Source organism: Cupressus sempervirens, chromosome 7 (genome assembly GCF_028749045.1).
Source record: "Cupressus sempervirens isolate cs-2001-9-10 chromosome 7, ASM2874904v1, whole genome shotgun sequence".
NCBI lineage: Eukaryota > Viridiplantae > Streptophyta > Pinopsida > Cupressales > Cupressaceae > Cupressus > Cupressus sempervirens.
In genome coordinates this window covers 858,353,496-858,641,853 of record NC_143124.1, presented here as the reverse complement: position 1 = coordinate 858,641,853, position 288,358 = coordinate 858,353,496, and the positions used below count along the sequence as shown (strand labels likewise).

At 35.0% G+C, this 288,358-nt stretch overlaps 1 protein-coding gene across 1 annotated transcript; it reads left to right on the top strand.

The window, feature by feature from the left end:
- Nucleotides 1-85,011: 85,011 nt before the first annotated feature.
- Nucleotides 85,012-240,514, top strand: LOC149550159 (type II inositol polyphosphate 5-phosphatase 15-like). Its single transcript, XM_089793276.1, has 12 exons — nucleotides 85,012-85,220; nucleotides 85,361-87,280; nucleotides 133,944-134,193; nucleotides 134,564-135,374; nucleotides 140,745-140,866; nucleotides 141,125-141,209; nucleotides 159,188-159,365; nucleotides 159,471-159,577; nucleotides 159,820-160,078; nucleotides 193,314-193,437; nucleotides 239,233-239,517; nucleotides 239,839-240,514. The coding sequence occupies exons 2-11, from the start codon at nucleotides 85,630-85,632 to the stop codon at nucleotides 239,372-239,374; spliced, it is 3,729 nt and encodes a 1,242-aa protein (XP_089649402.1). The 5' UTR covers nucleotides 85,012-85,220; nucleotides 85,361-85,629; the 3' UTR covers nucleotides 239,375-239,517; nucleotides 239,839-240,514.
- The last annotated feature ends 47,844 nt before the right edge of the window (nucleotides 240,515-288,358 follow it).

Here is a 288,358-nt window from a genome sequence, read left to right as displayed (position 1 = left end):
CATTTAGAATTAACTATAATGTCAGTTTGTAAATTGAATTTAAAAATAATCTACGTATATAATTAACTATATTATAATTCAATCACATGTCTTAACTTGGGTCCAAATCCTAAATTAAATACATATATAAGAATGTCAGAGATTAATTTGCATCTAGGTAAGAATATAACATACATATACATACATACTTGAAACATATATAACTTAGAATGTGTATGACCTAAAGAATACATGTTACAACCTTTAATTAATAAAAGTTAATTATAAGAACATAACTTGATTAAATAATATACAAGTTACATAAAAAAATGTACATCATATAATCTAATGTTCATGTAAAGATTAAATATATTTAACTTAAATTTTAAGTCTTAAGTTCCTTAATGCTAAACAGTAGCCCTAAATTATACTAAACCTGGTCATAATCCTAACTGCAAAACCCTTTAATCATAAATTATAACCCCTAATCTTAGATGCACACTTGAAACCATAAAACTTTTCTAAATCTCAATTTGAACCATAGAGGTCTAAATGATAAACCCCAACATTAAATAGTAAATCATATTAATACTTGATCCTAACTTTAATTATATAAATTTATTTAAACTATGTGTTAAAACCATAATCAAAATTTTTTTTGCTAATACAAATCCTAACCCTCAGAATCATACTTCTAGTTCAACATGATGTAAACCCATACCCTAACCCTCTAACCATACTTCTAGCAATGATCATGTACAAACCTATAAGCTATAATTGAATAAATGTTAAACCATGACCCTAAATTATACTAAACCCTAGAATCAAGATGTATGTGTACACTAAGATCCTAAAATTTGTTAAATTTAAATGCTAAACTCAAATTTTAAAAGCTAGCTAGATATAAACTAATTTAATTACTAAACCATTATTCTAACCCTATTTCATAAATTATAATGGTAAGTTCCCTTATACTAGATGATAAGCCCCAACCCTTATCCTAAATTATAAGCCCTAATCATAATCCTAGATCCATAAATTTAAACCCTGATGTATAAACCATAACCCTAAAAATAATACTAATACCAATGTCAACCCATATCCTAACCCTATAAATAGTACTAATAGAAATGTAAACCCAATGTACCCTAACCCTAGAATCATAACTATAACCCTAAATCCTAAATGCTAACTTGCCTACTTTACTAACCCTAATTGATCTAGACTATAATTTCTACTCAGATACTTGGGACCTCCAACCACATGATCCTAACCCTTTAATCGTGGTCTCAATCCTAAATCATAGCCCTAACCATAATTCTAACTCTAACCAGGTAAACCTAAAACTAAAATTTAATTATCCAAACCCTAACCCTAACCTCAAGATCTTAAAATTTAATTTCTAAACCCTTATATTATAAATGATAATTTACGGGCTAAATCATAAGATTATATATATATATATATAATCCATGCATATCATATCAAAAGAATCATATAGAAATGTCATTTATGACATGTCCATCATATCAAAATATCAAAAAATGAGTGATATTATAATTTAGCATTATATCTTAATATTTAACACTAAAATAAACTAACCCCTGGGTCTTGACCTTAAACGAAATTGAATATATCAAACTAGATTGAAAGGTAACCCTAGCCCTTAACTAATTAATATTATACTTATAAACCAAATTGAATTAAACCATGATCATAAACAAGTAATTATATATCCCAAGTTAATAGTAGAAACCTTGAATTTAACCTTAAATCCTTTCCCCAACCATTAACAAAATTGAACCATTACCCTAAGATTGAATTGAAACGTTAATTCAATTTATTAACTCTTGTCCTAATTGAAACCTAAGCATGTAAACCTAATCAAATAGTACAAACCAAATTGAACCCTAATCCTAAAACTAATTAAACATTGATATCAAGGTCTCAAAATGATACATCAATGTTATATATATGTACACAAATAGATCTATATATGCAAATAGATCTGACAAGTTTATGTGCACACATATGTCTAAAACCTTTGAACATTCAATCTAACATAGATAGATATATTACTTGCAGACATGTAGTTCTTAAAAGGTCCCTGAGTTACAAATATTATATATATAACAAAATATGTGTTTTAAAATTTAGTTTTCTTTTAAGGTATATGTTCATTTAAGTTTTAGGACTTTTATATATATGTAGACATGTACGTGCATGTTTAATTTTATTAAAACAATTTAAATACAAGTTTTTTAATTTTGTCAAATTGTACATACATATATGTTAATATAAATTTCAAGTTTATTAAATGTCATACATTTTAATTTTAATTTTCAGGTTTACACATTATACTTGCACCTACATACATTGACATGGCTGATCAACAACCTTCTATCCCCCCTGAGCAGCCTATCCCCCTCGAGCAACCTGTCCCCCTCAAGCAGCCTATACCCAGGCCCGAGCAGCCTATCCTGGGCCCTGAGCAGTAGCCTATACCTGGGCTCGAGCAGCCTATCCCAGGCCCTGAGCAGTAGCCTGTCCCCCCTGAGCAGCATCATGTCCCCCGTGATCAGCTACCTATCCCACCTCAGGAGCTCTATGATCGCACTAACCAGGAGATTCATAGACTCCAGGAATCCCTGACTAGTGGCACATGCTCCAGTGTTTATAGTGGTACATGCCAGACTATCTTACGTAGCCTGACATTTATTCGAGATGAGATTCATGGCGCTGCCCCATATTCTGCACATACTATACAGGTTGTCCTTGACAGTAAGAGATGAGAGGTCTCCTCTGGTCTTTCACTCCAGGAGGTGCAGGGCTTGGTGCCCAAAGATGTCCTGAAGAGGGAATGTTTCCCTCATTATCTTTCACAAAAGTATGTGAAGGTGTATTCTCCCCTTAAGTGTACAGATCCACAGATGGATGCATTGATATACCCACGCTTCCTTGCTGCCCATGGTCGTTATCCAAATAACGACCAAATTCCACTCTATTTTGCCCGACAGCTTTATGCAGAGGTTCGCTTATGCAGGGCGGTGAACTACACATATTTACCAAGACATTTAGGACAGGGGCGTGGTAGATTGGCTGATAGGCAGCCAGGTCATCCCCCACTGGCACATAGATCGATTGTCGGAGAGAGGGCACCTGCTATTTCCCCTGTGTTAGGTCCATCAGTTGATGAGACCATGTGTACCACTCAGTTACGTGGGGTCCTTCAGGGAGTTGGAGAGATTACAGCAGCTGTTATATCTATTTTGATTGATGAGGTTGGTTAGTATTTGATGTCTTGTTGGTGTTCCAGATCATCATCCTATGCTTCATCTTCAGGAGACTTGTATAGTGCAGCAGGCATCCCTTCAGTGGCTAGTTTAGAGGGTCTCACTGGAGTGTTGGCATGAGATACTATGATTGGTTTGGCTGAGGATTTATTAGATACATATAGATTTGTATCAGAGCATCTTGGCATACCCATATCAGATGTTTGAGGTCGTGTCCATGGTAGTACTAGGACACATCCTCAGCCATATTCCTCTCATCGATCAGGTAGTGGTCATGGTGGTAGTGCACATGATGATCCATCTACTGACCACTCTTTTGCTCCACAGAGACATATACATACCACCGACCCTTCAGCCAATGTTACAGTGCAGGCTTAGAGTTTAGATGTGGGCCTTGATGATGTTGATTTGAGCTTGTCGACCACAGGGTGGATGGACTTGTTGACACGTGATGATTCTACTTCTATGCCATCTCATGTACATAGTCCACTTGGCTCGTCATTATTAGGACATGTGCCAGTCACCAGCCATGGGGCCCACATAGATGCAGAGATTGAGCTTGATGCGATGCAACGAAATCTGGATGCATTAGTGGACACGATCGATGCTAGGCAGTCTGAGTATTATCAGATGCCACCATCTAAACAGGTAAAAAAAATTTCAAGTTCATGTTAAAATTTCAATCATTTCAAACTAATTTAATTTAGACATGTGCATGTGTGCACATGTACATGTATATCATGCACGTAGATTCAAATGTAATCATGTAGAGAAATTTTAATTTGATGTGTTGCCCGTGCACGTGTACAATGTAGGGGGATGTGCCTATTTTTACTCCAGCTTTGATGCCAGATCGTGTACATCGTCGAGACTCATTAGATGATGTCAGTAGTGGACAGGTAATGTTTATTTATGTTTTGATTAAATACATGTACATGTATTTCAATATCACTTTCTCTTGATTAAATGTATGTATGTATTGATATCACTTTCTCTTGAATTTATATATAGGGGTTAGCACATCCTAGTGAGCACCTTGATACTAGTCAGTCTTCAGAGTGCGTTGTGAGGAGGCGTTGCGATGATAGTCCTGCACGTGATGATGTATAGTTTTTTTTATCTAGATGATTTGTTGTAGACTTTCATCCAAAGAGACATTCATATATGTTAGATAGACACTTTATATACACACATGATGCATGTTATATTTATATTTGATTTGATATAGATGTACGTAGATTTACATGTCTACATGTGTGCACACTATATTTATATTTGATATTATCTCCTGATAGATCTCTAGATAGATACATGTTTTTGTTATTTGTTCTCGAGATGATTGATACATGTTGCATTATGTTGTGGAATCTAATGTACATACTAGATCTAGATCTAGTATATTATAATTTGTTTCTATCTAAGATATGTAAGTAATTTATTTAGATATGTACGTGCATGTTTAATATATTGATATATATATAGTTCATGTAATTTAAATGTTTGGTAATATACTGAACATGTATTAAATGTTAAAGTATTAGGTAATTAGTTGTACATAATTCCTAACTCGAGTAAATCTATAGAACTCATCCCTTTTATTTGTACACATATCCTAGAATTTTATCCCCTTATTGATGTTGTAAAATTCAAGTCCAACTTAAAACATGTACATGTTCAAAATTTAGTTTAAACAAATTGCAATTTGAACTTGAAAGCTCACATGTCAAGTAATTAGTTAAATCGAAAGCTCACATGTCCTAAAATTGAAAGCACATGTCCTAATTAGTTAAATTGAAAGTGTACATGTGTTCTAAAATTGACAAGTTAAATGAAATAGAAAGTTCTATATAATTTAGAAAGTTAAATGAATTCTTGCATTGAGTTAAAAATGAAAGAGTAAACGTTCAATTTAGAAAATTAGTTATTGGACACCAAATTTCAAATTGTTCAACACAATTTGAAATAGTTTGAACCAAATTTCAAATTGTTCTTGAGTTACATTTCAAATTTTAATCATAGTGAAATTTTAATTCAAGTGCACACATGTATCCTAGGATTTTATCCCCTTAAGCCCAATGTTCTAATTCAAGTCCAACTTAAAACATGTACATGTTCAAAATTTAGTTAAACAAATCGCAATTTGAACTTGAAAGCTCACATGTCCTAAAATTGAAAGCTTACATGTCAGGTAATTAGTTAAATTGAAAGCTCACATGTCCTGAAATTGAAAGCACATGTCCTAATTAGTTAAATTGAAAGTGTACATGTGCCCAAAAATTGACAAGTTAAGTGAAATAGAAAGTTCAATATAATTAATTTTACAAACTCCTAATTTCATCCTCTTACGACAAGTGGTGTTCGAATTTCTTTCCCTCAAGGTGCACATGTCAGGTAACTAGTGTACACACATGTACATATAAGTTCATAATTTCTATAATTAGTTACTTTAGAAAATTCAAAATGAAAGAGTAAAAGTTCAATTTAGAAAATTAGTTATTCCACAAAATTTCAAATTGATCAAATGATTGTTCAACCAAATTTCAAATAGTTTGAACCAAATTTCAAATTGTTCTTGAGTTACATTTCAAATTAGGAGTTGTTTCTATCTCATATCAAGTGGATCAACTCGTTCTTGGATAACATTTAATATTTTCTCATGATCATCAATATGGAGCCTCCACTTACGTATTCCAGGTCCTTTGACTGGATGAAGAGTTAGACCAGTGACAATAACATGGTTACTATATTGATATACCTTATTGTTAGGTTGATAATCGGTGAAATGAATCCCACTTTTAAGTACTTTTATTTGCTTCAAATATGTTCCTTGTACAACAACAGAACCTGCACATGTACAGATTTTAAAAATACATCAATCTTGAATTTAAGTCAAAGAATTTGAATTCATTAAAAATATAGATACTTGACATACATATATACATAATTCAACTATATACTAACCTGTGGGAAAAACAATTTCATCACTTATTTCAGTCTTTTTTAGCTTCTCTCTTTCCATGGTGCAACGTAATAAATAATAGCTAGCACCTTCTACATTTTTCGATTCTGCTATGACTGCAAAAACATTTCCTACACAAACTTATATATGTCAAAATTCTGGATACACATCATTTACATAAGTACATATATATAATAAAAATTAACCAAAATTATGTAAATTGTATACATGTACATGATCCAGGTATATATATAGTTCATACATACCAACTCTGATCAATCCTGAAATATGGTTATAATCACTAGAAATCAATGGAATATCATCATAGTTTTTGTCCTCAAACTCATTCGTATTAATAACATCTAGTGGCACCAAAGTCCATTCACCCACATATCCACGTTCTTGATTAATGAAACCACCATAGTCTTCATCAATACAATTAGGACAAAAACATGAGTATTCTCTTGTATACAATGACCACACATTACTATTTGTACTCATGACTGAATGCAAAGATCGTGTCTTCTCTACCCTCTTGCATGCATGCATTGATCTTCTATCAACACCTGAATGTGTACATAAGGTCCATAATTTAGTTAGAGATCATCTAAGGTAACATATTAAATATAAATTTAAGATTCAATTTAAAAATATGAACATATTAATTTATATATACCTGATACCTCCCAAAACACTCTAAATGGTATGACTCGATCAGCTTCTGATGATGTGTTATCTATATTTGTTGGCACCGAAAAATGTTTTTTGCACCACTCAACCACATCATGAGCATTATTAATGTGATATCCTTTATAGTCCATTTGATACTTTCTTAAAGCACGTTTGATACAAGCTCCTGCACCATCATGCTCACCCTTTCCATGTCCACTCTCAAAAAAACTCCAAATGTGTGGTATATTAAGGTATCGATGATATCTACATAATGCATAAAATGGTCTAGCTGATTTAAATTGTGCTGCACATCCATCTGACCATACCAAATGTTTTTCTATTTTAATGTTTTTGTTTTTCAAATATTCAAAAAATGTCTTAAAACAATGTTCCACAAAATGTGTGTCATGTTCTTTGTCATCACTAATATAAAAGTGATACTCTTTTTTAATGACTCGTGCTTGATTTGTACTTTCCACACCATCCAGATCAATTTGTGCATGTCGATAAGACACTTGAACCATAATAGTAACCTGCTCTGTATAGTAGTATTCTGCTTGAAGTTGTTTTTGAGATACGAAAGAGTAATTCTCTGCAAAGTCAACAACAGATAGAATTGTTCCAAGTGGGAAAGTTTCTCTTAGTGTTTGAAATTGTTCTGCTTGCCACTTAGCAAAAAATGCATGGCGTATATATGGTTGAATCAATTTATGAAAATTTGACATAAATTCTCCAGCCGATATCTCATCCTCTACATATTCTAACCTTGTTGATTCTTTTCCAGCTTTTGTTTCTGACTTTATGTACTTATATCTCTTACATTTTACCATCCTTATCATATTAGTATCTTCTTCTCTCAAAGGAAATTTAGTCAAGTTACCACATGTTTCACAAGTTCCTCTTATGCAATCTATTTCACGGACACAATCATTTGGTTTGTCACATAAGATTGATGTTATGAATTGACTCGGTCGTTTAGGAAAAGTATTTTGAGAATTTTCACCACTTTCTTCTATCATCTTTCGAAACCCTTCATAGTACAGATCAAATTCAACATGATATCGACAACAACATGTTTCAAAAGATTTATTTATCTTCACAAAATAGGGCTTCAATCTTTCAAACATTGTTTGTCCAATCTTTATGTTGGGATTTAAATTACAAAATGAGAGATACAATTCATGTTGAGTGACATCCAACCAATGTTTTGTGTGTTGAATATATTCCTTGGGCCCAATCCTCTGCTTGATGATATCTCTTCTATTTGGTGAAGGATGAGTATTATCAATCCAAAATTGAATAACTAAGTTCTTAACTGTTTCCCCAATCATGTCAGATCGAGGAGCTCTACACATTAGTGCCCAATTGCCTTCTAATGTACTATAATTCAAATTGTTTCTCCTTTTTAGATAATGTAGTACTATCTTCCAACTATACCCGAAATGAGATGATAATGAAGAGATCTGTCTATTTTGGGATGTTTTCTTATTTAAAATAGATGTTAGTATCACTCTTCGTGCAATGGATTTATCTGCAGATCTAGTTTTTTTCCAATGGAATGTAACCCTTCCTTAACACTTTCAACAATATCTTTTTCTAGTTTAGAAGTCCTCATATTTTTTTATACTTGTATCTATACCCAATAGTCTCAGTGGCTCTTTTAATTCATCTTTGAGAAGTGAAATTGATAATAGTTGAGTTTTCTCCACTATTGATAGATTCTCAAATTGTGCAATTATGTCTTTAGACTTTTTATTCAATTTCCTCTTCGTAGTATGTGTAGGTTGATTAGCATATTCTCTCAATGTTTCCACATCCATTTCAATTAAATGATCTATGTTTCTATGATTAATTTTTCTCTTCAATCTTTGAGCTAAATTAACATTCTCATTTGTTGTTTGATCTCGGGTTGCACAAGAAAAAATGAAACAAAGTCTTAAGATACAATCTAGATTTAGGGGACATATATGTATACATATATACATGTTTAACTCAAGAGTGAAATATTATGTACTTGATTAAATTATCTAACCTTTAGATGGTCCTTCTTCAATATCCATTGCTTCATCTTCAATTTCCTCATGTCCAACATTTTCATCATCTACTAGAATTGCACGTGCACGATATAACAAATAAAATCAAGTAAGTTTATAAGGGGAAATATTGCTCACTAAATTTAAAAATTAAAGATATAAAGTTTGATAGAGACCTAGAATTCTAGAAAGATCTATATTGATAGGTTGTCCTGGTTGACTACATCCTAAATAAATTCATTTATTTAATTTTAATCATAATCTAATAAACCTTAATGGACTATAAATTATTAACATAATTGAATAAACAAGGTAATTCCATGCTAAATAAATTCATAATTTAAATTTATTCATAATGTAATATTCACCCTAAGGACTAATATGGACATAATTGGATAAACCCTAATGGCCTAAATATGAACATAATTTCAAATAAACTCTTAATATTAAGTTAATCTAGTAATGCTAATTTAAGATAAATATGATATTCCTAATTGGATTTAAACCCTAATCCTAACTAAATAAACTAATTAAATACATTGGAAAAAAGATTGTGCATGTGTACCTGATCTAAGATAGTATCTTGCTTGCATTTTTTGACGATTTTCATCTTCTTGTTCCTTAGTTCTTATTCGTGCATATTTACTTGCTCTTTTATCTTTATTGCCCATGTCGTAAATTTTCTTCCAAAATTTGAAAATAGGTTGAAGTTTGTCAAATATTTCTTTCTACCCAATTCAAAAGCCAATAACTTGATTTCACATAAATGCAAATTGTAAAAAATGAAACTCATATTTATATACAAATTTTTTTTTTATAAAAACCTCTTTATTAGCCAACTAGACAAAAATCCTAAGGAGCCGACTAGAAAAACACCCCTATGGTCTGCTTCTTTACCTTTTAGTCGTAACATCATAGAAAATAATATTAAAGACAAATGAAAACCTGCTTACTTTTGAAACCTAGGATTAGGACCTAGACTCTAATTTTATGAAGATTTTTTGCAATGTGAGATAGAATCAAAACCCTAGGGCACTAAATTTCATATTTGGGCCCACAATGAAAATAATTAAATCAAGGCAAAACATACTAGGGTTTCCTTTGCAAATGAAAACAAAAATATACAACCCTAACACACAATATTTTTTAGTATTTTTACTATAAATTTGAAAATTAAGCTTAGTGAAAATAGGAGCTATCAGATTAGATTCTTGTGTACATGTAGTTTCTTTTCACAATCTTGATTTTTTCATTTGCATTCATTTTAGTAAGTTTTTAAAATTCTTTAGTTTCATTGTTCCTACTGGTCAATTTTGGCAAGGTTGCAAAAAAAAGGCTAAAAGTTGAGTTCCCACAGTTGAAAACCTATGGTCCTTGGGAATTAAGTAACAACTTATGTATATTATGTAAATATGAAGGTTAGAGTTTGGGATAAACCATTTTCTATTTTTGCAAGCAATCCCTAGGCAAGCTAGTAGAAGCTTGGCAAGGCACATATATGCTTGCAAGAGAGATGTGAATGGGGAACTGGATTGGTGTGTGCCAATCAAAGTTTGGAATGTGAATCATTTTGAAGGTAAAGGCATAATAGAGGCACAAAAAGTAAGGCTAGAAAAATCTAGATTGAAAGTATAGGCACTAATTTGGTGGAAACTTGTGCAAGAGGAAAGAGAGAGTGAAGGAAAGAAACCAATAGCCAACTGGAAGGCTATGGAACCAAAGATAAAGGAGACCTATTTACCATAGGACTATGAGATATAACTTCAAAAACAAAGGAAAAATCTTAAGCAAAAGGATCATGATGTGGCTTCTTACACCAGGGAGTTCCAAAAGCTAGCTCTAAGGTCAAGGCTACAAGAGGTAGAAAGCATCAAAGTAGAAATATGCATAAATGGTCTTAAGTAGTCCATACAAGATGGACTAAGTTTGTTCAGCCTCACTACTTTGCAGAGTTGTTTCCAAATGTCCCTAAATGTGGAAGACAAGTTGAGAAAGAAGAATGACACAAACTCTAAAGGTAGAAGTCAGGGTTTTTTATTTTAGAGGTAAGCTAAGGGGTGGTTCTAGTGGTAGGACCAATGACTAGAAGAGTTGTGGAGAGTCCAAATTGACTATACGTACTAGTAAAACTAGTCAAAGGGGAGGCTACAATAGGGGAAGAGGTTCCAATAATGGTGGCAAAGGAAGATATGGAAATAGCAGCAAGGGATCACATTTTAGTTACATGAAGTGCTACTAGTGTGGGAAGCTAGGGAATCTTGCCTATAGGTATCCAAAGAAGGAAAAAACCTCTGATGGTGAGAAGAAAATTTCATATGTGAAAGAGGGTGATAGTCAAAAGTCAAGTGAGGTGGACCTTGAATTAGAAAAGGGTGATAATATGATATTGATAAGAGTCCTAGCTAAAGAATCAATGAAGGAAAAAGATAAACAAAGGAGGTCACTTTTTAGGACTACATGTAAAGTACTTAGAAAGGTGTACAAGGTAATCATAGACTCAGGGTCCACTAATAATGTAATATCAAAAGAGGCAGTACAAAAAAATGGATTAAGAAAGATCCCACATTTGTGTCCTTACAAAGTGACATGGTTAAACAAAGGACATAACATCTTGGTGAATGAACAAGTATGGGTGGACATCACCATTGGCAAGTACCAAGACATGATCTTATGTGATGTACATCCAATGAATTCTTTCTATCTACTACTAGGTAGGCCTTGGGAGTATGATAGGGAAGCAGTGCACCATGGTAAGGAAAAAAAATATTCCTTCAAGAAAGATGGAGTCACCTATAGGATATAGTCATTAATAGAGGAAGACAAAGTGGAAAAGGTGACTACTAGTATATTGTTGATGAGTGGGAAAAATTTCCTTAAATAACTAAAGGAAGGTGAAGGAGTAAGATATGCTATCATGGTGAAGTCAAAGGAGGAGGAGTCATTAGCACAAGCACCTATACCTATAGAAGTACAAGAATTGCTAGATCAGTTCAAGGATATCATATGTGATGGAGAACCACCAACATTACCCCCAAAGAGAGTCATAAGCCATCAAATTAACTTCATACTAGGTGCATCTTTACCAAATAAGGCTACATATAAGATGACACGGGAGCAGAACAAGGAGATGGCAATGCAAGTCCAAGAATTTCTTGACCAAGGGCTGATTCAGAAGTGCATCAGTCCATGTGTAGTCGTAGTTGTCCTAGCCCCTAAAAAGGAGGTAATTGGAGAATGTGTATAGACTCTAGCACAATCAATAGAATTACAATCATATATAGATTCATTATTCCTAGGATAGAGGATCTAATGGAAAATCTTGGTGGAGCTAGATACTTTTGTTGGCATTAAGTCATGTTTGCTATTAGTGACAACACTTATTTAGATTTTGTATGGTTACCAACCTCTTTGTTTAGTCTCTAGTGTTTATCAAGAAATTCAATGGTTACCAAGTTTCATAGTTCATACTAAGCATTCTAGTGGATACCAAGTGAATACAAGCAGTGCAAAGTCCAATAGTTTAGATCAAGCAGTTCAGTCCTTACCAAGCAGTTCAGTGGTTACTAAGCTTTGCAGTGTCTACCAAGTTAACTGAGTGATGGGATAAGTAGTGTTTAACAAGTGCAGGCATGGTAAACATGGATTTTAGTTTCTACCAAGTGACACTGTATCTACCAAGTCTCCGGTGTATACCAAGTTTGAAGCCACATTGAGTGATTAGTATTGATCAAGCCTCTACTTCTACCGAATGCATGACGATGCTAAGTAATGCAGTGGATGCTGAGTATCAAAAATTCACCAAGTCAACTTACAGAACCTGAGTTTCTACATTTGGGCTGACTCAGTAATATTGGTGTTAAAAAATGATAGGGCTAGAATTGTTCACAATAATAAAAATAAGAGGCGGCTAGGACCTTTCATTCAGGTAGTCCTGGTCCTTCACCCCTGAATGGGTTGGATTGTTAATTAGGCAAGCCCTACAATTATATGGGCAAGAAATTTTGTGTTTTAGATGACCTTGTAATTATGAGAATTGGGATGGTATATATGTAATGTATTGTATCATACCCAAGCAAGAAGAGAAGTAAGGTTTTGATGCATGAGAATGTGAATGTGAATTTGTAGCAAAGCATAGTGTATAGCAAGGTCAAATCAGGAGTAGTAAAGTTACATCTATCACAAAGAGGTGATCAACATTTCAAGGATCTTAATCAGCAATTCAGTTGTAAGTCAAATCTACTATTTCATCCTAATATGTGAATCATCTTCAAATCCTTTAACAGGGTAGAATTAACAGTCTTTTCTTAAATCTCTTTACCGAGTGCATATTTCATTGTATGTTTGTAAAACCTCTAACAAGGTGGACCTAGCAGTCCTAATTTCTCCTAACAGGGAAAATCATCAAAGGTGATCATTGTAAGCCTTAACTAGCCAACTTTATACTACAATATTGAAGTTTTGTGGGTATCATCCCCACCCCAGTTTTACTTTCTATTTGAAAGGTTTTTGAGTCACCAAATATTGTGTTCAAAATGTTTTGTGCTTTCAATTTCTCATGTATGTAGTAGATTAGATCAATTAATGGTGAATGGCTTATGTTGTTAAGTGCTAAATTTTGTCAAAAGTTTTGAGGTTACTGATTCACCCCTCCCCCTCAGTAACCTAGCTAGTCTTGATTATTTCCAACAATTGGTATCAAAGCTTTGTGGTTCTCAGGATAGAATTTGATAGCTTGAGAAAAGATCAAGGACAATGGAGATATTTAGACTTGACAAAGCTATTGAGAATGAGAAGCTAGATTTGGAGATGGCCATAGCTCAACTCAAGGAGGCAAAAGAGCATCTTTCCTAACCCCTAAAAAGAAGGAAGAAACTTGCAAAATGTAAGGAAACTCAGGTGCGGAAATAGTTTCCTACACTAATCTCATAAGGAAAGTATGATGCAAATCCTATTAAAATCTTCTACACTTACAGATTCAATATCATGTAAACAACAATATTGCAGCCAAACATGCATACAAAAAATAGACAGAGAAAGGAACACATAACACAAGGATTTTTCGATGGGGAAAAACCTTTTGGTAAAACAACCCCACCCCTTCAGAACCTGCACAATGTATTATCTTTAGCAAAAGGTTACAATACACTTGCAGTGCAAGCTCAACAGCAACAACAGAAGACTCCAATAGCTACTCGCAGTACCAACAATACACTTTTTTGCATCGCATCTCTTCGCAAACCTAAAAATGCTTATAACATGCACTTCACTTTAGGGCTACTCCCAAAGGTAAATCGTATTAGGGTTTTACCATTCTCCGAGAAAATAGGAACCCCGAACCCCACTATTGGGGTAGAGTGTACAGTACTCAAAATATCTTAGTTGCCACATGTCTTCACCTATCATTAAATCTTCCTAACATAGCTCTTACGTGTCATAGGAATTCATCATAACCATTTTAGTCATGATCTCCTTACACATAATTCAAGATGTCGACACATCAACATTATTTGCAAGAAATTAAATTTACAAAAAAAATAATAAGAAATAGGAATTATACAAGGTTGAGACACCTTATTCCTAACATTCTTGCACTTGTTGAACACCTTGTAAGAGCAACATGAACATAATAGGAACTAACTGCTATAGGCCAAAAAGCCCATAGACTCCAAACACCATCTGAACTTCTCAGTGCCCACTGGTTTCGTTAATGCATCTGCAACATTCTTCACAGTATCTACCTTTTCCAAATTTACCTTTCCATCTTCCACCATATCTCTCACAAAGTGATACTACATATCAATGTGCTTCATTCTGGCATGGAAAGTTGGATTCTTCGCAAGGCAAATAGCACTCTGACTGTCACACCAAATAGTAATCTGTTCTGCATCAACACCAACATCAAAACACAATCTCTTAGCCAAATGGCTTCCTTACAAGAATGAGTAGCAGCCATGTACTTAGCTTCTGTAGTGGAAAAAGCGACCAAAGGTTGTTGCTTGCTCATCCAACTGATGGCACCACCAAACATAGTGAACACATAAGCACTGGTGGATCTCTTGCAATCAATATCACCTATCCAATCTGAATCCACAAACCCATGAATACAAATTGAATGCAAAGATCCAGAAGAGTTACCATGATAACATATGAAGTAATCTGATGTACCCCTCAAATATCTGAATACTCGCTTAACTGCATCCCAATGTATCTGTCCAAGATTAGCCATAAATCGACTCAGGACTCCCACTACTTGGGCAATGTCTAGTCTAGTACAGACCATAGCATACATAAGACTATCAACTAGACTAGCATAAGGTACTCTACTCATGTCCTCCACCTCACTAGGAGATTTTGGACAATCATCTACAGATAACTTTGTTCCCATAGGAATAGGACCACATAGAGGTCTACAATCTGCCATGTTGAACTTGTCCAACACAAACTTCACATACTTACTCTGACTCAACCAAAGTTTTCTGTTAGACCTGTCTCTATTGATTTCCATACCCAAGATGTACCTAGCTGCCCCAAGATTTTTCATCTCGAACTGTGCTGACAACTGAGATTTAAAATTAGAAATCATACCCTTACCCTTCCCAAATAGCAACATATCATCAACATATAATGCAACGATAAGAAGGCGATCATTTTCAATTCTGAAATAAACACAATGATCTGATTTTGATCTTACAAATCCAATTGACAACACAAAGGCATCAAACTTAAGGTACCACATCCTAGGAGATTGCTTCAAACCATATAGAGATTTCTTTAATCTGCAAACTAAGGATTATTTACCTTTAACAATGTAGTGCTCAGGCTATGACATATAAATCTCTTCCTCCAAATCACCATGAAGGAAAGTTGTCTTCACATCCATCTATTCTATCTTGAAGTCATATGATGCAGCAAGAGATAATAGAAATCTAATGGATGTCAACTTTGCAACAAGAGAGAATATTTCACCATAATCTATTCCCTCTACTTGTGAATACCCCTTTGCAACCAATCTAGCTTTGTACCTTTGAACACTACCATTTGCACAAAATTTCTTCTTAAACACCCATTTATAGCCAACAAATTTTCTCCCTTTAGGCAAAGGTACAAGGTCCCATGTTTTTTTTTTCTCTAATGAAGCCATCTCATCATCCATAGCCTCAATCCAGGAACCTGCATCTTTCATGCCCAAAGCCTCTTTCAGAGATCTAGGCTCATCAGTGTTAGTAATCAAAGCAAAAGCACAACTGGAATCTAACATAGAATAACCAAACCTTTCTGGTTGCTTTCTTTTTCTCATGGATCTCCTCAAGGGCTAAGGTTGAGGTTGTTCTTCCTCTTCTTTTGAACTATCAGAGCTGCAAGAGCTCTCCTCATCATTAGACCCAACATGGTCTCTCTATTCAATCTTCTCAGCGGTAGGAGGCAATTGAACAACATCTTTTTCCTTTTATTTTTCATCTGGTTTTAGCACAATAGGAGAAGATGTTAGCTCTCTAAAAATAACATTTCTACTATACAACACCTTACTAGTCACAGGATCCCAAAGCTTGTATCCTTTCACACCAGCACTATACCCAATAAAAATACATTTAACAACTTTTTTTTCCAACTTAGATCTTTTCTCCATTGGAACATGTGCATAAGCTTCACAACCAAAAACATGATGTCTAATTGAAGGCTTCTTACTAGACCACACCTCCATGGTTGTCTTACCAACAAGGGTTGATGTAGGAGATCTGTTAACTAGATAGCAAGCAATGGCCATAGCTTCGGCCCAAAACCTTTGTTCTAAACTAGCTCCACTAAGCATACTCCTAGCCTTCTCCATCAGTGTCCTATTCATTCTCTCTACAACTTCATTTTGCTATGGGGTATATGGAGTTGTCTTATGCCTCTCGATACCTTGTTTTTTACAGATTTGTTCAAACTCTGCTGAGCAAAACTCACCACCATTGTCAGTTCTCACACATTTAATCTTCTTACTAGTCTGATTCTCTACAAGGGCTTTAAATTCTTTGAATGGACTAAAGACTTGTGTCTTACTTTTAAGGAAATAAATCCATGTCCTTCTATTGTAATCATCTATGAAAGATACAAAAAATACAGACTTGGAGATTGAAGGAACTTTTACAGCACCAAATACATCAGAATAAATAAGATCCTAAACATCAGAAGATTTGTGAGAACTGGAGTAAAACTAAACACAATTTTTTTTACCATATACACAGTGTTCACAGAAGTTGAACTCAAGATTGCAATCATTTAACCCCTCAACGAGATTTTTATTTTTCAGGGTTCTGAGATGCTTCTCACCAATGTGGCCAAATCTCATATGCCACAACATTGTCTTTTCTGCAAGAATCTTTCCTTCCAAAGTGTTTGCACCCTTAGGTACACTTGTTGCACTACCATTAGAACTACTAACCACAGTCTTCTTTACTGCTCATTCAAATGGTGGGGATGAAGTGATAGCTGCTCTCTTCTTTGAAACAGAAGAACTATTACACTGAGAAATGTATGCATCAAGCTAAAACAAAGTACCTCTCCTAGTACCCTTAGCAAGCACCATAGCTCCTCTCATCATCTTATATCCATCTTTAGAAAAAACAACTTGCACACCTACATCATTCAGCATACTTACAGATAATAGGTTTCGTGCTAAACCTGGAATATGCATAACTCCATTGATTCCCTTTACTTGTCCATCTGGAAATTTTATAGTGACCCTTCCGCATCCAACTATCTTTAGGTGAGAATCATCACCCAAGTACACCTTTCCACCATTTAACTCTTCATATCTTGAGAACCAGTTTCGATGAGATGTCATTTGAAAAGATGCACCCAAGTCAACCAACCACACATCATTAGATGCATGGGCTGCCAAAGCTACGATGAATGCATCGCCATCTTCTTGAGATTTTTCAGAACCAAAATTTGAGGCTTTCTTTTTCTTCTTAGGCTCTTTACAGTCTTTACGAAAGTGCCCAGTCTTATCATAGTTCCAACATTTTTCCTTGGACTTATTGGAAGTGTTTGACTTCCCACGGGATTTGGATCTACCCTTCTTGTCATTTTTCTTTCCTCTTTCTGTGGATCTCCCATGAATAGCAAGGGCTTCCTTTTCTGAAATAGAAGCTTTTCTCTACATCTCCTTTGATAGTAGCAAAGACACCACATCATCCATTTTGAAAGTGACTAACATGCTTCTGAAAGCCATCACAAGATGGTCCCATGAATTCGATAAAGAACATAAAAGTGTGTAGCAACGATCCTCCTCCTCTAACTTGACACCAGCTGATGTCAACTATGCAGCCAATAGATTAAATGCATTTAAATTATTCGTTAAGGATCCACCTTCCTCCATTCACAAAGAATACAACTTCTTCCTTAGGAACAACTTGTTCACCAAAGATTTGGCCTGATACATGGCCCCAAATCTCTCCCACAAACTATATGTGATTTTCTCATCTAAAACATTCAGAAGGACTGCATCGGTTAAATAGAGTCTTATGAGACCCTTAGCTTTATGATCTTTGATATCCCAATCTTCTTGAGCTATAGTTGTTGGTCTTGTAGCACTTATAGTCACTTCCCATAGGTCACGATCTTCCAACATGTCTTCCATCTTGAGTTTCCACAACTTGAAATTAGTGCCATTAAATTTCTCCACCTCCGTTCTTCCATATGATGAACTCGCCATCTCAATCTATAAATAAGATTCAGGATGCTTTGCACAAGACTCCCACTCAACTTGAGATTAGCTCAAAAAGCCCTACCCAACAACTAGGATCAAAAGTTGATCAAGCTCTGATACCACTTGTAAGGAAACTCAGGTGCGGAAATAGTTTCCTACACTAATCTCATAAGGAAAGTATGATGCAAATCCTATTTAAATCTTCTACACTTACAGATTCAATATCATGTAAACAACAATATTGCAGCCAACCATCCATACAGAAAATAGACAAAGAAAGGAACACATAACACAAGGATTTTTTGGTGGGGAAAAACCTTTTGGTAAAACAACCCCACCCCTTCAGAACCTGCACAATGTATTATCTTCAACAAAAGGTTACAATACACTTGCAATGCAAGCTCAACATCGACAATAGAAGACTCCAGTAGCTACTCGCAGTACCAACAATACACTTTTTCGCATCGCATCTCTTCGCAACCCTAAAAATGCTTATAACATGCACTTCACTTTAGGGCTACTCCCAAAGGTAAACTATATTAGTGTTTTACCATTCTTCGAGAAAATAGGAACCCCAAACCCCACTATTGGGGTAGAGTGTACAGTACTCAAAATATCTTAGTTGCCACATGTCTTCACCTATCATTGAATCTTCCTAACATAGCTCTTATGTGTCATAGGAATCCGTCATAACCATTTTAGTCATGATCTCCTTACACACAATTCAAGATGTCCACACATCAACATTATTTGCAAGAAATGCAATTTACAAAACAAATAATAAGAAATAGGAATTATACAAGGTTGAGACACCTTATTCCTAACATAGATGAATGATCACCAGTATGTTGAAGAGAATATTGAAGACTTTTTTCCTTCAAGTAGTTCAAATGAAGCAAATGATGTAATCAAAGAACTCCTAGAAAAGAATGGCTCCTTGCAAAAAGAGGTAAGAAAATTGAAAAGAGAACAAGAAATTCAGACTATAAGATTGTGTGAAATATTGGAACAAAGAAATAAGGCAAAAGAAGACTTGGAGGCAAGGAACAATGAAACTCAAAATCAATCCCTTTAGCAAGAAAGTCTTATCAATCAGCTCTCCAATGCAAATGAGAAAATCATGAGTCTGAGATCTAAAAATGAAAGGTTAAGAAATGATTTAAACACTGAAAGAAAAATGAATGAAAGATTGAAAGTTGATCTAAATTTTTAGAAGCAACTCGATGAAAGAACAATGAAATCTCAAGCAGATATGGATCAATTGAATTAGCAAAATGAGTAGAATCTTTATAGGCAAAAGGGCAAAGCAAGACTCGGATACAAAGAAGAAGGTGAATTCTCCAAACAAGGTGCTCAAAGGAATCAAAGACCTACTTGAAATTACTCTGGTAAGATAGGTCATACATCAAACAAATGTTGGAGCAATGGAAATGAAAAATTCAATGGAAAATGCTACAATTGTAGTAAGCATGGTCATAAAACTAATGAATGCAAGGAGAAATCAAAGTTTGAAGGCAAATGTCACAAATGCAAGAAACAAGGTCACAAGGCATCTGAATGCAGATCTAAACAATTCAATCCAGCTAAACAAATTGTAAAGGCAATATTTGGTAGGGACTACAATACTTGTTGTAGATGTCACTATTGTGGAGAATATGGGTACATTGGCATAAATTGTGCTTGGCATCACTTGAGAAGAAAGGATACTACAATAAGATGTTAACATGCACTGAACTTAGTCATATAGCTAAGAATTGCATGAATATAGGTAGTGTTGAAGATGAAAAGAAATAAAAAGTTGATAACATCAAGAAGTAGATGAGATAGCAGTGGATTCCTAAATCTATTGAGCAAGCCAGTTCAAGTGATGATGATCATGTCACTCAAGAAGTGGGTGACTCCACCATTTCCAATTAAGTTTCTAAGGAAGAACTAGAAGTGTATCTTCAAGGTCACATCTTCAATAGTTCCAATTGGAAGGAAGAAAATATCCAAATTAGTATTTCAGATATAGAGGGATCACAAAAGTTTAGCATCAGTATTCACCAAGCAAGGTTAGGTCATACCAAGCAAGGTTAGGAGTAACAAAGTTTTGTTTGTTTGTTGAGTTACAAGGTTCTACCAAGCAATCTACATAGATAGTGGATGATAGCCTATAACACAATATGTCATTATGGATCTCATTGTACTAAGCATTAATGGGAACTTTTCATCAAAAGGTAGGATTTTGACTTCATTTTCACCATGATTTCAGCATATTTAGAGTCAAGCAATTTGCAGAGTATTCCAGTGATCTTGAGCATAATTTGCAGTGAAGTTTACTGAAGAACTTCCTCATCTTACCGAGTGACCATGGCATCCAGTAGTAGCAGCAGCAAGCCAAAGAAAGGATTAGAGATGTTGGTGTGAGGTGTTGAGTGGAAAGCTATGAATTTCAAATTAGTGTCAGCAATTGTAGAATCCCTCGACTCGAATGGAACTCAGTCACAAATTCCACCAAAGGTACTCCTTATCAATGATATTTGAACTAATTTCAAATGTGTTGTACAAGAGATAGGAACCCTAGAAATGGATAGTGCCCTAGGTGAACTTTATGTGGATGGAACTCTTAAGCCCAAGCATAAACACCTAGAGGAGAAAGGCTTAACCCATATTTCGCACCTGCCACAAAAATTTTGGATTAAATGGATTAGATATATCTGTAGCCAAGTCCATAATGGTCAATTGTGGTTAGAGAAGCCAATCTTGATAACAAAGAAGATGATTCATCGTATTACTGGACTCCCTATGCTTAAGAAGGTTAAAGTCATGAAAACCCTAGGTTAGGATGAGCTTCAGAAGAAAACCCTAGTCGAGTGGGACAACAGAGGATTGAAAATTAGCAATGTATCTGATGTGGAACTTAGATTTGGCATTCATATTATTACTCATAAGATTTAGAGCTCTAGTTGACTGAATAGTGTGTCGTGTGAAGCATAGTTGACCTAGCATATAAGATTGTTAAGAAGAATTTGGAATATGACTTAGCAGATTTAATGTTGAAGTAGCTAAATAAGAACATGGAAAGCATTAGAACCTTGAGGAATAATCCATGTAAATTTAGTTCTTTGTTGACTTTTTTTTTCTTTTAAGTTCAAAAGTTTTTCCCTTCAAAAGGCACAGTAGTATCAAAAAAAGATACACTAGTTTTGTATCAGATTAATGAGTTCATAGCAGAAACAGGTGAGAATTTTGAAGCTTTTAAGGAAAAGATGAATAACAGGTTCCAAATTCCACAAAAATTGGTTGAAGACTACAAGGATGATGTCTATTTTATGGTTGATTGTGACAGAGTATACATCTAGGCAGTCAGGCCTAGAATAGTACGGGTGAAACCTCTTCCTTATGAGGTTAATATTGATTCAACTAAAGAAATAATTGAAGCCCTAGTGAATGACCTTGTAGATCCAAAGGCACCTATCTTTGGAACATATGATGAAGCCAAAGCCAGAATAGAACTTGAGATTAACCTTCCACAGGTAGTAAATAAAGGTAAGAGGAGGGTATCCAAACTGAAAATAGAAAATGCCCCTCTTATGATTACTAAGGGAAAAGGTGAAGATGAAGAATCTAAGAATGAAGAATAAGAATCAGAAAAGGAACAAGAGCCTACAAGGAAGAAAGGCAAGGTGATCATCACCAAGCCACCCAAGCCCTCTATAGCTATATTCACAAGAAGATCTAAGAAGAAAGTAGGAAAAGATGAAAGTCATGTTGTCTTTAATCGACCTCCTCCCACATTCCAGGAAAGATTGAAGCAATTGAGATAAGGTGCTAGAATAAATAACTTCAAGGCACTCAAATATGAAACTAGGACTCCAACAAAATAGAAAGAGTTTGAAGATCTAATCATGGATAAGTTAGGCAGATAGAAATTCTCTCTTGATCAGTTTGCATCTCAAATTCCTATAGTTTTGTTAGATAAGGTCAAGATTAGATGGGATAAAACCATTCAAACTATCAAGGATATTTTTTCTCAAACTCTAAAGTGGTTGGTGCCCAACTTGACAAATGCAGAGGTGAAGAAAGCATTAAAAGACAATGAAAGAAAAATGACTCTAAAATTCAATACTTGTCTTGTTCCAATGAAAGATGTTGAGTATGTTGTGAAGAATGCAACAAACTTATGGAAGAATGTGTTCCATCTTCACAAGCCAAGTGAAGATCCTATTGAAATCAATGATGATGATGATAGTGACAAGGATGAAGATAATGAAGAAGACAATACTCCTTGCATCACCATTGACGTTGAAGAATATCAAGAGTTAATGAAGGATGGTGAAGAAGAGAAAGAGGAAGAAGTTAAAGAGGAAGATTATGGAAAGAAGAAGAAGAAGAATAAAGTGATCCAATCAAGATAGAAGTGGCTATCATAGCCTCCCTTCCTCACTCTCCAATAATAACTACAACATCATCAAGCATGGAGACAACTTCAACAAGTGTGATTGTGACCACAATAGATACAACATCTTCCCAATCACTCTTTTTTCCCTCTTAGTTCTAGGTATCTCTAATGGAAGTGTCCACCACTTCATCTACTGAGTTACAACCTTCCTCTTCTTTAGCTCCCGAGTCAAGGTCACCATTAGTAAGTGCAGCATCTTATTCTTTAGTTTTGCATATTCCAGTAAGCACTCCAATTGTAAATACTTCTATCGGTATTCCTCTTGTAAATAACTCAATTTTGGGTAGTACATCAGTTTTGGACTCTTTTAGTGCTCCAGTTAGCATTCCATCAATAGGCACTATACAAGTTTTTACTACTAGCCCTACTATTTCCACTAAAATCCAAAGTAGTAATGTCAGAAGTTGAACCAAACACATAATTAAAACTTTTGATTAGTGGAAAAGAAATTGAGGAAGACATTGATCTAGACAAGGAGATTGAAATCCCCAAGTTAGATTTTTATAATGCTACTATAGAGAAAATGATATTAGTTGGCTAGCTACTTGAGAAGAAGGCTAAGCAGAAGTAGCTCAAAGAATAAAGAGACATAGAATTTTGAATTATAGAGAGTGCCAAGAACATCTTGATAGAGGCTATAGGTGTGGATGTTGATTCATCTCAACATATTTTGTTACAATTAGAAGAGGTAGTAAATAAATTCAATGAGAATTCTAGTGGCTAGGATAAGCTTATAGAAAAAGAAGAGAAAAAGTTTGACAATAAAGTGCTTGAGCACATTACTCAGCAAATTTCCATCCATCGAGTAGAGCTCTCCTCAATTTTGGAAAATCTTAAAAATTATTTCACAAATATAACATCTCTTTTTGCTAAGTTATGTGATGTTACCGAGTACACAAAAGAAATAAAGGGAAAAGTGAGTAAATCAGATGAGGATCTAAAGGCCAGTGCTCAAAAGTTGCAACTTGACCCCAGTTCAAGCTCTAACACCACATAAGAGTCAAATTCCTAGTAGATATGCAAGTAGAGTTACTAAGAGAAGAAGGAAGGATCCAGTCTACACTTATAGACATCTAGAACATGAGCCTTCTTATCATGGATACAATGCAGAAGCACATTGCTTATTCAAAAAAATTGATCCATGACAACAATTTTTCAATTGCAGATCATATGATTGAACTCTCTGCAAAATTCCAAGTTGCACTTCAAACCTACAAAATTTTGCAAGAAAACTAGGACAGGACATGAGATCTTATTCTTAAGATACATTCTAAGTTTCTTTCACATTTTGGTGTCTCTATATAAGTAGATTGTGTATAAATGTTTGGCATTATTGTCAAAAAGGGGGAGAGAGATATGTATATAAGGAGGATAGATATTTGTATATACACTCAATATTATACCTAATATAATATTTAAATTGTATGGGGGAGATATGTGCAAATGTATATACAACAGAGTTACAAAGACAAATTTTGAAAAATAAAAATCAGCATGTCATTGTACATAAGTTTTGGCAAATAAGTGTTTTTGTCACTGATGCAAAAGAGGGAGATTTTTGGCATTAAGTCATGTTTTTTATTAGTGACAACACTTATTTAGATTTTGTATGGTTACCAAGCTCTTCATTCAGTCTCCAATGTTTGCCGAGAAATTTAGTGGTTACCAAGTTTCATAGTTCATACTGAGCATTCCAGTGGCTACCAAGTGAATACAAGCAGTGTGAAGTCTAGCACTTTAGACTGAGCAGTTAAGTTCTTATTGAGTAGTTCAGTGGTTATCAAGATTTGCAGTGTCTAGTGATTCATTAGTTCTTATGATGTGAAGCCAACATTAACCGAGTGATGGGATGAGTAGTGTTTATCAAGTGCAGGCATGGTAAACATGGATTTTAGTTTCTATCGAGTGACACTATATCTATCGAGTCCCCAGTGTATACTGAGTTTGAAGCTATGTTGAGTGATTAGTATGGATAGAGCCTCTACTTCTATTGAATGCATGATGATGCTAAATAATGCAGTGGATGCCAAGTATCAAAAATTCACCAAGTCAACTTACAGAACCCGAGTTTCTACATTTGGGCTAACTCAGTAATATTGGTGTTATATTGTATTTTAGCCAACCTTGTAATTATGAGAATTGGGATGGTATTATGTAATGTACTATATCATACCCAAGCAAGAAGAGAAGTAATGCTTTTATGCATGAGAATGCTAATGTGAATTTGCAGCAAAGTATAGTGTATAACAAGGTCAAATCAGGAGCAGTCAAGTTACATCTATCACAAAGAGGTGATCAACATTTCAAGGATCTTAATTAGAAATTCAATTGTAAGTTAGATCTACTATTTCATCCTAATAGGTGAATCAACTTCAAATCCTTTAATATGGTAGACTTAACAATCCTTTCTTAAATCTCTTTACCAAGTGCATACTTTATTGTATGTTTGTAAAACCTCTAACAAGGTGGACCTAGCAATCCTAATTGCTCCTAACAGGGCAGATCATTAGAAGTGATCATTGTAATCCTTAACATGCCAACTTTATATTGCAGTATTGAAGTTTTGTGGGTATCATCCCCACCCCATTTTTACTTTCTATTTGGAAGGTTTCTAGGTCGCCAAATATTGTGTTCAAAGTGTTTTGTGCTTTCAATTTCTCATGCATGTATTAGATTAGATCAATTAATGTTGAATGGATTATGTTGTTAAGTGTTGAATTTTGTCAAAAGTTTTAAGGTTACTGATTCACTCCTCCCCTCTCAGTAACCTAGCTAGTCTTGAGTATTTCCAACAACTTTTCTAAGATTGATCTCAAAAGTGGCTATTCCCAAATAAATATGAAGGAGGGTGATGAGTGGAAATCTACATTTAAAACTAATGAGGGTCTCTATGAGTGGTTGGTAATGTCATTTGGTCATACCAATGCACCAAGCACCTTCATTAGGGTTATGAATGAAGTCTTAAAGGACTATATAGGGGTGTCTGTAGTTGTGTACCTAGATGACATTCTCATCTTCACTGAGACAAAAGAGGAGAACATGAAGCACTTAGGAATGGTGTTCAAGAGACTCCAAGAGGACAAGTTAAAAGTAAACCTTGAGAAGAGTGAATTAATGAAAGAAGAGCTAGTGTACTTGGGCTTTGTAGTTTCCCAAGGAAGTCTAAAAATGGATAAGAATAAGATAGAGGCAATCTTAAGTTGCCCTGCTAGTAGATCTGCTATTGAGGTAAGAATTTTCCATGGCCTAACACAATTCTATAGGAAGTTTGTGAGGATGTTTAGTGAAATTTGTGTACATATGAATGTTACCATTAAGGGAGGCATGAGAACAAAGTTCACATGGACCAAGGCTATAGAAGAGAGTTTTGAAAAGCTAAAGAAGGAGGTGGCAACCCAACTAGTACTAGTCTTGCCAATTTTTGATAAACTATTTTGTTTAGAGTGTGATAGTAGTAACATAGTAGTTGGGGAAGTGTTAAGCCAAGAGGGGAGGCCTATGGCATTTTTTAGTGAAATACTTAATGAGTCCAAAATAAGGTATTCACACTATGACTTGGAGCTATATGCCTTAGTCCAAGCCCTTAAGAAATGGAGGCATTACTTACTTCCTAAAGAGTTTGTTGTCTTTACTAAAAACCAATTATTGGGTTTCATAAACTCACAAGAGAAACTTAGTCATACACACATAAAATGGATGGAATTTTTATAGTCCTACACTTTTACCATCAAACACAAGAAGGGTATAAACAACAAGGCGATAGATACTTTGAGTAGAAGACTACTAATTGTTCAAGAGTTCAAGTTAGAAAATGTTGGACTTGAAGGATTCAAGGATTTGTATGGTGGAGACATTGATTTTTTAGAGGCATACAAGGTATGTACTAAATTTGAAAATCATTTTCATAGTCAATTTTTTGAATATACATTGCAAAATGAACTATTTGTAAGGGTCAAAAATTTTGTATCACAAGGGGATGATCCATGAGGGAGAACCTCATTCAGGAAAAGCACAATGGAAGCATGAGTGGGCATTTTGGCCTTAACAAGACTCTAGACCTAGTGGAAAGGTTCTACTATTGGCCCAAGTGTGAAGAGATGTGAGAAAATATGTAGAACACTATGGCATATGTCAAAAGGAAAAAGGCACCTCATCCAATTCAAGACTTTACCAGCCACTACCCATTCCTAATAGGCATTGGGAGTGCATAAGTATGGATTTCATCGTGGGTTTACCTAGGACAAAGATAGGTTTGGATACTATGTTTTTGGTAGCGTTGGTAAACAGATTATTCTTTTTTATTTAACTTTTGGGTGCCCAAATTTTATGAACAATATATGGTTACAATAGTTGGAAAGTTGCTTCTAAAAAGACTAACTTTCCTCTAAATTATTAGGTACAGGTCCCTATTGTAGATTTGCAATGAATTATGTTTGTTCATAAATCTGAAAGGCGTATGTTATTAACCCAAGAATAGGAGAGGTAAACTAAGCCAAACCTATACAAGATCTAACTCAAGAAAAAAAAGATTTCAGAAGATAAATTAAGTTTATGAACTCGCACATCTTATGAACTTAATAAGACTTAAAGATTCAATATTTCATACCAACTAATGCTAACTAATTCAGCAAGAAACTAAATACAGAGAAAGAAAGATTAACTAGAAGGAAACATCTAAGGGATCTCTCTTGAACCTACGATGATAACACTTATCATATTCAATGCACCACCTCAAAATAGGGGAATGAAGCTCTATTCATTCCTTGTTTTAATTCAGATAAAAGAGAAAACAAATAATTAACAACTAACAGAATGGAATAGAAAATAATTGACACAAAATACTATTCAATTGACTTTGCAACATCAAGTATTTCACACCAAAAATTTTTGACCTTTTATTAATCTTTCATTCCAATACATATAGGACTCCAAGATGACCATTACAAAAGAAGTTTAATTAGTTCATCTTGGCAAAAATGATAAATGGTAAGGTGCCAGTTGTCTATTACAATAATTACATCAAAATATGGAAAGTGGAAAAATATGAATCACTTCACCTTCTTTCTCTTTTTTGCTTTTGTCCTATTGGCCTTAGCAGCTACAATTATTGTAATTAATTCTTCATGCCTATGAACATGTAATTAGTATATCTCAAGAGCTATTTAGAATGCTCTCTAGTCAAATCCTTGGCAACACTCAAACGATCTTGTATTTCCTCCAAGGCCATGTGTACATAACCACCAAGTTTTTGGAGTTCGAAAATTCTATTCTGGTGACTGAAAGATATACCCATCAGACTATCTATGTAATTGGAGAAGTTTGATTGCATGACAGCTACTCCAATTATTCCCTTTCCTTGTCCACTAGTCTACGAATCTGTATGCAAACCTCTTAGGAGTTTTTAATCTCTTTCTTGATCCTTCTTCACTTTAGCCTTAGTTTCCTTAAGCCCTTCTTTTGTTGCTAAGATCATTTTGGACTTGAACTACATGCTCTAAAGCCATTCAAATAAAGGCTCATCTCCTTTAGGCAACATCTTTGCTTCTACAATCTCCTTAGTCTTCATATGAATGATCATCTTCAATAGAAAGACACAATCTTCACTCTTTGTTCTCTCCATGGCCAAAGTGGTTCTATTTGATGAAATATTATCCTTCTCTATTTCTAGCCTCAATATAGCATTTCCAATTTGCTCTATAATGGAGAGTCCCTCCAACTTGAGTTTCCTACTCCACTCTCTACTGATCTACCCAAAATGTTTTTCTTCTTGGAGTTGAGAGATGAGCACTTAAACATTTGTAGTAGTGGGATCTTTAGTAATAGGCATTCTAAAAATGCTTTCCAATGGGGTGACCCATTACCTAATGAAGCCATTCAGTTCTTGTATTTTTGCCTTCATCTAGACCTTTTGACAACTTAAGGCTCTCTAGCTATCTTTCAATCACTTCATTTTTTGACTTCCATAAGACAATTTTGGTATTGTGTCTGGCTTCTTGGAGATCCATTGAATGTAAGGTAAAATCATCAGTAGACATATCCTCAATTCTTCCCTATTTGGTGGGTTTTGCTATCTCCATGATTAGGTGCCCTATTTTGAGATCTTGTCCAAGAATAAACAAAGTCTTTTGCTTCTTAACCTTACTCAGTGTTGATCTAGAGTGGATAGAAAGAGATAAGGTATCCTTGTTGGGGACTCGTTCATCTTTCTTTTTCTCTTCCTATCTAGAGTATCCTCTAACCATGAATCTATGATTATCACTTTGGAGGTTGTTCCAATAGAGTCTATGCTAAACATATTTCTCTTGATCAGAGTGATTTCTTTCGCAATCGAAGAGAAGGGATTCTTTAGGGCTTGTGAAATGAGTTTCAAAGAATCTTGGCCTTTCTCCACCTCCAAAGTCTTCTTTTTTGCCTCATCAGATTCAGTGGATTCATTGTCACTACTTCCTCCATCTCCTAAATCTACTACTTGCACTTGAGGACTACTCGGCTGGAGAAGTGCAGCACTTGCAAATGGAACTAGGCTACTATAAGGTGAGGCAACTGGAGTAGCTACAATATCTTTAGGATATTATCCTTTCTTCTTCTTGCCTACTATTAGAGTTCCAACCACTAGGAGGGGGCCATCATGACAATTTTTAGCCAAAGAAATATTCTTGTTGGGAGGTTGGTCACCTCTGTCTAATGCTTGAGCCAGTCCTTGAGCGATAGCCAAGGTTACACCTGATGTGCCACCCTAAGAGGAGGAAGCTACTACTATTGTTGGAGAAGCTTGAGTGGGTGTGCTTTTACTTTGACTCCTTTTGGATGTGGTCCATTCAACCCACTTCCTAGTCCTTTTAATAATCCAGGCCATCATGATCTCTAGCTCTTCTCCAACATCTTCATAAGGTTCTAAGATGATAGGAGTATTTCTTAGCTTTTTTAGATAGGTGTTATTGTACATATTTTGTCCATCATCTTCTACTCCCTTAACATTGATATTAAATTTATATATCCTCACTTGATCTATTGTAAGTCTGACAAAAGCACAATCATAGCTCTCAAACTCATCCTTACAATCAGCCCAGTATTCTTCAATGGTGGCGATGTGTTTGATCACACTTCCAATCAGCAACACCTCCCTTGCATATCCATTTGGATCAAACATAGATCTTATGACCTCATACATCTCTAATTTATATTTTGATTTGAACACCTTTAGCATGTTCTTTGCATCAGTACAAGACTCACAACTGAAAACTCCCACCTTCATAGGAAACTCATACCCTTTCTTCTTCAAACTCCTGTTTAGCATGTTCACTTGGATTTCCTATTGCATGATCTCGATCATATCACTACGATATCTCGATAGCTTCAAGGGAAAGCCATCAAAAGCTACAAGATGCAAATATGAAAAGGATGAGAACTAGATGAAATAACTCCCAAATTGGCTAATGGCTACCATAGCTTTAGGGTTGAATCTTCTCTTTGGAAATCCCTATAGCTCCCTATAAATTATCATGGTGAATGCATCATTAACTCTTATATACTCTGTATAGCTATTTTCCAATTGTAAACATGGGTAGAATTCATGAGACTTCACATCATCATGAAAATTTTCCACCCTTGGGAGGCCTGGCCATAATTGTAAAGAAGCTAACATGTAAATGAGGAAGGAGGACATTTAGAATGCATTGTAGAATTTTATAGCACTAAGAGCATTGGATAAAATCTCACTTACCTTGTAGGCCCAGTCAATATATTGGGTATCAAAGCAGATGACTTGCACCAAAAAGAAATATTGCTCAACAAAGTTTAAAGCTTCAACCTCACCTTTCAATCTATGTAAGAGGACCATGATGTCAACAATCCTAGGTTTGAGATTAGTCCCAAACAGAGTTTTAGGAACCTTACTCTTGGTACTCTGTAGCTTTTGAAACCATGATTGCATTATCAATTTTCTCCAAATCATCTTCTTCACAAAGAATTCAGAAATGGCTCCTCCAAATGTCAAATATAAAAACTCTTCCTATTCCAAAACTTGAAGTCAATTCACCATAGTTTGCCTATCAATGGAGACCAACACTATGTCATTTGGCAATACATTTTGTTTGGTGTCTAGGTTGTAATGATTTATGCATTCATAGATTAATTCTAGAGTCTAGACTGCACTAGGAAAACCAACTACCTCAACAAGCCTGCATCCTCAAAGCTTCTTAGTAATTGGATGGATTGGCTCCAATCTCAATCTCTTCTAAAAATCTTGCATATCATAGAAACAAAGAGAAGTATTTGTGAAATTCTATAGTGAAGACTTAATTCTGTTCAACCCATCAAAACCCACAAATCTAGTTGCCATTTCTATTTGAGAATGAATTTTGAATCCAGAAAAGGAAAAGAATAGCAAATGCACAGATACTGGCTTTTTGAAAAAGTTGTGCAAATTAATAGAATAATAGTTCAAGAAAGAGTGGTAGTTTTTGTAACTGTTCATGTTTCCATCTATATAGGAGTTGCAATTCATCCATTGATCTTCATAATTTGTGCCACATGAGTGAATTGAAAGAGAGATCTGTTGGAAAAGTAAATGCATGGTTTTATTGGATAACTCGGTGTCTTTTCGCTATTCCATTGGCAACTTTCTATCTTCCCATACTTACTTTCCCATTTCCCTTTAAGTTTTGAGGAGTTACAAATAGAGTACTCTATGAGAAAATATCCACTGAGTTGAATTATGATTAATAACTCTTTCTTGCAATAGTTAGAATGCTTCCTATCATCATCTTGAGAAATTTTACACACAAGTTGTGGGTCCAATCTGCATACAAACTTGATTTTCTTTAAAATCTAGAAAATTGTCCTCATGGGTTGAAAATCTGCTGAGGAGAAGACAATTTCCATTTCTCCACCCAAGCTTCCCTTTTACTTTACCTTTTGACTATTGTTTCTTTTGGCTTTGGAGATGTCCAAAAGGAGTGAAAAAATTCATTAGGGACCCACCTTTTGTTTCCTTTCCTTCAAAATTGCCTTTTGCAGAAAACTGAATTCATGGGTTGAAACCTGCCAAGGAGAATTTAGTTTTTGGTTTTCTGCCTGGAATAATTATAAAAGTTGTGATGAATTCTAAACATTACTTGAGGTAGATAATCATAAAGGAATATGAATTTTTCATGGGCACCTTATTATTTTCTTATTTTGATCCAACTATATCATTTGGTGCTCTTCGCAGGAAATTTCCTTCAGGGTTGAAAACCCGCCGAGGAGAAGACGAAGTCCACATTTTTGTAAGCTTCTATTCATATTTGAAATAATGACAGGCTACAAATAGATATAGCTTCATAAATAATCTTTGCATGAACAATGTGAGTCTCCATCGGATTAGGGACTAAGCTACCCGCACAATGCCTCCACATAAAGGAAAAACCACCTAGCTAGGAAATGTGAAGAGGAGGAAAATGAAAAATCTGATGAAGACTCTTTCCACCTAAGGGGGCTTAGACCTAGTCTTAAACAAACCTAGGAAATTACTAAGACACAAGAAATCACTTCTACTACTCAGGTACAAGATGAAAAATGGGGAAATAGGTAGTTGATAGGTTCAATAAGATGAGTCAATTCATACCCTATAGAACAACACATGATGCTAGCAATATAGCTAACCTATTCTTCAAGGAGGTGGTCAAAATTTATGGGCTACCAATAAGTATTGTGGCTGACAGAGATGTTAAGTTTATGGGGCATTTTGGAAGACCCAATAGAAGAAATTAGATACAAACTTGGCTCATAGCTTTTCCTACCATCCCCAAGCATATGGGTAGACAAAGGTCATTATTAGCCATTTTGTCCCCCTCCAAATTTGAATTTTCATCATGATAGTCATGACTGACATTCAAAATTGACTATTAAAATTTATATGTCATGCAAGCCAATAGGGATATGACATAAGACCTTGACTTTTCTTTACATCCCTAAGCCCCTATAGTTTTGCATATCGAAGGAAGGATTCAAGTTGCAATGATGTGATCTTTCCTTGCTCGCATGATCATAGGCAATTAATGCCTAACTATCAAAAGAGTTGTCATGGAGCGATTAACTTTAGTCACATGATCATAAGAAGTCTCATTCTTAAATGTTTTCAAGTTGCGACCACCCAAAATTTAACCATAGTAGTCCATTTTATGCACTTTCATGTCATTACAGAAGGTCAAGCTAACCAAAGGATTAGGGTAGCAAAGTTATGAATTGCCTTGTGTGCACAGTTTCAAGGTAAATCTTTTGATTAATGAGTTAAGTTGTGATGGAGTGATGGTTATCAAAACAATGGCTTCACTCATTCACAGTAGTTAGTGGAAGAAGGTAGTTGGTGGTTCCGACAATGTGATCATAGTTAAGTTATGGTTTCCCATGGTTGCGGGGGTCCAGGATGTAATCAACATCAAAGCTACAATAGTGCAAATGATAGATGTTAGTATTTAAGTTCTCAAGAATCAAATCTTTGTAGACATTTGATGACAACCTTAGTTTCAAGTTGTGAAAGGGTGATAAAGGCAACATTATTGATTTTGCATCGCCGTATAGTTAGAAGACTGTTGAGTTAAACTGCAATGATAATGTGAAGGGCCAATCTCATATTAATCATAGGGTTGCAACAATTAAGAAGATAAAGTGGAAATAGTTTGCAAAGCCGTGAATAGGTAGAGATAGACAAAAGGTCAATATAAGATGGAAACAAGACAAGATGATAGAATGCTAAAAGATTATTGGGTCACGTGGCAAGGTTGATTATTCAAATTCTGACACAATTTACTTGGCATGGTTGTGGACATAACATTAAGTAGTTCTTTAATGCCAAGAAGGTCCTTGATTACTTATAACCACTTTTTTGAATGTTCTACATGCTTATTTAATGCAGTTTCTTTCTTTTTCCACTCTAGTTATCCATCTACCCAATTTGAATGGTTATGGTCATTGCATCTTTCTTCAAGGCTAATTTTGGCCCAAAAAAAAATTTGATTTCATGTATGGGGATGTGCATCTAATCATAATCTCTTCTGATCAATAGTTGTTGCCCCTCTGTAATCTCAACTCTACCTAGTTATAGTTTGAACTCAAGGTAATATCTCAATTATGCTTGAACTATAAAAGCAAGTTTTGTAACCCTTCCAAGGGTCGTTCTTTTTCTCTAATTTTATAGCAGCTACCTTTGAAGCTCTGCTACTATAATTCCCCTTTTTCCTATGAATGAATATGATTCTCAATTGTATCACATACTTTCACTAATATATCATGCAACATCTTCTTGCCTTATATTATTGTATTTCCTTCATTCTTCGGTTATATGTTGTGTCAATTTATCTTTGAATGATATAGAGTGAATTTTCGTTCTTATGTCATTTTATTGGTTTCTGATTTGCACATGATCATTGAGTCAAAGATAAGATAGAATCTATGTATCTGAGGATTATATTGATGAATTGTGCTTTCCTAGGTAGGGTTAAGATTGGAAAATACTATTTGGTGTATCACCCCCCTCTAGATTAGAATAGGTAGTTTTCTTTCATGCATTTATTCTCCCTTTTCCTCTCAAGAAAGAGATAGGTGCACCCTGATAGTAAGGAAGTTGACCTTCTCCAGAGACTCGATCTCTAATTGCAAATTTTGACACTTTTGAAATTGTTTCCATGTTACACGAGGTTGCCTTAAGGAAAGGTGCAAACTTTCATGTTAGTAGTTTTTGGCACACTTGGTGGGACATATTGAAGCATTTCTAGGTCTACTGGTTCATTGATGTCAAAGAAAAGTGTTGATCCCAAATTGGTTTTGACAAGTGATTATCAACACATGTAAATAATTTACTTAGTTCATGTTGAACTAGTAATACATGTCGAGCACAACATGTAAGTGTTAGACCATGCCAAGTTGCAATGAGTGCTGAGTCACTCTAGTGCCGAGCAGATAGACCATGCCAAGTGAATTCAAGGGTCAAGTAAACAGCGGATGTTGAGTAGTATAGGTGTCAATTCATAAGAAAAAATACAATATATATCAAGCATCAATGACTTCATGTGTCGAGTGACACAGTTTGGACATATTTGTTTGTAATGGCACAAACAACTATGTAAACCATTTTTGAGCTGACTTAAGGATAGATTACAAGCTTTTGGAGATAAGGACGAATCTATATGCAAATTCCCTATGTAATTACATTTAGCCAATCAAAAAATGGGAAGGTTTAAGTAGGCAAAATGGATGAATCTCAGCCGTAGATTCATACCTAACCTAAGCCACTAGAATCTACTTAAGGAGGATGAAGCTCTAAATTCTTTACAATGAGTGAATGAGTGTACAAGAGGTGAATGATTGAATTGGAAGAGTGAACAATATAGTTTGCAAAGCATTTAAGGTGACTTTAGATGCAAGAGTGAATTGCAAAATCAATTAGAAAAGAATAGAGGATAGAGAAAGATATAGCATTGATATATCAAATCATGAAGGATCAATCAAAGATTGTGTAGAGGTGATCTATTATCAGGAAAGCAAGTGCCAATTGTAAGATCTATGCTGAGACATTTTAATAGGTGATTTAAGTTAAATCTCTTAACAGAGTAGTCCTAACAGGCTATATGAAATCTTTTAACTGGGTGCTTACTTGATTGTGAGTTGAAGTCCTCGAACCAAGCACACTTCTAACAAGTTGTTGAAATCCTCTAACAAGGTGGGACTTAATAGTATTTGTAAGCCTTTAACAGGATAGGCCTTTCACAGCGCAGACCATGATTCATGGTCAAAACATTGTAACCTTCATTGGGTACATTTTATTGTTGTAGTAGTGAAGATTTGTGGGTGTCATCCCCACCCCAATTTTACCTTCTCACTTGGAGGTTTCTATGTAATCATATCTGGTGTTATGTGTATGTGTGTGTTTGATTACATGTTTACATGATTGATGCATATGCTTTACATGTTATTTTAGTATATTAATGCATGTGATGTATGAATGGTGAAAGTTTTATGGGTCCAAGTTTAAACTTTTGATTCACACCCCCCCCCCCCCCCCCGAGAAGTTTACTTTCTTCCCAATTGTAATTCCAATAATTCATATCAAAGCTTTGTTCTCTGAAAGAGAAGCTTTGTAGCTTAGAGGAAAGATCTTCAAATGGAAGTATACAAGTTGGGAAAGACTATTGAGAACCAGGAGATTGAAATACATCTCATACTACATCAATTGAATGAAACAATAGAAGAACTAAAGAAATCCTTGAAGAGAAGGAAAGAGATTGCTATTGCAAAGAATGAGACACTATACAAAGAGATAGACACCACCAAGCTATTTGCAGATGGTAACTCCAATGAATGTGATGTAGAAGTTGTAGATCTAATAGAAAAGAACAAAATCCAAGCTAAGGAAATCAAAAATCCCAAGCTAGAGCAAGAATCACAAGATATACTACTATGTAAGGTGACTGAAGAAAAAGAAGAAAGCCATGGAGGAAAAATCCATGATTAAAGAAGACAAAAGAATTATGGCAAACAGGTTGGAAGAGAAGTCAATAGAGTTGACCAAGATCTCCAACATGCAATTGGACACTCTAAGTCAAATGATGAATGCCAACTATGAACTAATTGTCAAGGACATTGAGATAACTACATTGAAGTTGCAAAATGAACAATTGCAGAATGACTTGAAAAGAGAAAAGGAATTTGGTTAAAGTTTCATCAAGCCAAATGAAGCCATCAAATACTTTGAGCAATTACTAAGATCTCCTAACAAAGATACACTAGGATTGGGCTACACAAGCACTGAAGAAGGAGAATCATCCAAAGTTGCTGAAGAGAGGAACATCAAAGGTAAGAACTCCAAACCTACTTGTCATAATTGCGGTAAGAAATGACATATTGCTAATATGTGTAGAAACAAGAATACAAATTAGAATGTCAAACCTAAGAACATGACTCATTGTCATAAGTGCAACAAACAAGGTCATCAGGCACATGAATGCAAAACCAAGACTATTCAAAAACAAAGATTTGAAGGATATTGCTACAACTATCAGAAGTATGGACATAGAGCTTTTTAATTTAGATCCAAATCCATGTGGTCATCAAACAAACTAGAAAAGGTAAGAAGCTATGGAAACCTTTATAATTAGGATTAAAAACAAGATATAGCTGTCACTGTTGTCAATAATATGGACATATCCCTAAGAATTGTATTAGAAAATACTTTAGTGGTAACTACAAAAGGTGGTTGAGTCAAACTACATGCTTTAGCTATTTGAAAACTAGTTGAATATCAGAAAATATTGTCTAACTAGGTCAAAGGCACCAAGTTGTGAATTTGATAATAGAAAAGGCAAGGCATATGTTGAACACATCAAAGATGAGATGAAAAAGACATGAAAAAAGAAGAATGATTGCAACACATCAAATGGAGAAGGGATCACTTCACCCAATGGGTCAAGTGATCACACCTCATCAAACCAAACAATCAAGAGGTATGTGGGACTAATATACAAGTGTTATATCATACATCAATTCCAAAAAGAGTCAGTAATAAAAAGACCACATTAGCATTAATAAAGATGCAAGATGTTGTTGTAAATTCAAGTTGAATCTTTAAATGTTTCATGATGTTGCCGAGCATGAAATTTTTTCAGTGTATACTGAGTGGAATGCTAATAGATGTTGAGTTGTAGGACTATCTAGTTGATCTCAAGCCTGTAGTAGCTACCGAGTGATGGAAATATCTACAGATGTCGAGTGATTTTGAAATCAAGTTGATGCCAAGCTTGCAGCTATACAAGCACTAAGCATTAAATGCAAGGTTTTTTCAAAGGATATATGATTGATTTCACTCATTATTCATCATTTCAAATTCAAGAAAGAGTGAGTAGAGAAGAAGGCAATTTAGAAACTTTTTCAAGGCATTTGCTAGAAGAATTTGACAGTGATCTCACACTAGTTCTATAGATTTTACAAGGTATTTATGACAAGCCGAGCTATGCAATTTTATTTTGCATAAACCCTAGTTTGAAAATGGCATCTAGCTCAAAAAATGTACAAGGGAAAGGGGTTTTGAATGTTCATCTTATCAGTAATGAAGTCAAACAACTTGTATTTAAGGCCATTCCTAACATAGCTTACAAAAAAGATCAGCCTGATGCTTTATCTATGATCTCACTAAATGTTATAATGGTGCAAGATGTAAGAAGATGTTATAATTCCAAAATTGGTAGCATTGGAGACTTAGAAATTAGAGAAGTATATGATAGGTTGTGTGAAAATTGTATTCTAAATGAAGAGTAGAAAATTGTTGAGAAGAAGGGTTTGACGTGTGCCCTAGATTTTCCTAGTGTATTTAAAACTGAATGGATTAGAATTGTGTCAAGCTGAATATATGATGGATCTTTATGGTTGGAGGGTGGACCAATTAAGATTGAAAAAGAATAATTCATAGGGTTGCTCATTACCCAACCCCAGATTGCCCCAAGACTTTGAGGAGTGATTCCAAGGAAGAAATAGAGAAAAACGTTGTAGCTAAATGGAATAAGAGAGGCATGACAATAGATACTATTGCTGATCCATTGTTAAACTTTCTTGTTAGGGTAATTTCTCATAAATTCTATTAATATAGCAGATTGAATAGTGTACCCTATATTGCAGTGGATGTTGGCTACAAAATTGTGAAGAAAGATCATACTTATGATCTGGTTAAGCTTCAACTCCAACAACTGATGGAAAATCTTGGAGCAATCAAGAAGACCAAGAGTGGTCAATGTAAATTTGGTTCAATTCTAGTTTGCATATTCTTTTATGTACAGAATGCATTTCCCTCTTTTGGTACTATAAGTTGGAAAACAAACAAGTCAATAATAGTGTAGATCAATGAATTCATTAAATAGATGGGAGAAAAATTTGAAACTCTGATGACAAGTTATTTTGAAGATTTTAAGAAGTCAATGAAGAAAAGAATGAGGATACTTGTTTCATTGGTTGAGAAACATTAAAATGATTTCTGGTTGATGTTGATTACACTTTTGTGCAAGCTACCACACCAAGGGTCAAATGGTTAAGACCACTTGGGTATGACATCAATGTTGATGAAGCTTCAGTAGCCATCACAACACTCCTAGTAGAGGAAGTGGACAAAATTGCAAAGATATTTGGCAACTATGAAATGGTAAAATCAAACATTACCATGGAGTTGAAAACTGCCTCCACACTCAAGAAGAAAGATAAGCTAGTCAAGAAGCTAAAGGCCAAATTTGGCAAGGTTGCAGATGAGGAAGATGAGGAAGAAGATGAAGATGATGAAGAGGAAGGACAAAGACAAACACAAGGACCTCTTGCATTGACTCAAGGCATGGAAGGAGATAAGGAAGATGAGGAAATAGAAGGTGTTGAGGAAGAAGAAGTTGAGGAAGCACCCACTCATGTTGAGCCAAAGAAGAGAAAGGCTAAGACATAGCTAGTGGCTAAGGCAAAGAAAACTCTTAAACCAAGTCCAACAAAGCTAACAACACCTACCACCAGAGCCAGCACATGAGCCACAACACAAAAGACCAAGGAGAAGTCCAAAAAAATAGAGTGAGGTGGCCAAGTGCAAAAGAAACAAAGAAGAAAATATGTTGCACAGCCAAATTTAGATGAAGAAAGGACTAAATCAAGTGATATAAGCCAATTCAAAGTGGTAAGTCACAAACCATTTTCTGATCTTGAAAATTTGTGTGAAAATGTCAAGAATAATGTAGATTTTCCTAGTTTAAAGCATATTAATTTCAAGAAACTTGAGAAGGAAGAGAAGAATCTAGTGGAAGAAGCCCTATATACAATTATGTCAAAATTTAAAACAACACCATTAGAATTTTCCAACTCAATACCCAAGAAACTATATGACTTAGTTGAGCAAAAATGGCATTATTATTTAAATTTGAAAAAACAAATAAGGGGAACCACTTTAGCCCAAGTAATGCCAAAATTGATAAAAGGGAAGATTGCTAAGGCTACTAAGAAATATGGAGTTAGATTTACACCTAAGTATAGAGCCTTCATTATTCTTCAAAATAATATTGAAGATGTGGTAAAGAAATTAACCCAAATATGGAAACTTATCTATGAGTTGACCACTATTAAACAAGGAGAAGTTTATCCCTCTAAAGGTAAACTTGATGAAAAAGAGGATGACAATGATTATAATGAAAAAGAAAAGGATGATAAGGAAGATGATATAGTGGGGAAGGAAACTAAAAAGCAGACTGATGACAAGGCAATAGCTGAACAATAGCAAGATGAACAAATTGTGCATAACACACAAGTGTCAAGTGTTAGTTCCCCACATGACATAGTCAAATCTACTAAAACTATTATTGTCATCAAACCTTTCAGACCTTTCAGCTAAGAACACCAATCCCTTAACTGCAGAAGACTTAAAAAAGATATTGGACCAATCTACACTGCAAGCCAAGTTATGTGATAATCCAGTTTTGGTTAGTATAGATGAGCTCCAAAAGGCAATAACTGATGTCACAAGGGACAAGGTGAATCCACAAGAACCACCTTCGATCATCTCTTCAATTACTCAAGTACAACCTTTGACCCAAACAATAGTAGTTACATCTACCAAGGCTGATACATTTGTTAAAATTGACACAATTGAGCAAAAGTAGACTGTAGAAGAAAAAGACATTACTATTGGACAATAGGAAGCAAGACAGATAGATTCATCTATACCTAAAGCACAAGGGCAAGGTGTTAGTCATGTCATTGTGATAGACAAGAGAAAATCTGAAGAGAGTGAGCAAACACCTAAGGTAAAGGAGTAGGAAGGCATCCAAGTATTAGTAACTCTACCAACATTTGGCACTCTACCTACACAGACTCTTTAGAAGTCGAGCACAAAAGCTATACCATTGCAAATATCAGTGCCAAGCTCTAGCTCTTCAAAAGCTGAAAAGGTAATTCACTATGGAGATATCACTCTTGATGAAAAGATAGTTATTCCTAAGTTTAATTATGATACAATGACACTAGACCAAATAAGCATTTTGCAACAAGCTTTAGAGAAGAAAAAGCATTAAGAAATTCTTAGGAGAGAACATGGGAAGAGGCAAGCACTTCAAGACATTAAGGACATCTTTCTAGATGCATTTAGTTTGCCAACTCCTAAAGAGACCAAGCCACTACTAGAACAACTATCAAATATAGTGGAGAAGGTCAATAATGAAGACATTGATACTAATGCTAAACTTTTAGAATTGTCTGACAAGAAATTCTAGAGCAAGGTAAATGAAAAGATATCTAGTGATATAGCATTTACTCAAGTTGCACTGGCTACAAAGGTTGAGGATGTGAAGAAGGTACTTGAAAATATATTCTCATTGTACACCAAATTGTGTGACCCTACACTCTTCACCCAAGAGACTAGACATCATATTCTGAGCATGGAGAGAAATCTCAACATATCATGTACAAGTTACCTCAAAACCCTGCTCAAAGTGAGAAACATTTTTATACATTGCTTCAAACACAAAGTCAACTAGTTGTGTTAATAGAAAAAGAGGCTAGTATAAGAGCCAAATTGACATGTATACAAGTGTCCCTCACCCCACACATGGAAATACTACACAAGGAACTAGGTTATGTAGAAACTCTACTGAAGAAAGACCCCAATCTTTCTACTCTAGATGGCCTAGTACACCTTGTTGCTAAGCTTGTTATACAAATCAATTCATTGGATATTGCATGTGACAAATAGGATGCAACTCTTAAAATGATAATGGAAGTCCATAAATCATTTTTGGACAAACACACTATATGTGTACACCCCATTTAACATAATTGTCAAAAAGGGGGAGAATAAATAACATTGGACATTGGGGGAGAGATAAAGAAAGGGGGAGAAATATAGAAAGAAAGATAAAGCTAAGGAGCATGGAGTATGAACAAAGAGGGAGCAGGAGCCTAGTAATACACATTTTTACATTTTTGAGATTCATTTTTGGAAAGAAAAAGTAGTAAACAGATACAGATATCAGCTATGACAGAGCATATCATATAAAAGAGTATTAGATATAGTGCATTGAAGTCAAAGAGGAGCACAGATTTTGGATACAAATGGACATATTAACTCAGGGGGAGTTATCAATTTTTAGATACATAAATTATTGCAAAATTTTGAAATTCTAAAGTTTTATATATAAGTTGAGCCATGGATATGTTATGCTTGAGAAGTTAAGTATAATATTGTATATTTAAGTGTTTTTGACACTCATGTCAAAGGGGGAGATTATTGATCTCATATTGGTTTTGATGAGTGTCAACACACTTAAACCATGTACTTAGTTCATGTCAAACTAGTAATACATACCGAGCACAACATGTAAATGTTAGACAATGCTGACTTGCAATGAGTGCCGAGTCACTCTAGTGCTGAGTAGATAGACCATGTCGAGTGAATTCAAGTGCCAAGTAAATAGTGGATGCCAAGCAATACAGGTGCCAAGTCAGAAGCAAAAATACAATATATTCCAAGCATTAGTGACTTCATGTGTGGAGTGACACAGTTTGGACATATTTGTTTGTAATGGCACAAACAACTATGTAAACCATTTTTGAGCCGACTTAAGGATAGATTACGATCTTTCGAAGACAAGGATGAATCTATATGCAAATTCTCTATGTAATTACATGTAGCCAATCAAAATATGGGAAGGTTTAAGTAGGCAAAATGGATGAATCTTAGTCGTAGATTCATACCTAACCCTAAGCCACTAGAGTCTTCTTAAGGAGGATGAAGCACTAAATTCTTTACAATGGGTGAACTAGTGTACAAGGGGTGAATGATGGAATTGGAAGAGTGAACAAGATAGTTTGCAGAGCATTCAAGGTGACTTAGATGATGCAAGACTAAATTGTAGAATTACTTTGAGAATAATAGAGGATAGAGAAGGATACAACGTTGATATATCAAATTATGAAGGATCAATTAGAAATTGTGTAGAGGTGATCTGTTATTAGGTAAGCAAGTGCCAACCATAGGATCTATGCTGAGACATTTTAATAGGTGATTTTAGTTAAATCTCTTAACAAAGTAGTCCTAACATGTTGTATGAAATCCTTTAATAGGGTGCTTATTTAATTGTAAGTTGAAGTCCTCTAACCAGGCACACTTCTAACAAGGTGTTGAAATCCTCTAACAAGGTGGGACTTAACAATCTTTGTAAGCCTTTAACAGGGTAGGCCTTTCATAGGGAAAAACATGATTCATGGTCAAACCATTGTAACCTTCATTAGATACACTTCATTGCTGCAATAGTGAAGATTTGTGGGTGTCATCCCCACCCCAGTTTTATCTTCTCACTTAGAGGGTTTTTGGGTAATCATATATGGTGTTATGTGTGTGTTTGATTACATGTTTGCATGATTGATGCATATTCTTTACATGTTATTTTAGTATATTAATGCATGTGATGTATGAATGGTGAAATCCTAATGGGTCCAAGTTTAAACTCCTTGTTCACCCCCCCTCCCCCCCCTCTCTTAGAAGTTTACTTTCTTCCCACTTGTAATTCCAACAAAAATATCTTCAAATCAATAATGAGGTGATAGTGCTACTCTCAACATTCCAAGCCTTCAAGAGGTTCACATTCAAAGCACTTGGTGACTTTATTTCTACATCTTGGTTCTAGACCATAATTGATGTGATTCATGCCCAAGGCTCAAACAAGGGCATCTTCTAGAGGTGCTTTTCAATATACTAAACTTTCATTTCCAAATCTTGGAAGAAAGAAAACTAGACTATCTCTATCACCAGTTACGAGTTCAACAGCATATACACCTACAAGATATCTTTCTACTCCTCTTGTTGATAGATCACAGCCTAGGGCACCATCTATCCATTTGATTAGATTGTTATTCTATATGGCTCTCCCTAGAAATCAAGTTTTTGCCACCTTGAATGGTGGAAGTCCTCTTGTCCAAGCCAAAAGACATGATATTCCAATATTTGCTCTTAAAAGTATACCAGATTTCACTAGTGAAACTTCTATTTCCCCTATAGAGTATATTCAAGAGATATCAAACATCTATAATATACATGATTTTATAGGATATGATGTTGTTGTTAGATTTTTAGCTTCATCTCTAAAAGGAAAAGCCTTACAATAGTATAGAGGTTTGCCACATAACTCTATTACTGATTGGGATAGGCTAGGAGAAGGATTATGTAAACACTTTGAAGATAAGAGTGATCACCTATCACTCTTGGAGAAGCTAAGTACAATAAAAAGGGCACCCCATGAATATATGATTGATTTTAATTATAGATCTCAAAAAACATGGGATAGAATACATTTTGTAGTAAAACCTACCCCAAGTAATGCTTTCTTGCATTACCTTAGAAATCTCAATAGTGATATTGCTACCATAGTGCAAACCATGGGAGGGGATACTTTACCTACTGCATATGAAAATACTATAAGAGTAGAAAACATCTTGATACAAGGAGGAAAGTTGGCTCCAAGGACTCTAATGCCTTTCTTCCCAGACATACCTAATCATCAGCCTATAGTAGCCCCTATTCCTACTACATCTACATGCCAACCTCTTTCTATAGATCCAATAGCTTCTACATCTTCCAATGAACTAGATAAGATCGAGACCATGATGTAGGTTATGATCCAAAATATGGATAGTAAGTTTCAAGATTAGAGTGTAGTAATGCAAAAAATGAGTAATAAGTTGATGACTCTAAAGAGACAAAAAACCTAGATAGCAAGCCTTTTCAGAACCACTATCAAAATCCTCCACTTAATAGATCAGCAAATCAAGGTTAGGGTCATGTCCCACACAACTAAAATAGACCCATGGGTAATGGATCCCTTGAAAATTCAAACACAAACCCAAATAGGGAATTAGTCCCTCAGAACAATCTTGCTCAAGATCAAGATTTATGTTCCTCTTGCAACTATAGTATGACTATTGCATGTGCCTAAAGGAAAAATCATTCCAAGCACTAAATATATAGGAGCAAGCAACAAGACAATAGTATAATGTTAGTCAACATACTAATGCTTCTCATCTACAGCAATAAGGTGATTTTTCTTTTATGAACCATTAGCCAAAAGAACATTGTCATGCCAACCATGATGTCATGGCTCACAATACCAGAAGAAAAAGAAGAGCTACTGAGGATGTCATACCTCCCCCACCAAATCAAGCTTCAACTTTTGGTACTACTCCCCATATTCCAATCACAAATGCACAATCAAACACTGCCCACTTCCAAAAATGAAATATAAACAAAATATAAACAACAAAGGGAAGTCTACTGAACCTCAGATTGCTTAATGTTTGTCATAAATACCTTTAGCTCCTAGGGCTTTAGTCAAGATAGTTGGCAGTCCTCTCAACATTGTAGATCATATGAAGAAGACTAATGTTAGTGTTCCTATGTGGGATGTTGTTTTCACTATGTCATCGTAGTTGGAACTACTATAACAGGAGTTGAAGAGCATAAAGGTGATAAATTGGTCAGTTAGAGAGGATGGTACAACAAGCTTGGTGTAGCCAATAAAAGAAGGAGAAACAAGTAAGAAAAACATGTCTCCTCCCCTTTATGTCTCTTTGATTATAGGTGACAAGTTAGTCCATAATTGCATGATAGATTCTAGAGTTAGTAGTTCAATAAGTCCTAAGTGTATTGCTAACCTCCTTGGTATTAAATATGAGCTAATAGTTAGGGATGTGATCCATTTAAATGGTAGCTCTATCAAAATAATAGGAATCTTAAAAAATGTGCAAATGGTATTGCATGCATGCCCTAGTTGTATTGTTACTCAAGATCTATTAGTAGCTAAGTTTGAGCCATATTTTTCTATCTATCTGTCTAGAGACTTCACTACATAAGTAGGTAGCAATATTGTAGTAGATTGGTCCTATATGTTCTTTAGAACAAGATATGGGACAAGAGCTTCTTTAAGGGAATAACCTCTAGCCCTTAATCACATAGAGACTTATACTCCCAACCCCATAAATATGAATTATACAATTAGGGAGGAGGATAAGGATTGCATAACTCATGATCATGCTACTTACTTAGCATAGGTGCTTGATTATCTTTTGGATGAATGGTTCATTGCTTATCAATCTGACCCAATAAAAGAGGTTGAGGAAACATGTCTTGGAACTTATTGCATGTTTGAGGCAAATGCTCCTATTCCCAATCTCATAAAATTAGAAGATACAAGTAGATTGTGGAATATGTTCTTTGATGGCTCAAGGAACAAAAATGGTTCAAGGGTTGGTGTAATTCTTGTTTCAACTAATTTGTAGAAATATTACTTTTCATAAAGACTCCAATTCAGCTACACCAATAATGCGGCAAAATATGAAGCCCTGATCCAAGGTCTCCAACTAGCACAAAGGAGAGGTATTAAACTCTTAAAGGTATTTGGGGACAATGAGTTGGTTGTAAATCAAATCAAAAATTTGAATGTCTAAAAGAACAACCATCTCAAGTTATGCAAGCATAGAGTACGGGATTTACTTGAAGGATTCCAAGCATTCAACATTCAGAGTGTCCCTAGAAAAAAAATCATGTTGATAAGCTTGTAAAAATTGGTGCTCATCATTACATACTAGAGCATGTTGCTAATGAAAAGGAGCAACAAATCAGAGTTGTTGTAAGGCCTGTTGTCCTAGATAATTGCACTAACTAGCAAGTATTTGACTCTGATTTGCAAATTGTTAACTTCCTGCAAAATGAAGTAGAATTTTTTGCAAAAAATAGTCTTAAGTTGCAAAGTTGGTATGGGGATTAGATTATGAATCTTAACTCCAAAAAAATTCCTAAAGGTCTAGTCACTTTAGAAGGCATATTCAACTCTAATGATCAAGCAAGGAAAAAAGGTTCAAACTTGACGGCAAGGAAGGATGACTACACACCTATCACCATTGCTGATGGAAAGACTCTTAACATGGGAAAGGTGTGCACTAATGTTGAACAAGAATTTATCATTAATTTATGTCAAGAATTAAGTGATGTTATTGCTTGGACACATGAAGACTTAAAGGGTTTTGACCCAAGTCTATTCAAGCATACTATAGATTTAAAACATGATGCAAAGCCTGTTAGACAAAAACATAGGCCAATTAACCCTAAGATTGAACCTTTAATAAGGAAATAACTATTAAAGCTCATAGAGACTAACATCATTTTCCCTATCAAGCACTCCTCATGGGTGGCTAATCTTTTCCCTATTAGAAAGAAGAGTGGAGAAATTAGGCTATGTGTAGATTTTAGGGACCTTAATAAGGCTTCTTTTAAAGATCAACATCCTCTTCCTTCTATGGAAAAGATTTTGTCCAAGGTTATTGGATTAGAAAGGTTTTCTTTCTTAGATAGTTTTTCAAGTTATAATTAGGTGTTAGTCCAAGCATCAAACCTATATAAGATAGCCTTCACTACCAAATGGGGTACCTATGCTTATTGTAAAATGACATTTGGACTAACCAATGCAAGTGCCACATTTCAAAAGGCAATGGAGATGTCTTTCAAGGGTGTGCTAGGGAATTTTGTGTTGGTATATATTGATGATATAACTATCTTTTCAAAGTATGCAATAGATTTCTTTAATCATTTGAGGCATGTATTCATCATATGTAGAGAGTATGGTGTGTCTCTAAATCCCAAAAAGTGTATGTTTGCCACTAATCAGGGAAAGCTCTTAGGACATATTGTGTCAAGAGATGGACTAGAAATAGATCCAAAGAGAGTGGACACAATTCTCTCTCTCCCACTTCCTAGCCATAAAAGAGCATTGTAGAGCTTCCTTGGTAGGATCAATTTTTTAAGAAGGTTCATCCTTGTACTGATATGTTTCTGGATTCAATTGTGTTAGGATTTTTACCATCAACGTTTCGAATCACACTATGTGATCCATCATCAAGATGAAGAGCAAGAGATGCAAAAAACAATATTTTTTGCATCTCTTGCTCTTCATCCTGATGATGGATCACGTAGTGTGATTCGAAACGTTGATGGTAAAAATCTTAACACAATCGAATCCAGAAACATATCAGTACAATATAATGAATTGTGGAAATTTGTTCTCTTTAAAAGGTTCATCCTTGATATTGCTTCCATGGATAAACCTTTGATAGTTATGTTAAAGAAGAATATGATGTTCACTTGGACTAAGGAAGTGAAGGCCAATTTTGAGGACATCAAGAGATCAATTGCATTAGCTCCTAATCTCGTAAACCCCAATTTTGATAGAGATTTTATCCTTTACTCTCTTAGAGGAGAGTGAAGTGTATTAATTGTTCTAACATAGTTGAATGAAGAAATTTTGGAACAACACATTATGTTCTTTAGTAAAGGGCTTAAATATTATAAGGGAAAATATAGCTATGTAGAGAAGAAAGTCCTTGATGTTGTAAGGGCTCTCAAAAAATTCAGACACCTTCTATCTCATAATAGGTCTAGCTCTTGGTTCCACATGCAAGTGTGAAGGAGCTCCTCCTAAGCAAGGATATAAGTGAAAAGAGAGCTAGATGGATTACTAAAGTCATGGAGTATATCATTGATATTAGGATCACCAAGCTTGTAAGAGGCAAGGGATTGTGTGAGAAAATGGCCTCATCATTCGAGATACCTAAGGAGGTTGTCCTCTTAGTACAAGATGAGCAACCATCAGAGAATGAAAATCAAAATAATTGGTTGCATAACATGGCTACCTTCTTGATAGAAGGAAGATATCCTCAAGGCTTAGATAGGGCTAAGTGAAGACAATTTAGGTTACAGTCTATCCCTTATGTCTAAGTGGATGGAATATTGTTCAGAAAGGATTCTAATGGAGTCCTGTTGAGATGTACATAGACTGATTGAATCAACAGGTTATTGAAAGAGTTTCATGATGGCCTTGTTGGTGCTCATTTATTAGCTACAACTACTACAATGAAGATAATGAGAGTTGGATATTATTGTCCAACCCTATTAAATGACTATCATAAGTGGGTGAGGAAATGTGAGAAATGTGCATTCTTCTTAGGAAAACAAAGATTGGTTGCACTTCCTCTTCATCCCATTCAAGTGGACCAACCTTTTGCTCAATGGGGCTTGGATTTTATTGGTCCAATCAATCCACCTTCCATCTCTAGCCACAAATGGATATTTATAGCCCTAGATTACTATTATTTTATGGTGACTAATCAGGAAAGTACTATACATACTTCATAAATTCTTTGGCTGACATATGGCCAACATATTGTAACCCTAAAGTGGCATAAGAATACTTGTATAAAAGGGCTTAGGGTTAGGGATTTTTTGATTGCGGTGATGCCAAAATTGGTTCTTGCAGTGGTATTGAGTTGTAAAGGGTTGTGGATTGTAATCAAGTTGTAATCACTGGATTGTAATAATATCAAACTTGTTGTTTGGTGGATGTAGCCTAGGGATTGGGTGAACCATGCTAAATCTTAGTGCCTTGTGTTCTTTTTTGTGTGGTCTATTATTTTCTATTATTGGTTATATTTGCATGTAATTGTTATTTCTGTCCATGGTTTTATCCTAACAAGTGGTATCAGGGCGAGGTTGTTTTTTAAATTATCCTCTGTAGGAAAGTCTCATGGTTGAGTGAGAATCTCACGGTTGAGTGGGAGCAATGGAAGATGAGGGTAAGCTAAGGGTTGATAGGTTTAATGGGTAGAACTTCCAATTATGGAAGATGCAAATGGAAGACTATATTTATCAGAAGGATTTATGGAAGTCGTTAGAAGGCAAAGCCAAGAATTAGGGATCTATGTCAAATGATGAATAGGATCTTTCGGATAGAAAGGCACTTAGAAGCATTCAATTATTCTTGGCACCATCGGTGGCATTTAATATTACAAAAGTGAAGACAATAGAAGAGTTGATGAAAACCTTAGCGACACTATATGAAAAGCCCTCTGCTTCAAACAAGGTATTTTTCATAAAGCATTTATTTAATATGAAAATGGAAAAAGGTGGATTTTTTGTAGATCATTTAAATGAGTTGAATACTATTACTAGTTAGTTATCTTCTGTGGGTATCAATTTTGAAGAAGAAATTAAGGCTCTCTTGATTTTGTGTTCTTTGCCTAAAAGCTAGAATGGCTTGGTAATGGTTGTGAGTAATTCTGTTCTTGGATCTAGTACACTAAAATATAATTATGTGATCGGTGTTATTTTGAGTGAGAAAAATCGTAGGAAATCCTCAGGTGGATCTACATTAGGAAGTTCTTTGAATGCACAAAGAAGGGGTAGAATGATTGAGAGAGGAAGTAATTCTAGAAATCATGGGAAATCAAGAGGAAAGTCAAAGGGGAGGAGGTCTCAATCAAGAGGACCAAATGACTACTGTTATTATGGGAAACCAAGTCATAAAAAGAAAGATTGTTGGAATTGAAAAAAAAATAAAGGAGATAAACTAGATGGAGACAAGGAGGCAAATGTGGTAAGAAACAAATCCAAAGAGGATGCTTTGCTTTTGTCTTTAGAAAGTTTTGATGATTCATGGATTTTAGATTCTGGTGCTTCATTTCATGCTACACCTCATAGAGGTTATTTCATTGATTATGTCTAAGGGAATTTTGGGCTTGTTTATTTGGGGGATAATGAACCCTGTCAAATTGTTGGAAAGGGAAAAATTGAGATTAAGTTTCAAAATGGGAATCATTGGCTACTACATGAGGTAAGACATGTTCCAAGGTTGAGTAGGAATTTAATTTCAGCAGGCCAACTCGGTGATGAGGGTTGTGTAGTTACTATTAATGATAAAAATTAGAAGGTTTCAAAAGGTTCCCTTGTAGTAGCAAAAGGTGTGAAAGTAGGCACCTTATATCTTTGTACAGGTCATATTGTTCCTTCTACTTTAATTGTTTTAGAGAAAAATGAATGTTCAAGAACAATTGTTGCAGTTGATCAGGGAGAACAAATAGTTGTTATAGATTCTGATACAATGTTGTGGCACAACAGACTTGGGTACATGAGTGAGAAAGGTATGAAAGTACTTCATTCAAAGAAAGTTATGCCAGGTCTAAAATGTGTTAATATGGATTTATATGAAAGTTGTGTGTATGGAAAATAAAAGAGAGTGAGTTTTGTAAAGACTGGGAAGGAAAACGAAAAGGAGAAAGTAGAGCTTGTGTATATAGATGTATGGGAACTAGCTAAGGTATCTTCCCTTGGTGGATTTTATTATTATGTTACGTTTATTGATGATGCAACTAAAAAAGTATGGGTTTATTTCCTTAGACATAAATCTAATGTATTTCAAACTTTTAAGAAATGGAAATGCTTGGTTGAAAATGAGACTGGTAAGAAATTAAAATGTCTAAGATCTAATAATGGTGGTGAGTGTTGCAGTCATGAATTTGAAGATGATTTCTCCACTAATGGTATTCATAGATAGAAAATTGTTCCAAGGACTCCATAAGAAAATGGAATGGTTGAATGCATGAACAGGACTATAATGGAGCGCGCAAGGAGCATGAGGTTGCATGTTGGGTTTCCCATACACATGTGGGCAGAGGTTGTCAATACTATTGTACATTTGATTAATAGAAGTCCCTCTACTCATTTGGGCTATGGTATTCTAGAAGAATCATGGACTGGTAAGTAAGTGAGTTATTCTTTTCTCATAACCTTCAGCTATGAAGCATTTTCTCACATAGATTCTGAAAATAGAACAAAGCTAGAAGCTAAGTCAAAAAAATGTGTATTTGTCGGATATGGCATTAATGAATTTGGTTATAGGCTTTGGAATTTTGAAAATTATAAAATTTTAAGAAGCAAGGATGTCATATTCAATGAAAAAGTGTTGTACAAAGATCTATTGTAGCAACATAAGAAGAAAGAAGATGATTATGTAGTGTTGGATGATACTCCAAAAGCTAATGTTCTAGCCATTCCTCATGATGTGAAACAACAAATACCACACACACTGGTGAATGTTAGATGGTTAACAAGGAAAATTAGACCTCCAAAAAGATTATCTCCCTCTTTGTATTCAATTTTACTTATTGATGTTGGTGAACTTGAATGTTATAATGAAGTTATGCAGGTCAATACTAAGATTCAGTGGGAGTTTGCAATGAAAGATGAAATGGACTCTTTCTTGAAGAATAAGACATGGGATTTATGCAAGTTGCCTGCAGGTAAAAGAGCTTTATAGAATAAGTGGGTTTATAGGTTGAAAGAAGAGAAAGGAGGTAAGAAAATATTTAAAGCTAGGTTAGTTGTGAAAGGATTTGCACAGAAAAAGGGCATTGATTTTGATGAGATATTTTCTCCTGTTGTTAAGATGACTTCTATCCATACTATTTTAAGTCTTGTGGCTACTCAAGATTTGCATTTAAAGTAGCTTAATATTAAAATGACTTTCCTTCATGGTGATTTGGATGAAGAGATATATATGGCTCAACCACAAGGATTTGTGGTCAAAGGTAAGGAGAACGTAGTGTGCAAATTGAAGAAAAGTTTATATGGCTTGAAATAAGCACCTCAACAATGGTATCTGAAATTTGAAAGTTTTATGCATGAGCACAGATACAATAGGTGTCATTTAGATCATTGTGTTTATTTTAATATGTTGGATGATGACAGCTAACTTATTTTATGTTTATATGTTGATGATAGGCTTGTAGCTGGGTCTAACATGGATCACATTAACGGGCTGAAACACCAATTAGCACATGCATTTGCTATGAAGGATTTGGGGGCAACAAAAAAAATCCTTGGTATAAAGATTTGTAGAGATAGGAAAAATAGAAAATGGATGCTATCTCAAGCTAATTATGTTGAGAAGGTGTTGCAACGTTTCTCCATGAAGAATGTTAAAGTTGTCAACACATCTTTACCTGGTCATTTGAAGTTGACTAAGGAGATGTATCCTAAGACACAAGAAGAGGAGGATAAGATGTCTAAGGTACCCTATGCTTTAGCTATAGGAAGCTTGATGTATGCTATTGTATGTACTTGGCCAGATATTACACATGTAGTGGGAGTCATTAGTAGGTATATGAGTCATCCAAGAATTGAGCATTGGAATTTTGTCAAATGGATTCTTAGATATTTGAGAGGAACATCTAATAAGTGTTTACACTTTTGGGGCTCTACTACTAATTTACAAGGCTATGTTGACTCAGATTTGGTAGGGGATATTGATACTAGGTGGAGTACTATAGGTTATGTCTTTACTATTGGTGGGGTAGCCATGAGCTGGGTTTCTAGGTTATAGATAGTTAATGCTTTATCCACTACAAAGGCGGAGTATGTAGTTGTTACAAAGGTAGCTAAGGAGATGACATGAATTCAATTCTTCTTGGAAGAATTAGGACACCCTTAGAGGGATAATTATTTGTTTATAGATAGTCAAAGTGCCATTCATCTTGCAAATAATTTAGCTTTGCATTCAAAGACCAAACACATATAGTTGTGGTACCATTTCATTCAGTCATTTTTGGAGGATGGATAGTTAAAGCTAGATAAGATACATACAAATGACAATCCAACATATATGTTTACAAAGGTAGTAACAAGGGAAAGTTGAACTCCTCTTCTATTTTGGTTGGTCTTCTAGACTGAACATGAATAAAAGAATAGTAGAGTCTAGGGTGGTTTGATCTAGTGGGAGCCCCACATGGTAGTGGTATGGCTCCAGGATCAGTCTATAAGTGGGAGATTGTTGTTTAGTGTGGAGCCTGATCAGTCCCTAAGTGGGAGATTGTTAGTTTGTGGTGACTGATTAGGAAAGTACTATACATACTTCATAAATTCTTTAAAAAAAAATTGGGTCATAGTTGACATATGGCAGACATCTTGTAACCCTAAAGTGGCATAAAAATACTTGTATAAAAGGGCTTAGGGTTATGGATTGTTTGATTATGGTGATGCAAAAATTAGTTCTTGTGGCGGTATTGATCTGTAAGGGATTACGGATCATAATCAAGTTGTAATCATTGGATTGTAATAATATCGAACTTGCTATTTGGTGGACATAGCCTAGGGATTGGGTGAACCACATTAAATCTTGGTGCCTTGTGTTCTTTTTTGTGTTATCTATTATTTTTTGTTATTTGTTATATTTGCATGTAATTGTTATTTCTGTCTATGGTTTTATCCTAGCAATTACTTCATAAGATGTATAGAGGTAGTTGCAATAGAGGCTTTAGTGGTTGAATTCCTTAATGGAGTTGTGACCAGATTTGGTGTTCCATCAACTATCATATCAGACAATGCCAAATATTTTGTTGGAACTTATGTATGCTCTTGGTCTCTAGGACATGGAATATATTTGAGCACTTCCTCAAATTATTATCCCAAAGGGAATGGTTTGGTTCAATCCTCCAATAAAAACCTTGTCCAAATAATGAAGAGAATGATAGAAGACAATCAGAAATGTTGGCATGCCAAGTTGAAGAATGCCCTTTGGGCTGACAAAATTACACCCAAGAGAGAAATAGGAAACTCACCTTTTATGTTGGTATATGTATAGGAATCAAGATTTTTTGTTTCATTCGAATTCCCCTCTCTTGAACTAGCTCATCAATTAGAGCTAATAGAAAATGGTGCTATGATAGCTAGGCTAACAGAACTTATGGAATTAGAAGAGAAGAGACACCAAGCGATGCATACACTTGAGGCATGACAATAATAGGTCAAAATAAGTTTTGACAAGAAATCTATAGCCAGAGTTTTCAGAGAGGAGACCTTGTTCTCAAGTGGGATGTAGATAGAGCTAAACCTAGTAGGCACTCCAAATTTGATGCCATGTGGAGTGGCCCATATGTTAACATGAGTCATAAGGAGACGAACACCTTTCAGCTATCTAGGCCTGATGTTGATATTCTACCAATTCCAATCAATGGAATTCACCTTAAGCCTTTCTTCTAGAGAAGGTTAAGGTTTTCTACATATAGTAGAATAGTTTCCCATTTTCAATAAGTGCACAAGAAAAAGTTATTTTTCTGGAAATAGCAAGTTTTGAGTTTTGCAGTCATGGAGGAAGCTGAGTTGTGAGGAAACAGAACACATGATCCATTTTTTGTGACTCCAACCCAATGGATTGTTAAGGCCACTGATCCATGCTTAGCATGCAAGCATCCCCTCTAAGTCACCAAAATTGTTAGCAATTTTATCCCACCATCCAAATTTGAATTTTCAGGGTGACAGTCATGACCAATGTTCAAAATTGACTATTCAAATGTATTTTCCATTCAAGCCAATAGGGATATGACATAAGACCTTGACTTTCCTTTACATCCCTATGCCCTTATAGTTTTTCATATCAAAGGAAGCATTCAAGTTGCAATGAAGTGATCTTTCCTTACTTGCATGGTCCCAAGCAGTTAAGGCCTAACTATCAAAAGAGTTGCGATGGAGCGATTAGCTTCAGTCGCATGATCACAAGTAGTATCATCCTTAAATATTTTCAAGCTACAATCACACAAAATTTAACCATAGCATTCCATTTTATGCACTTTCGTGCTATCACATAAAGTCAAGCTAACCAAAGGATCAAGGCGACAAAGCTACAAATTGCCTTATGCGCACAGTCACAGGGTTAACCTTTGGGTTAATGAGTTAAGTAATTATGGGGTGATGGTGGTCAAAAAAATGGCTTTGCTCATTCATAGCAATTAGTGGAAGAAGTTACTTGGTGGTTTTGATGATGTAATCACAATTAAGTTATCATTTCTCAATCTCATAGGGGTCCAGGTTGCAATCAACATCGAAGTTGCGACAGTATGAATGATGGATGTCAACACTTAAGTTCTCAACGATTGCAACTTCATAGACATTTGATGCCAAGCTTAGTTTCAATTTGTGAAAGGGCAACAAAGATGAGATAACTAATTTTGCACCATCACATAGTTAGAAGATTGTTGAGTCTAGACCTGATGATAGTGTGAAGAGCTAATCTCGTATTAATCATAGGGTCACAATGGTTAAGAAGATAAAGTGGAAAGAGGTTATGAAGCTGCAAATAGGCAGAGGCAATCAATAGGTCAACATAAGATGGAAACAAGAAAATATGGTAGAATGTTGAAAGATTATTGGGCCACATGGTGAGGTTGATTATTCAAATGCTGACACAACTTACTTAGCATGGTTCTAGACATGGAATTAAGTAGTTATTTAATGGAAAGTGGGTCCTTGATTGGTTATAGCCACTTTTTTCAGTGTTCTCCATGCTCTTTTAATGTAATTCCTTTACTCCACTACTCTAGTTATCCATCTACCTAATCTGATTGGTTATGGTCACCACTTCTGTCTCTTTGGGCTAATTTTTCACATAAAAAGATTTGATTTCTTATATGGGGATGTGCATCTAATCATGATCTCTCTTCTTATCAATAGTTATTGCCCCTCTGCAATCTCAACTCTACCTGGTTATAGTTTGAACTCAATGTAATATCTCAGTTATGCTTGAATTATAAATGCAAGTTTTGTAACCCTTCCAAGGGTCAATCTTTTTCTCTAATTCTATATTAGTTGTCTTCTATGCTCTGCTACTATAATTCCCCTTTTTCCTTTGAATGAATATGGTTCTCAATTGTATCTCATTATTTCACTAATACATCATGCAATATCTTCTTGCCTTATATTGATGTATTGCCCTCATTCTTAATTTATATGTTGTGTCCATTTATCTCTAAATGATATAGAGTGAATTTTTGTCCTTATGTCATTTTATTGATTTCTAATCTACACGTCATCATTGAGTCAAAGCTAAGATAGAATCTGTGTATTTGAGGATTATATTGATGAACTATGCTTTTTTGGGTAGGGATAAGATTGGACAATACTATTTGGTGTATCACCCCCCTCTAGATTAGAATAGGCAATTTTCTTCATGTATTCCTTCTCTCTTTTCCTCTCAAGAAATAGATAGGTGCAACCTGATAGTAAGGAAGTTGACCTTCTCCAGAGACTTAATCTCTAATTGCAAAGTTCCACACTTTTGAGATTGTTTCCATGTTACATGAGATTTCCTTCAGGTAAAAACTTTAGGCAAGGGTGTAAACTTTCATGTCAACAGTCATTAATAGGGTTATTAAGGTGTCTTACTAAGGAAAATGGGAAAAGTTAGGACCAAGTCATCCCTCAGGTATAATTTTCCTGTAATGAAAACAAGAATAGAATGACTGGATTAAGTCCTTTCCAAATAGTGTATGGGACACATCCAAGGGGCATAATGGAGTTGAGATATCTACCAACACATGACACTATCAACAGACATGTAGATGATTTTTTTCAGTTCATGAAAGAGATACATGATTGGGTCATGAAAACCTTGATGGAGGAAAATTAGAGGTTGAAAGAAAAGAAGGATGAAGGGAGGAAAGAACTACAACTCCAAGTAGGAAATTCGGTCATGGTCTATTTGAACAAATCTAGACTATAGAAAGGCATCCCAAGAAAATTACAAATGAAGAGGATTGAGCCATGCAAGGTGTTAGACAAGTATGGTTCATGTTGGTGTTTGAAACCACTGAACAAAAACATGCTCAACACCAAAGTGATAATACCCACATAATCTAAGGATGAGCTATTTCCCATTGACAATTGCATGTACTTTCGCCCAACTTCAATAAAACCAAGGATGGTTTTCTACTCTTTAGGTCCTACAAAACCAAGGTGGGTATACCTAGGGGATGATTCACAAGGATATTGTTATATGAGACTTAATTTAGTTTCATTCTAATTCTCATCCTCCATCTCAAACATATACATAATTTATCCATTTCTTGATATTCTCTGATTCATACACATCCCTCATAAGAAGATTTGGTCATAATTCTCCTTGAGTTTGCAATTATTCTTGGAAATAGCAGCCATCTAAGACTCAGAAATAAAATATAAATGAGTGTTGACCAGCATTTTAACCTTGAACAAAATGGAATGAAAATGATTTTCAATTTATAATTGTTTTGACATGTAGAAGCAAAATTTACTCTCAACCATTTCTAATTTATGTGACTAGTGCCTTATCCATGGGAGCAAAGAGTCAACTATTAGCAAGAGATCTTGTTCAATTAACTTGTAATTGAATTTATCAACTGTAATCACCTATTTCTATTCTTATGAAATATCCTTTTCATAAACTCATGAGTTCTATTGATTTACTGAAGCATTTACATAATCCATTGAATTAAAAGCAAAAATATAACCAATATACAACCCATCCAGACTGCATTCAATCAATTGAACCTTATTCAAATGATCTCAAAATTAACAAACTCATGAAATGGAGATGGAAATTGGTGACACAAATCTAGTGTAAATACCCTTTTGCATTATCCTTTTAGATGACTAATACAATAACCAATAGGAACTCAATGAAAAGCCCAGAATATCTTGTTGATTCTATCATTTATTTATATCATCAGAGAGTAAGTAATTGTAAGTAAACTCAAAAGCAACTACACATGACTAGACCGACTGTATTTCCCTTGAAAATGAAAAATATACCAGCATTCAGACCATCACAATGCCTTGAAAACTCATTTATATAAGCATGAGTTGTAACAAGCAAAGGGAAAATGTGATGGACAGGTGTCCTTTTACAACAAGAAATACGACAACCTTTTTCAAAATATTCATGACACCTTAATTCAAAAAGAAACAACAAAAATAGTTGTAGATGATAGCTGGAGCATCAAATCATTAATTGTCTTTTTCTCTAACTGCCCCCTATTGGTAAAGCCTTTATTTCTACTATTGCTTACCATACAATGACTTCTCTTTTGGTGGGCCACTCGCATGTTTTTGTTGCTGCTAATTCTCCAACAAACTTCTGCCATTTGGCATCTGTAATCACTTTCCACTCTGTGATAAACCTATTCATCTCAGTTTCAATTTTGAATAGAGTATCAACAATTTCATTAAAAGCAATTTCATCAATATCACCCTCAAAAATAGATACCACCTAAGGCAAGTCTACAATATGGTCAAAAGAATTAGACCATTCATTTAAATTCTTTACTTGGTTGATAGAATCAAGGATAGAAAGAATTAAAGAATAAAAACCACTTGTAAGCACTTTCATCTTGTTTTGAATTGTTGCCAATTTTCCTATGAAGAACTATAGTAGATCCTTTACTTTTTCCATGCCCTCTTTAACAGCAATAACCTTATCAAGAAGGTCTAGCTTCTTGGCTAGCAATGGTATTAACCTATCAAAGAATTGCATGTAGGGTCCCCATTGTTGAAAATTGGATCAAGCCATCCTACTGCTTCTTTGCACAAATTGTAAATTAATGAATGCATTATATGCATCTTGAGAGATTCTCTTCAAGATGCTTATCCTGTGACTTAGCACATTCATCATAACACTCTTCTTTGTTGTATTGTCAGATCGGGGAACCTCTGCTTCCACATTAACCACAAGCACTGGCACTGTCACCCCTATAGGTATATCTTCTATTTGCGCTTTTGCTTCCATAGTGTGCCTTTCCTCTTCCACTTGTCTAGGTACATGTTCTGCCTCCATTGTAGTCTTGAATAGGTCTTTTAGGGATGCCACCTCTACTTCTAGGCTTTGAATTCTCCCTTCCAACTCCTCTATCCTTTGCTTTTGCACATAGCTTGTCTTGCGCTTCTCCTCATACAACTTTCTGACATCTAGACATTCATTGTATGCAGCAGCTAACTTGTCCTCAATTTGATCTACCTTTGCCTCATTCATGAGAGCAAAGTGTTTGACTAGGATAGAGATCTCTTTTCCAGTAGTATTATCTAATGTCCAAACAATCACGTTGCCCTATGCAGTCTCCTATATGTCCATCATTTTAGGCTTTTTGGTGTCAAGGGAAACACTCCACACTGCTAGGGTCTTTGTGTCTATATTGAATCCTGACCCCATATTCAGTCCTTCACTGCTACTGGCTTCATAGCTAATTTCTTTTTCTTGTCTCCTCATTTGATCAAGAACAAAAGCTCTCTCACTATCCCAATTTGGTATTAGAATCATACAACTCCTATGCACTAACTCCCTGGCTTTTGCAAGGGTTATTATTTCACTATCTAGATCATAAGTCGGTAATCTATCAACCAATTCTTTGTTTTTCTCAAGATCCTCTCCTAGCATGAGGCTCAATGTGAGCTCATTTTGCTTTATTTTATATAAAAAAACTTTTAAATTCTGACAATTTAATGAAATCATCATCCTCCATGAATTTTTTAGATTGGATGAGTCTATCATCCAATCTAGAAGCTGTAATTTGTAGATCACTAGAGGCTTTTCCTGCCTCTGTCGCCCTTTGATGCAAGTAATTTTTCCTAATGTCAGAAAAATATTCATCATTTCCAAGCATTACTTGCAAGGCCCTACTCACCACCCTCTTTGGGATGTGCATTGTTTTTTGCCTCTTGTTTCCTTTTGGAACCCAAGTTGAAGATGATGGCTACTTCTCCTCAACAACAACCTCTAATTACACATCTGGCTCAGGGATTCTTTGTTCATAGTGGCCTCCTCTCCCTCTAGCTCATGTGGCATTTGAGACATGATATAATCAAAGTTGTCTACCATCTTTCTAATATTACTAGGGTATGGAATCTCTGTATAAAAACCCTTAAAATCAGGGTTGGTCCTTTTTAAGGCCTCCTCCACCTTCCTTATTTCACCATATTTTCCTAATAGCTCATCAGCCTCCCCTGTTGCTACTATGTTAGCAACCAAATCTTCTACATGGATTGGCTTGCTAGGAGGTAGAATGTAACCCCTGATGGCTTTAACCTCATTTATGATGTAGTTCTCTAGGTCATACATCCTATAAGGTATAGTAGCAAACTTATACTAACCTAGCTATTCACTCAACTCTTCATATGCATTCTTCCCAATCTCAAAATCTCCTACCTTGAAACTTCTACAAAAAAATGTGGGTTTGTGTAGAGAAGGAGGAATCATCTCTTTGTTCATTAATAGAAATTGCCAAAAGAATTCATTAATAGCTATCCTAGGGGGTAAATATTTAGGCAATATGTGAGGAAGTTGTGTCCATGCATAAACTCTCATCAATGTGCACTCCTTAAACAAAAATATGCCCCCCCAGTTATGATCTAATTTAGTTTTCTCATTCAAAAAGGAGGGTCTAAGAAAAGTTTTCAAAATATTTGGGGCCCTAAAGAAAGTATGGTCCAATTGCCTCATAATCATAGAACTGAACAAATTAAAGAACACAAGTGCATTTGAATAATGGAAATTTCTATCCCAAATATGAGTCCATAGTTGTACAGGTAAATCACCAAATTCATTAGAAGTTTGATTGATGAAGTCCTAGCTAATCTAACCAATGTTGTAATACAAGATCAAGTGCATCAGTAATGAGTAATGATGGAACTTGAAATCCTTCAATTCTCCTTTCTTTGCATTAACAATTTGATGGTGCATGCTCTCCATGATGAATCGCACATAGTCATATTCTTTGTTATGGAAAGGGTCTTTTATTTCACATGCCATTAAAAACAAGGACCCATACACGCAATCTTCTGCATCATCACTTCCCAAAACTTTGTGCAATCCACAAAAAGTATTTTTTAAGTAATTCTTAAACCTGCTCAAGGGCAAATGATCTTCTACCTTCTTTGGTATCTGCCCTTCTTTCTTGACATTGTAAGGAATATGGGGCAGCATCACATTATTCAAATAATGGGTCTTATTCCTCCCAAATTTCCCTTGTAAATATTCAATGTCAATAGGCACATATATTTGTCCTTCTAATCCAAAAGCTTCTATGAAAGAAGTTCTATCCAGTGTGCACTAAAAACTTTCGTTATGCCTTTGGAATGTCCTGGTGACTAGATTGTAAGAATTTATCAGTGCCTTTAACAAGTCTACATCAAAAAATACCTCTGGGAAAATTAATTTTTCCATCTTCCTGTTCCATGGGTTGCAAACTAGTATGTTTTCAATTCTATTCTGGTAGAAATACAAAAACAGATTAAAACCATTAATCCTAGGGCATTTTGCATCCTTGACTAGGAAGTAAGGGTCTTTGAAAATATGGTCATTTGCTGAAATGGCATTGGATGACCTTGGAATAATTTTTAGCCAATCTTCTACATGCTTGTTTGGCTTCCTAACCCTTGACTTCTTCTTTGTTTTTACAGTAGCTTTCTTCCTTTTTCCTTCAGCTGTAACCTCTACAACATCATCACCCTCATCTTCAACCTCTACTTCTTTCGCAGGAACCTCTTCAACTTCCTTGTTAGCCATTTTCTCTGCAAATTATATCTCAAACTCTTACAACAGTAACACAAAAATCATGAAACTATGGATACTTTTGAATTTTAGAACAAAAACACAAGCTCTTTGAAATGGCAAATATTCTGACATTCAATCAAATCTTTATGGTTTAATCATGCAATCTACCAGCCTTTTAATAAATTTTGCATGCATGAGTTTTTAATACCACCTTCGTAGGCTATCAACAAGGAATATCAACTCTGAAATTTGATCCTAATGTACTTTTTAGTGTTTTATTTTACCTGGCCATGGTGAATTTGTCTTTTTTTTTTTTGAATTGGCATGACACCTCAGCCGCTTTCTTTTCCAATTTTGATCTTTCGTTTACACGTTAAGTCAAAACCCTTTTAATCTTCATAACCCTAGAGATACACTTAGCAAGCCTTTACCTCTGTTTGGTGATATTTCAAAATGCTCCAAGCGTAGAAGTGTTAGGGTTTCTTAAGCATTGCATTGAAATTCCTTTTATGCTCTTATGTAGCCCTTTATACCATAGAATCTCAAACCTTCCTATCAAATCCTTACGTGCTTATGCCTCAACACCCTCCTCATACTAGTGTAAAGCCTTTGTTACAACTTTCACTTTACCCTTTATGCTCATACACACACGTACCACCGAAGCCTCTAAAAACCTTCTTTACACTGTTATGCTCATTTCAACATCTAGAGCATCATAACAGTTTACACATCCATCCTCCATTCATATGCTTAGGTCTTTACCTATGGCATCGTAATGCTTTTTACTGCTCTTTTATTCTCCTTTACACCTCTCTGGGTTACCTCATACTCGTAACATCGAAAAGCTTTTACAATTCGCATCCTGTTCTTACGTTTCACTCTTCTCATATTAGCGTAAGGCCTTCTTTTCATCTCCCTATCTATCTTTTACGCTTATACGCTTAGACTTAACTCGTAACCATGGAGATAAAGATGAAACAACTCTTCATTCCTACAGTGACCATGCAATCATAAGGATGTAATGAGGATTTTTTCTTTTCACTTATCAATGACCTAGATCAGATCTTAGGGAAATAGAAAAGAACATCGTCATTGATTTTAGGCACATGCAAAATGAAAAACTTAAGTCGTCTACCATGTGGGCTGAGCCCATCTGACATGTATGATGTCTCACCATTTGATTTGTTCTCATCAAGGCCCATTTGACAACTCAATAGGTCCCACACAACATGCTTCTCTTTATAAAATTACTTTATGGTTCCCCACAAGTCAAAGCAGTGAAGGCACGTAAACGAAATTAAACTTTACTTTGATCTTACGAGTCCCTCTTACACGTAGAACTATAAAACCACTTTATGTCTTCTCATGAGCCATCCTTTACGCCATCTCGGGACATTATGCCTTTACACCATCCTAGGACATTACACCTTTATGCCATTCAATGTAACGTGAGTGCGTAGATCAAACCACAAGAAATCTTTGCCCATCCACTCAACACTTTACTCGTATTCCCGTAAAACCATCTAACATGGTCACTTTTAAACCTATTATGCTCATATGCTTAACAAAACAACATATGATTGGAAATACTTAAATGAACTCCTTTCACTCTTCCACTTGACTTATCATCGTGGAACTATAAGCTCATCTCTCAAGCAATACAAACCTTTATGCTTTTCTGCCCAATGACCAATTGTAAGGCCAGAGGATGCCAAATTGGACCGTTCCACTATTATGGAATACACAACCATATCCCCCTGAAGCATGAATTCCCTTACGCATTTACACTACTTAGTGAAGTGTGGCCACATAAACATGAGAAAAAAACATATTGTTCTTACGAGAAACCCTAACACTATAAGATCATAAAAGGAGGAACTTAGGCATTTTGCAAAGCCTTTCAAAATTTTAAAAATAACCTAGGGTTTCAATAGACTTAGGGCATTTTAATGACTGTGTTGATGACAAACCTTAAGAATTTAATAAAATTCAAACAAAACAAAAACCAAGGCATGACCAGGCTGACACAAAATTTGAAAAATTATAAGGAAAGAAACCCTAATCTGCAAGATACCATGACTTAAATGATTTTTTCACCAAAATTTTTAGAAGTCCCTTGCCCATGTGAAAAAATAGACTAATAGTTCCAATGCCTACAAAATTAACTTATCAAAAGACATGTCCATCTCTTCTATCTTTAATGTTAAAGATTTGATACCTTATGAGGGCCCAGATATTGATGAAATAATGTATCAAATATAGCTACACAAAGACATATCATACTTATAAGTACTTAAGAGGAAGCAACCACAAGTGGAGACGATATTGGACTCTAGGGTGAAGAAGAGTCAAAGGAACAAAACCTACAAAGAAGATTTGATAAAATGGAAAGATACCCCTAAAGTTAAGGCAAATTGGATTTTTGAGAGTGAATTCAAGAAGCATGGCATCAACAAGGAGTTCCTCTCACCACAGGTACCTTGGTCTTCTTCTTGTAGGGGACTATGGTGCAAGAGCACCTTAGGGAAGGGTGAATCCCTAAATCAATTTTGACCTATAGGTCTAGCCAAATATTTTGGTGAATAAGGACTAATTATGGAGTCCCACGGTGTGTTTAGGAGGTGTGAATAGTTAGTAACTAAACTCGAGTCATAATTTTGGTAGTCAAGTCCTAGTAAAGTCTAGAAATGCAAAAGTTGCACTAAATTGGAAAAATATTGAAAAATGCCTTGAAGGGAGAAATGAGTGTTTAGGAAGGGTCCTTATGTGTTTTAGGACCATATTGGAGGGTTTGAAACCAAACTGGACAAGTTTGGAGGGCTCAAAAGCCAAATTGCAAAAAATTGTCAAAATTGCTCATTGACAACTTTGCATTTTTACAAAATTGCATTGACAACTTTTTGGCACTTTGGTGTTGGAGGCATAAGGTGAACCTATAATTATACCTAAAGGTCTAAGTAGTTATGGAAGGTTATTTAAACACAAGACAACTCCTTGGAAGGAGTGGTTATGCTATTGTACCGACGGTTGATGGAATGAGAGTGATTGTTGATAAGAAAACGTGGTTTTTGGGACAGAGATTGAGATTCTTGAATTTTTTTTCTTACTATTTTTCATGGATTATATTCTTTTGGACATTTAGTTTCTCTTTAAAATCTTGATTTGTCCATTTGCATTCATTTTAGCAAGTTTTAAAAATTCTTTAGTTTTATTGTTCTATTGGTTGGTTTTGGCAAGGTTGCACAAAAATGGCTAAAACTTTAGTTCCCATGGTTGAAAACCTATGGCCCTTGGGAATAAATTAACAACCTATTTAAATTATGTAAATATGAAGGTTGGATATTGGGAAAAATTGTTTGCTATTTTTGCAAGCAAGCCCTAGGCAAGCTAGTAGAAGCTTGGCAAGACACAAATATGCTTGCAAGAGAGAAAAAAAAGGGAAATTGGATTGGTGTGTGCCAATAAAGGTTGGGAAATGATGGAGGAGAGTATTTAATTTCCTTAAACTATTGGAGGAAGCATGGATTATATTTTTTATCACCCTATACGTAAAGATGCAAACATTTCCCTATAAACCCTAAAAACTAGGGTTTTCTGGAATAACATTGTACAAACATTTTGAAGACTTAAGACCTAGAAAATCCTTGAGACTAGGTCAATTTGTATAAATTTATAATATACATCCATAGGTCTTTTTAAGGGATTTTTCAAGTTATTGAAGAATCCTTGTTTCTAGGAGGGCTAATAGGGGCTCATAGGGCTACAAGGACAAACATAGCAAGAATAGGTTTTGGGAGTATGGAACCTAATATAATGGTTAAGAATGACTTTAGATGTATCAATAACCTCATGAGGGAGGTCTAAGCTTGGATTTTCCTTACTAGAAGCATTTTGGTGATGTTTTGGCTTGATAGGCCAAAAGGGGCATAGTTGGGGTTTTGGAGTTAGAGGAGTACAATTTGAATTGATAGGAGAGTTTCTTGGAGGAAGGGTATTAGGAGAGAATCCTCTAGTCTTGGGTTTGAGTAGAGACCCTAGGAAGGCTAGGAAATAGCCTTGGTAGATCAAAAAAGGCTCTAAAAGTAGGAAGCTCCCCTTTACACAGTCATGAATACAACATGTCAATCATAAACAATATCTCCAATTCTTAGGATAATCCCCCGAAGGAATACCATCAACATTCATACTAAAAAAGGTTTAGAAATTTCAATCAATTTAACTTGAGATAGATTTATCAATTTATCATTAATCAACTTCAACATCACATTATACAAATATTCAAAAAATTGCATAAAAGTGCGAGAAAGTTTAAATAATGGATGACAAAAGAGCCACACCTTTGGATGCTTCCACCACTTGTTTTTCCACTTGTTCTTAAACTTTATTGGATTAAATATTGATCTTAATGATGTCCTTTGGTTTATAAATTTTTGAAGTTAATGGGATGCAACATCACTCTTATTAACCAGAGTAATTAGAGTAGTCCTCTCAAAATGGATCGCTTGACATTGATAAATAATGAAGCATTGTACATAATTGAGTAAAAGAGGAAATTTTAGAAAGAAAAATACCATCTCTAATGCATAAAAAAATGTTGCACATCAATATCAAGCACAAGATAAGAAATATGAACATGAAATTTTTTTAAATCTACTAATTAAACCAATTAATTTTTCTTTAATTCATTATATACAATGTACTATATCAATTAAAGAAATGTTAGGACCATGTTGTTTTGAAATTATTATTTAAAAGAATCAAAGGAACAGGGTAACACTAAAGAACAATACCATTGCAAGGGTTTATTTTTAAATTTGTTCTAGTAAACAGTTTATCCATGATCTTATGATCATGAGATAAATCACTACAAAATGCTTGAATTTTGTTTACATGGGTTAAAGGACCGTCTTTATCTTTACAAGTCTCAAGATGAGGAATCTCCATATATTGTTGAATAACAATACATATGATATCCAAGGAAAAATGACTAGCAATGTCACAAGTAAGAACATAGGGTTTGGATTGAGTCATTAAAGCAATTTTTTGTTTAGCCGAACCACTAATAGTAGAATTAGTAGAAAAAATGGTAGGAGACATGTTTTAAATATTCAAAACATTGTGTGAAATGGAAGGAATAGTATAATATCAAAAAATATTTAGGAATAGAAATATTTGTTAAATTTTAAAAATATACTTATGTGATTGCTCGAAGGAAAGAGTTGATTTCTTTAGCAAATCAAAGAGAGTTTCCATAGAGAAGAAAGTAGTTGGAAAACAATATTACAAATACTCAATGGTTAAAGTATGAAAAACATTTGTATGAGAGGCCAAAAGAGGAGGTTAACCCACCTATAATTAACACTTATGTTGAGTTATTATCTATTGAAGACATTAAGTTGAGAATAAAGAAGCTAGAAAGTGGTAAAGATTAGGATATTGATGGTCTACATGCATAATTTTAAAAATGGGGGACAAAGCTTTTAACTACAGAGTTGCCATAGAGAATAAAATAGTTGGAAAATAATATTACAAATACTCAATGGTTGGAGTATGCAAAACATTTGTTTGAGAGGCCAAATTGGAGGTTAACCCACCCATAATTAACTCTTTGAAGATATTAAGTTAATAATAAATAAGATAGAAAGTGGTAAATATTAGGGTATTGATGGTTTGCAGGCATAATTTTTTAAAATGGGGACAAAGCTCTTAACTACACACATTAAGAACATTTTTAACAAGGTCACATATGACAACTTCTTGATTAATTGAAATGCCAGAGTGGTTATACCTCTTCACAAAAGTGGGGACATCAAAAATCCCTCCAATTATTGTACCATAATAGTAAATCCTCTTCTAGGTAAACTCTATGAGAGTATGTTAGAGCATAGAATCAATGATTTGGCAGAAAGAGTGTAAAAAAGAGAAAGTGATAGCATGTTTCAGACCAAAATACTCCACCATTGATCATTGCATTACTCTAAGATATCTCATTGAAGGAGTGTGGAAGAAATAAGGAGATGAAGCTTTTTTTTATTTTGTGGATTTTAAGAAAGTTTTTGAGACCTTTCCTAGGGATAAGCTATGTCATAAAATGGAAGAGTTGGAAGTTCCAAAATAGTACAAGGCTACTATTTGTAAGCAATATGAATGAGTTTAAAGACAAAATATGATTTAAGGAGGGCATGTCTGAATATTTTTGGAGTGACATTAGAGTCAAACAAGGGTTCCCTTTATCCCTACTTTGTTTGGTCTTTACATTAATAAGTTGAAAGAGTGATTAAATAAGACCAATGGGGAAGCATAAGAGTGATTAAATAAGACCAATGGGGAAGCATACAATTCATAGGTTATGTGGTAAGGATGTTTCTATATGCAAATGACCTTATCCTTATCACTAAGTCTTCTTAAGGTTTAAGAGAGAATTAGGAAAATTTGGAGATCTTTTTCTTGGAGGCAAGGATGCAAGTCAATACCTCTAAGACTAAAGTCATGATCTTTTCTTTGAAAAAGAAAAAATAACAAAATACCTTTATATTTGAGTGCAATGCATTAGAAATTGTGGATGAGTATGAATTGTTAGCATGAATGCTAATGATATTACTATGGGGGAGTATCCTAAAATTGTTGGAACATTTGGGAGATCATTGGTGTAATTATACTTTGCATTCATGACTGTGATTTTCATTAATTTCAACATATTGGTTATTCTGTGAAGATAGACAAAGTAGAAAACAAAGTTTGAGATTGCAACATTCAAGGATTGATGATGAGGCCAAGTGTAGTTGAGGATATATTCTACAAAGTGTCATAATGACATGGCTATGAGGGCATGCATAAAGTCAAAGAGTGGTGACAATTATTCGAGATTAACTAAAGATAGTACACAAACAAAGTTCTTGAGAAGTGCTTTCTAGTAATTGGATTTATCTACTATAGAAATATAATCTGGTTGAGCACAATTAGGCAAAGGTAGAAGACATCATGATGATGACATGGTTGAGTTTGCAAAGTTGGAGGTTGTACGTGTGAAGATTTGTGAAGACTATAAGATGAGATTGTTATGTAATCATGAGAAGATGTAATGTAACATGTATTGCTTTATCATAAAAATGTCTTATTGTAATTATAATTTGAGAAAGCCGCAAGAGTGACTCAATCAATTAATTTGAGGACTTCGTATAAAGGAAATTTATTTTCCTTTCGATTAAAAATATGAAGGGAAGTAAGTGGAAATAATGTAAGAGTGAATTACATGCAAGTAAGTGATCTAAGGGATTCATGTGATGCAAGTTTGTAGATCTCGTACTGAGATCAGAGAAGTGTTTGGTACAATAGAGGCATAGCAAATGAGCGAAGTGATTATTTGGTAGAGAGTGCTAGTGGACAATTGATCTTTTGGTATTGTTCTAAAAGGAATAATACAAAGGCCAGTTAGATAGTGAGTTTGGTGGTCTTGCCCCAGAAGTTGATTACACAGTGGGTCCTTCTACCTTCCATAACTCCCAACAAGGTTGGCACAACTCCTAACAGGGATTCAAAGTCTCCTAACATGGATTGATATGTATTTAATGTATTTCATTAACTTCTAATAGGTTTCATCCTCTTATAAGAAACTTATATATTAGTACATCATTTTGTGGGTACCATCCCCACCAAGATTTTCCCTTTGATCAAGGGTTTCCCTAGTTAACAAATTCTGTGTTATTGTGTATGGTTATCTTCTTGAGGTTATTACACTTGTTGATTACATGTTTTTTATTCAATAAGGTTAATAAAAGTTGTTTTGATTGGATATATGATTCACCCCACCCCCCGACCCTCTTAGTTATCTCAATGGACTTCACTTTCTAGCAATTGATATCAGAGCATCAGGTCCTTGAAGGAAAAGATTAATAGGTTAAGAGATCTATGGTGTATCATTTCAAAAAGGATAGTCCAAAGTTTGATGGAACTAACTATGACGGTTGGAAAGATAAGATGAAGACACATTTTCTATGCATAGGTCATGGATATTGGCTAATTAATAAGAATTAAAAACCAATAATTGAAGAGAATAAACTTGAAGGATATTTTGAAGCATAATAAGATCTATTTATGTGTAATATACTTGCAAGAGAAGCACTTTTGATAGCTCTTCTTTCAAATGAATAAAGTCAAGTAAAACCTTTAAATTTGGTAAATGAAATTAGGAAAGCTTTAGAATCCACTTATGAAGGTGATAAGCATGCTAAGAAGGTTAGATTACAAAATAGGATTTGTTTATTAAAAGAAGCTAAAATGATGGAAGATGAATATGTAAGAATTTATTTTGGTAGAATATTAGAAATTGTTGTAGAAATTAAAGTCTATAATGGAAAGAAGGATGAAGATGAAATTTAATGGAAGATCATGAAAACTTTGACACTTGCATATAAGTAGATAGTGTAGATGATTGAACAAGTTATACCATGCACAAAGAAATTTAACTTTTCTTGGAAGATTGGAATTAGGAGAGATAAGTTTAAGATAGAGTGGAGATTTACCTAGATTTGAGACAACATTCAACACACTAAGTGTTCATTCTACATTGAAAAGGAGCACAAGCACCAGTAGGGATTATGCTAGTAGCAACAAAGGAAGAATTGAAAAAGACATAAAGATTGAAGAAGGAATAACCCTACTTTTGAAAAGAGAACCAAAAGGTAAGAAAACCTTTAAATGTTGGACATGTAATGAGTATGGTCATTTTTCTTCTAAATTCCCTAAGAGAGGAAAGACGTATAAGAGGAATTTCAATCCTAGGAGGTCTAGAGATTGTATTTATGCAAAGATGAAGATCTCGAAGCTAGTGTGGAAATATCCTTGAGTGAAAGTGATAATAAAAGTGATGAACTAGGATTTGTTGTAATTAAAGAAGAAAGTCCTAAAAAAGAAATAATTAAAGAAGAAAAGGCATGAGTGTCACAAGTTGAAAATAATAAATATGATTGGATCATAGATAGTGGTTGTTCACATCATATGACTGGAGACATGAATGAGTTTGTTGAGTTTGATGGAGGAATTGTTAGAGTTGAAAACAATGCAAATTGTCATATAAATGGAATATGATTTATTACTCTTGATGGTAAAAATAACACTGATGATGTTTATTTTGTTGATGGTCTAAAACATAATCTTCTAATTGTCGGACATTTGGTTGACAAGTGATATCAATTACAATTCACAAAGAAGACATGCATTATCAAGAATAAATATGGTATGCTGATTGGTACACGTAAAAGATCAAGAGGTAATGTCTTTGTTAGAAATAGGGAATACTGAGGGGGGTTGAATCAATATTCTACAAACTTTAGCCCAAAATTGGATATTATTAATTGACTTCTAACTTGCATATGAAAGAAAACTAATTATAATGAATAGTAAACATAACCATGCAATAAGAGAACTCATAACACCATTTTTTTTAACTAGGGAAAGCTTGGCCAAGGGAAAACCTCAATGTGGATGGTACTCACAAAATGATCCACTAATCAAAAGTACTTGATTAAAAATATTGACCCTGTTAGGAGTCTATTACATGCATAAAGTGTCTTGGTCCTTGTTAGAGGAATTAGGCATGTTTAGAAGCCTCAACCCTGTTGGGAGCTACTTCAACCTATTAGAAGTTGGTACATGTACATATACAAAATGTTTTACAAGCTAAGCCCATTGCCCAAACATGTAGCTTATAATGTAATTCCTTGATACAAAAGGATAGATACAAAAACCTCTTGCTTGCTATTGATATCTTCAATATCTGATAGAGCACTTATTTCTCTTTAGAAAACTAGAAAACCTCTAATCATACATTAGAATTCACATCATATAAAGTTCGCATATTCTTCCTTAGATGCACACTTAACTTCACATATTGTAATCTTCTTATATACCTTTAAAATTTACAAGATATTGTCCAATCGGCCTTCAAGCTTTCACACACTTAACAAAATACAAAATTAACTCTTTCCCTCTTAGGGTTAACATCTAGGATGTCATCCCTGATTAGTCAAGTAATTATTTCATAAATAAAATAATTCTTTAACTCATAATTACCCATTTTCTGTCATGCTATGTTCATTCTATATATTGTCACAACTGGTAAAACTATTATAACTTCTTCTGTACTGACCATGCTAACTCGCACACTTGAACACATCATGTTGACATATTGTATAATTTGTACCTAATTGTTCACATGCCCGTAATGCCTTAGTCAACTATACATATCAAAATTGTATCTTCTTTGCTAGATAAGTTAGCTAATACTTAGATAATTTTCTATGTCTAGTTGTTGAATCTTCATCTGTACATTGTGCCTTCTTTATACAAGATATGTGCTTCCATAACTTATCTACTTAGCCAAATTTCCAACAATCTCCCACTTTTGAATTGACGGCAACATATGAGAAAATTGGCTAAGTCCCAAAATGTTGATCAAAACTTTTTAAAAACTTGGCCTTAACAAAATTTAGATAACTTTCAAAATTTGTTTGTGGATCATCATATTTTTATAAGCATCTTTCTTTATATCTCCTATTACATTTTAACTCCCCTTTTGACTATAATACTTTGTATGATTACTACTCCCCCTTTCTACAAATATCAATACATCATACTATTATTCCTCCTTTCATTATATAATTTTCTTATATTACTCCCCCTTTGAAATCAATGACAAAGGTGTCAAAACTTATATACAAGTCAAAATCATGGATCTATACCTATGTACTTAGGTAGATAGGTGTAAAATAAAGTAATCAAAACTTGTCTTTAGGCTCTTGACATACTTCTCCCATGAATCTTTTACTCCTTCAGATATGTTGAGAAGGGTGCAAAGTCCATAAGATGCTACTTCCACTGCATTCGGGTCTATGTAGACAAACTTCTCAAAAGATGTCTTTTCCTTAAAGATAAATGTTTTCTCAAAAGTGAGAACCTCTTGGTTATCCTCTCTCTATTCATCTCAATAAGATTTATTTCATCACAAGTCTTTAATATATGTGCCTCAATATCTTCAATTGTTTGGTTAGGTTGTTGAAGCTAATCTACGAATGCCTATAGTTCTTCATGTGTTCTCTTCAACTCATCATCACTACCCTTGGTAAACTTAAATGACACTATGTACTTAGCATACAATGTTGTACCTTCTTTCTCACATCTTCTTAGCTCCTTGATGCATAGATCAAGAGCTCCAAGGTCATTTCAAATGTTTTAATAGACAATATCAAACAACTACACATCATGCTTTGTTTGAACTTGAATGGATGCAATGTTAGACAAATTTGTGAGCTCAACATCAAAATCTTGTATTATATCTTTTTCTCTATCCTCCAAGTCTTATTATGTCAACTTTATAGTCAAGGTGCTCTAAAGTTTCTCTATGACTTCCATCATAGATCTTTGCAAGCTCTTCACCTCCCTATTTTTGTCAATGATCTTTCTTAGTGATGAGATCAGTTTAGTTTGATCATCGTCATCAAAAAATTTCAATGTTGCAAGTGTGAGGGGTGTCCTAGAAGTACTAGGTACACTTGCCTTCTTTTCCTCTTTCTCCCTTTTATCTTATGCTCTTCTTCTTTTCTATTCTTCTTTTATTCCTTATTCATGTCGTACTCGTCCTTCCTATTTTTCTCTTCCTCTTCTTTCGTTGGCTTCTATTTCCCTTCCCTTTTTTCTCTTCATCTTTCTTCTTTTTCTTTTCTTCTTTCTTTTTCATGTTATCTTCTTCCTTTTTATTTCTTTATTCCTCTTTATTTTTGTCTTCCTCTTTTATTCTTCTTTGTTCTTCCTCTAAATTTCTCTTCTTTTCTTCATCTCTCTTTCTATTTTCCTCTTCTCTTTTTCTTTTTTCTTCTTCTAGCCTTTTCATTTCTTCTTATTTCATTTTGATTTCTTCCTCCTTTTTTCTTCTTTTCTTCATCTTCTTCCTCTGAGATAGTGTAGCTAGTCAAATTTCCAAAATTAAGGCCAAAATCCTTAAATGGATCTATTGTTCTATCAATCGTGACCATTGTGATATCAATCTGCATTGTGCCTATGTCAATGATAATTCAAGGGGTTATTGCTACTGCATTATTCAGATATGTCATCATTTGTACAATGACATTTTCTATCTCTTTATTGACTTCCTTATAATTACCTCCCATTATATATATGTCTATTGTCTTATTCCTAAGATAAAGTCCAAGACTCTTCATTAGGTTGTTTAGGTGTTCATAACTGTCAATCTAGCATAACTTTCTGATATGATTTTGTCTAATGCCCTTGTCTTCATCAACTACCCACTTTCTTCTATTCATTAGTCTTTCATAGAGATCCTTAGGTATCTCATCCTTAATATCTTCAAACTTATTATTAGACAATATCAAGTGTCTAATAATGGCATTTTGAAGCTCCAATCTATCAATTCTAGTGTATAGATGGTAAAATTTGTTTAGCTACACAAAATTACCTTCATTGATGATTGCATTGTTTAGCTTCTCAATTTTAGGCTTCCATGTCTTTCTTCCTGTGCTCGTGGCTTTTGGTTGCTTCTCTACTGGCCTTTTAGGCTCTGTTTGATCTCACACCTTCTTCTTAGGTATATTGGGCATTATTTCCTTGTGCCTCTTTCCAAGTCCTATTACCATAGCTTTCATCCTTTTCTTTCTAGGAGAATCAAGGGATTCCTGTTTTACTTCAACAAATCTGACTGGTTTTATTTTCACCTCAACTACCTCCACTATTTCTTCTTCTTTTGGTGGCTTAGATAGTGGAATGATAGGTGTAATAGGTGTCTACTCCTGTGACACTCTTGTATATTATGTTATAGGTGATATTGTAGATGGTGCTACTATTACAACTCCCTTAGATGGTCCTATTGATGCCAAGGGTGGTACATACATCATCACTTGCTGACCTATCTACCTCATACCTATGATGGTCTTTCGTAATGCACTCACCTCTTCTATTTCCATTCTTGCTTGTTGCATAGTCTTCTTCATCATTGTTTCAACATTTTTCTTTGTTGTCTTCTCAATCTATGCTTCGCTAAATGATTGAATTAGTTCATCATATTTTCCAAGCCTGTCAAACTCTTCACCCTTATCAAATTGAAGGATTATCTCTACATATCCCTCAATTTCCTCTTCTATCACTTCATAGCCAAGTGGCACAACATACAACACTCCTGGCTCAACTACCTATATATGTGCAATCAATATCAATCATGAGACAAATATCATTGTTGTATTTATCTACCATAGTGGGTGGTACTTTGTATCTTCCCTTCTTTTCATTATGAAAGGTCTTCATAATAAGGTTTGTGTAGACAACAATCTTATCAATAGGATTCTTAGTATGCATCTCTAATATCTTCTCTATGGTACACTTATCACCACTAAGTAACTCAACTACTGACATGAAAGGAAATCTTTTAATCAGATGGAAAAATCTATGAGTTATCAATGATTAGAATCTGAATTTACTACTCTTAACTTTCTTGATCCTTTCAAGAATCTAAACCAACTGCACTCTTAGTATTTCACTCAAGTTAACTTTTTCTTTTAACTTTCCTGATCCTTTCAATAATCTAAACCAACTACACTCTTAGGACTTCACTCAAGTTAACTTTTTATTTCTCATTGCAAACTTTGTAGGCTACTTGAATGAATCTTGTTTCCATGTCACCACTTATTGAACTAGAACATACATTTTTTGCAATAATTTTGCCTAGAAATCTTACATCACAATGTTTGATTTTGTTTATCACTATCCCTCTTCCATTATAGACAGATTTAGTGTTGTCTTGTACCATCTTCATAACATTTTTCTCATTTACTAGTATACTACCCTCATTACATAAACTCGTAACTTCATGAACTAGGTTAGCTGATATTTCAATTACATTATCCCTTAATCAAAACTTTTTAGCATAAATTATGCTAAGTATGATTTTAGTCCCTTCTTCATTATCAAACTTGTAGAAAAATAAGAATTTCACTAAATCATTATTCTTCAGATGATCAAACTTTTGCTTAAAGCTCATATCCTAATTATAGATTAGGTTGAACTCCTTGGAAACATATTCTTCTCCCACATACTTAAATTTACTTCTGGTATAACTACTTATAACTTCCAGATGGATAAATTTCTCCCGAACTTTTGAAAATGTGAAACTAGGGTCATCCACTACGGGTTTCACTAGATTAAGTTTGTATTTAGGTCTTGCTTCTTCCCCAATGTTATGAATCAAAGAATTATCCATGGTTATCACAAATTCTGGTTTTAACTTCATAGACAAACTTTTGAAAATTAGAAAATACCTTGATTATGCGAAACGTAGGGTTCTCTGAACTTCACATTTCAAATCACTTTCAACTGCTTTCAATTTAGTATGAATTCTTTCTTTACTTATCCTCATCTCTTTACACATTCAAATGATACTCAAGATCTTGTTCGCATCCCTAAAATCTTACCAAATTGATCTCCACATTAATTATGCAAGTACACAATCTGTGAAAAGTTGTTTATGATTACCACTCAACTTGATTTCTTTTGTACACATGCATACGATCTCCAACTAACATACACTCTTATCCATAGTTTTAATGGATCATGAAATATCTTATATTGACTGTGTAAGTCATAATTCTTCTTCTACTACCTTTTCTATCCTTCTGATGCTAATTCAATTGCAAAAGATGCTCAATTTAAATATCACAAATGATTGTTGACTTCAGCCTTCCTTCAAGTGCATCAAATGACTATTCTTCCAATACTACATGTGAGATTAATGGATCTTTTTCTTTGAAAAAAATTATTTGAATTCTTCCACATGCTCTCTCAACTCATCTTTCTAACTATTATTACTACTATTATTCCTTCTAACATTTTTATTGTTCCTTCTAAAATTTGGGTTTTTGTTGATGTTCATTATATCCATTTTGCAAAATCTTGCTAAATGACCAAAGTTGTTACATAGATGGCATACTAGTGCATTGTTCCTATGATTAGGTCCAGGTTGGTTAGGTGCTCTACAATTTCTGGCAATGTGTCCAAGGTTGTTACATTTATAACAAACAATGTTGTTCCTTGTCCCATTAAATCCTTCATTGGATCTCCTTCTTTCTCCTGCAGGGTTAGTACCTCTAAACATTCTACTATTGCTACTATTACTATCAAATTTAGGTTTCTTACAATCAAGTGCTTTATGACCAAAACCATGAAATTTGTAACAAGAAAAATTAGAAATAGGTTTAAATGACTTACCTGTACAGTCTCTTTTCATATGACTAATTTCATTACATGCAAAACATCTACCTTTAAATTCATACCTTACTTACTTGGGTGATTCAGTTTTTTCAGTTTTCTTAGGTTCATCAATTTTCTCAGGTTGATTTTCTTGGTCAACTTCTTTTGATGTATCATTGGATTGACTTGATTCAATCTTATTTTAGTCATATTTCCTATGTTTAGGATGCTTAATAACTAGATCTAGTTCCTTTCCTGCTTTAGATTTCTTGGCTGAATTTTCTCCAATAGAATATCCAAGACCAATCTTATCATAGGAAGGTCTCTGATAATATAGTTGCTCATCAATTTTCTCACTACTAGAATATAACTTATCTAATTGTTGCTTAGTTTGGGTTAACTCCCCTCTCACAATAATATTATACTTCCCAAGTTTTGCATGTTCTAACTTGGTGGATTCAAGTACAGATGCAACTTTTGTAAGATGGGATCTTAGATCTGCATTCTCAGATCTCAAATATGACTCAAATTTACTATCATCTTTCTTCAATCTTAGCTTTGGTCCAATGATCTTCAACTCATGTTTCAGAATCTGATTTTATTTCATCAATCTTGATACTTCATTACAATCTTTTGTTTGATCTTTATGTTTATTTCTGGATTTGAGATGATCAATCTTGTCTTTCAACTATCCAATGTAGTCTTTTGCATCTTCATATCTTTCTTTCAAGTTATCTCTTTCTTCAGTAAGAATATCAATATGCTCAAGAGGTTCTTCAAGATTATCCATTGGTATCTTACTTAAGATGTTAAACCTCTTCTAAGTAATTGTGATCTGATACCAATTGTTAGAAACAGGGAATACTGAGGGGGGGGGGGGATCAATATTCTACAAACTTTAGCTAAAAACTAGATATTATTAATTGCCTTATAACTTGCATATGAAAGAAAACTAATTATACTGAACAATAAAAATAACCATGCAATAAGAGAAATCATAACACCATATTTTGTTAACTAGGGAAACCTTGGCCAAGGGAAAACCCTAGTTGGGATGGTACCCACAAAATGATCTACTAATCAAAAGTATTTGGTTAAAGATATTGATCTTGTTAGGAGTCTATTACATGCATATAGTGTCTTGATCCTTGTTAGAGAACTTAGGCCTTATTATGAGCCTGAACCTTATTAGGAGTTTTTTCAACCCTGTTAGGAGCTGGTATATATAAATATACAAAACGTTGTACAAGTTGAGCCCACTGCCCAAACATGTAACTTACAATGTAATTCCTTGATACAAAAGGATAGATACAAAAACCTCTTGCTTGTTGCTAATATCTTCAATATCTAATATAACACTTGTTGCTCTTCAAAAAGCTCACAATCCTCCAATCATAAATTAGAATTTGCATCATATAAAGTTTTCATAGTCTTCCTTATAAGAACACTTAACTTCACATATTGTAATCTTCTTATATACCTTTACAATTTACAATATATTATCCAGTCAGCCTTTAAGCTTTCACATGCTTGAAAAAATAAAAAATTAACTCTTTCCCTCATAGTATTAACATCTAGGATGTCATCCGTAATTAGTCAAGTAATTATTTCGTAAACAAAATAATTCCTTAACTCACAATTACCCATTTTTTGTCATGCTCTGTTATGTCTGTATACTAGTCGCAATTGGTAAAACTATTATAACTTCTTATGTATTTACCATTCTAACTTGTGCACTTGAACACGTCATGTTGACATCTTCTATTATTCATACTTAACTGCACACATGCCCATAATGCCTCAATCAACTATACATATCAAAATTGTATCTGCTCTGCTAGATAACTTAGTTGATACTTAAACAAATTTCTAAGTCTAATTGTTGAATCTTCATATGTAAATTGTGGCTTCTTTATACAAGATATATGTTTCCATAAATGACAACTCCAACTTATCTACTTAGCCAAATTGCCAATAGTCTTTAAGTTGAACCCTACAAAGATGAAATGTTTGGTTGCTAAAGTTGGTAACAGTTGGTTGTGGCATAAAAGGTTTTGTCTTATAATCTTTGATAACAAAGTGAAAGTGAGTAGTACACCTGCTATTAGAGGTTTGCCTAAAATAATGAAACCTACTAGCATGGTATGTATTATGGAAAAGTAGAAGAAAAGTTCTTTTCCAAGTAAGAAGTTTACTACATTAGTGAATTTAAAGATAATACACTTAGATTTGAGTGGTCCTACAAAGACAAGAGCATTCTATGGTGAAAGTTACTTTATGATTCTTGTTGATGATTTTACTAGGATGATCTAGGTAGTTTTTCTTAGAGAGAAATCTAAAGCATTTGAGAAGTTTAAAGTGTTTATGAATAGAGTTGAAAATAAATTTGGATGAAAGATTAAGTGTTTAAGATTTGATAGAGGTGGAGAGTTTACTTCTAATAAGTTTTAACAAGTTTTTTGAAGTAAATGACATTAAAAGACAACTTTTACAACCCTTAAGACACTTGAGCATAATGCTATCGCAAAAAGGAGAAATAGATCAGTAATAGAGGTAAAAATAGCTATGATGTTTCGAGAACATTTTAAAGAGAAGCTTAACACAACAATATATACAATGAACATTGTACATATTAGACAAGGTATTGGTAAGATCCCTTATGAGCTTTGTTTAGACTTGCACCCTTAGTTAAGTACTTTATATTTTTCAGAAGTGTTACATTAAGAGAGAAGATCATATTGGTAAGTTTGATGCAAGAAGTGATGAAGGTATATTTCTTGGCTATTAATTGAGAAGTAAAGCATACATATGTGTTACTAAGAAAACTAAGACTATTATTAAGAGCACAAGTGTTAGAGTTGATATGAAGTTTGGAATTCAAGAAATGATACTTGATTCTAATTCTGATGAAGAAGCTAATCAAAAGGCTAACCAAGAGAATGTTGAGTTTTTTTATGAGTCTGACACATATTTACATAATGACATACAAATTGTGGAATAGAGAGAAGAACCAAGGAGTGAACCTAGAGCTAAAGTCAAAGTTGAGATAGTGACACCTAATAGAAATTTGATAAATAATAATCTTGTTGATCAGATTATTGGTAGCAAGGACAAAGGCGTGATGCCAAGGAACAAGGTATAGAGAGAAGAACTATGTTTGATTTCTCAAGTAGAGCCTAAAAGTACAAATGAAGCTAGTAAAGATGACTTTTAGGTTCAAGCTATAAGAGAAGAACTAGATCAGATTGAGAATAATGATACATGGGAATTGGTTCTGAGACCTAAAGACAAGAATGTTAAAGGAAGTGAGTGGGTTTTCAAAAATAAGATGATTAATTAAGGTGAGGTTATGAGAAATAAAACAATACTAGTATGTAAAGGTTATTCACAACAAGAAGGTCTTGATTATGAGGAAACATTTGCACCTATTGCTAGAGTAGAAGCAATTAGAATGTTTCTGGCATATGCAACTAACAAGAAACTCAAAGAGTATAAGATGGATGTGAAGTCAGTATTTTTGAATGGAGAACTTGAAGAAGAAGTTTACATTGAACAACATGAGGGTTTTCCTTTGACAAAAGAAGGAGATATGGTTTGCAAGTTTAAGCATGCATTGTATGGATTGAAACAAACACCTAGAGCTTGGTATGTGAGGTTGGACATGTATTTGGAAAAAAAAAAAGAATTTGTTAAAGGAACAACATATAATAACATGTATTTGAAGGAAATTGAGAATGGTTTACTAATTATTGAAGTATTTGTGGTTGGTATAGTCATTGGAGGTAATAATGACGCAAGTGATAAACTTATTGGAGAAATGAAGGAGTTTGAGATTCACATGATTGGTGAGATGAAATATGTCTTGAGTCTATAGGTTGTACAGAATAGTGAAACTATTTTCTTATCACAAATTAATTATTTGAAAGACTTGTTGAAAATATTTGGATTGGAAAGTTGTAAACTTGTTGGTACACCTATGGTAATTGGTCATAAGTTATCTAGCAAAGATGAGACACCTATTGTTGAGTAGAAGAAGTATAGATCTACTATTGGAGGATTGCAATATTTGACTCATACGAGACCCAGATATAGCTAATGCATTTGGTATTGTTGCAAGATTTCAAGTTGATCCTAAAGAAACAAATTATGTAGTTGTAAAGAGGATTTTCAAGTATTTGAAGGGTACACCTGATTTTGGGTTATGGTATGATAGATTTGATGACTTTACCTTATGTGCATATACCAATGCAAATTGGGAAGGTAGTATGAATGACTAGAAAAAGTACAAATGATGGAGCATTTTTCTTAGGAAGAAGATTCATTTCTTGGCTAAGAAAGAAACAAGATTGCATTTCATAGAGAACATTAGAAGAAAAGTATGTAGCAACAACAAATAATTGTAATCAAATCATGTGGACGAAGCAAATGTTGAAGGATATTGGAAATGAGTTTATAGAACTTGTTATCATACATTGTGATAACACAAGTATAATGAGTATGTCTAATAACCTTGTGTTACATTCTAAGATGAAACACATATCTATTAAGGATCATGTTTTGATAGAGAAAGTTGTAGAGAAAGAGATTGGACTGGAGTACATTAGTACAAAAGAGCAGATAACAGACATATTTACAAACCCCTTGATGAAGGATACATTTGAATATTTGAGAGGTATGCTTGGGGTATTGCCCCTACCTACTTTTGAATATATGATGTAGAGATTACATCAATCTAGTGGTACATAGAACTATTTTTCATTTGGATTGGATGTTAGATGCTTCCTTTATGGGGGAGTATTTGTGTTTGAGTTGAGTCATAAAGAACTCTTGGTAACTAATATTTAATAGTGTCTTTGGAAACTTGAGCTTGTTGAAGATCTTATGTAGTGAATTGACATGATGATGCCTTTGTCATTGATGTCAATGGGGGAGAGAAGTACATGAAAAACATCTTCTAGTTATGAGGTAGAGAAGTACATCTTCTAGAAGAGAGTTGTATTTGAAATGGAGAATATATTGATGTCAATAAGAAAGTATACCAATGGGGGAGTGATGTTTTTATGCGAGATTGATTTGTTTGATGAAGAGGGTTTGAAAAGAAAATGAGTACAATAGTAGAGTAGTTGTAGTCAATTGTTATGTTTGGTATTCTTTGAACTTAGATGTTTTTCATTGATGTTGCCATTAATGCTAAAGGGGGAGATTGTTAGCACAAAAGCTGATGATATTCCTATGGGGGAGTATCCTAACATTGTTGGAGTATTTGGGAGATCATTGGTGTGATTATATGTTGCATTCATGGTAGTGTTTGTCATTAATGTCAACATATTGGTTATTCTTTGAAGACAAACATATTAGAAGACAAACTTTGAGATCGTGAGGTTCGAGGATTGACAATGAGGTCAAGCGTAGTTGAGGACATATTCTATAGTGTCATGATGACAATGTGGCTACAAGCACATGCAAAAAGAAGAAGACTGATGATAGTTATTTGAGATTTATTGAGGACAATACACAGACATAGTTCTTGAGAAGTGGTTTCTAGTGATTGGATTGTATCTCTTAACAAGGATAGAATTTGGTTGAGCGTAGTTAGACATCATAATGATGACATAGTTGAGTGCATGAAATCCGAGGTTGCACGTGTGAAGATTTGTGAAGACTATAAAATGACATTGTTATAGAGTCATGAAAATATGTCAGGTAACATGTATTGCTTTATCATAAAAAGGTCTAATTGTAATTGTAAATTGAGAAAACCTCAAGGCTGACTTAATAAATTAATTTGAGGACTTTATGTAAAGGAAAGTTGTTTTCCTTGTGATTAAAAAAAATGAAGGGAAGTAAGTGGAAATATTGTAAGAGTGAATTAGATGCGAGTAAGTGATCTAAGGGGTTCATGTGATGCAAGTTTGCATAGCTTGTATTGAGATCAGAGAAGTGTTTGGCACAATAGAGGTATAGTAAAAGAGCAAAGTGATTAGTTGGCAAAGAGTGCTAGTGGACATTTGATCTTTTGGTATTATTCTGAAAGGAATAATACAAAGGTCAGTTAGATAGTGAGTTCAATGGTCTTGCCCCAGAAGCTGTTAGACAGTGGGCCCTTCTACCTTCCATAACTCCTAATAGGGTTGGAATCTCCTCACAAGGATTCAAAGTCTCCTAACAGGATTGATATGTACTAAATCTATTTCATTGAATCTTAACAAGGTACATCATCTTACAAGGAGCTTATATATTAGTACATCATTTTGCGGATACCATCTTCATTGAGGTTTTCCCTTTAATCAAGGGTTTCCCTAGTTAACAAGTCCAGTGTTATTGTGTATGGTCATCTTCTTATGGTTATTGCACTTGTTGATTACATGTTTCAAATTTAATAAGGTTAATAAAAGTTGTTTTGATTGGATAACTGATTCAACCCCCTCTCTTAGTTATCTTGGTGGACTTCACTTTCTAACACAAATATCTAGGATTTGACTTCCATTACAGATTAAGTTTGGAGACATGTAGATCAAAATGAATATATGGGTTATGAATGCCTCTTACCTTCTCCAAAATATATGCAGGAAAGAAGAGCTGTGGGATTTGAAGACTAGGAAGAGGCTCTTTGGCCTGTTGGTGGTCCCAATTATACTTTACAAGTGTGAGGTTTGGGGAATAACAAATCAAATCACAAATGTCGACAATTAGGAAGAATCCAGAAGCATGTTATTACTATCAACCTCAAGCAAGTCTATGGTTCCTTACGAGATCCTAGCAGCAGAGTTAGGCATGTTCTTGGTCGAAGCCTCGACAATTATTTGCTTGCTAAGCTATTTAAGAAAAATGAGAAATATGGGGATGTTGGTCGACGAGGAGTTGGAACATATGATATGGAAGAAACAAAATAGCAAGTGGTTAAACAATTAGAACATTAATCTCCAAGAGTGCCTAAACACCAACATACATATAAAAAAGTGGGTGTTAGAGAAATTCAGGACTACCATGTGGACAAATCAAATGGGTAGGAAAAAACCTATTATGTCAAAGAATTTATTCCCACATGAGATCATGGTGATAAAGAATATTTAGAATCCACATTTAAAGGAAATGTCAAAATTCTAATTACTCAATGGAGGACCACCTCTCATCACTTGCAATGTGAAATTGGTAGATGGAAGGTCATCAACGAGGTGTGGGAGGAAACGATCTCTATTTTTTGCAGTAGAAAGGTGGTGTAAACAAAGTGACATTTTAGCAAAGAATGTGTAGGGTATGAAGATACCAATATATAGACAATAATACATTACAATAACAGATAAATACAATAGACCGCTAGTCTGGTGAACATCATTAGAACTCCTCAAATCTTTCAACTCAATTGAGATTACCCGAAAATTATAATTGTATTTTACCGTTAGCGGGTCATACACGGTCATAAAATTTCAAGCCATTAAGGCATCTTAATAACGCTCTCAGAAAATGGAAAGAAAGCGCCGTCAGTAATAATTAGAGTAATTAGGATATCCGCTCAGCAGCCAGCCGCCGTAAATCTTGTTTCATTCTACTTGGTCTTTTGCATACGTGGCAATAAATACTTCAACCCAGTTGGCCTTGCCGGCCGAGGGTTTGTACACGCTTCAGAATCCCATAAAGATTCACGGCATGGATATTCTTTTGCCAGCGTGTTTCGTTTCTTTGAGGTAAGGTATTTGTTTTTCGGTTTTTCTCATTTTCTTCAACAAAATATAAAGAAAGATTTGCCTGCGGATTTAGTTTTCGATTGTAAGCAGATTTGTTTTTACAAATGATTCTATTACATTGATAATCTATTCTTTGACAGAGTTCAGGATCTGAATTCTATTGGCTATCAGATTACATGCATTTAAAGAAAATGAATTCAGATTGCAATAAGGGGAATTTTAGGATATGTATTGAAGGAAAAAAGTCTGGTATAGGACAGAAGTCCGTTTGCAATAAACTTTCCTGACACAGTTTGGGACCTGAATTGTGGAATTTGTCATTTGGGTTCAGATGAATTGAATTTGAGGCGAAAGACGTAGGGCGTGTTAATTTCTTTTGTGGATTTAGGGGTTTTGTGTTGGAGAAAATATGTCTGGCGGAGGACAGAAATCCGGTGAAAATAAAATGTCTGTTTCTAATTCAATGCCACCGTTGATCGACTTTGGAGAAGATAACGAAATTTGGGGATGTGGATCTTCAATAATAGAGCAGGTTTCAACTGCATCCAATATATTATTACAATCTGGAACAGAGAGGGAAAGCTTTAAGGATCTAATGGATTACAAAGCATCCAATTCAAAGAACCCAGAACATCAAACACCGTGTGTACAAAAGCCGGAAAACATTTACGTTGACCTTTTTTCTAATCAAACACCATCTATTTACAACTCGTCAGGTTCTTCTTTACACGATGATGTATCATTGTCATTATCTGAGAGTAAGTTGGATCTTCTGTCAAGTCGAACAAATTCTATGCATAGACCATCAAGCACTTCTTCATATGATGGTGTAACATCGTTGCCTCGGAGACCACTGGATCTTCTGTCTGATGTTTGTATCTCTACAGCATTATTGGCTTCAAAGCCAGGTGCATCTGTTCGAATGCCTGAATTTGTTATTGACGATGCTGCAAAGCCTGAGACATCTGCTGAGTTTGGCATCGATGATGCCAGTTTGCATCAAGATGATCTATTCGGCACATGTTCTTCTGAGAGCCTAAACTCTGAATATGCTAATCCTTTTGGAAGTCCGCCTAGTGCTCTGGCCCCTGCCAATGTATCTCACGAAGGTCATTCTGGTCTAGGTTCTTGTGAAGATAGCTCTCAGTCTTTGCCTTACGATCCTTTCAAATCTTCATCAGAATTTCAGCTGGGGTCCATGGATTCGTTTCTCAATCAATCATGGCCTGGAATAGAAAATCTTTTAATAGCCCATGAAGATCATTCTGATTTAGGTTCTTGGGAAGCAAATTTCGGAAGTGGGGTGTCTTCAGCAGGTCATCAAGGAAAAAGGAGTCCAGAGCATCTGGATGATAGCGCAATTCAACAATCTAGATCAACACTATGGAGCGAAGTTTCGCCAGACACTGATAATTTGAAACCAAATAGTATGCAACAAGCAACTAAATGCTTAATTGAAGCAACTGAGGTTTGTCCTCATGGACAAAACGATAGTAATGTAGATTTGAAATCTAGCAAACTGTCAAAGCTTGTTGGTGACACTCACCAGGAAACAAGAAAATCTGAAGGGCTTGGTGCAGTGAGTGCCCCTAGTCTTGAAGAGTTTGTGGCATCTGGAGGAGGGAAGGGAATTTTTAAAGTTCCTACTCGTGAAGTGATCCGTTTGGGAAGGCCAGTATTTTTAGAGCTAAGGCCACACCCTTTGAGAGAGACTCAAGATACCCAGGCTATTTGCACTATAATCTGTACAGGGAATCGGCTATGGGCTGGTCTAGAATCTGGAATCAGGTTTTGGGACATTGATAAAGCTTATAGCATTGGGGGAGAAAGCAATTCCATACTTGGAGATGAAGACACAGCTCCTTTTGTTTATTTGCAATTGCACGAGTCTCCTACAACTTGCCTTGCTGCTGATGCTGCAAGAAACATAGTTTGGAGTGGCCACAGGGATGGAATGGTTAGAGGTTGGTCAATTGACATGAGTAGTGATGCAGTTTCCCCAAAGTTCACATGGAGAGCACATTCGGGTCCAGTTTTGTCAATCGTTGTCACATCTTATAGTATGAAACTAATTTTCACTTCAATCATCCACTAATGATATTACATTTTTATTGAATGAAAGAGTGAATGCTTTTTAATGACGTCCACGAGACCAGAGCAGTCTAAGGGACTGAAGAACAACCACACTAGATAATTTCCGAATTCCTTTCCATTTCTAATCTTTTGGTATGTATCTTAACTAAAAAACTAGCAGTCTGCTTTATCTTATCCCCTTCAAATAGACTATGCATGTTGTCCGCCCGCAAGATGACATCATAGAGAGATCTGATGTTGTCGTATGTTGTGCATTCTGAGAGAAAGTGCCATTCCATTTCAACCGCTCTAAACCTGCAAAATATGTAAATTCTCTGCTCCCAAGTCTCTTTGGGCCTCTTCCATCTTCCCATCTCGCATCTGAGGTGATGAGATCTTGTCCTCAGTTGTGCCACTAATAACCTTGCCTTTCCTTTAATAGCAGCCCCAAGGTACGGTTTTTCGCCAAGTTCCCTAGTTGGATTAAATTCTTTAATATAATAGGCTTTTTTTCTACTGATATTATTGTTCCACATGGCATTTTGAAACTTCCCTTTGACAAACTGTCTTATGTCCGCATTTGTGTTCAGGCAATCTTTTAACTTGATGTTCCATTTAGCCAGCCATTTAATGTTATGCTTCATCCATGTTTTCTTCCTTTGGTTAAGAGCCTCTCCTTTCACAGTTTTCGGCCAACGATAATCTTTGCATGTTTTCAATATTTTTTAAGTAACTAAGTAACTGGGTTACCGCTGAAGCCTCTAATGGAAAAGTCCCGGCCTCAGCCATAAGAATTTTACAAGGCACAAAACTTTTGGATTTGAGATTGCTTGTGATTAATTGTTTCTGAGTTCTCTCTATTTGTCTCCATCCCCATTTTGACATGCTGCGCGCCCCCCCCCCCCCCACCTCACAGCCATAAAGAACCACCGGTGTGACCTGAAAACCAAAGAGAGTTCCGCTGTCCTGCAACTATTCTGGAGTAGAAATGAAGCTTTCCAGCCCCCTTGAATCACAAGATTGACAGGGAGAAAACAAATTATATGGGTCACTTTAATGAACTGACTGACTTTCACCAGTAGCAATATCTGGTTAGTTATTGATCAGTTTTACTGAATTCTATAGCAATTTTTGTGCAGAATCAAATTGCTTGTGCTTGTCTTTGACATCCTGTTTGTGAGTTGTGAATTCTTCCACTTTATTTTTGAAGAGAACAGAATATATCTTTGCATTCTTTCATATGCGATGCTTTGAACAGACTATATTGTACCATTTTATGTTGCAGTTTTGTATAACTGCACCATTAACATCAGAGGTGCATCCAGGATATGCATTAGGTATTGTGAAAGGGATTGCTTCTTTTTCTTTTTATATCATAGAAGAAACATTAAACCCTAATTGGAAGGAGGGTACATTTTGATGTAACCACACTAATCTGTCTCTGTATATCTTGAAATTCTTACAAGTACACCACAAATAATCACCACCTGTACAATTGACAGTAATGCTAATGCATCTTGACATTTACTACAGAACATGATCTCTTATATAGAGCATCAATGCCGTGATACAATTAAAAATTTGGTGCAGTGGCAGTTTGCCTGATCTATATTTCACATATTGCATCAAAGAGACATATCATATTAAAAATATGAGAATATGATTCTCAAAAGACATTGAATAAATTTAGTAAAGTCATCTAAGTAGAAGGCGAATTGTAATCTTTATTGGATACCCCAACTAGGTGTAATGAAATTTGGACTGGCATTTATTCCATCTGTTAGCATGGACACCCTATGTTAGGCAGAACATGAACATACATTCCATATATATTTGAAAAAGTGGTAGATTCTATATTATGAGATACTATTACACATGGATATAGAAGAGAGATTGCTTGAAAGGGAAACCTTTCTTGTCAAATCATTCTGACAAATCTGCTACCCTTTCTTTAACTTGTTTCATATTTAGCATACAATTAGCTGATTCTACGTGGTCAAAAATTAAACCTTTCACAACTAATCCATAATGGTACATGCTTTTGTTTACCTAATGAGATAATATGATGTAAATTGACATACTACAATGAGATATTGCTTAATAGCTTTTTTGTCCAAATTAGATTTATAAGAGACCTGCAGAACCCAGAGTCTGAAGTTTGAACATCAATAAGCAATATTAGACAATATTCCTTTGTAAGTCTTTACACTCCTTGATTGCTGTTCTCCACCACAAACAAATTATGTATAAATGATTCTGTAATTGCCTACATGACAAGAACTAAAGAAAATACTACAATAGTTCATGACCACATTGCTGAAAATATTCGACTATTGGGACTCAAATTCCAAAATGGCACTTCAACTACTATTTTCCAATAAAAATACTATGAGCTACAAGCATTTATAGGAAGTGGATAAATCATGTCAATCCTAGTTGCACAAGCTCTGTGCCATTCATGTACCATCTCATGAAGGAAAGGATCCAAGTATGGTTTTATATAAATTTGTTAACTTGCTTAACATCTTCAATGATGCTTTTGACCTATTCAATCTTTCCAATGCTCTCTAGTATCCTATCCAGGAATTGTGAAGTAAAGAGTCCAATAAACAGTAGGTGCCTCTGTAGTGTCCCTGCCAAAGAATTACAACAAACTTGGAATTGCTCTCAAGTTTTGCTCACAAAGCTTTCATCAAGCACTTGGTGGAACATTTGTATTTCTGAAAATCTATGTATAACAATTGATCTCATAGGCACTGTGACTAACAGCTGCCATGCATCCATTTCACACTTGAATGATTATTCAAACTCTAAGAATAACATGGACTCATTAATTTCTAAGTAAATTTACACACAAATACCACTACTGACATATATAATAGAGTGGATTGTTGATTTGACATGGAAAGCTTCAAAATGCTGCTAACCAGATTGTTGATCTGCTTAAATAAAAATTCCTGAGCTGAAGTCTGATTTAAATATTCAAATCACACTTTTGGCACACAGCGATTTTATCAAACATTTGGTAGAACAACAAATAATATTAATTTTGAGTTTCTACAATGTAGATCAGCTGAAGCTTTATGTATGATCATAAACATTCTCGCGAACAGTTTGAAGACATGGAATGATGTAGACATTTTGACAAACATTTGTCATATGAGCAGCTAAAGAAACTATTCAAACATATAATGCTCAATTTAATAATTTTTGAAATAATTTCTGACCTCTTAGCTGATATAGAATATGCTAGTAGAATATTTTTGAGCTCAGTTACTGGGTTTCGCTATTTAGGTCTGGGACTTGGTACTGGTATGGTTCAGGTACTGTTTCTTCTTGGGTTCTGCCTAGGTGCTTCAGTTCTCCGTGGGTCCTTTTGCAAAGAATCCACAGTGAACACGAGCATTCAGCATGTACCTGAGGGTGGTACCCAAGCAAGTATACTAAAATATGTGAATGCATATGAAATAAAACATGTATAAATATAAAATTCTCATCAAATCTCTGTATGAACATACCAAGCGAATTTCTATATTAAGGCTTTAAATATTTATTTAAATATTTAGAAGCAAAATATGAAGTACCCAAGACTATGTATGATGCTTCTAATGAAGAAAATTTGAATATTAAATGTCAAATAGTAAATTGTATTTTCATTGTGTAATGTCATTTTGAGACTTGAGTAATTTCTTTTTTGGAAATTGTGAATATGATATATGAGGTGTTCTATTTATAATTTTATTGGCAGTTTTGGACTTATTAGTTTCACTTTTCTTTTTATATTTATTACTTCATTTTTTGAACATGCATGTGTGTGTGTACATGTGTGTACCCAAACCCATACCCAAGGAAAAAAATGTTGTACGTGCATACCTATACTTGAACCAGATTATGATTATTGGTCTATCAAATAGATTATGAAATATATATATATATATCAATGTTAGTCGGCTCCTTGGCTATGATTGAGACACAATGTTTTAGATATCACTTTCAAGATACTATGTCCAAGCTATCCCTCTTGAACTCCTTGGTTAGACCAATTGCTCTATGGTTCTTTTCTGTGGGGACCCTCTCTTCTGGAAACTGATTGGAAATATGTTGAGAGGGCTCAAATCATTTTCCTTCAGTGCACCATCATATGTCATTGGTCTACTCCTCACAATATTATTGTGGCCAAGTTTGGGGCTCATCCCTTTTGACTCGGTGCCAATTTTGGACCTGGTCTTGTTCTTTCATTGTCTTTGGAGCTTCAAAGATTTTGTAGATGGGCATCACATATACTCTTACTTGGCCTATTGCTCATCTTAGACTATTACAGGATCTGACTTCGGTGGTAGAGCCCGCTATTGGTATGCACAAGCTTCTACATTGTTTAGCTTGATTGGGATTGAGATTGATCGTCTCCCTCCCTTCCAATACTCTTTGGATGCTCCCACCCACCTCCTTCCCTCTTTGCAACAGTTGAATGGTCATGTCAGACTTTATCTACAAGCAGTAAATTACTACGACCTAGTGCAACTCCTCGGGCGGTCTATGGCCAAGGATGGCCTTCTATGATGAGCACTTTTTGGACATTTAGGATAGGGTCATTGTGTGCCCTATTTAGTTGTCTCGACGTTGGAGCCATGCCCTCTACATCTCCTTGGGTTCCTTTCGCATCGAGACTCATCGACTCTACATCTAGACTGATCACCAGATTGATAGAGCTGACCGGATCTGCTGCCTTTGTGCCTTGATTGAGATCAAGACAAAGACTCACTTTATCTTTCGGTGCCCCATCTACTACGAGATCAGGGGAGGTTCCACTGCTTGTTCAAACAATGGAGGCCTCTTTTATCTTTCTTCAATTACATCTATTAATGATGCCTTGCTCTATACCTCTAGGAGGCTATGTGGCTTCATGATCACACCTTACTGGTTCTATTCCCTTCAAGGTAGGCTTCTTATTGGCTTATCACTTCCTTTTTCTCGCCGATGTACTCTGTCCAGGGTATGAAGCGCCCGCTTGATCCTCCTGCTTCCAACACTCTAGTTTGTGAGGCCTCATAGCGAGCTCACTCGGCATGACACTCCACTTCTAGTGGTATTCTGGGATAGTCCAGGGCTCACTCTTTCCTTGGACCCTATCCTTCGCTCTTGGACTTTTTCCCACCCAGGAAGGACCTCTAGTCTTCCCTACGAGTCCTTTGTTTTTCCTTTTTTTACCTTTTATGGTCATCATTTGGTGTTCTTGTTTTGGTTGTTGCCCTTGTATGCTTTGAGTCCCTTAGATCCTTTGTGTTCTCTTGTTGGACATTAATAAATTTATGTTATCTTATCTACTCGTCGAGGCCTCCTCGGCCTAAAAACCCTCATCCTTGTATTGGAAATGTTTCTAGGATGGGGTGATGGCCAAGAGATTTCCTCACCCTGACCCCCCTTTTCAAAATTTTACAAGGGGCATCCTATAATCTCGGGGACGTCAAGATTTTTGGGGATGACCATACATCTTGAGGACGGTTGGGGATGCCTTGGAAGTCCTTGAGATGGATGGGCATCTCCGATGAGATCAACATCAAGATTCTGAAAAAACACTTTTTTTTGCTATAGAACTCTTCTGTTTTTAATTTTAAAGTCGGTCTCTCCTTCCAAGTATGCCCTAAAATGCTTATTACTGTTTCGTAGTTAATTCTTGCTATTCGAGGTCCTCTGATTAGTATTTGGCAACATTATATTCAAGAATTAGGAAATTAAGAATGTTGTTAACAGTCATGGTACACTCTTAGAATAATATAGCAGACTGTTTGCAAGGTGTTGGAAAAGTTTGAAATGTGCATTATAGACTTAGAACATGCATCTTTATGTCATTTTGTGATAATACACCAGCACTGGTTTGGTTTTGGGTTCTTCATGGAAGATTTGGTGAATATTGGAGGTGTTGAAGTATAGCTTTAGTCAAAGTGATATACTCATTACATTGAGTATTTGTATTCATGGTTTATATGAACATTGTTTTATGTCTCATATTATTGATATGTGTGTGTGTGTGTGTGTGTGTGTGTGTATAGACATCTATGTATTCATAAATTACTTAACTAATTGGGCTCTTATGATTGGAAGAGACTATTGTGTTATGAAGTTCTTGAATGTAATTGTTTCACCACCACATGTCTCTACGGGACATGACTTTGTTGTAGCCTCTGTCGGATTGATTTTATCAGAGCTACCTAATTGATGATAAATTATCCTTAAATAAGTATCTTACATATAATATATATTATATATGTAATATAATATATATCATATATATTATGCATTATATATTATTATATAATACTATAATAATATAATCTTATATTACATATATGATTAATATATTAATATTATATATATGTTTAAAGGTGAGTTATACATATAGTTTTATTAACTAAATGGTGATTAACTATAGAGACATGTCTCTTCATGTCTCTTGAAGAGACATGTCTCCTTCTCTCATATTTATATGAGATCCAAATTTGCATTTGGAAATCATCAATCACATTGGCAATGTTAGTACATTTGCAGAAAATGATCCAAATTACTTAACATGGTATCAGAGTAGGCTGTGAATGTAAGAAAAAGAAAGAAAGATAGATAGACTAAATCACAGGAAATGCAATCAAGTTCAAAGACCAACCCAGTTTGTAGAGGTATAACTATGTCTATTTTTTGAATGACATTGTGAATGTAAATGCCAAACTCCACTGTCAGTTCCAGCATCCGCAATGCCTTGCATGTTGGCAGTTTTTTTTGTCAGGGTGTATCCTGGATCTATTTAGAACTACCACTTGAAAACGCATTAGAGAAGGTCATCCTCCCACATTTGTGGGACTGCAGAAATAAACTAGAATTCATTTCCAAAACTTCAAAATTGCCAGTGCTTGCAATGTCAAAACAAATTCTTATTAGGGGCCTGATCAGAATCTTGAAAGTCTTGTGTAACCATGCAATTTCAAATTTAGTTGGAGCAAAGACCACAATCATGTATTTGTAAAGTGGGTGTTAATAATCTTGTCGTACCCGATACCTTGCTATGTAATGGTATGAGGAAATAAAGATATTTATTACTTTACAAAGATCAAATTTATGGCATGGGTTTAATAAGTCATAATGGAACTTGTCAAAACGACAAAAGCAAAATCATCCATACTATTAGGATTCGTGGAATATATATAACACTTCTACCACTGAAGTCACATTACTATGACTGGATTGTTTTCTTATTCAAATAAATAGTTTGATTACCACACCGGTTCATTAGATACGGAGGAATATAGGGAACCGAGACCATAATAGGCAGGAATCATAGCAAAGACTGAAAAAATAAATTTTATATATATATATATATATATATATATATATATATATATATATAGAAATTGCATAGTCCAGGGACATTGAATGGAGACCAACAGGTTTCACTGAGTTAGGCTTCGAACATACTCTTATTATGATTCCATAGTGAGTATTGTATCCCTCAAGCTGAGCAGCAACCGTTCAAGACTGGAACACACAAATACAGTGACATACATCATAAATGGTGCTAAGGAAATCTCTACTTCAAGATGATCAACGCAGCAATTAATCTTATTACCGTCCATTGATTGGACCCTTGATATGCCAATAATTATTGATAGATACTCAGAATAGGATAGAGGAGGAAATCTTCAGCAGCAACAACAATAAAATTTCAGGAATTGCATCTCAATAAATTTGGGGCCCGTAGAATGTCCAACTCCAACGTATTGCTAAGAAATACTATTGGGAGCATGCAATGGAGGCAATCACACAGAGTCAATGATATAGAGACCCACAAGAGAACAATATAAGGATCTGCACTCATGGTGAAGACACACATAGGTACTGGAGGTAGTCAGAAAGGCAGATTTAATACAATTGAAATGATTATCATGAGAGTTTGAAGATGTTGTAAGTAGCAATCAATTTCCACCAAATAAACAGTAATGATAAGTGATGGGATTTATCAATGGACTTGGTATCTATTATGTGCAGTATATATTGCAGTATACTCCGGGTTTGATATGGATATTTTCATTGGTATAAATTTAGAACTGTGACTTCTACAAACAATGATCAGATATAGCAATGAGTAGCACACACAGAAATAATCAGGAATGTGTGATCTACACCTGTGTGGAAGAGGCAAAAGTCCGAGAAGACTCCACCAATAACACACCAAAATATTAAGAGGGTGACTTCGATTGGAATGCCCTGTCCAATGTGCTGACGTGGATTCCACACGGACAAAAGTCCAGACCAAATAGACAACTTTGTTAGCTTGAACGACAATCAAGGGGATCCTTATTGTTTGATAGCGGAAATGAATCCGAGGCAGAAAATCAAGTATATACTTTGACTCATATTACATGCCAGTCACATGTACTAAGGGGTTGGCGTGGATGGCGTGGAAACTAAATCAAATTCATATGGATGGGCCCATGCTTAAGGTATGTAATAGAAACCAAGAGGAAAAATTCGAGCCCTAAATTTTTTGAAGGTGCATTTGATCCTTGTGAACATGAAAGGTGATATGTAATTAAAAGATGATAAAAGGTACGAATACTAACTTTTATGGATGTAGTACAATGATATGAGTATTTTTGGTCAAACAAATTTATAAGGGATTTACTATATTACATGTTTGAGTTTCGATGCGAGTTCCCTTGCGATATAGACAAGTTATCGAGGAAAAGGAAGAGAGTAAATAAAGTAAAATAAAATAATCAAGTTATAATTATTATTGGGTGATATTTTAGTATTTACCTTAAATCTAACTTATACTTGCACGATAAGAAAAGAAGAAAAGTGAATCCATGTCAATATAAGGATGATAATCACATTGAACTCAAGATAAGGAGAGGGATAAGTATTTTCAAATTATTATATTTTCCTAACTACCGTATTTATTTTTGTAGTATCTCTTTTCATATTTCTATATGTATTATAAGAGCTATTTTCCTTGATCTTTTCCTCTGAGAATGTTACTACAGGAGTAGGGAGATTAAAAGGGAGACTAACATGTTATTAGAGGCAACCTTGAAAGAGAGGGAGCAAATAGAGGATGTGATTCAGTCAATCTTCGGTGATCTCGATCATATTGATTCAGAGGGAGTAAACGATGTTGTGATGGAATCTTCAATGATCGATAAATTGTAACAATCAAGAGGACTTTAATTCATGCAACTATGTGATCCTAATGGGCTTCAATTGAACCATCTACGGTAAATGATAAACAATGTTCTATTCTCACTTGAACCATCTTTAAAGGGAAGATGTTCCATTCATGTGGAGATAAGTACTTGTTGTCTTTGAGTATTACATTGATCTACTCATTGTATTCTCTCTTATTTGTAATTTCTATACATACTATAAAGGTTATTTGCCTTGATCTTTTCCTTTATGATTGAGGATGTTCTAACAGGAAAATAAAGTTGGCATTTTACACATGCTATCAAATTTTGTGCAGACTCAATCTAATAATAGTAGCTCCAAAGACCCTGATGGTCAAGATGGATAAAATGAGGCCCTTGAAGGAAATGTCCTTGACGATTGAGATTATGAGATTCTTCTACATTAAGAGGGAGTATGACACTTCTTCTAAGGCAACATAGAAGCTTAGAAGATTGAGAATAAGAGGGAGTCTAGAAATACGTGTGGGTGATTGCATTATGTGATGGGCCTACTACGTATATCATGAGGGAATGATTAGTTCGACAGACATCCTTGGGTAAAGAGGTATTATGAGGAAGTAACTAGAGGACCTGACTTCCTAGGATCGATGTGCAGAGGGAGAAATTTTGAGATACAATCTTTTGTGGATGATATCTTGTCTTTGAAGATAAGTTCTTAGAGAAATTCTTTATAATGCGCTCTCCTCTATGAGACAGAAGTATGAGGTGAAAGCCCTTTCTACCACCCTCTGACTGGGTTCATGGTGGTTACTATTTCACATATGATATGTAATTAAAGGTGACGATCTTTCATTGACATATATAAACAGAAGGTAACCATTATAAGATGATGATCTTATAAATGGTAGACTTGTTATCATGGTTGTTTGGGGCGGATTTTGTCGGACACCATGATAACGAATAGACAGAAGGTAATTTTTGTAAGATGACGATCTTGCAAATGATAGGCTTGTTATCATGAAATTTCTAGATATTGTTTTGGACAATTAGAGATCATAATATATGTTATGATAGTGTTTATAACATTGTGATTGTAGTTATTTGACAAGTCACTATTTCAGAGTGTTAAAGTCAGATATGTTGTGTATAGATATCCTTGATACTGATATCTCATAAAGTGTTTTTGTCACTTCTCCCTTGCTAAGAGGGAGTGTTGAAGTATAGCATCAGTCAAAGTGATATACTCATTACATTGAGTATTTGTATTCATGGTTTATATGAACATTGTTTTACATCTCATATATATATATATAGACGTCTATGTATTCGTAAATTACTTAACTAATTGGGCTCTTATGATCGAAAGAGACTTGTGTTTTGAAGTTCTTGAATGTAAATGTTTCATCACCACATGTCTCTACGGGACATGACTTTGTTGTAGCCTCTATCGGATTGATTTTATCAGAGCTACCTCATTGATGATAAATTATCCTTAAATAAGTATCTTATATTATATATATATTATGCATTATATATTTTATATATATAGTATATATCATATATATTATGCATTATATATTATTATATAATACTATAATAATATAATATTATATTACATATATGGTTAATATATTAATATTATATATGTTTAAAGGTGAGTTATAGTTATTTATTAACTAAATGGTGATTAACTACAGAGACATGTCTCCTCCTCTCATATTTATATGAGATCCAAATCTGCATTTGGAAATCATCAATCACATTGGCAATGTTAGTACATTTGCAGAAAATGATCCAAATTACTTAATAGGAGGTTGCATCAAGGTGCCATCTTGCTGTAACATACCTATATCATGATCAAAACTGTATAGAAGACCAATTCATATTAATATCAGTCCAATTGCAATGAGCTGGAGGTGTAGTTTTAGAATTAAATGATAGTAGTTTGTTTACATTTGGAAGGTGGGATGTTCTTGTTGCTATTGTCAATGAAATCCAAGTACGTTCTTGGGTGTATTTCAATTTTTTATGTTACTATTTTAATATTACATGCATATTGACAATGAATTCCGAATTATGAATGCATATCGAGTATTGAGGTTGACTATTGAAATGTTGTATATTAAGGCTCTATGAAGGTTAAATGGCACACTTTATCCATGTTTTCATATGAATGTAATCAAAATTTCTTATATATTTTAAAATTTACCCTATATTTATAACAGTCCCCTTTGTTGTCCCCTTGCCATTCCCAATCTTGGTAAAAAAAATTGCCGTCCTGGAAACTCATCCACCTATCCCCTACAATGTCCCCATCTTGAAAACTTGGATAAAGCTGCTATACATTCACACACCAAATTGATTATGGAATTGATGGTCTATATTATCTGTGTGTACTTGAACCTATACCCAAGGAAAAAAAATTGTAATACCCACATACCCATACCCGACCTAAATTATTATTGGAATCGATGAAATATTTTTAATTCCATAATTCTACTAGGAAACTTTTTCCTTGCTTATTCCTTCTAAAAGATAGCAGCACAACCAATTGCTATTCGTAGTCGCCTTGGAATCCCCTTGAAGTTGGTATGGCTAGGTAAAAGAAAGAGTATTGAACCAGAAATTTTCATTAAATTTGTAACTTTCAACAGTCAGAAAAATAAATTCCAAACTAGAAGAATAATTCTCTTTTGAGCACAAATCTTCAAACTCAAGCATTTAGCTCTAATGTGAATCCTATGTAAATTCACCTATATTTGCTAGGGAAGGTTTTTCACTCTTGAACCAATCTTTGCTCGAGGGGTTTTGTCCTAGGGCAGTAGAAATATGTTCAACTCCATAATTAGGGTTTTAATAAAATATCAAATGCTAGGAATTGTAACATCCCATTTTCCCAGGTCTAAATTAACATCTAACATACACAAAGAATACAGTTATAACTTCAATTTCATAAGAAGGCGGTTACATCATTCATGTTCATGTGAAAAGTATTACCGTTAAAAATCATTTAGACAAAATTTCTTAACTAGAAACTTAAAACATCATCAAATGAAATTATTATAGAAATTGAAACTACTTACCTCGGAAAAACTGAGATTGAAATCAAACTAGGGATGCTTTTGCAACGACCCGGGTTAGTCCACAAATGCACTATAACAATTTCACATGACGACTATCATCTAAAACCACTATCTCAAAATCAAATGATGATTACAATTAAATACCACTATATTTAAAATTAGGGCATCACATACCACTGTAACAATTAGGGCATTGTTTACCTTTGGTTCATTTAGGGCATCGCTATCTCACTTAGGGCTTCTGCTACCATGGATTTAACTAGGGCTTCTGATACCATGGATTCAGAGCTTTCGATACCACGGATTCAATTAGGGCTTCCAATACCACGGATTCAATTAAGATTTTCAACACCATTGTATTATTTAGGGTTCCAACTGTCACACAATCAATTAGGGCTTCAAATTTCTTTTCCTTCCGAATACTTATCTGTGATAGTATCTCAAGATTAGAAATATACTTATATTCGATATTCATATAAATGAAAAGTAATTTATGGCTCTATCCCTTACATCTAGGTGTAAAATAACGGTAACAATGAAATAACTCAATTTAATCTTACCTCCTCATAACTAAAAGTGATAATACTTGTTTTCGATAATTGAATATATGACTAACTCTGTTTGACGCATGTCCGCCATCTTGAGGAAAGGTGAAATATTGTCAGGGGCTTAACCACTCACCCTTGGACCACAACATATCCCCACACGATCTTTAACGAGAAAGGCCCTCCCTATCCGAAATTGGCAGGGGTCATCTTGCCATCTACCGGACTTCCGGATAATTGACTCACTATACGACTTGGCAGCAGAAGATCACAATAATAGGAATGTGCATGAGCTATTAAATAATTCATATTAAATGATAAATATTGATATGTCATAACTGATACGGATTCAATTACTACAGATTCCTCTTTTTCACCTCGTCACCCTAGTTTAGGCCATCAAGCTAGTGATTCCTTGGTGCCTACAAATTAACTTTACTGATATGCTTCACACCTTCCTCACCATATTTTGGCTTTTAGCCTGGTGAACTCCTTGGTGCTCTGGTTTATTATCTCATCTCAAATTCAAACATCAAATTGCATAATAAATTTATTAGAGAAGATAGCCTTTCAAGGAGAATTCAGAAAATTGCATATTCGAATATTAGACTTGAATAAGAACATTGCCATTACATACAAACAAACCATATGGGCTGCAAACCCCTAACATTTTTGCCACATACTGTATGATAGCTTGTTTTGATAGAAATATTGTTTTTCATTGATGGCAAATATGAAATGAAATCTTGCTAGGTAAATGTAAATTGAGCCATTGATGTGATGAAGCTAATTCAAGTATTAAGGAATATATCAGCCCATATTAATATAAAATTAAAGATCCCTGATGGATCTCTTCTGTTAAACTGCTGTAATTTTTTATTTTTTATTTTGTTTTCCTATTTATTTATGTTTTCTTGCCGAGCTAGACAGAAGTGCAGAAAGGTTTGTTTGTTTTTGTGTTTTGATGGTTTTATAACATAGAAAGGAATAGGGAACAACAAACATGAAACAAGACTGGAATAAATAAGGTATACAACAAAAATTAGAATTATTGCAAATTGTACCAGGTAGATTTGTCTGAATTATAGAGCCAAACAATAAATCCAATGTATTTCCCAAAGCTCACATACAAATTTGATACCAAACTAGAGGGTGAAGATTGTTCTCGAATCCAACATACATTTGGAGGTGAATACAAGCAATACTCTATACACCACGTGGTGTATCTGCTGTAAATGGCGTCCCACAGGTTGCAATGAACCACGTCCCAACTGGAAAGATGATAGCCATGCTGAAACTCCAATGAGAATTGATGCCTCTATCCTTAATCACCACGCACAATGCCTAAGAGATTCGGTGCCAAAGATTGCTGAGGGCTACGTCCCAACCAATCACTAACCTGGGGTTTGCGTCCCAGACTAGAAATTGCCCATTCAGAGCAAATTCATAAACAAGTTGTCAAATATGCAAAAGATGTTCATAGAATGAAGCTTCCATCTCCTTATAACCCCTCTCAATTGCAAATCGAACCCTAAGTCTCTCCAAGTGGCGTTGTGTAGTGAAAGTGTTATAATTTCTTATTTTAAAGTGGTCATGTTACTAGAAAATGACCTTTTTCTTCATAGACAGAAATCCATTCACTAAATTGCCCTGAGACCAAAGAGAAAGATTTAGAGAATTTTGAGACCTTTCCAACAAGCTATCACACCATAGGATGCACATCCAGAGGAGGTTATTACTCCAAAATGGCTAATAACTTAGCCTTATTTAATTATTAAATGCTAACTTAAGAAATATTAAAAATATAACCCAAATAGCCACAAAATGTCCAACTGACATCACAAACCATAAAATCATCCTATCACCTGTCTGTGACTGAAGTTGGAAATCAAGGATGCACTGACAGTCTCATCCCTAAAATCTAGGGATGCTCCTAAAATTTAGGAAACAAGCCCTATCCCTTTGAAACTGAACCCAAAGAGTAATCTCATGGAGACCCAACCCTGGGCAAAATCATACCTCCTAAAAAGTAGGCACGACCTCCTAAAAACAAGGAACGTCTCCCAATTGATCAATAACTACCAGAACACCAAGTCCCCAACACTGAATAACCATACTGGGTCTCTATCCACCCTATCAGCCTACAAGACCCCATAGTAAGCTAACTCATATGTCTCTGCTAGACTGAGCTAGAGTGGGGACATGACAGTCCTCCCCTCTCGAAGATGCTTGCCCACAAGCAATTGTAATGTTGGATGCTGTAAAATGCTCACTCTCCCAGGTGGCATCCTCTATGGGAAGATCTCTCCATTGAACCAAATACTCTCGAATCACCCGGCTTCTCAGCTGCCATTCCCTCACCTCAAGAATCTCATCAAGAACCAAAATCAATTTACCTTCCTCATCCATAGGATTTAACTCGGTGAAACTGTAATATGCTGTCCAAGGGCCTTTTTCAGGCAAGATACACGAAATACATTATGAATTCTGCTGCCAGGTGGTAACTCAACCTCATATGCAACCTCTCCCACTCGCCTGAGTACCCTGTATGGACCATAAAAACGTGGTTTGAGCTTCTCAGCTCCCCCCCTTTTAAGGGTGCTCTGCCAATATGGTTGTAATTGTAGAAAAACCATATCATTTACCTCAAATGCTCTCTCAATCCTGTGCCTGTTAGCCTACATCTTTTGCTGATTCTGGGCTTGCTGTAAATTCTCCTTGAGAGATCTCATGACATCCTAGTTCTCCTGTAACCAATTCAAAGCCAAGGGAACTCTACTGTCACTAAGTGCCAAATCAGTGAAAGATAATGCCTCATATCCATAGAGAGCTTTGAAAGGCGTCATGCCAATGGACACATGGTGCGTAGTATTATAGCAATACTCACCCAAATACAACCAACATACCCATGCCTTCTGCTGTCCTGACACATAGTTACGCAAATATCCCTTAATGCACTTGTTAACTATTTCTGTCTGTCCATCAGTTTGAGGGTGGTAACTAGTACTAGGTGTCAACATAGTGCCTGTTAGCCTGAAAAGTTCCTGCCAAAAGGAACTCATGAACCTGCTATCCCTGTCACTCACGATGGTTTTGGGAAGACCATGGAGTCTAAACACCTCTCTGAAAAATAACTTAGCCACCTGTGACACTATAAAATCTAGTACAATGGGAAAGAAGTGGGCATACTTTGTTAGCCTATCCACAACAACATAAATACAATCTTTCCCCTGAACCTGAGGAAGACCTATAATGAAATCCATTGAGATCCTTGTCCACTTCTGTTCCGGTATAGGTAAGGGCTGCAATAATCCAGCAGGGTAAGTATGCTTCGGCTTGTTCTGCTGACAAGTCATACACTCCCAAACATGCCTCAAAACATCATCTTTGAGACCCTTCCATGAGAATCTGTCTTGAACCACCCTATAAGTCTTCACATATCTTGGATGTCCTGCCGTAGGAGTATCATGATGAGCTTGCAAAATTTGTTCCTTCAACTGTGAACCTGGAACAAGATAAACCCTGTCTTTGTAGTGGATAATGTCATCTACCACACTATATCTGTCATCCACTACCAAACCCTCCATGATCTCATAGGCATGCTAATTCTTGGAATACTCAACTAAGAGTTGAGCCTTCCAATCTGCTGAAGTCTCTCTCAATGAGCATAGGGCAGCCAATGAAGGTTTCCTAAAGAGCATCAACCACATTATTATTCTTTCCCTTTATGAAATCGATATCGAAGTCATAAGCCTGAATTTTGCTAACCCATTTTTGCTGTCTATCATTGAGCTCTGTCTGATTTAGGAAATATTTCAGACTGTTGTGGTCAGTTCTTACCACAAATTTGCTGCCAACAAGATACTGTTTGAACTTGGCTAACACATGCATGATAGCCAACATTTCCTTGTCATAAATAGAGTACAACCTTTCATTGTTTTGCAACTTTTTGCTCTCATATGCAATGGGATGTTTGTTCTGCATCAATATGGCTCCTATACCCAATCTTGAAGCATCACACTCTAGGACAAATGGCTCCGAAAAATCAAGTAGTGCCAAAACAGGACAAGTGCTCATCACCTCCTTGAGTCTATCTCAAAGACCCCTTGTGCTTGTTTTGTCCATCTGAAGGCTCCTTTCTTTGTAAGATTTGTCAAAGGCGCGGCCAACTGAGAGAACCCTTTCACAAATCTTCTATAATAAGCACACAATCCAAGGAATCCACGTAACTCAGTAATGTTCTGAGGGACGGGCCAATTCTGAATCACCTGAATCTTCTCCTCATGGACCTTTACCCCATTAGCACTGATCACATGTCCCAAATATAACACCGCCCTCAATCCAAACTCACATTTGGAGAGCTTAGCAAATAGAGACTGGTCCTCCATTATACTAAGTACCTCCTCAAGATGTCTGAGATGATCCTCCCAAGTACTGCTGTAAATCAGTATGTTGTCAAAAAATATTAGAACTGATTTCCTCAACTACTTGTTGAAGATATGATTCATACAGGACTGGAAAGTAGCTGGTACATTGGTAAGGCCAAAAGGCATTACTAGAAACTCATAGTGCCCATAGTGACAACGGAAGGCAGTCTTGTGCACATCCTCTGCTCGAACATGTATCTGATGGTAGCCTGAATGAAGATCAATCTTAGAGAAGTAGACAACCCCATGTAACTCATCTAACAACTCATCAATGCGCGGAATGGGATATCTTTTTTTTATTGTCTTTTTGTTCAAGGCTCTATAATCTACACACATTTGTGGAGTCCCATCCTTCTTCTTAACAAGCACTATAGAAGAAGCAAAGGGGCTAGAACTAGGCCAAATGAAACCCATATCCAACAATTCATGAATAGTCTTTTCAATTTCATCCTTATAAGCTCTAGGATGACAATATGGGGTGGTAATCACTGGCTTTGCTCCATCCTCCAATTCTATACCATGCTCAAAACCTCTATTTGGTGGCACTTTAGGAGGTATAACGCCAAATACTCTACCATGATGATCCATCACTGACTGAATGTCCACATGAAATACACGGCCATCTTGAGGTGTGAGTGTTTTGGACTTAACCAAATAGTGCGTAGCCCAAAGTACATCATTATGCCTAAGGATAGTCTCCATCCTGTGAGAAGTCACCTCCCTAGGTCCACCGTTGGAAGCTGCCCTCAAAATCACCTTCTTCCAACCAAAAAGAAACTCTAACTGCATACGGTGGTGATCAATAATGTAATGCCCAATACCCTGTAACCATTGCATGCCCAAAACCACATCATAATCCTCTATAGGGAGCACATAAAATCATCAGTTAAAGTATAATCCACAATTTGAATACTAAGCTGTGGAATCCGTTTGATACAATCCAAAACTGCATCATCTGCCACCTTCACTCCAAAACCACCAAACTCCTCATACTGTAAGCCACGCCTCTCAACTAATTTCGCGTAGCACCTTTGTCTACCAAGCTGGTGATCTGCTTACCCTTAAGTGTACCTTTCAACCGGAAGGCATGAAACTTAGGATAATTGGAAAGGATAGCCATAGCTACTTTGGCCGACGCCAAAGGCTAGGGGTGTCTAACTCCAACTGTGTCTGAACCTGCTCAACGTCCTCTGTACTATCCTCAATATCAGTATCAGGAACCTCCTCATCCCCTAACTCAAAAGTCACCTCAATCAAATGAACCTTTCTTTTACCCATGCAACGGTGTCCTGGTTCCCATGGTTCTTTGCAAGAAAAACATAACTTTTTCCTCCTCAATTCATTTCTCGTCTCCTGATTCATTCAAGGGGTTTTAGATGAAGTCCCTCCTTTGTTCTGTGACGTATTGGCCTTCTGTGCAGGCCGTGAATCTCTAAATGGCTTCTTATCTACCTGATAAGAAGTGGGAACAATATCCATTCTCAATGTCACATCAATAGCCTCCTTAAGGGTTGCTGGTTGGAAAGCACACACCAATCCTTTTAGCCTATCCTGCAAGTCCTCAATGAACAACATCACACTATGTCTCTGGAGCATATCAGGTACCATAACTGCAATACGCTGGAACTCATTAATATAGGCTTCTGCATGACCAATTTGTCTAAGGTGAGCTAACTCCTTGTAATAAAGTTCTGTATCCTTACGGTCAAACTGTGCAATGAGTCGCTCAGTGAACTTAGCATAGGAGTGAACTAAGGTGGGATCCTGGGTGACCAATCCATGGTACCACCAATCATAGGCAATCCCCTCTAAATGCAACACAACACACTGAATAGCCTCACGCTCAGGCATGGGCCTCAATGAAAGATATATGTCCAGCTTGTGGACCCAAGCTCGTGCGCTAGTGTCTCTTGAGCCATTATATGGGGCCAATGTAATCTTCCCAGTAGCTCTGTTGAGGTCATAATTCTGCTACTACTGTGGTGGCCTATTACCACGATCTCCCCCAAACCTAGCTGTATCTCTACGCTGTGCACAATATTGGGGAAGAGGGAAGACGTCCCTAACCTCAGGAGGTAGAGCTCTCCACTCAGCTGTGGCCGCCAAAACTGACTCCTGAAACCCCACTTCTGGTGGTTCCACTTGCACTGGCTGTTCACTTGGTATGAACTGGGGAAGCAATGGCCTATTTGTAGTAGGTGTACGATGGCGATGCCTCCTACTGGAATGAAGGGAGCTCCCAACTGAAGAATGGGGCTGATGGTTGCGTTGACTACCAGCCACTGAAACTAATCTACTTCCCCTGCCTCTATGTCCACCCATCTCCAAACGCTCCAAGGTATCCTGTAATTTGTCTAAAGCCTGAGTGATCCTGGGCTGAGTAGTGAATAGGGTCCGCACCATCCCTCTTTCTTCATCATCCTGATTCCCTGTGCCGCCCACCTATTCTTCTGCCATAATAGGTTCTTGGTCTATTCCAAACCCTTGCTCAAGTTGAGCTCTCCTGTGTGTATAAAATCTGTGTATCTCAGCTCTTGGATGCACAGATTTGTATTCAATCCACCAACTAGTGACTACCCAGATGCTAATATGAGTTATCAAAACTTTTGATCCAGTACCCAGATGTCAAAATGAATTATCAAAACTTTCTAGCCAACGCCCAGATGTCAAAATGAATTATCAAAACTTTTTATCCAATACCTAGATGCCAAAATGAATTATCAAAACTTTTTAGCCAGAACCCAGATGCTGAAATTTGTTGTCACAATTTCTCACAAACCCTATAGGCTGGTAGGATGTAAGTTCTGATACCATTGAAAGATCCTTGATGGATCTCTTTTGTTAAACTGCTGTAATTTTTTATTTTTAATTTTGTTTTCCTGTTTATTTATGTTTTCTTGCAGAGCTAGACAGAAGTGCACAAAGGTTTGTTTGTTTTTGTGTTTTGATGATTTTATGTCATAGAAAGGAACAGGGAACAACAAACATGGAACAAGACTGGAATAAATAAAGTATACAACAAAAATCAGAATTATTGCAAACCGTACCAGGTAGATTTGTCTGAATTATAGAGCCAAGCAATAAATCCAATGCATTTCTCAAAGCTCACATACAATTTTGATGTCAAACTGGAAGGTGAAGATTGTTCTCGAATCCAACATACATTTGGAGGTGAATACAAGCAATACTCTATACACCACGCGGTGTATCTACTGCAAATGGTGTCCCACAGACTGTAATGAACCACGTCCCAATTGGAAAGATGATATGCCACATTGAAACCCCAATGAGAATTGATGCCTCTGTCCTTAATCACCACGCACAATGCCTAAGAGATTCGTTGCCAAAAATTGCTGAGGGCTACATCCCAGCCAATCACTAACCTAGGGTTTGTGTCCTAGACTAGAAATCGCCCATTCAAAGCAAATTCATAAACAAGTTGTCAAATATGCAAAAGATGATCATAGAATGAAGCTTCCATCTCCTTATAACCCCTCTCAATTGCAAATCGAACCCGAAGTCTCTCCAAGTGGCGTTGTGTAGTGAAAGTGCTATAATTTCTTATTTTAAAGTGGTCATGTTACTAGAAAATGACCTTTTTCCTCAAACAGAAATCCGTTCACTGAATTGCCCTGAGACCAAAGAGAAAGATTTAGAGAATTTTGAGACCTTTACAAAGAGCTATCACACCATAAGATGCGCATCTAGAGGAAGCCAAAAACCCTTATTACTCCAAAATGGCTAATAACTTAGCCTTATTTAATTATTAAATGCTAACTTAGGAAATATTAAAAATATAACCCAAATAGCCACAAAATGCCCAACTGACATCACAAATCATAAAATCATTCTGTCACCTTTCAGTGATTGAAGTCGGAAATCAAGTTTCCACTGGCAGTCTCATCCCTAAAATCTAGGGATGCTCCTAAAAGTTAGGAAACAAGCCCTATCCCTTTGAAATTGAACCCAAAGAGTAATCTCATGGAGATCCAACCCTGGGCAAGATCATACCTCCTAAAAAGTAGGCATTGCCTCCTAAAAACAAGGAACATCTCCCAACTGATCAATAACTGCCAGAACACCAAGTCCCCAACATCGAATAACCATATTGGGTCTCTATCCACCCTGTCAGCCTACAAGACCCCATAATAAGTTGACTCACATGGCTCTGCTAGACTGAGCTAGAGTGGGACATGACATAAAAGCAAAAGGGAAAAGCATTGACTTATAAGAATATAAATATAAATAAGAACATTATAGAGGTGGTTGGTCAGTTTGGAGTATACAGCAATTAACTAGTGCAATATACTTCATATGAAATATTTATATACAACCATTGGAGCAATCTTTCATCAAGTAAGAAGCAGTGATATATTCCATAAGGTAAAAGATAAAAAATCTGATCAAAGGATAATAATCCATTATAAATCAGCTACTATGCAGCACTGATAACAAGAATATGCAAAGAATATAATAAACAACAATATAAATATAGAGCCAATGTTATCAATGTTGAGCAATCACAACGATGTCAATAAAGTAATTAAATATGCTTCAGCTTGAAACAAAAATATGAAGCGGCTATAATAACGAGACTTGTATACACATATTTGTAGAAAGACAGCCGGTATTTATAGAAGCAGTTGAAATATGTAAGTATCACAAAATATATACATGAAGGAATGATCTGTACAAGGAATCATGAAAGTGAAACAACTATAGCGGTAATGGTCAAACCTAGAGCAATGAGACAGAGAAAATTCCTAAACAAAGTTTGAGTATATACTTGTACTCAACAAGTAAATCCTATAGGAAGGCCTGATAAAATAAAGACACTTGCATATGATGGCGGCAGTCTAGTCAAACACAAGCAAATATCAATCAAACTAATATTTCACTATTACCATATCCAATGGTTAAATCATGAAGATGAGACAAGAGCAATGATACTATAGAATATGTCAAGAACAAGCAGCCCAGTCAATAGTAATTATCGAGAGCCATTTGTTCTTTTCTATGCTTCACAAGGACTTCCACCACGTGTAAATCCAAGTTGGTTACTAAAATCCGTAGGCACACATTATGAAAGCTCGTCGCCTTAGAATTTGACTAGAAGGAGTTCGAAGGTGGTAATGTTATTTAAGGGGTCAAAATAGAGATACACAGATACAAACCAGAATTCGATATATTCATAATACATTGACACTGAAGGAGATGCATTGAATTGGTCAGCACATAGGAAATGCTCAAAGAATACATATGGCAATAGTGATTGTATGCTAGTTGGAAGGGTTCGAATGTAAAATAGCTTGAAAGCCGAGAGCAGAAATGGATGCCAAAAGCTAGAAAAATAATGCCACTATACGTTAAAAGTTTCATATTATAAACTTAAGCCTGACCTTACGGCTACCATCAATTACAAAGAAGACCATTCGAATTCCTAAGACGACCAATCGAATTCAATTTTTAAATCAACTATGAAGAAAGAAAAGAATAAAAGAAAAATAAGAAGTTGGAAAGAATTGGAAGATCATAATTTGAAAAATTATAATAATACAATTATTATAATTTCGAACATTATTATAATCTTATTTGCAACATTATTTATTAATTATTAAATTATAATGGTGCCAAATCATTTTATTTATTAAATGCACATAATTAAATATTTATTAAAATAATATGATGAAAGACAAATTAAAATCCTTTAAGATACGTTTTATATTTAAACTCAATTATTTTAATTACATTATTAAATAACTCATGCGAGTCCCGCAGATGTATTCTATTACAAATCGCTAGTTCCTTTATCCGTCTGTCAAGTGATGGTGATGCCCTGCCTAATTTTTTTCTGATAATGCTTCCACCCCTTCGACATGCTCCCTGCAAGGAATTTCTACGTAATTAAATTATAAATTATTTAATCATAAATAATCATAACAGTTAACCTTTCATATTAATTTCATGAATTCGCGATTAACAATCAACTAACACGTCATCTTTTCTTGAAATCATAACGACCGACTATCTTACCATTTCGCCAGATTATAAAAAATTAAACTGCCAACTGACTTCATGCGAACCTCAACGGCTATATTTCAAGCTAGGTCAAAAATTGGGATGTAACAGGAATGAAGGAAATGAGTCTCTTCAGCCTTTTTCAAACCCTCTGTGGAACTTTACAAAAGTTATGTATAAAAGTCACTTTTTAAGTAATGATATTTTTGCTCCATATAATTGATTATATACTCTGATTAAATAATTTGTTGGGTGGGTATTTTGCAACTGATAGTTTATTAAAATTCAATCACAAAATAGGTAGACCAGCCACGACGTATGAGACAGAGTCTCTCCTACATTTAAAGGAAGGCTCCTCCTCCTCACCGTTCCTTACATCAACTCAATGTAAGCAAGAAATTGAGAGATTTTGAAAGGATGTTACCAATATTCTTTCCTCTTTAACTTATAGAAAAGTATTGACTCACTTGTAGAACGAGTAATGGGTAAGATAAAATCTCTAACTATGCTTCTATCTAATAGTTGAAATGGTGATATTGATAAGCCAACATTAACTCAAAGGCTAGTTGAAAGCATTCTAGTTTGGCACTAAGTCTTGTTTTAACCTATTCTATAAGAATAACCTCTACATTTGGGGTGCAAAGATTTCCAAAAGTAGGGAATTCTAACTATTTTTGTGATTTGAGAAGGTAATATAAGCTATAGTCAAAGCATCTAGTTTATATATGATCACAATCGCTTCCAATCAAAGCTTCGGCTTTAATTGTTTCTTAACTCTTTTTACTCAATTATTTAAACCATACAACAATAATATGAATCAAAGAAGATAGGTGCAAATTACAGTCAAAGCTTCCAATTTGCACATATCACAATTGCACTCAATCGAAGTGTAGTGTAATGTTCCTGTCATAAAATAAATAATTAACCAAACCTTTGTTAATGGGCCGATTGATTTAGTATATCTCAGACCCATTTTTATTGTTTCTGTAGGTAGGTATGGCCATCGGTTATCTTTGTAAATCCTCAGAAAGTTCATTGATGGGTATTTAAGCACGACATGTAGGTAGTAGTTGTTATGCGATTTGGTTTATTATTCTTTGTACTACGAATTCTTGTTGGGGTTCTTTGTTGTTCGCCATTTTAGAAGTGAAAGATCTTCCCTACTTGGCTTTTTGGTTTTCGTAGGATTCAGCCCTCACCCTATTCCGTTGTTGTATTACTTTGGTTCAGATTTGGCAAATCCAAAACATCATTCTTGTCTAGAACTTATATATCTGCTACTATCTCAATATACTTTGGTGTCTTCCATACATTTTCCTTCAAGTGTCAATTCCATTTTGGAAGTCTTAGCATTAGCGAATCAGAGAAGCAACACTATACTGCATCACCTTCATCACCATATGACCTCTTACACCACACCCTACATCTCTAGCACAACATGACATCTTCCCTTCACCACCGTACAACTTCCCAAACACTACTATACGACTTGCATCATTAGCCGTATGACCCCTACAATACTCCACTGCATGGATTGCATTGCCCACACTGTATGACCCTGCCAACCATCCCGTACGACCAGACATCTTTACTACCATATGACCTCTTGAGCCTACTGTACGGACATCACTCTGTTCCCCTACCACACTATACGACTTCAAGTCTTGATCATACATCATCCGTCCTGCTCAACTGTACAGACACTGTATGCATCGTACACTGGCTAGTCTAACCGTACGGTATCCTAACTATTTGTGTGGCTTACCCATCAAGCTGTACGATCACTTCCACTTGCTCCCTCAATCGACTTTTTCACAATAGATAGGAAATACTGGTACAAAGAAGGCATAGGGGAAATAGGATCATTACATTCAGCTCCAATTGCGTCTTTGTATTCACTTTTCATCAAAATAGTACTACAAAATCAAAGTTATGCTTCCACAATTCTTCAGAGCTTTCTTGCATACAAATAAAAGATGAATTTTTACAATGAGAGAGACACTCCTTTTATAGGAAAAAAAGTGAGAGAAAAGGAGGAAATAGCGGGAGCAACTCAACCAACTTTGACCCAATTAAACTAAGTGAGAAGAATTATTATATTGCATGCCATGAGGACATGCAATCAGATTACATGCGATTGCATTACATGCATTTGAGTTGCATGCTATTGGATTACATGCAATCCATCTTCTGCATCTACAAAGCTGGAAAACACTTGAAGAAAAGATGAAACTGTTAATTCTGAATGAATCAATCCTGTAGGCTATCAACAAAAGCCTTGTACTTAATGATGATCGTGGGATCGAGGATTCCTGTATTCTGCACCACTGCATTCTCTTTGATGAGTTTCTTGTTGTCATTTGAAAATTTGATGTGATCAAGCTTTTTCTTGTTTGAGTTGTCGTGAATTCTCCTTTGTAGATTGACAACTTTCCACTAACACCTTTAACTTTTTCTTTTGTTTGAAGCAAACTGCTTGGCACATTCTAACACAAACTCAGGTTCTCAAACAACCATTGGAAAAATGGAGACCAAATGAATTATTGCTTCATTTGATTCGAAGCACACCTTCTTGATGGGATGTCTCTATTCTTTAAAGAAGTTTTGACATGTCTTGAAAAGTACATCATAACATGAAGATGAAAACATCTTCCAATGAGATTGGTTCCATGAAAACTTTGGGATTTGAGTTACAATGATGAATCCATGAGGGATAAGTGTTCGAAGTATGGATTATATATTTATGAAACGCATATGATGGATGGAAGTGAACTGGAAAGAATATTTGTATTTGGGCGAAAAGGGCCAAGATCGGACTCTCAAGGGTGAATTGCATGTAGGCAAATATGGGCTTTTGTGGGTATGGCCAAGAATGCAAGTTTGGATGCATATGGATGTGTGCAAATGGCAATTTTGGTGTTTAAAAGTGTGACCTTTTACCAAAAACACCAAAACCGGGTCCTCTAGAGGTAATTACATGTAATAATTACTTGAGGTACACATGTAATCGGGTAAAGAGGATGTAATTGCATATGTAGGAAAAATAATGTAATATGTATTGACATGGAAAGATGAAAAGTGAAAGGATGTGGATGCATTTGCATTCTTTGGTAGGATTTTTCCACTTTCTTCCAAAAAGGAAGCCAAAACAAGCAGGCAAACAAACAAGCAAAACTATGCACCAAACAAAAACATACCTCTTGTTATTGACTCAGACATGACAAACTTCAAAATCTTTCTTTACATGCAATTTCGTTTTTTGGAGTGTGAGAAAATTTCAACTTATATAAAGAAAAATTGCAAAAGATATGGCATGCTTTTAAACAAATGGACAAAAGTAAGTCAAAAAGTGCAACATAATAGCAAAGCAAACAAGAAATATAGGCAAAGTTGAAATCTTCTACTTACTTTGAGCTCAATGAACCAAAAGTGAAGGAAAGAGAAGTTGAAATGAAAAAGTCTTCTCCAAAATCAGGTTCTCCAAGTGCAAATGCATGCAACAACTAAGAGCCTATAAAAAGTTCAAATTTTCAATGCAGGGACGAGATGTTTGTTCCATTCTTCTTTCCACGTTTTTGGTGCAACTTAGATTTAGGAAGCCCAATAACATGGGTGTTTTGACTTGCAATCTCCAAAATGTTCTCTCCAAACTTACTTACATGTTGTTGTCCTGCATTTTATCACCACAAAATGCATGTAACAATACGAAACTTTTCCAAGTTAGTTTTTTTTTTTCTTTGAATTGAATTTGTTATTCAATTGGTTAATATTGATTGATCAATTAACTCTAATTGAATGTAACAAATTCTTTTACTAAAGACTTTCGTCAAGTCTTTTTTGTTTTTTTGTTTGTCGACCTTGTGCTTGATTTTTGAGGACTTCATTGTCTTTTTCTCTGTTTTGAGTGTATGTTTGTTGGTTTTTAGTCCTTTGGTTTTGCTTAAGTCATTGTTTTCAGTTTTCCCTTCAATTTGATCTATTTTAGGGCTTAATCAGAGTTGACAATCAAAAGATATGACCAATTTAGTGCCCAAAAAGTGGACCTTTTTGATGCAATTGCACAAATTAAAAATATCGAAAAATATAACTTAAATTCACTTTATGTTATGTTCTTAAGTTACTTTATCATTTTGTTTTTTCACTTAAAGTAACTATAGTGCACTTTATGTTATATTTTTAAGTTGAGTTGTTTTTTGATTTTTCACTTAAGTGACTATATTAGCTATATAGTTTGATTTAATTTTTGATTTTTAAATCAAATGCTCTAGCAAATACTACTTTTAAAATGATATTTGCACTTCATATTTTAAATATGATAGTGTAAATATTATTTATTGCCCATTTAAGTAATATTTCATGAAAAATCAAATTAACATGTGCCTAATTCATCACTTAAGTTGTTCTCAACATGTCTTCAAGCATATTTTATAAAAAATATGCAATTGCACCAAAAATGTGCAATTTTGAAAGGGAATGCATGTAAGTGCATTTAAAACATGCAAAGGCATCGAAAAGTTGAGACATGCATGTTATATGCAAAGGCACCTAAAAGGTGCGTTTTGCCTTGGAGGTTGTCATTGCAAGTTTTAAAAAACATGTCTTTGCACCTAAAAAGTGCATTTTGCGTTTTTGGTCAAAAGGCATATTTTTAGAGTATGTAATTGCACCTACAAGGTATGTTTTGGCTCAAGGAGACTCATTGCAAGTTTTAAAACATGTCATTGAACCAAAAGGGTGCATTTTGGCCTTGGATGCATATTTAAAACATGCAATCACACCAAAAAGGTGTGATTTGCTTTCAAGAGCATGCATTTGCCTCTCTAGAACCCGTTTTTGAAGATTAAAAGAAAAAGTTCACGCATTTGCTCTCCAAGAACCCGTTTTTACTTGGAACCTTCAAATATCTTCAATTCAAATCAAGATCTTCTCTATAGGGTCATTTTTGCATTTGAAGGTGTTCCCATGCATCAAACGTTGTATTCCCATGCAAAAAACGTCTTTTTTGATTTAATTCTAGGGCATGTTTTGGCAAAAAAATTCCCAGATTTTACTCTTTCTAGATCACGTTTTTGTATCTAGAAGAGGTGTTTTGTGATGAATGTCCATGTTATTGCCATTGGAAAGAACATTCTTGCATTTCAATGCTAAAAACAACTCATGAAAGTGCAGATTTGAATCACGTTTTCCTCCAAAAATGTCCCATTATCTTGCATTTATTAAAAACATTGGAGTTGCGAGGAATTTTAAGGCACATTTTTGGGATTGGGCAAGAAAAATGCCTCTTTGGATGCTCATTTCGATTTCATCATTACAAGGTTGAAGATATCCAAGTTTGTTTGAGAATTTTTCAAAGTTGGAGTTTCTTTCTCCTTCGTTTTTGGCATACAATCATTGAGGAAGTAGACATTTTCCTTCTTGCTAATAAATTCATGCTTATCTTGCTGATCTTATGCATATTTTGGCTTGATGCTTCACACTTGTTGATTTAAATGCCATGAAAAGTGCATTTTTCCTTTAAAAATGATGAAATGGTTCATTTTCATATTTTTGGTTTTTTCCCAAACTCGAAATGCGAATTTGCATATTGAAGTAGCTTGCTTGTTGACATGTTTGAGTCTTTTGCCCAAAGTACGTTCTTCTTTTGTGTTTTGCTTGTTTGCATTTCAGTTTTTCTTCATTTTGAAGAAGTTGCAAGTTCTTTTCGGAGAACTCGAGCATGTTTCTTTCACTTCTCCTTCCATTTCATGCAAGAGCATCAGTTCATTCCATTTCCATCTTTTCATGTCATAACACTTCACATCTCATTCTTCACATGCAATTACATGTATTTCCATTCATCATCCGCACATACATGTAATCTTATTTTTTATTTCCATTTTCACTCATGTCACTTTCTATATTCAATTGCATGTCATGATTACATGAAAAGTCCTTTACATGTAATTGCATCTTGAGAACCTGTTTTTGACTGAAAGTTACTTTTAAAAGGTCAAAAAATGTCATGTGCATGTTTTCCATGTACTTGGACTTCACCTTTTCTCAAAGACATCTATAAAAGCTCACTTCGCCTCAAGGCATATTGCATTCATTCCTTCCATATGCACTTACACTTAATGCACAAAATACATGTAATTCCATTTTCCTTGTCATAACACAATTCATTTCATCTTTCACACTCACTTACATGTAAGCTCATTCTCCATTTTCACGCATCTCACTTTCTGCTCCTCATTATATGTCGCATATACATGTAATCCACCTTCTGTGCATTGACATCTTAAAAGCTCAAGTCACTTTTAAAGTCAAGAGTTTTCATTCACACGCCTTTACACATGTTTACCGTATCGAGGATGTTTGGATTGACATGCAAATAGAATTAGATATAATGAAAATGGATTGCTGCAGATTGACTTTGCAGTAGATCATTGATCTTAACATGCTTGAAATCCTGTCAAATTTTCAAATCGAAGATGATGGCAATATTCTTGATCTAGAATATCATCAAGCTAGTTTTGATAAAAGATGTTCTTTCCCTATTCAATGGCAGCAAAAGGAAGGAACATCTATCCTTGATAGATTTCAATCCATTTTGGCAAACACTAACAAGTGATTGAAAATTAAAGGCCTAAAAAGGGTTAATCCGAAATTGGGTTTGGATTGTGGAAGTTTTGGTCCTCCTGGAAGAAAGTCATAGTTGGAAATCACAGGTAAAGATGGCGCTTCTTCTGATGTAAAGAAATCTCTCAAATTCAAGTTGAAGGTTGGAAAGGGACTTAAATCATCTTAGAGCCCTGAACCAGTTCAAAAATCAGAGGAAGAGTTAGAGGAAGAATTAGATGAAGAACTTGATGAAGAAGATGAGGAGGAATAAGGAGAAGTTATGATCATATCTCGCCCAAGACCTACACAAACTCATGAACCATCCATGTAGGAAGCACCTTTTCTGGATGAGATAGATGATGATGTGGATTCATTTTCCATTGTTTTCACACCTTCCATCCCAACATCAGAAGTCTATTCATTGGCTCTTCCTATATCTTCAACAACTCCTCCCATTTTAACAAATGAACAATATGAACATTTGGGAAGTGTTTTCGAAGATTTTCCCACTCTCACAGAAGGTCAAGTTTCTCAAGTTGATACGTCTCTAACAAGTTTTGAATTGTTCATGATAGAATCCTCTTGTTATGTACTTATGAATTCAGCTGTACAAACTGAATCTTGCTCAATTACAATGGAGATACAATCATGATCAATGCCAATGGTCTCCACTGTACCTGCTTCGACAGTTGAAAGTTTTAGCTTGCTTGCATAGTTAAACAAGATCACAATAAAGCAAAGGAAGGTGGTCGTACCCCCTGTAATCATCTTGTAAAGAAAATTAAGTCCAAATCTTTGAAAGATAAGATTGTTTCAAGGATCTTTGTTGATTCAGAAAAAATGAAGTTTGTAGAGGTTGCTGAGCCACTAGTGGACAAACTTGTTTGAAGAACTTACACATTTTGATTATAGGTTCACCAAGGTAGAGATTGGAAAGTAGTCACGACTTAGTTGCTTACAGGATGCTCAAGATGTACTTGTCAATTTATCAAAAAGCAACCATGAATTATGGGAAAAGAAAAATTAGTTCAAAAATGGGGTTGCTCACTTAAATGAAGTTTTTCGGCAACAATCTTCTCAAAATGCTGCTGTTGTGTTTGTGACATCTAAGGAGAAAAGGATAGTTGTGCTGGGTGAATATTTTGCAACCGACAGTTTTGGGTAAAAAATCCAGTCACAAAATAGGTAGACCAGCCACAGCATATGAGACCAAGTCTCTCCTACATTAAAGGGAAGACTCCCCCTTCTCACCATTCTTTGGATCAACCCAAGGTAAGCAAGAAGTTGAGAGATTTTGTAAGGGGTGTTACCAATATTCTTTCCTCTTAACTCAAAAGCTGATTGAAAGCGTACCAGTTTGGCTCTAAGACCTGTTTGTTTAATTTAAAAGAAAAATCACTACAATTGGGGCACAAAGACTTTCAGAAGTAGATGATCCCTATTCTATAAGAAAAATCTCTACCATTGGAGCGCAAAGACTTCTAGAAGTAGGGAAATTTTAACTATTTTTTGTGAATTTGAGATGGTAACACGAGCTACAGTCAAAGCTTCTAGTTTGTGTATTACCACAACCGTTCCCAGTCAAAGCTTCGGCTCCGATTGCTTCTTAACTGACTACACTCTATTATTGAACACACAATAATAACATGAATCAAAGACAATAGACACAAATTACAACCAAAGCTTCTAATTTGCTTTATCACAATTGTTTCCAGTCAAAACTTTGAATCCAATTGCTTCTTTTATTCACTTTTCTCCCAATTTTGTACTATACAATCAAAGTTATACTTGCACAAATTGGTAGAGCTTTTTTGCATACAACAAAAGATGATTTTTACAATGAGGGGGCACTCCTTTATATGGGCAAAGGAGTTGAGAAAAAGATGGAGGAAAAAGTGGGAGCAACTCAACCAACTTTGAGCTGGTGTAAGTAGGAGAAAAATTATTGAGTAACATACAACTGCACATGCAACTCACATTACATGTAATTATAAATTTTCATGTAATCCATCCTCTTCAATTACAAACATGAAAGAAGAAGAAGAAAGACGGAAGAGAATTGAAACAATCCTAGGGATTGTTTTGAAGGACCTTGTACTTGGTGATGCAATCCTTGATGATCACAGGATCGGGAGTTCCTGTATTTTGTGTCACTGCATTCACCTTCATATCCATGGTCTTGTGTCTTTTGATAGCCTCTGACTCTCTTTGACGAATTGTCCGCTGTCATTTGAAAGCTACATGTGATCAAACTTTTCTTGCTCAAGTTGTCGCGAATTCTCTTTTGTAGATTGACACATTCTGGAATCTCTGACATTTTGAAAACCTTCTTGACGGTGTCTGGATGTAAACTAGGAATAACTTTCCATCAGCACCTTCAAGTTTTTTTTTTTTTTGAAACCAAGTGCCTGGCGCATTCTCACACGAACTTAGGTTGAAAATCAAATGAATTACACTTCTTGAGAATCAAAACATGCCTTCTTGATGGAAAAACATATGTATTTGGATGGAAAATGGTAGGTGAAGTAAGAGTGGAAGGAGATGGAATATGCTTTAAGACATGAAGGTGAAATGCATGGGAATGCGTGTGAATGAAGACTCTTGACTATTCAAAAGTGACTTGAGCTTTCAAGATGTCATTGCACGGAAAGTGGATTACATTTGTATGCAACATGTAATGAGAAATGGAAGGTGAGATGACATGCAAATGCGGATGGAGAATGAGATGAGTGAAAATGGAAATGGAGAATGCGATTACATGTATGTGTGGATGGAAATACATGTAATTGTATTTGAAGAATGAGATGTGAAGTGTTATGACATGAAAAGATAGAAATAGAATGAAATGATGTTCTTGCATGAAATGGAAGGTGGAGTAAAATGAAACATGCTTAAGTTCTTGGGAAAGAACTTGCAACTTCTTCAAAATGAAGAAAAACTGAAAAAACAAGTAAACAACGAAAAACAAGCACAAAACAAACACATGCCTTTGGTCTTAAACTCAAACATGTCAACAAGCAAGTTGTTTTCAAGTGCAAATTCGAATGTGGAATTTGAAAAAATTCCAAATGTGTGAAAATGTGAGTTTTCATCATTTAGAAAAAAAAAATTGCTCTTTTCATGGCATACATTTGGAAAAATGTGCAACTTCAAGATAAAACATGTATCATACATTTGGAAAAATGTGCAACTTCAAGATAAAACATGTATGGAAATAGCAATATAAGCATGAATTGATGAACAAGTTTGAAAAAGTCGACTTACTTGGAGTTAAAAGAGCCAAAATAGCAAGAATCATAGACTTTGAAGACCAATTCTCCTCCAAATCCAGATTCTCAAATAATAATTTGACTTTTTCCATACTTGCATTCAACAAATATTAATGAGCAATGAAGGGCCGAATTTGACATGAAAATGCCAAATACATGCTCTCCAAAGACAATAGCATGCATTAAAACTCAAAAATGACCCCTCTTAATCCAAATGTATAAGCTGAAATGCCATTTTTTAAGGTTTTTTAACAAAACACGAGTTTTTAATGCAAAAATCTGGGCCGTTTTCACAAAAACGTGGCAAAAAAATGCATGTTTTTGAGTCATTTTTTGATTTGTGAATGCAAAAACAACTTCCCCAAATGCTAATACATGGATCCAAAAGCAAAAAAGGTGACTTCAAAACACATAAAAGTGGATAAAAATCCCAATTTTCTGGGCGTTTTTAACAAAAACGTGATTCATAAAAGGCATGAAATGAAGTTTTTTTGACATCTAATGGCAAAAATGTGTTCTTCAATAGCATATATATGCATTTAAATGCCAAAACGACTTCTATTTGGGCCAAAACGTGATCAAAATTGCCCCAAATATGGGCGTTTTTAACAAAAACATGGCTAAAAAATGCAAAAGTATGAGCAATTTTTGTCTTGAATATGCAAAATCATGACCCCCAAATGCATATATATGCATTAAAACTAAAAAACGTCCCTCGTGTGATGGATTTCAGGTCATTATATGGGTAGATCTAAGCAATTTTGATGAAAAACGCGTTCTTGGAGGGAAAAAAATCAAGTTTTTTGCCCTTGAATCTTCAAAAACGGGTTTTTGGGATGCAAATGCATATGTTATAGGCAAAACTCACCTTTTTGGTGCCATTACACATTTTAAAACTTTAAAAAATAACCTTCATAAGGCAAAACACACCTTTTGGGTGTCATTACATGTTTTAAAAAAATGCATGCAAGGTAAAATTCACCTTTTTGGTGTCATTGTATATTTTTGCAATATGGATGTCTCACATTTTTTAATTTGGTTACATGTTTTAGCAATATGCATTTGCATCTTTTTTATGCACTTACGTGCATTTTCATTCAAAATCTTACCTTTTAGATGCGATTGCATATTTTCCTCATTTACATGTTGCACACAATTTAAGTCATCAATTAAGCACTTGTCAATATAATTTTGATAAAATATTACTTAAGTGGGACATAAATAATATTTACACTATCATATTAACGAATATAATATGTAAATATCATTTAATAAGTAATATTTACTAGAGCATTTGATTTAAATATCAAAAACTAAATTGAATAATATAGTTAATATAGTCACTTAAGTGAAAAATCAAAAAACAATTTCAACTTAAAAATATAACATAAAGTGCGCTATAGTTACTTTAAGTGAAAATTTAAATGATAAAGTAACTTAAAAACATAACATAAAATGAATTGAAGTTATATTTTTCAAAAAGTGAATGTCAAATTAAAAATATAACATGATATTTTTAATCCACACAGCTGCATCAAAAAGGTCCACTTTTTGGGCACTAAATTGGTCATATCTTTTGATTGCCAATTCTGATTAAGCCCTAAAATAGATCAAATTGAAGGAAAAACCGAAAGCAATGACTTGTGAAAAACCAAAGGACTAAAAACTAACAAATACACACTCAAAAATGAGAAAAATGGACTTTGAAGGCCTAAAAAATCAAGCATAGGCTCTATAAACTGAAAATTGAAAATGACTTGATGAAAACCTTCAGTAAAAGGATTCATTATATTAATTGGTTGATCGATACTAACCAATTAAATAACAAACTAAACTCAGAGAAATGCAAAATTAAGTTGAAAAAATTTCGTACTGTTACTTGTATTTTGTGGTGACAAAATGTGAGACAACAAGTTGAAGTTGCCAAGTCTTGGGTAGGAGAAGTTATTTTTGAAGGAGTCCAAGCTATTATAGATACGGTTAAAGTCCTTAGGCGTATCAAAGACATGGATGAGATGCGACAAGATTTGATTTCCTCCTTGACTCAAGAAGCTAATGATTTGAGAGGGATTCTTAATGATTGGGACAAGATTGCTAAGTTTGATCTAGATGCTATGGTTTCATGTGACATTCTCCCATCCTGTGAAATATTTTTTTAGATATCAAGGACTTATGGGCTACAAAGAAGAAACACTGAGAAAACTGATAACAAAGTTGCAGGCAGCCCTTGCAGATTGCTAGGCAATAGAAATAGGGATCACATGTGATTTAGAGCAAATGTGATGTCAGATTCTTGATGAACACAGTAATCTGATTGCAATTGAAAGAATGACTTCAAAATATACAATCAGGGTCAATGCTGATTTCGGTTATGAGGATTTTGGTTCTCACACAATGAACAAATTTGCTTCACGTGAATTTTTGGCAAAACACTTGCAAGATTCTCTGGCGGCAAATTCCAAGGTTGTGCAATCAGCATATGCATATGCAGTAAGGATAGAGGCAATATCAAAGACAAAGGAGATTTATAATCGTCCTACAGTGCATGATGTTATCATCAAATTCAAGGCACTAAAGTGTAAAGTTTTTGCAAATTCTTTTAAATTTGGATCAGACTTTCGATTGTTGAGAATAATCTTCTTAATATTCTGAATGTTATGAAAATGTTTGAGGAAGTTAACACCTTGTTTAATGCAGATCCAATACTTCTAAAATCGATCTTGATTGAAGAAGAGTAATTCTGATTTATAATTTGCTGGATGAAGATACTTGAAGAAGCAGACTTAAGTTTTTGTGTGTGTCCTTCAAATTGCATCAACACCCATCTAAATATCTAAACCAAGAGACTTAATCCTCAAAGGACATGTCCTTATTCTTGGTCGGCTATCATAACCTTCTCAAAATCAGCGATTTTATAAGACTTAGTTTAAGATTAAACACTAACATATAATATTAGTTTAGTATTAATGCAAGCAAGTCTGAAAAATCACTGCCTTATAAATGAAATACTAAGATTATTTAGAGCCATTTGTAGACATCTAGATTTAGAAGAATAAGTGCGACCTGCACTTATAGACCTGGAGATTATAATGTTACATTCTTAACACTCTCTCTTAACTTGATAATCTCATAGAGAGATATTATATCTAGCAACATCAAATACAGATGAATAAGCAAGAATTAATACTCTATATCTGTCTGAATCTTCTTAGTATGTGATATTATAGAACACATAACACAATGTCATATTACTCAATCTGTGATATGACAAATTGCTGTTACTAGTGATAAGTTATAGATAAATCTGAAGAGTAATTTAATTACTTCATTTATCCAAGTTGTGACTCATAGAAACTGGTATTTCTATATCACAACAAGATCTTGAGTTTAAGATCTACTAGAATACATGATAAACCTGGAGAATACTAAAATTCTTCCTTTATCCAAACTATGACTCATAGACATAGCAATGTCTATATCACAATATGATCTCGAACTCATCTAGATTTTATAGTAGAACTCTACTGTTTAGCACATTATCTAAGAGATCGTCACCTCTCATAATGTTTTATATGAGTATTCATTATTTCCAGAGATCGTCACCTCTTAAAATAATGAATACAAATGAATACAAATGGTGGAGCCCATAATAGTCAATAGCTTGACAAAATAAAATTATTTTATTAATAATCAAAAGAGTACAAATGGATTACAAATCAACCATACCAAGTCTCCTTCTGAAATGTTCTATCTTTACTTTAGATAGAGGTTTGGTGAGTATGTCTGCTGTCTGATCTGCAGTGCAAATGTATTCCAATTTTATAGAATTCCTATCTACCATATCTCTTACATAATGGTAAGGAATTTCAATATGCTTGGACTTGTCATGGAAAACTGGATTCACTTAGAGCTTGATGGAACTCTGATTATCACAATGAATAATCGTAGGATTCATGGCTTGCCCATATAATCCCAAAAGTAACTTCCTTAGCCATACTACTACTCGGGAGGCCATCGCTGCTGCAATATATTCAACCTCTATGGAGCTTTGAGCTATTGAAGACTGCTTTCTACATATCCATGAAATCATAGCTGATCCTAGACTGAAACAACATCTTGAAGTGCTTTTCCTGTCTTTAACACTTCCACCCCAATCTGAATCGGTGAATCCATGTAAATCTAAAGCAACTTTCTCATATTTGAGTCCATAATTAAGAGTGCCTTGTAAGTACCTCATAATGTGTTTAACAACAACTAGGTGAATCTCCTTAGGTTCGCACATAGATTGACTTAAGGCATTAACAACATAGCAAATATCAGGTCTTATATTTACTAGGTACATAAGGGACCCAATCATCTGTTTGTAGAGAGTGAAATCTATTGGAGATGATTCTGCAGCTGCTTCTTTAAGTTTATGTAAATTAGTCTCCATTGGAGAAGACATAGACTTACAATTCCACATTCCAAATCTCTTCAAGATATTTGATTTGTACTTTCCTTGATTAAGTATGATACTATCAGGATTCTGTCGTACTTTCAATCCTAGGAAGTAATGGAGAAGCTCCAAGTCTTTCATCTCGAATTCTCTAGTTAGATCTTTCTTGCACTGATCTATAAGATGATCATCACCTGTGATTAATAAATTATCAACATACAATATCAGAATTACCATATCATCTTTATCTCTTTTATAATATAAGTTTGGATCGGTTTCATTCTTAGAGAATCCTAAGCCGGTGAGATATTTATCAATCCTTTCATACCAGGCCTCGGGAGCTTGTTTAAGCCCATAGAGAGCTTTCTTGAGCCTGCAAACAAATGCGTTAGGATCCAAATATATTTCTTCTGAAATCTTTCCATTTAGAAATGTTGTCTTTACATCCATCTTATGTACCTTCCATCCCTTTGATGTGGCAATTGCTAAGATTGCTCGTATGGAGGTATATTTGGCAACAGGAGCAAAGGTTTCTTCATAGTCAATCTCTTCTTTCTGAGAAAATCCTTTGGCTACAAATCTGACTTTATATTTCTCAATACTACCTTCAGCAGCATGCTTTATTTTAAATATCCATTTGGAAGAAACAACAGATTTTCCTTTTGGTCTTGGAACAATTTCGCAAACATCATTTTTCATAATTGATTGGTATTCTTTTATCATAGCTTCTTTCTAGGTTGGATGTTTAATAGCATCAGAAGGATTGGTTGGCTCTGTTTTGGACAAATCAATCATATTTGCTGTATAACCAGAGAATCTTTTAGGTCTTTTACTTTCTTTGACTGTTCTTGAAGGTGCAACAAAGTCTTGAGTTGCTTCAACTGTTTTTATGGCCCAAAGTGGTATTTTCTTTGAATTTTTTTCAAGGTTCATATTTTCATCTTTGACTTCTTCAAAGTTCTCCCTCTAGGATTAGATTCACGAATTCTTTCAAAACTAGATAAAGGAGAAGGTTCATCGGAACTTATGGCTCTTTTGAATGCAAGATCTTCCTCAAAGATTACATATCTGCTAAGTTCAATAGTTTTCTGTCTAGGTATGAAAATTCTATATGCTTTAGAAGTTTCATTATACCCTACAAAGATACCTTTCCTCCCAGATGGTTCTAATTTGGTTCTCTTTTCTTTTAGAATATTAATGTATACATGACATCCAAAAATTCTGAGATGACTTATATTGGGTTTTACTTTAGTAAATACTTCTTCAGGGGTTTTATCTTTAAGATAGGAGTGAGGGCTTTTGTTTTGAATATATATAGTAGTGCAAGAGGCTTGTCCCAAAGATAGCATTGTGGATTTTGGTCAAAAATCATAGCCCTAGCAGCTTCTATAATTGTCCTATTTTTTCTTTCAACTACCCCGTTTTGTTCTAGGTTATAAGGAACAATGTAGTTCCTCTTGATCCTTGATTTTTTACAAAACCTTTTAAACAAGTCTGAGGTATATTCTCCTTCGTTATCTGTTCTAAGGGTTTTAATTTTATGTCTTGAAAATTTTTCAGTTAATGCTTTGAATTCTTTAAATCTTTGTAGGATTTCTTCTAATTCCCTACATTTAAAAAAATAAATTCATGTTTTCCTAGAGAAGTCATCTATGAACAAGATATAATACCAGAATCCTCCAAGAGAAGGAATGGACAAAGGTCCACATAAATCTAAATGAATTAATTCTAGTACATTATTTGTTTTCCTAGTACTATCATGAAAGGGACTTCTAGTGCTTTTACCTAGAGCACACCTCTTGCAAATACTAGGGTGATCTTTATTTAATTTGGGTAATCCGGTAACCATCTTTTTCATAGTTGATAAAGTTTTAAAGTTTAGATGCCCTAATCTTCTGTGCCATATTTTGTTTGAATCCCCAGCTTCGTGAACTAGGGCTTGAATGGATCAACTACGTTCTGTATTAATTCATACAAATATCCCTTTCTTTGATCAATTAACTTTGCTTTCTTGATGGAAGAGTTCTTAGCCCAAGTTAATACTTTGCCATTCACGAATGCAACATTGTGTCCATCATCTTCAAGCGCTGTAATTGAGTTAAGGTTTCTTTTAATCCCTAGTACATAGAGTACACCTTTAAGATGAAGAGTATTTCTTGTTTTTAGTTTCAAAGTACAGCTTCCAATTCCTTCAACTGAGTGTGCAGAGTTATCACCAATGGTAACTTCACCGTTAACTTTCTTTGATAAAGAATCTAGAGTTTTTTTGTATCCTGTTATATGTTTGGAAGATCCACTATCAATTACCCATGCCTTATTTGAGATTTCATTTGATAGAGAGGAATACAAAACACGGTTCTTAGGATCATAAGTATCTTCTTCTCTAATGACATTAGTGCAATTTGCCTGTTGTTTGGAATTTTCAGGACAATTAGATCTGTAGTGTCCAAATTTTTCACATTTGAAACACTTTATTTTAGATAGATCTTTGTTGGGCTTTCCATTATTTTGATTTCCCCTTTTCTTCTTGAAATGCTTCTTCTTGCCCTTATAGGAGTTTGCATTAAGAATGTGAAGTTCTTCATCTTCTACTTTTGGTTTCCCTCTTTCCTTTATTTTTCTAGACTTTTCTTGAAGACAATCATTCTTGAGTTTGTTAAAGTCCGGAAGCTGATCTCTAGCCCTTATTCCTTGTGCAAATGTTTCCCATGACTCTAGCAATCCATCTATGACCATGAGTGTTAGTTCGGTGTCATTAATGATGGTTCCTATGCTTGATAATTCATCTGTAATGCCGACAACTCTTAGGAAATAAGAGTTTATCGATTCTCCTTTCTTTTTTTGGATGTGATTCAGTTGCCTTTTTAGTGTAAGAACCCTAGTTGCATTGTTTACTTCATATGCATTCCGTAATGCATTCATCATATCGTAGGTAGTTTGATGTTTTGTAAGCATAGGTACGATATCATTTTTAACTCCATCCAAGATGATTTGAATAGCTTTTCTATTTCCATTGGTCCATATGGATTTGTGAGGCTCAACTGGGGGTTGTTTGGATGCTCCATCAACGAACTGTTTTACATTGTTCTCTTCAAGAATCATTAAGATTCTGAATTTTCGGGCTTCAAAGAGTTCCTTTCCATCAAACCTGTTCTTGGGCCTGATTGTTTATGCCATTGACGATAGGAGAAAAATTAATAGGTATATGTAAAGTCTGATGATTGAATTTGTAGAGCCCTGGATTTAATAACTTGGCTCTGATACCATGTAAAGTTTCTGCAGATTCTTTTAAATTTGGATCAAACTTTCGATTGCTGAGAATAATCTTCTTAATATTCTGAAAGTTATGAAAATGGTTGAGGAAGTTAACACCTTGTTTAATGCAGATCCAATACTTCTAAAATCGATCTTGATTGAAGAAGAGTAATTCTAATTTATAATTCGTTGGATGAAGATACTTGAAGAAGTAGACTTAAGTTTTTGTGTGTGTCCTTCAAACTGCATCAGTACCCATCTAAATATCTAAACCGAGAGACTTAATCCTCAAAGGACATGTCCTTATACTTGGTCGGCTATCATAACCTTCTCAAAATTGACAACTTTATAAGACTTAGTTTAAGATTAAACACTAACTAACATATAATATTAGTTTAGTATAAATGCAAGCAATTTTGAAAAATCGTCGCCTTATAAAGGAAATACTAAGAGTATTTAGAGCCATTCGTAGACATCTAGATTTAGAAGAATAAGTGCGACCTGCACTTATAGACCTGGAGATTATCATGTTACATTCTTAACATAAAGAACAATCTTTAAGATTGTTATTTTGTTTTTATTTCTATTTGTTTGTAGATCAAAGAGGATGCATTGCATAAAAAGATGTAATTACATGTTATGTGAGTTGCATGTAAACCAATAATTTCTCTTTTAGTTAGACTAGGTCAAAGTTGGTTGAGTTGCTCTCACTTTTTCCTCCATCTTTTTCTTAACTCCTTTGCCTATATAAATGAGTGCCCTCTTATTTTAAAATTATCTTTTATTGTATGCAAGAGAGCTCTAGAGAAATTATGCTAGCAAAACTTTGATTGTGTAGCATTGTTTTGATAGAAAAATGAATACAAAAGAGCAATTGAAATTGAACTTTGATTGTGTGCAATTGTTACTTGTGTGAATTAGAAGCTTTGTCTGTGATTTGCATATGTTATCTTTGATTCATGTGATCTTTTGTTCTTGATAATTGAGTTTAAAATGTTATGAAGTAATTGGAGCTGGAGCTTTGACTAGGAGCAATTGAGAGATGTATAGACTAGAAGCTTTGTCTATAGCTTATATCGCTTTTTTGATTCACAAAATAATTAGGATATCTTTACTTTTGGAAGTCTTTGTGCCCTATTAGTAAAGCTTATTCATATATAATTACAATTGGACTTAGAGCCAAATCGGTACACTTTCAACTAGCCTTTGAGTTAGTGTTAGTTTATCGGTAACACCGTTTTCAGCTTTTAGATAGAAGTGTAGTTAGAGATTTCACCCTACCCATTATTCGCTCCGCGGGTAAGTGGATTCTTTCTTGAAAGCTAAGAGGAAAGAATGTTGGTAACACCCCTTACAAAATCTCTCAACTTCTTGCTTACCTTGAGTTGATCCAAGGAACAGTGAGAGAGAGGAGCCTTCTCTTTAAGGTAAGAGAGACTCTATCTCACACGTTGTGGCTGGTCATCCTATTTTGCGACTGGATTTTACCCAAAACTGTTAGTTGCAAAATATCCACCCAACACATGCAAAACATTTTTGCAAAATACATGAATTTGGGTGTTTTGAAGCAAAAATGTGCCCTAGAAATGCAATAACTTGAGGCGTTTTTGCTTGCTTTGGTGAAAAACCTGGATTCTAAATGCATTTACATGCATTTTAACTCCAAAACACCTCCTCCAAATGCAAACATATGGGCTGGAAATTCAAATTTCTGGGCGTTTTTGGTCAAAATGTGGCTTTGAAATGCATATATGTGGGTCGTTTTTTACTTGAGAATGCAAAAATGTGTTCCCCAAATGCATATTCATTCAATAGAAGGCAAAAACGTGGCCCTCTAATGCAAAAACATGTATAAAAATCCAAATTTCTGGGCGTTTGTGGTGAAAACGTGCCCTAAAAATGAATTTATTTGAGCCATTTTTGACTTGGGAGTGTAAAAACGTGTTCTTCAAATGCATTTGCATGTGTTGGAATGCAAAATCGGGGTCTATGGATGCATTTACAATTTTAAATTGTATACATATGTGGGCCGGAGATGTAAATCGCACTCTCAACTTCATTGCATATTTAAAATATGCAATACATGTTATGCCTTAGATGTTTTTAGCCTTGGAAAACAAAATCATGGTCTTGGCATGCATTTAAATGAGTTTTTAGTGCAAAATCGAACACTCAAAGGCATATTACATGAACCATTCATTGGCTGGAAGTGCATTTTACATGCAAATCAGACTCTAGGAAGCCCAATGCATGTTTTAAAAACTTACTTTCTATTTGTGGAAGTCCATAAATTGCCTTCTTAGTGCAAATCACACTCTCAAGATGCCATTACGTGTAAAGTGATTTGCATGTTAAGGGGAGTTTTCATGTAAAGTGGACTTTAGGAAGTCCATTACATGCATTTCTAAGCCAAAATCAAACTCTAGGAATGCATTTGCATGTAAACATGTAAATTGAGTTTGCACAAATTAAATGACCAATTCAGCACATGTCTAATTGATTTTTGAGGTAATATCACTTAATTAGGTCAAAAATAATATTTACACTATATAGTTTTATATATCATATACAAATATCATTCAAAAAGTAATATTTAACTTAGATGATTTAAAATAAAACATAAAGTAATACTCAAAAATAAATTAAAACTATATAGTTAATAAAGTCACTTAAGTGAAAAATTTAAAAGCAACTCAGCATGAAACGATAACATAAAGTGTACTATAGTCACTTAAGTGATAAAGTAACTTAAAAACATAACATAAAGTCAATTTATGTTATATTTTTCAAAAAGTGAATGTCAACATTAAAATATAACATGATATTTTATATATGCAATTGCATCTGGAGAGTTTACCTTTTGGGCACTTAAATGATCATATCTTTTGACTGACAAGTCCGATTAAGCTCTAAGATATACCAAATTGAAGGGAAAACTGAAAGCAAGAGATTGAACAAAACCAAAAGACTAAAAACAACTAAACACACACACGAAAACAAAGGAAATGATGTTTAAGGCTTAAAAAATCAAGCATAAGCTTAAATAAAATAAAAAACAAAAAGGACTTGACGAAAGCCTTCAGTAAAATGATTCATTATGTAAATTGGGGTCGATTGGCTGATCAATGTTAGCCATTAAATAATGAACTATCTCAGAGAAATGTGAAACTAAGTTGAAAAAGTTTCGTACTGTTACCGACATTTTGTGGTGACAAAATATAGGACAACATAATTAATATAATCTGTCTTTAAAATTTTTCTTTTACAACAACCTAGCATTTAATAATTTAATGATTATTTTATTCTTTGCACATACATCCAAAGTTACAAATTTTTTTAAATTGGGCTGCAAATGAATTCCAAGCATGCCAAAATATTCTTAAGCACTCAAGAAATCGAATCTTATGAAAATTGGTGCTTAACAAAAACAAAAAACCTCTCCAAGAAGTGTGGACTAGAGTGTTTGCACTACATCTGAAAATTACCATGAAGTTCACTTTGACCTCTAGAATTCACTACCACTGGTGTTCTCCAAGAATATTGAAACTTTCCAAGAATGTTAGAATGGACTAGAAAAGGGACATTACAGTCTCTCCGTGATAAGTCTCCTTGTGAATGCACATGTTGTTGGGTTGTCCTTTGATTATTTATACAATATTTTCAATCCCAACCTCTTGGATCACCCTGCCCAACAGTTTGCTCAAAAGTCTCAACATTTTTGACTTCATGAGAATTATTTGTAGACTTTAAGACTACTTATGTGCTGTTAGAGGCCACTAAAAAGTTAAGGAGAGTTCTATTTCACTCATCTATCCATCCATCTCATAAGATGCTACAGCCTTTTCTTTGCCATCTTTCTTTTTGTCATCAACTTCAAGCCATTTTCTTTTTATAGCTCCCTCTAACAATAACCCACTCAAATCTGTAGATGATGGAGTCCTAAACCCTTTATCTCAAAATCCAATACATTTACTAACACTTTTCAATAAATTATTATAGTACTAAAAGTTTCTTGTTGCCATCCTAGCCTCATGATGTTTTTCCTTGTTCCAAGTGGCACCATCCAGCAGTCCATAGACATCCAAACATTCCCTGGCTGTCCTGGAGACTTAAGGGTACTCCACATCAAAGCATAGAAACAAAAATAAAATAAGAAATAAAAGATGTACCAAAATAAATAAACCCCTAAAAAGAGGGCCCAACAAGGCCTCGTAACCTGATTGTTTTAAAAACTGATGTCCATTGGTCAAAAGAGAAGCGTAAAACCGATGAAGATGAAATGAAGAGAGAGGAAAATAGAAGAATAGAAAGAGGAGAAGCTTTCAAGATATCAATTGGATGACTCTGATTTTTGAGCATATTGGTCAATTCAGCTACGTACTATGCATGATGTAACATTTTATTTTTCTCATCTATTAATATAAGTCAAGTTTCCCTTTGTGTATATAATTATTGGTCTATCAAATGGATTATTGAATCAATGAACTGCTGCTGCACCTTATTAGCTTCAGTTAATTTTCGTTTGTTTATTTTGTTTTTAAGTGCTTTTCATTTATATTCAAAATTTAATTATATATGTTATTTTAATAGCCACCCACCTGCTGTGATTTCTTATGTGATAACCTTAATAGAGTGTTGGAGATTTTAAATAAGGTGTAACATTTTATTGCATCCAAGATAAATCTTCCACCCAGTTTTAATTGTGGGAATAGTTTAACTTCTGATGAAGCTTGCCAAGCTATAAACCCTGGGTATTAAGTTATTAACCATGTTGACATAGATGGATTAACCTGAGCCTGCAAACCATAGTCAAACCTGAATTACATTGGTCTGTTGCTGTCTGTGTTAGACTAAATGAGGAACCCTCTGCTAGAATTGCCTACAGAAGGTTGACAGTTTCTCTATAATTACCCCATCTTGCCTCTCTTGTTTGTGTTTGTTGGCCATCTGGGCTGCAGTGAAGGTCTCTGTTCTGTTGTTTACTCTTCTTGGTTTCTGTGTTATATCAGGCCACCTTTATGGTAACCTGACTGTTGAATGAATTCCAGGATGCCTTTTTGGATGAATTGTATTGGTTTAAATTTAGTTAGGATCATAATTGTAATATTCGCTAGATGATATTTAAAAAATAAGTTCTCTAAAAGTCTACAAATAGAAAATAATATTATCAGTCATTGTGCGGTAGTCAGTTGTCATAAACAGTAGCTGCATATTCAAATTTCATATTATAGGTAATGAAAATACTAGGAAAGTGAAATATCAATTTGCACTTTAATTCTCTTTTTTGTCAATAGTAGAGTCCACCTTCTTGCTTCTTGCATTGAATGTGTCAAGAAAGGTCAAAATATTCTTAGTTTTGAAGTTAAAGCTCATTTTCTTTCTTAAATTTGCCGAGTCTGGATATGTTTGTCAATTCATGGACATGCTTCCAGGGAAATGTACACTGTTTATTTTCGGACCACTGGCTATTTATAAGGAATTATCAAAAGTTAACAGCATCAAATATCAGATTTTTCTGAATACTGTTTTAAAAAATAACTTTATGAATGGTGAGGTCAATGTTGTCCAATTTTATCACTGCTTCTTTGATTAGAAATTATGCAGCAGCAAGTTGGTTTGTTAATGTTAAGTTTTAATGAAAGAAAATGTGAGCTGCTCATTCTAATAGATATAGAATATAGCCTAATTGTTGTTGGTATCTAGATCTTTTTTTCTTTATGTTGAGTATTAATTTTTGCTTTTCTTTGTGAAATGTTCTACAAGTTATAAATATTGGGTCATTGAGTGAGTACAATAGCTTGGATTTGTTTGTTTCAAAAGCTGAGAAAATGCATATTATGTCCAGGTGAGCTGTGGACAGGGTCAGAAGCTGGCAGTATTAGAGTGTGGGCATGGGAGGATCTCAAAATGGCTATTTTCAGTAACTTGGAAAAGCACCATAATAAATCTGATTGGATAGAAGGCCGCTTTATTGACCTAAGAAGTCGACTAACTGCTATTGGTGCTTCTATTCTAAGTACTGATATAAGGTTCTTGATATACAATCGTTCAGATGGCAGAATATGGAGTGGAGGATCATACTGTGTGGCGCTCTGGTATAAACCTCTCTTTTTCTGAGATGCATGATGAGGGCATATTTATCTATAAAAGTGAGGAAATAATGAAATTTGACCCAGAATTTGTTTTTTCTATTAAAGTTTTGAGGGAATATACAAAGCTAGCAGAGTTGCTTTTTCAGCTAGCTTTGTAGATTGATTTTTGATTATACTCACTAGGAAACTTAGGTTTAGAGACGTGAAACCCATGCCTCCACATGTACTTATATCTCCTAGTGACTGTTTTTGAAGTTATTACATTCATACACTTATTTATAAACACCCACAGCCTGTATCTAAATAACATCCCTGCCCCTGTATCTACTTCTCATATGTCTAGGTGGCTACATTTTTTGTATTTGTTGTGCAGGGATGCCCAAGTGAAGGAAGTTCTAAAGATTTTTGGATCAGACGCACAAACAGAATTCTTAAATTCAGACCTCTTGCCATGTCAAGGTGTTTCATTGGACAGTGAGATGAAGATGAATTTTAGTAAGTTCTCCAAGAAAGAAAAAATTCAAGGAACCTTGACTTTTTTGCAACGTTCAAAGAATGCACTTTTGGGTGCTGCAGATGCAGTTCGGGCCTCATTAGGTGGCCCATTTTTGGATGATAATAGAAAAATTCAGGCTATGGTGGCATCTGTGGATGGAACTGTCTGGACTGGCTATGCGAATGGGTCACTTGTTTGTTGGGATCACCAGGGCAATCGACTTCAAGAATTTCAGAATGCTTATGTAGGCATCCATTGTTTATGTGCTTCCAGGACAGGATTGTGGATTGGATATGCAGATGGAAGGGTACAGATCATTGAGCGGAGTGGAAAGGTGCTGAAAAGATGGTTGGCACATAGCTCAACTGTTCATCAAATGGCTGTAGGTAGTGACCATGTTTTTACACTGGCTGCTCATGGTGGCATTCGTGGATGGAATGTGGCAATATTGTCTCCATTTGAAAGCATCCTAAGATCTAAACTGATTGACATGGAACCAGATTACACAAGGAAAGGACATATAAAGATATTGGCCGGCACCTGGAATGTAAGTCAAGGAAGAGCTTCTTTTGACTCGCTTAGGTGTTGGCTGGCATCTCCAGCCTCAGAAGCTAATATTGTGGTTATTGGTTTGCAAGAAATAGAAATGGGTGCAGGTGTTCTTGCAATTGCAGCTGCAAAAGAAACAGTGAGTGTCCAAACCTGTTGTACTTCAATTCAATAAAATATCTTGACATTCATATGGTTTACCAAACAGTAGCAGATATATGTTTTTATTAATTAAAATTAGTATTTATTTAACTAGCATTCCTTAAAATTGATTTATCTTTGTGAATTACTAATACTTCCGTGGTTGATCCTCTATAATATCCAATTGTCATTTTTCCCAAGACCGTCAATTAAGTATAGAGGATCAAATCTATAGAGGATCAACTAGTGGATATTGGACATTATAGAGGATCAAACTGAAAGAGGGTGTTCTAATTTTAGTTAATGTTGGTCATTGAAAGATTTGGTTATAAAGGACACCTCTTTATAAAGACATTCCCTCCTGTCGGAAGATATATATATTGACGGAGAACACACAATCAGGGCATCAACAGTGGGTTACAGGGAGGATTGATCATATAATATTAAAATGCTTTGAAGGAGATAGAAGACACGGCTTAAGTAAGAAAGAAAACTATTATTGCTCAGAAAACAATCAGATATTAAGGATATGGTACGAGTCTTGGATATTTTATCAATTATATGCTGTGCTGTATATGTTATCGGTTGAATATAATGATATAATACATTTCTGTGCATCTCTCATATATATTTATTCTGTAATTACTGTTTATAATGTCTGATTAATATGGATTCTTAAAGTATTTTAAGAGACAAAGATGGGTATGCAAAAGGCTAACGGTGAGAGAGCCCTCTTCCAAGTATCCAACTTCTAGGAAAGGACCAAGAAAGTCAAAATTAGGCCAAATGGGCATGTTGATGTGAGTTTTATTCTACTACAACACTCAAAACTGAATACTTAATATTCCAAATGGATACCAAATTTTCAAGCATCTCTTGAACAAGGACACCTTATATGCTAGAGATTGCAAAGAAAGATCATTAAGGCAACTACAAGGTTTCTTCAAATAATGGAGACTCAGTCAGTAGGTAATGTGATATACTCACACAATAGATAATGTGATGTGCTGGTCTCATGAGGGGACTTGCACTAGATCACAAGGACCTATCAATTTAACTTCGAATAATATGGCTTCACACTATGCAATGAAAATCTATTGACTTCCAACTCACTATGAACTTAAACTTACAAATCTAAACTACTTTCTACTTCTATCCTAGGATGTAAGGACCTGTGAATATCTTTGCAATGCTACTAGTTATAGTCTTGTCATCAATTCTACCCACCTATTGCAATCTTCTAAGATGTACTTGAAGGACGTTCAAATTACTACCATTTAATCAATTCCATCTATGAATGCAAATCAATGAGAAATCACTAATTGAAGTTAAGTATATGGTTTTATGTCATTTGACCATGCAAAGCATACTTACAAGTAGCAAGCAACTAGTGGTTTGGTCTAAACAAGTGCAGTAAAGATGACTCCACAATAACTTTTAACCCCTAAACTAATTGAAGCAAATTCTAACAAAGTGCTTGAAAGTAAATCCTATTCTAATTCAGAGATGTAAAGAACCATGCAATACTCCAAAATGATCATACATATCCACCATGCAAACACAATAATGAATAAAGAGCAATTTTAGTGGTACTTTGGTAATAATTGTCCAACATAACTCCTTTGCAAATGATGAGTGAAAGCCTTTATATAGGGATCCCTATTACAATGAATGACCAAGATTAAATCAGAATCAATGGTCCATATTAATCTACTAGAGCCCTAATTAGGGTTTTCATATCCCTTGCTAACAAATATTTAATGCTCACCCAATTACAAAAGAGCACCACCATTAAATAAGAAAATTGGAATGCTTCTATTAAACAATAAAATAATGGATTAGGTATAACCACTAGATAAATGATGCCAATAAATGGGCCAATAAGGAGAGAGGATAGGTAAAACCTTGTTGAAGAAGCCACCAACTATGGACCAATAAGAATATTAATTGCTTCCAAGAGCTAATAGAAAGAGGTTTAGGTAGGAATCCTCTATAACTTGGCACCAAATGGGCCAATTAGAATGAAGGAAGTGTCTATTATTCAATAGGAAAATTCGTAACCACATGGGCCTAGCAGGTCATCATCCAGGAATTTGTTCCCTTTATCCTTTTCTTTCTTTGCATATTCAATGAATCTATTCATTATCGTGTTGAACTCCTTTGTGGGGACACATGGTGCTAATTTGGGCCTATAATCATGATATTTCACATAGCTTAGACAAGTGGCACTTGTCTTTTTCCATTCAGCTGCATTACAAATACCATAAAGTTTGAAAATATTGAATTTGTTTCCAATGCTCAAACATAAGTTGGGTGGCCTCTATGAAGTGAGAATCCTTCACCTTTTCTTACAATTAGATTTTGATCACCTTCTACCTCCAAGTGAAATATAGTTCACATAATCGAGTATATCATTCTTGATCTCCAAAATAACATCCTTTCTAGCCAAACAATCGGAATCCCCACCCGTTTGAGCACATTCCCCCTATGAGCTAATGCTCGATGCCATGTTGGGAAATTAACATCTTGACTTTTTTTCAACACCTGACTCTTTACTAGTATATGTTGCGGTATCTCCACAATTGCCTATAACCTCAAAAGAGTCTTTTTGTGACTTGATAGAAAATCTTCACATTCCTTTAATATGGCTTGTACTTGTTCTTGAAGAGAGAGCATGGTGTTATAGGTTTTGACAAACTTTACAATGAACTTGTTTGCTTCCTCAAATACTGTTGTCCCCCATCTCCTTGCTTCTTGTTCTATCAATCCTATCCCTTCTGATCAATCCATCAATCGACTAAAATATGCAATTGGAGGAACAAATGTTTGATCAGGTTGTCAGAGTGGATTCATCATTTGCCTAATATATTCCTTTAATGGCTCATTCTCTTTGTATTTACTATTTTTTAGAACTTCCTTGTTTATTCTTTTCTCTAAGGTTTGAATAGATCCATGTGCTTTTTCAACCTCATGTCTCTTATTAGCATGTCCTAACTTATACTCCTCGATGTCAATGTCTTGTTGAAGCATATCTCCTCTAGCCTTACTCACTTTCGAAACTTTATCTTGCATTAGTGCATACATTTGTGTTTATCTTTTATGGCTTCGCAGAACCTTTGGGCTGGCATCTTGTTTTTTTCACTGTCATTTGTCTTCACAATTTCATCTGCACTCTCAACCAGCAGTGCAACTCTCATTTGTCTCTCTTCTCCTTTCCTCAACCTTGAGGATGCAATAACCTCTTCCAAATCATCTTCCTCATATTTTTCTTCTTTGTGTTTTGTACCTCCTTATTGATATCTTCATTTGTATGCAAATTGGTTTCTGGATTTGATTGTGCATGTTTTTTTATCATCAATGTTTCGTATCACACTCTGTAATCCATCATTAGGATGTGAGAGAGAAGGATCACATCCTGATGATGGACCGCAGAGTTTGATCCAAAACGTTGATGACAAAAAAACATAGACAATCAAATCCAGAAACCAATTTGCATTCAAATGAATTGTGGAAATCTGATATTGTTAATCTTCATTTGTGTTTACCTTATGTGATTGAACTTCACCATCATCTAAAAGGGCTTCTATGTTAATAATCTTGTTTTTCTCACCTTAATGCTCTTCTTCCCCTTGAGGGGATGAATCTACCTCTTGCTCATTCGGATCCAAAGGAACATAGCTAGAACTCTTACTGGCTTCTGATTCACCTATAGCTTGGGGTTGCACCTCATTTTTTGGTAAGAATGTTGCATTTGCCTGCTTTGAGGATGTACCAATTGCTTAGACTATTGTTTGTTTAAAGGTGATTCCTTGCCTATGTCCTCTTTTCTTTTCTTCAGTTTGGTTTGTGAGGCCTTGACACTACATCTCTTACTATTTTGGCTTTCCAACCTAGTATTCATTTCTTGTTGTTCCTCACTTGATTCTCCTCAGGCTCTTCCACATCCTTCATTTATTTGTATTTTAAAGGCAATCCTCTTGCTTGTAGTTTCACCACTTGTTTAACCAACTTCAATAAATTTTTTAACTGTCATCACGATCACATCAAAGCTTTCCTTATCTTTATCTAGCCAATCAATATGGGGTATGCTGTTTCATAGTTTAATTGAAGAAAGTGAGATAGAAAGTATGCAGAAATCCATGAAGACTTATAAAGAGGGCTTTGCCTTAGCTCGGGCATAGTATAAATATATGAACCAGCAATAGGAAAATTTGTGGCTGAAATAGTTGAACTAGAAAACACCAAAACTGCAAAACTGTCAAGAGACAAGATCTGTCTCACTGCTACACCAATATTTAACACATTCAACTAAACGATATTTCTATTCAACATGAAATATTCCTAATCTAAGTGACGAAATGTAGAAACCATGCATTGCTCCAAAATGATACAAGTAATTCACAATGAAGACCAACAATGAATTATGAACAATCTTGGCAGTACAATAATATCAATTTTAACAAGTCTCTCCCCTACAAATGATAGGAGCGGATTTTATATAAGAGCCCCAAGTACAGTGAGCAACCAAGATGTGGTCTCCTTTTGTTGGCTTCATCCTAAGTTTTCCAACCTCCACTACCATGGCACATCAACTGAATGCTTTTCCAATGGTCACGTTCGAAATCAAATTCATCCAAACCTTCTTTTTCCATCTCTATATTGCCTTATAAACATTAGAAGTGGGGAAATTTTACCTGTTTAAGATAAGCTTGGAGTAGTCATCTACATTGTCTTGTAGACATTAAATTACCATTTTAGGGTTGAGCAACCTTCGTATCTGCTGGTCACTTTTACTTTTTTTCTAATGAATTGTTGCTATAAGATTCAGGTTAATAGCAGAAGGGGTGGTTGCCCTTTTTCCAACTGGCTGTAATTTGCTTGGTGGTGGGGAAGGAACTTTATACTATCTCTTCCTTTGCTGATTTGCTAAAATCTAATGCACCTTTGAATACAAAATGAGCTTTACAGCAAGACTAGTTATTTTTTGGCGCATATAACTTGATATTGTTTTTGGTGTTTTTGCTTTTGTTTCAATCAATTATGGGGCACCCTTTAGTGCAAAATGAAGCTTCATTACTATACTGATTTTTCATTTGTTGCATATAAATCAAATTTTTACTATGTATTTCCTTCAAGTTTGAAACTGTAATGTTCTATCTAATTCAATTTGAGCATTGCGATTTTGGAAATAGGATTTAGGTTTAGATGCTTATATACTGGATGCTATTTTTTTCAGTTGTTAATGAGATTTCTTTAAAGGGCCGTTGTTGTGTAACTACAATGTCTATTTCATTTGGTGCATGCCATACTAAGATGTCTATTTCATTTAGTGTAATCCATTTGTGTTTATGTTATTTTACATTTCTAGGTTGGGATTGAAGGAAGTGTGAACGGGCTATGGTGGTTGGAAAGTATTGGTGATGCGATAGATAACAATTTGTTTGTTAGAGTGGGCTCTCGCCAACTTGCTGGTTTGCTTATTGGTGCATGGTAAGCCTTGTTCAATGATTGTGCATCATTTTTAAAGTTGTATGGGTGAGCTTTTCTCAATCATAGTTTGCTCTCATAACAAATTAAATGTCTCTCCCTATTAGGGATTTTAGCAAGTTTCCTTTCTAAAGCATTATTCAATTGCTTGGATGTTTCTCTCCCTTTCAATAAAAGTATTTTCTGCTTGATTTTAATCTAGATAACATTTCTAGTAGCAAGAATTTAAATATTTCAATGTTTATAATTTTATTCTTCTAGGGTTAGAAGGGACGTTGTACGATATGTTGGAGATGTTGATGTTGGAGCCGTTGCTTGTGGTTTTGGACGTGCACTTGGAAATAAGGTAAAGCTAGCATCTATTCCATATGAAGTTACTAGTTCAGTTATATGCTTTTGTAGGTCATACTTTCACTGTGTTTGTCATATTCTTTTATCTCATGTCTAGATTGTGTAGGTTTTCTACAATACATTTCTTGAAAGGCAAATTCTTACGATGATTTATCAGTTGACATATTCATAGCCCGGTCAAAAGAAGTCTCCCCTTCTATTTTCCTGGTTGCCTTTGCCTTCTTTTCACCTCAAATATTACCTAAAATTTAACACCCCGCCAAGGAACTCGAGAAATTAACTAATGTCACTAAGTTTGCTAAACATTTTTTTTTAAAAAGATTAAAACAAACAAGAGATAACATAGCAGAAGCAATAACTCATATACATACATAAGCAATACAATAATAGTTACATCTCTCAATGGTTCCAAAACGGTGAATCACACACATAAGTTTTATTAAGATTATATTTGATAAGTAAACAAGGTCCATGTCATAGAATAACCATATGTACAAAATCACATGAAAGAATATACAAGTACATAAGATGTCACATGACATAAGCAGAATACATACTCATCCTCTGCATACATCACAGGGTATGAAATGCTAAAAGAATATACATCATGATAAGATACAACATCTCATAGTATCTCAAATAGTCAAAGTACAATATACCAGAATATGACAATTGAACATAATCACAAGATAAGAAGAATAGAACAACTGCACAAGGTACATCCAACATCGGCATTTAGATGTTAGATCGCAATGGCATAAGAAACACTACCACTTGACCTCGTAGAACCTAAATGATCCACTCCCACCATGCTGAGGAGATAATGCCAAGTCCCAAACGAATAACAATCCAAAAGTCATAACAAGACTCCAGGTCAAGGAATCTTGATAGCAATCTATCTCGAAGGTACCAAGTACACAAGTAACATCTAATCCCAGAGGCAACAAAGACATGTAGGAAACCTAATACATATGTGGGCAAGTGTCATCACATGAGTCAACTCTAAAGTTACTGTAACAGTCTCTTTGGACTCTAGCCCCCTAGTGACTCTATGTGACATTAGTATTCTTTCTTACATACAAGGCATACTAATGAGGCAAGGTTGCAACCAAGCATCCTCTCTACTCCCATCCTAGCCTGTACTAGCACTCGAGGCATGGGCGAGGTAATACACTGACTCCTGTTAATTCATTTTAACTCCATTTATGAAATGTTATCACTTATTAATACCACTTACAATGAGTTACCCAGGGGGCTCCAGCCTCTATTGCAAGCCACTTCTTAGCATACACATAGATAACCTACCCTAAGCTCATAAAAAGTGTACCTCATAAAATCACAATATTCACCTCAGTCCTAATATAAGAAATTGGAAAGCACCAATAGATAATTGATCGAAACCTCATAGGTTACACCAAGAAAATCACAATATTTACCTCAGTCCTATACAAGCAACTGGAAAGCACCAATAGATAACTGATCTAAAACCTCAAAGGTTACACCAAGAAAATCACAATATATGAGCTTATAAAAAAAAACTCGATCTCATCACAGAAACAGGTGAATATAGCACATTGGTTGGGAATGAAATAATCATGAAAAAACATCACATAGCAGCATCATAAAACTATCACTTCTCAAGCCTTTGGTAAACAATCCTATTTGTCCGAACTACTAGGTTTCCCAAAAAAAATCATCACAAGATAAAATATAACATTTTGACATTCATTCAAAACAAGTGTAGTTGTTTAGTAATTTTTTATATAGATATAATTCTATAAAAATGATTTGTGTCAAATTCAAGTTTTAATTTCATAATCATTTCACAGTTGGATAAAGGTTATTAATCATGCAAAATCATCATGTTATTAATTTAAACAATCTTAAATCATAAATGATTTAATTAATAACATAAATGTATATTATTAGATTAAATATTAATTTTAATTTCATTTCTAAATTATTAATTAGACTTCTATTTAAGTCTAATATCAATATTTACTTTTCCTTTAATTCATAATGTAACTCGAGATAACTTAAACTTGAAATTATAGTTATGATTAAACTATTTACAATTTCTCTTATAATATTTGAATATTCATAACTAGATGATTATATAGTTAACTCAACTATAACTTTTCTTAAAAAAATAGCTATGTCACAAATATATATTTACTAACTTATAACTGCATTTGCATTAATAAATATATAAAACGTTATAACCCACTCAAAGTTTTTAAAAATAATTAATATTAAAAACCCACTTATAAGAAAATAAGGCATATTTAATTTTTTAATTTTCAAAATAATAAATAACATTTTTAAAAAAATAATATTTTTTAAATAATTTTTTAATTTCTAAAATTAATCATTAATCATTAAAAAGTTGTTTTTTAATAAATAAATCCAAAAAAATATTATATTTTTATAAAATAAAAATAAATGTGCAATTAGTTTTTTTGCATGCCTTTGATCTCTCAAATCATGCAACCATAATATTCTTAGTTTTCTATACTTAGTACATTTGTTTTCACATGAATGTATATGTATAGCTACAGCATGCTTTTCTCTCAATTAATCTTTTGTCTCTCTAATAAATTTTACAATTAAATTATTTTAGATATAAGAAGAATATTTATCTTTTTTTAGAAAATTCGTGATGATCACATGATAAAATTTAAAGTTCAAACACTAGCTATTCAATTTGTTGTTTTCTTCCAATTTTCAATAATTGAATTTTTCCTATATTAGAAAGGGTTTTAAAATAATATAGTCTTAATAATTTTTAAAAAAATTCTATAGTTTTTCTCAGTCACTGTTTTTGATTAATAAGCTTTCATTTTCAAAATCTACAACATAATTCTTTATTCAAAAAATAATACAGTCAAATAATAAGCATTATGCAAGCACTTAGGAAGACACGAAGTAGATAGATCTTTCAATAAAATTCTGCAATGGGTACTACAAAGTATTTGTAGTTGTATAGAAAATACTAATTCCAAAACCATATTCTCACAAGAACATGTTTAAGGAAAACCTAATGCAAAAAAAATCATTGCAAACAAGATTCACTGGTAATAGTAAGTAGATTTTGATAATATGTTGTTTCTGAAATCGATTGTGTTATTATTATATTTTTCAATATAACAAGATCCTAAGGATTCAATTTTCTTCCTTATGTTTTCTCTCTTCATTTGGAAGGTAGATCACCAAGTGTGATCTAAAAAGTTAATGAAAAAAATAATAACACAATTGAATTCAAAAAAGCATTCAAAATAAGATTCACCCATTCATATCCATATATGATCTCAGATAGAATTTAATTCAATAAATGAACTATAACATACACTAGTGGTGTTCATGGCTCATTCCTAGAGGTGATATAATGGGAGATCTTGAATCATTCTCAAACACCACTTGATATTGTTGTACACCATAAGAGGAAGAAGAAAAACGAGTGGCAACCATATCAAACTCTCTCAGCTTGGACTTCCCAAACTATTGCAAATCTTCCTTTATTTTCAATAAGAATTAGATCTTTCAATAAAATTCTGCAATGGGTTTTCAAATCCTACGTCAAAACAATAGATAAAATCTGAGACAATCTGTAAATGCATGCAAATCCAAACCCTCCGAAACTTTCAACAATTCTTTTTGCTCCAATTCCAAATTTTGCTCCCCAAAACTTGTGTGTGAAGAAATGAGCTTGAATCTCCGGTTTTCGAATATTCAAAGATCTCTCTTTAAAATAAACTTTTATTATTTTAATTTATTTGTTTCCCTTCTGCATGTTTTTTGTCTTTAATTAGAATAAACCTTATTTAAATTATTCCTACTTTGTTTGTATAACATATATTTATTAATTTAACTAATAATAATATATAAAGTCCATTATTTAAATGCAACTTCTAAATTTATTATTATTAAATTAAATAAATATAATTGCACCAAATTTAGTCTTTTAATTAAATCTTTAAATTTATTTATTTCATTTAATTAATTTGTCAAATAATTAAATATAATAAAATTGATTTTTCTTTATAAAATTTTCATTTAATTAAATCATTTAGTAATTTCTTTGGTTGATTTAATTAAACTTGAAAATCACAACATACCCACAAACTCAATAAGATAAAACTCGACTAAAAAGACAAAGTATGAATCAAACTCAAAGGTTAAAATCTTGAATTCATGTCACTTTGATGAATTCAAAAAGGTAAAGAACTTAGGTTTAGGGTTTGGACTTGAGAACTATCACCCCTCTTTTACCATTGAAATACTGCGATAGGATACGCTCATTGTGGCAATTCAGAGAAGTCAATGTTCGGTATTTGCAATTTGCATAAAAACCGAACATGTACATATGCATATATCTCTAAACTAAACAGGCAATGGCGGGGAGTGGTACATTGTGTAGATCCCAACTAGCAGGTGACTATGACTCCTTCCCTCAACCACATCAAATATGTCAAACATAAAATAAAACATACATGTACACCATACACATGTAAGTATGTGGTAAGTAACCATAAAACCATATATAAATTATCCATATAATTGTCATCTTGAAAGCAACTAAAATCACTATATGAAGTATGCAAAACATCATCATCAAAAGAATAACCATGAACACATCAAATATCCGAGTATAAAGTAGCTCATCAAATATAAAATCCAAACATGTAAATAGTATTAATTAAATCAGGTAACGAAGTACCACTAAATCAAATCATGTAACCATGAAAATTGGTTTAAAAGAATTCAGCAATATAACAAAAAGAAAACTAGGGGTAGGCACTACATAAAATGCCTTCCGTCTATAGTTTTACCTCTAAGTATAGTTACTAGGGGATGCATCCCCAGCCTAAAACTCTATCTTGCCCCCATACGAGAAATTTTCCCGAGACTTGGGGATAGCCAGGGGATGTCCCTCTGCCATACCCAATTTCTGAAAACTTCCAAGAAACGTACTAGAAACTTAGCGACATTGTTTCTTGCACTAGGGATGTACAACTGTTTTTAGGACAATTAGGGGATGTATGGGACATCCCTTGTTGTCCGTGGCCAGATAACCATAAAAAAAACCTCACTTAAATGAAGAAAAACACATTTTCTTTGAGTATTGACAGTGAATTCTTTTGGACTGCATATAAAAGTAGAATGAGCAAGTTTCACTATTATATATAGAAAAAAATATACAACTGTAGAATAGGAGTATACAAATAGTATGCAGTTGTATGTTTGCCCTTTGTTAGAAAAGAGTTATACTATACAGTCATGCTACACACTCAAAATCATAGAGTAGACTGTTTCCAAGGAAGTCTGAAATTTTAAAAGTGCTCATTACTGCTTTTTTCATGCCCTTATCTCCTTTGCATGGTGTGAAAAGGCAGTCTAGTTCTTCTAGTTCTTTTGGTCATTCCAGGTCTGTTAGACCCCATACCGAGTTCTTATATCAGCGACACTCCTCTACGAGCTCACAAAGACATATCAGAGCTTCTTTACACTCACAGTCATATCTTTCTGTGACTCATTTCTTCTCGCCAAGGAAGGACTCCTAGTCTTTGTCTTTGTGTTGGCCTCTCTCTGTGCATCTCGTTCTGTCTCTCTTCTTCTTCTATTCTTTAGTTGTTTGCTTTTTTCAGACACCATTTGTGCTCTTGCTGTTTTCAATTTCCTAGTTGTAACCTTCCAGTCCCATAGACCTTGAATGGGCTTTTGTTGGACATTAATACTATTATCTTATCTTATAGATCTGGAACTTGCATCTATATTCTTTCTGTGGCAATATTTTAGTGTTGGGTTGGTTTGGGTCCTTTTTGGAAGATTTGGTGAATATTGGAGGTTGTATCAAAGGGCCATTTTGCTGTAATAAACCTATATTGTTATCAGAATTGTATGTTCATATTAATATCTATTCACTTAAAATGAGTTGGAGGTGGAGTTTCAAGGGTTTAACCTCAATTTTAATCAGTGGTGAATATGGTCTAGAGTTAGAAGAGCATTGGGAGACATACTTTATTCACTATCTATAGCAGCCCTTTCTGTTGTCGTTATCAAACCTGCAACTGTCAACTCCAACATAGTTTCCAAGGGGAATGTTATTTCATGTACTGACACTACTGTGTGAATGATTATTGTCCAAAGCAATTGCAATGCTATAATGTTTAACTAATAATTTATATCAGACTAAAACAGTAGTAGTGTATTTCAATTTCAAAGGCAGGTTATTGTTCTTGTTTCTATTGATAATGAATTTTGAATTATGCTCATGGGTGTATTTCAATTTTGTATGTAAGTATTTTAATATTTCATGCATATTGACAATGAATTCCGAATAATGAATGTATATTGAGTAAGGACTATTGAAATGTTGCATGTTAAGGTTCTTTGATGTTTAAATAGCATGCTTCATTCATGTTTTCATATAAATTAATGTATATATGCAGATTTTTCTATATATTTAAAATTTTCCTTTTATTTTATAGAGTTGTCCCCTTGTCATTCCCAAACTTGGCAAAATTTTTTTTCTATATGTTGCACAACCCTTGAAGAAATAGTTTGCATCAACAAAATATTATGCCCATACTACAAGAGATACCTCCCAAAAAAGGTATAATTTCTCTAAGAAGCCTCTGCTGTAATACTAACCAATCACATATTTCATGTTATTCATTATATTATTAATTGCCTAAATGGTCTTTGAAGGTTGTGATCCCCTTAGATTTCATTTTTCCATACATAATGTTGGGTGTATATTTTGCAACCAATAGTTTTGGGTAAAATTCAGTCGCAAAATAGGCAGACTAGCCATAGCATGTGAGACAGAGTCTCTCTTACCTTAAAGGGAAGGCTTTCCCTTCTCACCGTTCCTTAGATCAACTCAAGGTAAGCAATAAGTTGAGAAATTTGAAAGGGTATTAACAATATTTTTTCCTCTTAGCTTTCAGGAAATTTCCACTTACCTATAGAGCGAGTAATGGGCAAGATTAAATCTCTAACTACACTTCTATCTAATAATTGGAAACGGTGATACCGATAAACCAAAACCAACCCTAAGGCTGATTGAAAGCGTATCGATTTGGCTTTAAGTCCTGTTTGTTTAATTTATAAGAAAAATCACTACCATTGGGGTGCAAGGACTTCTAGAAGTATATGATGATTTCTATTCTAAAGAAAAACCTCTACCATTGGGGTGCAAAGACTTCCAAAAGTGGAGTAATTCTATGTGTCTTTTGTTAATTAGAGATGACAATACAAGCTACTGTCAAACGTTTTAGTCTATGTATCACCACAATTGCTCCCAGTCAAAGCTTTGGTTTCGATTGCTTCTTAACTCACTATGATCTATTATTGAATACACAATAATAACATGAATCAAAGACAATAAGCACAAATTACAATCAAAGCTTGTAATTTGCTCTATCACAATTGCTTCTAGTCAAAGCTTTGAATCCAATTGCTTCTTTTGTTCACTTTTCTTCCAAATTTATACTACATAATCAAAGTTACACTTGCATAAGTCTGGCAGAGCTTTCTTGCATACAACAAAAGATGATTTTTACAATTAGGGGGCACTCCTTTATATAGGAAAAGGAGTTGAGAAAAAGTGAGAGTAAGTCAACCAACTTTGACCTGCTAACAAGAGAAATTATTGGATTACATGTCATTACACATATAAATCGCATTACATGTAATTACACAATTTCCTGCAATACATCCTCTCCAACTACAAACATGAAAGAAGAAGAAGAAGAAGACGAAGAAAGAGTTGAGGCTATTAATTCTAAATGAATCAATCCTGTGGATTGTTGGCAAAGGCCTTGTACTTGATGATGATCACGGGATCGGGGATTCATGTATTCTACGCCACTGCATTCACCATGATAACCACGGTGTTGCGTCTTTTGATAGCCTTTGACTTTCTTTGATGAATTGTCCATTGTCATTTGAAAACTTGATGTGATCAAGCTTTTCTTGTTCAAGTTGTCATGAATTCTCCTTCGTAGATTGACACATTTTGGAATCTCTGGCACTTTGAAAACCTTCTTGACAGTGTCTGGATGTAAACTCGAAACAACTTTCCACCAATACCTTTAACTTTTTAATTTTTTTTTTGAAGCAAAGTGCTTGGTGCTTTTCCACACAAACTCAAGTTCTCAGACAACTATTGGAAAAATGGAGACCAAATGAATTACCGCTTCTTTGATTTGAAGCATGCGTTTTTTACTAGATGTCTTCATTCTTTATAGAAATCTTGGCATATCTTGACTTGCTTCAACATGAAAGTTCCAATGGGATTGAATCCATCATTGGAAGATATGGATTCTAACTCCATGAGAATGTTGACAAAAATGGATCTCTAAGGAACAGTATATGCCAAGTATTGGTTAGATACTCATGGAACATATGTAATGAATTGGATGTGATATGGAAAGTACATGCGAAGAGCTAAAATGGGACTTAGGAAGATGAATGGCATGTAAATGCATATGAGAAAAGAATGAATTCTTATAAAAACGCCTTGAAGAATGGAGGCTAGGCGTATGGGAATGCATGCAAATGATAACTTTTGACTTTAAAAGTGTGACCTTTAGTAAAAAACGGCTTCAATGGATGTCATTACACGTAAAGTGGATTACATGTAAAACGAACATGCATTTAGGTTTAGAAGATGAAAATGCATGTAAATGAGAACGAAGGATGAGATTGCATGTAAATACGGATGGAGGTGAGATTACATATAATCACATGTGGAGAATGAGATGCAATGTGATATGACATGTCATGATGAAAGTGGAATGAAACAGTGCACTTGCACGAAGAGGTGGAAGGTGGAGTGAAGCAAAACATGCTCAAGTTCTTGGGAAGGAACTTGCAATTTCTTCCAAAAGAAGAAAAACAAGAAAGCAAGCTAACAAACAACAAAAACAAGCACAAAAGAAACACGTACCTTCAAACATGTCAACAAGCAAGATAGCTCAAGAGCAAATTCGAATTTGGAGTTTGGGAAAAATCCAAAAATGTGAAAATGAGAGTTTTCATCATATTTAAAGGCAAAATGCAGTTTTCATGGCATATATATGAACAAGTGTGCAACATCAAGCTAAAACATGCATTAAAATAGCAAGATAAGCATGAATTAATGAACAAGTTTGAAAATGTCTACTCACTTGGAGGCTAATGAGCCAAAATAGCAAGATTTATAGACTTTGAAGACCAGTTCTCCTCCAAATTTGGATTGCCAAACAATAATTTGACTTTTTACACACTTGCATTCAATGAATATCAGTGAACAATGAAGGGTCGAATTGGACATGACAATGCCAAAAACGTGATCTCTAAAGGCAATAGCATGTATTAAAACTCAAAAACGACCTCTATTGATTCAAATGTATGTGCTGGAAACGCCATTTTTTGAGTGTTCTTAACAAAAATGTACCCTTTTCCTGAAAAGATCTGGGTCGTTTTTGCAAAAACATGGCCAAAAAATGCATGTAAATTGATTTTTTTTTTACTTGTGAATGCAAAATCGACTTTCTCAAATGTTAATGCATAGATCCAAATGCAAAAATGTGGCTCCAAAATGCAAAAAAGTGAATGAAAAACTCAATTTCTTGGGCATTTTTAGCAAAAACGTGATTCACAGAGGGCATGAAATAAAGCATTTCTGACTTGTAAAGGCAAAAACGTATTCTTCAAAATTACATATATGGATAAAAACCTCAAAATGACTTCTATTTGAGTAAAAAATGATCAAAATTGCCCCAAATCTGGGCGATTTTAACAAAAATGTGGTGCAAAAATGCAAAAATCTAAGTCATTTTTGTCTTGGATATGCAAAATCATAACCCCCAAATGCATTTATATGCATTAAAACTCAAAAACGCCCCCCTTGTGATGGATTTCAAGCCATTATAAGGGCAGATCTAAGCATTTTTGATAAAAAAACATGTTCTTGGAGGAAGAAAACACCAAGTTTTTTGCCCTTGAATCTTTAATTTTGGGTTCTATGAGGGCATATGCATGTATTAGAGGAAAATCCCACCTTTTGGGGTGTATTACATATTTTAAAAACATGTAATAGAGTCTCCTTATTCGAATCACACATTTTTGATGCAAGTGCATGTTTTAAAAACACATGTAATGGAGTCTATAAGAAAAATCACACCTTTTAGATGCATATGCATATTTTAAAATCTGCTCTCAAATGACCTTTAGTGCAAAATCACACCTTTTGGGGTTCACTACATGTTTTGAAAACACTCAAATATGCATGTCTCATTGCATTTTTTAAAACACATGTAATGATATGTTTTATGTGTTTTCAAATTGCCTTTTCATTCAAAATTGGACCTTTTGGATGTAATTGCATATTTTGACGAAAATGTGTTTGTAGTCATGTTATGCACAACTTAAGTGATGAATTAAGCACATGTCAATTTAATTTCTGAAGAAATATTACTCCAATGGGTCATAAATAATATTTACACTATATTGTTAATATAGAATGTGCAAATATCATCTTAAAAGTAATATTTACTAAGATTTTTTGAATTAAAACTCAAAAATCAAATAAAACTATATAGTTAATATAGTCACTTAAGTGAAAAATTAAAAAAACAATTCAACTTAAAAATATAACATAAAGTGCTCTATAGTTAAGTGAAAAATCGAAATGATAAAGTAATTTAAAAACATAACATAAAATGAAATTATGTTATATTTAAATATTTTTCAAAAAGTGAATGTCAACTTCAAATTATAACATGATATTTTAATTCGTGCAGTTGCACCTAAAAGGTCCATTTTTTGAGCACTAAAATGGTCATATCTTTTGATTGCAAACTCCAATTAAGCCCTAAGATAGATCAAATCAAAGGGAAACCTGAAAGCAATAACTTGAGTAAAACCAAAGGATCAAAAGCCAACAAACAAACACTCAAAAACGAGAAAAATGACATTAAAGGCTTTAAAAATCAAGCAGAGGCTCGACAAATAGAAAAACTAAGAAGACTTGATGAAAGCCTTTAGTAAAAAGATTCATTATATCAATTGGGGTTGATTGGCTGATCAATACTAACCAATTAAATAATGAACTAAACTTAGAGAAATGTGAAACTAAGTTGAAAAAGTTTCGTATTGTTACCTATATTTTGTGGTGACAAAGTGCAGGAGAACACATAATTACCCATATTTATTACTTTAATACCTTAATATGTTACACCACACTAAATACTAACCATGGCATTGAATCTGTCATACATTGCGCATCCTTATGCAAATCAAACATGCATAATTACCTAAGTTACCAGTTAAGTCCTTGTAGGTCCTAAGTCCATGTTTGGTTGAAACCCAGTTTGGATTCTCAGTCAATATAGCCTGGGATTCTTATAGGGTTCTGAGTTTTATCTGTCGGATTTTCCTGAATGAAATGGGGAACCCAGATTTAATTAAATCACAGTAATTTGCAAAATCCAAAAGGAACTATAAGATTTTGACAGACTTTTTTTGTTTCTGTTTTAATTATTTTAGGCCTTTGATTCTTATTGACCAGAGTAGACCCGGTAATTTCAACATTTGGTTGAATTATGAACTATCATTTACCCTCAATTTTAATCGAACAATAAGCACACCTTTTATATGCATTAATCTTGTACAGAAAGTAGACATGTAATCCATTCATTTGTGGACAAAAGCTGCTATAGTAAGCGGGTTTAAAACCAAAAGAACCATTCTGTTTAAATATTCACAATGAATGAAAATAGAGGAAAAGGAAAAGGAAAAAGATACCCAGGCCTTTCCACACATGTTCATCCATCTGCACAATTTCTCCTTGATATTTCTGGTTTGTACACCCTCCATTGATGGTCTTCAAACTTCTTTTCCTCTTAATTTTTCCTTTTCCAGTATATAGAAAATTTGAAGTTGTAAATAGTAAAAATGTAAGTTGTAATGGAACTTTTATGCATGATTCTTAGTGTAAACCGCAAGTTCCACAGAATATTGGAATGAATGGGAAGATTTTGGGACTGGGGTTACCAAGTGTAAAATGTTAATCTATCGCAATATAAATACCAACCAAATTTTTGATCATAAAATTTATTTCAACTGATCAAATAAAACCTGCACTTTTCATTACTTCTAAAAACTGAATAGAAATGAAATCCTTTTCACATGAACATGAAAATTACCAAATAACAGATTTAATTGCTTTTTTCTTTCACAAAGAAGTGCATTGTCGAAGAAGAGAGGAATTACTATTTCATTCTTCCATCCTGGAATCCCCTACAAGACTCGGCATAACTAGGAGAGGGAGAGCATCATTAGGTGCTTTTCCTCCCAACCATAGACTAGCAGTCCATTTTACACCTTCCTACTGGAAGTGGCCCCATCCTTCACAAAGGTATAGACATAGGGCTAGGTCTAATTGCCATTTGAGCCTGGTGTTTGGAACCTACACAACTCATAGCCAGTCACACATTAGAGGTACCTCCAAACTAGTATGACCTTTCTGATTAGATGTGTATCCGGTTCATGTGAATAGATGGTCTCATGCAACTGCATCGTGCCCCCTCGGCAAAGTTTTATAAAGAAGCTAGCACGTTATTGTGAATTCAATTTTCACCACCCTTACTTGACTTGTATATAGACAGCAGAGCTCAACTAACTCACTGGCCTTGAAAATCAACTACAGGCTAACTGCCAATGTCTATTGACATCGAAGGTCATAACAACCTTCAAGGGATTATGACCCACTAACAAGCAACTACCCAACTGTCAACTGACTCAACGGTCATACCGACCTTCAAGGGATTAAGACCTGCTAATAAACAACTTCTGTTTCTTAAATCTGATTAATAATTTTTTATGTATAAATTCATATAATCTGTAATACGATAAATGTTTAAGCTGATTAAGCCCTGCTTTCAACTGCAGGGGTGTTATCTAACTTCTTTCTCTATTCTTTTAAATTTTATGTTTATAGTGTTTTTTGGCTCTAAATCTCTATAGAAATAACTGATCAAGACAGAGATGCCAAAGAGGATGACAACATTATATTTTATTCAAGCAAAATGCATTTGTTTCTGACAATAAGCTACCTTATGATTCAGTTCACACATGCAGTCAATTTCATGTTGATGAACTATATATTGATTCAAATACAGAATGCACTAATCTCTTTGATGGTTAGTAACATCTTGACTCAATTCACAAATGCACACGTTTACCAAATGATAGATTACATCCTTGATTGAATTTCAAAAATGAAATTGACTGCTTGAAAATATATTCAATGCAAAAATGCATTTGATCCATGATCGGCTATAACAAAATGCATATTGATAATGGTATTCAAAATAAGAATACAATTGTTTAGAGGATCAACATGACTGTAGAGTCAATGATTTAAAATTTGAGATTCCTCCATTAGATCCTTCAATTCAGTGCTGGATGCTAAGATATTAACAAATCAACAATTGATCTTAATCGGCTCTGTGTATCTTGATTCGTGTTCTTTATCTTTCATCTTGATGATGGATCACAGAGTGTGATCCGAATTGTTGATGCAAAAACATTGACACAATTGAATCTAGAAACATTTTAAGAATTTATCTATGGATTGTGAAAATTTTCTCTCTATTAATATGAACTTGATTTGAATGATAATTATGCAGATCAAAATATGATCTTGGTTCAAATAAATGTTATGTAGAATGAAAGATATTTTTTTTTTGAATGAATAATATGTAGAATGAAAGATGTTATTAGTTTGATTCAACAATATACAGCCCCTGATTCTTCCTTAACAATGATTCCACCTTATTATGTTCTATCTAAGCTTAATGGAACTCCTTTGAAATTACATGATGTACCAAGAAGAGGGAGTAATGTTCTTGTAACTCCACCACGACCCTTCATATAAGTTCAAATATGCAACTTGGCATAAAGCCATTGGATCTTGAATTCAAACTATTGAGCATACTTGCAATTATATATAGTTGAGCTGCATACCATATATTCCTATGTACATAAGTATATGCAAATATGTATGTATACATATTCATATCCATACTCATATTTTATGTTCCTTGCGTGTGTTTATGCATCTATATTTTTTTAATGACATTATAAGATTAATCAGAATATTTGAATTTTATTTATAATTAATTGAGAGTTCTTTGAAGTGTTTGATTAGATTAAATTAATTAAATGGATTATATAAGAAAATGGTCACATCAACCACACCATTGGATGATTAATGACTAACCATCACTAGTTGACCCTATGACTCTAGGGTGACTAAACAACCCAAGGTTATCTCTAGGGTCCAAGCAAGATGTCAACTTTGACCTTTCCTAGTGTTTGGGCCCATCTCCTTGCTGATACTCTCCCTCCCATCTTTGAGGATGATCCAACTTCTTATTCCACTTAGGCACACAATATAGCTGGACATAGTCTTCTTACCATACTAGGTTTCAATATAATAAACATTATCTGCTAGCTTGTTCGTCATGAATTCCATTAATCGTCAACATATAAATAAAACATATTTGAAATAGCATCATCACATCATCTCTAATTATGCAATTGAAATAGTAATATAAAAAGCTTTCAAAGGAGGAATCTAATACCAAGGGCTTGGATTTTAGGGATGCTAAAGGGATGATGGTGCAAATATACATACTATTTGAAAAAAAAAAAATTGTAAAAGAAATATAAGGTATAACAAACAAAACTTTGAAAGAATAAACACACTGCATTGATCAATGAAAATGCCTGATATGGAATATCAATATATTATATTCAAATAATGATCATATTCAAAATTCAAATATGATTGACAAAAGGTCCAAACTCCAGATTCCAATGCTTATAATTATTGCAGAAGTTGATGCCATACTCATGCTATGGCTCTCACATTTTCCATCTTGATGCTTTCACTTTGTAGCTGCTTGTTGCAATTTGCAGCATTGCTTGATGTTGTTGAATTTTTATAGCTATTTAAGGTGAGTGCTTAGGGTGTGTGTGGAGCCCTTATATCATTATGGTTAGGGCTAATGACCCAATATTAAACAATGCATGATTTTCTGAAAAAGGAAAGTTCCTACACCAACCAAGATGACTATTATAAAAGCATTCTAATATTTTATTATGTCATTGTTCTAACAACCCCACAAAAGACAAAATTTGCAGGTCTTTTGGCCAGGAATGTAATAGAAGACTGCCCCCATCTCTTTAGAACACTTTGCGACATGAGTTTGTTGTTGAGATCCTCCTTGATTCTGTAGAACTTTAGGATATGACCAAGATAACTACAATCTTTCCAAGCTTATGTTGGGTAACAAAGATTTCCCTTGCTATAGTCAGAGACATCAAAAACAACTTATCAAACTGAAACCATGATTTTGAAGAAAAATAGGCACTCTCCATTGCTTCAAACATCCTCAAAAGCTTTTGCAAGTGAGGACTATGAACCAAAAACTAACTACAAGAAACCACAAATTTTGTGGAAAAAAGGATAAATCCTCCAATGTTTTATTTTTTGGAAAAAAAACAAAATTCTCTGAGAACAACCATGCCAGTCTTGATTTTTATGGAAAAAATCATAAAACCAATACAATTTTTAAGGAGAATGAAAAATACGGCACAAATTTTGAGGAGAAAATTGAAAAACCCAGGCACAATTTTTGAGGAGAAAATTGAATAAACAAAGCCATTTTTCTTTAGAAAAAAATATGTAACCCCTTTTACAAAAAAAATTGCACAAAACCTAGATGTCCTTGCTGAAACCCTAGATGCAGGACACAATTTTTTTTTGAAAAATCATCAAAAAACATCATCACCTTGCACAAAGGAAACCCTAGCGTGCAGAAATCAGACACCCTTAGGCAAAGAAAACATGTCACCCATAATTTGGATGAAAACATAGATATGTGTAGTCGCGTGAGCTTAAGATATGAGCACAGAGTCGATGCAACCTGAAAAAAAAGTCGCATATATTTGTCACAGTTGCAAAATGGAAAATTAAGATTTCTTCACGCGAGAAGTGCATTCCTTTGCGTGTGCCACAAAACAGAAGTTGCACGCTAAAAACTCAAAAGCTTCAATTTTCCGGCCCGAAGAATGAAATTTGTGATCTGCAAAAAAAATGCAATCTGGAAGAATGTTCATCCTTTCATAAAATGCCAATAGATATCAGAAAATCTTGGAAACAGTAAAAATGAAACCCTCAATATTGCTCTAATGAATTGTTTTTTTGAGTCAAAACAAAAGTATTCTGAAAAAACTCTCTTTTTTCAGGCACCCATGAACATTTTTGAAAAAATTGCCAAACCTTAAAAACCCCATAAAAGTCACTCTGATGCCGTGTTATTATAAATCAATATAAACCGCAGAGACAAAAGGCTCTATTTATAACAAAAAACAAAAGGATGTTTCTAAACAAAGTACTTGATAATAGAATGTAGAAAAGGGAACTTCCTAAACCAACTTACATGACCGTTAAAGAAACATTACAGTATTTTATGAAAGCTGTAAAGTTCTCTATGGATTTTGGAGACATCCCAAAATTACCTTGAATTATTTAAGTTAGACAAACACCCTAAAAATATTAAATCATTGAGGGAGACGTCATTGGGACATCCCTTGTCTATATTATAATATTTTTAGTCTCCTAGGTTCTTACTTTTTTTAGCTTGTTATTCTAGAATCTTAGATAATGGTCATTTAGGCTTTATTTTAGTTGTCTTAATTTATTCCATTTTTAGATGTCGTCTTTATCTAGTCAACTTTATTTTTTTTTATTAATGCTTTGTATAACATTTGCAAACTCTTTATTTGTGTGATTAGTTAATACAATCATTCAGTTTTTTATAGTTTCAGTCTCCTTGCAATAATGGTGGCATAGTGGGGAATGTTTTTTTGGACTCCAGGGAAATGGTTGGGATTGGGGGTGGAGAATACACATCTCTAAAGAACACTGGTGTAAAGATGAAAACGTCCCTACATTAGTTGTCTAGGCACTCAATTAACGGCTTCAATGATTTTATAATATATTTGGAAATAAATATAGATAAATGAGATTCTAGATTAAAACTTAGATAAAATAATTGAAATGAATAGGTACTATAAATTCAGAGAAGTGATATTTATTTATTTATGACGGGGAACTTATACTGATTTTTCTCCAGACATATGATGCAGATTACTGGTACTATTATTTTGATATTGAACAATGGATACCATCATATCTATCACGTTGTTTGAATTTTGAGTTTGATTATTTGACATTGGAGTAGAATCTTTAGTTTTTATGGCATTTTTTCTTATTATATAAGGCTATGTGGTACTTTGAACTTAACTTATGTTTTCAGCTACAAATGTTTATAAAATTATAATATATATATATTCATAATATTAATCTGTTTTTTTAATAGACAAACTGAAAATGAATCCAACCCCAAAATTTGTTTTTCGAAATCTGTATGCCAAATCAGTCAACATGAAGTTGAAGTGGCTACTTAGATAATTACAATAACATTGTGGGGTCCAAATTGGAGGTACAACAATATTTTGAGCGGTCATTTATCCCTCAAGAAGTTTTAATATGACTTCCAGTATTTAGCTGAGATATACGGTGATTGTCTTGTACCTCTTTAATATCAAATCCTTTTGATTTTTCTTAGTGAGTTTCTGCTGACTGATGCCATTTTCTTATGTCATGGGAATGTCCTGATAGTTTGTCACGAAAATGGATTTTTAATTCTTTTTAACAGAGATATTAAGTTCTTAACTAGTTTTCTTCCAGGATATGTCAACTTGTTTGACAGTTATGCATGCCTGTCAGGTCTAAGGGGTTTTTTGTCTAGTCTCTTAGTGAGCTTAAGTGTTTTCAAGGTTAAATCTTCCTTGCATTCTTAAAGATATGATCAGATACATTTATAGTGCATGAAATTCTGTTCATATCAGGGAGCCGTAGCGATAAAGATGAGAGTCTTTCGCAGGACATTGTGTATTGTAAACAGTCATTTTGCTGCTCACATGGATGCCATAGCTCGCCGAAATGAAGATTTTGACTATATATATCGAAGCATGACATTTGGTCGTTTTGCTAGTGGAGTAAATGTTGCAGCCAATGCTGTTACGGGTAACCCAAAATACTTGTTCAATAGTTCATGTTTATTTAGCTTCATTGTATAATTGTTTCACTAGTTTTGTTTTTGTTCTCACTCTGTACGAGGTACTACTACAGCAGGAGTTTCATCAGCTGTTCAGATGCTTCGGGGTGTTAATGCACGCCGATCATCCCAATCTTTAGACATGGGTGGGCAATATGATGGCAGATTCTCAACTTTATCGGTAAAGTTAAAAACATTTAATTTTTCATGTTTTCTGGTACACTATTCATCAGAACTAGTTCTTATTATTTCCCTTAGAGAAGGGCAAGACCATTTCACTCAGGTGGATGTATAAAGTATGCTCATGTATGCTTTCCCTGACATATTGTCAGGCCTCTTTTCTATTTGCCTTCTATTATATTTATATTTTCATTCATATTTTTACAAAGAATGTTTTGAATATCATGGTTGTCAAATATACAGACTGCAGAGAGCTTACCCCAGGAGGTCATGCCAGAGTTAGCCCAAGCTGATATGATTATTTGGTTAGGAGACTTCAATTATCGTCTGAATGATACTTCCTATGAGTATGCTATTGATTGCATCAAAAGAAAACAAATTGGTACTCTCCTTGAAAAAGACCAACTTAGAGAGGAGATGAAAGCTGGGCGAGTATTTCAAGGCATGCGGGAAGGGAAAATATCTTTTCCTCCAACATACAAATTTGACCGAGGGCAACAAGGTAAGCAATTTCAGCCATTTTTTTTTCTTTTTATATCTAATAACTTAATTATTTTTATGACATGCTCCAAACCTAAACTATCACACCCATAGCCCCCCACTCTTCTCCCTAAGGAACACTTTTCTAGCCCTACACACTTCTTAAAAGGATAAAAAGATGACATCCATATTTATGCAACAATAAGAACTATACCAAGTTAATAAGATGCACATGTAAAATGGACCTTAAGTTCCTAATTGCTATCTACCTAGATAACAAGTAACCACCAAGGTCTTTGATAAAAAGTTAAAAATTTATTCAAGAACATGATGCAAGAGCTGGCAACACAGTGTAGAGAATTCACTTATACCCACCTTCATTTATCCACTGCACTTGTAATCTGTGCACTCTTTGCACCCATTAATACATCTTTTATCCATACTCCTTAAAAATTGGATTTGTTATGCATATTTCTAATCATGATAGCACCACACATACTTAACACATCATAGATAGATAATCAAATAATTATATCATGAGAAAGGAGTATTGGTTAATGACAATAGAATTCTATAAAACAAGATGAATCATTCTAATTTCTTAACTATTCACAATTGCAAGTGACCATAGAATAACTTGCTAATACTCCTATTCTCCTAGATTCAGGAGGCGCTCCAAATAAGACTAAATTATCACTGATGAGATGATTTTTCCACAGCTATACAACTAAAAATAAAGGTGGAGTGTGATGGAGCCCTAATATGTAGGGTCTCCATTTGTGCACTATTCTGAATCTTTTCGCCCTATGTTAATATTGTTGTCCTATTTTGCAAAGTTTAGCGATCTCTACAAATTGCCAATCATAATTACTTTTCTCCATATTCCTACAAAATATTATCCTAACCAATACCACATAGGCATAATGTCAAACCACTGGTATGTAAGGTCTAGCCTAATTGTAACTAAGATATGATACTGAACTTTATGATAGACTCACAAGTTATCAATGCATAAATTAGTAAACACTTGTCTATTCAACTGTTGTCATTACAAGTCATCATGTTCTAAGAAACACCCATACAGCAGTGGCATTTTTCATATTGCATTTGATCTATTAGATCTTCACAGACATTACATCAAACACTAGTCTTGCTTCCTATAAAACAGCAGACCTCTCTCACTATGAGTCTGGAATATTTATATGAATGATTTGATGAGAAAATAATGAAACATATCACCAAATCATGCTTAGCACAGGAGTGGCAGAAAACAGAGATATGCAGGAGGAATTATTGCACCTGGAACTAATCTTCCTATGCCAAACAATACAGCAGATACTGAATTTATACGTTATGCAGTGATGTGTGCCTGTTATAGAATGAAAAGGACATATGCAGTGAATGATGAAGAGGATAAAGAGTTATTTAATGGACAGACATTTACACAGCAGCTTATAAGTATGAGATAGGTATTGAGCTGCTGGTAAACTAATGTTCAAATCAACGAGCCATTTGTAGAGGAGCCATCGAAGCTTAGAAAGCAAGTGTTGGATCAGTTGACGAATTCACTTCACACCAGCGATGATGGTTGCAATTATAACTTCAAGGCCGTATCTGTGTTTGTCCAGATACTGTTACAAATCCAGCATTTACGGTGACAAGAATAATAGAAGATAGTGTTACAGAGGTTTCAGACAAACACGGAGACTACGGGAAGCTTACAGCAGTATATAGGCATAAAGATCATGCGAATTGACAGGGCAACATACAGTTCAAGAAAATACATTCAAATTCATAAACCACAGTAAAAAGATGGCATTGGGGGTATTTTAGTTTGTGATGAGATAGTTGAAAAAGACATGAATCAAATGTAGTTTGAATGAAGGAGTCTACAATGAACACTGCAAAAAGGATCAGTTGATTTGTTTCACAATCAAAGAGGCCATGATGGGCATTTTGGATAGAGTGGAAGGCATGGAGGATGTATATGGCGACGCTCACGAGTGATGGAGAAGTTTTGACATTTCAAAAGTTTCTTATGCCAAATGTTCGATATAACAAAAACCATTCCCAGACATGCCTCGTCCTTCTCTTGGAATTGTTCTTGGAATTTGGAATTGGACGTTGAAGGGTTTGCAGAGACGGTGATGGCTTGAACCAGATATGGCGGGATATTTGCAGAGACGAAGGGCTGAGACGTTGTAGAGACAGTGACGACTTGAACCAAATCTGCCTTGTTCCCTTACTTTCCTCTTTCCTATTTATCCTGTTAATCATATGCTCATCAAGAAACCTTTGGTCTTTGACTACATTTTACCATCTTGTCACACCAAACTGAAACACTCAAACATACACTCAAAACTCACCGGGAGAGATCTACGTTACACCACAGAGGCAGGGTCTTTTCTTTTCTTTGTTGTGTAATCTGGGCTCAAAAGGGTAACAAAAGGTCTTTGTCTCTTTTCGGGGTCTCTTGACCTCTAGTCCTCATAGAGTCATGCAAAAAACTATAGGGTTAAGGTTAGGAGGTCCTTTACCGGCAAATCAAGACCATGACAACGCTCAGTATAGAAACCTGAATCACTGCCTGAACAACTTGGGAAGGGCGCATTGGGCACTATGTAATGCTCAACTAAGAGGCATGCCAGCAGAGATTAGCTCAAACCAACAGACTAGGATACCAGAGTTTTAGTAGAAGGAACTTCATGACACAAACACTAAGTTTATCTTTGTAAATGAAAAACAATACTTGGGGATACAATGGAGACAGATCCGAAAGAAGAAAAAGCAACTTCAAAAGAAAAAAACTTATCACGATCTTACCAAGGGCAGCCAATACTCTCTCGATAATTGCACCAGAGAAGCAAACAACAAATGAACAGGAATCACACGAAGGAACCAAGGAGAATATAACAAAAACTCCCAAAATAATGGAGGATAACAAGGCAGGTAATGAGGGAGGTTTCTTGCAGGAACCCTACAACCCCTCATCGTCCCCTCTACTTTGGTCATCAGAGATGTATGTGAATGACCTTATGGACATGAAGAGAAGGATACAAGCTTGGAAGAGAAGGGACAACAAGAGAGCGCAAAACTGAAGGAAGTCACAGCAACTAGCTAGGAACTTGAGAGAGAGAACAGGTGGCTGAAAAAACACGTTTTAAACCTTCAAGATGACATTGAGAAGTGACAGCAAGAGATTATCAGTCTCAAACAAGCATTGGGAGAGGGGAAAACAACAATAGAACGCAACTCGAAAACAATGATCAAATCAAATACTACAACAAAAATAGAAGAGGTCCAAGCAGCTCTAGTAGATATGGTGATGAGAGAGAATGAGTTAGAAGAACAAATAAAAGAGAGGCCAAATCATGGGCCCAAGTGGCCAGCGAATTGACGTCAAGACAAAAGGAAACCATTGAAAAGAAAATCAAGAGGCACATCAAAGAGGAAAAAGAAATACAAGAAAAAACATTAAACATCATTATTAAAGCCTAAAAGACTATGGAGAATGTGAAAAAATAGAAAATTTGGCGCATGACTTCCTTAGGTACAAGCTGAATTGGATGGGGAAAATACAACAAGCAAGATTGGCAGAAGTATGGGAATGGGGAAAAATAGGCATGTGAGAGTCATCATAACCAAGGTAGAGGATAAGACAGCAATCATGAAGAACAGGTGACTACTTAAAGATACCCAAATCTACCTAGATGAGGATCTGACAATCAACCAGCAAAAGGAAAGAAGAAAGGAATGGGAGAAAGTAAAATCAGCAAGGGTAGTAGGCAAATGGGCTTGGATGAGAAATGGTAGAGCACAATTTGTCGATAAACTAGCAGCCCAACAATAGGAATCTAAGTCCCCACGAGAGCATATAAATATGGTGAGTTGGAATTGTAGAGGATACCCATGAAGAAGAGGACTGGGGCTGGGGCCCATAGCTAAAGGGCAAGCCATTATATGCCTTATAGAAACACATGAACATGAAGGGTGTAGGATTCCAGAATTTGAAGGGTACAATAAAGTATCTGTATGAATGAAGAAACAGAAATAGGCAAAGGACATGGAGGGATTACTATTTTGATAAAAGACACATGGAATAAAAACATCAAAGTGGAGAAAGAAGACCTAAATAAACAATTCATATGGCTAAAGCTTGAAGATGGGGAGGAGATTACATGGCTGGCCGCATACTATTCCACACCTAAGAACTCCAAGTTCTACAAAAGGAGAAACCTAGACAATGAACATCCGTTTGCTGCATTAAAAAGAGACATTCTCTCTTTGAGTTCTATTGGGGACACTCCTAATGGGAGATTTCAATGCCAGGACAATTAACAATCAATCTATTCAGCTGAGCAATGACCTAATGCAGGACAGCAATCTGTTGTGGCTAAAAGAAGTTGAGGACAGTAGTAGTAAAAGACTCTCACAGGATGAGAAAGGTGGTATATCCCACTTTGGAGCTGAATTATTGGGCCTCTGAATTATAAGGAGAAAGATGAAATATTAATTTATGACTTTGATGTAAATTTCAAAAATTTTATTTTAATAATAAATAAAAATCTTTTTGTTTTTTTAGATATTTAAAAGGCAAAGAGATTACAATTAGAATGTGGATTCATCCTTTATGATCAATAAAATAATTGAATTATTGCAAATGATGCTCGTGTGTTAGATTTTGTCATTGCATTCTTTGTTCGGCAACCGAGGACATTGTGAAATAACTATTTGTTTCCTTGTTTCTGTCTAATTGGATTTCTGCCACAAAAGTTAAAACCCTCTTGGACTAACATTGAATTGCATATAGCATTTGTCTTTTATAAAGCATAGGAATAATTGATGATATTTTGATGAAATATCGTCTCATAGAGTTGTACATAATAATCTTTATTATAGTTGCCTTTATTGCCCAGATAAACTAAGGCACTAGTCTTTTAATCACTGAAGTTAAATATTTGGATTTATAGTTGAAGTCAGCAATCTCTGTGTTTCTTTTCTACAAGCATCATTTCAGTCATTACAACATACCAAAGGATTCATATTATTCAATTTTGAACACGTTTGAAGATTTTTGCCAACGTAAAGAATTCCTATTCATCAAATTCGGTATAGAAAAGCTTTGAACTAGGTGATCAGGTTTGGAGTGAAGGTTTACTTGTCTAGAAAGTGAAGCCCGAAGTGCAGGGGAATTGAAGTCATTTCAGTTCATTGGCCAAAACTGATTGAGGATCCTATTGGAGAATTGGTAAAGCTCTTGGAATTCCAATCTGTGATTTTGGGAACCAACAGAGTGCACATCTCATGGTTTAATTGATTAAATGATAAAAAAGAAGGTGGAGTGCACATCACATGATTTAATTGGTTAAACTTGATAAGCAGGGAAACAAATTATTGGTTAGATGAGTTTGTTCGTTTTTCCTCCTTTTAACTATTTCTATATGCCTAAACCATAGTACCATGGAGAAGCAAAAGATAAACTTGAATTGAAGGTTCTTATATTGTTCCCAATTGCACAACCTTATAAAATGGATAATTTTAATGGAATTTCTGACCATACAAACTTATAATCAATTGTGAAATACAAGATATGGATAGCAAACCCCGACAAGTGAACATTGTCTGCATTGATGACTATATGATATATCAATCAATTATAAAATACTGAATTGGATTATTATGAAACCCTAACATCACTATTTATTAATTCAGTAAGCTGTTGGATTGATGATGGGAAATAGAAGTACATTCAAAATTTTCCCTTATCAGGCATTGGAAACAATATGAAATAGGATAATTCACTGCACAAGTTAGTGGATAAACATCACCAAATTGAGTTCTTCAAAATTCTGCTAGAACAATAAACTTATAGCCTATTACTAATACTGAAATAATGTAATTTAGCAAATGCTAGCCTTTGAAATGTGCAATAAACCACTCGTTTTCTGCAATTGAAAAATCAACACACTATAAATTGTTGTTATCAATATACACTAGATACAAGAATTGTACAGAAAATATAATCATCTGCTGCAATTAGCAGTCTTGAACGTATAACTGATACGAACGACTATGAAAAGGTATAGCTGATATATACTGCGAGAAACAATACTAATTATACTGTGATAAACTTCATTAGATGTATGACAGGCACACACCGATGATACTATGTAACAAAATAATGTAATACTGAAACCCTGTGGGAAATGAGCTCTATAGCAGGCTTAAAACCTTGATTTGAAAAAAAATTACAAGAGCAAAGTAATTTGGATTAGTATTAAATCCTTTGTGGCATGTGAAATGCTATAAAACAGCAACAAGGTATTAAATTTGCAAATCCAAGCCTTTTACATTGTAGAGGCACTGTAGCAACTAAAGATTATTAAAGATTCACAATCTTCAATAAATCAGTGCAGTTATGCAGGGTTTATATTTTTAAGTTGGAGTTTCACTTATTTACAGATAAACAACAATTCCAATAATAGAATGCCAACATTAACTTTGTCAGCCATCAATAATTTGAGAAATAATGTGCATATACATTAGCTAGAGCATAAGTAGTGCTGAGGATAAGTAGAATGCCTACTCCATAACCCATCATGGTATCATCTTAGCATGAAACTCAAGAGGGTGTCAATAAACTGCCTAGCCCAGCTCAGCCCGAGAGCTTATCACATTCACATTATGGAAAACTTACCCTCATCCCACTAGTAGTAAGAATATCCAATGATGGACCAATTCCCCCCTTGGGTCAACCAAATTGCCTCTCAGGCAACAAGAGGCAGGAATGTCCAACTATGTTCCAATTCCATCCCTTGGGATGGTGTACTTAGTCCAACTAAGCTCGAAATCACATAACATTCACATGATGGAAAGTTGCCCTTATTGCACAAGCAGAAAAAATATCTGACAGTGGGCCAATTCAAACCTTCAGTCTACCAAATTGCCTCTTGGCCTACAAGATGCTTGAATGTCCAATTATGATACAATTCCATCCCTTGGGGTAGTGTACTTAGTTTAAAAACAACATCTCCCTATCTTATTTCCTCCAATATTTTTTAGAAGAAGCAGTAAAACTTTATTCACTATAAATAAGGAAATACATCACAGAATTTTTTTTTTCATATTTTATCTTCTATGATTAACCTTCTCTAAAAAGTTTGAAGCTAATAGCCCCCCTTCTCCAACATCCCAACCCTTAAGATTTTCAGAAGCCCACTTAGCAAAACAATTTGCCACCTTGTTACATTCCCTAGGAGAGAGTCGAAATCTGATTGGCCACTAAGGCCAATCGCAAATTAACTCCATCTAGCCTCCATTCATTCAACAAATCCACTATAATTTGAGATTGACTCACAAATCATCCTCATTTAGCCAAGGGGGCATCCTCTCTCCACAAAATGTAAGATAGCCAGAGCCTCCATCAAATTATTAGGATGCATTCCTTTTGTAAATGGAGAAAAAGAAGACTAAACCACCCTCATTGCCTCTCCTAATGCCCCCAATAGCTGCATGGCTAGGATTCCATGAGAAGTCTCATCAGTATTAATCTTCAGAACCACTTTTGGGGGAGCACACCATCTCCCTTCCCTATGAATCATTGCTTTAGCTTTCTGTGACCTCTTATTGGCCTTGAAAGCTCCATTACAGTCCCCCAAATATAATTTTTTAAATGATTCCATGATCACTAGGATCAATTACCCTAGAGAGGTCACATTTAGCACTAATAGTTTCCTAAAGTTTGCTAACAATTTTTTTTCCAACCAAAGGTTCCAAAGAATGAGAGGATCAATTACCCATGCGACATGGAGAAAAGGGGTTTTAGCTAAAGGTCTTCCCGGACTTCCCCAAAATTCCACTAATGAAGTGGCATGAGCACAAGAACGTTGCCATGCTTCCCACCTCCAATGTCATATCATTCTAAAATATTGGCATTGAAAGTAAAGATGAGAAGTACACTCCTCATTATTCCAACAAAGAATATAGATAGGAGGAACATAATATCCTCTCTTATGCAATTCTTCTAGGTGAGACAATTACCTTGAGCTAATGACCATAAGAAAAGAAAAGAAAACTACCTAAGAGAATTTATTCCAAGCTTTTTTCCACCAAACAATCCCAATCCGATCATAACAATTCCTATCCAATTCCAAATAACCTGAGGCCATCGAGAACTAGCCTTTTGGTTTAGGACTCAATGCAAGAATACCTCTTCCCTAAAGAGAACTACATATTTAACTTTGCTAAAATCCTAACAACCTCCTATTGGTCTTCCAGATTATCCCAACCTAGCCATTCCTAAGGATCCTTGCAAACAACTACCTCAAAACTCCATAATCTTAACTGACTTAAAATCTTCAACCTATTCTAGTTGGCTTCAAATAAAATATTACAGAGAGGCAAAATCTCTGAGGGAACTCGTACACAATAGGGGGATGGCCATCCTAATGGAAAATCCAAAATAGACCTTCCTTTATAATGTTTTCCCTTTGCTTGAGTGTATCCAAATCATAGATCCCTTTCTAGCCAAGTCATATTTGGGCACATCCTAGTAAGATGCCCCATAGAGATACTAGCGAGTAAATGTTTTAGCCCACTCTTGATCCTGACAAGTACACCATCGCCAAGAAAGATTGGCAGCCTACGGTTGACCTATAATACTACCCAATTGAAGCCCAAGACCATCCTCTTCCCTAAGCATGGACATTGAATCCTATTTCACCAAGCTCCATTTCAAGGAAAGGAAATTTCTAGATCATAATTATTGGCGAGAAAGGGCATTGAACTCTTTAACAAAATTTATAGGATCAACTTGTATAAAACACCTGTAAATAGGCAGAGCGTGAACCAAAAACTTCAAAAGATTCATTCTTCCTGCAGACGAATGCCATCTACAGGTCCAATGGCTAACCTTTCTACAACATTTGTCTAAAATCCCTTGCCAAAATAATTTTTTCCAAGGCCCAATAGTAGGGACAAGGATCCAATCTGGAATCTAAAAATTTGACTAATCTTGTTTTGAATAAGCCTTGGGGTATTAGAGGAAAAGACAAAAGACACACCTTCATTAATTCTCTACCTCGAAGCCATTAGATACGTATCCAATACTTTTAAAACATTTATAGCTTCATCAATTTGGCCATATCCAACCAAATAGTATCATTGACAAAATGAAGACGAGGCAATAGATTATTCTTGTTCCATGAGCCTAAAGAAATCCACCCTATTGAACAAGTTAGGAAGGGGACATTATAACCTAGCTGTTTTCTTCACCTCATAAAAGTCCCTAAAAGTAAAATCTCTGTGAATGAAAAGGCTTAAGGAATAGTATGCATCATTAAATTTTGTGATATCTAACTATTGTTTCCTTTTCTAAAAAATGGGCTGTGAAAGTTCTTGTATTAATTGAAGCTTTCTTACCACTAGATTAAGTCTTCTTTACTCTACAATTGCTCACTTTAGCCCCATTTTGGACAAGGGTATCATCACTTTGTTACTGATGTGATTCCCTTAGGAGCTAGACCATTTATCTGAATTTGAAAACTCGTCAAGGACTGAAAAAAAATTAGGAGAAACTCTATTAGTTTTCAGAAAAAACTCGGCAAAAACTAAGGAACTTAAAAAATTGCTTAAATTTAATTAGGAATGCTTTTTTTATACAAAATTCAATGAGAAGATGCATCCAAAGAGTCGGAACACAAAAGAAACAAGTTGAGTCTAGATATATTTAAATGCAAAGTGGGTACAAAATCACATTCTCATGAGGAATTCTAATGGCTGGAAGAAAAGTAGAAAATCATTTTTTTAAACTAAAAGTAAATACATCATTACAATTACATCTTCCTCTTCCCAACTCTAGTAAAAAATACAGGAGAGTTAGAACTAGAGTGTCTAGTCCTAGAAGCTTGCATTAGGCATGACTATGCCTCCTCACTTAGTATCTATGAACACGATGTGTGTGGCTGATCCTCTATCCTAGATGTAGCTCTTACTATTGACAATGACTCCTCTAAATCATCCTCAATGTCATCCAATGTGACAAGAAATATACCCCCTCATCCTCCATAGCCTGCCTCTCCAAATCAGTGACATCATCCTTTGTAAACAATGTAGTTTGCTCCTATAATGTCCAGTCACTATAAGGATCTATATTAATCAATTGGACCAACTGCTGCTTCTTGTTCCTTCTGAATGTGCAACCAAAGATTATATTGGACAAATACAAGGTCGTTGAGCCATTTTAGGACTAACATGTTCCTCTTCTTTGTGTGGATGGTCTCAAACAAGTTCCAATTGTGCTTACAACTAAATGAACTTCAAGATTGGCATGAGATTTTGAGGGCAATCTTTTTGAGATGAAGGGTATTTCTAACCCAACTTTGCCACTATGCATCTGCAAAATAAAATATTAAAAAGTTAAGAAAAAATAAAAAAGGGAAAACATAATTTATCGATTTATCAATTACTTTAGACCTCAAAATCCAAATGGCAAATGTTATACCTAGAGTTTGAATCAGTCTTCCTCTCTTTGCAAACTCTTAAGAGCATAAATTACCCTTTTCTTCCACATAATCTTGGAGTTTTACCACATTGAGGTCTCTCTCCTCAACGTTAGATATCATCCTCTGAATGTATGCAGTGGAGGCCTCTATGACCTCTCTATTAGGATTTGAATAAGAATCATTGAACCTAAAATAGGGGTTGAGGATGTTCCCTACTACAGGAATGGGTTGGTAGAGCTAATTGTTCCACCTCCTATCAATAATTTTCCAAATGGGATCAATTTTGAGTCTATCCCCCTTGTAGTATTCTTTTATAAACTCCTTGGCCCTATCCATGGCCTCGTGAAGATGCCCCATTGGGGTTTGATCCCCATCTATCAAGCGCAGCCTTACTAGGGGCTCAAACACATACAATTGAAAAATACAACTTACAAAAAGATTAATTAATGTAGTAAGTTACAAATTAATAATAAAAGACTTGAATCGAGATCAATAAAAAAATGGTTGTCGAAGACTATGTCTGTGACAACCTCTCATTCAACATTATTTGAATAAGGTGAGTCCAGCCATACTTGACTCATCAACATGTTTTAAAGAAAGAAGTGCACTAATAATGCTTTGCAACGTTAGAAAATGGTTGCAAACCTTGTGACACCAGATCTCACCAAGCTCTCCCATGATTGTGCTCTCCCATCAAACGTAGAACCCAAGGGTGATTGTAGATATATTTTGTGATCCACCTTACATCTTCCAGAATTAGATTCAGCCAATCGAGTTTTCATATGTTCTCCACAGAAAGTCAAGGACGTGGTTGCATAAGGTGTCCAAAAAATGAGGGACAGGGGTACGGGTATTTCAAATTATTTTAATATTTTATAGAATCTGAAAATATGAATCATGACATTTATAGTTTTCAAGAACAGTGATATGTTTGCAAAAGTGTAACTTTTCACTGTTTCGGTTTTAAATTTGCAATATGTTTGACTTTGAAAGAATATATATACTATTTGAATTTCAGAATTTCTATATGAAAATCAGAAAGAAAAAATAAATCAGAAATCCTATATGTTTTGAATCTCGATGCATAACAAAGAAGGAAGACTTTAAACATGAACAACAGATCATAAATCATTTAACAACATATTGCAAATGATAAATAAATATTAAACTTCTAATTTGAATAGTGATAAAGTTTAGTAGCTTGTTGTTCAGTTTAAATTGTTAATCAATTGACAATATTGTATCAAAGTTTCAAACTGATTACATATTAAATTAAGCTTGATAAACAACAAGCTGTTACGCAACAAAAAACAGTAAACTAGAACAAAAATCCAATATCTTATTCCATCATCTTCTATGCCTTGATCATCCATATCAAGGTCCTCAACTATGATGCTGTCTAAATAGTCATCACTCTCAAGCTTAGGTTCCTCTATTGGTAGAATAACAGGGGGTAAGTCAGTAAGGCCATCTACTTCAACCTCTCCATCTAGAAGGGCAACAACTTCTCCATCAGGTGGAATTTGATCCCATTTAGCTGAAGGACCCTCATTATATCCAGGATTTACACCAGAGAGAAGACAAAGTGAGCAATGAATGTACACTAGGTTCTATGCTTTCTTTGACCCTAAGCGGTTCCTTTCTAGTGAATGAATGAGCCCATATGTACTCCAATTTCTCTCACAACATGAAGAGCTAGCTACCTGTGAGAGCAATTTTACTGCAAATGATTGCAATTCAGGAGCTTCACTCTCATGGTTCCACCACCACTCTATAGGGTCTTTCTTTACTTTCACATCATATAAGCTTCCACGGAACCAAAGTCATCTTGCCCATGTGGTAATTTATTCCATTGACTTCTCAAAATTGAAGCATCCTCACCTCGGCCATAAATTTTTTAATGGCAGCCCAAAATTCTTTCATTACCTCTCTATCCTAATGTGGACCCCTCTTCGTAGTCACCTATATATCGTACCATTTAGGATTAATAGCATATGCAGCACAATGAAGAGGTTTGTTAAGCATATTCCATTTTCCATGTAACTTATCCTCTATTAAAGGATATAGAGAAAGATCTTTTGCATCAATTATTGTTTTGACTCTTTCACACATGGAATCTATAGCTTCATAGATTTCTCCCAAACATGCCTTATCTGAATCTACAAATTTGGTCAGCTCACATATGGGCTTAGTAAAGCCCACAACAAATCTTACATCAACCCAAAACTGTTCATCAAGAACCATACCTCTCACCTCAATTGCAGTATCTGATGAAGATTGTCTCCAAGATGTCCATGCATCACTAACAACTGTAGAACATAAAGCTCCTTTGACTTCTGAAAGGCAATCAAGAAGAATGTAGTAAGCGAAACGTGTGTCAACATGTTTGAATAGGTGCACCTTGGCAAATTTACAATAGATGGCTTGTGTGTGGTGATGGTTGCATATGAACATTTGTATTTTCCTCCCCTTATCTATGAGATCCATAATCCATTGGAACTTGCCAATGTCTTTGAGTGCATTATTCAACCAATGCACACAATAATGTGTCCAAAATATATGCTTGTACTTTTTTTGAATCAAACTACCTACTGCGTTACAAACAGGGCACATCAATAACAACTTGGACCATGTGTGTAGCCCCTAGCTCCTAAAGGGTATCACATATCTACATATGCAGAAAATCCGCATTCTTCTCTTGCCTTGAATAGTTTACTACCTTAGAAAAAGGGCCCTTCGCTGCATGTGACCATGATATTAAGTAATGGACGATTTCTAGTATTTGTCCACTGTAATGTCCCCACTCCTTAGGACAAGTTTACCCATAGAAACTATTAGCAACATAGATTATTAAGTTCAATTCTAGTGATTCATATCTAGGAATGCCATTGTTTCTTCACATCCTTAAGGATTCCTTCAATCAGGCTTCCTAACCCTCTAGAAGGATCCTTTGTGTTCTTGAGGAATAACCCTTGATTATTTGGCGTTCCTTCTTGAACTACCTTTCAAGTCAGGCTTCATAATCCTCTATAAAGATCTCCTGTGTTCCTTAGAATGATCCTCAGTTAGTTAGCCATCATCCTTGAAGGTTATTTGTAAAAGATCCACAAGATTTCATTACATTTCCTTTAAAAGGATTCATATTATATTAATATTATTCACTATATTTGAAATAGTATACATTTATTATTATATCTATTTATCTCTAGTACAAATCCTAATTTTTGTCCTTAAGAATTCTTAAATTATAAATTATATAAACTAAATAAATGATAATTATATTACTACGTATTAGAAATACTACCAATACAAAATAACTTGATATTTCTTACATTTAAATATTCTTAAGTAACTACTACTTCATATAACTTAATGCTTCTAACCATACTATTACTCCTAACTGAGGAGTGTGGCATTCATGCATACTTACCTATAGGTGACGTGTGCTATGTAGTGGGCCCCACGAGGTCGTTGGTGTCCTTTACTGATTGCCTGCTTTGAATCTCACAAACTTGCCACGATGTTCTCTGTCCTTAGTTCTATCACTTTGCATGGAGTTGCATGCGGATGTGCTATGATCTACGTGGCTTCTTTGTCGGGTTTGATCCCTTTGAAAATCTATACTCGTGTCATTTCTTCCCTTCCTATTTTCTCATTCTCCCCTTCGATAATTATATGAGATTCCCTTGATATGCTTGGCCGTGTAGTGCAATAGGACCTGGACTAATGGAGTTGGCCCTTAATTTATTACCTTTGATCCCTTTGAAACTCTATACTTGTGTTGTTTTTGCCCTTTCTATTCGCTCATTCTCTCCTTTGATAATTACATGAGATTCCCTTGATATGTGTGGAGTATGGTTAGACCCGAACTAATGGAGTTGGTCCATAATTTATTACCTTTGATCCCTCCTCGAATATTGTGCAGACCTTGACATTTGTATGTTCTTCAATATTTCTTGGTAGATAGTATATTCCTTTACTTGCTCGAACAATGTGCAAACTTTTCTGTTTGGTTCTTGTCCTCATCATTCCCTCGGGTCTACTATATATATGTGTTTCTTATATGGACACCACCTTTGGTGGTGTTATATATGTGTTTCTTATATGGACACCACCTTTGGTGGTGTCGTTAGTAGATATATCTAATATCTTTAGTGTTTGATTTGTTTAATAGTAAATATAGATATGTTAGGTAGTATTAATGTCTCATGTTATAATATTTACTTTTAGTATCAAATCATATTTTATCTAATTTTCATTTGTGATTTCTATTTATTGGTTAATAAATAATCTGATTATTTAAATTTATTGATGTATTTATAGAAAATCTAAAAATAAGTATATATATTTGAAATATATATAAATTTGGGCTTATGACATCCACCAACCTCTCACAATATTGCAACCCTCTATAGCCCACACTCTTTTTATTGGTGTTGTTTGTTCATCTAATGGAACTTTTTCTTTATTGATTAGAGTAGTGTGAAGCTTTTCATTCCCAGGCGATTTATACCCTGCTGGTGCATTATGGATAGCTTGGACCAGCTTAGTATGAAAAGGTGAGCGAGCAACATCAAATGCTATTCCATTTGCATAAAAGAATCATGTGATTGCTGTATCAACTGCATCTCGACCTTGGACATCAATCAATCGTCCAATGGGGATTGATCTACCAATGTGTGCTTTCTTGCGAGCATATTCAGTTGTTACATCAGTAGATGAGGCATCCACATTTGAATCTCTATTTTGACTTTGGTTAGGCCCTATTGTTGAAGCATGAGAGCTCTTATTAGCAATAGCAACTTTCCCCTTTGCTCTTTCTTTCTCCCTCACAACACCATACCATTCTATCTCATTTAAACAAAGCTCAACACCTTCCCCCTTTATGTGAAGGAAATGAGCCTTCACTCTCATGTAAGAACCTTTCCACTTCAATGGACAAAGCTTACATTTAATCTCAGCTGATCCACTTGAACCCTTTGGAACTGCAACACCATCAACATATTTCCACAAGGGATACCACCCTTGCTTTCCTCTATCTGACATTCTACATGGAAAGATAAAAAATAAATATTAGACTGTAATTGACAATTGTCAAAGCAGTAAGCATTCTGTTTGAATATAGTTTTAAAAATATATTAGAAAAAACATGTGTTCAGCTTTTGTTATAGTTCGAATTTTCTGTTTTAATAATTCAATTTATAATTTAAAATTAATTTTTAATTTTTAATTTTCTGTAGTAATATGTTTTAATATTAAAAACACACTAATATATTATTATATTATTTTAATATATTAATATGTTATAATGTTAATAATGTTATTTTAATATATTAATATATTAAATTTCTTTATTTTAAAGTTTTTAACTTGAATAATTTTATTATTAAATAGTAAATGCTACATAAATGAAATTTATAATATTTATTTATTTTTTGATTGGTAAGAGGCCGAAGCCAAGGTTAATTATTATTATTTGTTGTGATTTGAACCCAAGACCTCCCAGTTAAGAGGCTCACAATTTACCATTGTGTTGTAGGCTCTTGCCTGAAATTTATAATATTATTAAATTGTATGTATAAACTTTAAAAAAATTTACAATAGGTAACAAAAATGAAATTTATCTTTATATGTATACTAAAAAGAAAATATATTATTTATACTAAAATTTGAACGGTAAAATCCAAATAAAATTCTTTTTTTATAGTTAACATTTATTATATTTATTATTTAATATTTGTCCTAATTTATTTATACTACACATAATAATTTACATTAAAATGATCTTTTTGTTTTGAGATGGCTTGAAAATGGATGGAAATTGAAGAAAGTGATTGATTTAAAATGTCATCATCTTCGAGTTTGCATATGGCCAAAAAACTATTGAACCCTTCTGTGCGTGCGTCAATTTTCTACATTTTAACTTTTTAACAAACTTTGCTTCCTGAAATGTGTGCCTGGTCTCTACCATTTTTATGCTTCATATGCACTCGATACTTTGGAATTTACTAGCTACCATTTGTTTCTATATTGCTGTCAGATATGTTTGTTCCTTCGAAAAACTAGAGGATCCTCTTCAACGAATATCACCATGTGTAGCTATACACAGTTCAACGGGGTTGTCTGTTACTGACATCGATTTAATTATTAGTTATAGCCATCACTATTTTTATATATATTGGTGCTTCTATTGTATTCTCTTGGTATTATCGAGCATATGAAGGTTTATGAATTATTTGTTCCTTTATCAATTTGTTTTTCAAACATTGATATGTATGTTGATTTGTACAAGGAATTCAACCACATATCATTGGACCTTTCATATCTTCGATGCTTGATTGACCATGTATTTAATTTCCATATGACTATCGCTCAGTTTAGACTTCTACATAATCTCTACTCTATCCCTGCATATGTGCATCGTTGCTTTAGGTTGAAAACTTAAACGCCAATATTTCCTGTGATTCTTGTGTTTACTTAATATTTCCGCATTTGGTATTTTTTGACTTTTCCAACCAACGTGGACTTTTTTTATATCATTTTGCCGCCAAAAAATTAGAAAGTGCTGATGTGGCATTTTTCATTGTAGGGTATGTACCCCAAGGAGTACCCAATACGGGAAACATGTCCTAGTACCCAGTATGCATCCCACAGATCTAGGTACGCGTACCCGTGCAACTATGGTATTAGTACACAATTTTGATTTTATGCAAGAAAAAACAATAAAAATTAAAAAATGAAATCAAGTGGATTATTTATTAATCTCACATCCAAATCCTTGTGAGAAGGGGCCTTTTACCCTTTTCTTCAAATTGTCATTGCAGTCACCAAATTTAGCCAATAAGGACGCTCTACCACATTCAATGGGATGTTAAAGGACCAAAAATCAACAAATGCAATGTGTGTTTTTCTCATGTGCTTCCCTATTCCATTTTGTGGCCTCTAATGATGGTTGTGCTTTAGGTGTGTTCTTGGACACAAAATAACTCCCTACAAGTTGTGTCCTTGATGCCGATGCAATAGTAGACACTCTATGAGAAGCATAATCAGTAAAAGAGGGGGTGCTCGTTTTGTGGACATGCGGACCTTAACATGAACCCACTTGCTCTCAAGTGTTGCGTCTTCTTCAATGTCAATTGAAGCACCTTGAGATTCAGCTATGAATGCCCTCATAGCTAATTTTGCCCTCTTCATTTGCAATTTTTTATCTTCCCCAACTATAAGTATGGCATTAACAAATATTTTTATCTCTTCTATTTTTTTATCAAATTTACGAGTCTCATTCTTGTCAATGCCTACAAGGTGGTTTGTGCCTCCATAAATTGGTTTCTCACATCTTATGCAAATCACCGTCCCGTGCTCCAGTCATTCATAGTCATACCTCCATGTCTTATCTCTAGCACCCTTAAGAAAGGTGTCTATAGATCCAAATGGGATTGTTCTAGTGGCCAATCACTCCTTAAATTGTCATGCTGAATTAATGGTGAAAGTGAGAAACACAAGATCAATATTTTAGTTAAACATTTAAGCAAACTATCTAAATAAGTTTGAATATTTTAAGACATCATTCAAAGTAAAAACAAAACGAAAATCTACTAGGGTTTGATTTATTTTTTAAACTAGGGATTCTTCCAAAAATAGTGAGATTTAAGAAAACTTGTCAAACTAGTGTTAAACCTTGTCCTAATGATTTAAAATCATTTCTAACTACTTAGGGTTCAGAAATGATTTTGTATTCATTGAGATGCAACAAAAAAAAAACAGAATGTTTTGAAAAAACATAGAAACAAAATCAGAAAATGTACCTTGAAATTTGATTTTTCTTAAATAATCAGTTGAAATCCACTTAAATCATCTTCTAATTGATTGCAATCAGTTACCAAGGGCTTAGAAGCTTATTTTCTCCTCTCATAGCCAAATAGACAAACATAAAACATAAAAATAAAAGTGAGTGTCGATTTTTTGGTTTATTTCTTTATGCTTAGCCATGGCCAAGTCTTTCATGTGGACCCTACGAATTATTTAGAAAAAACTCGACAATCACTAGGCAAGTTTTTCTAGAATACTCAACTAGTATTTTGGGTGAGTTTCAAAAACTTGTCGAGTACTCTGCAAATCTGCCAACTATGGTCTCATGGACTACTTCATGCTATTATGAGATTCTTTGGTTTATTACCCAAGTAATTGGTAAATTATTTGATGCATTAACAATGAGCAAAGAAACTCAATAAATAAGTTTACATTATTTACAAAATAAGTAAGTTTCTAAAAAGAAACTACAGATAAGTTTAGAGACGATCTTATCACCTATAATTACAATAAAGTACATTAGTGACCGTTAAATAAATAATAACACATTATTTTAATACCCTCCCTTAATGTTCAATCTATCAACACCACCAGTAGAGCTCCTGAACTTTACAAACTTATCTAGACTGAGGGGCTTGGTGAGGATATATGTTGTCTAATCTGCAATTGGAACTTACATCAACTGAATGGATCCATCTTCAACAAGTTGTCGAATGAAGTGACAATGAGTGTTCATATGCTTGGTTCTTTAATGGAAGATTGGATTCTTGGCAAGTTTGAGAACTCCTTGATTATCACAAAACAGAGCAATTAGAATTGCTTGAGATATCTGCATATCCAAAAGCATATATTGAAGCCAAACTGCTCACAAGCCGCCTTAACAACTCCATGGTACTCTGCTTCTATCGAGGAGAGAGCTACAACCTGCTGCTTCTCACTAGTCCATGTGATTGCACTAAATCCCAAGCTGAACACATACCTAAATGTTGATTTTCGGTCATCAACCGAACCTACTCAATCTGAATCTATGTAACCAAGAAGTCTAGGATCTTGACTCCGAATATACAAGAGTGTAAAATTAGAAGTACCCTCGCTGCTAACCTATTGATCAGCCTTGGGGGATGTCATGAAGCGTAAAATAAAGTCACTAGAAAATTGATTTCAGGTAGAGTGATAGTTAGATAGATGAGACTACTCATTAGTTGCCTAAAGAAAGATTCATCTACTACAGGTGAATCAGATGAAGCTGACAACTTAAGCCCTATTTCATGGGTTTGGAGGCGATTTGCAATCTTGCATTCAGAACTGATCTAGAACACTTCGAGCATACTTGGATTGGGAGATGAAGATACTGCTCTTCGTTTGCCAAACCTCAACTCCTAAACAATAATGGAGAAATCCCAAATCTATCATGTCAAATGAGTTGCACAAACTCTATTTAAGCTTAATAATCAACTATTCTAAGTAGTAATGATTAGGTCATCAAAATATTCGACTAGCTAAATCTCATTACCCACCTGTTTGACATAAAAATTAGGATCAAATGGACATCTCTGATAGCCATGATCTATGAGGTACTCATCAATCTTGATTTACCAAGCCTGAGGAGCCTATTTTAGGCCACAGAGTGCTTTCACCAGTTTGCACACCTTGTGTTCTTGTCTAGCAACTTTGAACCCTGGAGGTTGAATCATATAGACTTCTTCATTCAACTCACCATTGAGAAAAATACTCTTAACATCCATATGATGAAATTTCCAACCAAATTGGGTTGCTAAGGCAAGGACAAGCCAAATGGTACTCATCTTGGCTATAGGAGCAAAATTCTCTTCATAGTCAATGCATTCCTTGCGTGAGAACCCCCTAGCAATGAGAGGAGCCTCATACTTGTTAAGGGTTTTCATTAGCTTTGTATTTCATCTTATACAACCATTTGCAGCTAATGGGCTTCTTCCCTAAAGGTAGACCAGAAAAGACCCAAGTGTGATTCTTCTAAAGACTTTGAAATTCAGCTTCCATAGCCTTTTCCCACTTAGGAATCCCTTTAGCCTCTGAATATGTTTGAGGCTCATAAACACTATGAATGTTGGCCATGAGAGAAAAATTAACTGTATGTTGTTGTTTTCTCTTGTTTCTACATGATCTACCCTCAATGAGCTCATCATGATGAAGATCACCAATAGTCTCAGCCCACCATTTAGGATAGAGAGTAGAAAACCAACATCGGATGTAATAGGAAGAATTGGTACTGGATTTGGAATAGGTTCAACAGATCGAGGATTACCATCATCCAGAGGAAACATAAGTTGAGCATCTTTAAACTCAGAAGCTGCATTATCCCTCCCATCAAGTAGACCTAGCGGAAGATAGATACTCAAATCAAGAACCTTCAAAGGTTGATCCTCAGAATCCTTCACAAATGAGGATGGGTGAAAAGGTCCACATGTTTCATCAAAGACAACATCCCTGTTGAAGACAAGGCAATCAATGTCTATAGAATCAATTAGTAAGGCTTATGGTTGTCACTGTACCTTGTGAACATAAGCTTTTGACTCTTTGAGTCCAACTTGTTAGAGCGCTTGGCATCTGGAATCCATACAAAAGCTAAAGAGCCAAAGATTTTGAGATGATTGATCCTAGGTTTGCGACCAGTCCAAGCTTCTTCACGAGTCTTTCCCTTAATATCTTGTGTTGGGGACCTATTAAGGAGATAGACTTTGGCGAAAACTACTTCTGCCCAAAACTTATTAGGAACACTCTGAAGAGCACACGAATATACTGGGGGGGGTGTGAATCAATATATTAAAAAAATTGTCAATTTAAACTTTTATCCAAACAAGTATCTTCAAATTCTAAAATGAACGATTATGCACATGAACACAATAAGACAACTTTTACGTGGAAACCCAATGCAGGAGAATACCATGGCAAATAAATGCTTTCTTATATAAACTATTCTTTTACAATATTTTGTAGGCTACAACCTACTAGAGGCTCCAACCCCTATGGTTATGAGCATCGACTCACTGGAAGCTCCAACTTTCACACTTTGCAGGGTCCGATCTACAAGAAGCTCCAACTCCCTCTGTTATCTCTATGAGCACCAACCCACTACACACACACTTCAGTTCCACCCTAATAATGTTGCTCACTCAATTGATGATGGAAATTTTGCTTGCACAACTTCTTTTCTTCAAACTGATATTTATCTCTGCATTGAACTCATATACATCCCTATAGCAGCAATTCTTCTAATTTTTCTTTTATAATCCCGACACACTTATAATGTACATATATATGTATTTCAAATTTAATATAGATTTGAACTTATATTCTATCAAACTCCTTCCATCAATCTGCTCCACATTCTCCTTACTCTTGTTATATATTATTCTTTCACACACCTCTTTTTATCTGCATACTTCCTCTTCCATTCTCATTACTTCAATTCTTCATACTCCTCATTCTATCCTTTTTCTTCATTTCAAACTTCTATTGATATACTTGTTTTGGGGTTATGACTTTTCAACATGAAGAGTCATATCTCTTTAAAAATACGTCTTTTTATTATAATCATGTCAATTTTTAACTTCCACCTTTTCATTTAAATCGTACAATACACTTAGGTGATTAAATCTCTTTGGTTAAATATCTAATGTGATTTGTTATGTTACTCAGCCCCTTCAAAAATTGTGGACTCCCAAACAAATTTACCCGAGGATGATTTCAACGTAAGAAAAATAAATGATGACCGCTTGTCAAAACCTAACTCCAGCATACACACACATGAAATGTCGCTGCATCTAACAATCACTGACCCGTCAATTCCTTTGAATTCTTCTGAACATCTTCTTGTTCACCCACACATCCTTTTTACATTCATCAATTTCTGACTTGTGTGTTTGTTTGATCATGCTTGTCTTATTATCATTCCATGTTGGCTTTATGCTTGTCTATCGTGGCTTCTATGCTTCTCGTCAAATTCATTAATAATTTGCAGGTAAGTGTTCCGTGAATGTTCATGGCCACTGTTTTGGTCAAAATACACAATCAGTCCTTTTGTCCTTTTGCATAGCTTAGTCATCATTTCCTGACTCCCACTCGCTTGCTTCACAAACCACGGCAGATGTGTTTAGTCTTTTCCATCATATTGGAGTATCTATATCTGCCATTTTTTATGCTTCATATGCACTCGATACTTTGGAATTTACTAGCTACCATTTGTTTCTATATTGCTGTCAGATATATTTGTTCCTTCTAAAAACTAGAGGATCCTCTTCAACGAATATCACCATGCGTAGCTATACACAGTTCAACAGGTTTGTCTATTATTTACATTGATTTAATTATTAGTTATAGCCATCACTATTTTTATATATATTGGTGCTGCTGTTGTATTCTCTCGGTATTATTGAGCATATGAAGGTTTATGAATTATTTGTTCCTTTATTAATTTGTTATTCAAACATTGATATGTATGTTGATTTGTACAAGGAATTCAACCGCATATTATCGGGCCTTTCATATCTTTGATGCTTGATGGACCATGTATTTAATTTCCATGACTATTGCTCAGTTTAGACTTCCGCATAATCATGGGGCTTGGTAATCATTTTTCTATGCACCTCCACTGCATATACATTGATCTCGGACATAAATACTCTAGGTATTGACTGCACTCTGTTGTACAGTCACTGAGATTTATCATTATGTATTTCATTGAGTCTTCACTCTTAGACGTCACCACCTTAAATTCAACCGTCACTGCCTGTTCATTGTCATTTGTGTTATCACTGAAGCCATATATAATTTAATTGATTTTGATTGCTTCTTTCCATTATTAGAATTGCTGCCGTTAAAATAGTGTTCACCTGCCATGCCAGGCTGAAGCAAATAAAAACAATATTTCATCTTTGACTTTGTCACTTCCTTCTACCATCATTATTTCTTATCTCTAATCATTGTGGGCGCTGCCATAAAAACTCCAACACTGACTTTGCATATCAATAGTCTTATAGATGCTTCGATGTATATTCTTCATTCACCAAATCATGTTATATGCTGCTAACTCTGATATCTTTTTGGCAATATTTTATCATTCTTTAGTCATAGCTGTTTGTATTTTTGAGGATATGGTTAAAATATTGCTCTCTTGTATATATCTTAAAAACAGATGATGATTTTTCTTTTTCTATTATAATTCTCTCATCAAAATTCCCAGTGGATCAATCTCTCCTTCAAGCTCAATTATAATAGGTGCAATCATACTTATTTGCAATGATGTATGTTGTCTTTGTTATTGAACAAATCCTTAGCAATGACAACCTTATTATACCTTTGACACTGATGATGGATAATTATACTAACAATCATGTCTATATTTGTGAAACCCTTTGACATTAGTGACAATATTCCATCACACTCTTGTGTTGTAACACGGAATGCACCATCTCAACAATAGTACAGTTGTGCTGCTCTACAACATCGTTTTACTGAGAAGTGTGGGGTCTGGTTAACGAACGTTTTATACCATGAGTATCACAGTTGGAGAATGTAGTAGAACACCCACATTTTAAAAAGTACACCCACATTAAAAAATGTATCTACTTTATGTCTAAGAAAGTACGCCCACATTTTATGACTGAAATCATCAAAAAGAAAGAAATACCTCTAGTAACAGAAGGTGTATGCATTGGCCTACAAATATTAGCATGAACCAACTAAAGTACCATAGAGGCTCTCCATGACTCACCATCTGTGAACGATATCTTGTGCTGCTTCCTAGACTGACAAGCTCCTCAAACACCATGATGTTGAGTCTGGATCTTAGGTACAATAGCTACAAGTCCTTCTTGAGCCAACTGAGGGAGATAGTGCACATATAAGTGTCCATATCGTTGATGCCAAAGACTAGTGATGGAAGAACTTCTGGTTGCCATGGCTAAATCCAAAGAATCACCTGTATCCACAAGTTGGTAGACCACGATCCTTAATGCCAACATCAACAATAGTGCAAGTCTCTTGATCAACAATCAAACACTTGTGTGTAAGCTGAATACAACATCCAACTGAGGAGAGTTTTGCATGATATGATTGACTGAGAGAAGATTTCGCGCCATGTTAGAAACATAGTACACATTGAGAAATATAAGATCCTTCTTACCACAGTGCCATGACCGACAACTATGTATTCTTCGCCTCCTCCAAAAACAATCGACTGAGTGAATGGAGAGAAGTTTGTGAACCAATTAGGCCAATTAGTAAAGTGACGCAAAGCACCCGAGTCAATGTACCAGGCATAAGACTTCCCATGATTTGCAGGACTTTTAGCCATGAAGGCATAAAATGTAGATTCTTTTTGCACAGTATGCTCGGCTACATGCGCTTGTTGACTACGTTCCAACATGATGTTGGTTGATGAAGCCATCTTCATGTTTTTCAAGACATAAGGGACTATGAAGAAGCTGATTGCACAAACTCCTATGCACGAATTTCAATGCAGCAAGATAGGCACAAATTTCAATACCAATTGCACAAAAATTGAGGCACAAATTTTGAGACAATTTCTAAAGACCCAACAAAACCAACGAGACCTAGAGGAGATTTTAGAAAACCCTAAAAGAATATGAAATTCTGACAATGCGGAAATCAAGGCATGGAAAATGTGGTACCTAAATAATTTGGACAATGACCAAGACGAGATCTCAAAAATCCCCCCAAGAATCTGCAATTCATTTTTCAAGACGGAAAATAATTGAAGAGTTTCGTAAGGAGCCCTAGCTAGTTTTGAAAAACCAAAAAACTTATAGGTTTGACTATAAAAGAATGGTGGAAACCAAGATAAGATAAGATAAGATAATGATATTAATGTCCAACAAAAGGCCAAAAAGAGGTCTATGGGACTGAAAGATTACAACAAAGCAGGGCTGAACCTAGCAGGAGCACACAAAGGTGTCCGAAGAAAAGCAAAAACAACAAACAAATACAAGCAACAGAAAGCACTAGGAGGTTTTCTTGGGTGAAAAGAAATCAGTCACAAAATGATACACGTGTTGATGCGTAGAGGTACTACACTGTCTCCGATCTATCCCAGAAGAGTGTCGTTGGTGCCTATAAGCAGATTGGGATTTGACTCATCTAGAAAGCTCACTAGGCCGAATAGAGCTAGAGGGCCTTTTCACACCACGCAAGGGGGATAAAGGTGTAAAAAAGGCAGTAATGAGTTGAGTAGATGAGTGCCGGTGTGGAAGTAGAGTCTGAATCATGCTATCAGGAGCATAGTGGCCTCACGTAGATACAGTGCAAGGCATCTCTGATCATAATAGCTAAAGAAATCAGAGAGAGAAGCACTCTCTGAACAAACAAAAGAACCTCCCTCTGATCTCATAATAAATAGGGCATCGAAAAAGAAAGTGAGCCTCATCCTCCACCTCCCCTAAAGAACAGAACAAACAGGTCTGCTCCTCCCTGTCAATATGATGATCTAACTGAGCCCGAAGACGGTGGGAACCAACTCTGAAAGAACCTAAAGAGATCCGCAGGGCATGAGACCAACATCGTGAGAAATAGCTAGGCGGGGCAATAATCCCATTTGAGATCTCCAAAAAGTGTGTCGCATAAAATGACATCCGTGGGCGTAACCCACCAAGAGGGTTAACCCAGGTAGCAGTAATGTAACATCTATAAATATCAAGATGAACATGCTCATTCAACTCCTGCTGAGAAGGGAGAAGATGAGCAGGGGCATCCAAAGAAAACTGAAAAGGGGGGAGACGATCAATATCAATCCCAATCAAACTCAACAAAGAAGAGACCTGTGCATACCAACACTGCGCACGAGCACCAGACTCAGCAGCCGCCATGGAAACCGAAGAGCAGTAAGCTAAATAGGAGTAACGATCACAGTCTCTAGCCATATCAGCAAACCCACGAAGGCGATGAAGAAACCAAATTAAGTCAAAAATGGCCGCGAGTCTGAAAGGATGAGCCTCGAACTCAGCAAGAATGATAGCATGAGGAGTAGATCTATGACATCTGATAATGCGCCGCAAGAACAAAGTCTGGACCCGCTCAATCGAGGCTCGATCAGAGCTAAGGGGAGAAGGACCTTAAACCACAGAACCATAAAGAACAGTCAGTCAAACAAGAGCATCTAGGTGTGATAGCTTAGATGAGGTATCCTGAAAGTGATGTCTGAAGCACTATTTCCTAAGCAAAGCAAGAGAACCCATGCCCTTATTAACTTTGGGCTGAATAGCAGGTCTCATGCTAAATCGCGGTCCAGAAAACATAACACCCAAATACAAATAGGATGAAGTAATCTCAATCTCCTGGCCCCGAAATATGAATTGAAGATGAGAAGTCTTTAAACAGTTAAAGACCATGATCCGAGTCTTACCCAAGTTAACCACCAGCTGTCTCTGATCACAAAATAAAGCCAATCTATCAAGAAGTCTCTGTAACCTATCAGGAGAGGAAGCAAGCAAACAATATCATCCGCAAAGAGAAGGATCGAGATCAGAACCTGATAAAGATAACAACCATCACTTGGGAGCGAAGACTTCAAGAGGAAGTCCTCCAGCTCATCAATATATAACCCAAATAAAGTAGGAGAGAGAGGACAACCCTGCTTAAGCCCAATAGTACAATGGATTGGATCCGAGAAGCCAACAGTGGTCTAGAATCTGTCGACCACAGTCTCATATAATCTCATAATAGCAATACGTAGCATCTCGAAAATACTGATCTCCCTAAGTCTCTCAAACAGAGCCACCCTAGGAACCGAATCAAAAGCTTTGCGAAAATCAACAAAGCAGATTGCAGATCCAAAACAAAAGGTTTTAGAAACCCTAGATGACACTCATTGTCATAGATGTGCAGAAAAAAGAGGTTGAAATGCCTAAGATCGACCACAATTTTGCAAAAAACTGGGGTCACAAGCTATAGAAAAACAAGCAAAATATGACCAAAATGCAAAGAATGTTGGTCGTGCGAATTGCAGGGAAATAATAGGCAAAGCTACGCAAAACAAAGGCTGCACAAATATGACCAAACATTGTGTCTCAAAACCACAACTAGACAACAAAAGTTACTACTACAAAACCCACAGCTAGAGCCAAAAATCACGTGGATGTGCTGCAAGAAGAGTTTGCCCAATGACTTAAACAAGTTGCAGACAAAAATTGATGAACAATAGGTGCAGGCAGAAAAATCACGGAGAAACCCTTGCTGGGTTCTGAAAAATTCGATTTTTCCTGCCCACAATTTTCCTAAAAAATTAATTTCAAAAAATTTAAGGCAAATAATTTCATATGAAAATTATTATTCTCTCGAAAAAAATATATTTAAGCTAGCTCTAATACCTACCATATTATGCAAGTAATTGGTAAATTATTTGATGTATTAACAATGAACAAAGACACTCAATAAATAAGTTTATAGTATTTACAAAATAAGCAAGTTTCTAAAAAGAAACTGCAGATAAGATTAAAGATGATCTTATCATCTATACTTACAATGAAGTACATTATTGAGCATCAAATAAATAATAAAACATTATTTTAATATGGTTTCCTTAACAAATTATTGAGGTTTATCATCCTCAGTTTCGTGCTGCGGTGATTCCATTTATCTTTTCAAGTAGTTGGTAACAATGTTCCCTTTCCTTCATTACCAAGCTCCTATACCAATAAAATATTCCAATTTAGAAAATATTGCAACCACAATGGAGTCTAGTAGACTTACCCAAATTTTTGTCTAATTTAACATTTCAATAAACACTAGTTATAAACATTCTAGATTAAGAATCTTCTTAATTCATATCTCTAGTTCAATATAGTAATATGTTCTAACACAAGAATAACTTTATTGTTTATCTATAACAAATTATCAATCAAGTGTTGCAACTAAAAAATTCATACCAATGAGAATGTGATATAAATAAAATATTGTTAGCTTGATTAGATATTGCTCCATAGACCTATCTTGGTGAGTCGGTATCACTAGAAATTTTCATTCCAAGGTGCAAGCATCTGTAGTCTTTAGGGTTAGTGTTATGTTGCGACCTATGTGACTCATATGATCCCATGTTTATACTTTGCCAACTGCCTACATGAATAGGATGCACCTTGATCTTACCAATGAGAGATCCAAAACAATCGCTCTTGTGTCAATCAAAGTAAGCTTAGAGACCTTGAATATGAAACACGGTAACTACTCCCACGTTTGAATGCTAATCAACTCCCACACTCTTGTTACTATTTGAGATGCACAAAAGAGATGAATGAAGAGCACACGATTATACGAACAAGGGGGGGGGTGTTGTGAATCAGTATAATAATGAATTTTCCAATTTAAAACTTTTATCCAAACAATTATCTTTGATTGCTGAAATGAACAATTATGTACATGAACAGAATAACACAAGATTTACGTGGAAACCCGATGTGGCAACCTGTTCTTTTACAATGGTCTATAGGCTCCAACCTACTAGAGGCTACAACCTCTATGTTTATGAGCATCGACTCACTGGAAGCACAACTCCCATGCTTCATAGGCTCCGACCTACTGGAAGCACTAACTCCCATTGCTTGTCTTGGTGAGCACCAACCCACTCCACACAAACTTCTTTCCCACCTTGACAATGTTGCTTGCTGAACTGATGATGGATATTTTAATTGCACTATATTTTTTCTTCTTTAATCTGATATTTATGAATCTTTTAATACATACCTTTTCTTTCTTTCTCTCTATGATAAATATATAAATTAGATAAAAATCTAATAATATATTTTTATTGCAATTTCTTTTTTCACACACTTCTTTCCCTTTTTCTTTTACAAACTACTTCATGCAATTTTCTTGCACTTGTCTCCTCTTTATTCACTCTTCTTATCCATTATACACACTTCATTCTAATTCTTTTTACTTATTTATTATTGCAGAACAAATTTCTTTCTTACTTTCTCTGTCATCCACCGCCGACTGCTTCTCATCTTTCATATATTTATTTCATTCTGCACACTTCCTCTTACTCTACAATAATTACAAATGACTCAAGTCATACTTTTAATTATAAGATGTGACTTTTCAAATAGAAAAGTCATTCTTTCACAATAAAGTATACCTTCTCTTAATTCAAATTACAGAAACATAAGATGCAGCAGTTCTTTTATGAACCATTGTTTCCTCCGATTAAGATTTTTTAGAGTTATAGCTCAAACAATATCATAACTACTTCTAATCAATATCTTTGCTAGATAATATTATTCATAGCTTTATAAATGCCGTAAATCTCAACTTCTTTTATTATTTCTCATATCCAACTGAAGGTCCAAGAACGATCTTTTTGCATTTCTTGTATTATGTGACTACTGGTGTACTAATTTTGTACAGTCCAAGATTCATTTGTGACTGGATATTATATCATTGATTCTAGAAATATAAAATTCATTTGCCTTTTCTATACAAGCTTTGTAAACTAGAATCGCAAGTCCCTTCTTCATTGAGACTTTATCGCTAGAGAATACTTGTCAAATTGAATCTTGTCCTTTGCCACCGTAGATGTATTTGCTGACGGATTTACTGATTATTGCTTCTGTAAAACTTTTAAAGAAATTCTGCCAAATCAGACAAATATGGATAAGGGCCCATGACACCTTTCATTTTATGGGACCTTCACAAATATTATCGCTGGTGGCTTGTATGTTCATCCATGCGAGAGCCATGTGTATATACTCTGTCCAATGCATCATTCAATAGTACTGACGTGACAGTTTGAGTCTTCGTCATCTTTAAAAACATTCATTGCTTCACTCAACACTTCTTTGACCATTGATACATTATCGACGCCTTTTTATCATATCTTCTAATATACTAAATCAAACCATATCCACCATCTTGCTCTGTCATCTCAGATTTCCCAATTTAATTCATACTCACCGCAATTAGGGATTTAGGGTTGCCACACTTCGGTTGTTGATCCTGCAGTACATACTGTTGAATATTCTTTTGACTATTGTTGTGCTTCAATATCAAGCTACATAGATTGTTGTTAATGTAACACTAACTCCACCATAAATATTAGTGTTTGCTTGCTTCTTTATGACTTTTGATATATGCCACACTCCATATCGACTTCATTGCTGATCGTTGTTCCTCCTTACATGCGGGCTTGATGTATTAACAAATATAATTGCAGCACACCCAAACTCCATATGTTTGTCGCTGCCTTAGAAATATTTGACTTCCAGAAACCCCAACGATTCCTCTATTTATAGGTTTCAATTTCTAAAATGATTCCTTGACATCACTGAATATTTGACATATTCCTTTGTGGGTTCCAGAAGATTGACTTATCACTGCTATGTATGTATTTGACATTTTTTTACTGATGGACTATTTGAGATGCTGATTGCTGTGTTCAGGTCTTTAGACTTTACTGTTTTTCTTGCTACGATACATTTCATGACCACCAGATAGACTTGATATAGTACAAGTGTGAGAATATGTTTTTCAAGTACTTCTATGTGCCAGTATGTTTTGATAGACATCATTTAATGGTGCAGTGCAAGGTAGGAGAATCCCCAAAGGAGATGTCCTAACCCCCAGCAAATAACCACATAGCAGAAGATAAACAACAATGCAAGATTTGAAGCCAAGTCACAATAATTTATTCATAGATATAATTGATTACATGCAATGTGCCGGGCAGTAAGGCCTTCCTGGTTACGACCAAATACAAAGCAAGTAATAGTTTTGCAAGATCTCTCAAGATCCAATCCAAACCCTAGCTAGTCCAGATCCGCACTCTAGTACAAACCTCCAAGAAAAATCCAATGGGTACTCGTAAACCTACCAAGCAATCTCCCTGTTTCCCAAGCTTCAGCTACTAGCCTTCTCAAAATTTCGCTCCTCTACCACCTCCTCTTCTCCAAGATGGATGAATAATGCCTAAAGACTTCACCACAACCCCAACTTATACCTATCTAAGCCACAAGTCGGCCTAGTATGCTACAAATTAAATATCCGTTACATTAACTACTTGAAGAGCCACAAGTCGGCCTCCAACAGGAATTACATACCAAATGCCTTTAAGGGCTTACAATAATTATTAAATACATCAAAATTAACTACCCAAGACCCAAATAGGTCCACTCAACCCCACCAAAATCCCTTAATCATGCAGGAAGCCAACTACCCAAAGATGCTCCTGCATCATTTAATCAGATCAGACCTTAAATTACAAACCACTATATTCTTCTCTAGTTATTTTTCTTGTCATCTTTCCAGTCTACCTACTCTTTTTTGGTGAATGATGTTGTATAGTTTTATATGCTACCTTCTTCTTTATAGTCTACATTCGTCTTCTGTTGCCTTTGACATTGATGATACTAACACTTGACATGAGATCCTTTGACATCAATGACAATACTTCCATCAATGAACTCATTTCCCGTGTGCTAATGATATCGCCAATAATTTGTAATAGTGGGCTTGATTAGTTAAGAACAATAAAATTCAAAGTAACAAGAATCAAAATCGGATCGGAATCGACAAGGCCGAATCGAATCGTGAATCGGACATGAATCGGAATCGAATCGGTCATGAATCGGCAAATTTAAAAAACCCTTGAAATTTAGTAACTTATTTCATAAACCCTTTATTGCTGATTCAATTCACCGATTCACAAAAAATCGTTTGGCTTGAATTGAATCGCCGAATCGCATGAATCGCTGTGATTCTTGGAACTATGATAAAATTACATGGTAGAATCAAGTAGGGACTCTATCCTACTTGTTTAGAGAACCCTTGGGAGTTTGTTCAAGAGTGAGAGGCAGTTGTTTAATGCACTCGAGAATGATAAATTGATTGATGATTGAACTAACAAAAACACAATTACAACTATATCCAAACTTGTTCATTGGAAAGCAACAAAATGAGTGTTGTGATATGTTATAGGTACTTTTGGCTTTGGCAATATCTATCAAAAGACAAAGGATTTTAAGTTGATGCAAGCTCTGATTGTGTATACAAACCCCTAGTTGAGTTACTTGGTGATAAACTATCGGTTATATTTTTTTTTTCGCTCTAATTATGTCAACATGTTGTAGCTTTATCTTCCTTCACCATAGAATATTAAGTAGTTTCCAATGCTTGTGGTTTTACCCAAAGTGTGACCTCAAGCAAATAAAAACATTCGTAATACAATTTTGTCAATTACCTCACTAAAAAGAGCCATAACCAGATTTTGGTGAAGGTCTTTGTGGGTTTTTTAAGGTGCTTTGATACATAAACAAAGCTCCATTTCAATCAAATAAAAGTATTCATAATACAAATTTGTAAATACCCTACCAAAAAGAACCATCATCGCCTTGTGGGGATAAGTGTCTTTTTAAAAAAATCTGTTCTCATTCATCTACCCAAAGTATAATTTCAATCAACTAAACACATAAACTAGACAATGTTTTCAATTACCTTGCTAAAAAGAGCTAGTATCAGATTTTAGGGATAGAGGTATTTGCATCATCACATGTCAATTGATACATGCTAAATGCATCAGCTGCATTTTGGCTGCTTGTTTATGTAGTATAATAGACCTTAACCTATTAGAAGTACTTACTTCATCTATGCACACCACCATAACCTTTTTCATATTTTTTTTCTAAGGAAGATTTACTCAACATTTTAACTTGTCAATAATATATTCTCACAAAATACAGATTTTTCTATTGCATATATTGTCTTAGTACAAATCTTGCTTACAATTTAATTCCTTTGTTTGGTTCTCATGAATAACATGTTTTTGCACTAAAACTCTGCATCATATTTTGTCATGTTGTTTTATGTACACATTCAATAGGGTTTTGTAATATTTTTTCTTGATGATTCTTTTCTAGTCGTCAATTTTTTACTGTATTTGCATTTAATATGGTTTTTTCTATGCAGCATATGATTCCAGTGAGAAGAGAAGAGTCCCTGCTTGGTGTGATAGAATATTGTTTCGTGATGGCCGAAGTGAGAAATCAGCTAACTGCAAACTCTCATGTCCCATTGTATCTTCTATTGAATGGTATGTCCTTTAAATAAGATGTCTAGATTCAAATATTATCTATGAGGCAAATTGTAGTTTTGCCTTCTTTAATGTTAACGAGTATACATAAAAATGTGTTACAATTTGGAGATAATTTTTTGTTGTTTGAATTGAAGACCTAAGGATAAGGAGTTTGATTTTTTGAGAAATTTGAGTGCATTGCTAGTTCATTCATATAGATTCCAGAATATAGTCAAAATGCTATGTCACCTAGGAATACATCTGTAATTCCCCATTCCTACATCTGAGAACAAATATGAAATGTTTCCTGGCCATCATTGATCAAATACATTTTGGGTTTTGGGTACAAAATGAAGAAACACACATATTCTTATATTAAGAGGGGTTCGAATCAATATAAGATGAACTTTCTCAATTTTTAATTTTAGTAATCTCAAATTAATGAACAAAGCATTCATACAATTAAAATTTAACAAGAGAAGATAAGATGCAAACACAATTTTATGTGGAATCCCACGTGGAAGAAAACCAAAGAAAAATATTGCTCTTTATACATAACTTATTACTGTTGAAGATGGTAGCTGCGATAGAGATCTTTATCTCTGATCTTATGAAATGGGAATATATTTGTTATGAATGCTAGGTCATCTTCAGCTGAAAGAGACATTTGTGGTATTATTTAAGTTAGTATTATATAAAAAGACATGTGTCATACGTCATGCGAATAGGCATGTGTATGGAAATATGGAGCATTTAATATTTCGAAATATGAAGGGTTGTGTATTTGGAATTTGTAGAGACCTTTGTATGTAAGTTGAAGAGTCTAAATGCAATCTATTTATGTGATTGCTTGGTGTATTGTAAAACAATGAAGTGAAAAGTTTTGTACTCAAAGTCTTTTCATTATTAATAAAAGAGATATTTTGCTGGTGTGGCTGGGTTTTTCTCTTCAAGTGGAAGGGTTTTCCTAGAACAAATGTATTGAGTCTTTTGTGTATTGTTGATTCTCCTCTTTGTTGTTGTTGTTTATCTAATTCTTGGAAAAAACATTAATATGGTATCAGAGCCTAGTTAGATATCAGCAATCAAGAAAGTCTCTTTTCTCTACCATGTTGTAACTATTATGGCTAATTTGGGTAACACAAGATTAGGAGTTGGAGAAGTGATTGTGTTGCAAGTGTCAAATTTAATGTGTGAGATTTCTTTTGAGGCATTGTATAGGATCATTCTTGGAGGAAATTTGCAAGCTTTTTCAAGCACCTTCATACACCTTCAAATTTTCTTCATGCAGATGAAATGAGCTCTATAAATTCTCCTTGCACAAGATTCATCAATGATCATAAGCCTTCAGCTAGGGTTTGCTAAGAACTTACCTCCTCTCTCGCATGCACTATGGAAGAGGTGATTATCATGAAACTGTTTGAATTCATATATCATCACCAAGCTCTACGAGCATTTCAGATGCCCAAGAGGAAGAGGTTGCTGTGAAATGAAGGAGGCCCTGGACATTTGTAAAGCCTAGGTTAAAGCCTCAAAATACTGGTGGCGATGGGTCTAAGTAGATTTCAAACTAGTTAAGAGGAGGCAATCCTATGACAACGTTGGGAGAAGTCATATCTCTTACCAAAGAGGGAAAAACAATCTATTTAAGAGATGCAATTAGATGCCAATGAAGGAAGACTCAAAATGTTTCAATTCATCAATTTTATCCAAAGAGCCTTAAGTCAGTGAGAGAAGGGTCTTTTTAGGAGAGCTTAATAAGAACGTGATTGAGCCAAAGATGGTAGAGAATGATTTTTCAACACTTTTGGGAAACTAGCTATCTCTTAATTTGATGGTTGATGGTGTTTTAACTTTTGTAAGGATCCAATATGTTTCTCTGGAAAACTTTTTGTAAGAATCGCAAAGAGACGAAGTCTAAGGACAGAAACCCTATAGACTTGCACTTGGAAGTCTTGCAAGTCGTTGCTGGTGTAAGCTCAAGAAGTGGGAGTCTTCACAATCTAAACCAACATTTTCCAATATCTAGAATCGTCATTCCTTGGATATGGTTGGCATACTCGGTCAAAATCTTAGTTGGGTCATGCCTATCATTCTTAGTCAAGCTCTTGATTGGGTAGGCAGAATGGAAACATTCAATTGTAGTCATCAGAGGAAATGCTCAGTCCACGATTTGAGCTCTATAAGACAAAGGAATGGCAATGCAATGTCAAATAAGTTTTATTTACCTTATATTGCCATGCCTTCATTATTGCTTCCTCTATTGGCTTATTTTGTGTCATTTTTCATGTGTTCTAAGCATTTCATGGACTTCATGGATTCTATCTTTATATCATGCGTGACTCAGTTGCTTCAGCTTCTTCGACCATTTTCATATAAGTCATCGAGAGTCAAGACTCTTTTTGGAAACATCTAGTTGGCAACCTCATCCAATGGTCTCCATTTTTCAGTGTTATTCATGGCAGTAAATTGTCGGAAGTTATTCTTCTTGATTTCACATGTTATTTTTAAAGAATACGTTGGATGGCATTTGAAATTGACTGCTCATTTTGAGGTTTTGCATGCATCTTATGATTGTTGGGTATTGTTGGGTGATACAAGTTGTAGAAGGTCGTGCATAAGAGGTCAATATTTTTGCAAGAGTTTGTGTTTCAGATTTTCATATCTACAGAGTTTGTGCTTCATATGTGCTATTTGTGGAAATTTGTGAATCATTTATTTAAGCCGTATTCGTGTGTTCAAAAATATATAGAGAGATATTTCTTGCGAGTATTTTTCTGTGGAAGTTGGGAGAAGATACTCAAATTTGGTCTTGATCATTTTCGTAGAAGTTTACGGTGTATTGAAGATATTTTCAGGAATCTTTATCCAACTTGGCAACCTAGTTGCCAACATCATCTATTGACATAGAAGGTGGCAGCTGAGTGTTAGATTTTCAGGTCGTTTTATTATGTGTTGGCAAGTTTTGTCTGGGCGTTTATTCTATTTCCATTTCAACTCACACAACACTTGCAAGGAACATGCGAATGAATGAGCATGTTGCATTTTTAGAGATAATTTGAAGCCTTGAATTACTTTAACATGGTTGCAGACTCATAGAAAGTTTGGACATTGCTTCTTAATAAATTGTATCTGTACAGTGTTGGGCAAAATTTTTTAGGTGACATAAGGATATCTAAAGGAATATTCGGGATACATGTCATCAGGATCTATATTCTTCGAACTAGTTGTTATCTGTTATATGCTCATAGATCAATTTAGGATGTCATTGATACAATGAACAAGAGTCCTATATTAGATGAATTGTCAAGGACTCCCAATACGGTCAAGAAACTATGTTTCAGATTAGTAACTCACAAGTCGAGATGGTGTGTGTGTATATAAATACCTAAAACTTTGATTCCTATCTTGGATGGTGTTGGTAACTTAGTTTGTTCAAAATTGAGAACATTATCTTCTCATTTGCAAGGGTGATAACCATAGGGCGTAGCGATGAGATGGATATTGTTTTGCATTTAGAAGGAGAGTGCTTGCTTCACCATCAGGCAATTACGATTTTGTTATGTTCTTGTTCGAACAAGGTGCTCAATGACAGTCCTGCTACTTCAGAATTTAGGGTGTTGCTTGCATCTATATGAAAAGACTCGGATGACTATAAAAATCCTCTTTGAATTTTGTTGTGATTTAAAGGTTGAAAGAGCATTGCTAAAATTATCAAAAGTAAAAGATTAAGTATATCTTAATTATACCTTTGAATATTGCTTATGAATTCGTTTAAGACTTTAAGTTCATAGGGAAGAGTGAATAATGTATGCCTTTTGCATTGTTCTCTATATTTTTCTTTAGGATAAGTTGATTCTATGAACTTTTAGTAATCTCTCTTGAATGGTTGTAGGACATATCAAAGGGAAATGAGGCATACTTGGTTGTGTAACGAATCTTGTACGTGATTGTTGGAGGCTCATATAGAATTATTTTCAGACCAATATAGATTTTACGGAGGACATGCAGAAAGGACAGCCTTGGTTTAAAAACATTGAGCAACATGTAGGAGGTGAATTCTCAGGCCCATAATCTTATAGAGGATCAATCCCAGAAAATTACATTGGAGAAACATGGAATACCAATTAATTTTGTATCAGTTGGATCTTGTTGTTTGATTGATGTTATTCATGAGAAAACTCTTTAGATGGACAATCTGGGAGATTCTTGTGTTGTTTGAAGTTAAGAAATCTAGTTGTTCTGTCTGGGTTACACAGTTTCCTGCAACAATCATTGATTTCAGAGTTCAATTTTTTTGAGGTTTCCTCATTGTTGTGAGGTTTTCACACCATTGCCCCAAAAAATTTTGGGGACCCCCTTTTTTTTATCGCCTTGGCAATAATTTTTGAAGTTGTCCAAAAATTTCTGATCTTGGAAAATTTTACTTCTTGGATGCCTTCAAGTCAAGAGGGAGGAGGTTAAATTTATTTTTCACCTGGTTTTAAGCTTGATTTTCCAGAACGACTAATTTTATCCTTAGGCTGAACAAGTTTCAAAGAACAACACTTGGCAAGATAAAATTGTAGATTTTGTACTTATACGATTTTTTTTGAAAATTTGGATATAATTGTATAAACTTGAGTAATTTTCAAAAAATGAAATTTTTGTTAGATTTGGGTTTTTTGGAAAATCTTGAATTTTTTCGAAAATAAAATAAAATTTTGTGATGGTGAAATCAAATTGCAAAATTGATTTTGGATTCTAGAGAAATGATTTATTTCTGTAAAAAAATTAAAATAGCATAGCAAAATTGATTTTGGATTCTAGAGAAATGATTTATTTCTGTAAAAAAATTAAAATAGCATAGCAAAATTGATTTAGATTAAATTGCAAAAATTGGCATTAAATGGATTAAATCTGCCTTAGTAATTTAAAATTGAAAAAAATCAATTTGGGCTTGCCAAATCCAATTTTTAATGATATATTAATTATTAAATTGTCATTAAATGAAAACGTTTAGCATCTCCGAGGCTTTATTTATTTTATTTTTGCAATTTTGGTCTAACCGGCAATTTAAAAATGCAAATTTCATTGTGGCAAAATTAATTTTTAACTTATCATTTAATCTGGGCCAGAACTGTGCATTAATTAATGTTTTTCTTTCCCTCCTAGGTGCAAGTCGGCCAGCTAGAGAAGGCAAGTGAATTGGGTATAAGAGGGATCTCGTTCCCCTTACCTCCTCATTCATTCCATCCTCCTCTTGCATGCTTGGGCGAATTTTGAGGAAGGCAGCGATTTTTCTTAAGGAAGGCAATTTTTTTTTCCAGATTTTGGCATTCTTGCAAAGGTGGATTTCCATTGTTGACAATCTAATTTTTTTTTTCCATGAAGGTTGCATTTCTTCCCTAGGCAACTTCTTGTGGCAAATCAAAATTTCTTGCCCTAAGGCGATTTTTGTGGGAGCAAAATTTTGAGAGAGCCAAATTTTGTGGGAGCCAAAATTTGTGGAAGACAAAATTCTGATTTTCAAGAGGGGCTGTAATTTTCTCCTAGAGATTGGACGATTTTGTTGGTGAAGAAAACATATGATTGAAGTCTATTTTTTTAGGCACATGCATGGGCAATTCCAAGAGCACCAAATTCTGACTTTTCCAGTTAGGGCATCAAGATTTGCAAGGGATTTGAAATTCTTAGGTCTGATCCTAAATTCCAAAAGAAGACCCAGCCATTAGTAAAGGTAAGTTCAAATCATTTGGAGTTGAAAAGGGTCCTTAAGTGGATTTCTCTCTTTTATTCTTGTCTAGTTTTGTTTCCTTTGGTTCTTCTTGCATTCATCATCCACCACTTTATCACCCCATCATAGGTTGAAGATTGGAGATTGATAAGGGTAGAATCCATGATAGGACATTTGAAGAGGCAAAAATAAGCTAGACCACCACTAGGTTGAAGATTGGAGTGATAAGTGTAGTCCATCCTAAGGTAATGGCGAGGTAGAAATAAGTGTTAGTCCCACCCTAGGTTGAAGATTGGAGATTGATAAGTGTAGTGATAGGACTTGGCAAAACAGAAATAAGTGTAGCATCCATCAATAAAAAGAAGGTTGGAAATCGATAAGGGTAGTCCATATCACTTAGAACAAAAGGGCATAAATAAGTGTTTAGGATGGTAGATGTTGGTGCAAGCAAGAACCCTAAGGGAACAAATATTAAGGAAGACAAAGAGGACATGATGCCCAAAACAACTTTCTTCTCAAGAATGAGGTGAATAACCGATACCAATGTTGGTACAATAAATATGATACAGGTAAAGGACAGACTGAAAGAAGGACAATTCCCCATGGCAAAGATCTACAAAAGTAGAATTGGCCACACGAAGGAAAGAAAGGAATCACCAGATCATCGAGGCTCATAGTGGCACACTTCAAATCAGAATATGGCAATCTCATGGTGCTTCTCAGTTGGATCATGGGCCTAGCTCAAGGTATGCAATCTGAAAACTAGATGTATTTCTTTATTGATGAAATTGCAAATGGAAGGGGAAAATTTGAATGGGCTAGAATTATAAGTGAAAATCTAGAATTACAACTTAGGGTAGTTTAAAACTAGAAGCAATTCCACATGGGGTCCTAGCCCTTCTAGTTGATTGCAAGCTGGCAAATATTGAAGTACAAGCTTTGGTGAAGAATGAAATCAGGTGAAGGGCGAATTTGATTGAAGAAGCCCCACAATCTCAAGGAAGAGTGAATTTCAAAGAAGAGAAAATTCAGAGGAAGTGATTTGAAAACATTTGAGGCTAGGCAAGGCTTGGTTATTCATGCAAACCAAATTCGAATGGGAAGGTTGGAAGACCAGGGAGGCAAGGATAATGGGGGAGATTAAGTTCGATTTCAAGGTATTGGCCAAGAGCAAGGCTCTCAAGTTGCAAAGAAGTTCACATCCAGGAAAGCCATTGAGGCCAAGGCAAGATTACCCCAAGTGCATGAAGACCTCATCCTTTCAGGGTCAGGACATCAAGTACAAGCAAGTTCGAGTGGTGATGAGAAAGTTTCTAAGGACAAGCTCAAGCATCCAAGGCTTCACCTTATCTCAAGGATTGAATAGATTTATAAGATAAGGTTGATGAGGTGGCACTTTCATGTGCATGCAATCAAATCATGCCAAGTGTCCTATGTTCTCATTGGTTGACAAATTATTGTAATTTTCTCATTGGCCCACAAAGTTGGTGCCCTCATGTAATTGGTTGAATCATGGTAACCCTAATTAGGGTTTGTAAGATATAATCTTGGCCCCTGATCTTGCCTCTTAATCTTGGCCATTCGTTGTAATTTGGAGCCTCTATAGAAGGCCATTTTGCTCTCATTTGTGAGGGAGTTATGTCGGAGAAAATTGTTGCAAAGATAATGCCAAAAATCGCTTTTCTTTCTCATTGTTGTGACTTGCATGGTGATTAAGAGCTTTTGGTATTGTTGCATGGTTTCTACTTCCAAATAGTTAGAGCAAAATTTCTTTTCAAGTTGTTCAAGTGGATTGCATTTCAAGTTGTTAAGTAAAGAGTAAAGTAGATGGATAGTTGCATGATAGCATTAGTGGATGTTTGATAGGGATCAATAACTAGGCCACTAGCATCCTAGCGGCTTGTTGGGAAGCCTTGTGTGGTAAACTAGTTTATTTTTCTTTGAATCATTGCATCTATGGAGGTGGAGCCGTTGGTTAACTTTCATTAGATTCGATCCCCGTCCATTTGCTTATCTTTCCATTCATAGGAGTAGGAGTAGAATAGCAAGTAGTAAGGAATTGGAGTTTTGAAGAGGAAAGTTAGAAAGGTGTAAGTCGTAAGAACATTCACCCTCCATCACCATCACCTTCTCTATCAACATCATCTAACATTCACACCGAATCACCATCACCATCATTCCACCAACGTCCAAGTTGTCCTTGAAGGAATAATGTAAGCCCGCCTATGTGATTACCAGCAAATCACATCAATATATTGAGTTAGTATCCACAGATGTAAGGAACATTGGAGTTATTCTCACATCCCATGAGTATTAACTTTTCAAGAGAGGAATTGTGTGTTTGATACTTCCTATCAGATATTCAATTGCTAATATGTTGTGTGGTATAAAAATTGACATCAACACTCATTATATTCATGGCTAGAGGTTGAAGAAGGAACATTTAGGCTATCTTGTGATCATTTTTCTTCTAAGAGGAGGAGATTACATTCAGTGGGAGCTTGAGTGCAGGGAAAGGCAGGGTCAAATCCTTTCATGAAGTATCAACAAGCTCGTGTATTAGTGTAACTACTTGTTTGGTTCAGAATCATCTCTTTTTTGTTATGTTAATCAAAACAATGAGAATGCTGCCCCTACTAAGAGGGAGTTGGATTGACCATCACAGGCAACCTTGCACAAAGGAGGTCAGAAGATTGATATCTATCTCATAGAGAGTCACATCTATCAATGCATTCTTCTGTGGGAGAAGTTTGAGGTAAAAGCTCTCATTCCACCCTCTATGAGTAGGTATGGTGGACCACCCTTTGCGAGTGGGCATGGTGGAAATGCATTATTCTCCAGGAGAATTTTGAGGTGAAAGCCCTTATTCCACCATCTGCAAGTAGGTATGGTGATCACCCTTTGCGAGTAGGCATGGTGGAAATGCATTCTTCTCCAAGAGAAGGTTGAGGTGAAAGCCCTTATTCCACCATCTGCAAGTAGGTATGGTGATCCCCCTTTGCGAGTAGGCATGGTGAAAGTAATGTGTGTGATCCATGACTCTAGTTTTATAAGTCTATGAATTAACTATGGTGAAATATGTTATGCTGAGAGAACATGTGATGGGTATATATCAACTCCTTTGGTTGCAGCTATGTCTGCTTGCCTCATTAAAAATCTCTCTCTTGCTAAGAGGGAGTGTTGAAGATGTTAGCTGCGATAGAGATCTTTATCTCTGATCTTATCAAATGGGAATATATTTGTTATGACCCTTATGGTCATCTTCAGCTGAAAGATACATTTGTTGTATTATTTAAGTTAATATTATATAAAAAGATTTGTCATACATCATGCAAAGAGGCATGCGTATGGAAATACGAAGCATTGAATATTTGGAAATATGAAGGGTTGTGTATTTGGAATTTGGAGAGACCTTCATGTGTAAGTTGAAGAGTCTTAATGCAATCTATTTATGTGATTGCTTGGTGTATTGTGAAATAATGAAGTGAAAAGTTGTGTACTCGAACATTTTCACTATTAATAAAGGAGATGTTTTGCTGGTGTGGCTGAGTTTTTCCCTTCAAGTGGAAGGCTGGGATAAATGTATTGAGTCTTTTGTGTATTGTTGATTCTCCTCTTTGTTGTTGTTTATCTAATTTCTTGGCAAAAACATTAACAGTTACAACCTCGTACACTCCAACCCATAAGAGACATCAATCCCCTCCATTGAGGTCCAACTCAGCAAGAGACTCCAATCTCTTGAATAAGAGGCCCCATCTCAGATCTTGCCTAGAAGAAGGTTCCAACCTTCAAGGTGTAGGGTCATACTGATGTATTGGATCTACCCTAAATCCTTTGAAGGACTCCAAAACCCACCCACTCTTGGAAAGCTTCTTTAAAACCTCCACTCAGATTTGAAATATAATCTTGGAACGAACTTCACAAATATACCCAATGTCTGCTCTTATCTTTGCTTCAAAAAGGGCCTGAATTTTAGCTTAGAGATCTGCCCTTAAAAAACATGTGATTCCTTCTCTTTTGGTTGAAGAGCACATGGTTATATTGAGGGTCAAGAGGAGGGGGGTTGGAACCCAATTTACACTTTATCCATCATAATAGCATAAATTACTATATCTAACAATTATGCACGAGAACACAATAATGCAATGTTTTACATGGAAACCCAATGCAAGAGAGAACCACGACAAACAATAGCTTTTCTTTAGTTCTTTTACAATGTTTGTTGGCACTAACCCCTAAATTTATGAGCACCAACTTATTGGAAGCTCCAACTCCCATAATCTGTAGGCACTAACCTACAAGAGGCACCAACCCCTAAAGCACCAACTTCACTTAAACCTGAAATCCCATTTTCATAATGTAACTATCTCAACTAATGATGGATGCTATTTTTCTCCACAATATGAACATATTTTCTTCCTCAACTGCTATTATTATGGTCACAAACCTGCCATAAGATAATCATAATCTCTTTGAAAGTCATTGTAATTTTGCCATAGAGTGATCACAAGCTTCACTTGAAAATCTGCTATGCTCTCTTCATAATTCTGTCATATTTTTTTCTTCAAAAAAATATTCTATGAACCTCTCAAGTCTGATAAGTTATTCTCTTGAGAGCCTTCTTAAAAGCCAAGTGTACAACTTTATACAGATTGTCTTCAAAGCACACTACTCTTGTACTCTTTCGAATCTGCTTATGAACCTTCTAACAAAACCTTTTTATAATCTGCAGCCAATCCTCTCAATGTGAATGTAATTTCCCATATATATATCCTCTCATAGATATTCTTTAATTCTTTTCACAAGTCTGCATAAAATTACTTTGACAGATCTGCTATAAATATTTATATGGAAATCTGTCCATAAAAATCTTCAGAAATCTGCAATAAAAAATATTCTATAATGTCTTTATCTGAAATTACTCCAACTCCCTTAATATAAGTCTTTTTGCCATTCGAATTTTATGTTCTGAATCTGCTCTTAACTAGACTGATATATCATTTCATCTCTCACACACTACATTGAATCATTCATTCTCAATCTTTATAAATATATTTATCTCTACAAAGGTCATACTTTTTCATTAGAAGAGGTATATCTTTTTGCCTTGTAATACTAAAAATGTAGCCCATTACTTAGAAACCTAATTATATTATGAAATAGCTTCTATTCAAGTGATTTTTAAATGATCCTTATAAGGATTGGTCCCCTTAATATTGATTTTATTTTTAAATACAAATTTGTCTCATCCTTAACACAAATTCAAACCATTTCAAATCTGAATTATATCTTTAGTTACTACTAATAAAATGGCATCTCTTTTAGCAATGCATTTGTTAACTACACAAGGCATATCATACTATTGTTCACTTCCATTTGAATCAATTTGCTGTTGACAAAGTTGTCCATGTTAATGACTAGAAACCACCTAACAATACTGCTGACTTGTCTCCTTTCTCAAGTGCTGATGTGTATTATCTGGAGTCAACTATGTTTGATATATCAGACATGAAATGAGAGGAATCACTTGTTTGCTTCTAATATTTTGGTAGTCGGCCAGATTACTTTATGCAGAATGTATCACCATCTTAATACATCAAAGTCTGTCTTGGTAAAGTCACTGCCACTGAATTTCATAGTCGCTATCTTCTATATGGACATGTGTTTCTTGTCAAGGGTGGTTGGCCCATTATGTTTGTTGCCTGAAGTAAAATCTTCATGACTATTTTATTGCTCCTGCCATGGGAATCAAATTGCTTTGCGATAGTGGACAATTAAGGCATTGACCAAATTTTGATGAAGCCTGCACAGTAGTGCAGATTGCTACTTTCATAATAGAATGGCATTATTCCTTTTCATTATGTCAGTGGCACTTGTATTGGCTATCGACTTTTTTATTTTATCATTTCATCTTTACATCTCATCTCGATTACTGATATATATATGTATATATTGATGTTTGTCTTCACTTTAAGAGATATACATAGATTTAGATCTGTATTACAGTAATGACAACATGCTAAAATTATGGTGTCCTTGTGTTGAGTTAATGGCCTATAACTATCCTTTATTATTTATGTGCACTCTTCTTGAAGTAATTACAGAAAATCAGTTTGACGTAGGTGATAGTGCCTTATTGCATTGTGTAAGCTCCCTTACTGCTGTATATTATGTATCAATAAAACATGTGAAAAATTGCTCATCATGATGAAGTCGCTACCTTTCTTTTATAATGTGCTACCACAAAACACATTTAATTATCACTGCATATTAAGTGCATTACATATCTTCCATCTGATATAATCATTAGGGCTATCTCAATGTTAAGTCTTTGTCCTCTATGCAATTTAATGATTCATTGGTTTACCAATGTTTAAATCTTTAATTTGAACATTATCTTTCTTGCCAGCAATCTCTTCCATACAACCAATGATTGCATCCATCTCGTTTCACAATAACAACCTTGCTTATCTACTTTTGACATTAACAAAGTCATGCAACCAGTCTTACTCAATGTCAATGCTTTCTTTGATGGTAGTCTTCTTATGGCATCAATGACGAAATCTAACAATCTCGATTGACATCTGCAATGACAATATTTCCAACACTGGTCTGCTCGTGAAGGTCTGATATTTTTCTATAAGTCAGCCTTCTTATCTGTTCTTTACTTGCGCTCTAAATCTACCCCTAATGTGTAAAATGAGCCTTTAGGATTGGCTTTCAAAGGAACTCTTAGATCTTCTCCATGGTCTGTAATTTTCTGCTCATATTCTTTAACATTTCTATCACAGAAGATCTGCAATTTTCTGCTCTTAATGTCTGCTCGTTAGTGTGCTTTGAGTGGAAGGATGTGCAATTGCTTAGATGCCTTAATAATCCTCCGAGACCCTTCTTTAATACCATCCAATGTGCCTTTTCATGCCAAGGGTTATACCTCTTCAATAAGGTCAGTTAGCTATCTCCCCCTTTGTGATTGATGGCAACCCAAGCAACTGAATTATAGAACTTGCCCTAACTATGACTTCTCCCCCTTTGACATCAATGGAAAGGGGTATTTGCAGTTAACTAAATAAGACAATGAATAGCTCCCCCTAAACAAATGCATCTCATGAAAACTTAATGAATGTATGAGAGAGACATCACTTCCAATTTGTCTTGTAGGTACTCAAAGGTCTCTTTTGAAAGAGGCTTTGTAAAGACACCAGAAATCTGTTCCCTTGTAGCCAAATACTTCAACTTAACATGCTACTCTATTAATTGCTCCCTTAAGAAATAGCAGTTAATTGGAATATGCTTAGTCCTTGAATGTATGATTGGATTCTTTGAGAGGTTGATTGTGCTTGTTTGATCAATGTTTGTTTCATCCATAAAACTTGTGTAAATTCTGTTGCTATAGTTCTGCTTCTATTGAACATAGTGAAGCTAATGCTTGTTTTTTGCTATGCCTAGATATAAGACAACTACCAAGAGAGAATGCACCTTCTGTGGTTCTCTATCATCCATACTACCAGCCCAATCCACATGAAACGATGTTTTAAGACTGAAATCTTCACCTCTTGGCTACCAAAATAAAAAATCCATCGTCTCCTTCAAGTATTTCAATATTCTCTTGACTGCGTTAGCATGGCTTTCCTTTGGAGCACTTGCAAACATGTTATCAAACCAACTACTTGCATGATGTTAGGCCTCATATCTATTAGATATAGTAACCTTCCAATCATTAATCTATACAATGTTTGATTTTCTATAGGAGATTCATCATCTTTTCTCAACTTGCAAATAGTAACCTTAGGAGTAGTCACTAGATTACAATCCTCCATTCTAGACCAAGAAAGAAAGATTGTTACAAGCTAGGATTGTCATTGCATCAAAAGATCAACCTGACAATGCCCGATACAACCACTAGACTTATAGGACACAGGAGACGGTTAAGCCATGTCATGAATCTTGAAGGGGAACGTTGGTGGTTAGTCCAACCACCCCCCCCCCACATTACCCGAGGAGATTCAAACCTGTGACCAAGCTCTGATACCACTTGTTACAAGCTAGGATTGTCGTTGCACCAAACGATCGACCTATCAATGCCCGATACAACCACTAGACTTATAGAACATAGGAGGCAGTTAAGCCATGTCACAAATCCTGAAGGGGAATTTTGGTTGTTAGTCCAACAAAGATAACTCTCCTAACTCCTTTTGTATATTGAATCAAATTCTTGGCACATCTTATTCTTGTCACCTCCAAAAATGATGTAATCAATATATACCACAACAATTAGTAATGTATCACCTTCACTCTTGATATATAGATTGTTATCCACTATTCCTCTTTTAAAACTTTTCTCTTGGAAATATTGTTTAACCTTGAATACCAAGCCCTTGGAGCTTCTTTAGACAACAGAGGGTTTTCTTAAGTCTAAAGTTACACACACAATCCTCATTCTCTAATAGAATGAATCTTTCATCTCATTCAATATGTCTTTCTTCAAGATTTCCATTTAGAAAAAGCTTATTTAACATGCATTTGATACAATTTGATATTCTTGAAACTTGCAAGAACTAATCTTGAAACAAGAGCAAATGTTTCCTCGAAGTCTATTCGTAACTTTTGTACACAAGTCTTTCTTTATTTCTTGTGACCTTATCTTAATTCATCTTGTAATGAAACACCCTCTTGGTTCCCAATACATATGTATCCATAGGTTTGGAACAAGCTTCCAAGTTTCATTGTTATTTATTTGATCCAATTCTTCCTCCATAGTCGTGATCCAATGTTTGTCTTTGCTTGATTCTAAAAAAAATCTCTAGCTCAAATTTAGAAAGAAGGATAGATTTGCATATTTGCATGTTTAGTTGTAGTTGCATGTCTTCTTGTTTGAATCTGTCTTTGCCGCTGATAAATTTCCAATGGAGATGCTTTTATAACCTCGATGTAAGGGGAGATGTGAACAACTAGGCAATGTGGGATAAAGGCCTATTTTGTCTTTTAGTCACTTAGGTCATTTTTGTCATATAGTAACTTTAAATGATAAAGTACTTAATAAATCTTGATAAAATATAGTGACTTAACCTTAGGAGTTCCCACTTAAATATCTTCCCCAATGAAACCAAATAGATTCCTGTAACTAGCTGGCATCCTCAAAATAAATTTAGTTAGCCTATCCAGATGGAAAGATAGACCAACAAGGCACCATTAGGTCTAGTGCGAAGAAGGGGACATTACAATCCTTCCTTCTCGAGATTGCTTACCATCAAGCAATCTCAATGTTAGATGCTGCAGGATTGATTCGCCTTCACAAGTGGCATCTTCATATGGAAAATCCTTCCAACGAATTAGATACTTCCTTATGGACTTGTTACACAACTTCCTTTCTCTGACCTCTATCACCTCTGTTGGAACTAATACTAGCTTCTCTTCCCCATCAAGTGGGGGCAATCCAATATAGGGTACTACATGTTGACCAATTGCTTTCTTGAGGCAAGAAATATGGAAAATGTTATGAATTCTACTGTCATCTGGCAAATCCATCTCATAAGCGACCTCCCCAATCCTTCGAGTAATGCCATAGGGACAAAAAATTCTAAGTTGAAGTTTTTTAGACCCACTCTTCTTCAAGGAGCTTTGCCTGTAAGGTTGGAGACGAAGATAAACCATGTCACCCAACTCAAAATTATGCTCTGTCCAACGACGATCAACATACATCCTCTGCTGATTTTGAGCCTGTAGAATGTCCTATTGATCCTGTATCCATTCCCCAGCTAGTGGTGCCCTGCTGTCTTGCAAAGCCAAATCTACGAATGACAAAGGCTCACTGCCATAGAGAGCTTGAAATGGAGTCATCCGGATGGACAGGTGGTAGGAGTTGTAACAATACTCCCTTAGATATAACCATTTAACCCAAGCTCTCTGTTGCTCTACTACATAGTTTTAGAGATAACCCTCCACCCATTTGTTTACTATCTTAGTCTACCCATTTGTCTAGGGGTGGTAACTCATGTTGGGTGTCAACTTTGTACCTGCCAATCTGAATAGTTCCTGCCAAAAAGTGCTAAGAAATTTGCTATCCTTGTCACTCACAATGGTCCAAGGAAGATCGTGTAAACTAAAATTCTCTCAAAAAAATAACTCAGCTACTTGAGAGGCCGACCAATCTGTCGCTATAGCAAAGAAGTGAACAAACTTAGTCAATTTGTCCACCACCACAAAAATAGAACCCATGCCCTGCACCCTCCGCAACCCTGTAATAAAGTCTATGGAGATACTCTCCCATTTTTGCGTTGGAATAGGAAGAGGCTATAATAATCTGCCTAGAAATTCTTGCTTTGATTTGTTTTGTTGACAAGTCTGACAGTCTCTGATATGCTGTAGGACATCGTCCTTGAGGCCCTTCCATGAAAACCTTCCCTTGACCTGTCTATAGGTTTTGAAGAAACCTGGGTGTCCTACTGATGGTGCATTATGAAGAGTTTCCATAATCTTTCCTTTGAGTTTAGATTTTTGTATGAGGTATATCCTATCCTTATTAAAAATCACATCATCGATTACCTTGTACTTGCTGTCCTGAAGCTGTCCATCCATAATCTGACATGCTTGAGTATTCTTAGAATACTCAGCCTACAACTAAGACTTCCAATTTGCCGATATCTTGGAAATAGCACAACATTCTACCACTAAAGGTCTCCTAGAAAGCACATCAACAACTACATTGTTCTTACTCTGGACATACTTCATGTCAAAATCATAGGCCTAAATCTTTTGACCCACTTTTACTATCTTTCATTTATATCCTTCGTTGTGGTCCATCTTAACTATGAATTTGCCACCCACCAGGTACTGTCTAAACTTGGCTAAAATGTAAATAATGGCCAACATTTCCTTGTCATAGGTGGAATACAATCTCTCACCTTCCTTGAGCTTTTTTCTCTCATAAGCTATATGATGCCTATCCTGCATCAGGAATGTGCCAATTTCGCTCCTTGAAGCATCACACTCTAGTACAAAAGGGCGAGAGAAATCAAGCAGTGCCAAAACCGAGCATGTGCTCATCACCTTCTTGAGCTTATCAAAGGTCACCTTTGTATCATTTGTCCACCTGAAAGCCCCCTTCCATGTGAGATCAATGAGGGGAGCTACTATAAGTGAGAAGCCTCTAGCGAACCTCCTATAATAAGAGCAAAGACAAAGGAAGCCCCTCAAATCTGATACGTTCCTCGGTGGCAACCAATCTAGGATTGCTTGAATCTTTTCCTAGTGTACCTTCACCCCATCTGCACCAATCATGTGACCAAGGTAAAGAATCTCGCTCAATCCAAACTCACACTTTTGACTCCTTCGCAAGCAATGAGTGCTCCTCCATAATACTAAGTACCTCATCTAGGTGTTGTAGGTCCTCCCAAGTTGTGGTGAAAACTAGGATATCATCAAAAAATACTAACATGCTCTTTTGTAGTTTTCTAAAATATGGTTCATACATGATTGAAATGTAGCTGGCGCATTAGTGAGTCCAAATGGCATGACCAAGAACTCATAGTGTCCATAGTGACATTGTAAAGCTGTCTTATGCACATCCTCCACGTGAACCCGTATCTGATGGTATCCAAATCTGAGGTCTATCTTCGAGAAATAAACTGCCCCATGTAGTTTATCTAGTAACTCATCAATGCGAGGAATAGGGTACCTGTTCTTGATGGTCCTCTTGTTGAGAATACGGTAATCAATACACATGCGAAGAATGCCATCCTTCTTCTTCACCAATACGACTAAAGAAGCGAAGGGACTAGACCTAGGTCTGATGTGTCCCATGTCTAAGAGTTCCTTAATCATTCTTTCTATTTCCTCCTTACAGTGCCTGGTATGGCGATAAGGTGTAGTGATGATGGGTTTGGCGCCCTCGTCTGAATCAATGATATGCTCAAACCCTCTATCTAGGGGTATGTCCTCAAAACCCCTCTTGTGCTTATCAAGCACCAGCTGAATGTTAATATGAATATGCTGCTCTGAGTCTAAGGTAGCCTTCGAGGAAATGAAACAGTATGCTGCCCACTCCATGTCATAATGGCTCATAATAGCCTCCATCCTATGGGCTGAAATCAACCTGGGTTCACCCTCTAGCATAGCCTTGAAGATCACCTGTCGGCCCGCCATCCTGTAAGAATTCTAGCTGCATCTTATCATGATCAACTGTGTACCTGCCAATAGTCTACAACCATTGTCTTCCTAGCATGGCATCTAATCCATCCAAATTGACCACATAAAAGTCTGCCTCAAAAAGAAAGTCATCAAAGTGAATCAAAAGTCCTGACACTTTCCCTGTGCACCTCAATCTCTCACCTCTTGCTACTCTAACCTTGAACTCGGGTATGTCATCAATCTGTAACTTTCTCTTTGTAACCCAGTGCATGCTTATGAAGTTATGTGATGCACCTATATTTAAAAAACACACAATACACTGTCCCCTAACTACCTTCAAAACGAAAGGGATGTCTTGTGGGATCGCTGGAAAGGGAAGCTATGATAGGAGACTGACCTTGAGCGGATTCCTTCTTTCTCTCTAGGTGGTCGTTCCTCACTTTCTTCCTCATCACTACCATCAACATCGGTGCCCTCTTGTTGCTCATCCTCCTCTGAGAGTACCTCGACATAATGTATTTTGCCTTTGCCAAGGCATCTACTATCCAGTGACCATGGCTCCCTGTAAGTGAAACATAGCTTATTTCTCCTAAGTTCATTTTGTGTTTCAAAGTCCAACCTAGGAGGGGTAGCCTTATGCTAGTTCTTGTTCTTTTGGAAAGAAGTAGACCCCCTATAAGGTTTCTTAGGCTGCGATCATGTGCAATCTTAATAGCATCATCCAAAGTGTTTGGTTTAAGCACCTTAACCAAACCTCTATATTTGTCCTGTAAACCCTTAGTAAACAACATTACCTTACGTTGTTCTGACATATCTGGGACCATCACCAAAATCCGCTGAAACTCATTAATGAAGTCATCTAGAGATCCACTCTGTCGTAACAATGCCAAATCCCTGTAATAGACCTCAATGTCCTTCCATCAAAAATGTGGACAGATAGTTTGTTCATGGCATACTTCAAGTCCCTGTTATGTGCTCTAGGTCTCTGTCCTGCTGTGGTCTCTCTGTCTCCCTTTTCTTATTCATGTATTGAACAAAAGTCATATTCTGTTTAATTTGATCAGGGAACAAATCCCATTCATCGTACATAGCCATAACATTATCCGGCAGCAATCCTGGTGCCGCGGGTGGTGCTACCTCTTCCTTTGCATTAAAAATGGGCATCAAAGGCTTGCTAGTGTTCCATGTGGGAGCCCTGGTTGCTTGGGGTGATCTTGCCACACTACCACCTCTATAGTGATGACTCGGTGCTATTGTATGAGGCGGAGCTAACTGCTGCATAGCACCTATAAGCTGTTGAAGTGCAGTAGTGATATTATTCTGCCCATCTCTAATAGCCCGCAAGATTTCCCTCACTTCCTGTTCTTGTTCATTCTCAATATGAGCCATTTGAGTGTCCTGTACCTATTCACCCTTTTCAACCTTTTCAACTTGTTCACCCTGTTCAACCTGTAAGTTTGTCCCAAAAGTTGACTCCTTGTCAACTGATTAACTGTCCTCAATATCAATCTGATCTAAAGATCTTGCCTATTCCGGACAAATGTGACTAAACTTGTATGGTTTCCTATTCATATCTATTTGACATTATTCTTGTTAAATCAAGCCTGCAACATAATAATTTTTCCCACAAGTTGGCAGATCTTATGGCTCCGATACCACTATAAGAATCCTTGCTTGGCTTAATCAAAGAATTTAAACTTGGACTAGTGGAATTTTGACAAACAGTTGGCGTGCAATCCAGATATTAAGCAATGGTACTACTATAATATCACTTTACTGATTAATAGCAGAATTTCATGGAATAGCTACACAAACAATGATATTGTGACTTCAAGAACGTGCAATAATGGTGGCATGAGAACATTAACTTTATAAAACGAGCAGTATTGATTTACAACAATAATAGCAAACTAAGATCGGCTAGACAAGACACCATGGATGAAACTCCAAATTTATGTAGAAGGTTAACATAAGATACAATAACTAGATATGCCAATTAAATAAGTGTTGTATAGACCCGTTTTCATCAAGGGAGGATGTCGTAGTTGGAAGCCCAGTTGTACTGTCTATGCTTGTCCAATGTCCACCATCCAGTCACCTTAGAGACGTCTATCACTGTCCAAACGCTGCACAACCACTTAACCCAAACAACTACCCATCCATAATACTGCCCTATAGACATCACTGTGGTGTATGAGTGCCCTATGGGGGATGAACAAGTTGTCACGAGAGTGTGGAGACTCTATTGTAAATCCCGAGCTTGAGGAATGACTTTTGCCCTACTAACTCCTACTCGAACCATGTCCCAGTGAAGGTGTGATGCTTACTACTATCACATGTATGAGGAATGAAAGTCCACCTTTGCGGTTGACTTCAAACTCTAACCTGGTTGCTGCTACCCATACACCAATGGTTCAACTCAAGCCATTCTTCCTTTCAATCGAAAGTGTTCTTCTGTCAGCTGCAACTCAAAACTCTCCTATTGTCTCTAGCATGCCACGTTTCATTCCAAACTGAATACAAATAGAGAGATGGTGGGGCTACATCCAACTTCTCAATTCTTCTTAAGGGGTTTTGTCCCAAATGAAAGACTAGTCACATTTAAGCAAATCGGATTTGTCTTCAAGGGTATTGATATATTTCATAGTGCAAATCCCATTGTATATACTTGCTTTTATAACCTTGATGTGAGGGGAGATACGAACAACTAGGCAATGTGGGATAAAAGCCTATTTTGTCTTTTAGTCACTTAGGTGATTTTTGTCATAAAGTGACTTTAAATGATAAAGTACTTTATAAATCAACTTAATAAAATAAAGTGAGTTAACCTTAGGAGTTCCCACTTAAATATCTCCCCAATGAAACCAAATAGATTCCTATAACTGGCTGGCATCCTCAAAATAAATGTCGTTGGCCTATCCGGATGGAAAGATAGACCAACAAGGCACCATTAGGTCTAGTGCAGAGAAGGGGACATCACATATGGATGAAACAGGAATCAAATTGAACATTTTGTTTGAAAGAAACAACGAAGAATGGATGTCAATTCCAGTGAGAGTATAAATACAACGATTGTGTCTGAAAATGGAAGTGCAATGATAAAAACATTATTAATGTCTTCGAGTGATAGTGACTTGAATCTTGTAAGCAATAGTCGCTTTTACTGGTCAACAACGACAATACCAATCATGGTAGTAGTTGTCCATACAGAGATAGAAATAAGAAGATGAAGCCCGATATTTAAATCGAGTGGTTAGTACAAAGACAAAGTCATCGTCTAATATAGATAACAGAGAATAGGAGACAAGTTGAGCATCGATGTTTACAAAAAGACAAGGATCCCGATAAGATAGGTAAGCGGAGTCAATAGTGGCAATGAAAATAAAGGAAGGAAAAGCAATTTGCAAGTACTAGATCAAAAGACAATGAGAGTATTAGCGACAAGGATAACAATGTGGATAAATAAAACCCAGTATTTTTAAGCCGTAAATACAAGAATTGGAGACATAGAGGAATTAGTGACATTAAATAAAGACTATCAGAGGACTGGTCATTATATATGACAGTCCATTATTTTGTGAAATTAGATTCCAGAATTAAGAAAAAAAACCAAGGACGAATCGTGGGTATAAGCGAATTGGAAACTAATAATAGCACAAGCAAATAAAGGTTGGTTGATTACATAGTGCTCGATTGAGCACATTAAAAGGGAATAATGAAAAGGTATAAGGAATGCAAAACTAGGTCGGTACATACCACGTTAGTAATATGCCCGCTCGTAGTTATTCACATGCCAAGTGGGCAAGAGGTTCCCAACACATACCAAGCAAGAATTGAAATGAACCGGGTGTAATACAAACATTGGGCCACACATATGATATAGAGTTCATAGGTTGGGAATGAATACTAATTCAAAGTAGCTCAATTTAGTATAATAACTAATTAATGGTCATAGATGTATAATCAATATTATAAAGTTAGTGGTTATATTATTACAACTGACAAACATGCAATGGAGAAGGGAATCCTTGGCAATAGTGACTTATATAGAAACAATGACTTAATAGAAGTCATTTGGAGGGTATTATCTTTTAATTACATGAGATAAGTATTTTTTGATTATTATTTCTAAATATTGTATTTTTGATATAGTTAATCTCTTATTTGTATTTCTACACGTACTATAAGAGCAATTTGCCTTGATCTTTTCCGAGAATGCTCTTGTAGAAAGAGGGAGATTGAAATTCAAAGGGAGCTTGGCATTTCATTAGAGGCAACTTTGAAAGAGAGCGAGTAGATAGAGGATATGGTTTAGTCAACCTTCGATGATCTCGATCATATTGAATCAGAGGGAGTATTGACTTCATGTAAACTTTTGATATCGTGCATGTGACTGCATGATTTAGTGGGACCACCCCCTGTGTACATCATGAGAAAGTGAACTTCCAAATGATCATCACTTGTATTTGTAGAAGTTATTGAAAGACGAGGATCTTACAATAATTGAATTTACTATTATGATGGATATTTTATGATGTCTATGCAAATCATGATACATTATACTTCACATGGTGGGTGCTTATATGGTACGCATTATGAGAATGTGTGTGCAAAAACATTTTTAGTACATGGTGAATGTAATTCAAATCAATGTTCTGGAGGCCATTACATGGAGTGCTTGGTGAATAGCATGCAACTTGATGTTCAGGAGACCATTACTCAGTACTTGGTGAATATCTTGCATCTCAACATTCTGAAGGTCATTATTGAAAGAGCATTTGGTGAATATCATATATTTTTATTCTAGAGACCAATACTCAAATGTGATATCAAAATGGTGAATATTATCCTAGAGGCCATTGCCTTATTGAGTACATGGTGAATATCAAGTGTTGATATTTTGGAGACCATTACTCTGAGTTTTGGTGAATATCATATGTTGATGTTCTGAAGGTTGATACTCTTGATATCATATGTGATATCAAAATGGTGGATATCTTCTGATCTAAGATATCTTTAAAATTTCCACACCTACCAATGGTGTAATATGTGTCCTATGTTTATCCTCCCTAGCTAAGAGGGAGTGTTAATGTTTTGGTAGCTTTGGTAGGATAAACTTGTGAGATCAAAGAGAAATTAATATAATTATATATATGTATATATAACTATAATTAAGGTTGTCATAATAGTATATTGATGAATAGACATGTCTCATGAAGGGGTGCCTCTTCTCTTGGTTTATTCTTTATACAAATACAAGAGGACGATGCCATTTGGAAAATGCATACCAGACATTATGGCAGTGCTTAGTACATTTGCAGCAATCCTAAAGTTTAACAGTGGCCACCAAAGGTTTGAAAGCATTTTTTAAAATATTTTTTTAATCTTCATTTCACCTTGCCACATGATGGGTTTGCAAATAATTTGTGCAATTTTTTGGCACCTAGATTGTGTTGGTTTTCCTAGATCATAGTCAAAGTCTCAGATTTTTTGTGTGAAACTTTTGTAGCTTGAGAATCTGTTTTTTCAGGAATTTTCAAGTGATTTTGAGGTCTGCAAGCTACAACTATATTTTTGGCAAAACTCTAATTTAAAAATTGGTTTTTTGGTCTTGGGGTTTTTATGGTATAGGGTATATTAGCCCTTACCCAGTTAGGGTTTTCTTGGTAATTCTTTTATAAGAAAAAGCTTTTTCTGAGAGTTTTTGTTTTGCAGGGTCATTGCCCATTTTATTTTGCTTCAGTTTTTCAGCATCTTCTATATTAGAAATTGTGCCCCTACCTGAATTTTTGTGCCTTTACTAGGTTGACTAGCAACCTCAGTACCCATGATAGCATCTTTGACCAACATTATGTTGGAGGGTAAAAAGCAGTTTGTGGCTGAAACTACAACACCTGGAAGCAGTATATGAGGACAATATTTGACCTTCACAAGATTTTTTGGATACAGAAACATGTCCTAAAGATGTTAGAGTGGATCAAGAAAACATTGATGAGTGTAACCAGGAAGCCTGTTGGAGTACAGAGGACACGGAGAGGGGGGTGAATCAGTCTCCTAGTTTAGTGCTTATGAACTTAATCTCATAGCAATATAAATTACTTCAAAATAATGATGCAATAAGATTAATTGAACAAGATCGAAAAGTTCTGTGCAAGATAAAGTAACACAAATATTTTCATGATTGGAAAACCTTCATAGGAATGAAAATCCCAGTTTACATTGAAAATGTTTCATTGGCATATGAATCAAAATCCCAGTTTACAAAGCCTCACTGGCTTAATCTTTTTCACATAGAAATAAATGTACCTCACTGGCAAACAGATAATGCGTTACTAGCAATCAATACTGAAATCAAATATACAGAGTATGAGATCTGACTTACAATATTCCACCTTCCTAAATATTCCATTTGGCTTCAGATTCAGAAACACAAAGTCATTGAAAATATATACCATAATGGTTGATAGATACGGGTCTGATATCAACAAAATATAATCTGCACAGTTAAATGTTTGTAATGGTTAGCCGCTGTATTATAAAATCAGAATGCTTTAAATCTCTTTCAAGTATTCACAAACCCTATTCACACATTCAAAAATTAAAGATTTCTTTTCAGAAAACAAAATTCTTCACTCACAGATTTGAGAACCCTTTCAAAAATATAAAACCTACACAACCAAACACAACTTTGAGAAAATCTCTTTGAGGAAATAACAAACAAAGCCCTTAACTTTTCATAATACCCAAATTCGTTCATATTTCAAGAACCAAAACTCTCATGAATATCTCCTTTAAAAACACAAAGGCCTTTCTTTTCCTTTATGCTTTTCTCATTACTATATTCATTTAGACAATGAAAAATCCTTCTTATATATCAAACTGAGTAACCGAGCAGAAAACAAAAACAACTGCTATAATGTTCTTCAAAATTCATAACAGCAAATGAATCTGCATCTTTTCAAATCCTCATTACTGCTATTCATAGAGGAGTAACATATTTTTCGACCAACAATGATGATAGACATAAAGCCAAAGGAAACATAGTAGAACCAATTGTTGTTCCCCAAACCACTGTTCCATGCTCACTGCAAGTGTCAACACACTTGTACCCTAGTCCTTTGAGAGGGTTCTAAAATGAGACCAAAACAACCAAATGCTTTCAACATGAAACTGTCCTTATTCAATGCCTTAGGACATATGATTTGAAATGTCAAAAATTAATAATATCTAACAAAACCGTGTATATGTTTTGCAATAATAATTCTTTTAAAATGATGTTGTTACTTTTGACTTTACAAACGATAATTTCTCATGTGAATGATTATAATCATAATGCTTTTGAAAGCAAAGATTCTTTTTAAATTAACAATAATAATATCTTTATTGCACTAGAAACCAATAGACAAATAATGTGTTGTGATGCGAACCACTTTACAAAGGAATCCCTGTGTATAATATTATTCTCAATGATAATATCTCCACAATAATGATGTTGATCCTTGGAAATGTTTGTACAATGAAAAAGTCTTTCATCATGGTATGAATTTGTTAATGTTATTTTAAACCATTTCATTAACTGTCACACCACCATCAATGCCATCTAAGTGCAAATTCAATCCAAGTGAATCACGATCTCGAATGATATCCTTATCACTAGATATAATTTAGTCTTGTATGCATTACAAATTCAATGTCTCATGTATTATGTGAATGATAAGATCTTAATGGCCCATCAATGAACTCATTGATCAAACATTAAGCCCCTCATCAGACACACAATGCATAGGGCATTGAACTCTAATCTGATCAGGTCTCAATATATATCAACTAATAAGATAACAAAACAATAGCATAAACCGCAAGAATAGAATAGGGCACAATTTGTATGTGTGTGTATATCCAATCATGGACAAGAGAAAAACACCCTATGAGTGAACATTGAATATACCAATCTGAAGCATATCAACATTGTCAAGTACATTTATACACTATCATATTACTAAGAACCAAATCAATCATGCCATGTGCTAACCAAAGATGTATACACAATAAATTGTTCAAGGCATGTCAATACCTATGAAGATTGAATGCATCTACAATGAAGAACTGTATACCTGTCTCTATGTATCTTTGACATCAAGGGCAATAACTGAGGGACAACATAGTCATAAAATATTTTGTTATAGATGATCAACTCCCTCAGCCACCTTTTGACAAAATAGATAAAGAGATCTGGAACTCTTGAAGGATCTTCATGAGGCATGCAACATGAGTTCTGTTTTCTTTATGAAGAATATGTTGTTTTCTACCATAATGGATGAGATGATGTCTCTCTTGGCATATCTTATGAAAATCAAGGACATATGTGAGCAGCTTGAGGCTATTGGCCACATGATGGAGGAAGAAGATATGGTAGTGATCCCACTAAAAAGCCAACCTGGATCCTATGAGCATGTTATGGATATGCTCAATATTACATCTACTAGGTTGATCTGAAGTATCTTGATCTTTGCAACAATGTTCTACAACTGGAAGCAGTACCTTACAAGCAATGCTTATTTGTCCTCTGCAGAATAGGTGGCCTTTACAGCCAAAGCCTCAAATAAGAACAAATGTAAATCTTAGTCCTCCCCAAAAAGAGCAACAAGTAAACCTCAAGCATCTTCAAAGAAGAAGAGTGTCCACAACTATGGTCACATGAAAAAGATTACAAGAAATAGTTGGAAGTTGCACAATCTTCATAGGAAGGGTCTTTGCAGAAGGCCCAAGCTGCTAAACATTCTAATTAGAAAGAGTCTACCTCCTATGCATTCATTGCCACATGCCCATTCAATCATGAGACGTCATCTATTTGGTACATTGGCTCATGCCTCTTGGCATTTTACACATCATCGGGAGGCCTTTCAGAAATACTTTGGTCTTTGGAGGAGGTGAGTATATTGTCATCAGAAAGGGCAATATTTAGATTTCACTTGGTGGGAGGGATATGATCTTCCTCAATGTATCGACTATCAGTCTATCAGATTATGTTTCATTCTCTACAACTGGATTTCATCTTCAGGTTCACACAAGTGTTGCATATTCAACAAGGAGTCTCATACTATAGTTGTAGTTGGTCTTAAGGATCATGATCTTTATAGTTTTATTAATACAGGTGCTTCTTAGGAAAGGCCATGGCTGTCTGAAGTACTTCCATCAACAATCTTTAGCATCAGCAGTATAGTCATCTAGAAATTCACTATCTCTCTCAGTCAGCTCAAGATAATTTGTTTGTCAGATTACCTGAGATTTAGACACAGAATCATGGATGCAAAGCTTGTCGAGCTAGGAAGGAGTATTGGACTCCTTTTTTTAGATGGTGACACTTAGAGGGCACCCAAGGTCTTGAAAATATTCATGTAGATATTTGTGGACCCATGGACACCCTATTAGTCACAGGATGCAGGTATTTTCTGCTATTTGTTGATGATTTCAGCAGTAAAATTTGGGTTTATTTTTTTCAGCATAAATCAAAGGTGTTGAGCATGTTTTAGAAGTTCAAGGCCTTAGTGGAAAAAAAATCTTGCTATCAGATAGTCACTCATTGGGCCAACAATGGTGGAGATTTTTTTTCATCTGATTTCTTCAACTTGTGTGCATCATATGGGATTAAGCATCATCTTACCATACCTTGAGCACAAGAATTGTACAACCATTGAGATGGTCGATCTGTGTTGGAGCATAGACATCCTCCAAATACGTTATGGAATGAGGCAGAGTATATAGCGATTTATCTTCTAAATTGGTCTCCCACATTGGCCATTAAGAAGATGACCCTAGAGTGTAATGCCCCCATTTTTAGTAGGTTCCGACAGTTGTCAAGGTCAATTCATCATGGAGACCCTTGTGAGATTGCAATGAGTTTTGAGGGTCTCTAAGGAAGACTTGCTATTTATAGTAAGTTTAATTTTGGATGATTACTATATTAGGCAATGGAGTGGTGGCATTGGCAGTTGGTCATCATCTACTTATGATCGAGCTTATTATCGATAGAGTTCATTATTATTAAATTATTAATGAGGCTTCATTATTATGAAAACAATTTATGTTATTTCATGTTATAATTTGGTGTTGTGAAGTTAAAGCCTCTTAAGTGAAAAGCGTCTTCATGAAGCCATGTGCTGGAAAAGTTATTTATTTTAAAAGAATTAAATGAAAGCTTCTAATTAGTTGTGTGTTGATGAAGCACCTTTAATAAAAGATGTATTGGTGAAGCTAAGTGGCATTTTAAAAATATAGCTTCATGAAGAAAATAGATGATCCAATTATTTATTGCTTTTTATTATCTTTTGTTATTTTGCTTTGATGAATTTGGTGAAATTTTTGAGGGTTTCTTTATTGAAAGTTGGGAGAGGACTGATTCCTCCATATGGTTTGCATTTTGAGCTGTTGCAACATAAAGAGAATTGTGTTTGAATTTTGATTCTGATTAGTCGCCAAATTGATTTTGTTGTATATCAATTTGGAATGCATATGATCTGAAATTAGCATTCAAGAGAAGGGTTTTATACTGTTGAAGCTGAAGATTGATGGAGATATTTGCCATACTGCTGGGCCTCCAACATTACAAATTTCTAGTTGTTTTTCATAGATGCTGGAGGGTTAATTTGAGGCTGCAATCGTCTCTATTGGTCAGCATTTTTTATAACTTCTGTAGCGATCCGATTGGGGATGATCCTATTGTGAACACTTGGAATATTAATGTCACTAGGAGATGTTTATGTGAGCTGCAAATTTCTGGATTAGAGCAGCATATGGAGGTGATAAGGTTGCATTTGGGATCAACAAGGAGGTTCCTATTGAAGCCACCAACGGTAAGCAATGAGTCTTCCCTATTGCTGAGAGGAGAGAGAAATCTTATGAAATGTTGAGTAAAGTCACAATTTTGTAAGTTGTAGTCAATGACGTACAAAATATTTAACCATTTGTTTTTGGTGACTCTGCAGGGGATACAACATGCATTCAAAAGCCTCATGTTTTCATTTCAAGCATACCCGTGTCCTTTTTTGTTGTAAATATTTGTTGTAATTTTATTTTCTATGGTTGTTCCAAGCTTTTAGCAAGGACATGTAAATGGCTCAAGGTCCTAGGGGAAATGCTTTTGGACCATTGAATCTAGCTCTACCTCTACATGCTCTTCCTGATGGCTCATGGAAGAATTTTCCAAAGTTCTTCAGTGATGGACAACAACATCCTGACGAACATGTTGGTGCATTCTACACGGCATGCGGTGTTCATGGTATTGGATATGAGGACGTGTGTGTAAGGTTGTTCGTGGGAACTCTCTAAGGCATGATTGTTGACTAGTTTTACCATTTACCACCATGTGCTATCACAAGTTGGGCTATTCTCATAACCAATTTTGAAGAAAGATTTAAACCTCCCGAAGACGGTCATGTATTGTTGGCTCAACTCACTCAGCTAAAGAAGGCATCTCAAATGCCTATGCATGAATTCGTTTCTTATTTCAACAAAATCGACACAAAGAATCCCATATGTTGATCAACCTACAATTGCAAATTTGAAATGTTTCTTTGTCAATGCTCAAATTCCTTAAGTCAGTTTTCTATTAAGAAGAGAGGCCTCAGCTACTCTTGCAATTGCACAAACATTAGCAATTGAAATTGAAGATGATCTTATTCTTGTTGAAAACATAAGCATTGAGGCAAGTGGGTTTGAGGAAAGCTATCATCCTTCTAATTCATTTTCTTCCATCACAAGGACACATCTTGCAATGCATAGGTTAGCAAATGAGTTTCTTGCCCTCAAAAAGAAATAGCTCAAGACATGTTCTTCGTTGCTCACAAAGATGTACCAAGGACGCTTCTTCATAGTGTTGCTCATAATCTTGTTGGTGAGAATCAACAAATGTTAGTTTCACCACCAAAAAAGCTTTTCATTGAGGCACCATCAGTAAAGGTAGCAACACAACATCCTATATCTGAAGCTAGTAACCCTACTATTCTCTTTCAAGAAAAGGAAGAAGACATAGCTAACGAATCTCATATCTAGTTCACGCAGTCTCAAAAGGTCGGTGATGACAAGTTGAGGAAGGAAAGTTTTTCTTCCAATGTTCAAAATGATCATGTCATAAAAGTGGACATTCCAGCAAGTCTTTATCAAGCTAAAAATGATGTATTTGTGCCTCAAGGTCATGAACTTGGCTGCACTTTGCATGAATGCCCTACCCCACAGCTTGAAAAGGAATTTCTAATACACAATAAAGACTTTCCCAAGTCAGAAGTTTGTGAGAAACATGTGGAAGTATGCAATGCATTCAGGTCATTACCAAAAATGCATGAGCATGGTTTTCCCAATCAGCCTGAGGTACAAGTGATTGATGAATCAGTCAAGCAAGTTGTTGTTGGCAAAAAGAGTCTGAAATTTATTTGATCAAGGGGATATCCAATAAGACATTTGGTTTGGTTGGAGGCCAACGAAAATCTATACATTCCACATGTACCTGAACATGAAGATACCATTAAAGAAGAAGTCAAAGAAGCATGTTCAGTTCAGCAGGAGCAATTTCAATTCATGAACCTATCTTGGAGCAGCAATACATATGATTCATCTTAAAAAGGTAAATTGATTTATCATCAAGCATTGAAATCATTGCTCCAATTGTTCATGTTCCATCTATATGAAGTTGCCCGTGAACATGCCAGCTACTACAAGCTGCTGAAAAAAGGTAGCTATTTTATCGAACCAATAAATGGTTTCATCTAAAATTTACATTATCAACTAGTTTTGATTAGGTAGGTTTTTCTTTGTTTTTAATAAGTGCACTTGCATAAGTTTGTTTTAAGCTAGGTTTGTTCAGCGTGAGTTGTGTCTAAGTCTTTTTGTTTTTGGTCACCTAGCTCATAGCCCAATGGAGTAGTTAAAGACACTTAGAGGTCTGGACTCTACATTCCTTATTGTTTCTAAGAATAAACAAGGTACATTTCCCAGTTAGAGCGAATTGTTGTCCTCAATTTTGACTTCACAAAATTGAGACAACCCTATGCAATTTTCTTATGGATTCGTAGGTGCATCCTCTTAGTTTAAATCCATGGATGAAGCGTTGTAAAGACAATTTGTTATCCCTAAATTGTACTTTTTGTTACTCCATCTATGTGTTCTTTTGAAGGTTTCCATCGAGTTGAATCCCAAATTGTTTGCTAGTAAGAGTTATCCTTCTTTGACTGCAATCATTCGATTTCTGGCAAACTTTCATGTTTTTTATTTGTTTTTCTGTGTGTTTTAAATAGTCTTTAGTCTTGTTTTTCCTTAGGTGAATAGCCCTTGGAATTCTGCTCAATTCAAGCTAACTTAGGTTGAAATTGGAGTTGTCTAGCTCAAGTTATAAAGTTGAAAGTAGGGTTTTTCAAGACAACTGCATATCTTGATTAAAAATCCTCATAAAAGTGGAATTATATTTAATATCTAAAGTGGATTTCGTTATCCATATTAAAATTTCATCTCATTCTATGTTGATTTGACCATAGTTTTTTAATGTTTTATGAAGATAGTCTATTTCAAGACTATTTTTCATGTTTATTTATTAAAGACTATAGTTAGATATTAAATTTAGTTACATAAGGCATTTTAATGTGTTAAGTGTGGTTTTTATTACTCATTACATATATCAACATGCAAATCACTATTTGAAAACCCACTTCCAATAAAATGTAAGTACCAACATTAATTTAAATGTACTTCTTCAATGCAATAGCACATTTTTAATGTGTTAAGTGGGTTTTTAAAATGCATTTGCATATTTAAAACTGATTAAATCAATGTAAGTGGCAAATTCTAACCCATTTATATATGTTGTTGCATGAATAAGTTTATTTTAATTATATTAATGCATCTAAATGGAGTTTTTCTAACCCATTGCATATTTTTATAACATGTAAATGCATGTCTAAGGTGAGTTTTCACTCAGAAAAAAGTTGCAATTTTGGACCCAATTGCATGTGTATGCAATATTTAAAAATCCATTTCTACCTAGCCTAAGCCAAAGTGACAATTTTTAGCCTAATTGCATGTCTTTAAAATACATGCAAATGGTCATCAAGTGCATTTAAGTGACTTTCAAAACCATAAAACACAAGGTGGCGATTTTTGACACAATTACATGCCTTTTAAGACATGTAATTGACCTTGAAAAGTGCATTTTGCACTAAGTCTCTTATTAAAAGCACAAAGTGGCAATTTTTTGCCTCATTGCATGACTTTTTAAACATGTTTTTGCTCCCCAAAAATGTGTCCAAGGGCAGCGTTTGCATATAAGAGGCATGCTGGCGATTTTCTAACACATTGCATGCATTTTAATACGTGTATTTGCTCAAAGAAATCCCGTTTTTCACTTGCAGCGTGGATTTGGAGGGCTTTTGTGCATCTTTTTCACATGCAAATGTTCCCCAAAAGTACATCCATGTATTAGCAACACATTGGCACATGTAATCCTTCAAAAAAGTCATTTTAAAACCAAAATACAAGGTATTTTTGGGCTTTTTTCACAATTGGCAATTTTGGGAGTGATTGCATGTCACATGCTAAATGCATTTGGTCAAAAACAGCCCATTGAGGGCACATCTTTTCCCAAAAATGTTGCATTTCTTGATGGTTCTTGGCTTCCAATCATTCCAAGGAGGTGTTTAGGGTATGTATTTTTTATTTCCAGCTTGTTCTTCATCATTTTCAAGCCAAAAATGATGCCTTAGATGCCATTTTTAAATGCATTTGCATATGGCATTGCTTGGTCAAAGTTTGTTGCATTTTTTTGTGCATTTATCTCTCAAATCATCTACACTTGTCCAAATTTGAACCTTGACTATTCATGAGGATTGCATATTGAAATCTTTATAAGTATTGCTCTCTTTAACAAATTTAAATCCAAAATCTCTTGGATTTATTTTCAGAGAGCTAAGTTTCCCTTGTATTTTTCTTAAGGCAAATTTTAAAGTTTTATTTTTGCTAAGTGCTGTCGCAAATCTTTTGTTTTATATTTTTCAGATTTGCATTTTGTTTTGTTTATGTCATGTTGCTTCTTCTATTCTTCTATCTACTTCTCTAAGTACACCATCATGCATTTCATATACCTTCATATGGCTTCCCTATGGTTGAAAAAGAATTTTCTACATGCTTGTTGGATAAATAGCATGACTTACACCTATTAAAGCATGCTTCGCTTCCATTTCACTATACTTTACTCCTCATTTGCACATTTTAAAGCTTGCTGTCCACACATGTTACGCACTAAAGAAAACCCATTTTTGGGTTTTTTTTCTCATTTTTGAACCATTCAGAGCTTAACCCATTTTCTCATTCACTATTTGCAATCATCCCATACACTTACCCTATTCGTACTTTGCCAAAATCCGTGTTTTTACATAGCAAAATCTTGCTATGGACTCCTCATATGCTGATGTTCTTACACTATGGAACTTTCATATAACAGTTGCATGGGTACATCACACTGTTGTTAAGGAATGTAAGATCACAGATAGAGATAGATTTATTTCTGATTCAGTTTGAATTGTAAATACTAATGGATTCTTCTTCAATTTGTAGGTTGATGATAGTTCCTTTGTAGATATATTAACTGCCGCCGATATTCTATTTCTAAATATTCAGAATTTGTTGTATTCACTGAAGAGGATTTATTACTAAATATATATGTATGCAAATCAAATGCATATAGGAGATTGCCGATGTTATTGATGTCCTTTCTGATTTACTTACATGACATGTATGTGTTGGTGATGGGACATGACAACGTAAGGGCATGATCAAAGATTCTTAGGGCATGTCACAGGGCACCCAAAGATTCTTAGGTGACTTAGATTAGGTTTGATTCCTGAGAAGACTTCTTTAGGTGTTATATTTTCTGAAAATGAATGAGAGCATATGTTTTGAATGTATATTGTGGTATTGAAGGCTTCAATCTAGAATGTTATATGAAGATTTTGATTGTGCATCATGGCCTTAGCTAATTCAATAATAGTTTTGTTCTTCCTTTTGGCTACTCCATTCTTTTGAGAACTATATGGTATTATATACTCCCTCTTAATCCCAATAGATATGCAAAACTCTTTAAAGTTTTTAGAAGTATATCCTCCTCCATTGTCAGATCTTAGGATTTTAATTTTCTTCTTGGTTTGATTTTTGACTAAGGCTCTAAACTCTTTGAATTTAGACAAAACTTCATTTGACTCTTTCAGTTTCAAGAAATAGATCTAGGTTTTCCTAGAATGGTCATCAACAAAGATGATATAATACAAGTATACTCCTAGGGAAGGTATTGACATTGGTTCACACAAGTCAGTATGAATGAGTTCAAGTGCAATCTTCGATTTATGCTCACTGTGAGGGAAAGATGTTTTGGAGTTCTTTCCTAATGCACATCCTTTAGATGTTCCATCATGTTCAAATTTTAGGTTAGGTATGCCTTTCACAATCTTCTCTATGGAGGGTAGAGCACGGAAATGCAGGTGACCTAGTCTTTTGTACCATATCTCATTTTTCCTTATAACTACATGATTTAAGTCTAGGTTTTGAGAGTTATATTGTTTATATAGACTTTCGTCTCTAAATCCAATAGAGATCGCATTTTTTATATTTGTAAGGATAGAACCTTATCATCTTGGAAGGTGATGCGATACCCTTGATCTACTAGGCCCATAATAGAGACTAGGTTTCTCTTGATACGTGGTACAAATAGAATATCTTTAAGTTGTAGAGTAACTCCAGTTTTCAGTTGAACTGAAGAGGTTCCAATTCCTTTCACAAGGTAAGTTGAGTTGTCTCCTATTGTGACTTCTTCAGTTGAGTGTCCTTCGAAGGTTTCAAACTGATCTCTAAATCCGATTACGTGTCTAGATGCTTCGCTATCAATTATCCAGGCATTCTTTTTGGAGTTTAACTCACTTGCTTAGGCAAGGAAAAATAGTGATTTTTTTGCTTCCTTGACTTCATATATGTTTGCAAGGGCTTTCTTTCTTTCTGGACAATACATGTGAGTATGTCCAAATTTATCACATTTGTAGCATTCAACTTTTGACAAATCTCTTTTCTTATAGTTTTGATTTTTCTTTCCTCGTTTCTTAAAGTGTCTCTTCCTTTTATTGTTTGAGTTTGCATGTAAGGCTTGAATTTCCTCTTCTTTATTAGGAATGATCCCTCTTGTAACCAATTGTGATTCTTCTTGAGTAGAATCATTCTTGAGTTGATCAAATTTTGTTAGAGTAGGCCGAGCAATTACCCCTTGAATGAAGGATCCCCGTGTAGTGGGTAACCCTTTAAGAGCTATCAATGATAACTCTTGATCAGCTACAATATTTTCGAGAGTAGAAATCTGATCTCTTAATTTTGATATTCTCATGAAATGTGATGTGACGGTTTCTCCTTTGTTCATCTTAATATGAAGGAGTTGTGTTTTTAGGATAAGCAATTTAATTGTATTTTTTATTTCATATGAATTTTGAATAGTCTTGAACATCTCATATGTGGTTGTTGCTTTTTCTATAATTGGAAGAATGTGATCTTTCACATAATCAATTATAATTTTCATAGCTTTGTTGTTGTGTATTTTCCATATTGTTTTATTTGACTCACTTTCAAGCATAGTTTTGTTTTCTTCCACATGTTTTAATTAGAGTTCTCTAAGAATGATCATGATTCAAATTCTCCAAGATACAAAATTTGATGCTCCATCAGGTCTACCTTCTAACTTGACTCCGTTCACAATGATTGTGCTTTTGAATATTTTAAATAATTCAGGAACTTTTGAAAATGTTTTCACAATTTGCTTTAACCTCTATCTACCAACGAGGCTCTGGTACCATGTTAAGGAAATTTTAACCTCTATCTACAGATAGAGATAGATATATTTCAGATTCAATTTGATTTGTAAATACAAATGGATTCTTCTTCAATCTATAGGTTGATGATAGTTCCTTTGTAGATATATTAACTTTCTCTCATATTCTATTTCTAAATATTCAGAATTATGTTGTATTCACTAAAGAGGATTTATTGCTGAATATATGTGTGAAAAATAAATGCATACAAGAGATTTTCAATGTTATTGATGTCCTTTCTGATTTTCTTGCACGACATGTATATGTTGGTGAAGGGGCATGACAACGCAAGGGCATGGCCCTTACGTGGCATGAGCCACGTAGGGTCATGATCTTACGTAGCCATGCCCCTTAGCATTAGTTAACAACCATAATCATATTGTTACAATTTCATAACAATAGTATGCCTTAAGATCCACGGCAATATAAGGCCCAATCATAATAATAAGTCACTTTCTTGACTTTTAGTGCCTTCTCAATACATTGTTCGATCGGACATGACTAAGAATATTGTGCAGACAAGTCAAAAAGCAAATACAGTAAATCAGATCCACCATTGATTTATGATAAAGTACGAACTCTGAATATATCATATTTTATATATGTGTGTGTGTGTGTGTGTGTGTATTTATGTGTGTATATATATGTATGCATGCATGTATGTATAATATGATTTGCTTATAGTCATACTATGATTTTCTGAGAACATCAATTCAACATCTGCTTATAGTTATAACTCTAACATCTGCAATGTCAAAAGAACTTGCATCAGCAAAAGGAAAAGATAAGAAAAAGATGAAGTACCAATATGACCAATACCACGACTCCATCCCACCATCACAAGTAACTTCCTATAGTGATGAGGTTCGAGATACAGATGTAGCGCACATGAATATGGAATATTTTCTCATAAGAGTCAATGTTGAAGGCAATAAGAATATGATTTGGATCAAACAAAGTCATATTCATTTGCTATCTACCTTTTCCTTTGGCGGCTCATGAACCCAAGTTCATCCTTGCATGTACCAGACATTTCGATGCAACATCTAGAACTTTCAGGGACCAAGACGACAATACCATCATTAATTTTATTCCAAACACTATTGATTGGATTTTTCATGTTCCTCACACTCCATTTGTCACAAGAATCACTAGACAAAAAGCCTTGGAGCGGTGAAATGAAGATAGTTCTTACTGCCCAATCTTCCCCTAAAGGCATGCAGAGGTCAGAGTTCAAGGAGGTGATCAATGACTTATCACATTGCTTAGTCGTCTAGCTGGGCTCAAGGATTCAAAATTTTCATATGCTTTAAATAAATAGCAATAGGAAGATTACTTGTAGAGAGCAATAATGTTGTAACTACAAGATAACATGTCCCTGTACAATCAGCTCATGTAGTCAAGTTGCAATTGCATTAGGCATGCAACTTTGAATAAGTCAAATTAGTTAGTTAGAAGTTTGTTAGAGAATAAGTCAAGGTGTTTGAGAATTTCCCCTTTTCCCTCCACCTTTCTCTCTCCTATTTTCCTATATATAGGAGAGAGCTCATTGTAAATAACCATCTTTTGGCAAGGCAAGAAAATTCTGCCAATTTATATGTGCACTCTAAGACTTTGTGCTTGGATGTAAATCTAAATTGCTATCAATAAAAGAGGCAACATGATTTCTAACTTTGTGTTGATTCAAGGTGTGATGTGACGACATTTTCTGCATATTAAATGTGAGTTTTGGAGCTTTGATCAAGAGTGATTTGAATTTAATTGTGCAAACTTTGAGCTGCCTATTGCATTCAAAATCAATTTGAAATTTCAAAGACTTTGTGCTGTAGGAGGGAAAATTGTAATAGATAATAGTGGCTGTAATCACTTAGATTTGAAGACTTTGGGCTTCAATTGTAAGTGTTTCTATTGAATTTGAGAGTATCTAGTAAGAGACTTTGTGCCTTACTGGTTATTCTTCTTGAGTCTTCATTCGAGACAAATGCAATAGACATTGGGTTCATGTTTTTGTTTCACAAAATATAAAAAGTAAACTACTGCTCCTTGTTCTTATGTCAATTCTGGGGTCACCGGTATTATTGTAGTAATAAGGCACTTTTTGTTAAATTGGAAAGTTGTATGCAAATCATTCTTGAAAAAAGAAGAATTGATCAAGAGAACCATCATTTTTGTAATTTCAGTTAAGTTACTATTGAAGCCACCTACGATAAGAAGGGAGCTTCCCCTATTGCTGAGAGGAGAGAGAGATCTCATGCAATATTGCCTAAAGTCACAATTTTGTAAGTCGTAGTCAATGACGTACAATTGTTTTAGCTTACACATACGTGACTTCATTACTCATTAGTTATATTTATCAAAATAATTTGTTGGATAATGACTTCTTCCACTTCATGTTGCTTGCATTTATTAATGACACTCTTCCATATGGCATCATTAGAATTTCAAAGATATTCCCTACTTGCAATTCATTTCTCAAAGCTTTCATCCATGTTGCATGTTGTTTAATGGTAGCACTCTTAAGGAAATGCACAAAAAATTGTGTAGATATCATAAGAGCTTTTGTAGAAAGTGATAATCGTACAAACGATACCGAAATGAACAACAATGATACCTCTACTAGGCTATCTTTTGTAAATGAGAATAGAATCATACTCCTATAATGATCTCTCGAAAGAGATGCAACATTCAAAAGTAGTAATAGATTGTCTCCTCACAAAAATATCTTGGTGTAAGAGGGACAAGCTAAACATGTTAATTTAAGCTCTTCAATCACTCTAAATCCTTTTTATTCTCCAAAATCTTATCTTCACCATTAAAATATTTCAAATCAAAATGATGGTCTATTTTCTAGCATAAGTTTAAGAAATGAATCAAGATTAATGTTTAGATGAGCCTACTTCTCAACCTGGTAAAGGGGATTGAATAATGATGAAGAATTTCTCTATGGAGATCAATCCTCCTACTACCCATCCCTACACAAACTCCATAAAGCTCAAGATACAAGCCTTCAACCCTCCATACTAAAGACATATTATGAGGTAAGTTATGACATTATCTCTAAGCAAGGCTATAGAGGACAAGTTCTTGGGAAATGAAATAGAGAATTTAACTCCTTGTAGACCCTTTTCCCACAGAATGCACTACACAAGGCTTAAGATTTGCACATAAAGAAAATATTGTTTGTATTCTTCTTCAAGCTAATTCAGTCGCTTGTTTCTTACCTAAAGAATGAGAGAAAAGACCTAACAGAACTGATGGTCCTACTTCAAATTCTAGCCCTCCACCTTTACAAACTTGCTTACCACAAAAATAAACTTTCAACCTCCAGGCAATGAGTGTTTGGCTTTAGCAAAACAAATCTTTTGGAGACTTATATACAAGGTTACCCGGAGACAGGGAGACTTGGAGGTCTCTGATACTCCTATTTTCAAAAATAGGAGATGGGGGTACTTAGAGACGACAATTTTTTCTTAATAGTTTAAAGAGTCTAATACTAAATACAAATTAGTAAAACTGTAAAATTAAAAGACTAAAGTAAATACTAATAGTACTGCCCCATTAATAGAGTCTAATGGTTCAAAACTCACATAATCACATAACTGTATCTCATAGTCATATCTGATTTATGAATATTACATATGATCATCATCATATCAGATTAATAATCATTGAGATTATCATTACATATTCAAATTTTAAATTCAAAAAATATAGTTTAATGCTAAATCACTTATATGCAAACAAAAATGAAAAAAAATTAATACTATAAACAAAAATCAGAAATCTATCTAGTATCTAGTATGATGATAATACTATCATCTACTCCACAAGGTTGTTATCATCCATCTCAAGCTCTTCAGCTATCATGCTTTCCAAAATATCATCACTCACCATGTTGGATTCCATGTTACGATCTCAATAAAATTTTTAATATTTCTAATTATTGCTGGTTGGGTTGGATTTTGGAATAAAAATAAAAAAATCTTGAAGTGTTTTTAATGTTTTTTAATTTATTAAATAAAATATTAAAATGATTAAATCATTAAGATTGTCATTGATTTTAATTTTTGCATTAAAAAACATTAAAATGAGGGCCAAAATACATAAAATAATTTAATATTATATTTTGTACTTTTTTTTTAATCAAGAGACTTCACTTTTTAGATTCGGAGACTCCAGGAGACTTTGTCATGAAGTCTCTAAACTTATTTGAGGTCTCTGGACACGCAATAAGTCTTTGAGACGTGTTTCCCTGGGGGGGGGACAAGTCTCCCCGTAACGGTGCTTAAATATGATAAAAATATTAAATTGCCTTTTCGCCACTTTTCAAAGAATCAAAATTAAAATAATTATGGTATGCATTGTCTTTTTCATCTTAATTAACAGTCTCTCTCATTCCATTGAATCTAGACATATTTTTCAAGATTTGCTGGATAGATGTCTTATTCATATTCTTAATATAAAAAACATTGTGCATTAGCACTCCCTTCGCCTATTATTGATGTAGGAGAATCCTTGGGTCGTTGGCAATCTTGTATCACCCAAAAATAATTTCTTTTAGTTGTGTTCATGTTTTCTAGTTCTTGTGTTTTCAATAGCAAACCTTCAATTGGGATCATTTGTTGTTGCGAATCTTAGAATATATTTTGGACATCATTCTTTATCTATGTCTAGGATCACACATTGATCTATTAGTTATTAGAAGATGTCTAGTGGATTCTTGGCTAGAATATTTTGTTCTACACATTACTATTAGTAATAATAGTCCACACCACACAATTGAAAGGGGAGGGGATGGCAGACGGGTGGGAAGGGGTGAGTCAATTGCATGCAATAATCATAAACTTCAAACTTCTTAATCAAATCACCAACAAAGAATATGACAATGTATAACAAGATAAAAGCCAACACCATAACACAGATTTTTGTTTTTCGAGGAAAACCTTGTTAAGGGAAAAATCCTAGTTGGGATGATACCCACAAGATCATGGACTAAATATGAAAATGTCCCTATTTAGGAGTTGATGCACTGCATTTAGTCAATCTGCCTTTGTTAAAGGACTGAACCCTTATTAGAAGGTTCTGACCCTGTTAGGAGGTGATGAGAATAAAAGGCTCACTGCCAAAGCACAATGCCCAAAGAGATAAGGTTAAATCCACCTTCAAGAAGACTCACTATTTGAGATGTGAAGGTTAAACTGACCTTCAAGGATTTACAAATCCATATAATGAAGTAATTGATGACAACACACTTGTGTTAACAGTTCCAATGAAGCACACTTAGGAATGGTAACAAATCCTACTCATACCTCTTACCAAAGCATCGGACAAACCTTCAACTCCGCTCTAGCATCCAGCATCAAGGCTTGCACACATAGTAATCATTCCACACATTACAACCAAGGAAAATACTTTCCTTTATACGAGTTACAACCAAGCAATCAGGTTGACTTGTTAAGTCTTCTCCAATGCAGAAGCAATAAAATAGACCCACACTAAGATGCACACAACATCTTTTACAATTATTTAATAATTACAATATGCGCCATGATCCACAATAACGCTCACCAATCCAATCAACATGCTACATCATCATGTTGGCTTCCACAACAATCATCCATACACCACACGCTAGCAATCATCACAACATGATCCAAGTGACGCACAAATCCCAAAACATGCACTATTGCAAGTCTTCTACCATGCATTATGCTTGCAATCCTTAAGTCCAGCTTGTCAACATGTTATACGCAAAATATTGCAACCACCTTTGGCATAATTCTCTGTCACTGGCCTACAACCAGTCTTTACCAAAACAACTATAACTCGTGCAAACCATCACATAAAGAGCTGTGATCGTAGACATAAGGTCTACACTCACCCTGCAACACATATCCAAGCTTACATACTCAAGAATGTCGTATGTTTTCTATATGGTTTCGATCACCAACTTGTAGCACACAAAATCTGAATTTGTCTATCTCCTCTCTAAAACTCTTGAACATATGTTGACATCAATGACAATTTGCATGCCAACAACGATTCCAACTCTCCAAACTCAACAACCTCCTCCTATGCTTAATAGTTACATTGCCAATTTATGTTTTCTGATCTTCTGAAGTTGTCTCTAGATCAGGGAAGTTCATCGGCACATATCTCAAGGTTCTCGGGTCCTTGGAGATACGTCTCTTGGATCATTGTTCACATTTTATCAAATTAAGGGATATTCTTACGATTTGGGACCAGAACTATATTTCTGTATTATGTTTTCTCTCTTGGAGAATGTAACTGTTTTGGGATGACTTAGATCTTGCAAAGGCTCTAATTATTTGGGCATTTGGTCTTGGTTTGGAAGAGGGGGAGCGGAGGTAGAATCAAAAGGATAACCTTTGGAAAGTTAGGGCTAGGGTTTTAGATCAGATTTTCTATTGTAATTAGGCATGTATGCCGAAAGTATGTAATATTTAAGTTGCAGACCAATTTGATGTAGATCTTTGATTTTGTGATAATTAAAAGATATGTTGTAGCATGTTGATTGTCTATCTTATGCTTGAAGTTGTGAATTCCACTATGTTGACTCATGTTGCATGGTTATGACCATCTCCTTTGGGGACATTCCTACCAGGATTATGTCAATTATGTTGCTCCACACTATGTAGCCTTAGTAGCTTTCCATATTGAAAGCTCTTTGTTTTGCATGGTATTAGGGTTTCATATACAAATCTTACTTTATGGGAAACATAATCTTTCTTGCCTCATAATAGTTATTTCTCCTTGGCCAGGGTCATATGTACATTGTTTCTTTAAGTATATTTAGTTGGTGTTGAAGGTATTTCTTCTTCTTCTTCTTCTCCTTAAGATGCTACCATAGCTCTATGTTGCCATCTTAAGGAGGAGGCCATATACGTGGCCTATTTGTTTCAATTATGGCAAGGTTTTTGTATGAACAACATGCTTTGTTTGATTATATTTCTTCAAATTTTGTGGGATCTCCTTGTGATCAACGTGCTTTGTTTTGTTATCTCTTTTCAAAGTTTGTTTTCAGGATGAGTTTCCTAGCATAACAGAACTTGGTAGCCTATTTGACTCAGCGAATTGCCTTGCATACAATGCTTAACTTGGTTATCTTTGTGCTGTTTTTAGCCATTTTTCTTGCATACAATGCTTTGGTTAGTTATTCTTTGGACCATTTTTAGTGATTTTCCTTGTATGCAGTGCTTTTCTTGGTTATCCTTCGCACCATTTTTAGCAGATTGTCTTGCATTAAATCCTTTGCCTACTAATGCTATGCACCAATTTTAGCAAATTGCCTTGCATAAAACACTTTGCTTGATTATCCTTTGCATCAATTTAGCAAATTTTCTTGCATGCGATGCTTTTCTTGGTTATTCTTTTGCACCATTTTTAGTGGACTTTCTTGCATACAATGCTTTGCTTGGTTACCCTTTTTCACCATTTTTAGTGGACTCCCTTGCATACAATGCTTTTCTTGGTTATCCTTGGGGTTTGTTCACTAGTATAGCACTACTTCCTAGACTATTTGACCTTTACTTTGCACAAATACATTTTCGAGACAAGTTGATTAGCATAACATGACTTGCTAGACTATTCAACTTTCTTTGCACCAAACTCTCTTGGGATAAGTGGAACTAACATAACACAACTTGCTAAACTATTTTCAAATCTTCCTCCTCTTTTTTCACAGAGATTGCACAACGTAAAATAACAAGTTGTCCAATGGAATCTGTGTGCTTTTGTGGATCACCTAGCATAACACGGCTTGCTAGCTAGTGGAATCCATGGCTCTCTCTCCTCAACAATCCCATCTTATAATACACCTTGTTAGTTGGTTGGATCATGGTGTTTTGTCTCATCATTGATGTATGCTCTTGCTCTTCCCATTTGACCTCTTGTGCTTTTGCAATAACATTTTGAGAATGATATTAGTGATTGAGACACTTCGATTTCTGAGGTTTCTTCAACTAGTTGACTTGAAGCCTTTGTTTTTAGTGCTAGCCTCTTTTGAGAGTCTTTTGTTGTCTTTGTTTGGTTCTTTGTGCCCTTTCACATGGTTGTATGAGTTAAGATCCTAGGGTTTGGGCTTGTTCTTTTGAACTTAGTGATGTCTTATCTTCTTACAGTCGTGCCCATGGCTCTCTCTCACTCTCTTCTACTTTACCATGGGTATGCATGGAGTCTCATACTCCCTTTAAAGTGGTGGCTAAATATGGTGTTGTAAAGTGCATCCCTGTGCAATTTCTTGCTCACCTAGGCCCCATTTTAGTATGAATGGCCTCCTACACCCAATATCATTTAATTTGGATTACATCATCTAAAAATATGATCCATCCAAGTGTTCAAGCATCAAGCACTCAAGGCATTCTTTTTTAGATCTAGCATTTTGACAAGCTTCAACAACCTTCCCACAAGTATGTGTTTATGATTTTCCTTTTAGGTCTTGTGGATTCATGTTATTGCTTTAACACTCGTGATATTCAAAGAGCATTGCAACAATAAGGTATAAGACATTTCAATTTTTAGATCCAACATCTGCTACCTACAACACACTTTCAATTCAAACCTCTTTCGAGTTTTCAACCCAAAATGTTCTATCTTTTCTATGCGTAGGTAATATTTGGCGAACATGAAGATTTAGGTACAGATCAAGCACCAAAAGAACTACATAACACCTATCCACAAATATGAGACTGGTGGTACCCTATCATCCTGTTCGTCTGTATCCTTCGATTCTGCTCCAAATTTCATGTGTAAATTAGTCTCTATCTATACTTTCCAGATCTTCTGTCAAAATTTGTGTAGCTATTTTCTATTTTTCCGAAATCTTGAGCCAATTAGATTAGTCCCCTCTCGAAAGTATTTAAAGTGGAAATAATCCTAGTTTCCTAGCTTGCACATACAAGCAAGCGAACTCTATTTTTCCATATCACAAATCCCAACATAAAGACTAGATAGGCAGGGGGGGGGGGGGGGGGGGGGGGGGGGCGCGGGGGATATAATGCCTTATTTATTGCACAACAAACTTCCTTTCCTCTGGCATCATTTCTAGTTAATACAAATTGCAAGAGGCCGTCCAACCCATCATTAAATTGAAATGTCTTCCTAATTTATCTCAACAACACACATCCAACATGAGATGGTTCTCTACAAGGATGTGAGATATCTAGAAGCAAAATAATGTCCATTTATCTCACATAAAAGCATCTAAGGTGGTAGAATGCTTGTTGAGCTGAGTGTAGAAGTGAAGAAATTTGTTACAAGTTTCATAGAAAGAAAAGTTGTCAGTGCACCATAGAAGTCTTTCAATCTAAATAGTCTCTTAGTGTTCTTGGAAGCTCCATGAGAGCCATTGGCATGAAATTGTTGATGATATTGGATGAGTAATGACACTATCCAAATTTGATAGAGTTTATATTGGGTTTCTCTAAGGTAAATTCTGTCTTGTATCTCCATATATAAGATCGATTCTTGTCATGTGGCTTGCTCAATTTCAAGCTAAGCAACTGCTGCCATAGTTTCCAGTACTCATATAGCTTAACAATTCAATCTGAAATTTGCCTCTTAGCAAGCACTTGAGCAACAAATATATAAATCAATTTACATTTGAAAACTCATGTCAATGTTTACTTTGGTGGGTTTGAATTGAGTAGTATCGCCCTTACAACAAATCTAAATTCTTTTATTTTCTAACACATTAAATTCAGATCCAAATAAGCTGCCTGCAATTACTTTTTTTGTGTTTGACTACGAAATCTGTTTTATGGTAGTTTATTCATGTTCAGATGTGCTTTGATGGATTAAGAAAAGGATATCTATGTTAATTGCCAAGCTGAATTCCATCGTGCTAACTCATGGACTTCAGATCCAAATTAGTTGCCGTGGTTTTTATAAACCTTTTGTCTTTGACCTAAAAATTTCTCCCATGTTCTTTAATGTTGTGATTTGTTTCATATGTCCTGTCTGAACTCGTTTGTAAGCTTCTCTTTTATTCTTGATTAGGACGTTTCCACATGAGAATTTAATTTATGTAGTTTAATAATGCCTCTTCTTGGTTATTCGATGCAGGTACAATGCATGTGCGGACATTACAGATAGTGATCATAAGCCTGTAATGTGCATGTTCAATATAGATATTGCCTTTATAGATGAAGCAACACGTAGAGAAAAATATGGCTATTTGGTTCGTACAAGCAAAACAGAATTATAAGATTATTGTCTGTCCTTTCTCTGAATAAGGATATGCAGAGAAAGGCCTGGTAGAATTTCTATTGTTTTGAGTTAAAGCCTCAAAAAATGACGGCGAAGATTGTTAAATATACAGGCTACATAGATTTTCCTTGTTACATACAGGTATAATTTTGGTTTTATTATTCGAAAAGACCTCATTTAAAAGCATCTCGTGAATGAATATAATTGAATGCAACTGTTGTGTATTCCATGTTGGTAAGTTTAAATTTCTAAACAAAATTTAATCCGTGTTACCGACACGATTATTTCCAAGATATATATAAAAATACTAATGGCAGCATCGTTAATTTTCCTTTTGAGATGACAATCTGCTTTGTAACTTTTTTCGTTAGCGATGTTTAAAAACGATCATCTGTTAGTTACCTACTTTTTGAGGATATTCAATGGTCAATACTAATTATTTTTCATTTTTACTGCCTACAGGTTATTGCAGTTTCTGCTATTATTTGGCCAAGTGAGATTTTCATGTTTGATGCGGAATGTTGATTTTTGCTTGGAGAGGTGAATTATGGATGGGTTTTGAGAGTCTGTGGTATGAATTTAAGAACTAATGGCAAGCAGCATCTTTCTGTCTCTGCATTAAAATTTTCAAAATCAATTCATTGAATAGTAATTTTAAAATGAAACATTTTTAACTGAGGAAAGGTTCAATTCTAACCAATCCAATATTAGATTTACTACTTTCCGAGATCTGTTCTATTTTTGTGAGTATACATGTGATGAAATCCTTTGCACATGTTTACATACGACTTCAGGACTTTTGAATCATCGCTAATTTATAATGGGTGGTAGTTCTACAGTTCTACTAACATACTGGTTAGTTGTAAATAGGGTAATATTGCTCCTTTTATCTCAAATTCCTATCGGGGACCTAGTGGAACTTTTTTCCTTAAATTTTGTTTTAGTGGAACTTTGTGAACCCTCAGGTTTTCAAGAATGTTCTGTACGCGGTATTATCACTTATGCTTTCAAAGGATTTAATCATTATTTTCATTTCTGTGTTGCTTCCAAAGAGAGGCAGCTATGCAGTTCACTATTATCGATCATCTGTAAACAATTCTAGAGCTTATATTGGATAATGCAACCTACATTGATAATCTATATGGAAGTCACTGTAGTGAGAGTTTCGGAGAATCCTTTCTAGTGCGTGGTGAAGTTTAAATAAAAGTAAATCCTTGCTAAAATGTGTTCTGACTGAATTTTTTTGTTCGTTTCTGTTCGATAATTTTTTTTTTTACTGTAATCATATGTAATTTTCAAAGATTATTATCATTTATCTGAGTATTTTTTAGCTCTGACTTTTTAATGGACAAGAAGCCTCCTGCGTGATATTGCAAATTGCTTAATCCGGTGTGAAGTTATGGCATAATTTAGATAGAGCAACGCTACACAGCATCGTATAACTCTATATTTTATTATTTGGTCATTTATGGTTCACATTGAAAGAACATTTGATTTTGTTGGATGTCCATGTGAAAAAGAACATAACATGATATTGATAAGTAGGAGGTAAATTCCATAGCAAGTCAAATTGTGATATTGTTATTAGGATTTAACCATGTAATTTTTGAGTCAAACTCATTGACCCATGTTTCATGAGTAGTGATTCAACATGAATCCATCTCTCATGAGAATAAATGGAACACTTGGCACTCATTGGATCTAGGTGATGCTCATAGGGGTGAAGCACCGAGACTTCCCAGGAGGTCACCCATCCCAATACTACTCCAACCTGAGCACGCTCAACTACGGAGTTTCCTCCTGATATGTACTGGTGTTTGATTTCCAATGGAGGGGCGTATATGTCAACCAGTAAGTTTTACATTTCAAAGCTTCATTTCCAATCGACAATGAATGGTTTCACTCTTAAATCTTTGGAATATTTTTACTTATAGAATTAATGTATGGATGATTCTAATTGCATTTAGAAGGCAGAACATTCTAATGGATTAGAGAATAGTATCCTTAAATTGTCTTTAATTAGAATGAAAGGCCATTACTAAAATGTTCAGCAAACAACCCCAAAAAATTGTAATAATGATTATATAATTCACAACAGATATCAAGTAGCCGGAAACATCGCGACTTAGTGAGTGCAAGCTCAAATCAGCCCAATTTTTTTTGTATAATTTGTAATCTAGTATAATCATAGACAAACCAAACAAATTGGCAATACTCTAATATAAATTGATTTTTCTGTAATGTCATTTTAAAGATGATAACATATTTGCAATTGATTATGAATTAACCTATATATATTTATTCTCATAATACATACATTAAATACATTGATTAATATCTTTTTGGAGGTGCCTATTACATTTTTTGTCTTGAAGATAGGTGTCTTGAACAAGATATTGATCATTATTAGATTAGTAGCAACTGCAACACATGTAGACATGTATAATAACTAAAATTGTTATATATAAGATTTTTGAAAATATTTTGCACATTGGTAAAAAGAAACACACATTAATAGAAATAAATGTATTAAACAATATTTTTTATTTTGGTCATTAATTGTAAACATATTAAATGACAATTTTACTAATAAAATGCATATTTTTCTATAATTGAGTATAACTTGGACATATACGGTCTTTACAATTCAAATATTTGATGATACTATTATTCAAATTTCCAATTACATTTTATTAACAAAATATCTTTTTTAATAATTGTGGATAACTTGGAAGGCATATATGATAATTCAAATTGCAATCATTTTTGCATAATATTATTCAAAATTAAAACTAAATCTATAATTGTTGATCATTTTTAAAAAAATAGTATTAAACCATTTCTAGAGTTAGATGAAAAATAAATTCATTTGTAGTGAAAATGGCACAAATTACAATCAGCAATCTAAACCATTACAAAAGAATTAGAGTTGAAGCCACATTAATTAAAATGACATATCGAATACATCATATTTAACTATATGAATTGTTTGATTCCAAATAGGTTGAAGAAGTTATACAACTGTTACCATATAAATCATAGACCATAACACATCATAGGTCAAACCATGTCTATAACATAATTTAAGAGTTTATAAATGATTTAAATAGCTCTTATTTAAAAGTTTCGAGATAACAAAGTTAAAATTACATAAAGAACACTTCATTATAATGGTGCAAATACATTACAGATTTTTTCAATGATTTGAATGGTATTACGACCTTTATTATGCAAGTGGTCATGATATAATTCTTCCATAAAACTTGGGAAGGCAACCACTTTTGTATATGTTTCTTTAACCTTGTGTACAACATCTTTCATTCTCATTATTTCTAGCTCTTTGACATAATCAATGGATAAGGCAATGTTTTCATTATCTGAAAGAATTTTAGAGTAACACTATAAAGTTGATCTTGTGCACTCATCAATAGGTATTTCATCAAGTGGAGTGAGTTGACTAAGATGTTTGGACTTGCATCAACAACTTCATATTCATTTTTTGATAGATCCATAGAGAGCAATGTTACCTAAGAGTTGAACAAAATCAAATCAATGTTAGTGTATATGATTTAAGTGAATAAATTCCAACATGTAAATAGTAAAAAATCACTTTTTAGTTTTTCATTTTTCCATATTTATATATACATGTACAAGTTTCTATGGATACAAGCATTTTAAAGTAATTATAATTTGAACTTATATAAAGGACCAACATATTGTAACTAAAGCAATTTTGTAAAAAAGATGAATGCCTCAATATTCTTCTAAACATTTGAGTCTGTTTTTTTTAAAAGTTGTATGTCGTTTTTCATTTCCTCATAATGCCCATATGTGAATTGTGGTGTTATTCTAAGACTTTCTAGAGACTTCACACGAGATATGGCCACAAATGTCAAACATGCTCTCTCTCTTGGACCTATATCAATTGTAACTTTTGAGAGAGTTAGTTCCTGTGATTTATGAATGGTCAATGCCCATGCTAATCTTAAAGGTAATTGAAGTCTTATACCCCTTTGCATTGGTATTTTTGGGACTATATTTGAGTGATGATCTTGTAAAGGTATTCTAGAGTAATTATCAAATTCAACCAAAACATATGTTGGCGGCTCAGGAAATTTACTTCTTGACTTGCAGATAATCTTTCTAATATACCCTAATGCTCCATTTACAAGACCCACCTCTACCAAAAGATTTGAACTCAACATCACCCTTGAATAGTTAATGATTAATAATTCAATATCAAACTCTCCATCTAAACAATCTTCTATTGTATTCAAACTCCCTACTTTTGTTGAGACACTCCATGCAACAAGATGCTTCAATGAATGTAACATTATCTTGTTATGATTATAAACATTGTCATTTGTGGAGAACAAATGGACACAATTTTTTAAAAATATCATTTTTTTAGCACTTAAATAGATAGGAGTAATCATCATAAGTTAAATTCTAGTCTTCAATTTGTGGGTCAGCATCTTTAAAATTTATTAGAAGTTGACGAAATCTTTTTTGTACGATGTTTTCACCTTATCTAATTTTTTTAATCTAAAGTTACCATAGTTTTCAATTCCTCCCATAATGTTTTTACTCATCTTTTGTTATCATATGCGGATCTATTGCTCACTGGAGGCAATTGACCTGTCTCCAACAAAAATCATAGATATACCTAAAATAAATGGAAAATAAGTATTAATAAGTTTTAAAGTATTTTTATAGTGTTTAAAATTCTAAATATGACATAATACAATAACCTGTACTAATAAAAAGGGAAATGTACATACAAAACTTTTGTCTAAAATTTGTGGAAATGTTTGTCTTAATTGTAAATCTATGTTTTCCAACATACTTTGACCAATGAAGCTCATTTCATTAATCGATATGTATTTGATATGTATCACTTCTTCGAAACTTGTAAGACGTGATCCTTCTAGCTATGAAAAATCTCTTATTGGTATTCTTAGTTTTGAATGAGTAGTAAAAGCTCTAATATTAAATGATGCAACTCTTGTTGATGCTAGTAAAAGAAGGGGAGAATGACTCAGTATGGTTGCATTTTGAAGGGCTTCACAAATGACACCAACCAGATATGACTTTCCTATGCCTGTTGCTCCTTGAATTATCATGAACAATGGGCCTCTATCTTCATTGCTATGGTAGTGTGTCGTAATTATGTCCATTGGCTTTTGTTGTTTATTTCCAAAGGTTGTAAAGTTGATGTATTGGGGAATATCATCATAAATGACATATCCATAATCTTCATATTTTTAATGAAATTGATTGATCCCATTGTATACTCTTCACTTTGATATTCATCAAACCAATTTGTATTGTATCAATGTCTTTTCTTCTAACATATCTATTTATGATACTTGCATATTTTGACCATTTTGAAGTCTAGATATGATTTCTCATCGTCCTCTATAGTATTACTTGGAATAACTTCATCTTCTTCAATATCTAAATCATTATTATTTTCATTTTCCTCTATAATTGTTTCTCTTTGTACATGACAAGCATTATAACTGAATGAGTCCACTTTTCTGTTATGGACGCTGTATCCACACCAATATCCCTTTCTGTGTCATGAAATGGTTTGCATAGTAATAACTCTAAAAAAAAGGACTTCGTCCATCAATGGGAACCACGTGGAGGAATGGATGTAAATCTTGGGAAAACTCTAAGTATAGCTTCTCTTTCCCTTGGCTTGCATTTGTTTTCTCTTTTTCTTTTAGAATTGTATATTCATGATTTGGTTGCATCAATTAGTATGATTGCTTCCATACAAAAAGGCATTTTCTCATATCCATCATTGAGAGATTTTGTTTCCTCATCATTGTTATTCTCATTATCCAGAGTTACAAATTTGAACACTTCATGTGAGACATTTAGATTGACAAATCTTCTACAACTCTCCATGAGTGGAATTAGTTCTAATAGTATGTGACATATTTCTTGAGCTTCAATGTCCCTTTCTATCACAATTTTTGTTAGAAGCCTTGTATATGCATGTGTAGCTAAATCATCAGGATTTTCCATGTTTGAAAGACGCATCAACATCTAATGGTATGTTTCAAATCTCTTCTCAACTTTTGATGCATACTTTGCAATGTATTTTATTACTGCTTTTTTGTACAAAAGAGGTTGCCAATTTATATTTACTCTCCATAATTTTAGTATGTGGCGATTATTTTACTCTCATCATTCTTGTTGGCTCAAACTTTTTTCACTTGTTTTATATCTTCATATAATTTAGATCCAATAAAATTCAATGCCCAAGGAGCATGATATCTGAAGACATTATAAGAAGGTCAATGATTAATTATTTTATTTTATTAAATAATTAATAGATTGTTGTATACAAATATTAATAACTATAATGATTAGCTACAAACTATTTTTCCTTAATTTTTGTGTAGACATGAACCCTCTCTACAAGTTGTGTGACACTCAACACAATTTAGTGTTTCTTCATAGTCATTGTCAATATCCATATTGGTAAGTTGTGTTGTATTTTTGAGACATGGATGTCGACCAAAATTTGTGAATGCTTACAATTGAGATAAAGATACTTGACATATGTTCATTATATCAATATAGTTTTAAAATAATATGCCATATAAGAATGAGATGTTTTAGACAAAGAAAAATTATGAAGTCACTGGTATATTTCTTTGTTGTGGAGCTTCTCTAGGATTCCATGCATGAATAGTTTGATAAAAGTATTGCTCAACAGTTCTTTGTTCCTTCTCATTTGACCAATCAATATTGTCCATATTGGGAGCATCATTGATCCATAAAAATCCATGCACATGTGGAGAACCTCTATGTTGTCATTTAGACCTATAGCAAAAATCTTTGACATCCATTCCATTTTCTAGGATTTCTTTTCTTAATATTGTATGTCTTAATGCATGTAATGTGCACCTATATGAGGATTGTTGATCATTTTGTTTTCACCAAATTTTTTAGCTTCGTGTGTATTGGTTGGACATGTTCCTAGCATGAGAGCATGTAGATTAGGCCATTGCATATCTGTTGTGCTTAAGGTGAAAAATATTATTGGACTACTAATTTGGTGAAGTATGTCTGTATTTTCTACTTGACATTTAGTCCAATATGACCTTATTCCCCTTAATGTTGATCCAAAATGCGTCAACTTATCAAGCAAATGAGATTGTGGCATTAATTCCACATGCTTATGTAACTTGTCGATAGTGATGGTCATGTCTTGGATATTTCTTTTCACAAACACTATAGATGAATTATGTGCTTGGTGTTGCATTATCATATTCATCATTAAATATATAAATCGTGGATTTTTACCAAACCTATGATCCCTATTCCATAACAAATGCTTCACAAATTCACGTAGATGCACATGCCTCATTCATGGTTCTAACCAATCACATCTTCCATTAGGGAACAATGTTAGATATGCCATGTCTAGTAAACCTAACGTTACATACTAATTAATAGGAGAAGCACCAATACCAAACCAATCAATCAATGTTGTTTTTGCATTAGTGTTATTAACCCACACTTGAATTAATTCCATTTCTTGTTGGACATGTGGTGGGTTTGAAGTCATTGATATAGTGTGCTCTATTGCATTACCTTCATTAATCTCAAAACTAGGACCAACATATGCAACTTCATTAGTATCTGAGTCAAATTATATTTGTATTGTATTTAATCTACAAAACATATTTTCATATTTTCTCCTTATTAGGTCATTGAGAGCATTTTCATCAATAATAACATCAAAATAAAATATGTCATGCTCTATTTTGCATTTGAGTGCTTTGTAGAAATGGTCTCTATTGACAGTAAAGCTATAGTCTGTGCCACATTCATTTCTTCTTCTTACAATAATAATGGGAAAATTTTGTATTGTGTGTGGAAATATTTTAGAAACATGTTGTATATTTTGACAAAAACTTATGGTGTGCTTGATGTGACAAACCTAGTCTTGCTCCTACCCTACCCACTTCTAGGTTCTTTAGGTCTTTCTCTTTGACCTAATAGGGTTGCTAGTTACCCTAATCTCCTTAGGATTCTAACTTTGAGGTCTTAGGCCCTTCAACTAGTGCATGCCAATTAGTAAGAACAACCACTCTCTATCACCATTCCTCAAGCTTGATTTAGCCTTCTTGTCTCCACACCAATTCCAAAATCAACCCAATAACTCATCTAATACTCCGAATGAAGGAATGGTTATCTACGAAGGCATTTAGATTCCCTTGAAGACCTACAACCATAATTGAACTTGAAACCCTATTCGAGTTCAAAGAGTCATACAAAATTGCACAAAAATGCTTGCAATAGAGCCACCAGCAATTAGCCCTCCAAATGAAGAAAATCCCAAATAACTTCAAATTTTCCTTAACAAGGGGGTGAAATAATACTTGATCTATACACCCTTTTCAAAGATCTCAAGGATTATGGTGGTCTTGGGTTCCCAACCAGTTTGTACAATACAACCATAAATTAAGCCTAAAAATTAGGATTCATAAGACCTTAAACTAGTCTAACAAGAATGAAATGTTACCCTCCATAGAACCCTCACCAATTCCTCCCATTGAGTTTTGGGCTTTTCCACACATACTATTATCCTTCTATGTTGCATAAAAATGTAACCAAGGAATAAACAATAAGCAATTAAAGTCTATTCCTACATATTCATGCAAACCTCAAATATGAAAGACAACATGTAACTAGTGATGACATGAAATCAAAAGAGCTTAAACCATTCAAAATAGCACAAATGAAAACCTCATAAAATCACCAAGTGGTTGATGATTTCATTGTTGTGGGATGTGGTTGCTCACAAATCCTGCAACATAACAATGGGCTAGATAGTGCTTATGGAGATGAGGATAGGGCTCTCCTTTTATAGGAAATGAGATGAAACGGATAGTTGAGATTCAATGCAAGATGAAGGGCTAAGATCTTTCAGGATCAATGAGGTGTCCATGAGGTGGAGGCTAAGTAGACTCCATGTGGATTAGAGTTTTTGACCATTCAAAGGGGGAAAGATACTCACACATGTGTCAGCAACCTTTGATGTGATAGGTCAATGACAGTTGTAAGAGGTGTGAGAAGCATGGTTTCTTACACATGTGAGACACCTTGATTCTCATGTGAAGGGGGAAAAATATGTAAGAGGTGTGGAAGGCATGAGGGGTGTGAGAAGTGTGAGTGTTCCTCACACATGTGTGAGGATTCCTCACACGTGTGAGCACACACGTAGGATTAAAAGTGGATTAGCAAGGTGATCAGGAAAAGTAAGTGGGATTAGGTAGTGGGTAGGCTTAGAAGGATGCGTTAGGTTAGGAAAGTGAGGTTAGGTGAGGGTTAAAGTTAGGAGCCATGTGCTCAAATAGGATTAAATTTAATATTTAATTCCAAGTGGGATTAATTAAGTAAACAAAGTACTTTACTTAATTAAAGTGAATGGGTTAGGATGTAAGTGGAATGAGAGGAAGGGCTAGGATTTAAATAAACCTAAGTTTATTTAAATCAAGGAAAGACAAATATAATTAAATAAATGTAAATTTATTTAATTAAAGGTAAGGTAATTAAATAAATAATAAATATTTATTTAATTGGTCATGAAATGTGCATTTGGACAATTTTAGGTGTCTACACGTTTCTCAAGCTTTGATTGAATCAAACTATTCATTCAATCCCACTTATCAGCTCTATATTGGACTATGATCCCTAGCCATGCATCTCTGGCTCGTCTAGGGCATCACAATAAAATTTCTTGCCTTGCTTCTTAGGTCTTCTCCTTCACTATATATTATGTAGAAGGATTCATCTTCCTAATCCCAAGAGACCATATAGATTCTATGGTGGGAAGAGGAGTTATGACTCCATTTTGCCTAGTGGCCTAGTTCAGGACATCAGGCAATCAAGAAACAAAATAATTTACTCAAGCAACTAAAACCTTACAAAAACACAAAATAAATTTGTATAGAATCACAAGTAAAACTCCTCAAACACTTCCAAACACTACAGATCCAAATTTAATCCATTACAATGCCAAGATCCTCAAAAGGATAAAACTATAACTAATTAACTTGCTGATAGTCCATACACACCAAAATGCCTCAGACTTCCAACTCTTTCGAAAAGGTTGAGGAGGGCCTTATAAAAAAATTCCAACTCCTATCCTAACTATTTTAGACAATTACCAAGCTCCAACTAAAAATTTGCTCGAATGCAACAAAAGTTGTCAATGTTGTCAATAACAACATTAACAAATTTTTAGCAACTTTTGCATCTTTTCATGTTTGACCCTCAAACTTGCTCCAAAGGTCACCAAACCTTACCAAAAGCCTTAAATGGATACAAGACATATAAAAAGGACCTTCAAACACTTATTTGGCCATTCTACCCTTCAAAACACAAAGATTCCCTATTTGACCTGATCATGCAACTAGGAGCAACTAGGGCCTCAAGAGGCTTTCTAACCTTAACTTACCTCAACCTAGGACTAGATTAGCCCTATTATTCACCTAGTGGTGTGACTAGCACCACTACAAGCCAAAATAACATAGGAGCCCTAGGTCTTCCATGAGCCTACCTAGGTGCCCCTGCACCATACTCCCCCACAAAATTTACTATGTCACTCCTGTGGACAATAGGTCTTGGGGGATGCTTGCCTTGTTGAAATCTTCCTTAGTAGCCCAATTTGCTTCTACATCTGGCTTTCCTTTCCACCTAATGAGGTGTTCCATGTACACCTTGTATCTGGTGAACTTTTTTACTCTTGAGTCCAAAACTTGTTCAACTTCCAACTTGCTAGAGGAGGTATTGTTGTAGGTTCTAGATCAACACTAACCCCTTGGTTGCTCTGAGGTAGTGTACCCTTGAACTCAACCAAATCTTGCACATTTAAAATAGGAGAGATTCCAAAATCTAATGGAAAATCAATTTTATAGGCATTGGATCCATATTTGGCTATGATTTTGCAAGGCCCCACTCTTTTCATCTGCAGCTTGGTTGGTACTCCCTTTTGCAACCTAGACTTATTCAGATGCACCATAACATAATCACCAATAGAAAATTGAATGTCTTTCCTTGTTTCATCCACCTTGGCTTTCAATTTTTGTTTATTATCTTGGATAGTCATGTTGACTTGCTCTTGGATTTCTTTCATAGTTTGGGAAAAATCTTCAGCATGTCCACTCCTATATTCCATTCCTCCAAGATGCCTCAACTCACATACACACCTTGGATGCATCCCATATACAATTTCAAAAGGGATTCTTCCTATGGTCCTATTCCTACTGTCATTGTAAGCATATTCTTCCTAGGGAATGATGACATCCCATGTTTTCCCATACTCCTTAGTTAGGCACCTCAAGAGATTTCCTAACACCTTGTTAACCATCTCAATCTAACCATCAATTTGAGGATGGTATGCTGAACCAAATGAGAAGTTTCTACCAAGTCTTCCAAAAGTGGCTCATGAACTTCACATCTCTATCTAAAATAATGTTCAATGGAAGTCCATGAATCCTTACAACCTCCTTAAAGAATAGGTGTGCAATGTGGCTAGCATCATTGGTAGTATTACATGGAATGAAGTGCCCCATCTTACTGAATTTGTCAACAACCACATAAATACTTCCATAACCCTATTTTGTCTTGGGAAAACCTACTATAAATTCCATGTTCACACAGTCCCATGGCCTATTTGGGACTGGTAAGGGCTGATAAAGTCCTCCATTACTCATCCCACCCTTATCTTTCATACATACCATGCATTGTTCAACATACCTAGTCACATCTTTGACTAGTTTAGGCCAATAATAGAACCTTTGAACTAGTTCTAGAGTTTTGCTCACACCAAAGTGTCCACTCAAGATTCCATTGTGCTTCTCCTATATTAGGTTCTCCCTTATTGATCCCCTTGGTACACACAACTGATTTCCCTTAAATAGAAATCCATTCTATAAGGTAAATTCAAAGACTTGTTGTGGAAATGGTTCTCAAAATCATAACATACCTTATATGCCTCTACAAATTCGTCATTCTCCTTATAGAAACTCTTGAAGATCTCTACCCCAATGCCATGCAACTAAACCTCTTGAACTGTTAACAACCTCCTGATTAATGCATCTACCACCTTGTTCATTTGCCCTTTCTTGTGCTTGGTTGTGAAGATGAAAGCTTGTATGTACTACATCCATTTTAAGTTCCTATTACTCAACTTCTCTTGAGTTTTGATATATTTGAGAGCTTGATTGTTAGTAAATACAACAAATTCCTTGGGCAATAGGTAATGAATCCACTTCCTAAGAGACTAAACTAGGGTATAAAGTTCTAAATCATAGGAAGAATACTTCTTTTTGGCCTCATTAATTTTTCACTAAAGAAGGATACTAGCCTACCTTCTTGACTTAACACTCCTCCTACTGCTAGGCCACTTTTATCACACTCTATGGTGAAATTTTTCTCAAACCCAGGTAATTGCAAAATAGGTTGGGTAGCCACTTGTTTCTTTAGCAGCTCAAATGATTTCCCACACTTTATGGATCTAGGAAAGGTCCACATATGCCACTAAAATTCGTAATGAATATCCTATAAAACTAAGCTAGACCATGAAATTCTTACCTCAATAGATGTAGTAGGTGGTGGCTAGTTGTGGATACTAGCAACCTTCTCTTGATCCATCTTCAGGGACCCCTTTAACACCACAAAGCCCAAATACACAAACTCTTTCTTGAAGAAGTCACACTTCTCAAAGTTTATAGAAAGCTTCTCCTCATGAAGTCTCTATGATATTTCTTCCATGTGTTTGATGTGATCCTCCCTTGTCTTGTTGAAGATGCGTATATCATCTAGAAATACAACCACAAATCTTCTAGTGAAGTCTTTGAGCACTTCAATCATGAGCATCATGAATGTGCTAGGAGCATTACAAATACCAAATCACATCACAAGCCACTCATATAGCCCATCTATTTTCATGAATGTTCTCTTCCATTCATCTCCCTCCTTAATCCTGATTTGGTGGTATCCACTCTTCAAGTCCAACTTTGTGGAGTACATTGCCCCTCCAAGACAATCCATGAGATCTTTAATCCTAGGTATGGGAAACCTATACCTTATTGTGATCCTATTTATAGTGTACATAATTTCCATTTTCCTCCCTTCTTGGATTCTAGTACAACAAGGATTGCACATGGGCTTATGCTCTTCTTGATCAAACCTTGATCCAATAGTTTTTGCACTTGTCTTGCCACTTCCAAATTTCGGTCTGGAGTGAGCTTGTATGTTTCCTTGTTGGGAGAAGATGCACCAAGAACAAAGTCTATTTGATAGCTTATGACCCTTCTAGGAGGTAATGTGGCAGGAGTACCATCACTCACAATGTCTTTGTACTCGTCAAGCAATGCTTGTACCTCTATTGGTAGTGGCTCTTTGGTTGTATTCTCCTCTCCTTTGTACTTCAACACAACTTGATAACTTTGGCTCTCATCATCCTTGAGATCTTTGAAAAATTCCTTCCCACTACATAGCAGCACACTAGGAACCTTGGATTGTGGCTCTTCTCCTTCCAACAAAGACTGAATTTTAAAAGTTCTACCTCCTTTCTTGAATGATATAGAGTTTTCCTTCCTATTATATACTACCTCTGTATCATACTACCAGGGTCTACCTAATAGTAGATGACAAGTATCCATGGGCAAGATATCACACAATAAAATGTCCTTGTACCCTACTATGGAGAAATAAACCCAAGTTTGTTTATTCACCAATATACTTTAACCCTTGTTGAGCCAAGTCACTTTGTATGGGTTCACATGGGGGTATCTTAGCTAGTTTAAGATTTTCAACTACCTCCTCAAATATGATGTTGTTAGTAGAGCCTGAATCCACCACTACTTTGCAAAAATTTCCAAGGTTCTTGCATATTATCCTAAATAGAGCCCTCCTATGCTTAGGCTCATTAGGAGTAGGTTTCTTGATCAATACCCTCCTGAACATAAGGTTCTCACCTTTTTCAAACTCTTTGTGATCCACTTCATTCTCCTTGCGACTAGAGTTGTCTTCTTGAGCATAGGCCACTCTCTTGTCATGGTTTGAAGAAGAGGGATTTTTAGGACATCCATATGCTGGATGGCCTAGTTGACCACAGTTGTAACATTTGATAATAGAAAAGTATGAGTTACTTTTGTATGATCCTCTACCTCTGCTAGAACCTCCTTGGTTACCTCTTCATCTATTGTAACATCCTCTAGGAATTCTTTCAATGGATTGTTTAGTGAGCTTGGTCTCAACTTGGTTCCTTTGCTCATTACCTCTACTTTGGTATCCTCCTCTTTGTCCTCTCTAATTGTTTCCCTTGCCTCTATCCTTGAAGTTTGATTCCCCTTTCTTTCTAGTCTGCTCTTCCACCTTTAGGGCTAGTTGATAACACCTTTGAATAGGAGTAGGCATCCATAAGCTTAGCTCCTCTCGGATGTTCCACTCTAAACCACCCAAATATCTAGCCACCTTTATTGGCTCTTCCTCTTTCTTCTTGGATGTAAGGCATAATCTCTAAGACTCCTTTGTATAAAAGGCCACATCCAAATTTCTTTGTTTTAGTCCTTGTCTCCTTTTGTGGAGTTGAATGCCATGGTCCTCTAGTAGAAAATTATCCCTTACTTTGGTTACCATGGTATTCCAATTGGCTATAGTTTTCTTGCCTGTCCTAATCCTCTAATCTTGGACATATTTCCACCAAGTCAATGTTGATCCTGTGAGTCTTGACTTGGCTACTTTGATCTTTTGTCCCTCTGGCACCCCTTCAAATTCAAAATGCTTCTCCATCCCATCTATCAAATCCATTACTACATCTATGTTCAATCTTCCCATTAAATAGTGGCACACCTTCCAAGGCCTTTCCTCCTAGGCCTTTTATTGCCTTCAAGAAAGGCTCTTCATTCAAGATAGGGTTTGACTCGGGGACAAAATCTTCTTCTGCTATCTCCTTACCCCTAACATTTCTCTCTTCTTCCTTCTTGGTTGCATCAACAACTACATCCAACTTTACCCTCACCTCTACTAAGGATTCTTCAAGGAGAATATTCTTCTCCTTTTTCTCATCAACTTCCTTAGCTAGCTTTGCATTAGTCACTATACTTGACTCTCCAATAGCTACAGACATAAACCAAGTTCGCAAGTCTTTAACTTGCTATGATACCACTCTGATGTGACAAACCTAGTCATGCTCCTACCTTAGCCACTTCTAGGTCTCCTTAGGTCTTTCTCTTTGAACTAATAGGGTTGCTAGTTACCTTTCTCTCCTTAGGATCCTAACTTTGAGGTCCTAGACCCTTCAACTAGTGCACAACAATTAGTGAGAACAAACACTCTCTATCACCATTCCTTAAGCTTGATTTAGCCTTCTTTTCTCCTCCACACCAATTCTACAATCAACCCAACAACTCATCTAACACTCCAAATGAAGGAATGGTCATCTAGGAAGGCATTTGGATTCCCTTCAAGACCTAAAACCATAATTGAACTTGAAACCCTAATTGAGTTCCAAGAGTCATGCAAAATACTCAAAAATGCTTGCACTAGGGCTACAAGAAATTAGCCGTCCAAATGAAGAACATCCCAAATAACTTGCAAAATTCCTTAACAAGGGGTAAACTAATACTTGATCCAGAAACCCTTTTCAAATATATCAAGGATTGTGGTGGTCTTAGGTTCCCCACCAGTTCGTACGGTATGATCACAAATTAAGCCTAATAATTAGGATTCACAAGACCTTAAACCAGTTTGATAAGAATGAAATGTTACCCTCCATAGAACCCTCACCAATGCCTCCCATTGATTTTGGGGCTTCTCCACACATACTACTATCCTTCCTCAAGCTTTGATTAAAGAAAACTACACATTCAATCCCACTTATTAGCTCTGTAGTGGATTGTGATCCCTAGTCATGCATCTCTGGCTTGCCTAGGAAATCACCATAAAATGTCTTACCTTGATTCCAAAGGCCCCTCCTTCATTTTACACTATGTACAAGGACTCATCTTCCTAATCCTAAGAGACCATACAGATCCTATGGTGGGAAGAGGAGCTATGACTCCATTTTTCCCAATGGCCTAGTTCAGGATAGCAGGCAATCAAGAAACAAAATAATTTGTTCAAGCAACTAAAACCTTAAAAAAACACAAACTAAAGTTTTACAAGATCACAAATAAAACTATTGAAACACTTCCAAACACTATAGATCCAAATTAAATCCATTAAAATGCCAAGATCCTCAAAAGCATAAAATTGTAACTAATTAACTTGCTGACAACCTGTGCACACCAAAATGTCTCAGACTTCCAACCCTTTTAAAAGGTTGAGGATGGCCTTATAAACACATTCCAACTCATGTCTTAATTATATCAGAAAGTTACCAAGCTCAAATTAAAAATTTTCTTGAATGCAACTAAAGTTGTCAATGTTGTCAATGACAACATTGACAATTTTTTAGCAACTTTTACATATTTTCATGTTTGACCCTCAAACTTGCTCCAAAGGTCACCAGACCTTACCACAAGCCTTAAATGGATACACGACATGAAAAAGGGACCTTAAAACACTTATTTGGCCATTCTACCCCTTAAAATACAAAGATGCCCTATTTGACCTAATCATGCAACTAGGAGAAACTAAGGCCTCAAGAGCTTTCTAACCTTAACTTAACTCAATCTAGGACTAGGTTAGCCCTATTATTCACCTAGTGGTGTGGCTAACACCACTACAAGAAAGAATAACATAGGATCCCTAGGTCTTCCATGAGCCTACCGAGGTGCCCATGCACAGTGTCCTTTTTATTTATATTGACCACCTATTGCATGGGTCACTTGCAATATTGAGCTTACACATGCAATCAAAATTTCTTCTACTTGTGTCAAGTTTGAAAGATCCACTAGTTTTGGTCCAATATCCATATTATTTGAAGATGAAAACCTATGAATTTATCTTTCTTGTTTGCATTTGTTTCATATAGGACCTTTAGAACTTTGTGATACTTTGAGTCCAATATATATCATTCTTGATAGGCATAACACATCTTTGGGGTTCTAGAACTATCTAGTTGAGATCTAAACTACATTTGAAATCTTTTCAAATCAAATTGAACTAAACCTTTATATTTTCTACATTATCCACACCACATAAAACATCTAAATCCATTTGTAATGAATTTCCATGTTGAGGTATTTTTTGAACATGATGTATTGAGACTACATTTTCATCTACATAATTCAACTCAATATTTCCATTAAAGTGAGTATAGTTTATCTCACTTGGTTGAGGATGAGACTCTTTTCTTTCTTGTCCTTGAGAATTAGATGTTTGATCAAGTGTCCTTTGATGAAAATTTGTTTGTAAACTTGTTTCCTCTCTATTCCCAACTTCCAAATGTTTTACAATTAGCTTTGCCCTTTTTTATTTATCTCTTCTAATATTGTTTTTTTATGTGTTAAATAGATACTTACTTATCAAAGAGACATTTACTTTTAAATTGATTTTATAATACCCATACACAAATAGTGAATAACAATATAAATATATATTTACATAGATTAGGTGGAACACAAGTTTTTAACAATTTATTTATTTGTGATTTTTACAACTACATGAAGTCAAAGAGAGACATTAATATCATGTGGTACACAAATTTTCAACAATTTATTTATTTATGGTTTTTACTACAACACAAAGTCAAAGAACAATGTTACAATATCTACTTGTTCAAGAGACTTAAGAAATCATCACATAATCTATGAGAGTTTTGTAAATTATATTGCTGATCATAAAACATCTCTCTCATAAATACTTTAAAGTTTCCTATTTTGCTAGTTGCTTTTCCTATTAAGCTTGTAATTTCTCTAGATATGTTGACATTAATATCATCAACATCATATATACATAGTGTTAAGTTCTTGATATCATTTACCATCTCCGTAAAATAGCCACAAATGTCTTTTTATTACATTTTCAATGAGTTTTTCTATGTACCCATTTGAAGCAATAGAAATTGCAAGGCTCGATTGAGGTGAATCATTTATGGTATCTTTTGTATTTGTATTTCTACAACAACAAAAAAAATTCCTTGCAGCGTATGTCCATTTTATATCTAACCAATGAATATAATTAAAATTTATCTCATGTATAATATCAATTGCATAATTCAAATTCAACTATTTAATCACACACAAATACAATAAAATGTAAGAAATTTATTTATTGAAATAATAGTTCAAATTATTATTAAAACAAAAGGATATATTTAAAGGACCTGGACAATGACCTTTAAAGTAGTGAAATGAGTTGTATGGCCACTTAACAAGATACCTACAATTTGGAAGAGAACAATGTGTTATGAGTTGCAAAGATATAATGATTTTGTACATGTGCCTTAGATGAATAAAACCTTAATCTTCAATTGACAAACAAAAAAAAATCTTTGGAAAATTAATTTGTTAATGATTAAATTTTAAAATGATATAATTTATGAAATCTTAAACCATTTAACTATTGGAAACTACAATTGAAACAATTATTAAATGTTGTCATTGATGTCAAACCTTATTGGTGAGACAGTTTGCTATCTAATTTGAGTGTCATATCCATATGATTGATGAAGAGGATTTGAGAAGTTGGTCATAACAAAAGCACCTAGCGGAAAGGCTAAGTTATGAGAAGAAACTATAAATGGGAACTTGATTAGTTAGACTTTGACAAGATAAAGTGATTGTTTAATCATATTACAAGTAGGGAAGATAATTGTGCTAAAGCCTTGAAGAAGTGATCAAAGACTAACCAAATGCACAGGCTTGATTGAGGAAAAGAACATAAGATTAAGGAATTTGTAATACATGTTGATTGATGCTAGTGTTGACCAAGCCACAATATGTTTCAAGCAAAAATAATGTTGACTGAGCATTAGTATTGACCTAGTGACAATATATGTGTCAAACAAGAAAGTTAGTAGTGACTGAGTAACCCAATGATGAACAAATGCCAAAACACAGTGTTGGTTAAGGAACAACATTTTGAGAGTTAATGAGAAATCATAATTTCTAGCTGACAAAGTTGATTTCTTCAAATATGTAAAGTGTGTTGAAGATAAGGATTGATGAGTTAGATTATTTAATGCAAGGAAAGGGTTAGGTAAGTGATCAAAGGATTGATTTGAAAGAGAAGTTTCTAAAAAAGAAGGAGATAAATGAGAAGGTGGATAGATTCATTGTATGTGTTGAATTTGATCATAAAACCTAAGATCTACGATGATGATTAAGTGGAAAAAGAATATAATTACCTATTTAAGGAGGTACAAGTGCTAACCTAGTAAGGGTTGGAGGAGTTGTTGATGTTATTGATTGGTGAACTTAAGCAAAAGGATGAGATGAGTTGACTCTAGAGGTAAAGAGTGATTGCTTGAAGGGTTTCCAAGTGAATCAAATATTGAGATGACAATGAAGGCGAGTCAGTGATTCATCATTTGAGCCAAACTAAGATCTAAAATTGTAAAGTGGGTTGTATTTACTAGATCAAAACCTATTGTTACTTTTTAACCATTGTATCAATTTGAAATTCTTTAATCAATGTTGACCTAAAAGTCATATGTAAATCCTTTAATCAAGGTAGCATTCTAATAGAATGTTCTAAATTGCTCTAACAGGGTCACTCCTAATAGGATGATCAAATCATTTAATAGTGTGTTTTGTAACCTTTAATAGGGTTGAATCCTAATAGAGCTCACTTCATAAGAGTGAAAAATTGGTGACATGTAACCAATCGCTTTTACCAAATTGGGTTCCATGTTAATTCCTATTGTCAAACTTATGTGGATGTTATTTGTGATTATTTACTGTTAATGTTTACATTCTACAAGTCTATTATATTTAGGATGGTGAACTAGTAGTTTGTGTTACTAAAAAGTTTACTATAGATGTGGGGCTATTGAACGCAAAGATTTGAATTAGTTTAAGTATTTTTTGGTTCAATTGGTACATCTTGACCTTGAATAACTAATTCAATGCCTGCCCCCCCCCCCCCCCCCGCCTCTTATTTATTCTAAACATTCTAATAATTGTTATCAAAGCATTAGTATGTGTAAAAGAAAATTTTGAAAGGTACTTAAAGCTAAATGTTATGATGTACAAAAAGGAGGTGTCAAGGTTGAACAAAGAGAACTTTCCTACATGGAAAAGTTTGATAAGGTTACATCTAGAAGGAATTGGAGATGGTAAAATACATTTTGTGGACAATGCATGTGTGGAGATAACAACAGTTCCTCTAACAGCTCAACAGTTGAAAGAGAAGCAAGAACACAACCAAGAAATGTTGGAGATTGCATTAGTCCTAAGCTATGTCAAGTTTGATGACATGAAATATTGTAAGACTACCAAGAAAATGTGGGATACACTAAAGAACATATATAGAATAGACAAGAATGTCTTGAGAGAAAAATCAAAGACCTTAAGAGCTAAGTTTGATGAAATGAGAATGGTAGAAGGTGAGAATTGGTCCAGTATTATGGAAGAATCAAAGAGGTTGTTAATTCTATAAGAGGAGTAGATGGAAAGATTGGTGATAAAAGTGTGATCAATAAGGTATTGAGAACTCTAATTCCTATTTATGCTATTAGGGGTTCTACAATACAAGAACTAATATGTACTCCAGGGAATGACCTAACTCTAGAAGGTGTGATTGGTAGACATACTGCTTTTGAGATGTTAAATTTTGATAACTTCACTCTTACCACTGTGGAATATGCTTTTAAATCACAAATAGTTCTCAGCAAGAGAGAAAAAGGAAAATGTGTGAAAAGTGGTAGTGATACTTCTGATGATGAACTTGATGAGCTTGAAGCATTTATGGCTAGAAGACTGCCAAGAGGCAAAGGAAAATACAAAGGTAAACTTCCTATAAAAAAAATTCATGTAACAAAGTTGGTCATATTGTTGCAAGATGTCTTCATAGAGAAGAAAAAGATGAAGGAAAGGAAAGGAAGTGTATGCGTGAATATGCAGCCTCTGCTAACACACACACTTGAACACGATCATTGTATGTGGATTCATCCCAGAATGAACATTGGATTGTTCATCCGAAAATCAACTGGCAAAGCAACTTGTTGCCTTCTATCTAAAAGGAATTGCTTGTTAGATATCCTCATATTTGAAGTGTTTAAGCAACCAGACCTTGTAAGAACGAAGGATTTGAAAGAAAATGCAACTAATCTATATGAGAATGCAGATTAATCTAGAATGGAGTATACACGTTTAGTCTAAGAACATGTAAAAGAAATTATACTAAATATATGCATATTAAATCTATATGAGAATTAAGCTAGAAAATGAAAATCTTATGAAAATAAGGAGCTCAAATGAATGCACAATCCAGCAGCAATTCGATGCAAATTCTCATTCAACCTCCTTCAAAATGAAGAGATGAGGGTCTCTTAAATACACTTTCCTGGAATCCATCAACCGTTGAGATTGATTTCAATCAACGGTCAGGATTAAAGGTGAAGTTCAGTCATAAAGGAAGATTCTCAAATTAAAGGGAGTTAACTGATTTAATTTGAGTAGAAAAGGGAGTTAACTAATTTAATTTGAGTAGAAAAAGGAGTTAACTGATTTAACTCATTTTTGATCAATAATGAACTGGAAATTTCCTTTTTTGAACTAAAGAGAGATTTTGGTGAGATATTTAATTTAATAAAATGAGATATGCTCTCATAATTACCTTTTCTATTTAATTAAATAATCCTTTAATTAATTAGAGACACTTTTCTTATTTAATTAAATAACTTCATTTAATTAATTAGGAATGGCTTCCCATTTAATTAAATAACTTTGTTTAATTCATTAGAAATAAGTATTCCATTTAATTAAATAATTTTCTTTAATTTCTTAGAAATACCTTTTCCATTTAACTAAATAATTACATTTAATTAATCAAGATAGGCGTATTTATTAAATTAAATAAATTTAATTCCATAGTACATTAGCCTTAAGATATAATTTAATTTAATTAAAGTATAAATACTTAGTAATTAAATTAAATATTAATCAATAGGTTTAATGTGACTAATATGAGTAAATACTATAGGAATTAAATAATAAGCATGATGAATGTAGATTAGGGTTTTTTGCATCTGACAATTAAGTCAAGTAGCAAGTAGTAGAATAAGAATTTGCCTAATGGAATAGGATTTTAAGATTGATCAGAAATAGACTAGAATTGGTTGAGATGGTAGTGAGCCAATTTTGGGGTATTACATTTTGTCCCTCTTTGAATGAATGTGCAAGTAGCATGTTCAATTCATGGATAATTAGAAAGCATGACGAAAACATGAGATTGGTTTCGAAGTTGATTACATGAAGACCAATTGATAAGCTTTTAAGGACTATCCCTAGAACAGAGCTTAATCCCAAGGAATCCAAGTAGAGCACTTAGATACCTAAGATCGATAGCATTTAAAAGACTATCTCCACAACGGAGCGTAATCTTTAAGGATCCAGACAGAATGTCTTAGATACTTGAAATTGATAAGCATTTAAAAGATTATCTCCAGAACGAAGCATAATCTTCAAGGATCCAGATAGAACACCTAGATACTTGAAACTAAAAGCATTTAGAAGATTATCTCCAGAATGGAGCTTAACCTTCAAGGATCTAGATAGAACACCTAGATACCTAAGATTGATAAAAGATAACAAGGTCCAATCATGAGTCATAGAATCATCCCTAGAATGAGGCTTAATCCTCAAGAGTTGAGGTTTAGACTATCCCAATACCTGTCCATCAAACTCTGAGAAAAGTTGTTATAAGGTTGATCAATTGATGAAAAGATAAGATAGATGGAAAAGATGCCAGATAGAAGGGAACTAGATGCCCTGAGCAATAAGTATTTAATGATGTAATCATCCTGCCCCCTCGGGAGCGAAATCGAAAGATGACACACCAAAAATATGATTTGAAGCAGTATATCATGAGATATAGAAGAAATCTGAGATTCAACAGAATCTAAAAGAGATCAGAACGATCTAAAGAAGATTCATGGTTGATTTCAAATGATTGCGAAGTTGCAAAGACCAAGGTTGACCAAGAGTTGACCAAATTTTTCCACAGTTGACTTGAGTTGACCATTTTCAAAATGAATTTTGAAAATATGGAGAATATAAATTTGAAAGGATTCCAAGAATCACAAAGTACCAGAAAGATTTGGGTTGCACAAGCGTTCAATCGCATCGATCCCCAAAATTTTAAAATGCATTTTTGAAGCTCTTAGGTGTGTTAGATTTTGAATTTGATCCCAAAAAAAAATCCAGAACAGTCTAATTAGCCAGGGGTGTGATTTTTGTGCAAATCCGAGCACTTTGAAAAAATTGGGTCAACAACTATATAAAGGCTCGAAGGGTCATTTTCAATTCATTTGTGCTTTTGTCTTGTAGTGATTTTGAGCTCTGATAGAGACATGGCAGTGAACATGAGATATCATCGTTTTGAGCACTCCAGACGACACAGTCGACCAGTACACTATGGACTACCAGTGAGTCATCGATTTCCCTTCTTTGTACTTTTGTTTTCACACATTTTGAGGTCATTTATTGCACATTTTAGCATGTTTAGGAATGTTTAATTCGATTTTCGCGCGAAGCCAATCTCTTCTCGCGTGAAGATCTTATTTCTTCGCATGAAGAAATAGGGTAGACTATTTTTTTCATGCACGGCCTAAGGATCTTCGCGCGGGACAAATTAGGTTTCGCACGAAGATTGAGATTCTTCGTGCGAGGCAATTCGTGTCTCGCACGAGAATGTCTTTTCTCGCATTGACATCTCTTTTTGCGTGCGAGCAGGTATTTTTTTGCATGAGCAGATCTTTCTTCGTGTGAACATTAGAATCTTCTCGCAAAGAAATAATGATTTCGTGCAAAATTTTAGAGCTTCGCACAAGATTTTACAAATTTTGCGCGAAATCCCATGACAGTTATGCTTAAAATTTTGATTTTTGCACTCCAAAATTGCATTTTAGTTCATTTTGATGCTTCGTTTCGACTTGATACTTATCGTTTGTTTTTCATTTTTTGTTTGTGCGTGCAGGAGGTCTTTGGAGATGTGTCATTTAGATCACACTATCTTCCATATTGAGAGCTATTACAGAGTCTTGATGATGCAGATCGGGCGCACATTGCCTGATTGGGGCTGTCCTCTCTATGCTGGATTCCAGCCGTGATGGTGAATCACAGCCTTCTTACTGCCTTGGTAGAGCATTTCCATTCAGAGATGAACACATTCCATTTTCCGATGGGTGAGATGACCATCACTTTGGAGGACATCTGAAGGATCTTACGGATTCCCTTTCATGGTGCTTGAGTCATCTATGACACAATGCCCCGAGCAAGGACAGAGGCGCTATCTGTTGTGTTCAGGAGAGAGTTATCGAGGGGCAGGGCCATCAGTTGGGATGAGCTCATGCACACATATGGACTGACACACAGGCTGGCATCTGTGCTAGCTATATTCCTAAGCTGTTTCTTATGTCTTAACAGAGGATAGCATGGTTTGGAGTGTGGGTGGGGTGCCATGCTCTACAAGATACTAGAGGCACTTGAGCTCTTTGGGTGGGGTCAGTGCATGTTGGCTCACCTTTTTCATGAGATGCACGAGGTCATCTTCCACGAGAAGAAGACCATGCCAGTGGGAGTTTATATTTTGCAGATCTGGGCCGGGAGCATCTTCCCGTATGTAGGTCAATTTTTGAGGATGCCCGAGAGCTTATGGAGCCCTACATATGCAGATATCGAGGGCATATTATCCAGGCCCACCTAGGTAAGATTGAGCACTGGCAGACACATCTTGATGACCTGGTGTCCATTGTATGGCAACCCTGGAGAGAGACAGAGGACTGGGATGATGCCCCTAGAGAGTTGCCATGGATGTTTAGTTCTCAACCTCTGGCGGGCAGGACGACATCTGTCATAGAGAGATTCATGATCTCTTGAGTGTGGTGGTAGTATAGCCAACCACAGGATATTTCACCTGAGTTCTGTGCCTATGTCAGGTTGTAGAAGGACATTGAGCAGGGTTGGCCAACACGGATGGATCTAGGGCGGTCCATGATAGACATCTGCAGCCTAGTTGCAGTTCAGTGGGACTACCTGCTGGTGATAGCAAATGTCAAGATGACACTTGCATATCAGGCATTTTTGATTAGCCATCCATTCCCACATTTTATAGATCCAGTGGGGATGGCAGGGCAAGTAGTGCAGATAGAGAGATAGGCACCCCAGCAGTAGCAGGCACAACCACAGCCGCCAGTTCAGCCATAGCAGCAGTCACGAGTCTGGCACCGAGTTCAACAAATGCAGATTCTCTTACATCAAATGGGATCAGACCCAAGTGCCAAGGGTATTGGGAGTGGATAGAGTCGATGCCGCAGGCAGAGGATAGAGGAGGAGGCCCCTCAGCAAGAGGCTCCATAGCAGCAGGTGCCACCACAGCTGCAGGCACCACCATAGCAGCAAGCACCTTAGATGTTAGATGAGGATATGCCAGATCAGCTGGCAGGTGGGGTGCAGGATGTGGTACAGAGGTATCAGGAGCGGGTTTGTGCGGCCTCTTGATAGTTGGGAGAGTTGCAGATTGCAGTAGCAGTTCGGGATGCACAGCTAGTGGAGAGACAATGGGAGAGAAATTGTCAGAGGGAGCGCATGAAGACTGCAGAGCGGAGGCTGGAGCTGGCGCAGGATGAGATCCACTTTCAGTCAGTGCGAGAAGCTTATTATTATTCTACATATACTAGCGTGGTACCAAATGAGACATTGCAGGTTCAGAGATTCTCTCAGTACGCACGAGAGTCTAGAGGTGCATGGACTCCTGTCAAGCCAGATATGCCACCACCACTTCTGCCACCTGCTACCCCTGCTCCTCCTGCTCCTCCTAGAGGTGAGGGTTTAGGACAGAGTTAGATGCTCTGTATATGATCTTTGATTTTGATCCCTGGCTATGTATCGATTGGTGTGCCAGCACCACATGTATCATTTTTGATCGATTGCACTCGAGTAGCACCCATTTTTGTACTGACCCATTCTTTGATATATATACAAGATTTTGAGCCAAGTATTTTTGTGTACATGTCATTGTCTATTTTGTTTTACTTTGATGTACATGAGATGTATGTTGTACTTAGATAGAACGCATATGTATGAACTGACATCTCACGTAGTGTTGTGTGTTTTTGCTTGATAGTCACAGGTATTCCATTGAGGAGCGTGAATTGACGAACCAAATGCTTGTGCAGTCGTGGAGGAATTTGATGTATGTTTAGTATGAAAAAAATGACCATTGAATTGCATGCTGATGCAAATGAAGTATGTAATGCAAGACTATGTTAAATGCAACCCTAGGTCTGGTTACCAAGCCTCGATATTTAATCATCACTGGATATAAAATAAAGCTTATATGTTATACAATTCTCACTGACATTGTAATCATGAAAATATGAATATAACATACATTATTGGGTTGTCGGGATTAAATGTAAGCATTTGAGGCACAAGAAGCTAGAATGACTAGAACATTTGTCCCTTTTAATGTAGCAAGTTAACATAAACATCAGAGCATAAACGCTAGGATGACCTGAATGTTACTTGCATAACAGGCACACCAAACACACAGGAGATCCCTCTTATGCTAAGTACTCAGTATTCATTATATCCATAATGACCCTTGCGTTCGTAACCTGAGACAAAAGTGTGTTAGATATACTCCCAGTGACCCGTACATTCACTTAGTAGGACGAGTATCAGCATTTACTGTAGCATGAAGATTTCACTCTAACAAACAAGGAGAAGCACCAACGTTATTGATGTATTCTTATAAAAGAAGTCAAGGTACACCCGGCCATCCAATACGAGATGGAGGCTCTTATAGTGGACACCCCTTTTATAGGAATGTATCAACTAATTCGAACTAAACTGCAAACAGAAAGCAAAGGACAAGATCATGCCCCCAGTCATTGCTTCTCTAGTCAAAGATGACATCATCGAGTTGCTTGAGGAGATATGATAAAGCAAAACAAAGAAAACAAAGAAAATGCTCAGCATATCCAAACAATTATATCATTTTAGAGTTAAATGTTTTTGGGATTGATTTCAAGTGCCAATGTCTAGACAATAGTAGGCAGACACAGTCAGAACAACTAGTGACTGAGGTCAAAGAGGAAACTTCACGATGAAGAACCTAAGAAGGACTAAGGGACAGTAGGCAGACACAGCCAAGATGACTGGTGACTGTCGCAAGAGAGATCTTCCATAAAGGAATCTGGAGACATAACCCAAGCAACGGTAGGCAAACACAGCTGAAACAACTGGTGACCATTGCAAAAGAGATTCTACGAGGAGAATCTTAAAAAGAGTGACACTAGCGATAGTAGGCAGATGTAGTGAGGACCACTGGTGACTTTCGCGAAGGAGATTCTATGAGGAAAATCTTGAAAAGAGTGACACCAGCGATAGTAGGCAGACGCAGTCAAAATGACTGGTGACTGTCGTGAAGGAGATTCTATGAGGAGAATCTCAAAAAGAGTGACACTAGCGACAGTAGGCAGACATCGTCAGAATGATTGGTGACTGTCGTGAAAGAGATTCTATGAGGAGAATCTCAAAAATAGTGACATTAGGTAGACATAGTGAGGACCACTGGTGACTGTCACAAAGGAGATCCTATGAGAATCTCAAAAATAGTGACACTAAGGGGGAATGCCCCCGAGCTGGGACAAGACTCAATCCATGGATACATGAGCAGGAAGCAGGAAAGAAAAAGCATGAAAGCGACTATACAGAATAGCCAGAAGATGTGGTGCAAGATGGAGCATTGGGGACAAGAGGTGCCTATTTACCAAATTGTCACCTTCTTGGCAAGATTCTCTTTTTTTTGCTACCATGATGTCGGTTTCCAGGTTTTCACCAATGGCACTATTTTTTTTTTTTCAAATTTTTTTTTTTTTTCTCATTTTTGATTTTTTTGCATTTTTTGGAATTTTGAAAAAAAAAAAATTGGTGTTACCAAGGCACCTATTGCTAGGTTTTCACTAGGGTAACAATTTTTTCAGGACTTTTTCTGATTTTTAGATTTTTTTTTCAAGACATACAGATATGTACAAAGAGCTTGCTAAGATTAAATCAACTATAAAACCGCTTCAAGTGGAGAGTGTTGATAGGCTCTTTAAGCACTTCTCCTTTGGTTGTGGAAAGCTGATAAGTGCCAGATCCATATACTGCAGTAATGATGCACGGACCTAACCAGTTTAGTTCAAACTTTCCCTTTTGCATTTGTTGTTGTTGATTCTTAGGGTTCTCTCTGAAGACGAGGTCACCCAGCTAGAAGTCACATGGCCTGATTCTCTGATTGTAGCTTCGTGCCATTCTTTGTTGATATGCTTGTAGATGATCACATGCCACTTGTCATCATTCATCTAGTAACACAAGCTCTTGAAGCTGGGCTATCATGTAGTCATAGAGATTCTCAAGGTAGGAATCTCGACTTCTATTGGAAGCACAGCATCCGCCCCATACAACAACGCAAATGGAGTCATACCCGTTAGAGTTCTAATGCTTGTCCTATATTCCCACAGGGATGGATTGATCTGGAGATGCCAGTCTCTTCCTGACTTACTGACTGTGCAATGAAGAATTTTGAGGATTGCCTTATTGGATGCCTCGGCTTGGCCATTACCTTGGGGGTAATAAATGGAAGACCAATGTTGTGTGATCTTGAATTTCTTGCACAATTGCTTGAGGTCTTTATTCTTGAACTATCCTCCATTGTCAGTAATGATTTAGGATAGTATACCATATCTACAGATGATATAGTTTGTGATAAAAAGTGCTATAGTTTTGCCATCAGCAATTGTGAGAGGGACTGCCTCTACCCATTTCGTGAAATAATCTGTAGCTGTGATAATGAACTTATGTCCATTGGAAGAGGTTGGGTGAATCTGCCCCACCAAGTCGAAGGCCCATTTTTGAAATGGCCATGTTGTAGTAGAGGAAATCAACTCTCTGGCTAGAGCATGAATGAGATTCCTATGTTGCTGACATTGCTTGTAGGACCTAGCATACTTAACAGCTTCTTGCTCCATTTTAGGCTAGTAGTAACCAACATGAAGGAGTTTGTGAGCTAGTGTCAGGCCATTGGAATGAGATCTGCAAATGCCTTTTTGAACGTCAATTAGTGCACGTTTGGACTCGTCGGGTTCTAAACACCTAAGGAGTGTTCCATCGAGACCTCTCCTATATAGATCATCAGCAATAATGACATAATGTGAAGCATTACGGATTAGGTAACGTTTCTCATTCTGGGTCAGACCTTTTGGAATGGTTTGATTATGAAGGTAGGAATAGATGTGATGGTGGCAGGATGATTCTTGTCCTATAATAGAACAAATCATCCTAGAATCAGGTGTGTCATAGGCTAGGTAGTGTAACGCTTCCACCAAGAACTCGTGTCGGAGATCATTTTCTAGCATTTCTATCAAAGAGGCTAGGGTGGCCATGGCATCAGCCACTTTATTATCTGTGCATGGAACTTGTTGGAAGGTGATGTGTGCAAAATACTTCATCAAATCATCAACGATGCATTTGTAAGGAATTGTTTTCTCATCCTTTGTTTGATACACATCATTTACTTGGTTGATAATAAGCTGAGAGTCACCGAAGATGTACAACTGATCTACTCTCCATTCAGCTGCAATTTTCATACCATTGATGAAAGCTTCATATTCAGCAATGTTATTGGTACAAGGAAACAAAATCTTGTATGCTTTGGGCAATGAATATCTCTATAGTGTAATGAATAGTAATCCAACACCTGATCCTTGTTGTGTGAAGGATCCATCGAAGAACATAACCCATGTATGGTGAGTGAGTGTTAGAATTGACTCATCTGGGAAATCAATGTTTATTGGTAGAAGACTCTGTATGGGTGCCTCAGCCAGCTGGTCTACAATTGCCTGTCCCTTTATAGCTTTGCGTTCAACATATTAGATGTCAAACTTACTTAGTATCATGACCCATTTAGCCACTCTTCCTGTGCGAGCTTCCTTACTGAGCAAGTACTTTAATGGATCTATTTTAGCCACAAGCCGTGTAGTGTGGGCAAGCATGTAGTGTCTCAACTTCTGGGAAGCAAAGACAACTGCCAAGCAAGCTTTCTCAATAATGCTGTAGTTTTTTTGATAAGAGACCAATGTTCGGCTCAATAATAAATAGCTCTTTCTTTGTTTTCAAGCCAACAGGATTCTCAAAGATGTTTTAGTGGCTAAAATGTATAAAAGCAAAGGCTTCCCATGCATAGGAGGCATCAGGATTGGTGGATTGACAAGATATTGTTTGATCTGTGTTAAGCTTTGCTCACAATCCTGGCTCTAATTGAATTTCACACCCTTATGTAAGGTCTTTGTGAAGGGTTGTGATTTATCCACCAATTGTGGAATAAACCTATGAATAGATTGGAGCCTTTCATGTAGTCCTCTCATCTGACTGATGTTTCAAGGTGGTAGCATGTCCATTATTACTTGTACTTTTTTTGGATCTACTTCAATTCCTTTTGCAGAAACAATATATCCTAACAATTTTCCTGATGTGACACCAAATGCGCATTTCTTAGGATTGAGCCAAAGACTGAATTTTTCCATACGATCTAGGATGGGACCCAAATCTTGTAGATGAGTATTTCTTTTAGCACTTTTGACCAAGGTATCATCAATGTAGTCCTCCATGGTTCTATGCATCATGTCATGAAAAATTGTAGTAACAGCCTGTTGATATGTAGCACTAGCATTCTTTAAACCAAATGGCATCACATTCCAACAAAAAGTTTCCCATGCACATGTGAAAGCCATTTTCTCTTGATCTTTTGGCACAATTTTTATCTAATTGTATCTAGAAAAACCATCCATAAGTGAGTACATCTCATAGTTATCCATCATGTCCACGATCATATCTATATTACGGAGCGAAAAGTCATCTTTAGGACATGCCAAGTTAAGATCACGAAGTCTGTACAAACCCTGATAGATTTATCATGTTTGGAAATAGGAACAATATTGGATATCCATTCAGCATAATCAATTGCACTGATGAAACCAACCTTTAGAAGTTTCTCCAATTCTGCTTTGACGAGCAATGCAACATGAGGGTGCATTTTTCGAAGCTTCTGTTTAACTGGTTTGATGCCTAGTGCTATAGAAAAGTGATGCATGATAAGATCAGGATCCAATCTTGGCATGTTAAAATATGTCCATGCAAAATTTATTTTCTTTTCCTTGAAAAAGGCAATGAATTGTTCCTTTTCTTCAGGTGACAATGACTGAGCCAGATGTATCACATGAGGATGTTCTTTTGTGCCCAGGTTAATTGGCTACATCAGCTCTATTAACATTGATGATCTCTGCTGAAAGTGATTGGGAAGGATATCAAATATCTCATCCACGAGTGCCTCAAAGAGGTTTTCACCCTTGGATACATCTTTTTTTTTTACTTTTTTGGGATTCGACATTGCCACAATGTGGTTTTCACCATCGGACCTCTTGCATTTTTTCTTTTTAATTATGTGACTGAGATATTTGATGTCGGCCTCAGTCATGTTGATACTTTTCTCATTGGTGGAAGACATTACAGGTTCGATAGCATTTAGGTAATACGCAAGAGCATAGTCATTCTGGAACATGGGGACTTCGTTAGATGCATTGGGGTTCTAGTCTATAAGCTTAGGATGTGCAAGTGAGAGAGTAGTGGATGGTTCAATTGCATTCACAGCATAGTCATTAAATGCGTGGACCAGCAATTCGAGACCTACGGTGACCTCATCCATAGGTGTATTCAAACACCTCAGAGTATGAACATTAGTAATTGACGACTCTAGGACACTAGTTGGATCAGACCCCCATGACCTAACCCTAGAAATTTCATCCACTTTGATTCAATTTTCATAGACATGCACTTGGTCAATGTCTTTATCAGTAGTCGCTTCTGAAAGATTGTCAAACTCATATTCATGAGAATCAGTGCTACATGGTGAGAGACTATAGAACTCCCTAATAGTGATAGGGACATATTCTCCTTTAGCCTTTTGATTCTTACACAAATACTCAATACGGCATGATTGACTAGATTCTCCCTTTTTTGAATGATGTTTGAGTTGCTCAGTATTGTCCTCAAAAGAATCACTAGTATCATCCACAGTGCTAACATGTGGCACAAAGTCATCTGGCTCAGCAAAGAATTTAGCGAGATCATAAGGAATAGGATGAGGGTAGGAATCCTCATCATCAGATTCTTCCTCTCGAGTACCTAACTCAGATTGTGACTCATTTTCAGATAAACTCTTAGGTATGAGTACGAATTTATTGGATCCCAAATGGAAGAGGACCTTCTTAAACCCCAGGCCATTTATTTCACTATTTCTTCGAGGTGTTGCTTTGATAGGATCTATTAGACCATAGTTATTGCACCCAATAGGGCTAGTTCCCTTGTAACAAAAACACTTCATAAGCTTAAGACCAGGTCCATATTTCTTAGGATTTATTTCTTGAGCTTGTTCTATTAGGTCCACTGGAGCTTCTTCTTTGTAAAGCCATGCAACAATGGCTCTATTTTCACTTTCGTCTTCTAAGGGAACTATAGCCTTTACAAAAGAACCATTAAACTTGGTCTGAGGTGTCAGCACGAATGGCTTCTTTGCTTCTAAGGGTCTCCCAAAATATCGATGGGACTCTAGAAGAGATGTTAATGATAGCACTGGTTCCATGTGGTACTCTCCCATACCAGTTTCTTTCAATTTAAATGACTGCTCAATTTGTTTTAGCTTATTGTCGTGACAATCAGTAGACTCACAGTTAGCAGGGATGAAAGAATCAGCAGCTTTGAGCATATTGCAGGTGTAGCTAGTAGTGGCAGGAATAGTAACTTCGGAGCCATGAAATGGGAATTTAATGCATTGATGATATGTGGATGGCATAGCGCGTATCTCATGTATCCATGGCTATCCCAACAAAATGGTGTAGGCTAAGGGAATGTCAAGCACCTGACAGGTGACATCCCTTTCGACAGGACCGACGCGAATTGGTAAAGTCACAAGACCTAGTGACTTTCATTCTACTTCATCGTATGCTTTAATAGTGATCTTTCATTGAGGATCAATAGAGTCCTCAGAATAATCCAATTGTCTAAGTAGAGCAGCAGAAACAATATTTAGGCCAGCGCCATTGTCAATGAGTACCTGACAAACACGTGTCTGGTGGATCATAACCTCAATGTGTAGAGGTTGATTGTGTGGCTAATTTAGTGAGTTTTCATCCTCCTCAAAGAAGGTCATAAGATGAGGTGAGGTTAGGTGACCTACCATGGATTGAAATCACTCAAGATCAAGATCATGAGGAATGTTTGCCTCAGTGAGGGCTTTGTCCAAAATTTTCTTGTGAGTAGGCAAAATTTTAAGCAGCTCAAATATGGAAATGTGAGCATTAGTTCGTTTCAACTGATCTAGAACACTATAACTGGTTGCAGTCAAGTTCGTTGTGTGTTTTGCACCTTTACCGGATGGACCAGCAAGGGATTTATCTTTGTGTTTTTCAAGATTTGAAGTAGGAGGTGCAGGGCCTTTAAGCAGGAACAGTGTTAGCATAGTGTTATGAAGATGCATTATCCATGTTATTGGAAGTAGGGCCTCTTAAGAAAAATGGTGTCTTGGGTTTGTCATTATCTTGCTTGCCCTTTATGGTAATAACATCGTATTATTCAAAATCTATAGGTTCAACCATGTGAATGACATTGTCATCGTTGGAATATGTATAGTTGACCTTATTGTAGGGTTTTGGTTTTGAAGTCTCTCCTTTTTCATAAGCTGGGAAAGGCTCTTTGAATGCCTTGTGGTCCGAGTTTTTGTTATGTCCATCTACCACAAGTTCACCAGCATCAATCATGTCCTAGAATTTATGATGCAAGTTTATACAGTTGCTGATTTTGTGTCCCTTGTTTTGGTGATACTCACAAAATGAGAGCTCATTCCACCATGGTGGACATGGTTGTGGATCATAGGGACGAGGGTTATCCATTGGTGAGATAAGCTTGTGTTGTAGCAATGTTTTGTAAACCACATCCAAAGGTTCCCCCAAAGGTGTATACTCTCGCTTGGGTCATATTGTCCATGAGTTTCTTGGTTTATTCCTAGACATCTTGTTGTCAAGTGGAGGCTTCTCAACATTTTTGGTCACTTTGAGGCAATCCGTGAGATTAAATGTTGCTTTAGCGGTTTTGGGTGTAACATTGTCAACAACCCCATCATGTACAATTTCTCGGTTCTTGTTGACATGTTTGATTTTATCCCTGTTGGAAGTGGAACCTTGTTTTGTGTCTCTCTGAAGAGTGAGCTCATCTTTCTTGACCATAAATTCTTCAATACGGATAGCCTGTGTAATCATGTCTTCAAAGGAACGTGGACCTTGTAGTTGGACTCTATACCCGAAATAAAGTAAGAGGTTATCAGTGAAAATGTTGAGCTTCTTCGTTTCTAGGATTTTATGGGAATACTTAGTGTATAGTTGTCTCCACCATTGGAGGAAAGTGAGAAAAGGATCACCAACCTTCTGTTTAAGATTGCATAGATCTCGAATATTTATAGGATGTTGAATGTTATGAGAATATTGCTGAACAAATGAATTGGCAATTTTGTCAAATGTCTTGATACCAAGAGGTAAATGTGAGAACCACTCCAAAGCCTAACCACCTAGGCTTCTAGGGAATAACTGCATGAGGTACGTTTGATTGTGTATAAACTCCATAGACAAAGCACCAAATTCTCGCAAGTGATCTTGGGGATTAGTAGTACCAAAGTACTTGTCATATTTGGGTAGTTCTACACCTCGTGGGAAAGGCGGCATGTTTATGCTTTTGTCAAATGGAAATGAACAAAGAGCGTCCAATGTGTATGTCTTTGTGGGTTTCTCCTTCTCATGTATCATCTGAGCCAATTGGTCTTGCATAAATTTCAGTTGTTTTTGGAGTTTAGAAGTCTCAGTTTCTTCTTCACGTGTGATAATGGTTTCCACATCGAAATGTGTGGGCAGTTTAGCTCCCTCTTGGGAAAGTTTGAGAAAGTACTTTTCTTTCTCCTCGTTGAGTAGGATTCCCATGACCTTCTGAAATTTTTTGTCTCTTCGACATTTTTCTATGTGTTCAAGAAGGATTTCCACCTCTTCATGTTCCTCATTAGTGTCATATTCTTTCTCTTTCTCTTTGTCATCCCTAGGTGGTTCTTGATATCGACTATGACTACCCTGTTCAAGTTCACGATTAGTCATTATAGGAACGTGTTCAGTTTTCATATGTTGTGTTTCAAAAGGGTATGTGGAGAAAGGATCATACATTGTATTTGGGAATGCAAGACCTCTACCTGTCTCAGTATCCTCTTAGTAAAAAGGATTCCTAATTTGTTGCAAATTGAAAAATGTTCGTTGAACTCAAGATGACCTGGCAGGTGAGGAAGACCATAAAGATGCCTCATTAGCCAAATTGGATACAGATTGCATAATGAAAGGTAAGCGACCTCTGTCGCAATTACGACCCCTAGCATGACCACGTCTAAGGTTATCGGGATAAAACACGTTGCCGCTTCTGGTTGTGATAGTCATAGGCAAGGACAAGAAGCTAGAACCTGGACAAGGACTACACTAAGACTAAGTCTCAAAAAGGACAAGATAATAGCAAGAATGTTGTTCACTAAGGCACAAATGGTCTGATTTAAAGGCTAGAACAGCTAGAGATTATGACCACTATGACACAAAGTATGACAAGCATTAAGACAAAGACCAAAAAAATTAATTATGAGACGAGACTAGTCAAGGTATAAGACACAAGTCTTCAGCTAAGCGAAGTGTCACTATTTCAGGACTTTTTGCAAATAGAGAGCGATAAATAGACGCAAAAAAGGATAGCATGCAGGCCACAGATAGCTAAAACAGATCCAAATTGGTAATGTTAATACAAAGTCTCATGCAAAAAACTTTTACGGGTCGCGCGAAGAAGTTTTATAGGCCACACGAAGAAGTTTCTTTCTCGCATGAAGGTCAGTGACAACAGTTTAATTTTGCACAAAGAAGTTAGCACATCACGCGAAGATGCACAACAACAGTTTAATTTCACGCGATAAGAAAATGATTTTGCGCGAGGAGCATATAATTTCGCGCGAGATCAAAATGATTTCGCGCGAGAAGGCAGACCAATTTTACAACAGTAATTGATTTTGACAAAAAATTATTTCGTTCCAATAACCTGGCAGATAAACAGGCACGTAGAATAGCAAGCAAGTGATTTCAAGCACGTCTAAAAACAATGCATGAACAATCAAGTGACTTAGTTTGTGCTAATCCCTAGAAGAGCTATTTGTGTATGTTTTCAAAAGGTTTTTCAATCATGCATACATCCCTAGAAAATAAAAGTTGGCCTCTCTAAGGTTTTTAGTAATGGTTTGACTCTGCAACTTTTATAACTCACAAGGGTGACCTCCAATCCTGGCACATCGAGGTTTTGACACAATCTGAGAACTTAATCTTCAAGAGCTGCTAGGGAGATCTGACAACCCACAATGAACCACAACCATGGAGATTTCTTCCACAAGGACATTTATATATTAGTTGTCACTACCACATCAAAAATGGCTATTACGGCTCGAGGTTTCGTCATCACAATTTTCCCTGTAGAGGGATTGTCTGCTACGGTTAACCCTCTCTAAAGGTGACTAACTCACAATAGTATACCACAAGGGGACTTAGCTTCTAGATTTAATTTTTTGACACCTTTTCACCTTTAGCCCAATCAAAGCAGACAGATTAATCTGACACACTAAACTAAGATTATCTCTTAAAGATCTATGATATCATCTCCTAATGATCTATCAACCTCTTCGGAGAAAGGATGCCTTAATCAACAAGTTGAAGATTCATCTATCTATGAGATGCTCAAAGTATCCTCCCCACCTACAAGGAATCCATCTTAGAGAGGAGTTTCACTAGGAACCCACTCCCTCAAGATCCACGAATAGTGTTCATGGGGACTTAATTACTATGTGTGTACAGATTTCAATTTTTGAAAGCAAATCTATCCAAAAGCAATCAAAGAGCACAAGGTGGTACACTTAACGCTTTAACTAATGTGAGGTGAATCCAAAGATGTGGAACATTTAACCCCTCACACAAGCTAACACGAGTCCACAACTCAGAAACTAGTGAGTTCTAGAAAGCACAAAAGGATTGCCTAGTGGAGCCTTTAATGCTTCTGTCCTGTAGACCCCTCCCCTTTAACATGGTGTTGATCTTGCAACCACAAGGTGGAACAAGGGATCGATAGATTAGCGAGTCCAATAACCCAAAATAGCTATCTAAATCTATGACTAGTACCTAAGCCTGCTAAATGAATACTAACAGAGATCACACCCTAGTATCAAATTATGCATGTGTTGTAAGATGAAAATATGGAAGGAAACACACACAAGCTCGACACGAGAGATGTTTGTTTTAGATCCAAATGAAGTGTTATCAGCTGAGGAAGGTTACCTGGTGATCCTCGTAACGCGCTTAGTAGATTTTACCTATTTTTAGCAACTTTATCACACTTTTTCAATTGTCCCACAAACTGCTGTTATGTTGTTCCAAAAAAATCAAAAAACACAGAAATAATAGAAACTGTGAGCGGTTAGCTAAAAAACTAGAAAACACGAAAATCAATGCAAAAAAAATTATCTGTCAGTAGAGTCTCGCGCGAAATTCTTGACAGTCTGCGTGAAGAAGTTTTATGACTCACGTGAAATTATATTTTTCTCGAGCAAAGAAACAGGTTCTGTGCGAAGTTTCGCACGCCTAGGAACTTTCTTGTGTGATATGGAAAGAATCTTCGTGCGAAGATTCTAGATCCTTGCGTGAAAATGAATAGTCTCATGCAAAGATTCTCGAATCTATACAGAACAGTACAAATAGAGAACAAAAAAATGATTTTGAAAAATATAGAAAGAGGTTAGAAAATTTGATTTTCAGGCCCCACGGTGGGCGCCAAAAATGTATGCGTGAATATGCGGCCTCTGCTAACACACACACTTCAACACAGTCATTGTATGCGGATTCATCTTGGAATGAACATTGGATTGTTCATCTAAAAATCAGCCAACAAAGCAACCTGTTGCCTTCTAACTAAAGGGAATTGCTTGTTAGATATCCTCAAATTTGAGGTGTTTAAGCAACCAAACCCTGTAAGAACGAAGGATTTGAAAGAAAATGTGACTAATCTATATGAGAATGCAAATTAATCTAGAATGGAGTATACACGTTTAATCTAAGAACATGTAAAATAAATTATACTAAATGTATGCATATTAAATCTATATGAGAATTAAGCTAGAAAATGAAAATCTTATGAAAATAAGGAGCTCAAATGAATGCTCAATCCAGTAGCAATTCGATGCAAATTCTCATTCAACCTCCTTCAAAATGAAGAGATGAGGGTCTCTTAAATACACTTTCCTGGAATCCATCAACGGTTGAGATTGATTTCAATCAACGGTCAGGATTAAAGGTGAAGTTCAGTCATAAAGGAAGATTCCCAAATTAAAGGGAGCTAACTGATTTAATTTGAGTAGAAAAGGGAGTTAACTGATTTAATTTGAGTGGAAAAAAGAGTTAACTGATTTAACTCATTTTTTATCAATAGTGAACTGGAAATTTCCTTTTTTGAACTGAAGAGAGATTTTGGTGAGATATTTAATTTAATAAAATGAGATATGCTCTCATAATTACCTTTTCTATTTAATTAAATAATCCTTTAATTAATTAGAGACACTTTTCTTATTTAATTAAATAACTTCATTTAATTAATTAGGAATGGCTTCCCATTTAATTAAATAACTTTGTTTAATTAATTAGAAGTAAGTATTCCATTTAATTAAATAATTTTATTTAATTGCTTAGAAATACCTTTCTCATTTAATTAAATAATTACATTTAATTAATCAAGATACACGTATTTATTAAATTAAATAAATTTAATTCTATAGTACATTAGCCTTAAGATATAATTTAATTAAATTAAAGTATAAATACTTAGTAATTAAATTAAATATTAATCAATAGGTTTAATGTGACTAATATGAGTAAATACTATAGGAATTAAATAATAAGCATGATGAATGCAGATTAGGGTTTTCTACATCTGACAATTAAGTCAAGTAGCGAGTAGTAGAATAAGAATTTGCCTAATGGAATAGGACTTTAGGATTGATCAAAAATAGACCAGAATTGGTTGAGATGGAAGTGAGCCAATTTTGGGGTATACAGGAAGTACAAAGGAAGAAGAGATGATCGAGACAATAGGAGAAACAAGGTCTGCAAAGACAAAGGTAAGAAATCTTGTTACATTATTAAAGAAGAAACTGATAATGAATCTAAAAGTAATGATACAGAAGTTTTCTATGTTTCTATTAAAAAGGATTCTAATAAAGATGAGAAAATTGCATTAATCTCATATGTGAATAAAAGTGATAGATGGATAATTTATAGTGGTCGTTCAAATCATATGACTAGTGATAGAAGTAAATTTGAGACCATTGGACCATACAAGGGTAGATGTGTTAAGTTTGGTAATGATGTACCATGTCTTGTAAAAGGTAAAGGAACAATACAACTAACTGACAAGATCAAGTGTGACAATGTTTATTGGGTCGAAGGACTTAACTATAACTTGTTGAGTGTTTTAGAGTTGAACAAATCAAGATACAAAGTTGAATTACATCACAAAAAGGCCAAGATATCTTATGTTGATGGTGAATTGATTAGAAGTGGTGATCAAATAAGAGGTAACTTGTTCTATCTAGATTTATCTGATGAGACATGTCATTTTGCACAATATGAAGATATATGGTTATGTCACAAGAGTTTATTTCATGTAAATTTTAAGAATTTGGTTAGCATTAGTAAGATGAAAATAGTAAGAGGATTGCCTAAACTGAAGAAACTTAATAATGCTATGTGTAAAAAATGTCAATTGGGAAAAATGACAAAGTCTAATTTCAAGTGCAAGACATATTCACCTAATGATATTTTGGAATTGATTCATACTAACCTATGTGGACCTATTGGTGTTCAAAGCTATTATGGAGACAAATATTTCACTCTATTTGTTGATGACTATTCTAGAATGATGAATGTGATGTTTCTTAAAGAAAAATCTGATGTTTTTCAGTTATTTAAGTGGTATTTGGCCAAAGTTGAAAAGAAGATAGGAAAGAGAGTGAAATGATTGAGATCTAATAGAGGTGGAGAATTTATTTCTAATGAATTAAACATATTCTACAATGACAGAGGAATCAAAAGGTAGATGTCAGCACCTAGGATCCCCTCAAAATAGAATCGCTGAAAGGAGAAATAGATCAATCATGGACTATGCTAGAACACTTATGATGGAGAAAAATGTATCACAGGAATATTGGAGAGAATTTTTAAGTACAGTTGTTTATACTTTGAACAAAGTACAAGTCAAGAAAGGTACAAATGTGTCACCTTTTAAATTATGGTATGGATATGCACCTAATGTAAAGTATTTTAAAGTTTATGAAAGAAAATTTTATATATTAAAGGCTAATAGAAATGGAAACTTGATGCTAAAAGTGATAAAGGCACATTCAAAGGTTATTCCACTAAGAGAAAAGCTTATAAGTGTTTGAACTCTAACACTAACAAAGTTGTGGAAAGTGCAAATGTGAAAGTTGATGAATATGAAAAAAAGAATTAAGTTAAATGCAAGATAGAACCTAAAGACTATAGTACATTCATATATGTGAATGAAGGTTCTCCCAACACCCCACATGAACAAGAGAGAAAAGCTACAAATCTACAAAAAAATGAGAGTGCCAAGTTGCAACAGCAAGTTGCCAAGCAACAAACTATGGGTGTCAAGCAACAAAAAAATGATGTTGAGTTATAGATAGAAGGAACCAAACATCAGGAAGACAATTTTGAGCAAGGACATGAACCAAAAAGAGAAATGAGCTTGAAATAATTTTTCAAGATGAACCTATAGAAGAATAAAGAAGAAAAAACTTGTACTAGAAAAATATGTGAGAAGACATCATGCACCTAAGAAAATCATTGGAGAAAAAGAATCAAGTTTTATGACAAGGAAAAGTCTCAAAAGTGGGACATTTTTACTTTGTGTGTTTGAGCCTAAGTTAGTAAAAGATGCTTTGGAGAGTGAGGATTGGATACAAGAAATGAATGAAGAAATTGAGTAGATAGAAAAGAATAAAATATGGACACTGGTACCTAGACCTAAAGAAAAAAATGTTATTGGAACAAAGTGGGTATTCAGGGACAAGTTGAATGAAAAAGATGAAGTCACAAGGAACAAGGTTAGACTGCTATGCAAAGGATATGCACAAGAAGAAGGAATTGAGTATGGAGAAAATTTTTCCCTTGTTGCAAGACTAGAAGGAGTTAGAGCACTACTTGCATATTCTTCTTATAAAAGATTTAAGGTATATCAGATGGATGTCAAATCTGCATTTTTTAATGGAATACTTGAAGAAGAAGTCTATATAGAGCAACCATAAGGATTCGTAGATCCTAGCAAGAAGAATATGGTATGCATGTTGCACAAGACTCTATATAGTTTGGAAAAATCTCCTAGAGCATGGTATGAAAGATTGCATAATTATTTGGTGAAAATTGGATTTGCTAGAACTAATGATACTGATAGTCTATACTTGAAAACTGGCAATAAAAATGAGGTATTTTTTATCTAAAATCTTTGTTGATGATATCGTATTTGGAGGCAAAGAAGTATTATGCAAACCACTTGCAAATGAAATGAAAAAAGGAATTTGAAATGTCTATATTTGGAGAGATTAAATTATTTGTTCATTTACAAGTATATCGAATGAAGCAAGGTATTTTCATTACTCAATCTAAATACTTTAAGGAGATATTGAAAGCATTTGGAATGGAAGATTCACTTGACTAGTTAGTACACCTATGTCCACTAAACACAAGTATTCTAAGAATAAAGATTATACTTATGTGAACTTGATGAAGGGTGCTCCTCTTAATACCATAAACACATAATAGAAACAAAGAAACAACAACAAATGTGAGAACAAAATATGGACTTCTTATTTGTGCCACAATGTAGAATTAAAAAATTCACAAGCATAATATGCTAACCCACATGGGTTCCTTCTTTACAATAATCTACAAGACTAAGCTATGAATTACCACCAAGAGTTGTTCTAGACAATGTTCAAACTTTTCTTAAATAGGCAGTCTTATGTCACTCGGGAAGGTTCTAAATGCTCAAAATTAATACCTAGGGCTGACAGACTATAATAATACATATAGAGTTAGCTAAATACATATTTGACAAATTATTTTAGAAATTTTGGTAACCCAACTTTGAAAGGCCATAACTCACAAATTGTTGCTCTGATTGGCTATTATAACCACTTTTCAAAAATGCCAACTCCTGATCTACATACTTAGAACCATGCAAGCACCCTTTTGTTGAGTTTTTGGACCTCATCTGGGCACTCTAATGCCTTCAACGATGAGCCTGAAGATTTTTCTACAAATGTTTCCATCAAAAATCTGCAATAACTTCTCTGATACTTAAGCTAGAGCAATGAGATTTTTATGGTATTCTTATAACCCTAAAATGAACTTTCATGTAGAAAATGAAAACATTTCAAGCTTGTATGAGAAACTTACTAAAAATAGCAAGTTCTCATAAATAGTATCCACTATGTCTACTAGTCCTTATTAAAATAGAAAAGACTGAAAAGAAAATATTTTTGGGTGATGCAAGATTGCTCTTATACCCAGGATGCTCCTACATCAGACACCTGGGGTAATTTGAGAAGTGACGACATCATGTCTTAGGTGTTCAAAGGAAAACCAAGATGGTGAACCTTCTGTTGCTAGTCATGATGAATCCTCTATTGGTCTCCCTTTCCATTTGACTAGATATTCCTCATAAGTTCTGTTCTTGGCACTTTTTTCAACACGACTATCTAGTATCTCCTCAATCTCCTTTGTAGTTGAACAATAAACGGGAATACTCTATTGCACTTCTACAAATTCATTTCCATCACCTCCTTCACAATACTCTATCAAATCTGAAATGTTAAATACTAGTGAAATATTCAATTTAGCAAGCAACTCCACTTCATAAGAATTTCCAAAATTATGTCTTTTCACTATCTTGCACAATCCTAACTTCTTCATCTTTAGCTTATTAAATGTACCCACTAGAAAATGCTCCTTTCTCAAATGAACCATGAGTTCATCTCCAATCTGAAATTCCTTATACCTCCTTTTCACATCTACCTTAGCTTTATACTATTTATTCATCTTTATGATATGTTTCCTCACCTCCTCATGGATGTTCTTCAAATGTTCATCAAATTTTTCTACTTTAGCACTACTTATCTCTCCTTTATCCAACTATCTCAATTTAGAAGCATTTCTAGGACTTCTCCCATATATAATCTGGAATGGTGATTTACAAGTACTCTTATTGACTAAATTATTATATGCAAATTCTTCCTGTGGTAAAATCATATCCCATCATTTTGGCTTGTCTCCAACCAAACATCTTAGCAAGTTTCCCAAACTGCGATTCACAACTTATGTCTGGCCATTAGTCTATGGATGATGTGATGAACTAAACTTCAAATCTATCTTCAAATTCTTCCACAATGTATGCTATAGATACCCAAAAAAATTGGTATCTTGATCTGAAACTATACTCTTTGGCAAACCATGTAGTCTCACCACTTCTCTGAAAAATAATTCAGCTACATGAACAATGTCACTAGTCTTCTTGCAAGGAATATAATGTGCCATCTTTGAAAACTTTTCAACCACCACAAAAATAGAATCATGCCCAAGTTGCATCCTCAATAATCCAAGAACAAAATTCATGTTGACATCCTCCCATAGCTTCTCTGGTATAGTTAATGGCTGATACAACCCTATATTCTACTTCACTCCTTTCACCATCTGACATACTCTGCAACTCTATACAAACTTTGTCATGTCCCCATATTTTATAAATTTTTATAATAACATAAACTAACAATAGAATAAATTATAATTTAATATATAATTATAAGTGATAAATATAATAAGAAAATAATAATACATAATTAATAGTAATCAATATAAGATTGAATAATTATAAATATACATATTTATAATATAATTATAAATTTTGTCATATCAAGAAATCAAAATAAATAATAATAGTTAAGAACTAAAAATTATTTCTAGTATTGTATATTTATAGGTGATATAATAAATTAATAAATAAAGAAAAAATAATAACTATAAATTAAAGGCATATATTCCCAAGTCAATAATTGTTGGAGGTTTGATCATTTCTATATAGGATAAGAAAACCAATCTCTACCTTACCTACATGTTATTCCATAGGAAGGGACGATGACAATCTCTCATTCCTTACCATCAGTAGTGATAAAGACAAAATAACATCTAGGTGGAAAAATGTAGACTTTGAACTGAGCATCAACGGTGAAGACATTGTGGGGAGATGAATAACTCATATTAGAAACCATACCTTGTATTACTGTCAGATAATAGTTTTCTTCCCCAACGAAAGATATACTTTTTGCTAACCTGTGATCTATTTAGATATGAATACTTATTATAATAAAGCATCATCATTATCTCTGCCACCGTTAAAGAATTCTCTAACAAATTAGTGATACAGATATTAAAATGAAAAAGTCATGGACACATAAAAGGGCACAATGTTGTTAAGATATTTATAGATGATTTTTTGAATGAAGGCAAGATGAACACAAACAATTTTGAGCATACCCAGTGATCAAATAAAATAGCTAAGGCACGAGCATCATTGAAGTCAGAGACACTGAGCCATCTATAATCATACTTTGCATTCTCTTTTGACAAGGAGATAAGAAGGGATTGGTAGCAGACATTTACATCTCTATTGAATAGACATTGACTACAGTAACAAAATCTACCAAGAAGAAATAAACTAGCATAATACACATACCAAATACAAAGAAATACATTTCCAAATTAGACGTGATTTGTTATCAATATGGAATAGATGTGGAATCGTCAACGATTACTTGACAAGTTTTTTTATGCATAAACCCAATTCAGAATTGTGTTCTTCAGATTAATTACTTTCATAGCCACAAAGTGATAACACATAATTTGATGTCTTATAAGTAAAACCCAAACAAAACTCACAATTATTATTAACAATATCAAAATTATATGACCTATTCGTGAAGATAAAGAGGGAACGATAAAAATATACTCAAGGTGCAATTCTTAAAAAGTTTGCAATCCGTATTGAAAACCATAGTCTAGGTTAAATATGCAATTCAGAGATCTCCTTTAGAAGTCCTAAAGTGTAGAAGTGACTTAAAGTCATAACGAATAATAATCAATCATAATTTTTATTTTTAAAATTTTGAGAAATTAGAAAACTATCCTTATTTTCCATCACCATTGGAAAAGGGGATATTACAAACTTCTTCACATCTTGTTGCATATGTGTCTAGTAATAATTCTCAGCAACCAAAGCTATGGTTTTATCTCTACCAAAATGTCCAGCCAATCCTCCACTATATTTCTCCTTGATGAGATTCTCTCTCATAGAACTTTTGGGAATTCACAACTGGCTTCCTTTAAACAACATTCTATCCTGGATAATGAAATCCAACCATTTTGTCCTATTAAGTGTAATAGGGTATGTACAAGCCTTCCATGCTTCACCAAAACTAGGATCATCTGGATACAAACTACTAAGTTTCTTGAACCCAACCACCTTTATCTACATTTCTGTCAACAAAAGTTGTCTCCTACTAAGAGCATCTGCAACTTTATTAGACTTCTCATTCCTATGTTTCAAAATAAATGTATAACTCTACAAAAACTCAACCCACTTCAAATACCTTTGGTTTAATTTTCCTTGACTATTCAAATATTGCAAAGCTTGATGATCAGTATGCAAAACAAACTCTTTAGGAAGAAGATAATGTCTTCACTTCTTCAATGTTTGAACTATAGCATAAAAACAAAATATTTTATTTTGCATCATTCAATTTCTCACTAAAATAAGAAATAGGTCTACCTTCTTAGATCATAACTCTTATTGCAGTACCACTAGCATCACAGTCTACTTGAAACACCTTGTTAAAATTAGGAAGAGTTGAAATAGGTCGCTTAGTAACTTTCTCTTTCAACAAATTAAAACTCTTATATGCTTCTACAGTCCACTTAAATTATTTCATATCCCCTGTCATTATTTCAATTAGGGGTATACAAATACTACTAAAACCTCTTATGAACTTTCTGTAAAAACTATCCAATCCATGAAAATATCTTTACCTCATTCTTATTCTTTGGAGTAGGTCATTCAAGGATAGCCTTCACTTTATCTGGACCTATTTTTAGACCTTCTAGCGAGACTACAAATACTGGGTACACCAACTCGTTCTTTACAAAACTGTACTTCTTTAGGTTTATCAACAACTTTTCTTCCCTCAACTTATCAAACACCTTGTGAATATGGATCAAATGCTCCTCTAATGTCTTACTAAAGATCAAAATATCATCTATGTAAGCAATGAAAAACTTACCTAGAAACTCTTTCAGTACCTCATTCATGAGCCACATGAAAGTGCTCGGTGCATTGGTTAGCCCAAGAGGCATGACTAACTAGTCATACAATCCTTCTTTTGTCTTGAAATCAGTCATCCACTCATTACCTTCTTTGATATAAATCTAATGGTACCCACTCTTCAAATCTATCTTTGTGAAGTACTCAGGTCCAGTCAAATAGTCCATAATATCATCCATCCTTGGCAATGGAAATATGTACTTGATTTTGATCTTGTTAATAGCATGAGAATTTGTACACATCCTCCATTCTCCTTTCTTCTTTGGTGCTAATACAGCTGGTACAACATATGGACTCAGACTCTCACGAATCAACCCTTTCTACAACAACTCATGAACTTGTTTGTTCAACTCTTCACTTTTTGTTGGTGTCATTATGTGTGCTACCTTGTTTAGAAAATTGGCTCTCAGAACCAAATCCATCTGGTAATTGATCTTCCTCGCTAGGGGAAATCCATCAGGTACATTATTTGATAGAATATCATAAAATTCTCCCAACATATCTGCAACTTTTGCAAGTACCTCCTATATTTCTTCTTTACTATTTTTTGGAATTATATAAAAACACACATGCTCACTCTTCATATCTTTGAGAAATTATTTTCCATCAATAAAACATATTTTGGCAGCATTGCATACCTTTCTTTCTTTCTCCATCAACAACTTCAACTTATGTTTCACTCCATCCTTGGTCAAAGTGTAGGTACTTTCTCACTCATCGTGTATAGCATGCCTGTCAAACTACCATGACCTACCCAACAACATATGACATATTTCCATAGGTATGATATCACAAAGTACCTCATCCTAGTAGCTTCCAATCTTGAACTTCACTGAGCATTGCTCATTGACAATGACCTTGTGGACATCTTGCACCCAAGCAATACAGTATGGACACAAGTGTTTCTATCTCTTTATCTTCAACTTGGTGACCATCATTTCTAAGACCAAATTTTCAATACTTCCACCATCAATGATCATATCACAATGCTTATCTTCACATTTGCACCTTGTGCAAAACAAGCTCCTTTGATCAGGTCCATTCTCACCACTCAACAGGACTCTTCTGTTAACTAGGACTTCTCCTTTTTCAAAATCTTCAAATTGTGATGATCTGGCATCTTCATCAACATGTACAACTCTAGTCTAGCCTTTTATTCTTTAATCTTCCCTTCCTTGGCACTAGGAACATTCAAATGTCCTATGTGCTTCTTCTCTGTAGTGAAAACATTTCCCATGGAAGCCTCCTCTTCTAGATCCTTGTCCTCTACCTCTTCTGCTTTGATCTCTATTGTTTTGATCATGGAAATGATTGGAATTATTTCCCCTCTAGTTCTAACTACTACTTCTAGCCTCATCCTTGTTCTTTTGATCATTATTATGGCATCCATAAGATCATTCACCAGATCTTCCACCATGACCTCTTTTGTTATTCTTGTTGTCAAACTTCTTATTTAGTTTTTCTTCAACTCTTAGGAAAAACTAGTATGCCTCCTCAATACTATTCATTCGAACTAGACTCAACTTGTCCTCAATACTTGGCCTTAACCCATTAAGATAACAGGCCACTTTCTCCTTATCAGCTTTTGCATGACCGGTTCTAATGAGAACTCAGTAGAACTCTTCAGTATACTCTTGAACATATTTTCCTGCTTGCTTCAACCCTTACATTTTCTTTAATAGATCAAAGCTCATAATCCACAAGAATGAATTATCACTTCATAATCCATAGGAATGAATTATCATTTTAGTTTAGCTATCATCTAATTCCATTTGGTGATTTTATCCTTTCCCTTTCTATTTCACTCTAGCTAAACCACCTACCAATAGATCTTTGCATGTCCCTTCATTTTTGACTTCGCAAACTTGACCCTATCAAGATCCTCAAGATCTTCATAGTCAAAGTACTCCTCTAGTTTTTTGATCCAATTGATTAGCTCCTCTACGTTAAGATTTCCTAAAAATATAGGAACCTCAAACTTAGATCTTTTTCCAATCTTAGAGATGGTCCTAAAAAGCCTCTATTCCCTTGGTTTTAGAACCACCTCTGCTTTGGCATTTTCGTCTACTTCATCCTCATCCTCTCTTTCATCTCTTACAAGAAGATTTATTCCTCTACACATTTTTTCTTCCAATGCTTGCATTTTTTTTTGGAGGGCTCTAAAACCCTCAGGTGTATAACCTACA

Bases quoted from the DNA above. Each gene is read 5' to 3' on its own strand.
- LOC149550159 (XM_089793276.1), top strand. From the start codon at position 85,630: ATGTCTGGCGGAGGACAGAAATCCGGTGAAAATAAAATGTCTGTTTCT. The intron at 87,281-133,943 runs GTATGAAACTAA...TATTATGTCCAG, and splicing joins AATCGTTGTCACATCTTATA to GTGAGCTGTGGACAGGGTCA. The intron at 159,578-159,819 runs GTAAAGTTAAAA...TCAAATATACAG, and splicing joins GCAGATTCTCAACTTTATCG to ACTGCAGAGAGCTTACCCCA.